This window comes from Cricetulus griseus, chromosome 4 (genome assembly GCF_003668045.3).
Source record: "Cricetulus griseus strain 17A/GY chromosome 4, alternate assembly CriGri-PICRH-1.0, whole genome shotgun sequence".
In the NCBI taxonomy this organism is placed as follows: domain Eukaryota; kingdom Metazoa; phylum Chordata; class Mammalia; order Rodentia; family Cricetidae; genus Cricetulus; species Cricetulus griseus.
In genome coordinates this window covers 32,832,764-33,060,178 of record NC_048597.1, presented here as the reverse complement: position 1 = coordinate 33,060,178, position 227,415 = coordinate 32,832,764, and the positions used below count along the sequence as shown (strand labels likewise).

At 40.4% G+C, this 227,415-nt stretch overlaps 5 protein-coding genes and 1 pseudogene across 9 annotated transcripts in view; 1 reads left to right on the top strand and 5 right to left on the bottom strand.

The window, feature by feature from the left end:
- Nucleotides 1-5,189: 5,189 nt before the first annotated feature.
- Nucleotides 5,190-34,320, top strand: Riox2 (ribosomal oxygenase 2). Of its 3 annotated transcripts, XR_004769873.1 has the most exons (14): nt 5,627-5,789; nt 8,420-8,876; nt 11,742-11,861; nt 12,879-13,007; nt 15,641-15,744; nt 18,674-18,776; nt 19,571-19,742; nt 21,461-21,549; nt 22,088-22,177; nt 22,692-22,808; nt 24,019-24,256; nt 28,530-28,629; nt 29,078-29,200; nt 34,170-34,320. XR_004769873.1 is itself a non-coding variant. In XM_027412445.2 (10 exons), the coding sequence occupies exons 2-10, from the start codon at nt 8,445-8,447 to the stop codon at nt 22,848-22,850; spliced, it is 1,398 nt and encodes a 465-aa protein (XP_027268246.1). In that variant the 5' UTR covers nt 5,190-5,323; nt 8,420-8,444; the 3' UTR covers nt 22,851-22,921. The 3 variants fall into 3 exon arrangements, 2 of the variants coding, with proteins under 2 accessions (XP_027268246.1, XP_027268247.1); XM_027412445.2 differs by lacking the exons at nt 5,627-5,789; nt 24,019-24,256; nt 28,530-28,629; nt 29,078-29,200; nt 34,170-34,320 and adding an exon at nt 5,190-5,323 and having other exon boundaries at nt 22,692-22,921; XM_027412446.2 differs by lacking the exons at nt 24,019-24,256; nt 28,530-28,629; nt 29,078-29,200; nt 34,170-34,320 and having other exon boundaries at nt 5,628-5,789; nt 22,692-22,921.
- Nucleotides 23,050-127,212, bottom strand: Crybg3 (crystallin beta-gamma domain containing 3). Of its 2 annotated transcripts, XM_027412443.2 has the most exons (22): nt 126,899-127,211; nt 106,837-106,903; nt 93,343-93,773; nt 82,436-88,550; nt 81,123-81,167; nt 80,759-80,874; nt 79,252-79,399; nt 74,222-74,358; nt 73,310-73,424; nt 72,211-72,246; nt 69,647-69,780; nt 66,314-66,440; nt 59,326-59,468; nt 59,096-59,222; nt 58,245-58,277; nt 53,276-53,385; nt 49,570-49,696; nt 34,148-34,287; nt 30,732-30,855; nt 25,980-26,138; nt 25,075-25,234; nt 23,050-24,479 (listed from the first exon to the last, which is right to left on the bottom strand). In XM_027412443.2, the coding sequence occupies exons 1-22, from the start codon at nt 127,045-127,047 to the stop codon at nt 24,391-24,393; spliced, it is 8,832 nt and encodes a 2,943-aa protein (XP_027268244.1). In that variant the 5' UTR covers nt 127,048-127,211; the 3' UTR covers nt 23,050-24,390. The 2 variants fall into 2 exon arrangements, with proteins under 2 accessions (XP_027268244.1, XP_035300323.1); XM_035444432.1 differs by lacking the exons at nt 23,050-24,479; nt 25,075-25,234; nt 30,732-30,855 and having other exon boundaries at nt 25,985-26,138; nt 126,899-127,212.
- A 13,595-nt stretch (nt 127,213-140,807) lies between these two features.
- Nucleotides 140,808-167,581, bottom strand: Arl6 (ADP ribosylation factor like GTPase 6). Of its 2 annotated transcripts, none has more exons than XM_027412441.2 (8): nt 167,137-167,581; nt 157,491-157,640; nt 153,680-153,741; nt 153,259-153,327; nt 152,659-152,753; nt 150,989-151,118; nt 146,819-146,902; nt 140,808-141,327 (listed from the first exon to the last, which is right to left on the bottom strand). In XM_027412441.2, coding segments are annotated over exons 2-8 (564 nt in total). In that variant the 5' UTR covers nt 157,614-157,640; nt 167,137-167,581; the 3' UTR covers nt 140,808-141,326. The 2 variants fall into 2 exon arrangements, with proteins under 2 accessions (XP_027268242.1, XP_027268243.1); XM_027412442.2 differs by having other exon boundaries at nt 146,847-146,902; nt 167,137-167,575.
- Nucleotides 157,664-159,416, bottom strand: LOC113835334 (annotated as a pseudogene).
- LOC118238779 (60S ribosomal protein L34-like) lies at nt 159,211-160,571 on the bottom strand. The gene has a single exon (XM_035444431.1). The coding sequence runs from the start codon at nt 160,171-160,173 to the stop codon at nt 159,844-159,846; it is 330 nt and encodes a 109-aa protein (XP_035300322.1). The 5' UTR covers nt 160,174-160,571; the 3' UTR covers nt 159,211-159,843.
- A 15,560-nt stretch (nt 167,582-183,141) lies between the features above and the next one.
- Nucleotides 183,142-227,415, bottom strand: part of LOC113830699 (ephrin type-A receptor 6) — an 818,688-nt gene continuing 774,414 nt past the window's right edge. The window contains exons 15-18 of the mRNA XM_035444430.1: nt 210,804-210,953; nt 196,285-196,478; nt 184,776-184,925; nt 183,142-183,256 (exon numbers count right to left, since the gene is read on the bottom strand). Coding sequence (XP_035300321.1) covers nt 183,142-183,256; nt 184,776-184,925; nt 196,285-196,478; nt 210,804-210,953 — 609 coding nt within the window. The remainder of the gene's footprint in view (nt 183,257-184,775; nt 184,926-196,284; nt 196,479-210,803; nt 210,954-227,415) is intronic.

Below are 227,415 nucleotides of genomic sequence, written 5' to 3'. Positions count from 1 at the left end.
CATTGGGTACTCAGGAACTAGAGATGGAAGTGGTATGAGCCATCCATCATGGTGCTGGAAACTGAAGATTTTTGTAATTTCTTTATTAGTTCAAATTAGGAACAAGCTTGCTTCACATATCAATTCCTTCTCCCTCGCCCAGCCACATACCCCTCTCCCCCACCTACTCACCTCCCCATCCACCCTCCACTCCCCAGGCAGGGTAGGGCCCTCTGGACAGGGGCTCCCCAAAGTACACTACGTCATTCTGGGCCGGGCCTAGGCCCTCCCCGGTATGTCCAGGCCGAGAGTGCATCCCTTCCCATGGGATGGGCTCTCAAAGTCCCTTCTTACACCAGGGAAAATACTAATCTACTACCAGGGGCACCCTAGAGTGCGGAGGCCTCTTCATTGACATCCATGTCAGGGGTCTGGATCAGTCCTGTACTGGCCTCCCAGACAGCAGTCTGGGGTCCATGTGCTCCCCCTTGTACAGGCCAGCTGTTACTGTGGGTTTCACCAGCCTGGTACTGACCCTGTCGATCTTCATTCCTCTCTCTCTGCAACTAGGTTCCAGAGTTCAGTTCAGTGTATATCTGTGGGTGTCTGCCTCTGCTTCCATCAGACACTGGATGAGGGCTCTAGGATGGCATAACAAGTAGTCATCAGTCTCATTATAGGGGAAGGGCATTTAGGTTATCCTCTCCACTATTGCCTAGATTGTCAGTTCATGTCATCCTTTTAGGTCTCTGGGAATCTCCCTAGTGACAGATCTCTCCTTGGACCTATAATGGCTCCCTCTAATATGGTATCTCTCATCCTACTATCCTCTATTCTTCCCCCAACTCAATATTTCTGCTCCTCCATTTCCTTCTCTCCTCTCCTCTTCTCCTCCTCTCATTCTGGAAGCTCCCTCTCCCCTACCCTCATGCTCCCAATTAGCTCAGGAGTTCCTGCCCCTTCCCATTCCTGGGGTCCATGCATTTTTCCCTTAGAGTCCTTCTTGTTTCCTAGTTTCTGTGGTGAAGAGGATTATAGGCTGGTAATCCTTTGCTTTATGTCTAAAATTCATATATGAGTGAATACATACCATGTTTGTCTTTTTGGAACTGGGTTACCTCATTCAGGATGGTTTCTTCTAGTTCCATCCATTTGCCTGCGAATTTCAAGATTCCATTGTTTTTTTCTGCTGAGTAGTACTCCATTGTATAAATGTACCACATTTTCTCTATCCATTCTTCAGTTGAGGGGCATCTAGATTGCTTCCAGGTTCTGGCTATTACAAACAATGCTGCTGTGAACATGGTTAAACATATGTCCTTGTTTTATGGACATGCATTATTTGGGTATATACCCAAGAGAGGAATTGCTGGATCTTGAGGTAGACTGATTATCATTTTTCGGAGCAACCGCCATACTGATTTCCAAAGTGGCTGTACAAGTTTGCAATCCCACCAGCAATGGAGGAGTGTTCCTTTTTCTTCACATCCTCTCGAGCATAGATTGTCATTGGCGTTTTTTAATTTAGCCATTCTGGCTGGTGTAATTCTGAAAACAGCTTGGTATTTGCACAAAAATAGACAGATAGACCAATGGAATCGAAAACCCTGACATTAACCCATACACCTATGAACACCTTATTTTTGACAAAGATGCTAAATCTATACAATGGAAAAAAGATAGCATCTTCAACAAATGGCGCTGGCACAACTCGATTCGGACATGCAGAAGATTGCAGATCTATCTATCACCATATCTATCACCATGCACAAAACTTAAGTGCAAATGGATCAAAGACCTCAACATGAATCCAGCCACACTGAATCTTCTAGAAGAGAAAGTGGGAGATACCCTTAAATGAATTGGCACAGGAGACTGCTGTATTACACCAGTGATTACACCAGTAGCACAGACATTGAGATCCGCAATTAATAAATGGGACCTCCTGAAACTGAGAAGCTTCTGTAAGGCAAAGGACACAGTCAGTAAGACAAAATGACAGCTCACAGAATGTGAAAAGATCTTTACCAACCCCACATCTGACAGAGGGCTGATTTCCAAATATACAATGTACTGAAGAAGCTAGCCACCAAAACACCAAATAATGAAATTAAAAAGTGGGGTGCAGAAGTAAATAGAGAATTCTCAACAGAGGAATCTGAAATGGCTGAAAGACACTTAAAGTGCTCAAAATCCTTGGCTATCAGAGAAATGCAACTCAAAACAACCCTGGAAACTGAACTTAAGTCCTCTGCACCAGCAGTTAAGTGTTCTTACACACCGAGCCATGTTTCCAGTCTCCATTCATGAAAAATTTCAAAAGAAAAACACACAAAAAATGAACCTACCATCCTGATGCTTGGCTCTATACAATCCTATTTACTTCTTTATAAGTGCACCCAAAGATGACCATAAGGTACCTTAGGAGGGAATGCATGTCATTCTACAGAAGAACCAAGAATAAGTCTATCTCAAGGCTTATGGATAACATGATCAGTAAGGAAACTTCTCAGTAAGGAAAACAGTCACATGTTCACCTACTGTTTTAAGCTTTTGGAGAACAGAAGTCTGCAGTATTTAATAAGAAAGTGTTATGTAGTGTAAAACACTTTGCTATAGGCACAGACTGCAAAAGAAGTTATGCTATAAGCAATAATGAGCACAGGAAGGCTAACTCAGTTCTATAAACACAAGTAATAAATACTTGGCAATCTCAAGATGAACTATCCTCTGTGGATTCATACAAATATATGAATATGTAACATTATTCCAATCAGTGATAGCACATATTCATCAAATAAAATATTTTGAGTTCCAGAAGATTTATCATATGTAGAGTCTTTGAAGACCTCAGACGAGGTCATTCTTAAGCAAATTTGGCTTTTCTGAAGTTTCTAAAACCCAAAGATTATTGCAAGGTGATTTGACTATATTAATTACCTTGCTTGATGAGTTTCATCAGAGTTTCACCAAGTGCATTTAATTCATGCTCTGGAGATATTTTTTAGATGCTATGTGGGATTAGTCAAATTCCTCTAAGGTGAATAGCACCTTGCAGCTATGAGACACTTTTGCTTACTCTGTGTCACTGGGGGCTCACAGCAGCTTTCTTAGCTAGGTGAAAAATGACACACTTTCACAGCTACAGAAACAGAAGTCTAAAGAGAGTAAGGACAGGCAACTGAAGTCTGAAGGCTGTCTGCCCCAGATGTACATGATGGAGCATGAAAGCATGGCCTTTGGGATAAGGTCAGATCTAGAGGGTGGAGCTCCCGCAAATGGGGTTGATTCACTCACACACACACACACACACACACACACACACACACACACACACACACACACACATCCCAAATAGCTACCTTGCCCTTCCAGCCTGTGAGGATGCTCATCAAATGCCTCATTTACCAAATGGGTTGGGGAACTCACACCAGACACACTGAAATGCAGACTGTATTGATCTCGGAACTCCCTGGCTTCAAAACAAGTCAGTTTCTATTGTTTTTAAGATAGGCAATCCCGGCACTTGGGAGACAGAGGCAGGTGGATCTCTCTGAGTTCGAGACCAGCCTGGTCTACAAGAGCTAGTTCCAGGACAGCCTCCAAAGCCTCCAAAGCCACAGAGAAACCCTGTCTCGAAAAAGCAAAAAAAAAAAAAAAAAAAAGATAGGCAATCAATAGCATTTTTGTTAAAGCCCCTCCCTTTCAACAAAAGACAACCAATGGGCTTTTGATTCCTGTTCCAGTTCTGTTAGACAGCAGTTGTGTTCTTTAAAGCTAATTACTTGAATTCACTCTTTCTCAGTTTCCTTATATTAAAAAGTCAGCGCAGTCAAGAAGCAAAAACAAAACAATATCAAAACAAAACAAAACAACAAAAAAACCACCTCTCGCAGGGCAGTGATGGGGCAAGCCTTTAATCTCAGCATTTGGGAGGCAGAAGCAGGTAGATCTCTGTTGAGTTTGAGACGGGCCTGGTCTACAAGAGCTAGTTCTGGGACAGCCTCCAAAGCTACAGAGAAACCCTGTCTCAAACCCCCTCTCCCCCACAAAAAAACCAAAACAACAAAACACCTCACATCTAATGTGTTCGTATCAAACCCTTCCTCTCTATGTTCAATGATCCATGAGAAAGAGGAGGTGGAAGACTTAAGAGCCAGAGGTGGATGACCCCAAAGAAACAGCATCTTACAGATACCTCAGGGTTGATGCCCATATGAACCAACAGAGACTGACAGCTTGTAGAAGTCTCACTCCTAACCAAGAAGCTATTTGCAACTGATATATACTGGAAGAGGGAAAATTGGTTTTCTCCAAAGCATCTATCGACTACACCCTAGGGCAGGCCCCATACTCAGGAGAAGCTGGCTAGCACAAATATGGACTCCATGCTTTTTTGTTTTGACATTTTTGTTTTTTTTCCTTTTAATCAGAAAGAGAAAGAACATGATTTGTGTGAGTATGGAGGTGGGGAAAATCTGAAAGGAGTTGGGAGAGGGAAAAGAATATGATCAAAATACATTGTATGAAAAAAAAGCCAGTGATTTTTTTTAAAAGATTGGAATAAAATATATGAAGTTCAAATAATACAGCTGTTACCAAAATTGTTAGGGTAGCGATAACTATATAAATATTAAGCCATATGTAATGAAAAACAATGTTTTGGGGTCAAGTGAGCACAAACACTCTCAAGAAACGTGTTCATATGCGTGTGTTGGTAAAGGGAATTGTCCAAATTTATAGATTTGCCCCTACATTCAGATTCAAAGATATCAACCATAAAATGCACGTTCACATCCTCTGAATTTTGGGTTCACAGTTGTACCTTTCAGGATAGAGGTTTTGGGCACTCAGCCTGGGAAGCCCAGTAGGCGTAAGCAGTGGGCGGGGCCGCGGTCCCGGGTCTGAGCACGAGGCTCGGGGGCGGGGCCGTGGTCTCGGATCTGAGCACGAGGCTCAGGGGGCGGGGCCGTGGTCTCGGATCTGAGCACTAGCCTCAGGGGGCGGAGCGGTGGTCCAGGGTCTGAGCACGAGGCTCAGGGGGCGGGGCCGCGGTCTTGGGTCTGAGCACGAGGCTCAGGGGGCGGGGCCGCGGTCTTGGGTCTGAGCACTAGCCTCAGGGGGCGGGGCCGTGGTCGCGGATCTGAGCACTAGCCTCAGGGGGCGGGGCCGTGGTCCGGGGTTTGAGCACCAGGCTCAGGGGGCGGGCCCGCCGCTGGGGGGGCGTGCCCGCCACGTGGGGGCGTGGCCTAGAGCGGGAGTCCGCCCAGACGTCCCCACGGTGTCCCGCCCCTCCGTGCTGTAGCCCAGTCAGTGTGCGGCCGCGCGCAACAGGCCGTGAGGGGTGAGTGTGGTTAGCCCGGTGGGTCCGTGTCTTGCGGTGTTCGGACCTCCGGTGGGACTGAGGGGTGCAGCTCCGGAGGGCCCGGCTGGGGGCTAGGGGGCCGTGTGGACCGCGGGTCTGGCGGCGGAGTCCGCGGCACCCGGCGTCCCGGAACCAGGCTGCGCGCGCAGGGCGGGCGGCGGGGAGGGGCGTGGGCCACGTGCGGGCGTGACCGGCCACGCAGAGCGGCTGCAGACAGAGGCGGGGCGCGGGCCACGTGCAGGCGTGACCGACCACGCAGAGCGGCTGCAGACAGAGGCGGGGCGCGGGCCACGTGCAGGCGTGACCGGCCACGCAGAGCGCTGCAGACAGAGGCGGGGGGCGCGGGGCGGGTCGCCGGCTCCTGACTTGGAGAGCGGCCTCGGTGGCCACTTCGCTTTCTACGGGAGGAAGACTGCCTGCCTGTGACCTCCCGGTTGTCCAACAGGTGACTAAAAACAGGTTTCAGGAAGTCTGGGCTCCCGTGTCACCGTGCATTATCTGCACTTCCTTCCGGTGCCGGGAGTGGAGTTTCACCAACTCCTTTTTATCCCGGGATGCGTCTAGCTCTAGGGCTGCATCTTTTGAGACCTTATTGCCCCTCCAATTCGTATTTGTTGGTGTAAAGTCCCCAAACATAGCTGCTAGTCAGTGACGCGTCTCTGAATTAATGGAACTTTCTGTGTGCTGAAAACAGTTACCTCCGGTTAACCCGCTAACCTTGTTACAGCAATAGATAGTGTAAACTATTCTGCATTTTATTGACTTTGTATGTGTGGATGCACGCATGCTATAGTGTGCCAGTGAAGGCTGGAGGACACTTGCAGGGAGTCCTTTCCTTCCGACACGTGGGTCTCGGATTAAGCCCAGGTGGTCAGCAGGTGCCTTTACCCACTGAGCCATCTCTCAGGCCCACAGTATATAATTATTAGCTGTGTTTAATTGAGCCGAGCTCAATCTAGTGATCTTTAGGCTAGTGGGCCTAAAATTCATTAACTAAGAACTTATGTGAATGTAGATTTCTGCCTCCAGCATTAAAATTGGTAATCCAAGAGGCTTGATGTACATCTAGAAATTGGCGAGTTAAAAGCTTTGCTGGTGAGTTGGAGAGAGAGACCCCTCACCCCTCCACCCCGGGGCTGCTAATAAGTACTCTGGTGTCTTTGGTGACTCCACCAGAATAGTCCTTTCTCGTGCAAGCCTCCCGTCTTTCCCAGATATTTTTGTGGTTTTTATTTTTGTGTTGCTTTTGGTAAGGCTTTTGAGAAGCTGGTGTACTCTTGTGACTAAATTCTGACTTGACTGTTTGCTGCCATACTTAGCTAGGTTCTGGCAATATAGAGATAGTTGTCCCTTAAGAAGCTCTTGTGATTTCTTGTCATTAAATTTTACCATGGGGAAGTTTAGGGCACCCTAAAATGTAAAAACTCTAAATTTGTCGACGGGTGCCAGCATTTACTCTCATGTAGAGTTTATCAGTGGTATGGTAGTTACCAGTTACCACTTTAAGTGCTTTAAATCAACTCATCGAAAACAATTCCGTCTTTAGGGCTTGCTTTCCCCTCTCCCCTTATAGAAAGAAATATTCTTATTTCTCTCTGTATGGTTCATGGGGCTTACAGGCAGGCACTGCACCATTCTAGACATTAATAACTGTGATTCCTGGAACCCAAGAAACGCCTTTTGTTCTTCCTTGTGCTTCTTACTGCTTCTGAAGTGGTGATGGAACTTGGGATATTTGGAAATAGGCTTAATGGGCTAGCTTTGCATCTACTTTGCTCTGCCTGCCAAAAGCTGTAAAACAAACCCAAAACAAACAACAAAAGAGTAGTGTAAGTAAAATATGTGTTTACCCAGTAACATCTGAGTTTCTAACTGACTGAAGTTCACATCATTTCAGTGTGAATACAGGGGAAAAAATAGATGGTGTAAATAGTAGTCAAGATAAGTTCTATGGCCAGGAAGTGGTATTGCATGCCTTTAATCCTAGCACTCAGGAGGCAGAAGCAGACAGATCTGGCCAGCGGTCTCTGCAAAGTGAGTTCCAGGACAGCCAGGGCTGTTACACAGAGAAAAGCTGTCTCAAAAAACAAAAATGATAAATTTTATAGTCTTGGGGTTGACTTTTGTTAGTGATTGTAGGTAGGAAAGTCCATAAGTGGTTTTATTTTTGTTAAGTATTTTGTACACTTTAGCCATACCTTTTTTGGTGGTTGTGCTATTTCATTCTTAGGTTATTCTTAAGGAAATGAATCTTTCTCTTGCACCTTCCTCACCTCTTCAGATATCAAACATCAGATGTGAGGGTAAGATGATTACAGCCAAATAAACCCTTTTCTCCCCAGGTAACTTGGGTGTCTTTCAACACAGCCTTAAGACAGCACCTTAGTGATACAGTCTTACCTGTTTTAAAGTTAAATGTGAGAGGTTTTTTTTTTTAGCAATTTGCTACCTGAAGTGCTAACCAAAATTGGCACAGGAGAAGAAGGTGCATGGGATGAATTCCTGGGTTGGCCAGGTGCAAGGTTCCAAAGGTTTTCTAATGGAGGCAGTCACTCTTAGTTGTTCCAGATCCTGATTGTATCATCAGGTGGAAACCATTGCCCACCAGGAAGGCTATTAAAGACTTAGTACAAGGGTTTTGGGGGAGAGAGGGTTGGTGACTGATTATCTAGGCAGCCCCTGCTTGGCATGTACCAAAGTTCCAGACCCTCAGAAGAAAGGCATGTTTATAGTGTCTGCTGTGTTGGGTGCATGCTTGGGCACTTTTTTTTATTTAATGGTAGTAAAAACTCTCCAGATACATTCATCCCCAGTATGAGCCACAAGCTGGCTTTTCAAAGAACAGGAGTTATAGCCTTCTGTCTTACCTGAGGTGTTCTTCACTGAGTCTGTGTAATGGAGTTTTTCTTCTTCCACCTGGTCCCGAAGCCCTTGAGCCCCAAATAAACACACAGACGCTATATTAATTATAAAGCTGTTGGCTGATGAGTAGGAGTTCTCAAAGGCAAAATGGTCACAGTAACACATGTTGTTATGTGTCTGCAAGCCTAACCATGTCTTTTATTCTTTTATTAGGTTTGCATTTCCTCCCTTGTGAATAATGTCAAAGAACGAAGAGCCTACAGGAAATGGGGAAGAAGACAGGTGTGTTCCCTGCAAGCAGGTGAAGGTGGATGTATCTGACAGTATGTCTGCATTAAATTTTGACAGCCCCACTGCTCTTTTTGAAAGTTTAATCTCACCCATCAAGATAGAGACTTTTTTCAAGGAATTCTGGGAACAAAAGCCCCTTCTCATTCAGAGGAATGACCCTTCACTGGCCACATATTACCAGTCTCTGTTCAGACTCTCAGATATGAATAGGATCTGCCTTCAAGGGCTGTACTATGGAAAAGATGTGAATGTCTGCCGGTGCATCAATGGAAAGAAGAAGGTTTTAAATAAGAGCGGCAAAGTACAGTTCCTTCAGCTGAGAAAAGATTTTGATCAGAAGAGGGCAACAATTCAGTTTCACCAACCACAAAGATTTAAGGTAATGGATCTCCCCACAGCAAAATTCTTATACATATGAAAATGGTACCTTTGGCCATGCATCAGCTTAAGACTGAGTGTGTGGTTTGAAGATGAAGATCATTTTGAGAACGCATAGCATCTATATGGTCTTTAAATACATTTGAACTTCGGAGAATATATTGCCCTTTGGATAACTTTGTGATGTGCTCACTCATGCAGGCATGTGTGAAGGACAGAAAGATGTTGGGTGTCTTCCTGTATTGCTTACTACCTTATATATTTGAGATCAGGGTCTCCCTCTGATCCTGGAGTTAATCTCTTGTTTAGATTGGATAGTCAGTGAGCTTCGGGGGGGGCAACTGTCTCCACTCTCTTTCTCCCCAGTACTAATATTACAAACATATTTGATATGGGTACTTAGGAGGTGAACTCAGGTCTTTCTGCTTGCACAGCCGGTATTCTCACTCACTGAGCCATTTCCCCAGTCTCTCACTGGATATTTTGAATCTCTAGCAGTGATAGGTGGATGTTTGAGGTGTCCTAGAGTTGCAAAACCCAAAGACTCCCAAGTTTCTAACCTTATTAAAGTAACATTGCACCTCTAAGTTGTGTTTAATGAGCTGATTAGTTTTTGGGTATAGTAGGGATCTCTGTGTTTTGTCCTGTAGCATCAAGGAGAAAACGGAGGTTATCTCCCGTTATCGCCTACATCCTTCCAAGTGGAGGCTTCGGAGATGTGACCAGGTGATTTACCAGACAGATATCTAAGAAAGACATACTAGCATACTAATAACAGAACCTTCGACATTGAGCTCCTGGGTGGGCATTGTGAGATGGCATCCTTTTATAAATAAAGCACAGTCACTGAGCTTGTAACTGCAAGCTTGACCAGCATGTGTTTGACTCTACATCTTTTATTAAAAGGCACGGTTTGAGATAGGAAAATCAGAGGGCCAAGATAAATGGGAAAACTGCAGAACTGGTAGCATTTTGGGTAACCCTTAAAAAAAAGAGATACATTCATATATTACATACCATTGCTTTTTTTTCTTCTTACTTAGTGTAATTGGTGTTTGCATTGGGAGCCATAAAGTTACCTATACATTCCTAAAAGATCTTTTGGGACACTAGAGAGCAAGAGCCAAGGCCTGGCTTCTTAGTGGTGCCAGATACCAAGTAATTAGAGAACCAGATCCTTTTTTCCTGTCTCCAAAATAAATGAGGCTCTTTGGGAGCTCTGTTAACTCTTCGGAGCTATTTGAAGGACATTAAATTACTTTTCTTGTGCTGAAGAGAACCTCTGAGGTCTATAAATAAGGAAACCCAGTGGTCTTCGTTCATAAAGGTGTCTCTCAAAGCTTTTTCCACACTGACCCAATTCTTCCCCACCCACTATTAACATGAGATTGCTTTCAGTCCACTTATAGAGCTAACTCTTGAGCTGTGTTCACTGGTGTACCCAGAAAACCAAACGTTTATACTATAACATCTATGTGTCAGTCACTGTGCGTTCATATGTATTAAAGCTTTAGTCTCGTTTCTGTTTAAAGTTGGTGACTTGCTTTTTCCAAATTGTTTTGAAGGTATGGATTCTGGAACTGTTCTGCCCAGATTGGAATCTTGGCTCCAGTTAATGGCTGTGTGATTTTCCGCTTGCTTTCCTTGTAAACTGGAGTTAATGACCTTTCCACTCTGTAAGACAGGGTTGTTATGAAAATTAGCAGTAGTTAAGCACATAGAAGATAGGGTATACTATTGTCTACAAGGCCCACTTGCTGACTTCCTCTTACCTATTATTAGGTAACCCAGATCTCTCTCAGCTCAGGCATATATGGCTCCTCAGTCTGCCTGATAGCTGACTTGAGAGGGAGTTTAACTCAATCTGTTCTCACTCCTCTTTCGGTACCCCTTCCTGGGTTGTCATTTCTGTTCCCCTTGCTTTAACTCCCATTTTTCAGGAGTTCATTCCCAAATGTAAATTCCTGCCCTTATTTCCTGTTAGAGCTGCAGACTGACTTGAAAACATCACCATAGGAAATCAGTTTCCCAAGTTTAACATTTCCAGCTTAGAACACTTTTTGTCCTCCTGAAACTGTGTGGGTGCTGGTGTGGTGTGTATATGTTTGGGTGGTATAGTTGGGGTGTGTGCGTTTGTGTGGATAGGGAATTGTAAATGGGATGTAGGGGGTGGGGGAGGAAGGAGTGTGTGGGGGTGGTGTATGAAGGCCAGAGGCTTTCTATCATCCCCCTTCCTTTTGGAGGAAGGACCTGAGATCCCCACTTAGTCTAGACTGTCACTGCTTTTCTAGAGCTGGGGTGAAAGGCACACAGTGTGCCTAGCTTTTTGAGGGGGTGCCAGGGATTCAAGCTCAGCTCTCCATGTCTGTGTGGTGGGCACTTTACTGGCTGGCTGAGCTCCTACCTCCCAGCCCCTGAAAACTGTTTCTTTTTCATTAACCTGAATCAAATAAAGGAGCAGCTTGTTTCTCTTTTCCTGCTTTCCTTTGTGATCCTTCACCATTTCCAGTGTGTCTCCCACCTTCTCATTTTTCTCTGCCACTCTAGCCACCACTGCTCACTCCTTGATTGTGCTGCTTAATCATTAGCTTCCAAGTAAGTCTCTCTGGAATTTCTGCTGTCCATGCTGTACCCTAAAGCCAGAGCAAGCTTTTAAAAGTGTAAATTGAATTGTTTTCTTGCTAGTCTCTTTCTTGTCTACTCCCATTCTTGCCCGGAGTGTGCACAGATGCAAAGATTCCAGAGGAAACTCGCACTGCTTAATTGTTTGGCCTGTAATAGTTGCACCACAGAGACATGCTGACTGAACAGAGCGTTTGCATTCTTATTTTCTGTTCATATCCCTTTTCTTTTTTCTTTGTTAAAGGATGAACTTTGGAAGATCCAGGAAAAGCTGGAATGTTACTTTGGCTCCTTAGTCGGCTCAAATGTATACATGACTCCAGCGGGATCTCAGGGCCTTCCTCCCCATTATGATGATGTCGAGGTAAGAGAGGAAGCATAGTGCCCAGGCTGGGAAGCAGGAGTGGCTGAGAGCCCTGCTTGTTGGGTTGTCAGGGTTGACGCCATTACTCTGGAGGGCTGGTAGACCAGGTCTGTGGCTGTTCTTTGTCCTCCGTGGAGATCCTGACCTCATCTCCAGGTTGGGATGTTGAGTCAAAGCATATCCTTGCAAACTAGTTTCCTGTTCTTTCTCAGAGCAGGGGCCTGGCTGCAGCCTTGCTGATACAAAGGCTAGCACAATCTTTAGAAACAGGATTTTTTTTATTATTATTATTTTTACAAAGTAAGGTGAAATCACAGTCCTTATATTTGCTTTTACTTTGTCCAATTTCAGTGGATGCCAACAGTATGTGTATTCTTTCCACTAACAAAAATCTTGGTGCAGCTTAAATGAAGGTCCTGGTTCCACTTAAGTCCTGGCACCTGTACAAATGTTGATTTCATTCTTATGTGGCTTCCAAAAAAATAAATAAATAAATAACTCATTGGCTTGGGTATTTTGTTTCATTTTTGTACTTATACAAGGTGTGAACACAGATATTAACAAAAAGTCCCTTTTTATTCCTCTGAGAACTATATTTGATATAAACACTTTGTCCAAAAGGGTTTTTTTGTTTTGTTTTGTTTTTTTATTCTTAGGAGAATGTTATGATGGTTTTAGCAAATAAATAATAAGAAACTATAATGTTTTCCTATCTGCCAAGGCTCCTTGTAACTTTTAAGCTTTGGGTCCTTCACCGTATCAGATTTTTCTATCAGAGATTATGGCTTTCAGCTGCTCAGCTGTTAGAAGATTCAAAAGCTAGTGGAATATAAAGCGCCCAGCAGTGTCTGACACAGTGAAAAGAACTAATGCCCGTCATTAGTTCCTGAGTACTACTAGTGGCAGCACATGTCCATATAAGGGGCAGGCATTTCTGATGTTTGCGGCTCTAGAAGCTTCTTGCCCATGGGTTGTCAGGAAGCTTTCTCATGCTCTCGGTTCTGTGGCTTTCTGTAGGTTTTTATCCTGCAGCTGGAGGGAGAGAAACATTGGCGCCTCTACTCCCCAACTGTACCACTGGCACGTGAGTACAGTGTGGAGCCTGAGGCCCGGATTGGCACACCAACACATGACTTCATATTGAAGGTATGGGAAGGGTATGTGGCACATCTCGGGAGCTGGTTATCTCTGTTGCTATGATAAATTCAGGCAGAGTTTCCAGGTAGTGTAAAGATCCTGTGGGAATGGACCCTGAGAATTCCAAGGATGCTAACTCTCGCTGCAGCCCCCCCAGACAGGTCGCTTCTTCTGTAAGGTCTCAGCAAAATGAGCTGAGGTAGAAGACTACTCATCCATGTGTGATCCAGCGCAGCAGAAATAAGTTGAATTTAGTGAATCACCAACTTCTCTAGAATAAATGCAGAAGATGTGGCATTGGCCTGTTTCTCCACATTTAAGCCAGTAGTAGCATATAAGCGGAGAACAGCCAAGGCTCCCTCCCTTCTCTTGACAAATTCTAGGACCACCGGTTTCCTTCCTAGTGTGTACCTCTTACCCTCCCCAACATAAGGTTGCTGGGTGAGTAGTAGCTAGGAAAGTGCTTGTGGATGGCTCCCGTCTCCAGGGAACCAAGGAGCTTGACCATGTATTGCTTCCTTGGCATCTTGTTGTATTTAGTTTGGATGGGAACATAGCCAGGCTCAGGCAGGAAGGTCTTGAGAAAAGGATGTAGGAAAACAGGAATAGCTTCATAAATAAACTTCATGCCCTTTATTAGAAAACATAATTTTCTTTAGTAGCAATGTAGAATAAGGTTTGGCTTAGACCGCTTCAAAGATTCTTACATTGGAACTATTTGTGTAGTTAGTGTTCCTATATTTCTTGCATCTTGAGGGTATCACTAACGGCTAATTCTTGTCTGTGTCAGTATCTTTCTTGATTTTAAGATTTGCTTGCCAAAATCTAGGAGAAACAGTATCTTGTTTTTGGGTGGGTGCCTGTATTATAGGAAACTTGAATAAAGACGATGTTTCTATGTGCACGTGATGAGTTGTCATTAGACTACACCTCATTGGCCTGCTAGATAGTTTACTGGAGCACAATCACACTGATTCAAAATGCATTGTCCTAATGCTCACATTCTACTCTGTTGGGCCTGTAAACCAAAGATTACTCAGGAGGCCACTTCAGATTGGCTCTGGATTACTTACTTTTTCCAGTGCTGGGATAAAACACCATGATCAAGCTAACTTGTAAAAGAAAGCACTTATTTGGGCTTATGATTTCAGAGGATTAGATAAGTCCATGATGGAGGAGTGAAGGCATGGTGGCAGGAACAGCTGAGGCCTCACATATTGTACTGCAAACAAGCTGAGAGAGAAAGCAGAAGGCTTGGTAGGAAGCTTTTAAAGCCTCAAGCCTGCCTCCAGTGACACCTCCAATAGAACCAGGCCTTCTAATATCCTTCCCAAGCAGCCACCAACTGAGAACCAAGTAGTCAAACATGAGCTATTGAGGACCATTCTTTTTCAAACCACCACACTCTGAGGCAGGAGTAGAGGCTGCCATGAGAATTCCAAGCCTTCCCACTATTCTAGTGCTAGTCCTTGTAGTGGGTCTAGTCTGGGTCTCAGGCTGCAGAAGCCCTTCTCTGCTTGGCGTTGTTAGATTTGAATTGAGCTGATGTCACTTAGCTGCAGTGCCCTTTAGCAAATTATTATCTAAATCAGACTGTGGGGATTGAAATATTACATTTTGATGCTTCCTTTACAATAAAGTTCTTGGATGAGATGTCTGTATGCCTGTAAGATTCTGTTATCATAGTGATGTTGTAATAATATAGATTTAATATATGATAGTCCCAGAGATCACAAGTCTTAAGTTGGCCCCACTGGTGTAGGCAGAACTTCATTCCTGCTGGGGAAAATCTGTCTCCTTGTCGTTCCCCAAAGGCCTGAGGGCAGATGCTTGTGGTGTAGAGGAAGTATATATGTGAAGGCCTCAGGGTAGTACAGAGATGATAAACAATTGGTGTAATTGTCAATTTTTTTTCTTTTTGCTTGAAGTACTGCCATTTTGATATCATTTAGAATAAACCAGCAGCCAAGCAAGCTCTTAAGAATATATATATGTATACACACACATATATAAGCACATACATACACACATGAATACTTATACACACATATATGCACACTTAATATATTTCATACATATACACATGCATATTTTATACATACACACACGTATTTTTGCTTGCTTTGAGGAAAATCTTATAAATTCCCTTTAAAGTGATATATTTGAGCTCTGCTTCCCAGGCTCCTGGGATGAGGACTGGCAGTGACTGTAGTAAAACACATACCACATTTTGCCCCAGTGCTTGCAAAATAGCATTTCCTTAATCCAATGAATAATGCTGTAGGCTTTGGGGCTGTTGTCCCACTTTAGTGACAGAGAAACTAAGGTGAGAGGCAGATAAGCAAGTTGCACTGGTCCTATATGACTAAAAGCTCTAGCTTAACCAAGAGGGCATCAGTAACCACCCCAGAAATAGGGTGTTAATTTTTTTGCATCTCAATCCTGTGGGGGTAGTTTCAGGTTATCCCTGGTGTTTCCTTGAAAATCAAGACAGTGACAGGGCTCACAGATATCACATGAGCCCAGCACAGACTGTTCCTGGAACAGTGGTTTCTAGAATGTAGAACTTAAGCTCAAAACATGTTTATCTTCTTAAATCAAAAAAGACTGATGTGTACTTAACACCTCTCTTCTTCCTTTAGCCTGGTGATTTGTTGTACTTCCCAAGAGGGACCATTCATCAGGCCAATACTCCTTCAGGCCTGGCCCACTCTACTCATGTGACCATTAGCACCTACCAGAACAAGTAAGGCCTTTGCTTCCTACTAACTTAGTACCTTAGGACAGCTCTGAGTTATTGCTCACAGAAGCCACATTCAGGAGAGACCTGAAGCTTTTGTCCACAACCTTTTGTTCTGTGCTGCCTCTCATACTGACACTCGTGTCCCCATGTGTGATTGGCCTGTCTAGATACTGTCCACCTCATAGATCTCACTCTATGTAAGGGTTACTGGAAAGTACCTAAATAGAAGATAGAGGGTCCCTCAGAGAGGCAAGGAAAACAGAAAACCTGTAGTTATAGGTATATCACAGTAGGTTTGCAAAGAGAGCCCCGGAGAGTACAAGAATATGTTCAGCTCAACTTGGATATCAGGGATGAACTCAGAGAAGACTTGACACACAGCTGAGTAAGTCTTAAGGGATGATTGAGTAGGTCAGAAGGAGAAGGGATTTCAGGACCAAGGGACATCAAGTTCCTCCTACTGAAAAGCAGTAACTTGTAAAACGAGTTAGTGAAACTCACTCCGTGTTTAGGAGATTTACTGGGGAAGTGGCAGCATCCTGGCTGCACACAGTTGAGAGTCCTAAATGTGTATTAGGTTTCCATTTTTGAAAATAGAAGACTAGATAAAGAACACAAAATCTGAGGCCAGTCAGGATGAGTAGGGGGAGATAGAGAGATGGCCCATTGGGTAAGAGTGCTTACTATGTAAGCATGAGGACCTGAGTTTGTGTATCAGCATTCATGTAAAAGTAAAGGAGTTGGGGATGGTGTGCATATATCTAACCCCAGTTATATCCCTGCTTTAGACAGGTTCTGCTAAGAGACCCTCTCTCAGAGGAGTATGGCAGAGTGAAAGAGCAAGAACCTGATGTCTTGCTCTGGCCTCAGTGTGCACACGCACACACAGTCGTGTGTATAATCACACTCATTGACAAATGTGCTCACATTCACACACACAGAAGAGTAGGGACAATTGAGAGTGATGATAGGAAAGTTCCAGGCCAAAGAGTGTGAACCTTGGGAATCACATAACTGGCCCTACAAATGTCTGTATCTTTTGGTATTCCATCATCACAGTCACACAGTTAATCCCTTGGTCCCTAATTCTGAGTGGGAGCATTGGTGGTTCCATGGTAGAATTCTTGCAACATGCTCCTGCCTTTCTTTCATTTCTCTTTCTGCTATCTGGTTTCCTTTTTCCCCTTACTTTCTTTTCCTTTTTTTCAAAGATTATTTTGTTATCTTGGTGTTTGGCTGAATGTGTGTATACACATACATAATGCCTGTGTGCCTAGTTCCCTCTTAGGCCACAAGAGGATGTTGGATGCCTTGGAATTAGTGTTGCCGATAGTTGTAAGCCACCAAATGGTTGTGCTGGGAAACAAAATTAAGTGCTCAAGAAGTTCTTTTAACCACTCTAAGCCTTTGGTGTTTGTATGAGAGAGAGCTAGAGGGAAGGGAGGGGAGAGAGAGAGAGGGAGGGACCCCCGGACGGACGGTAGGTGAGGCCAGTTAGCTAGCTGTGTTCTCCCACTGTGGGTTCCTGGCAAGCACCATTACTTCCGGATCCATCTTGTCAGCGCTGTTGTTTTTCACTTTTTCCTTTTCCCTTTGTACCTTATATGTATAATGCTATCCACCTTTTGTTACCTTAAATCAATCATCTGGGGCTAGGGGAGAGTTTCTGAGTCCCAGGTTGCTGGTCTGGGCTGTGAGTGGGCGCTGTGGCTGATGTACCTAGTCTAGACTCTGATTTGGATAGGAAATGGAGGAGCTAGAATGGAAGACTAATCTGAGAGCCAGGCCTTCCCAAGTGTACCTGGGCTCCCACTCTCGTAAGGAAATGTGCAGCCTCTTCTTAATGCCTCTCAAAGGGAAATCATTGAAATTAGCAGGGGCCATGTATGTGGGCTCTTGCAGATTGAATTTGGCAGTACAAAGCAAACCCCTCAGGAAGTAGTATTCCTGATATTTGGAAATTCCTAAGATAAAATACTTACTCTCAGAACACTTTATCTGCCATCAAATTTCTATATGAGCTGTTGGCATATGATCTTCACCCAAAGCCCTACAAAGGGAGTGTGCATTTTCCTTGTTCAGAAGATCTGCTTCTATACTCTGTTCAACAAGAGTGAAGGAGGCTGTGGCATTAAGTTGCACAGCAGTATGACCGCCACGTAGTAGAGGCTTTGGGGTAAATATGTCTCAAGAGGCTCTTGTGTCCTCCTTTGCCACTCTTCCAGGATGGGAAGCAAGAAAGTGTCAGTTTCCTGACTAAGAAGCAGAAGCCATACTGTGCATTTCCATTTTGCATGTAGCCCTCAATTTGAAATCTGCTGGTGACATTGGAGAAATTTAAACAAGCTAAAAAGTGTTTAAGGAAAACAACCCCACAGAGTGTTTTTCTTACTTAAACTGGTACATGGTTGGGAAAGAGCCAGTTCTAACTGCCTCAGTGGAGCAAAGTTAATTGAACACTGATACTTATCTCTAGGTGTTGTTTTTGGCCACTGGCTTGCTTTCTACCCCAGTAAAATCATTATTGGAAATGAATTTTGTTACAGACTGTTGATGTTCGTAGACATTTTACTGAGGACCAGCTTCCTCCTTACTAAGTAAAATGTGGCATATCACACTGTTCAAGTACAGAGATCGTCTGCTAATGTAAATGTATTCCTGTTGAACTTAATGCATGTCGGGTTTTTTCCAGGACTTTAATGCTGAAATTTCCCATAAAGCTGTCCCCTTCGAGGCTTGTGTTTAGTAAAGCTGTCCCCTTCGAGGCTTGTGTTTAGTTTGATCGTTTGAAGTTCCTTCTTTGTGGTAGTATCTGTTTAATTTTCTGAGTCCTTGGAAATGGGCAAGTGGGACCCAGCTGGCAGCTTTGGTATTTACATGTATTGTTTATTCATTAACAATGTTGGTTATTTTCACTTGTTTCATGTTCTAGTTCATGGGGAGATTTCCTTTTGGATTCCCTTTCCGGGCTTGTATTTGACATTGCAAAGGAAGATGTGGCATTGAGGACTGGGATACCCCGGCAGATGGTCATGGTGAGAACAGGAGTACATAGAAATGGGGGTGGCAAGCCAGGGGCCAGGGCAGGCACAGCCCTGCCAACTAGGGACCCAAGGACCTTCTTCCCAGATGAAGTGAGCTAGCCTTCTGTGCTGGTCTGCTGAGCTGCCAGGGTTACACAGCAAACGGAGTGTGGCTTCATGTGGGACCATTCATCTGGGGCCATCTGAGACTCTTGTTGAAAGGTATTTTCACAGTAGTAAGACTGGGAATATTGGCTGAATAACTAGTTGAACAAATAAACATGGACACAAGTCTATACATTGTACACATCAGCTTTCTAGTTCAAGAAGAGGCACATGCAGACCTGGGTCTTGGTATGCTCCTTGGGTTTCCCGCCCATTTCTGCATTTGGAACAGGAGTACTCTTTGGCTAGCTTCTAGACAGTAAGTTGATTTGGCTGAGTAAAACAAAGGTTGCTTTCATGACCTAACATGATCAGTGACAGGGTTTCCAAAGACAGAGCCTGAACTGTACTATATTCCCAAGGATCCCCCTTTCCAAGCAAAATTCTGAAAATTGTTTTAGTTACTGTTTTTAACTTACATTTTAACAAATGATAGACAATGTAAGATGGAACGTTGTGTACAGAGAAGTAATAGGCTTCCTTAAGGTTCAGGCTGTCCATCCCCACCATGGAATGGCATGGTGTATGTCAGTGGGTATTAGTCTGTGTGTTGGAATTGAGGCTCCGGATACTACAGTGAACACTGATATGGGCAGCTACCTCCACCAGCATCCAGTCAGGGTTCGTGTCTTTACTTTCAGCACGTGGAAACCCCAACTGCTGCACTAAGAAAGTTGAGTGGCTTTCTAAGGACCCTTGCAAACCAGCTGGAGGACAGAAAAGAACTCCTGTCATCAGACATGAAGAAGGATTTTGTCATGCACAGACTTCCCCCTTACTACATGGAAAGTGGAATAGACCTGTTGGAACCAGGTGGAGCTTGATGTTCCCTTCTGGGTGTTTGGGGGTGGTAGGGAATGCTTGATACTTCACTGACTGGTCTCCACTTTGAGCACATGGGATATAGGAAACATTTTAGGCTTCATGTGGACAGCAATCTCTCCTTAGTGTATGTGGTTGACAGACATGCTGTCCCCATTACTCCCAAGTCATTTGACTACAATATGACAGGAAATAACTAATTTTGGTTGAGAAATACATTTATGAAATGTCTGTTTATTCATCATCTTCAGAAATGTTGAAGTACTTGAATGTTGACATCTTGTTAGAATTAAGGCAAACATGTTAAAATGCTGTCCCCCACCAGGTAAATAAAAGAATGGTCAAAGATAGCATGGATCTCCCATGCTGTAGGTGACTAATAGTGTCTAGTCTTCAACTGATATAATATAGGTGCTGTCAGTGTCCTGTAGCAAAAGCCACCAGGAACACACTCCCAAATTCAAAGTTGCAACAGGAAAGCTGTACACATTGAGAACTGTACAAAGGCATTAGAAAGGACTTACGGGGTGTAGGCCTAATCTTGGATGTTTTGGAGTTTTGAGAACTCATGGAAGCATTGGTACGGGTTGGTGCTGTCTGGAAGTTGGTGGGTCTCTTCTAAGTAATACCCAGTGAATGGGAAGAATGTATGAGGCTCTAGTTACCTCAGATCAGCAGCACCTTCATTCAGGAACCAGGGTAGAGGAGAGTTTTTGGTTTAGCTTGAGTTCAGACCCAGTTATGCGTGGTGGTACTTTACATTTTGATCAGTCATGGTGATTTTGGCTGACAATGATGTTCTGTTAAACAGTGTTCAAGAGAATGCTGAGACCTAGTACTAACTGGGGCTAGCCCTTTCAGTCAGCAAGAATCTTTTCCTTATGAAAGTCTCACCTATCACAAGGTCAAACCACTAAAGTATGTAAGTCCCTACTTACAGTGATCCTATATATATCTTTATAATACACAGTCTTTGAAGGAAGTTTAGAATTTAATTTTGATTGCATCTATTCACAATGGCACATTCTACCAGTAATGTATTACTTTAGAACATAACTTGCTAAATAAATCCCTGCATATGTTCCAGAGTGTTTATGTAATTGTTTCCCTAGTTTAGCTACTATATTCAATAAAATTATGATTTTTTTTTAAATACTTTCCAGACCAGATGACCCTATAAGGCTAGCTTGTTTCTTGTGGTCCTTTTCATTTTAGTTCACTTTAGAAATAGAGTACAGTTTTGTTCTGTGGGTGGTCTTAAAGGACACAATATTTCACTTAAATGAACTAAATCATGTACCATTGTCACACAGCTCATTCTTCTCAGACCCCTCGTGTATGAGAGAGGTGAGCATTCACATAGAAAACAACACAGTTTGTTCTGTCCATCTACTGTGCTTTGGTGGGCTTGTTTATATCTAATGAATGTACTTTTGTGTGTGGGATTGGGAATTGAATACAGGGCTTTGTGCATTGTTAGGTAAGCAGCCTCCACTGAGTCCCACACCTAGCCCTTTAATTCACTATTAATTTGCATTTTATTACCTAATGATATGTCTGTATCACTATAAGAAAGAGGTCCATGGGGGTGCAAGCTGCAATCACCATGCTTGTTGGAGTGAGTACTTGGGAGAGTATGAGTTATAAGTGCATTTGCAAGCAAGTTTGAACTTGTTGGTTCCTTTTTGATAGTTGGTTTTCTCTTCTAGGTATAAAGTTCCCAACGTTGGACAGCACAGTAAGACTGCAATTTAAAGACCACACTGTCATCACAGTAGGACCAGATGAGAATCAGTCTGTGAGTATCTAGAGGCAAGATAGTTCCTCTACTTACACTAGTTCCTACTTACTCCAGTTAGGTAATGCCTGTCTCATTGGTCCAAACTGTCCTTCCTATTGGGAGTTCAAGGGCTTACCTTCTCATGTGAATGTTTCTGGTCACACTACTCTTGCATGAACTTGTATTGGCTCAGTCCCTCTTATTCTCTATACTGCAGAGACCTGGCTTTAATTCTATAGTAGTAGATCATGGAGAATAAAATAAATACCCTATAATTTGGCGTTTTAATTCAGTGCTTCTCCAAATTTCTGTGGCTAGAGTGATGGCTAAGTAGTTAAGAGCACAGAAGACCCAGGTTTGATGCTGTGTGCCTAATTCTAGCAGGTCTCTATGAATTCAAGGACAGCCAGAGCTACAGTGAGCATCCCCATCTCCCCTCAAAAGAAAGATTTTCTTTTGTGGTGAATTATTTGTTAAAACACCTTAACCCCCCCCCCCCCCCCAGTACTGAAGCCCTCAATACTTTTCTTGTTGATAACTGACATTTTCTCTGAAGGATGAAGCTCCACAAAAGGTGATTTACATCTATCATTCACTAAAGAATCTGAGACAGACACACATGATGGGAAAAGATGATGAAGCAGAGGTGTGTTCCAACTGGGAAAAAAAAGTTTCCTGTGGTTTGGGTTGTGGCTGGGATAATTACTTGAGATTGCTAGGTCATGTGCATCTACAGGTACAGTGTGGACACACCATTTACTTAGGACACTATTGCACAGGGATGATTAAGTCCGCTTAAAACAGTGTGACATGGGAAAAGTGTGAATGCCAAACATTTTGCAACAGCTTTACTCTCAAAGTAGGTTGTTGGTCTACACTTTCATGTGGGAATTAATGACTTTTGTGAATATCTAAACAAATCTCATACTTGAAGTGTATATATATATATATATACACTTATCTATAAATTTATGCATAAATCTATGGAGTGATTGTGCAGCTTTGGAGCCTATCCTGGCACTCGCTCTGGAGACGATGCTGACCTTGAACTCAGATTTCGCCTGCCTCCTGAGTGCTGGGATTAAAGGTGCGAGTCACCAATGCCCAGCTTGCAGTGATTTTTTTTTTTTAACTTTTATTCTAAACAATGTGTCCTTCAGCTTCATGGACTTCGCTTTCCTTTATCACATCTGGATGCTCTGAAGCAAATCTGGAGTGGTTCAGCAGTGCCTGTCGAGGACTTGAAACTTCCCACAGATGAAGAAAAGAGGAACCTGGTATTGTCTCTCTGGACAGAGTGTTTACTCCACGTAGTCTAATGCCTCTGTAGAGAGAACTGTAATTTTCTATGCTCATATTTTCATTAAAGGGGAGATTTAATTCTAGGTGACTCCTGGTGCCCTGATTAACACTCTGGGTGGAAGCATGGTTCTACCACAGCAGGGAGAAGCTGACACGTTTCCACATGTACTCATGGACATGAGAGGGAAAGCAGGAAAGTACTAGTTATCCCAGACGGAGACTTCTGACAAGTTTATTTAATCCAGTGTTGTAGAAAAGGCACAATTCCAGGACATATGTCCTAGAGAATTATGTCATTAACTCCTTTTAAAGAGCCTCCTTAGCTCCAAAAATACTTTTTAACAATTAAAACTTAGGAAGAAAGTTGGGTTTTGTTACAATGAAAATATACATATCTTTGCGTATCCATGCCCCCATCCCCATTAAAATAAACACATTTCATGAAATATTGCCACATGAATCAGCAGCTGGATGTGAGGGGCGCTTTCAGATGCTGCTTAGAAGATGACAGAAGAGCCAGAGACTAAAAAAAAAACAAACCAAAGACCAAGTATATAAAAAATACTCAAAGTCTGAGGTCTTTTCTTTGAGTCTAAAGTGCATAGACGTTGATACTTAAAAATATTGCTGTAGCATTTATGTAAAAATAGAATATTCTTTCTGGCAAAAGTTGGGGCTGAAAGCAGTGGCTGTCTCAACAATTAAGTTTAGTCCATCTCAGGCAAGGGCAGGCTGTTGACCTGTACAGGTGATGATAGTTGACACTGAGTAGAGAAAGTCAGGTGGCAAAGTAGAAGCCCTGTTTTATCTGAACCTTTGGGCAGTCCTTTACTCTGGGGAGACAGTCAACTCGTATATGGAAGTAACTCACACGTAAGGACAAATCAGGAAAAATGGACATCTTAGTTAAAACCAAGGTGCCAGGTGGGTGCTCCCAGGCCATTTACACATTTGTAGGTAGAAAAAGAATAAAGATGGGCCATACAGCAGAAAATACATTAGTACTAGTGCCTCTGCCTCAAAAGGCCTAGGTCCCCATTTAAGAATATAAATACTTACGGGTGTTCCGGTCATAAAAGCTTTTATATAGAAACCCTAAGGTTTATTTAATACAGCAGCAGCTTAATACAAAAGCTTATTAAATGTGTCTTCAGGTTGTGCTAAAAATTACTCATCTTCCTTCAGGAGTGTGACAAGCTGTAGGAGTTTGTCACCCTGTGCCTCATTCACACAAGCATGGAGCAGGATGCTAACGTAATACTAATGCAGGCAACGGCACTGTCCGGTAATTCTCCATCAAGAGTAGGATTCATGTTTGGTAATTAGGAGAGAGAACAACAGATTTCAGGAAATTGATCACCACAACTGGATCCATCAGGAAAAGAAATCATTACATTTTCTTCACAAGAAGACTGCATAACTGGTGAGAATATTTTAGCTTTTCCATGGAGCAGCTGTTTCATTGCTTGGGAGAAAGTTCTTTCTGTGAGCATTGTAGTGTGGACAGCCGCTTTCCATGCACACGGGCAATGAGTAGGTTGGTTTCTTTAATGAGTCTCACAAGATTTCAATGTCCCACTTCTGTGTTTCTTCTCCCTCCAGGGGCTGATTGACAATAACATAAGTCTTGTCATAATAGTCTCCTCCTAAAATGAAATCGCAAAAGAAAAGATTTGCAAAGCAGTCTGAAATGGAAAACAGTTTGAACAACATAGCCATTATTCACCTCAAAATAGACCTTATTGTCATACTGAAAAGCTAGAAAATACAACTGTAGATGCACAGTGCCCAACATACATACACGGAATACCATACAAAACAAAGTTCCCCTAGTAAACTCTAGGCAAGTGTCAGGTATTGTTTGTTTCTACAGCAACAGTGGCTGAGCCTAACCCAACTAGAGCAACAACCATAAATAATACTGGCCCTGACCTTGCAGAATTGAACAAGGTTGCTCCTGCCATAAATTGTAACTGAGGGCTTTTAAGGATCACGGCAATTCAGCACAAAAGATGTTCTCGGAAAGTAACAGATGGCATCCTTTATTTTGTAGATTTTTGGTGCTTCAAATTTAGAATTCTAACAGTTTGTGAAAATTAAGGTTTGGAGTGAAAATTTTACTATTCTAATGTAGGGAAGCTATTTAGACACAATTGTTGGGTTTTGTTGTTTTCTGCTTCCATGACCCTTAGAATTGGTTAGTTTCTTCTTAGCACACCTTTTTTAATATCAGAGGCCCACCTTTAACATCCAGGACAAGTTCATCGCTGAGATAAGAGCTGATGGTTCCATTTCTGTTCAGTCTCCACTTCTGCCTGAATTGCCCATGTTCAGTCCACAAGGCTACCTTGGCCCCAGGTGTGTCCCGGCCACCAATCACATCGAGACATGTATCACTGGCCTACAAAACGGTTAAGAAATGACCACTGCATGTGCCAATATAAATACACAGGGTTCTTTTTCCTTAGAGTAAGTCACAGACATTCAGTCTTTAAAAATATTTATGGCTGATGGGGAATAGGTACCAAAAATGAATAAAGAAAGGTCTGTTGAATTGGAATGTTAAATCCCTATTAGCTTAAATGTGCTACGTGATGCTTGGTTTCTATTTTGAACTAACAAAACACCGTGGCAAAGATATTCACATACATAAGCAGGTACTAAATTATTTTTAAATGCCTTTTCATTTTAAAGCATGAAAAGTTGACGTAGTAATATAAAAACACCACAGTGTTTTTCTGAATTAGTGCTCTGTTCCTAGAGCATCAACCATCAATGAGGGGAAAATCTTGTTAACTTAATTTTTTAAGCATCTTTCATACCAGATTCTTCTATGACTCCACTGAATACTCTGAAAAGGGTTTTATCATGTTTAGAATTACAGCGACAACTGATTTTATCTGGGTTACCAAATAAGGAATGTTTTTCATAAAAGCATATTGTCCAATTTCATTTAGGTATGTGTTAACCACTGTTCTTGTACTTTAAGTCCATTTTACATACATCAGCATTTTAATGATTATACAATGAACTGTTTCTAGGAAGCCAACGATGTTTTCAGCATGCCAGCATGAGCATGGCAGTATTGAAGCTAACATACAAATGCCAACATCAGAAAGCATTGTCTTTTAAGCATTGTCTTTTACCTTGGATTTAAAGAGTCCTCGGCAGTAGTGCCAGATCTGTGTGTCCTTCCCGCTGTAGGGAGAAATGCACACAGACATTGTTCGTGCATCAGCTAGGTTCCCAGTGACTGTCAAATACTCATCCTGGGCTCGGTTTCTTATTCTGATGTACACTGCAGGCTACAAAAAGAGGAAAGCCATTTAAGGGCGCTGAGGGGGGCAGGATAAAAACCTTAAACTTTCACACTGGAAAAGCAATCTTTCCAAAGCAGGAAAGGGAGAAGGTATTTTTTGGTTTCACTCATTTCCTTTGGCTGATATTTACTGATAAATCCTTGATCACAAAGCTTATTTTGTGCAGTGTCTGTTAAACATTCTGAAGGTATGAATCTTCGAGGGTAAAAGATAATAGTTGCATTCACTCGATTGTGCCACGGCTGGGGCAGTGGAGAATTAGGGAGTTGGTGAGTTTTATCACATCTCAAATATTCTGGGAGGGAGAGTAAAGGCCAGGTACTACCCAACATGGATCTTAGTGACAATACAGGAACAGCAAGCACAGTAATCAGGCAGTCTGGAGCAGTGATTAAATGGCCAACAGCTGGTAAGTAAGGTCTTGGAAACCCAGACAGAAAGGCCTTCTTTCATCTAAGAAAGAACTGTTTCCACATTCAAAAGTCAGACTGCACTCCTTCGTCTAGAAAATATATGACAGGAATTTGAGACCATTAAGAATAACAGTTAATTTGCTCAGCCTTTATAGAGACATCAAGCCACGTGCTAAGTGTTCTTCTTTGCTTCTAATTTTTGTCAGAATAACCAGAACCTTTCAGAGAAAGCACCCTTCGTGGCTCCAGTTTTATAAAGTTGCATAGATAGGGAGCCAGGTTTCTGGCAAGATGCTCAGAGACCCATGCAGGAAAATGACTATAAAACAGTAGAAGGGCACTGGAAGCCACTGAACAGGAAGCATCCTGAATCCAAGGCCTCAGGACCTAGAGATAAAGTACAAAACATTATCCCTTCTTGGTAAGAGCTGGGATCCCAAATAAAACTCTGGCGGGGCAATACATGATCTGAGACTTAAGTGAAGCGTGGTAGTCTATGGTAATACCACGAGGGAATATTGTGTTCTGAAACTTAAGACAACATAAAGTTGGTTGCATTTTGGGTAAGTTGCTACCGTGTTTAGCATTTCTAAGGAAACTAAGGGTTTAAATTACAGTAGAAAGGCAAGTGATTTGGCCATAGAACCCTGTCAGGTGCTTTAAAAAGTGGACTACTTACACATTCACGTTTGTAACCATCCTGGTAGCACAAGAAATCTTACTGTGTGGCCTTCCCTTTAGCTATTGGCCTCCTGAAAGAAATGAACTTTCCCCTCGAATCCCAAGCTGAGAAAACAGTAAAGCTGAAGGCCTGAGGAACTGTTTCTCAACAAGAGATTGCACAGTTCTGACAACTTACCAGAACACCTTCCAGGACAGCCTTGGTCTTAAACAATGAGTTCACCATCATCAGGGCTGAGGCCCAAACCTTGACAAGGACTGCTTAATTAGACATACCTTTAGCCCTCTATTTAGAGACCACCTTGTCTCCAAGACTGGATAGGTGGGATCCTTTATTGTGAACATGGTACATTGACTAAATTTGTGTCCCCACTTTTACTAGTTCTCTGGCATCAATAATTATAACTGTAATAATGTACTTAAATACCCACAACTCAGTGTTGTCTTCCACAGAACCAGTTATTAATTCTTGAAGCTTCATTACGTTGCCTATGTAAAGAAACAGGTATGACCTTCACAGCTGACAGAACTCCAATTACCTTAGGACTAAACATCATAGTTTTAATCAATTAGACCAAGCAAGGTACTAATTACCCTTATTACCATTTGTAGTCTGACTCCTTTGTAATTACACTTAAAATTACTGAAAAGCATTGTAAGTATCTTAGTGACTTTTGGATTCCCAGCCTCAAGGAGATCACGTTTTAATTATTCCCTGGTTCCTCAACAAGGATATGAACTGCAGCAGTCCCAATATCTGGGCCAAAGTAAAAAACTACTAAACTACTGTTTTCAAAAACTGAATTCTTTTGTTGAGTTTCAAAGCTGTGGCCCAACTAAACAATGGGGAAAATAACCTAAAGATTATTTTGAGATTAATACCAAGAATTTGAAAGTTTCAAATAAGTTCTGTTTCTGAAGACACCATGTACTTTGGACATAGAACTTAGAAAATCTGAACTGGGTTTTACCTGAAACCTTCCTCCCTGAGTACAGCTTTCAGAGTACCAGAAGATGCTATGCAAGCTGCCAAGGGAAGTAAGCAATTGATAGACCTACCCAGCTGTGATGTCTATGAAACACATTAACCAGCACAGCCAGATATTCCTAAAGGTACCATAGTGGTGAGCATAGCTGTAACAGACTGCTTTCTAATTGGACACTCAGCAAGAGGGAAACCTTGCCTGGTGCTGGAAAGCTAGCCAGACCCAGGGAGGTCATGGAATTTAAGAATACTAAGCCAGCACAATCCTAACTGCATTCTAAATATGTGAACAAACAGAAGTGTGGCTCTCATCCCTTGTCAAAAGAAGCTTCTCTTTGCAACAGATGGAGACCATCACAGAAAAATACAGCAACGACAATACTAAAAGACATGCTAAGTGAGTATGTGTGTGTGTGTAGCAAAAGAAAAAGACCACGAATTCAAGAGGGAGTGAGAAAGTGGGGTGGGGAGTGGAAAAGGTTGTAAGGAGAGGAAGTGTGAAAATTATATTTTAATTCAAATTATGCAAAAAAAGGCTTGTTTGTAAAATTAAGAGGTTATTCTAGGCATTCTTTCTTATGGGACCCTGAACCATGGAAATTGTTTTCCTTGTCCATTAGAGAAGCCATTTAAAAATGAGATGATTGAGGATATAATTCAATGGTAGAGGCTTACCATGCATGAGGCCTTTGGTCAGAACTCAGTGCGGGAAGCTAAAGCAGGAGCATAGTACTACACTAGCTGCTACATTTTTTTGGAACATAGGGTTAATACTAGGTGGTCTTTAAAGGCCTAACTTGCTTTTTCCCTGTGGCTATTTAGTTGAATTATCCATTACCCCACAGACTGGGACTGAGGAGCATCCTACCATTATATACCAAGAGACCACTACTGTTTTAGTGTCCTTCAACAGACTGCTCTGGCTCTCAAGGAACACAGAAACAGTGTGCTTTCAAAGTGATGTTGATGTAAGTTCAATGTGTATCTATATGCTACTGAATATTCACAATGACAACAGTAGCTTCACCAGTGAGGGACCAGAGGCACTAAGAAATGAAGTGACCAATCAAAATCACATTGCTTGTAAACAGCTATGATTTGAAGTCACAGACTCTAAGAGTGTTTTGAAGGAGATGGCAAAACAAAAATAAACAACAATTTGGTTAATTATAGGACACTGAGGTTGGCAAATCAGCACCAGTATCTACTAGACATAGTGCTCACTGCTTGGAATGCAAGGTAGAGCTTGGCAAATGGTGATCTTATTTTGAAAGATTCCAGGTACTTAAGAACTTACACAGAAAAGATCTGGGTTCACATCTTGATTCTAACATTTGGGTTGCTTTTGTCAAACCACTTGGTTTTCCAGTGATGATTCCTACCTAAAGACTGTCAGAATCAGTTAAGCAGTGTTGTAAAGAGAATGGAGACAAGAGTCATGTTACCTGTTACACATCTGGCCTGACGTGGAGACTTCACCAGGTCTACATGTACTACTTCACTTCCTGGTGCCACACACTGCCTGTGGCTTTTGATAATCATGCATTGTTTTGATTTATACTACAGCTTTGTGTGGTGTTGGGGGCTCACAAGTATGTATGTGTGCATATATGTGGAGGTCAGAGGGCAACATTAGTATGGTGAGACGGTGTTTCACTTGCCTGGAACTTGACAACTGTTGGAGGAAAGCTGGCCAGGAGCTCCTCCTGCCCCCACTTCCCTTGTGATGGAATTAGCTATGTGTACCATCATGCCTGTCTTTTGATGTGGGTGTTGAGGATCAAATATGTTTAACCCACAACTACAGCTAGGGGACAGATGACATACATTCATTCATTCCTTTAGAACAAACAGTTCTGAGCCCTTGGTTTCTCACCATTGTGACAGAGCAACAGGTGAAATAGGCATTGCAACTCCTCAAAGTGGTTTCCCACAGAGGTGATATGAGCCCAGTGGTTATCAACTATATGCAGTGTCTTGTAAAAATAACCATTCGAAGTCTTTAAACATGTGAGTGAGCAGATGAGGGAGGAAGCAAGGAGGAGTCCGATCCCACAAGGAACACAGATTGATCCTGGCTCAGTAGGAAGCTTTGGAACTTGGTAAGACTGCCAAGCAGTGGGTGTGTGATAAATACTACTTTAATTAAATTGCCAGGATTCAACCTGACAGTTACATAAGTAAATAATCCAAATGCAAAGAAAGTAAAACTAAAAATATTACAGATATTTTCCCCATTTTCTTTTTACCACAGAATTTATTTTTATTCTATTTTAACTTTTGTGAAAAGAATATGGCTAATGGCACTCTGGATTCAATACTAAAACCCAATATTGACCTTAAAGCTTCATGAACTGGCTAAGAATATAAAGTCCCCCTTGGTTATACAAGTAACCAAGGTCAATATTTCAAATACTGTGAATATTTCATATACTGTGGTTTATGTTATGACATTTTTGCCAGAAAAATCGAGTTATCTGTCAGTTCTCTACTTCATACCTGCTTCATAGGACGGACAGAACCAATCGTTTTCCACCCACTAAATGCTGTCCAGTTAGGGATTTCATTAGGCATAAGGAGGATTTGCCTTCCCAAGAAATTGGATCCTTCATAAGCTATCCATCTGCAGGAAAGCAAAAAAGAAAAACGTGGGACACTGCAAACAGCAAAAGGTCTCTTACTGAGAACAACTGTTAGGCCATTATGCTATACAGCTTCAGGGTCTGCAGATTTAAGTAAATTATCAACGATTTTTCTTGAGGATAGATAGCCACCACATCTGGAGTCAGAATGAAATGTTGGCCTCCTGCACTTCCAAAATGAATGAGTTTCCCAACTATGAAATTCTCTGTCATTGTCTCCTGGAACTCGCTCTATAGACCATGCTGGTCTCAAACTCACAGATCTGCCTGCCCCTGCCTCCCAAGTGCTGGGGTTAAAGGAATGTACCACCACCATCCGGCTTTCTATTTCTTTGACATAGCAAGTCTCAAAGCACTTTATAACACTGAAATATGTATCTTGGCCTCCCACCATTACTTAGAATGAAAACAGTCTTCCTTCCGTAGATTGTCACATGTGCTTCAGAGCTTCTCCAGGTAGCTGATACTTCTCTAGACATTTACATGTCTGTCCACAACTTCCCAAGGCCACCAAGAACTACCCACAGAAATTCCCCTTTTACTCTTTTTCAAAGATGGCTCCTTTGCAAGTCTTCCCTAACACTGTTGTGTCTAATCTTGGTTGTGTAAAAGTGGTCAGTGCCTTGGGTGAGAACCAGGACATTACTGGTGTACAGTCATGTCCATTTCTTCCCAGCTTGGCTTTTGCACCACCACAACAGCTTCCTAAGTGTGAGACAGGAGACCCACAAACTGAAAGCATTCTCTGGCTCTTGACAGAACAGTTTGCTGAGCCCTGTGTTCACGGAGTTGCCAAACTGTGTAACTAAACACTAGGACTGCCAGAAGAACCCACAATTTACAGGGAGACTCAAGGTCTCTGAGACACTTTAAACAAAGTGTGGAGGATAAGGCTTGCTTCAGACATGGGCCTCTGGTGGGGCAGTATGTGTTGTACAATGTTTAATCAGTGGGTAACCCAGGAGATGAGGTGCAGAGCACCAGTAGCAGGGACGTATGCCTGTGTATGGTGGGGCGAGGGCAGCGTTCCCTGAAAAAGGTTTTCTCAAGGCTTGTGTGGACCAGTGTCCCCTAAGGTCCTATGTGACAGTATATAGTCTACAACTACCTGGGATGTAGTTGAACCTTCAGGATGCGGCACCTGGTGGGAGGTTCTTGAAGGGGCATTGTTACCCTGGTCCCTTCCTTTTGCTTCTTGGCTCATGGATGTGGGGTTTTTCTTTTGTTGTTTTGTTTTTTTCCCCCAACTCACATTCCTATCCTTCCTGGTATGCTACCAGAGGCCTGAAGCATCTGCCTGCTGATCTCAGACTAAAACCGGAAGAACAAATCTTTTCTACCTGCCGCCTCTGGCATTTGGTACAGTGACAGGAAGCCATTGCTGCTGTAGCAGTAGCTCCTGTCCTTTAGTTTTACAGAGGAAAAGTTCTTTATCTTACACAGGAGCATTGGTTAGTACAAGAAAAGACCCTACACAGGAGGGAAGGACTAAGAAAGTCTGAATTAATTAGAGTCCTGACTCAAACTGACTTCCGTATGAAGAAGTCCCTTTTCCCACAACTCAGATCAGCCTTGGGCAAATTATGTGCATGCTCAGACAGTGGGGGTAGACAGCCTTCCACTGACGTGTTACTACTGCCTGCACAAATCCAATCATCCACGTGCAAAGGCAAGGCACAATGACACACACGCTAAGCCACCTCTCCAGCTTTTAACACATGAATCCCACAAATGGAAAAAGTATGTGGGATCTCATTGCCATCATGGATCCTAGATGCAGCAGTGCACAACTTGCCATGGAGTAGGTGACTGGGCATGAAATGATCTCCAGGAAGGCCTTTAAACAGATCCACTGCGCTTGAATCTGTTCAGCCGTTCTGTTGTGGAGAATTGTGAGTAGCAGAGAGAGAAAAAGCAACCAAGAATAAAGAGTGTCAAGGTGCAACTGCACACATTTTCTAGAAAGGAGTAAAAACAGGAAGGTGAAAACTCCAGCAGTATGTCAAATAACTTAGATATGTAAGAAAAAAAAAGTGTGAAAATCCTATAGAGGGTTTTGAAATGCAACTCAAGTGGTACTGGTTAACTGGCAAGTAATATTCTGGAGTCCTATGCTAGGACAGTAAACCAATTAATTTTAATAAGGGCAAACCATGTACAATACTTTTCAGAAGAAAATTTAAATTGTTATATGTATGAATTATGGTAAGAGCCATTTTGTAACAGTTGACTTAATTTTCAATTTATCTTCTTTTATTAATTACCCCATATATTTAAAGAGTTAATTACCACACCATTTAAAAGCCACTAGCAATAAAGCCATTTTTATATTAACTATCAACAGCTAGGCATGTTTTCATAGTTGAGTTTTGGTTGAAAATACCAGCAGTTGCAGGGCATTGGTGGTGCATGCCTTTAATCCCAGCACTCGGGAGGCAGAGGCAGGTGGATATCTGTGAGTTTGAGGCCAGCCTGGTCTCCAGAGCAAGTGCCAGGATAGGCTTCAAAGCTACACAGAGAAACCCTGTCTCGAAAAACAAAAAACAAACAAACAAAATATCAGCAGTTCAGGAACAGGAGCTGGCTTCTGTGTCATACTCTCAGGAATGGACAGAGAGGGAGATTTCCCAGGAAACAAAGCTTCAACTACAGGCCTCGCCACAGACTCTGTTAAACACAGATGCTCAAGTACTACCTAATATGTACATTAATAACAGTGCTTTTAAAAGATAGTTTCTCAAAATGTAAACACACAGGGTCTGTGCAAGCTGGCTCCACTCTGACTAGGAACAGAAATTTTGGGAGGTGGGCTGCATCAACCAGTGTGGTCCATACGAAAACGAGCATTCCAGTAGGGACTGCTTTTGGACAAACAAGCTGTCAAGGTCAAAGTAAAATCAAACCATATTAAGTCTTTTAAATAGTCACTTGCCTTCTTACACAGGCAATGCTATTCACAGTCAAATGGAAGATTGCATGAAATTTCCCTTGATAGGGCAGTGAGTTCAAGTAAGGAAAGCTAACTGGTGGAAATGCTTTATGACCAATGCTCTCCGGGTACTGGCCCTCCTCCCCAAAGGGTTCCTGTCCCCGATCACTACATGCCATCATGTCCTGGGCATGGCTCCATCTCCTCTTATTTAAACAGAAGCTTCTACTGTATCAAGAGGAACAGGAGCACCAGCAGGCTAACGGAGCAGTGGTGGGTAAGCAGCAGCCAAGCAGCCTTATAATCAATGGCTAACCCAGACTGAGCCTCTCTCCCCTACTCACAATCCACTCTTTATCCATACAGACTGGGTGTAGAAGTGGAGGTCCTTGTTCAAAACAGAATTCACAGCATCTTCAAGAAGTAACTCTCGTCCCTCACAGTGCTCCAGGGCAAAAAGGCTGATGGAAGGTTCTTCAAAAACCTAACACAGAAAGAAGAAAGCATGGTCATGGAGGTGGGCACAACTCAAAGACAACCTAGTCCCAAATACATCCCCAGGAGAAAGTGAAAGGGCACTCTTACGTGAAAACATAGCTAGAATGTGCACACCGAGGCAGTTTTCTCACTGAAACTAGTTCATGTCAGACAACAGGAGCAATGCTGTTCCTTTTCTGCCATTAGGATATGCATGAGAGCGAAGAGATTTGAGAAATGAGATTCCAAAACAAGGCCACACCCCTGTGTTTGAGGCATTATTAACTAGCAGAGAAGTTAGAAGAATTATAGTAATACTATAATGCAACATAAGGCATAAAAATAAGTAAATACGCTCTGTGAGAGTACTCAGGAAAAGGAAGGTTACTTTTTAGCAGGACAAAAAATCAGTGGCAATGCCTGGATGCTACATGGCTGAATGGATGCAGCGGAGTTATAAGAGGCAAAGGTTGAGGGAAGGCGTTTTGTGCAAAGTAGGCATGTGAAGGGTGGACCTGGGGTACACGGGTGGACATAGTGGGGACTGAATCCAGGGGAGTAGTCAGCAGAACCAACCCGAGAGAAAACAAGTCCCACAGGAAAGGTGTTAGCTGTGCTCACTGACTGGTTTCATGGACCGAGTTGCCACATTTCCTGCTGAGCTGACAGGGCATCAATAGATTGACTGCCAAGACAGTGGTCTGGACTAAGTAAGACTGCCATGAAGCAGTGTCCAAGCAGCCAGAACTGTAGCTGGTCAAATATGAGTAAATAAAGGCTCCTAGCTTCTCATTTTCAAATGTTTATCTATGTGGAGATGCATGTGTGTTGAAGCCAGAGGTCCATGAGAAGAGAAAGCAAAAAGGCATCCAGTGGGAAGGTAGGAATGGTAACAGAACACTGTAAAAAGAAAGGGGAGCTACTGGAGGTCTGAGAGCTTGGGAGAGGGCAGAGGATGGAATCAGGAGAAGAGTCAGCTAAAACTAAGAATCAGGAAAAATGTCACAAAGCTCACCTGCTACTTTGAAAGCTAACTGGAACATTTTTTAAACGTGAGAATTAAATATCAAAAACCGTTTTGCTCACAAGTGAGCATATATACTTGCAATGGAGCAAAATGACTTGTGAATTATCCCTTATAGAGGTGGGACGGTGAAGGCATGGGAATGATTTAAATGTCTGTCTTAGGAGGGGACTGGCTCAGTGAATAAGGCAGGTACTCAGAGAGGAATCCCAGGGAGCTGTGCAAAGGACAAGAAGCTCTTTATAGAGAGATCACCAAGATGAAGTCTGTCTGCAGAGTCAGGAACAGAGAGACGATACAAAAGTGCATACTTCACAGGATACCAGTTTACAGAAAAAGGGAAATTCATACATATAACATATGCTTCTATATGCATTAAACTTTGTCTTTAAAAAAATCACTGCCTTTTCTAAGACAGTGTCTAAGAAAGAAAAGGGCACAAGAGGAACAAAAGCTTTTTATTTAGTTTTTTTTCGAGACAGGGTTTCTCTGTGTAGCTTTGGAGCCTATCCTGGCACTCACTCTGGAGACCAGGCTGGCCTCGAACTCAGAGATCCGCCTGCCTCTGCCTCCCGAGTGCTGGCATTAAAGGCGGCACCAATACCTGGCTGGAACAAAAGCTCTTGCTGATTTTTGATTTTGAACCCTGGTTATATATAATTTATTCAGAAATATATACTGGTGATAGTTGACAATATATATATGTAGGTGTTTTGTGGGGTTTTCTTAATATGGCCACTAGGAAATCTACCCGGCAACAGCATGAATAAAGAATAGAGAGATGGGAAGTAACAGTGCCAATATACTAGTAAATATTTGAGGTCAAACAGAAAGTGAACACATGATATGGGGAGGGATAATTTGGAAACAAGGCAAAGGCAGGAAAACAGTGATCAAGTAGGTATGCTAAGACGAGCAACCGGCTACGCAAGGGAGGATCAGTGCAAAGGTGGAGCTGGTGGGGGCAGTGGCTAAGTATCTGCCATGCGATCCTAAGAACCTGAATTTGGATCCTCAGCATCTAAGAAAAAGCTGAGCTTGGTAGCATGCACTTGTAACCCTGATGCTGGCAGAGTGGGAACAGAGGTCACTGGAGCTTGTTGTGCCCAGCCAGTCTAGCCAGCTCCTAAGTTCTGCATTCAGTGATACCCTGCCTCAAAAACCAAGGCACCCCACTCAGCCTTTGGTCTCTATTGCTCACATATATGCATGCATGCACACATTTAAAAAGAAAAGTAAAAGTTATGGCTAGAAGCATTGGTATAGATATTGTTCCCTACAAGGAAATCTGTAGAAAAATGTGGCCATGTCCATTAGAATTGGAAGTCCTCATTCTAGAATAGGAGAAGGATAAGCTAGGGAGATGTGGGGCATATGCTGGGCTCCGATATGGACTTCAGAGACGGCCTGGTGTAGAGAAGGTACACCTTTGGAAACGTCAAGGAGCTGTACAATAACCAAAGCTCTAGGTGGGCGGTGGTGGCACATGCCTTTAGTCCCAGCACTTGGGAGGCAGAGGCAGGTAGATCTCTTGGAGTTTAAGGCCAGCCTGGTCTACAGAGTGAGTTCCAGGACAGCCAGGACTGTTACACAAGGAACCCTGTCTTGAAAAACTACTACTAATAATAACAATAATAACAATAACCAAAGCCTGAGTTGAAAGAAGAAACCAGGAGGAGGATATCATTGTTCTGACTGACGGACAGGTGGGGACAGGTGGGGAGTGATGACAGACTAACCAGGCAGAAAAAAGCCCTTCTGAGGCTGCTGAGTCAGAGACAGCAGTGAGGCTGTGTAGGTTGGCCAGTGAGGCTACTGATGGCGACCTGATGAGTGAGAACTGTTTTATGGGTGTGTCACATATGAAGAGAGAATCAGGCTGGGAAGGCTGAGGAGTAAACGTCAAAAAGTGCAGACAAGGCGGGTATATACGACTCTCTGGAAATACTAACGTGGAGAATGAGCATAGGGGTTTCTGAACCTGCTTATGGGCACCACACAAAGTCACATCCAACAGAAAGACTGACTGATGGAAGACAAGAGGGACGGCTGAGAGGAAGAGGAAGAAATTAATGGTTCATGTTAATGGGTCTCTTTGAAAGGGATGTACTATACGGCTTCTGAAATATAACCTGCTCAGTCTGTATAATGCTACTTGTATGGATATGATTTCAAGGCTGATGTCTTGGTATTAGATATCCAATTTGGGAGCGCTACCCTAGGGAGAAGCCATTCTCCCATTCTCAGCAGTGTTTGGTTCCTGTAGTCTCATCAACATGGCTGCCTGTACAAGCCCAAACACCAACAGACATGCTAACAGGGAAGGGGTCAATCTTCTAGGGCTACAATGCTAGACAGAGAGAATGTATACCTTTAACATTGTGGGCCCAAGGGCCTAGAAATCAAGTCTTTTACTCTTTCCATAACTTTCCGTAGCAATAGAAATTGTGTATGTCTACTCTGTCCTATATGGCTCTACTAGAGGCATGTTGGTAGGAACACTGAGAATGTAGTTCACCTGACCAATGAACTAAAGCCATTTCGTTACATTTAAACTTAAATGATCATGTGGCTAGTGCATGGGATTAGACTGTGCAGAACTAGATATTACAAGATAGCAGAAAAGAAGTGAGCAATCAACTCATGGGCAGAAAGTGTGAACTAAAAGTGAAATGCTACCTAGAAGCACTGGTCTTCCTTCCGGGAACATCACTTATTGGGCTGGGAGGAGAAATTCATTACTAGTCACCAACTTCTCAATTCTCTGGTTGCTTCCCCTGAGATCCCAATAGTTGACACAATAACACTGATTTAAAAATGAGATTAAGTCCATAAGAAGCTTCTGGATGTATTGTTGAGACTTTTTCAATATCCTCATCTTCAAGGTTTTCAAAAAGCAGAGGTCAGTTTTCAGCCGACCTCTGTCCACACATCAATTTGGTGAGCCATGGCTTAGGAGAAGGGCAGACAGGCAAAGAAGGAGCCTGGAAAGGGTTCAGAATCAACCATCAACAGCTCTCTCCAGGAAAGTGTCTCCTAATGCCAAAGGTGACAGACAGTAAAAGTTTGACAGTCACACAGTGAAACTTGCAATCTGGGAGGAGGGGGCAGAGGGAGGGAGCCTATGAGAGACTGAATTTCAAATTCTTGGCATTATTCTAAGTAAAGCAGGGCGAGTGTCTTCTTTTCTTTTGACACAGGGTTTCTCTGTGTTACAGCCCTGGCTGTCCTGGAACTCCCTTTGTAGACCAGGTTGGCCTTGAACTCACTGAGATCCACCTGCCTCCCCTGTCCCACCTGTGTTTGCCTCCCAAGTGCTGGGACTAAAGGCGTACACCACCGCCCCCCTCCCCAGCCCTTCTTCTCTTTTACAGATACTTGCTAAGGCATTTTTGAAAAGGCTGCTTTTATGGTCAAACTCCATCAAATTTGTTACCTCTAGCAAGTCAACATCTTAGAAATTTATCTTAAAGATGGAAAGTTTGAGGGTACAAGAATATTTTTCTATTTAAAACGATTCAGGGAAATAGAGAAAAATGTATTAAATAACTGAGATAATGTCTTAAAGTGTTTTTAAGAGTTTAAATGAATCCATAAAGGATAGTTTAAGAGAGCAACTGGGTTAAACGGGCAAACAGTACAACCTAGCAGCATTAACCAAATAAGAGATAGGACTACTAAAGCAAACTGGGGATATGACCCACTTCCCTTCTGATATTGAAAGGGCATCATCCAGTCTGGTCCAGCAAACTTTTCACTTGAGAGCATCCATTGTTGCTAAACTCAAAGATTCCTCTTCTAGAGGTCTGATATATCAGATATGTCTATGTGTGGATTATTAAGTTTTGTACTGTTTCAACTTAAATGTTTCCTTTATAAATATGTATAAATGTATGCATACAACTGATTTGCACATGTATTCAAAGCACTGGAAGATCAGAAGGGTGATCCGGCGCTGATCTGGACATGAGTATGGAAATTATGGAGACGACTATTATGCAGAAAGAATGCTCAAGAAATATTTTTAAAAATCGTCTATGTGCTGATGCCTTCCCCAAATTTCAAGATAGCAAGATACAAAAATTAATAATAAGTATTCAAAAGTGAAGATGACAGAATAATCTCTACATAAAAGAACAATAGAAACCACAAGAATTCAATTACAAATGGAGCTCTGCAAATGTCATGGCTCTGGTCCATGTTAACTTAGAAGAGCGCCAATCACTCAGGGCTAAAGGTTCCCCTTGGGAGTCAGCAGTAACAGGACATTCCTGCCAGGTCAAGTCTGAGCCATGCAAAGTAGATATGGTTTCAAAGAGGAGTGTGTGGGCAGGTTATGAAAGAAAAAGAATGTTTGAATAATTTAAGTGAAAATTTAAATTAGAAAAAAAAAAAACACTGTTCCTCCTTGTCCTGTCAATTAGTATCTGTTGAAATAATAATAGTAATAATTACCATTGCTTAGTAAGTGCTTGTTTGTCGTTACTGCTCCAAGTGTCTAACCAGGTATATATATATATATATATAATATATATATATATATATATATATCATATATAAATAAGTATATATTCATATTTCTATGATGAGGGTCTAAAAACAATTTTCTCCATAATTTATTTGACAACAAGTTTAACCTGATTAAATGCAAGTATATTTATGATATTTACCCAATCTGTATCGATGCATAAATTTCATTCTAGAAACAGAAATGTGTTTAATTACAGAATGCTTTCTGGAACCCCTAGGGTATTTAAACTACATTCGTTCTTAAATGTGAAAAACTCCAAATCCAAAACTGCATTCACATTAGGGACATGGAACTGAATCCACACATTTAATCCCTAAGGTTTACCTCTGACGTAGGCACTACTGTTATCCACACTCCGAAGCTGAGGGGTCAAGACACCGGTCACAGAGTAAGAGCAGGGGCTGGCTCCTGAGCCTACGCCCAGTGCCCTCAGAAGCTATAAAACCCTCTGCTAATACTCTAACATGTCCTAAGTACCAATCATTTTATGATGCAGAATACCAGCGGCCAGCATGTGTGAGGTTACCCTAGGCACCGAGCTTCTGCATGTTTAGCTGGTGAACATCTAAGGTCCCAACTTTCTACACTTGCCAACTCTACCTGAAGGTCTGAGACCAAGGTGTATGTACTCCACTAGGAAAACTACAATCACATTGTCATACCTTCAATGTAATTACATAAAAAAGCTTAAATCTAAGGGCTAATTTTAACTTCTTAGGAACCAATATATGATATACTTTAACACTGTATACTTTAGTTCTTTAGGTTTCAAGTCACTGTTAACAAGGAAAATGTGCTGACTGGAACCCAGGACTTACTAACTGGCTTGGCTGTAAATATAACAGTTTTACTTAGAAAGCATTAGACACCAAGAACAGTTCTATCTGTACAGCACAACAACTTAAGCTTCCCAACTCTCTGCAAAATGACCCAGGAAGTGCAACCAAGCTAATCTAGTGACATGAACCATAATGTGTGGCCTAAATACTATTCACTTCCAAAGACATGCCAGCCTACTGGGAAAAGCTAAATGAGATGACAGTGATCTAACAGAAGGCTCATAAGCCTTTTAAAAAGACTCTCATATGAGATCCTCTGGCCCTTCAGCCTATCAAGTCCTAACTTTGGGTGAACATAAATTAATCATTGTGTGTGGGCTGCTGCCCTGTCACTCAGCACTGTGTTAACTGACTTCAGCATCAGTTCACTTCATCCTCACATGTGAGTAGATCAGAAAGTGAAGACCTAGAGGAAAAAACACATGCTTGGGTATATTCAGGTTAAGCATCAATGGTGGCATCAGAGCTGAGCCAAGAGTTAGCAGACACTGAGACTGACTTCAACAGCTACCCTTCCTACAGAACCCTTTTCGTTTATTCAGAAAAGCGAGTTTACTATTTCATGTTGGCATCCCCCTTTTAGATGAGTTTTAGTTCATTTTGAAAAGAGCAAATAACATATGGACATCCATCCGGGATCCACGTGTATTGCATCTTGATTTTCGGTTTGTATTTTTCTAACTTTCACTGGCAAATAATGTGTGTGTATTCCTTAGGTTCACCGTAGGTACAATGTAAGACGATCAAATCAGAGGTACTAGTATTTAGATTTCCTTGAATATGAAACTATCAACATCTTCTAATTTTTTAATACCACGTGTAATGAAGTATTTAACATTACATAACATTTTTGATAATAGCTAATATTTTTATTAAATAGGGATAATATGAATAATAGGAAAATTAGTATAATTCTAAAAAGGATTGTTAGCATTTAGCCCCTCAATCGGATCATATATCACGTTGAGACCTTTATAGTCTTCTAACTTTCATTTGCTTAAAATTAGTAAAAGGCTAACTAAAACTGGAGATTATGTGTAGCAACACCCCGCCCCCATTTTCCTCTATGTACCTAGATTTCTGGTATTTAATGCTCGACCAACAGTAGAGTTCAATATACAACATTTTGTATCAAAACTTTAGGTGAATGAAATGTACTGAGCACACCTAAATGTAAACTCTTGAGGTTAAAGCGGCTTCTCCTGCTTCTCCTGCCGGTGGCGTTTGGAACTCCGCTGTTCATGCATACAGCTGCCTGCTGCTAACTTCATGCTGCCTACTTTCTCGTATTCCAATGTGCTGCTGTTTTCTCTCCCAGGGTTACCAAAACACCCTCAGACTGCCCCCACTGTCGCTGCACTGCTCCTATTAGCTGCATGTGACAATCACATTCATCTGCAGGCCTCCAGGACTGGAAGGCAGTGAAGTCCTGTCAACCAACTACAGTTGCAGTCATTCTGCAGTGAAACCAAATTTTGGTACTGTCACATTTTCAAGGACTTATATCTAAAAAGAAAGGTAGCAACTGTGTCTCATTATTGTTTTAGTTTGTATTCCTGTGATCATCCTTGAGGGTTAATATCTTTTGTGTGGCGTAAGTCATGTGCTGCTCAGTTTATGAATGGTGGATTTATACCCTTTGCTGACTCTCACTTCACTGGAAGAGTTCTGCTTGTATTCTATACATGAAACCTTTACAAGTTAATACTGCAAGCATATTCTTTCAATTTGTAGCTTACTGGGGCAGGCTGAGTAATTGATGCCTGACCATTCACAACATACAAAATATCAACCCAATTCTGGGAATCAGTGGATACAGAAAAGGGAACTTTACAGACATAACTAGCAGTTAAGAATCTTAATCTGGATTACAGAGATAGTCCGAGTATAACCACAAGGTCCTTAAAGCAAGGCCAATCAGTCAGAGATCAGCCACAAGCCACAGGGAACAGATACACTTCAGAGACCAGCACGGTCACAATGAAGAAAAGCTAGTAGCCTCTAGAAGAGATAAAGAAGTGTTTTACCACCTAGAGATTTATAAAAGAAAATCTATCTGCACCTCAGTTTTACTCCAGTGAGACAGACTATTTCAGACTTCCGGCCTCTAGGATTGCAAGACAGTGAATTCCCGCTAAGTGACCACATTTTTCAGTAATTCATTAAGGCAATGCTGTTTCAGTGTCCCTACGAACACTCATGCTGAAATGTAATCTTCATCATAAAGTGTAAGGAATATAAGCTCACACAGCACAGGTGGATGGAAGAGCGGCCTTTGGGAGGGAGGTAACTAAGGTTAAATGAGGCCATAAGAGTGGGGACTGAATCCAGGGAGAATGTTCTTTAACAGAAGAGGAGAGACTACAGCTAGGGAGCTCAGTTCCCCACCCAGTGTGCACACCTCCACCCCACCCCTGCTGCCTGAGGACTCTGCAGCCCCCACGAGCAAGCTCTATCTTGCACTTCCCATATCCCTCAATCATCAGCTAAACACATATTTTTTTTTTTTTCATTTGTAAAGTACCAAGCCTGAGGTATTCACTCATCATAGAAGCCAAACTTCTAGGCCAAGCCACCATGGAGACACTGGAGAAACAAGGTCAGACTTCTGCTCCCATGGTAATGTAGTCACAGGCTACCCAACAAGACACTGGGCCAACATTTATTTGTCCCAGCTTGGCAGCTTGGAAGTCACACTCACCTCCTCTAACAGCCAATGACTGCTCAGGTATCCTACTCTAATGTCTCTGCCCATTATTCTTAAAACAGCCTGATGGGCTTTGAAGCACTTTATCAATGGATGGCAGTGGTTGATGGCTTCCCCCATTATCCTTTAACTTACAAAGCTACATGAAACATTTTAAGAGGATGAGATCCAAGTCCATGGCAAATTCAAAGTCCAGCTCCTGCTATGCAATAAATTAGGGAACAAGAATGAACTACACACAGCTACTTACTGTTTATATTTGGTAAGTTTGCATCATTTGTCTAATTATTAAACAATGCACGCCTGATTTTCATGATCATTGGCTAAGCAGAGGGGACTATAAGTCACTGTCTTTCTTAGAATTTTTAGAATTTAGTACTGTAAAGAGAGAGACACCATGGCCACAGCAAACACTACAAAGAGAACATTTGGTTGAGGCGGCAGCTTATAGTTCCAGAGGTTCAGCCCATTATCATCACAGTAGGGAGCTTGGTGGAATACAGGCAGACATGGTACTGGAGAGGTAGCTGAGAATCCTCCATCTTCCAGGCAACAGAAGTCAACTGAGACACTGGGCAGTATCCTCAGAGCCTACCCCTTACCCGCAGTGACACACTTCCTCCAATGAGGCCATGCCCATCCAACAAGTCTATGCAATAGTCTCTCCATTCAAATTGACATGGGAGGGCCTAGGCCACTGTGTGTGGTGCCACACCTTGGGCATGCGGTCCAGAACATAAGAAGGAGGGCTGAACAAGGCCATGAGGAACAAGCCAGTAAAGCATCTTTCCGCCATGGCCTCTGCTTCTTCTGTTCCTGCCTCCAGGTTCTTGCCTTGGGCTCCTGTCCTGTGTTCCCTCAATGATAACATGTGACCTGAGAGTTGTAAGTTGAAATAAACCCTTTCCTCCCCTAGTTGCTTTTGGCCATGGTATTCTGTGACAGTAATAAAAAGCAAACTCAGACATGCTTCAGACATGAGGTTACCTGTGGTTATTTAATTTAGATCTTAACGGCCACAAGCAGAGGAAACAAAACGTGCATTTGTTTCTACAAAACAGCACAAAATGAGAAAATGATGAAGGGCACTGGCAGGGAGCAAGGGGAGGGAGAGCTTCATGAAGGAGAACTGACAGCAGAGCAGGGACGAGACTGTACCACAAGGTCACACATAAGATGCACATAAGAAACGAATGGACAGCCGGGCGTTGGTGGCGCACGCCTTTAATCCCAGCACTCGGGAGGCAGAGCCAGGCAGATCTCTGTGAGTTCAAGACCAGCCTGGACTACAAGAGCTAGTTCCAGGACAGCCTCCAAAGCTACAGAGAAACCCTGTCTCAAAAAACCAAAAAAAAAAAAAAAAAGAAAGAAAGAAATGAATGGACAGCTCAGAGGGAGAGAGTACACAGGCTTCATAGTGGTTTGGCGAAAAGAGGGAGAGGAGAGCAAGACAGAGGAGAGAGAGAGGAGAGAGAAAGAGATGAAAAGAGGGGAGGGAGAGGAGAGAGAGAGGAGAGAGGAAAGAGGGGAGAGAGGGAGGAGAGAGAGAGAGAGAGAGGAGAAAGTGTATTGAGGAGAGGGAAGCGGAAAAAATACAGTATAATATCCAGTACTCAGCTACCGATTAGATGTTTGAAATCACAAAGTGACTTGAGCAAGGACAGATGGCAGTGCCAGCAGATAGGGCTAGTAATGATGATGCATTTCAACACAATTGGAGGCTGAAAGAAGAACAAATCTATGAGGGGAAATGGGATGCTGCTACAGAACTTCTGCCAAGGATGTACTCGGAACTCATGGAGGTTTTAGGGACAACAGACTGCTGCTTATGACACAGACTTGGAATTGGCTATGTTGACTGAGGTGAGAGGTAGAGCTATAGCAACAGAAACCAAAAGAGAGAAAGTGGCCAAGGACAGGTATCTGGGAAACACACTCTGAGGTGCAGGAGGAAGAGAACATCTGCATTTCATGACACAAGCTCACTACATTATCTAATTCTCTGTTGTCTTTTATTTAGTGCTTCCTGAAATGTCTGGTACATGATAGGTTCAAAGTAACTACACTGAGTAGGCAAATGTAGAATGAATATTCAATAATAGTATGCTGAAGTATTCTTAATATTTCTACAGAGAATTCAGTCACTTTAAACATTTTCCCCCAATCTGCCAGGCATTGGTGGCACACGACTTTAATCCCAGCACTCGGGAGGCAGAGGCAGGTGGATCTCTGTGAGTTGGAGGCCAGCCTGGTCTCCAGAGTGAGAAACCCTGTCTCGAAAAAACAAAATAAATAAATAAAATAAACATTTTCCCCAATCAAAGCATGATAGAAATCCTTTAAACTTTCTTCTCCCAACTTACTGATTACAAATTACAGTTGTGTTTTCTATTGCCGGAGCCTGCACGCATGCCACCACCACACTGTGCGTGACCTTCCTGTCCTCAGGGTGCTCTTCTGCACCCAATACAACCATTTCTAAATATAGACGGCCACGGTTTCAGCCAAACATGTAAGCTTTTTTAAACTTAACAGCTGATCTCTTTCATCTTAGAAAAAACATCTGGTCATCATCACCAGGGACACCAAGCAAGGTTGGTAAAAGTCTTTCAGAGAAACAACCAAAGGAACCGGCTCTGAGGTGATCTGAAGCTTACACTAAAGAAAACAATCGCACTCCAAGACAAGCTGGATGAAACCTCTGGGCTCCAAGTTCACTTTCCTGCACCACCTGCTCTGCTCTTACTTTTTTTGGATGCTGATCAAAACCAATGAGTTTCCCACCGTAGATCCTATAAGGAATCTAAGAGGGAATCTTGACCACATTTTATCACGTACCATGCTTGTCATTTGACAGGTCACCATCCTTTTCTTTTTTAAAAAGGACACTGGCTCTGTGACAAGGACAGAAAGAAGAATACACAGAAGTCTTTCAAATTTCCCCACCGTGTTCCCCAAACAAAGACAACCTGAGTTCCTATGAGTATGGTGGACTGTTGGAATACTGTCTTGCCAACTTCACCAGTGCTGGGGGAGGAAAGAAAAAAGCCAATTTTCCCAACCCATTGGTGAGTCTTTGTCTTAATAACTTTCAGCGATAGAACAGAAGCAGACACGTGGCACCTTGCCTGTGCAAAAGCATCCTGTGTGACTCTCTGGCTGGTTTTTATTTTCTCCTGTCTTCCACTCTCATCAACAGTCCTGTCCCTGATCAAAGATGATCCGATCACACTCGTCTACCAATAAGACACATCAGAAAGTTACAATCAATGCTCAGTCTGAAATGAAGCCACTCAACAGCTCTGTGATGGGTGAGACTGACGTGAAAAAACAAATCTATAAACACCTGTGTCAAAAAGTACTAAGATTCTGGGGCTTCTGCGAAGTTAATATACAACATTCCCTTTAACCTTATGAGAAGTAGGGATGGATGGAGTTCCTTTTCATGCCCACTATATTTCTTACAGTGTATTTATCTGCACTGGAACTAAAAGCTGTTAAAGGTTTGGAAATACCTGTTCTAACGGTTTGTTTCTGAGGTGTTAACTGACACCGGATAAAGTAAGAGACTGTCCCAGGTCATATTAGTGGGAACCAAATTAAAAACAATGTGGAAACAAGGCAGGAAAGCTGCTTTCACTGTGAAATTATTACAACACTACAGATTACATACCCCAGGGCCCCAGGACAGTAGCATCCATCTTTACAGATGGAAGTTAGTTTGGATAAAACTGTCATTTATAGAACACACTGATCCCATATGAAGATGAAGTCTTAAGGTTCTTCAATTATGGTACCAGGTAATAGGTCTTAATATTATCTACAAAACTGCAGGCAATACCCTTGCAAATTGCAATACTCATCATCCAAAGCAAAGCCAACAGATTACCTTATACATAAACTTAGCCAGCCAGGCAGAAACATTTCCTGCAAGGAGTCTGGAATCACACTGGATTGTGGCATAGGCACATATATAAAAATGGGCTATCGTCCCAAGACCACAGTGGAGAGACAAAGCAGACAGAATGGGGAAACAGAAGATCAGGGTCTATGACTGTCCAGGGAAAAGAGACATGGACACTACATGTGACTGGCACCTGGAGAGTTGGCTCCTTTTCAGGGAATGGTGGCCTAGGTACACTGATTTCAACACACATACTTTATATCAAATAGCATGCGCAAAAGCTGGCCTTCTGGTGACTAAGTCAGTTTCACATGTTCTTCCTGATGGGCAGAAAATGCCCTGCACATACTTTTTAAGCATTCCTGTAGATGGAAGTTTCTGTCCTGTCCAGCCCTGAAGCCACTCAGTCCCAAATAAACACACAGAGGCTTATATCGATTAGGAACTATTTGGCTGATGGCTCAGGCTTATTGGCTTGCTCTCTCTTAATTATTAACCCATTTCTACTAATTTGTGCATCTCCACATGGTTTTGGCTTACCAGAGAATGCCCAGGCATCCTACCTTCCCAGTAGCTACATGGCATCTCCTCGGGACTCCCTGTGTTCCTCCTCACAGAATTCTCCTAGTCTGGTAGCCCCACCTATACGTCCTGTCTGGTTACATCCTGCCTGTCCACTGGCCAAAACAGCTTTGTTCATCAACCAATAGGAGAAACACATATTCACAGCCTACAGAAGGGCGTCCCCCATCACACTGCAGTCATTGGGTTCTACTTTTGTACAGATTACCTAAACTGTAGTTGATTCAGTTCACCAAATTAAAAATCTTGCAAAACCCTTTTAATAAAGTGCTTGCATATTTAGGACATCTTTTGTTTTCAGAGTTAATTAACACCAAGCATTATTATCTCTGTAGATGTGACCAGTGGGAATTTCCTTTAAAACTTAAATCCCTTTCCTTGTTAATGTGGATGGCTTTCCAATGCTTTTTCAATGCGACCAGGATCTGTATGACAATATCACATTTCCTGTCTCTGTGCCTCTTACCATTTTAGTGACAGACAGGAAGCATTAGGAGCCACTTATTCTTTTGAGTTAGTGTCCCTGTGCCAAGTGAGAGACACCAAGAAGTCTATTTCTACTCTCTCCTCAGCCAAGATGCTATTCTTAGTCTGATACCAAGAATACTCTCTCCAGGAATGCCTTGTGAAACAAGATGACTCTGCTAAGGTTCAGATCAAAGGAGCTGAGTTTGGGCATTATCCTGGGGTCAGCTCCGGTGGGAAGGTCTGACACTCTCACTATTATCTAGGGTTCTTCACCAGCTCTGCATACATCTCCTCAAACTCTGACCAGACATGTCCTTGCAGAATCATCGTAATACGTATTCTGGACTCTCATCACTTCTGTTGCACAGACCCTAGACAACAGCAGCCCAGGCCTGACAGCCCAGAGTGCGGATACTGGTTTTCTGATGCTTACATTTCTGAAGACATGTGAGGCAAAGAAGAATTTATTTATTCTACAAATATGGGCCTCCATGGGGACTCAGATAACTTCATACAGACTAGGCATTAAAGTCCTAGCTTCCTAAATTCAAGTTTAAAGTCAATGCCAATGGTGCTCTATGTCTTGATGGACCTTGGAAACCCAAGTATCAAATTATCCTATGACTCAGTCATGATGAAAAACTATCAATTACAATGTAAAGGTAACTATGGTATCCTATTTATAATTAAGCAGCTATAACAATTTTGGGGCATCTCATTTAATACTTCAGTGGATTTAGAGAGTCAATTTTATTGTTCTTATTATATGAGAAAAATTGCCAGTTTCAACCAAGATGAAGAGAAGTGCCAAACTGAGATTTAAGCACAAGTCTACATTACTCTAATGCTTGGAGATTACATTCCTACAAATTACCTTTGGCTGGATTTCAGGAGTGAACCTCAATTTCATAATGACCAATAATTAAACTACTCCTCTTTTGGTAATTTGGTATTTCCCATTGTAATAATTTTCTAATTTCATGCTATAAACTATTCTTCAAAGAGCTATGCCTTTCATGTACATTATTGTAATTCGGACTTGTTAAGAACCCTGTGAGGTACTGCTGCCTCCTTTGCAGACTAGCAAGTTCAAGTTCAGAGAGACAACCTAATTTGCCTAGAGTTACAGTGCTGGGAGGTGGTGCAGCTGGACTCAAATGCTTGCCTCTAATGCATGCACCCCAGGTGCATATACAGCTCTGTCTCATAACCACAAGGTCAGCACATCACTCACGTAGTCAATGGGCTTGAGAGCTCTGACTCTAGCTGATGGGCAGCCACAGGAAGCAAGGTCAACGTAGAGGCCTTCTTCTAATACACACTGGTGATAGAAAACATCTTCTTGGTAATACAGGAGCCAGCTATAAAACAAGCAGTAAGACACTCAAATTACATTTCATCCTCAAGGTTGTCCTGTCATCCAGCTGTAGAAACTAGTACACAAGTCATGGCAGTTTGGGGCAGTGCCGGTCAACAAACAGTGACTACTCTTGTTTTCTTTCTGCTTACTATGCCCCAGACATGAGGCACAGACACTGTTTCATGGTGTCCTCAATAAGGGCTTAAGTTGAAGATACAAGTTCATTTTTACAATCACCATACTATACTAAACATTATAAAAGTTAAGGCAATTTTCCTAAGATTCACCCATTAAATGGCAGGGCTGAAACCTAAAATAAAAAGACATCTACTTTACACTAAAAACATTTTGTAAATTTAGTGCCTTTTAAGAAAAACAAAAAACCCTGGGATCAAATTATTATCATGATTAATCACAGGAATTAAGCTATTTGGGGGAAAGTTTTAAAGTGTATCTGTCACTTTTATATCATACAGTTAAGAGAAAAACATTTTTTGAAGTGAATCCTTCATGTTAAGTTGCAGTCAATACACCATATGGCAAGAACCTGGCTAAGGTTGCTTTTTCTAAAGGAGAAGACCAAGGGAAAATTTATTGGCTATTACTGGTTTAGTTAGGGTGCATTTAAGTTTTAGCCCATAATTGAAGAATGTTAGTACTGTCTGTACTTTACCTAGACCACGTTAATTCTGTATTACTATAGGAATGTCGGTGGCATTGCACTTTACTGTCATTTTATCCTGTTTGATGAATGTTTCACTACCAACATTTATCAAGGCTTTTAAATGTATTAGGCAGGAAGCTGAATCCTTCATTTGCAGTATTCTATTTAGTGCTTAAGAGTCTACTGGAGCATGGCTCAGCGGCAGAGCACTTGCCCTGCACAGGTGAGACCCTAAGTTCCATTCCCAGCACCAGGAGGAAAAGATAGTTCTTAGAGGAGGTACTATTTATCCTTCCTCCTTTGCACATAAGGAGTCTGTGTACCAGGGGATGACCCATTGCCTAGAGCTACATAGCTGGCAAGGACTGGACTGGGAGGACTCTGTATACCAGGGATGATGACCCACTGTCCAAAGTTTCACAGCTGGGAAGGACTGGACTGGGCTCATCTCCAGGTCTCCTACAAAAACTAGATGCTGAGTAACTACTTCATTAAGATGCGTTGTCTCCACGCTTCTAAAATTCTTTTCATTTAGAGTTTAATACTTATACTTCCAGCATATAAGGGCATACGTGTCTAATTTGTCCTAGATTTCAGCACTGGGAGAGAAAACAAAGACTTTCCTGCAGGAAAACTTCAGCACTTCTTTTTACTTGATAAATGAAAATTCATTTTGTAGAACATATTCTTTTTCACATTAGTGGAGAAGAAACTCAAAACCAAATAGTATGAAAACTATTTCAGGACCTCACTATATTTCTTTCTTACAAAAGAGTGGCAGGTAATCTTTCTAAACTTACAAGATTTTACGTTTTAGTGCTGTAAAATCCTCAAACCCTTTGGAAGCAAATATAAAAAACAGTAACAGATACAGAAAAGATCAAACTGGAAGAAGGAAACACAGAAGGAAACCACCGCTTGGATGTATCTGGATGAGTAGTAAGCAAGTCTTAAAATTCTGCATCTTAATGGAGACAAGTAGGTAAGGAAGGGGCGTGAGTAGTCTACCTGGCAATTGAAAAGTAAAAAGCAACTTGGAAAGGTGGTGGCTTTGGGACAGTGGGGAACAAACAAGCCCTCCATTTAGTACCAGAAATTATTTCCAACGGCGAAGGCTTTCTCGAAGTTATTTAAGGGACAACAAGAAGTAGGTGATGTTGAAATAATACATACTAGCTCTATTAGTATCTAAATTTTTTTTAAAAACACATCCAATAGAATAAATAAATACTACCTGCTGGCTCCATTTATCAATGATCCACAACTTTTGCAAGGATTGGCAAACCAGGACTGCGTACCAGACAGTCCCATTGTTTACTCTCAATACAGCCCACAAGCTGAAATGATCTCTAAAATTTTATATGCTTTTTAAAATTAAAAGAACGCTATTTATATGTATGTGGTACATATACAATGCAAATCTCCATGTGCACCAGTAAAGCTTCACCACAATTCAGCTGTTCCTATTCACCGAGTTAAACCAGTGGCTGCTGGCTTCTGTGATACCAGGACAGGGAATGGCACCAGGGACAGAGCTTGCCAAGTCGCCATCTGGCCTTGCCCAATGGACAAGACCACTGGCTGGTGGAGGGGCAAGGACAATGAGACCAGCTAATGGTACACGGCCTGGGAAAGGAAGAGATGAACTTGATCTGCCTTAACAACAACGACTAGAGATAAAGGTTGATGAGGGAATATATTAAACTGCAATGTGGGGCATCGATCGAGACCTGTTCACAGGAGAGGAAAGGTATACTGACAAGCAGGAGGGACTCGGAAGTGCTATTAGGTAGACACCGGAAATGTGGTGAATGCAACCAAACTACAGACTTAAAGATGGCTACAATAGTAATATTGTGTCACAGATATTTTATTATAGAAACAATAGACTACACTTTAGCCCAAAGAATCATACAGCTTCACATGTGAAAAAGATTGACCATGCTGTTAGAATTGGAAGAATAAAGAATTTAGAGGTCTTTTTTTTTTTTTTTGAAAAATGATTAAATGACAAAAAAGGTGAGGAGTAGTTCCAGAACCCTAACTCCAAACTAGATTCCTTAATTGTGAAACAGATATAAAAACTATTTTAAGCAAACAGGAATGATATATCGTATACCTGTATCACAATAAACAAGAAGAATCCTAGAGACTGCTATTGGGTTCAAGCTTCAAGCTGAAGATCAGAAAAGCAAAGCAGCCAGCCACTAGCTCTCACCTCTACACCTCAGATCAAGAGACTACAGGGTCTATTCTCAAACTGCTCCAACTTCACTGCTCCTCAGATTCACTCAGACTGCTATGCCCTCCTCAGTGTAGCTGGAGACTAACTCTCAGAGTGAATGCCTCCACCTTTTGCATTTCTCAAATCCTGGGATTAAAGGCGTGTGCTCTGATTCACTCTCTGGTAGCCCAGGGTGGTCTTGGACTCAGAGATCCATCTGCCTTTCTCCTGGGTACTGGGATTAAAGGTGTGTACCACACTGCCTGAGCGCTATAGCTTGAGGCTGGCTTTGCTTTCTGAATTCTTAGGCAAGCTTTAGTAAATCATAAATAACGTATCACCACACTTGCCTAGACATAAGTAGCGGCTATTTTATGACATTTTATTATGCTGTACAATAAGCATACAACATAAGCATTAATCTTAGAAAATCATCTAAGAAAATATTGAGAAATAAAACCATTAAAAGGCCTTTAAAGTTGGATAATCAACATTTTTTTTATACTCTGTATCACTAAAATTACAAATTCAGAAAGATTAACAGACTAGTTAGAAACTGATCTGTTTTTAAAAAGGTAAAAAAAAAAATTTTACTGTGTAGGCACAAGAAAAAGAAAAAAAGCTTTCCCTCTGAAAACTTAAAAAGAAATTTGGTTTTAGGTAAGAGCAGAAGAGTAGAGAAGCACACTCACCAGCCACGGAGAACCTTGAAGGAGGATGGCAAGAATGAGGTCAGGTCAGCACATTCTTTTATAAAATCTATGCACTCGCCTTGGAAGCCCGGTTTGCTGAAGGCTTTGAGCTGTGAGAACACAGTAGTAATTGATTGTGAAATGGCCATTAACATCATCACAAGCAAATGCACTTTAACACACTCAAACGTCCAGCAGGGTATTAGATTCATGTTTTATTTACTATCAGTAAAGTTATGTGAAGAGTAGCAACATTCTCCTTAATGTGCCTTTATTTCTTCTTACTTGGTTGTGAGAATGGAATTTCAGTATTTATCACTTTCATCATAGTTTGCATCAAACTGTGTGGGATTAGCCCCTGATTTACAGTAAAGAAAGAGAGGCATCCATGTCATACATTCTGGGTTATGGCTTCTTCAGTTTTCTGGTAAGAATATCTTAAATATACAGTTTATAGCTGAATATCATTTGACTTTTTGTCAAGATAAGACAAACACACAATGAAGTCCCAACTAAAATTCCCTTTTGAGCTTGAAAACAGCAAGTTGCAGCTCTCGAGGCCTTGCATCAAAAGTAAGAATAAACTAATGAGCTCTACAAATAACTATTTCCTAAACCTCTGGAGACTCTACCTGGCCTGGCCTAAGGGGCATGCTGCACTGACACGCTTGCATAGTAAAGGAAGGCATGGTAACAAATGACCTGCACACAGTCCTCCTACCCAGGCAGCCATCAGAAACAAGACTCCTTGAGCCATGGATGCTCACCGCCTTCATCTTCCCAAGGGTCCTCTAACGGGATCTGTTTCTTGACAGACCCATCCTGCCTGACTCTGCTTGGTCTGATATTGAAGATCAGCCAAAAGCTAGGAAGTGAGAACACCAATGCTGCCCTGAACAACTGTGGCTTCTCTCACAATGTGACTTCCTGTTGAGAAACCACACTGTATTGGTGCACCAAGCACCAAGGGATTGCCGGTCTTAAGGAGAAGAAGATCTACCACATTTCAGTCAGGCTCTTTCTCAGGTAGACAGGACAGTAAGAAAAGAGGAAGTCCCAAAGGAGATGTATGTGTCACAATGTTCATTTTCATTCAGGCTAGAGATGTGAGCGTCAGTACAGAACTTGCTCAGCATGCACGAGCCCGATCCCAGCTCCTCACTCCAAATAACAACAACAAAAACACTACACTTCAACATTTCACCATCAAGTGAGGAAATATCAAATTCTAGACACCAACAATTCGGGGGCAGGACAAGAATAAACTTGAGTTTATTCTTTTGCCTCTAAAATGAGAAAGTATGTGGTTAAGTAAACATTAGGCCAAACCTACAAAATAACCACCTGATTTTGGCCACCCATCAGTGCATCAGAATAGAACAACTCTCACAATAACGCCATCCACAAAAGCATCCTCAGGATATTACAAGCCACCTCTATGCTCAGGACCTGTAAACAATTAAGTTGTAGTTTCCACTCCTAATGAAATTAAGTGATGGTGGTTTTGAAAAATTAAGGTTGGAGAAAACTTAACTACACAAATCACTATAGTATTTTCCTTTAGACCCTAATGGAAAATAGATATATAAAACAGCCCAATGGGTTGCTTAGAAACTAAGCAACTAGAAAAAACAGATATGAGTTATCTTCAAACTGCATGCATCACCATGGACCATGTGGAAATGTGCCTATAACTACCAGCCTCCTCCAGGGAAGTCTACAGAAGCAAGAAAATGGAGAGAAGAAAGGAGGGAGTGAGAAAAGCAAGAGGGAGGGAGGAAAGAAAATAAAATTCTGCCACTTGATGACGAGGTATCTTTTTACACACAGGACCATATTTCTTCCTTAGAACTACCCTCTTGAGGAAGAAATTATCAACATTTTATGAGTAAGATTTCATAGAAATCTATTTTACTGTGTAATTTTTCATTTATGATACACATGAAGAAAATATAATGGGGTCTAACCTGACAAATTAAAAATCCAGTAACTTAATTGTTGACCAAACACAGATAGCCTGCTCAACTTACTCCACAGGATCAGCAGGGACTGTCAAGGTTATTTCCTTTCCTTTACAGTAAGGTAATTTCTAAGAAGGTCCTTCTCTCTAATACTTCCCCAACCATTTTGACCATCTTCATGGATGCACAAAGATTGTTGAATAAACAAACAAAAACCTCTTTCTTCGCATCTTCAATTACATCCTATATAAATCAGTTTCTCGTTTCAACTAAATATCCTATAGAAATTTTACCTTCCTGATCACCCAGGCAAGATTTTCTTTGTTTAAATAGTTCTTCCTAGGTGTTTCTGGGCTTTCAATGTATAAAAATCCCCCTGTATCAGTGATTCTCTACCTTCCTAATACTACAGCCCTTTAAAACAGTTCCTGTTGCAGTGACCCCCAGCCATAAAATTATTTTGTTGCTACTTCATAACTGTCATTTTGGCACTGCTATGAATCTTAGTGTAAGCACCTGATATGCAAACCCCCAAAGGGGTTGCAACCCCCAGGCTGAGAGCCGCTGCTCTATACAACAGCAAGCAAAGCCATTATAAACTCCATCACTTCAAAGTCACTGAAGCTAAGTTATGCGACAGAAGAAATTACCTGGTTTCTTTTTCTCTGCAGAATAACAGTTCAGTATTTCAGAAATTCTAAACAATCATATTTGCAAATAGACTTGAGAAAGGTCCTAAGAATCCAAGGCAGTTGGCTAAGTCAAAGGGGGATAGATTAGAATACTGGCTCACTATAGCCTGAAAAGAAATAAACTTTTGTAATATTTAATCTAGTAATGTTTATGACATTCAATACCTGCTAAGTTGGAGAGATGACAATGATCCATACTCTGTTTAATGTTTTTGTTTTGGGGGAAATAAAAATAAAATTAAACATCACCTCCAACAATGGAGAGCTCTACCTACTATGCCATGTGAATCTTGAGTTGATAATCAAACTTAGTGACAGGTCTGCATCTCAAGAGAAAAGCACTCTCCACCATAAATGCTGTTTTTTTTTTGTATAACAATTAAATGTATATTTTCATGCCTACAAAACCAGCAATCCTATGTTTATGACGCTAATGATGTATATATTACTCTCTACCCATTTTCTAGAGTTTATCCCTCTTGAGCGGCTTATAGGTTCCCTTGAGATAATTAACATAAAATGAAGAATTTCCTCTTGGACTTGAGCCCTGAAATGTAACTGCATCCTTACCCAGACATGAAGAATACCGTAAGTAAACACAGCCAAGATTTGCTTGTTTTTGTTTAGGTCAATCTAAACAAGAAAATGGGCCAACTCAGGGGATCTGATGCTGTAGAAACAAAGAGGCTTTGTACACACATTACCAAACATCAGCTATCATAAACCTGTCTGAAAAGCTGATTTCACAATCACGGAGCTGCAGCTAGAAATAAAGAAGCACAGGGGATTCACTGGGTGTAGTCTACCACTTCCCTCTTCCAGTGCGTCTGGAAACACTATAAAGAAAATCCAGCAATCTGGCCCCAAACAATGAAGTTCATTTTCAAAAACAAAGAGCAAGGAGTTGGGAGGGGGGGAAAGAACTTAGAAGAATGGGATGTTTAATCTGCACTAGATACTCAAAAAAGAAAAAAAAAACAGTTTGAAATTATCCCCCTCCCCCGTTAATGTCTTTAGCTACATATGTTATATTGATTCATATAAAAACATGTGCTTTAAAGACCCACAGCTGGACGTTTCCAAAAATCCAAACTCAAGGTTCTGGCAGGAACTGTCTCTAAACACAACTACTCAATTATGTCCAAAGAGGAACTGTTCTCCAAGGTCTCCGCTAAATAGGAACTAATAAAAACCTCAAAGCATTTCCAGTGAGGAGAACGGGACTGAACTAAGCTGGACTGAAATGTTAAGACACTGACATGAAAACTGTATACACTCAGAGAAGACTTACACCGGGTTACAATAGTCAATGTCACTGATCATCAATCACCGAATGGGCTTTGCACAGGGATTTTAAAAGAGGCGGGGAGAGCTGTGTTCTTCCTCCCCTGTTTTTCTCTCATTGTGTCTCTGTCCCTGTCTAGTCCTCCTTTCATGTAAGACCTTGAAAACAAACTACAGGATGTCTACTTTCCTTCCGCTAGCTGTATGATAATGTCACTGACTTCAATTCAGAATCTCAAGTTTTATGTTCGTTCATGAGGTTAATAAACACAGAATTATTACAAGTACTAAGCAAGCAGTTACTAGACCTTAGCAGATGGTAAACCAACACTAGGCTTTCGTGTCCTAGCCAAACCCTTTAGAACATGTGTGCACACACCAGGGGGTGGGGAGAAACTGGAGAGAGACAGGGAGGTTTAAGGTTACTAGAGCTTTAATAAAATCATACAAGTATATGAAATCCTTGTACAAGGCAATGAGAAGGCTCAGTGGGTAAAGGTGTTTGTCACTAAGCCTGATGACCTGAGTGTAAAGACCAGAAATCTACATGGTTAAGAGCAAACCAGTTGTCCTCAGCCTGCCACACACATGTACCAGGCCAGGGGAGCACACCCCTCCCCAGAAAATAAAGAAATTAATGTAGTAAAAATGTTTTCCAAGCCTGTGTACATAATAAGCATAGTGAGAGAGGGGCTGCAAGCTCTTTGCTCCTCCAGGAATGCTGGGATATGAGCTACTAAGCGAGACAGTGACAGGGACAGAGCGGGCAATAGGAAAGACAGAGGTCAGGTTCCAAGGACCCACTATGGTCAGAGCACCAGCTCTGTCAGGAGGAAATGCTGTGGCAAATCCCAACCAATCCAAATCACAGAAAGGACACTTCTCTGCTCAAAGACACCGAGTACAACAGAAACTTGCTTTTTCACATAGACATGTAAAAGTTATCTCAGGGAAAGAGAAAGATTTGAGAAATTGTAAATGCTTTTGGTAAATACTCCAACAATGACACATTAAGACTATTTTGAAACATACCAAATGTGGAGGCTCATTTATTCCAAGTGGTTCCTGAAAGACATTAAGATGTTTTAAAAATGGCATCATATCATCTTAGCTGGCTTTAGAATGTTTTGCAAATATCCCTAGAAAAAGATTTTTATGACCTCACCAATTTACTAAATTCCCTCACCTTGCTGTGACCCCTTCTGTCCCCAAGAACCTATGGCATTTTCTTGGAATGACTTTAGTAGTCATGACTAATTTGAGTACTCCTGTAGCTAGGGGAAAAGAGTGCATGGGCCTCAATTTCTGACACTAAGGCAGAGACATCCTAGCCACTCTGTGGTACTTCTCGTTTACCACGGCCACGGTGCCTGACACTTTATGGTTTTACACACAGCTCCCTCTATGATGGGCTGTTCTTTCTGCTTAAAGAATTCCCATAAGGTATCCCAGGTATCCTTTCCTTTGGCAATGTCTTAACTCCCATGAATGGAGTGTCCTTCTCTACCTCTTCCAGCATGAACGACACACTTAATCTTCTTCTTAGCCCCACTGTCATTAACTGCCCATGAATGTCTCTCCCTTTAAGAGATCAAGAGCCATCAGGGCAGGCACACTCATCCTGTGTCTCCAGTGAGTCAGCACAGTGTCTAACAAGTCAGAAGCAGGAAACCATGCTGCTGAATGAACTGGGTCTATAAAAGGGATGCCTCAAGTAGTGTTCAGATATACTAGCTCCCTCCACAACCAGTAGAGACTTATTTACTGTATACAGAAACACAAAAAGAGAATCCAAATCTAACCACATTAAAACAATGTTCTACACAGTCAACTGGACCCTGTGACATGCTTCTGGCCATCGGTCTGCCCCACACTCCACTCACCAGCTGGATTGGTCGGATTGACAAGATTGTATTACTTGATCCTCCCCAATCAAAAAAGCATTTGTATTTTCCTTTCTCTAAGATGTACTGGTCTCCACAGAAGAACTTCTGGCAGTAGGCAACCCATCTAGTAGGGAGAGAATAGGAGAGCAGTAGAATCAAGAAGCTCCCAGCTTTAAGCCCCTACGACTTTCCCCCTACCCCCGGCTCTTGAGGCTGGTGCTACGTACACTCCACTCTTCACATGGATGGATCTTGTTTCCCGGCCAAAGCCAATTTCTTCTAAGTCTGAAATTTCCTGATTTGTAATGTCAATGAACTTCCCACTTTCAAGGTCAGATTCAAACAGTGTGATAGCGGATTCTATAAAATTCTGAAAAGAGGGAAGAGGGTTGTTTAAAAACATACACACACACACACACACACACACACACACACACACACACACACACACACTCGACACAATTCCACATACTGTCACGATAGTGTTCACACAAATAATTCCAGGAAGAACCTTCAAGGCATGAAATACAACATAATCTCTACTCCAATATAGATTACAGAAACTTAATCTAGATTGCTATATGGTTTACAGAAAAACATTAAGTCTGGCTTTGCTCTAATCTGAAAAGAATACATGTCAAATAAATAGAAATCAGTCACCAATTTTAGGTAAACTGCTAGGATTAGATGTATCACATGTAACAATAATTACAGAAAATACTCAAAACTTTCACTTGAGCAAAATCTCACAAGGCAAAGTAAAAACAATGTACTGTGAGCAACAGGAAGCATGGTTTTATGAGCCCTCAATACAACTGAGCTTTAAAAAAGCTACTTGTTCAATAATCAAACACTGTTTCTAAAGTTGTCATCTTATGAAAACTTTAAATATATACACATAATCTAATAAAGACAGAGGCCACTCACAGGGGCAACATCAGAGCCAAACACATAAATTCCTCATTTCACTGGTAAATTAAGAAACATTAAAATGACTAGATGCAATTTTGCGTCGAAGCCCTTCAAGGAAGAGATTTAAATAATATATAATAAAACATACATGTTATGAAAATCGAAAAAATACTGAACAATTTTTCTTTCTCTCTATCCAATGATAAACTCAATTGATGTTAAAAGATTTTACATATGTATGTATATATAATTTCTCTATCAACATTCCTTTTTGCATGTGTAATGCCACCAATATTTGTTCTGTACGCTCTTGCCCTTTCATTTTTACCAATGATTAACAGCTTAGGGTAGATGAATACAGATTTGGACTCAAAGTCATGGTGAGTAGGTCCTCGCTAGCCAAGTGACCGCCACTCCATTTCCCCAGGTGGTGTGGAGGGACACTGCACGACTGAGTGCCACTGCTGCTCCACATCTCACCTGGGGAAACAGAATGGAGGCCACATGGCTAGTGGGGAGCATAGAAATGAAAGGACAGCCCTACACCCATGCACACAGGTAGCACTAACTGGACCTGATGGGTTACCAACGTTTTTATTTTAAAAAGGCAGGAACATGAAGCTGGCGGGTACACATTGGGGACATATAAGGGGAGCCGGGAGGCGGACATGGTGAGTAGTTAAGATCAAATTTCACTGTATACATTTATAAAAATACAAAAACAAAACAAAACAAAACAAAAAACTGGGCCCAGTAGAGCACATCTGGTACTCTCTGGCTGAATCCAATGTCCAGTTTCCATGACAGACCCTGGCTGGAACAACTAAGTAGAAAGATTTGGAGGAAGACATGCGATGTCAACCTCTGACCTACAGACACACACACAAATACACAGACACACAAGCACGGGGGGGGGGGGTGCGCACACACGCTAAGCCATATGAGGAATGAGACTTTAATAATCTGTGATCACCTTTTGGGAACTTCCCCCTAAGAGGCTCCCAGACACAGACACGCTTTTGTTCCTCCACGCTGAAAGTGCACTGGCCAGCTTACAGCAAGTGTGAGGGCCCAGCGATGGCTGAACAGGGCTCAGGCTGGTGCTTGTCAGGAACCAGTATCAACAGTGACCAGCAGAACCAGATCTGAACCTAATGGAAAGGTTCAGGGGCAGCACTCAGTCACAGTGACCTCTCTTCCCCATTTCTCATGACTCAAACTCCCTAGGTCTCCATCGCTAGGTTGCTCTGGTTCTGCGAGTACTTGGTATTTACTCGGTGTTGGGACCATATGACTGGGAAGCACAGTAAACTGAGAAGTGTTTTGGATCACTGTTTCACAGGTCACAGAAAAACACAGGCATTGCATGTGTGTTGTCTATCTGCCCACTCACTCAAATACTTGTGCTAGCAGGGATGTGTTTGACCTGAGCCATGACTTGCACACACCACACTGTGTGAATAGTAGAAGAGCTGGTGCAGCAAGAAGAGTCAGTTGAGAAGTGGTCTGGAGGCTCAGGCCATGTGTGACTGTGAGGCCTGGAGCTAAGGAGAGGAGGGACACCTCTTCTCACAGGAGTCGCTACAGAAAGTATGTGCTGAGAGCACACAGGACCATGAAAACATACTCAGACACCCTGAGTTTTCTACATTGTCTCCCACCCCCAAAGCCTTAGCAGTGGACTGCAGGGAAAGCCCACGTGGTGTAGCTTCTCTCTTTCTGCTTCCTGATTTTATTTGTGGTGTTTCTTGCTTTAGAGCTTTCGTTTTCTATCTTTTCCCAGTTTCTTCTCTCCCTCTGAACCAATACCCTGGCTTTGTCCTGCTCTGCATTTTTCTTTCAGGCCTGTCAAACACATATCAGACCCAGCTGACTGGCAGTATTGAGGTAGTAACCCTGGAAGCCAGAGCTGGGGCTCAGAGCCAATCTGTGTGCTCATCATGTGCCAGTGCTGGCTGGGTCCAACCTCCTGAGGATAGCCATCTAGAAGTCACACGGACAAAATACAGACTTACAAAAGGAAAAACCTGGGGATGGAGTTCCCGGTGGAGTGATTGCATATCATGAATGAGGCCTTCGATTGGCCTCCCAGCACCCAGAAAACCCCAAAGACAATGAAACAAAGCATCTAAGTGCCTTGTTCTAGAACTGAGTGGAGCAGATACCTGTAGCCATGTCTAGGGTCTGCCTATGAATTCTAGGTTACCACACCCCTGGTCTTTTCTAGACATTTAAGTCACTGAATGCAGACAAGGGTAGGTTTTCAGCTCAAGGAGAAAGAACAATGGTGGAATGACTTCAAAAGCTGTATCATTATTTTTTTATTTGTAAGGCACTTGACTTATTCAGTATAGTCTCAAGTACAGTGCCACCTGTGAGAGAAAACTGAGCACTGTTGTAAGCCCAAAGACGAATCACAGGGCTCAGCAATGTGACCACTTTCAAACTCCATAAACCCTCTGGGCTGATCCAGCCAGTGAGCTCCTATGTTATGACCCTGGGTGGACACTGCAATCTAGGAGCCTGTGGAGACCTGGTGAAACCATTAACTTAAAGGAAATAGTGGTCTCCAACTCCACCTGAGCTCAGAGGTCTGAAGACAGATGCTGGGCCCAGCAAAGAGCAAAATCAAAGGGCAGAAGTAAATCTAAACAGGCAGCTGCATAAAACTGAAGGGAAACAGGCATGCCAAGTACATTTTATCAAGGAAGAGAATGAATAAAAACTCTTCCACCCCAAAGTCTGAACTCCACTGCATTCCTTCCAGTGTTCCACTTTCTGAAAAAGCAATCAGCTACACGTGAGTATCTGAGTGACTCATTTGGAACTGGGAATGCATTCCTCCTCGTCCTCTTCAAAACATTCCATGGCACAGTTCCCACTGTCCCGGAGGAACACATCCGCTATTTGACCTTAGTAAATCCAGAGTGTTCCATGTGCTGCAGCCAGGATATCTGAGTGGACACCATGCACCACATGACACAGCTTTCCTGACTGCTAGCATGGTGAGTTCACATGACTTTAATGAGACTGGGAATGCCATGCTTCCCCCTTTCCCAGGTTACAGACATCCCAGCCCAGGGGGAAAAGGTCCGTCATACCAGCTCAGGGCCAGAATCACTCCTTCCCATTTTGTGTGCCTGGCTGAGGAATATACAAATCTCTAACACATAACTTGAATACCAGGTCTTTAAAGACTTTGGACAATATCTACAAACATCTTATGCCTAAAAATGCCTGGTTCTTTTAGTATAATTCATCCGGTGCACACTAGTAATAGCCTTCTAGAGCTGCATCTGAAAGTTGTGTAAACATACGTTATATATTGCCAGCTGACCCTACACGAATAGCTCCAGTGAATTAACAAACCTAATGAGCCTCTGATGGGAGGAAATCCCAATTTCTGCTGTGCAGGTGCTCTTTAAGGCCATGTATTTGGAACAATGAAAATGGGTATTATGAAATTTGCTCTATAGAAGACACACTCGCTCTTCAATCCGCCTAACCCCCAACATGTTCAGTGGACTCATGAGAGCTTTTGTCAAGATTAGTGCAAGTCTCTGGTAAAGCCATAAACTAATAAATGGAAAATACTAAGATTTTTGTTGAGGATTATAATGTCATCCTAAAATCTAACTTAAAGTTAGCACAGAAGAGGTTTTATCTGAAGAGCACTTTTAATTATTATTACAAAAACTAGCTCATAATTTGAATACATGGCACAAACTTTTGTGCACAGCAGAAATTAATGTGTTTATGACTTTTTTATGACTTTTTTTTCTATCATATATTACAAAAAGCTCTGGTCTACATCAAATCTCTCTTGATTTAGCTCTCTTGATTATGATAGTCCTCCTTGCATTTCTAACTCTTGGCAGAGTCCAGCCAGTAACTTGGGCCTGCTTTTTGTTCGATTGCTTTAGTCATGGTTGCTGTTCAGAGAGGCCTAATCCTTCCTTCCTAAATGTTTCCCACAGCATTAATGCTCCCACCTGACTCCCTTTTCAGTAGGCTGGGGAATTGTTTTTAAGTATTTAATATTGAGTAACAATGACTAGCATCGTGGCCCCAAACTCCTTAGTGCCTGTGGCCACAGTGCCCTAAGGAGGAAAGCAGGCTTCATGGGGTTCCGTTTTGTCTTTTTTTCCTGTTGGTGCTCGTGTGGGACACGTGTCCTTTGTGTATCAGAATTAACATTTTTAAAGTTATCCATCTCGTGCTTCAAAAGCAACTCCTGTATTCAACCTCCATTTCTCCCATGGAGACCTTTCTTTAAAAAAACTTACTTTCTTATCAAAAAAGATCATTTATGAAAAAAGCAACTCCCCCTTGTCCCCTGTGCACCTTCTCTTCCAGCTCCTCCTGTCTAGTAGGGGGAGCGGGGTGTCACACAGGAAGAAACCTAAGCACCAGAGGGCATAGTCCCTGTGGGCATCTAAACTCTATGTGTGCCTGGGATGACTGCTCATTTCAGTGTCACCTCCCTCAGGGAGGGCTGGAGAAACACCCTAGAAATAGAATAGACATCATTTTGGGAAGAGATTACAACAACACCCGGATGATTAAGAAAACATGTTCCTCTATAGCAGTGCTTCTCAACCTTCCTAATGTTATGACTCTTTAATAAAGTTCTTCATGGCATGGTGACCCCCAACCAGAAAATTAGTTTTGTTGTTACTTCACAGCTGTAATTTTGCTACTGTTATGAATCTTAATGTAAATATTTGATATGTAGGATATCAGATCTGTAGGGTACCTAAATATTTGAACCCTGTGAAAGGGTTGTTCAACCCCCAGGTTGAGAACCACTACTGAGACTTTAAGAAGTCCAGAGGGCAGGTCAAGGTACCAAAGTCACATCGGATAAGCCCCAATATCCTAGCAACACTCCAGTACCCAGCATCTCTCTGGCCTCCATCTACTTCTACCCGGAATTCTATCATATTCTAGACCTCTTAGCTCCAACATTATCTCCCTCTTAACTATTCTATTTCAAATGGTCACCAAAATACTCTCCCTAAGCCACTAATTTTCTAATATCAATTAGGCCTAAAAGTCCACGAGTGACTAACAGTCAACTCAAGAAAGATGAATGAATTTTTCTTGGCACTAGGTCGTCTTTCACTGTTTGGACTTATCCTGCCAAAGTTCTCTCTCATATCTTGACTTAACTATACTTTCTAAACATACCAGACCTTACTTGCATTCAAGTTTCTCAACTTCAACACTGTGAGGATCTGTGGCCCTAAGTTTCTTCACTACTATTGTTGTTGTCATTACTGTGTGTGTGTGTGTGTGTGCATGTGCGTGTGCGTGTATACATACGTCAGAGGACAACTTAAGGGAATCAGTTTCCTCCTTCCACCATGTGCATCATCAGGTTTGGCAGCAGTGCTTTTACCCAATGAGCTGTCCTCATAGTCCATCCTGTTATTTTTTATTGTTGGGGAAGACTTGTCCAACACAGGGCTATAGCAGGATTTCCTGGCTTCTACCCACTAGATGTCAGTAAACCCACATCCCCCAAAACATCAACAATCCAAAATGTCTCCGGATAGGGCGACATGGATAAAGATGACCCCCCAGCTGAGAACCTATGGCTTCAAGTCTAGACTTAACATGGGCCAATCAATCTCTTGCTACAAAATAACACCTTTGTTTTCCTTTCATGCCGTCTGTCCATCCTGCAAACTTTTCACTTGGGTGACTTTGGGCAGGAGCCTCAGCTGAGCCATCATCTTTTCTATGCAGGCCTCTGTACTCTAAGTAGGGAGAACTGTCCAAGGGCCCATTCTCTAGGTATCCAAGTACTTAATCTGGTCATAGTCCAACAATGCTATTTATCTCTGTGTGACCTTCCCTAGCACACTGCCTGCTCTGGGTGTTGGCATGCAGGGGCTCTGTCTACTACATGCCATGTTTATCACTATGCATCTAACAATGGAGGTGCTCAAAAAATAGTTATGGATGAAAAGTAAAAAGTAATCCAGGTGTAGTGGTACATGCTTGCAATCCCAGCACTCAAGAGGCAGAGGCAGTAAGATCTCTGGGAATTCTAGGCTAGCCTGGTTTACAAAATGAATTCCAGACCAGCCCAGAGAAATCCTGTCTCGAAAACTAAAAAAATTTAAAAAACCATAGATACTCTATGATAATCATCACAGGCAAGAAAAGCAGACACCCAACCCTGTTCAGTTGGATGCTCTTGGGTGCTGTGTGTAACCTCAGGCTCTATCAGAATCACATCTAGTTTTCATGAGGATATAAAACAGATACAAATGAATGTCAAGAAAGCAAACTCACAGCCTGTAGGTACCGGAAAGACATGATGGGGCCATTTAATGCCCCACAAGCACTGCAATCTTCAAAGTCTCCTTCTTCAAGTAGGAATTGCTGGCCTTTGAAGTGTTCCTTTTCATAGGCAACCCACCTAGAAAGGCAGGAGACTCAAGTGAACCACTGAAAAAACAAGTTAAGAAAGCAAGAGAGAAAAGTACAATGACAAAGGACAAAGCTATTCATCTAGTATTCAAAATGACCTTGTTTGCTTCCACGCATGAAGATGGGCAAATGGTTTGCATCTCACGGTTCAATAATTTTTATAGTGTGAAAGCTTTTCCCAACAAAAGGTTAACTGTAGAATTGCAACAGAGCAAGCTCGTTAAGTGTTTGTGGAATGACTAGTACCATATCTCACCATGGTCAGAGAAAAATTTGCCAAGTAAAAATAATGTAAAATACCACATAGCCAATGAGAAAAGTTTCAAACCCGCACTGAGATCCAAGGAAATCATTTTCATTATACTGACTAAGCCCTTCTGGAACCAAGGAAAGACTATTTTATCAATCATTTACCCAGGGTTTAAGCCAAAGGAACCCTTTAGTCAGCTGCAGATAAAGAAACAATACAGGGAAGGAGGTTTCCCAAGGAGAAACTGGGAAAGACTACTGAGCTGGAATCCTGTATGTGGACTAAAATGTCTGTCTGTAAATACTTATGGGTGGGAAACCTGCATCCTAGCATCTTATCAGTGCTCAGCGTGGAAACAGGAAGCATTCTGCAGAGTACTTTCCAGGGACACACATTTCCTGAGTTCCAGCCTTATAGTATCAGGAGACACAGATAAGCACTTTTAGGCCACTCAGTGAATCTTACCTTTTTATAAAGATTACACCACAGTGCCTAATGCGGTGTGAGCTGTGAACATAGAAGACTCACAAAATGGGCTGCCTATAAAAACTAGCCTTTACCTGCATGATGAAGTAAGGGTGGGGACCTTCCAAATGGATAGTTTGTAAGAGTGACTTATCCTCCAAATGAGGGACTTTCAGATTCAGAAACTTGAAAAAAAATGAAGCCCACAAAGGCTGAATATTATTATTATTATTATTTCTCTACCCCTCTGCAGTAGTGTGTACACACACACACACACACACACACACACACACACACACACACACACACAGCACACACACACACACACACACACACACACACACACACACACACACACACACACACACACACACACACACTCCACACAGCACAAAGACCAAGTTGGACACTTTGAGCCATCCTTCCTCTCTCTTTGCCCTTCTGTTTCTAGGTGTAAGCACTGCTGGGGAGTGGATTCCATGGCAAGTGGGATGAGCGGATAAACATTTGGTAAGTTTTAGTTAGCTTGTCATATGGACAGTGCTAACATAATTATGCTCTTGAACTGTAATGTGAAAACCCATTTCCCAGAAAACTTAGCACAGTCTAAGCATTCTTTCATAGTAAGGAAGTTATTTAAAGCCCAGTTTGAACAATATTTGACTGAAAAAATAATGAACAGCACCAATATCTTAATGTTAAAAGATGAATTAAGGTTACTTTATTTCATAACAACATTAAAGAAATTATAAGCCCTGTTTTTCTTAGAGCAAATTTTGATTAAGATTAAAATGTATCTGGGATATTTTAAATGTACATATTATTCAAAAGACACTAAGGTCCTCCCTCCTTCCTTCCCCCCCTCCTCTCCCTCTCTCCCGACGGGGTTTCTCTGTGTAGTCCTGGCTGTCCTGGAACTCACTCTGTTGACCAGGCTGGCCTCAAACTCAGAGATCCACCTGCCTCTGCCTCCTGAGTGCTAGATCTAAAGGCGTGTGCCGCCACCACCGCCCAGCAAGATAGAAAGATCGTCAGTCTTAGTGCCCTCAGATTCCTCAGGGTGGGACAGGGATGAAGAAGGACCAGACTCTCCATGCATAAAGGGAAACAGCTAAAAAGCCCAAGAAATGAGAAAACTGGTGGAAAATAATCACGTTACCTTGTCATTTCTCGACTCTCACATAAAACTCTAAGTCTGTATTCTCTATCACAGGCCATTTGACTTTTTTTTTTTAAGCAATGTAGAAAATAATTCATTGCACTAAATTTTAGCAGCTAACTTTTCTTCTAAGGCAGAAAACTAGTTTTAAATCCACCTAGCTAACGGGGGACAACATTAGGTCTCAGGAGGAGAAAAACAAAAACATTCTATAGCAACATTTTAACAATATGCATGTGTGTCCACAAACCATCCAACATTACAAATGAATATAACATAGTAAGAACATGTTTACCCAAACTGTGTCTGTCCTTTAAACAACAAGTAATGCTTTTACTTTAGGGATAAGTAATGAAATTATTACTGGCATACCAAACCAAGTATTGACATGACTTCCTTAGCTAGTGTATTAAGGGTCTTCCTCTATTCTCATTTGACTGGTGTGGCAGTCATTGGTGTGCATCACAAACAACAAACAAAGGACTGGAGGTGACTGTAGACAGCTTCACGCCTACAACTATCTTAAAGGCATCATTTGCGAGAGGGGCATTAACAAGTTATATGATGTTACATCACTGCCTGATACTACAATGAAACTGTGTGAATGAGAATATTTCGGGATCCCAGCATGGGCTTCTCAACAGCCAATCAGCTTTGAGCAAAGTTTCTGCTTGGTGCTTTTTAGTCCCACAGAACACAAAACCCAGAGAGAGGCAAAGACCAGCCTAGTCACAAATTTCCTTGGGCTTTTTTGGGGGGTAATGCTGATCGAGGCTGGGGTGGCAGCAACAACCCCTGCATATCCAGTGGGATTTGGATGGTTTCATCGAAAATGCTTCCGGACACGAGACCACAAATGTCAACACTCTTGACTTTGAGATCACAAGGCTCCCTCTATTACTTTAATGAGATAATTCACTAACAAGGCCCTTAGAACATAAGTTAGTCAACAGAATAGCAGATTAAAAAGCGAGGCCTTCCCCCAAGTTCGTAGTCTGAAAAAAAAAAAAAAAAAGAAGAAAGAAAGAAAGAAAGAAAGAAAGAAAAAGTAGAAATTCACTTGGTAATTCTTCTATGGTGCTTTAGAAAAGCTAGGTATTGTAATTTTACATTAAATACACAATATAGTTTCTATTTCAAATTCTTTAAAACCAGTAAGTAGGCCCAATTACTACTAAGCTATATATTTTGTGTAATATTTTACAGAAAGGAGATAGGTTTTCAGGTTAAGGTTGGCTGATTTTTGTCTTGTTTAACACATTGTTTGAGCTAATCTTTAAAAGTAGTCTAATAAATCATGTATTGAAAATAGAACACTCACACTCCACCAATGACACGAATTGATCCAATGCCACGGAAGTCCTTATCGATTTTTAAAACCTTAGGGACAGAGTCTACATGTTCACTAAATTCTTTGGTATGTCCACGGAAGTGAGACTTTTCATAAAGGATAACCTGAAAAACATGAAACTGTTATTTAATGTGCTCATATTACCATGAGTACCACACGTGTACCATGGGTAGACTTCAAATTACTTAAGTGGCATTAAAGACCAACCATCAACAGGATGCAAGATCTGCTTTTTAAAATAATTTTACACTATAAACCAGCATCTGATATCCACCCAGTATGTATGAACCAGTATCATCCTTAGGGTCAATCATTTCTTCTCATGTTTCTCTCACATTCATGTACCTGGCGATTGCTACATTTTTCTGTTTGCCCAAATGCTAGGACCACTGTGTATGTTGAACTGCCGTGTAGATGATTCTTGAATTTTCTTTGCATCACTCTTGTGAATTCTCTACAGATCCCCCTCATACCCCTTAAGATGTAGAAACATTTGGAGCTTCCGTGCATAAAACTAAATTACCTACTGAATTCAAAACCCAAATACAGCTTCTTATAACACGGCTGCTTTTTTATAGCTGTTGATATTTGCTGAAAAGGTAGCATGTGAAGTTTTAAATGCAAATGCAGTACACTTCCTGAAACTAGGAAATGACTGGAAACTCAAGTGTTTTGCTAATTGGACATTTCCTTCAAATCTGGAGTGCAGGAGGCAGAGGGACAGCAGGAGAGAGCTGGCAGCACACGGGGCTTCTTTGTACTGTGCTGTTTTCACCTTTCAAGTGCCCTCTAAAGGTATGGCTGCGGTAACTCATCGCTCCACACCTCACCCTTGGTCCTTCCTGTGGCTAATGGGAGAATTTTTATGCAACCAAAAACCAAAGATCTTGGTCGAAAATCCCTAGGCTTAAATATATAAAATTAAACAAAAATTATAACTCATTTACTTCTCTCTCTCTCTCTCTCTCTCTCTCTCTCTCTCTCTCTCTCTCTCTCTCTCTCTCCTTTTTTATTTGGTTTTTCAAGACAGGTTTTCTCTGTATAGCTTTGGAGCCTATCCTGACACTCACTCTGTAATCAGGCTGGCCTCGAACTCACAGAGCTCTGCCTGCCTCTGCCTCCCTGAGTGCTGGGATTAAAGGCGTGCACCACCAATGCCCCGCTCAAAAATTATAACTCACTTCTAAAAAAAAAAAAGAAACAACAACAAAACTTGTAACATTGTAGACTGAAAGAATATGTTAATAGTGATCTTGATTCTGCACACTAACTTTTCTTAGGAAGCTATATAATAATCCCACATATGTAACAGAGTTAAGATATATAAATATTATATTATACATACAATAAAGTTTTATTCAGGCATAGTACTTGCTGCATATGATATTCAAGCTAAGTAAAAAGCAGTAATCATAAAGCAGCTCTCAGGACATCATCAGTGTTAATTAATTCCTGATGGGCAAGTTGTGATTCCTTATGAAACATCAATCTGCTCATAGAGGCCTACAACCTGTCCCAGTGCAGATGCCCTAGAACAGCTCAGCCTTTCACACATCGCCCTGTGATTCACCACCCTTCCTTTACAAGCTGCAGCAGGAGTCACACGGAGAGTGTCACGGGGACTTCTGCCCTCATTAGTCACATCAGCACTTTGCAACCTTTTGCTGCATTTTTAGTCACCTGGGAAACTTGGCAACCTTTTGCCCTCCTTCAAAATCAGAACAGTATACCTGAGGATGGAGACTAGGCTGATGGATTCCTAAAATTCAGAAGATCCCAGGGTGCAGTCAGGGTGCACAAGATGCACTGAGACACTGTGAGCTCTCAAAGGCTCCATCCGTGTGACTGAGAAAATGGCAGTCGATTCTCTAACTTGTGATGTGGAGAAAAGGAGGAGACTGGCAGCCCTGGATCCTACTCTGTGAGAATCGAGGAGGGCTGGAGATCTGGTTGGAGAGGCTATTCCTACCTTTGAAGGCGGTTTGCATTTTGACCACTGGACAGATTTTCTTCCCACCTTCCCTCACACATATTTGTAACTCTTTCTCCCTCACATAATGTGCTTGATCCTATCACTTCTACCACCCAGTTGTCACAGCCGCTATGCTCCCGGTCAGGCACTCAAACTTGCAAGCTGACATCCATCCAACAGGAGCTGGCTGTGTGTCTGCACTCACCTCTTTTGCAGCATCATTCTCAAATCACACAGAGGAGTTCACTTGAAGTCACGTGAGTACCCAGATTCCATCTCAACGCCTCCATCACCAAACAAAAAACAAACCCGCCACCTTCCTTCTGACAGTGGACACTGGGCGGGTCTGTGGGAGGTGACAGCACAGACCTCCATTTCTGCACACTTTCTACACTCCCCATTCACAGTCACAGCACGAGTCCTCAGAAAACCTTCTACACAGTCACTAACAAGTACTGCAGTCTCCACTCATTGGGTAGTGCAGAGTCACATAAACTGTCATATAGCAAAATACTTAAAGAGCCAGCCAACCTTTTGAGCCAGCCTACAGTTCAAGACTTACCTTTAAGTTCATAGGCATTTCCACTTTCAGTCCGCCCTACAGACAAGATATTTAAAGACAATGTAAATACATAAAAAAGGGGGGAAGTAACAAAGTTATGTGTAGGTTACAAAAATCTCATTAGCTACGACAATGCAGCAGTCAAACTGAACTATGGTAAATTCAGAACCCTACAGTAATCAAAACCAAGTCAGACTGATCTACAACAGATACGGGCTAGAAATTTTTTGAAAGCTTTCAGATCAGAACTCAAGGATCTTTAAACAAACACAAACAACTACAGATGTAATTGCAGCTTAGAGTTTCCTAAACAGAAGAGGGGAACTGCTAACAGCTTCAGAAGATACTCTTGGCAGAGCAGATTTCTAAGCCCTGTATCCAAGCGCATCCCCTAGAACCACTTAGGTTTTCTAAATTAGGCCACTGCACCATCTCTACACCTCCTCCCCCCAGTTCCACCACAGCTGATCATACCTAATATGCCCTTGTAACAGCAAGACAGAAATAGCGGTCATTCTCAAAGCCCTGACTGCATCATGTTATGTGTTAAAATGCTATTCTGCATTGTCATGTTTCTTCAAATTTCCGCATTTGTCCGTGGTTCTGTTTTCCGAGGCATAGAACCAAGCATGTTCTAGCACACAGCCTACACTTAAAACAGTTTGCACCTCAAATATAAATAAGTAAGTTTGCCACAGAGATGCTGCAGGCAGTTATTTAATTTTTATGATGGTAAACACTGAAAGAGCGACCAATTTATTATTAATGCTGAGTTTACTATCTGTTGTTAAACTGGAAGAGACAATATTCTACAACTAATTTTCTAACGAGCATCCACAAGACAGACTTTGGATTTTATGAAATATTTAAAATTGCATGGAATACTTAATTTTCAAAAACTGTATGTATTGTGATAAGCTTGCCACGGTTCAAAGTAAAGGCAAACATCCTGCATAGTGTGAGAAGAAACACAATGTACAGTGTGTCAATTCAGTGGTGTACGTATTCATGTCCTGAGACCGAGGGCTCTCAGCAGTGACAATGTTTGATCTGCACATGTGGGTGCTGGAGAAGAGAGCCTCCGGTTGTATGTGCTTACCATTTGGAGAGGATGCAGTGATTTCATTTCTGCTGCAGAAATCTCAAAGAGCCCCTGGTCTTCCTCCAATATGGTAGCTTGCCCCTTAAAATTAATTTCTGGGTAGGCCAGCCAACTAGACAAGGTACAAATGGTTGGTTAAAGCATGATGATACTTCAGTTTGGCTCTATAGGAGGAAAAGGGGCTATCAAAATCTTCCATGATAGAATTACACTAATAAAATATACCAAGGTAATTAGCATACAATGAACAAGGCTAACATGTTCTTAAGTATTCACATTCATGTACTCTCTACCTTACGGCTTGTTTCTGTGTACTGGGTATTAATTTCTGGCCTAGAATTTTCTAACACCTAAAACATGTGGCATCTTTAATGTAAGCAGAGTCTAAGTTAGAAATCAATACTAAAGAGCAAATTTGTTTGCCAGTTAGCACCCCAGGATAGATCACTCATCAACAAGGTGAGAATGACCCACCTTTGCCTTTCAGGAACAGGGAAGGAAAACACAAATGTGCCTGGTACTGAGGGAGGATCAACAATTGACCCAAGCTAGGCATCATTTAGGGTCCAAATTTTTAGGTCAGAGACATGTTTTTATTTCCCAGTCCCAAACTGTATTACATTAAAAAAAAAAAAAAAAAAAAAAAAAAAAAGACAACACTATCCATCTATCAAGAAGGCTGGAGATTCTGTACTCACTCTTGGGAGTCATACATCAAAACCTTAATTGGATCCAAAGAAGGACAGACCCATCTGTTTTAAAACAGGGAGTAGCCTTTCTTAGGTATCCGGAAGCATAAACAACACTAACTAAAACTTTAGAAACCGTATGTCATCTACTGAAACATGAAGCAAAACAGTAAACTTTGGGGGCCATTAATCACTGCAATTAAGAAGAGCTGACACATACACTCCTGATTTTACAGTGTAGGATGCAGACTTGGGGATGTTCAGTTCTTCCAGGTTGCGCACAGCTCGATGTATGTAGACCGGGCAGCACCCAGGGTCAGACTGTGGGCACAGCTCTATCTCTGGAACAATGCAATCCTGGAAAAGAAAAATTGCCTTTGAAATCATCTGGAGACACACAGGCTAGTGTTCCAAACACCCTGGACACATGGTAACAATGACTTCAGTGTGCACTGGGACTTCTCCATCAAACAACACAAGGGTGTTCCTTAAGCAAATTTTTAAACAAAGTTTTTCTCAGGAGTCATATGAATGTTGCTGGAAAAATTACTGTTAACTTTTCTTTTCTGTTTTTCTCTGCTTCGCTTTTTAAAACACTTGTCCTATTAAGAATGGCTCAGTTATTAAAGGGTTTGAGTGCCAAAGTTCTGCAAGTCTTCCTTCTCAGGAGCATAACAAAGCCTGAAGGGAGGAAGGGACTTAAATAAAAGCTGATCTCCTGGGGGACATAAAAAATAAATAAGGGGAGGCACTGCCCCTCCCGGTGTGTTTATCTAATTTACATCAACAAAGGAGAAGGAACTAGAGGTGAGGGGAGAGGAAATGTGTTTTCCCACTTGTGGAGCTCTTATTTTTTCAGGACAAGTTGGCTTGATGATAAAAGGTGTTATGCAATCTGACTCTATCCCCGCCTTTAAAAATGAGCCACCCACTGCCATGCCTTCCTCTAAAATTGCACTCGCCATGCTCTTTTTAATCTGTTCCCGCTTCTGCTGCAAACGGCAATAATAACTAGCTCACAACAAAGAATCAGGTGACAGAACCTTTAAACCCCCAACCTCTAAGAGAAGACTGCTTGCTCTGTAACACTCCCTGGGTCAATACACAGATTGTGTTTGGGCTTTGGTTTTGTACAGGGTCAAGAGCCATACTCTGCAGAGCTCTACAGACACACCCCCACATTGGCCTCTGGAAGTTTTATACATTCTGGTCATAATGCACCTCAAGAGACAGCCCTATTTACTAAGGGAAATCTCTTATAATCTCTGATATTCTCTTGAATGACAGTTTAAAAAAAAAGGATCATTTCTTAAGGAATTAGAATCACAATCATTTCTCCCTTTTCCAAAACTATATACACCATTCTGCCCAAACAAACAACCCCAGATACTCGAGTGCTTAAGTCATAAAAGTCAAGTTTCAGTAACATAATTCTCACCTCTAACATCTGAAATACAAGTAAAATGAGTACATGCAATAATCATCATTGACGCCACTAACTGCAGGCTGGACAACTTCCTTTTAGAGGTTTTGCTATTTTAAATTTTTTAAACATTCCACATACTGAGTTCTCAATCACTCTCATTAATAAATGAAATAATTTAAGAATCAACTAGAATATGCTATGTTAGAGAATTAGGGACCCATCAGATTGTATTATTCAAAATGTGTTACCACAATTGTCTTTCCAAAAATGACACAATTTAAGTAAAGAGGATTCTCACTATAAACAGACTATTAAAGTGCTAACAGGGGATGTTTATCATGCATGATTATGACATATAAACTGGGGACATTTCTCTTTCAGTAATACATCTGAAAGCAAGTAAATGTACACATCTCCTTTTCAGAAATAAGCTCTAAGTTGCATTAAAAGTAAAGCAGCACAATTTAAGTGGCCTTTAAAATAGAAAAGTCCACCTACATCTGGAGTTTCACTTCACAATTAGCCAGAAACACCCAGAACAGTCACCTGTCAATCTTCCAGGGTCTGTGGTGTGCTGTTGATAACAGAGAGCTGCTAATGCTACTTCAAATGCTGCTGTCTTAATGGTCCCCTGGGGAGCAGAGGTACAGTCTCGGAATACATAACTAAATGTCTCACACAAACAAGTTTCCTCTGCATTGTGTTACCCAAACAATGTCTGGGTGGTGGACTTTAAAAGGGAAAAGGCTAAGAAGCATTCATGTCTACAGTAACACAGAAGGAAACAGCAAAGCAGCCAAAGCATAAGGCTCAAGAGAAAGATGAAAACAGACGTGAGGAGCTTTTCAAGCTCCAATACAAGTCCAAGTTTCACTTGCGGTGATTCAAATAGTTTTCATTAAGCTGTCTTTGGGGTGAGTATTCACAAAAATAGCGTCTTTTCAAGACTCTGTATAATTACTGATGGGCAAAGGCAGCCAAACTCTTACAACTAGATGTGCCTTTATGGTAACTTAGCAACGATAAACAGATGACTCAAAGTGTGCAGACTTCATTCAACACTTTTTCTACTAATGCCACATTTTGCAAATGTATCTCGGTGAAGACTCATAATAATTAATATTCGTAAATCAAGGTTATGGGGAGAAACCGTAAGAATGAATTATAGTTAACAAAAGGGTAAACAAAATAATAATTAGTTTTTCTTTATCTTACACAAGATGTCTTCAGTCTAATCTAACAATGATCACTCTCCATGGTCCATTAATGTCAGCTTTAACACAAGTGATTTCTGGTCAAAATGAAAAGATCATACTTTTGAAATGAATGTACAATGCAAGGAAACTTACAAAATCTGGCTCTGCTATCAGAAAAGACTACACTGGAGTCACCGCACTGTCATGCCCTACCCTAATCATTTTCGTTGGCTACAAGCAATGACCTTAAATAGAATCAATGCATGCTGAACGCTGAAGGTGCCTGCTGCATTTGTTCACAATCAAGTGAAGACATCATTAAATCAGGACCTTAAGGTCAGAGGAGAGCAACTGAAATCTGATGAAACAAGACAACATTGGACAAGACAAGTCTAGGCAGGGCAAATGCCACCAGGAGAAAGAAGGTTAACCCTATGTTGAGCTCTGTCACAGCTGGAGAAGAAGGAGATCCATGCCTGAGTTTTACTTTCTAAAGTATTTATGCATTTTCTGCTTGAGGCTTCAGAGTTTAATTTTCCTCCAATACTAAAAGTTGGTCTGTTGAAGATGTGACTGACCAAACTACAACCAAAAAAAGAATGATTCACTGAACAAACAAAAGTGACACAAAAAAATGAGAGCACACCTCACTTTTTTCTTAAAATATGTTCTAAGCAAAGGGCCATGTGTGAATATGCATTTAAATTTCTATGCTCAGCAGATTAAATTGGTTTGATCGAATGCTCTTGTTTGATTTAGTAGAGTTGTAAGAGTAGCTGGTTGCCAAATCATCTTCACTATTTTACCCCACTAGGCTTGGCCTGGTGCTACTTGACAGTCACAAGGATGTCACAGAACCGCAAGCTATGCAAATCCTAAACGATTCCCACTACACACTAATGATTCATTTCAGAAAATTTGTACTAAGTTAGATAATTAAATAACCTCTTAAATTGGCTTTGCAAACACTGTCACAGTTAGTTCCCCAAATGAAAGAAGACACTGTCTTCTCTGCCTTGTTCATCTTTCTGCAGTGCCATGGAACCATGGATGCTCACCACCTTGTTTGACCAAAGAGGCTCTGCCAAGACTCACTTGTCTGCCATGCTAATTCTTCTTTACCTGTTCAAGATGCTAACTCAGATACCACCTTACTCAGGTGAGGGGCCTTTTCTCTGTGTGTCCAAGGGGTTCCCTAGAAGTTACTTCCCAAGTCAAATTCTTCTCCAGACTTCAAGCAACCCAAGATAAGGCTCAAAGCCTGCAATGTATCTATTCCCACTGCCCAATACAGCCATCAGGCCCATGAGCAGGCACAGGTACTTCCTTCCACTCCAACTCCTCTTGTGCTCAGCCTCCCAAATTCATGACCTTATTCTCTTCATGACTATTGTTATGCACACACACACAGTCCCACCCCCATATGTACCCACAGCCCCTCCACACACAGACACACAGAAACACACACACACACACACACACACACCCTCCGTATCTATGGTCACCACACTACTTACTACACTGATTCATGTCTTACATGTTGAGGATGTGGAGAGGAGATCCTGTTCTTACCCGAGGTCTGCCCTTATCAATAATCCTGCCTCCTGTAAGCCACGGCAGAGGCTTGTTGTGGGATATTACTTTAACTATGTGAGATGTGTCACATTTGTGTATGTTGTGGAATATTACTTTAAGTAGATAAAGGTGTTACATTTGTTTATGCTGCACTTGTTTAATGATGTAAAGATGTGTTTGTTGCCTTGCCTGTGGAAGACACCTAATTGGTCTAGTAAAAAGAGGAATGGCCAACAGCTAGGCAGAGGAGGGATAGGCATGGCTGGAGGGCAGACAGAATAAGTAGGAGGGTGAATCTAGGCTTTAGAGGAGAGAGAATGAGGGAGAAAGAGAGGGAGATGCCCAGGGAGCATCAGCTAGCCAGCCAGCCACGGAGTAGGACATACAGAATTAAAGAAAGGTAAAAAGTCCTGAGGCAAAAAACAGATGAAGAGAAACAGGTTAAATTAAGTTATAAGAGCCAGTGGGACTAGCATAAGACAAGGCTGAGCATTTGTAACTAATAATCAGTCTCTGTGTCTTTATTTGGGAGCTGGCTAGCATACTAAAAGAAAGCCTGCTACAGAGGCTCTCTTACAATGTCTGTGCTAGAAGACCTCACTCATCTTAAATAACTTTCTAACAGAAGATTCAACAGCAACACTTCAACTCCGTCTCTCAATTTCTTCTTCTCTAACATGTCCGAGCACATTCACATATATACACACTTGCCCACACACAGGCAAACACACATGTAACACAGTCATACTGAGTAGCAGTATTTAAGTTAGAAAAAGATTTGGAACTACCTTTTCCTTAAAGATTCCTACAGTGTTTATACTTAGCATTATATCTGTGAGATATACAGAGATATATACATTTTTAGTTATCATCTTAAATTATTAAATTTTATAAATTTGGTTTAAGTTATTTGCTTAAACACTTGATATGCATAAATTTAAATACAAAAATGAGTACACTAGCAACTACTTCTTAGCTCTGTTAGGTCACAGGACAACTTTAGCACTTGATAAAATCAAAATAAAAACAGTAGAAAATGAGCAGCTCCATTACCTTTAAGACACGTTTGATGGAGCCCATTACAAAGTTTCGTTCTGGGTGCTTCTTGTTCTGATGAAGCCAGTCCCGATTTAACACCTTCTCCCCTTCTTCCAACACGCATTTCTGACCTTGGAAATGGGGCTTCTCATATAAAATCCAGCTGAGCAAACAGAAGCACAAGGGGCTGATGAATCAGCCTCTCTAAGAGAGAGGGTACTGAGAAGGTCACAGATTGCTATATGCATTTTGTAAAGCTAGGTTAGCTCCTGCCATTAGCATAGAAGGTTCCTTTTGAAATAATACTACAAAGTAATTTAAGTGTAAAAAATATCTGTAAAAATTAGAAATAAAAATCCTGAAAACAGAGCTGGGCATTGGTGACGCATGCCTTTAATCCCAGCACTCAGGAGGCAGAGGCAGGTGGATCTCTGTGAGTTCGAGGCCAGTCTGGTCTCCAGAGCGAGTGCCAGAATAGGTTCCAAAGCTACACAGAGAAACCCTGTCTTGAAAAACAAAAACAAAAAACAAACAAAAAACAAACAAACAAACAAAAATCCTGAAAACGGGATGGGGGTGGAGACATGGCTCAGCAGTTAAGGGCACTGGCTGCTTGCAGAGGACCTGGCCTCGGTTCCCAGGACCCACATGATGGGTGACAATCATATATAATCCCAGTAGCACCCTCCCCTGACCTCCACAGGCACTGGACATGTATGTGGTGCACCTACATACATGTAGGCAAAGCACTCTTACATATGAAATGAAAAATATTAAATAAAATTTAAAACACTAAACACTATCACAATAGAGCCTGAATTACATTTATGCACAAATATATTTTAAAATGTGACATACATAAAACCTTACATTTATATAAAATAACTTAAGGACTCCAAGTTCCATTTCTGTCTTAATTTTTTTTTTTTTTTTTTTTTACCACTGGGTACTACAAACATAAATCCATTTTCTTTCATGAAGACAACACTACACCACATTGTTTACAGTCCATAGACTGGCCAGGGCTAACCTAAACACTAGACACGGAAACTCTGGCTCCACTATGTCCACAGGGCAGTGTCCATAATAACAAAGGAGGGTTTCCCTCATTTTTAGACCACACTACGAATTCCTGAGTTGTTGAGCATGTCAACTCTACAAATAACTCCATGTGGCCTTCACATTCCATAACTTCCCACAACTCTGAACTCATTTTTTCAAAGCCATGCTTCATTCAATTTGACTTGCAAATCTATTTAGATAATACTGCAATTGTAAAATGACATTGATGGTATACATTAGGTCTTGCAATCCACTGCAGGCATTAAACACTAAAAACAGTCTACATGGTATGTCATAGTAAATAAAAGGAGTAAGTTATAAAACACTAATAATGCTTCAAGTATCCTAGTAAAGTGAGGAAAGAGAATATGACTTTAATAAAAACTACAAAGAACATACTTGTAAGAAGTCATGGCTATTTTTAAATAATAAGTTGCAACATTTCAAAAATGGTTCTTACCAGCCCCTTACAACTTTTATCAGTGCCCCATTTGGGAAAGACCATGTTGTAGCATCAGGAACATTACCGTAGACCTCTTGTTTATATTTACTTCCATGGAGATCATAGATTATCATCTGTAACACATAGTAAAGTAGGTGGGCATAATGACTAATTTTAAGAATGCACAGAAATGTTGGAAATGTCCTAGAACATAAACAATAAAATTCCCTGCATGAGTACAGCAAATGTTTGAAGTAATTGCTGGAGTTCTTAAATCCTTAAGTTTAGAAAAAAATTTAAAAACCCCCACTAAGTCAGTCTTCAATTCCACAAGCCAGAAAGTAACCAAAGTTTCAGCCCACAAGAGAACAAATATGCTTACCTTCCCCGGCCTTGGATTACACCTCAGAGCTTGTATGTCAACATTCTGAAAAGTAAAAGTGGAAGAACTAAGACATAACTGGGAAAAATATATATATATATATACATATATACACACACTGAGTCACATTCTTCACAGTTCTAAACCCAATTTGTCACACACTTATTAGATAAGCGTGGCATGTATACATGCTTCAATAGACTAGAGAAACTGTAAATATAGAAGGAAATAACATAATGTTCCTGCCTTTGAGAACGTCACAGCTGGGAAGGAACAAATAGATGATCATGCTGTGGTCAGTTTAAAACATGGACATGGCACCAGCAAAGGGGGGGTGGGGGGAAGGCTGAAGGCTAGCAAGGCTCAGAAAGGACTTCTTGAAATGAGTCGATTTTAAAGAGTGAAAAACTGGGGTAATTAACAGTGGAGGGGTTTCCAGGAAGAAACCGCCTTGGCAGTTCCTTAGGGTGGAAGCATGGAAAAAAAGACAGGAGTGGGGAGACAAAGCTGAAAACACAAGAGCCCCTATAGACTGTGCCAGTGAAGAGGGGGTGCTGTACTTCATTAGCAGTGGGCACCAGAAAACCATCATGTCATCTAATACCATCGTTTATTTTAAGATCATCTTGGCTTTTAAGGTAACTGCTCAGTATCCAACAACTACTAAGTTACTGAGGAGGTTCAAGGTCAAGATACAGGCCTTGAGGATTCTCTCTAGAAAGTTCCATGATATTGGCAATGCCAACAAAGAAAGCTCCATGTTCAAAGAATATTCCATGTTAGACACATGTTTCTAAGCCAAGGAAAACCATTAATTGACTTTGAAAGCATTTTTCCAGCTATAATATGGCTTTTTATTTGGTTTTCCCCGTTAGGCTGCTTAGTACCTGCTTTGTGGGAAACACCTCACCAAAGGGGGCGTGGCTAAGCAACAAGGTAAAAAGGTTATGGAACAGAAATTTTCATTACATATAAATAAATACACTAAATGGGAAGTAGGAACTTTACTATACAAAGTAACTTGAGGAATTCAGAAAATTACCACTTCATTTTACACTGAAATATTAGCCAAAGACTCGAAATCACTATAATAGGGCCTTTACATTGTAAGCAATTTTGACACAGGGTCCCAACTAAATTGCCAGGCTAGCCTAGAACTTGCAATTGTGTTGTCTTATCCTCCCTCAAGACTCCAGGCCTCCACTACTGTGCTCATCCCAACATAGAGGTTTTCTTTATAATCCTGCAGATAGTCTCACTACCGAGAGTTCTACTTCACTATTTAAAAAAAAAAAAAAATCACAGTAACTTACCTCTATATACGGACTCAGTCTGCTTGCCTGGTCTTGGACGCGGAAGTATTTGGACACTGGTTCCTGAAAGGTGCTAACAAATCTGGTTCCCGTTTCCAAGGAATGTGTCCTGGAAGTCTGCAAGTACTGATGGTAGGCACTTTTCAGGGAGGAGTGCAACTTAGATGTGAGATCCGATTTCTGCAGAAGTGACACCTTCTCTGGCCACAGACCGAGCTGCAGATTGGAGGTCGTTGGTTCACTGCACTCCTCATAGGGCTTGGAGATTCCAGCACTTTCCTGTTCATCGTCAGGATAAAAGGTGATGGAAGGATCTGCCAAGTGGAAGGTGACACGCTCCCTCCTTTCAACTCTCAACCCTTTCCCCGAAGCTGCTGCTGCTTCCTCATCCTCATCCTCGGCCACTTGTCTGTCATCTCCATCAAAGTTTCTCTGTAAGCGTTCTGACACCGACTGCAGGAGGGAAAGGACAGACGAAGGCTGGTTTGCACTCTCCCTTGATTTCGTGGAGCCATGGTGACCAGGAGAGACCTCGCTGGATAGGACGTCCTCCTGTGAGCTGTCATCCTCATAAATGGGACTCAGGGCTAAGGGATAAATTTTGTACCTTTTGGCTTCCACTGACAAGAACATTTCTGAATTGTCTCCATCGAAGGCCTCACCCAGTTTACCTTCTTTTTCAAAGTGATGGACCAGGTCAGTTCTGCTCTCAGACCTTTCACATGCTAGGCCAGGCATGCTGCTAGAGGAGGTGTCAGGGAACACAACAGAGCGTGTTTCTCTTAGTTCTGTGCCAGCGTACTTGTCCTCCTCCTGAAGGGGCTCCTCGTACAAGATGGTAAAGGACAAGTTTTCTGGTTCATCCTGAGAGATAAAGGCTAAATTTGTCTCTTCCTTTTCGTCACTATAATCCACATCTCTCTCCTTGCTGCATACTGTAGTAACAGACTTTATTTGGTGGAACCCTACTCCTGTGTCCTCCTCTTGAAAATCTGGAATTGCCAAGGCTGGGTAGCCCTCGTAATCCTTACTTAATGTAGGTGATTCATATCCCCGGAAATGTGAAGCAAGTCTGTCATCGTGTAGTATTAGTCCTTCCTTTCTCTCGCTAGGCTGCTCTTCCGTTTCTTCACCACTCTTCTCCATGTACTCTTGAGGACCTTTTTCACTCTCCAAGGCAGCAAGCATGACCTCCATGGGTGTCATGGTCACCTCTGCTGTTGTTCCATTGAATTTCTCGACGGCTACCTCTGGAAGTGACACTTCAGGGTTCTCAATACAGCCACTAGAACCTTCTGGAGCTGTTACTTCCATTTCTATTTTAGAAGGCACACGCTCAGTTGTTCCATTGGACTGTTCAAGATCTCTCTGGACTCTTTCCCCCAAAATATCCACGGAAGAATGCATTGCCCTGAGGTGCGTGTCTTTCATGTCCAACACAAATGCAACACTTTCAGCCTTTCTAAGGTCATCTTCAGCATCCGTTTGGTAAGTACTTTCCATCTCCAACACAGGTCTGTCTGTCGTTCCACTGAGCCTGTCAGTGTCTTTGCTGTAAATATTTCCCCCTTCTAACAGAATGAGCGTCCCTTCAGCTCCGTCAGCATCCCCTTCAGCGTCGCTGGGGCAAATGTCTCCCGTTTCTAACTCCACAGGTGCCACACCCACCACGTCAGTCTTTGCAACATCACTTTCTTCGTCCTTTTGGTACGTGTCTTCTGTTCCTAATGCAACACTCGTCACTTCCTCCTTGGAAGGAATCCCTTCGCCATCTTTTTGGTAGATAGTTTCCACTTCTGACATAACGGCTGCAACCCCTGTGCTTCCAACATCCCCTACAGCATGCTTCTGGTAAATATTTCCCATCTCCATTGAAACAGGTGTCACCTCAGTCTTTACAATGTCACCCTCAGCATCTTTTTGATGGGTAGTTTTCATTTCTGACACAGCAGGCATCACCTCAGGTTTGCCAGTGTCTCCTTCTCTATCCATCTTATGTGCTTTTTCCATTCCCAAAGTGGCAGGTAATTCCTCGGGTTTTTCAACATGTACCTGAGCATCCATTTGGTATACACCTCCCCTTGTAAGAATGCCAGCCTCTGGCTCAGCTTTTGTAGTGTTCAATTCAGCATCCTTTTTGCATGCTTTTTCTTTATGTGACATAAGAGGGGCTGCTTCATGTTTCATAATATTCAATTCAGCATCCCTTTTACTGATGTTTCCCATTTCTAACATGGAAGGTATAAGCGCGATTTTCCCTGCACTTACTTCATTATCCTTTTTGTGTGCTTTCCCCAAGTCTGCCATTGCAAGGGGTGTGCTTTTACTATGTCCTGACAAACTTTTTTCAGATACGCACACAAGACTGTCAGACAAACTGCTTTTGGAGGTGCCAGGCATATGGGTATCATCACTTGCAAATAGAGGCAAGTTGAAACTTAATGCAAGAGTTCTAGCATCTCTTGTTGCCATTTTGTGATTATCCACACACTCTGTTTCTGCTGCCCTTTTACAGTACTCACTGACAAATAAGTGTGGCTTCGCTCCATCATCTAACCTTGTATGGAGCAAGTCTTCAGCTCGTGAAACAGTCTCTGATTTCTGCAAATTTATAATATCAGACTGTCCAGCTCCACTTCTAAAACTTGGGGGCTGCTGATAGGCAACGATCTCTCTTCCTTTAATTGACTTGGTGCTACTAACTAAGTCACTTATGGAGGAGGAAGAGAATTTGCCTGATATTTTATTGTCACTAATTTCACACGTGCTTTGATTTACTGCCTGTTCTGATACCAAGAACTCCCTAACTATGTCATGTGGTTTAATGCCACCACTGTTCAGAATCTCTGCAGTGTTAGCCTGAGGTTCAGAAGCCCAGGTATTTTCAATATCACTTGTCAAATTTTCTTGGACTGCAAAAATAACCTCATTGACTAATTCTGTGGTCTGGTCTTCTAACAAGGAAGAAAAATTCACTCTATCAAAATCTAAAAGGAGACTTGTCTCACCAACTGCAGGTGAAACACTGTCCTTCTCTTCTTCTTGGACTTCTGACATATTTTCCACACTCTTCTCATCCACGTGCTCTTCTGGTTGGATCCCCGTTAACGCCACTTCTGATGGGATATCTTCTTTCACAGTACCTGGATTCATTACATAGTCTTTTGCTGGATGCTCCTGGCAGGTACCAACTGTGTGCTTGGATTTCAGTTCTTCCCTGACAGAACTGAAAATCTCCTCAAGCAATCTATCAGCTTTTGAGAGTAAACCACTTTTGAGTAAAAGTTGGTCATGTGCTCTTCTCCTTGCTTCTGTCTGAAGATCAGCAGATGCTTCAGAACACTGCTGGCATGAGCTGTTAACTGACACTGGTGCCCCAGCAACTGTTCCTGTCTCTGCCTTCATGGGATTGTCAAAGCAGGCAGTAGTTGGGAAAGCAAGAGATACCTTCTCAGTCTGACTCCCTAAACATCCGTGACATGGAGTCACTTCTGCCCCTTTTGGACTAGGCGTCTCTAATTCCAAGTAGGCACTTTTATGGCCCAGCCGGTCAGTAACAGAAGCACCTTCACACGTGAGGTTTACAGTAACTTTTAAGGAGTCAAAATGACTTGGGAGAGCATGTGGATTTACAGCTGCTGTGCTGTATTCTTTCGAGTGACAAGAGGAAGAAGATGCAGCACCAGGACCAGCACGCAGGAAATTAGCGTTTTCTCTGTGTGAGGAGGCTTCCCCTTCTGGTCCCAGCAGAGAAGGCACACTGAGTGAGCTACCGTCCTCAGATGTAAACACGCTTTTCTCCAAACAGGCATCAGAACCCAGAAAAGATGAATATACTTGCGTGCTGTCGGTTTCTTGGAACTTTGGAGAAATATTATCTGAACTCGGTTCTTCCATTTCAGAGATACTAGAACTCTTTCGAGTCCTACAAATAGCCAAAGATGGGCTGATTACGCACATGCTAGCTTTACAATTCTGTGCCATGTGCCCCGTGGATTCCTCCTCTGGACCAAGAGGTACAATCCCAGGCTGACTGCTTTTGAGAAGAGAAGCAGGGTTATCTTGGGTGTCTACCTCTGATTCTTGTACACTGTGATATTGAGAGGCACAAGACACCCCAACCCGGTGATTCTTTTCAAAGCCACCACCTAAACACATCTCTTTCATCTCTTTGTGATCCATCGATTGACCATTTTTGTCCTTTTCAATCTCTAGAGAATTTAATTCTGATAAAACAGTCTTAGTTAGCTTGCCTGCAACTGTTAACTGAGAAAAAGCAAGTTTGTCCTGAGAAATGTCTCTGGGTTCTGCTTGAGAAACAGGCAACTTGGACAAGGCTTTTCCTTTACCAGAATTCAATGCAATGGGGAAGCTGCTCTGAGCGTCAGCCTCTACTTGGAGTAACATCTTAGCAGTTTGGGTTTCCAAGGAAAGAGAATCAGACTTCTCTGAGGTGCTACTTGCCTTAGTGCTTGAGGACTCTGCTTTCTTACAGCCATGAGATGGAACAGACTTGTGGTCCTCAGAGATCCCTCCATGCTCCAAGTCCGATAGATCCACCCCAGCTAAGTGAGTGCCAATGGTTCCAGGACCTAAAGGAAACCGGCATCTATCAGGAACAGTCTCCTTGGCCTCGGTGATTACTGATGCATGTCCAAGGCAAAGAGCATGAGTCTCCCTGTCTGCGGCCTCAGAATGGTTCCCCACATCTTGACACTCACTAAGGGAGTGAATGTTGCCCTGTCCAGTTTTACTGGACAGAGCTCTCTCCCTCCTTAAACCAGGGAAATCCAACTTGCAGAGCATGTCCATCTCAGAAACAAAGGTGGGGGGCGAGGTCCTGCAATCTGCAGTTTTGCAGTCAAGGTTAGGAGCTGTCTTGGCATCAGGGAAAACTTTGGCTTTTTGTGGATTCTCTATGTGAAGAGGCGAGTCTGAAGTAGGATTTCTATTAGGTTCAAAATTCACGTTAGGTGCAGTCTCACTTTCTAGTTTTGCTACGACTGCTGAGTCACTGGAGTATTTTACAGAACCAGGGTCCTCCTGATTTTTTCCCCCACTGTGAGTTTTGACATGCAGCACCAAACCAAGCCTTTTGGTTTCTGTTTCACACAGTGGCTCAGTGTCTTTGGGTAAGGACTCAAATTTGTCTTCTGGGGCTCTTATATTACTTAAAGTTGTAGGCTCAACCCCTGAGGCGCCTACTGCTTCTAGCATGATTTCTGAAACCACATTTTTCTGTGAGTCTTGGGCAGGTAACTTCTTTCCTTCATTAACAAGTTTTGAGTCTGTCACAGCATGTCCCTGGAGAGCAGTAATGCTGGTGTGACTGACATTCCGCCTTGATGGGTTATCTGCAGCTGGCTTGTCACAACACTTACTCTCTGGCAACAGTGTATCTTCATGCCTAATTGATTTATTTGGACTTGACAAATTTGTACTTTCCACTTTGGTACTGTCACTCCCATCAGATTTACCACAGAAATCAGAAACAGCAGGTCTCTGGGGCCCAACGTGTCCCTCTCTTGACATTGACATGCCATCACTTATCATGGAGCTGGTTTCTCTCAACGTATTTTCTGTTGCAGTTTCTCTCTGAAATTCTGGACAAGGGACTTGGCTACTTTTACTTCCTCCAAACAATGATGAACAAACCAAACTACTCTCAGTCTGTGAGTCAGATTTCCCAACAACATAGCTGGGGTTAGACACAGAAGAAGGGGAGGCACAACTTCTCCTAGAGCCTCCATAGCTATTTTTATCTACAACAGTCTTAGATGAGGCAATGTTCTGCAATTCTGGGTTATTTTCCAGATGGCTTTCCATGTTGAGATTTATTTGGCTATAGCCAGAGACTTCTAAGGGACCTCCAAGCAAACATCCTTTTGTGGCTACCTCTTTGCTGGCTGATGACAATGGGGCCATCACAGTGTCCATTATACTTCTAGAGCCAATGTGTGTGTGTGGACTTGAGTCAGAGCTTTCATCTTCTCTGTCTAAGTGATTCACGGTTTCCAACACAGTCTGTTGCTTCAAATACTTCCTGATATGTGTGGGGCCTCGATATGTTGCATATGTTACTGAAGGCTTCTCTGCTTTACCAACAGTGTCTTTTCTGTGAAAAAGAGGCAGCATGGTATCAAGCGATACAATCAGTATCAGTACACCAGCAACTGTGAAGTATATCCTTCAAATACCACGTCTCAGCTATAAGTTTTACAGAATATTCGAGAAATTTTAGTTCAAATTTATCTGTTTTGTCAAAAAACAGTAAAGATTTGACAAACAGCCTGCAATTAATCAACTCTGCATTAATGTCTGAGCTCCTCGGAACTGTTCCTTCTAATCTCACTGCACACCTATTTCTAATTGTGGGTTATAGAAAGAACACATAATGAAAAACAAGGCTTGGGTTCTTGTTCTAATCCCCAAATACCCCTAATGCTGGTACCACTAAGTGTACATATTACTGATTTCTCCAACAAATTAGAATATCAGGGCAAGCATCTATGCCTTTCATTTTTCACATGAATTTGAATGGTGACTTTTTGTGCGAGCAAGTTAGAGAAGTTTTAGAGAAAAACAAGATGTGTCACTCAGAGTTAACAACGAATAGGCACTAATTCAATCAATGACAGAATTCTTAGCAATTTCTACTCATATTGTCTTGTTTTGTTTAAATATTCAACATGTAATAAGTACTAAATTGCTTGGGTGAATGCAGACATCGTAATGGAGTTCTAGAAGGACTGGAGACCCAACTACAGAAAGTTCCTGATGTTCTCACCATTGAACCTGCTGTGAAGAATCTACCTCTAAGCTGACATATAAGCCAGGTTGCATTGCAGGCCCCTAGAAAAACCACTCCTAGCCTCTTATTTTATCATGAAAGGGAAAGTGACCTTAATCCTAAACTCTATGAATGAAGCTCATAAATTACCTCCACCACCAACTGAACCCTTCTACAAAGATGGACATTTTACCTCTGACCTTCAATTTCACAGACTGCAATATTTACCACATTAAAGGTATAAAGAGCTAAGAAGTTTTTTCCTCGCCATTCTGTGAACTAACAGAGGGGACAAGGTGCATCATGAGCTCAGCATATTTAAAGACTTGACAAAAGATCTAGAAAATAGCATTTTTGTAGTGCCTTGTGTAAATTAATGCATGGTTAGTAATTATTCTAAATGCTAAGCATCTACTTCAGACTGATTGTCTCATGATTTACTTATTTTATGTGTATGTTTTTGTGTCTGAAGGTATGTACGTATGCCATGCGAATGCAGGTGTCTGTGACCATCAGAGTATGGCATGGATCCCTCTGAAACTGGAGTTACAGGTGTTTGTGAACCACCGGAGCTAGGTGCTAGGCACTGAACATAGGTCCTCTTCAAGAGAAGCAGATGCTCTCAACCACTGAGCCATTTCTCCAGCCCCCAATATCTTGATTCTTAAGGGTGATATCAAAGTGTTCTGAATTTATATTAAAATGTAGGACCCTGAATATAAAGGTAAGTGGTGGACATATTGGTTATAGGTTCTATTGGCTTTTTCAGACAATACCTATCTAATCTAAAACCTTATTATAGAATTCATATGAAAAGTGGATAATCTAGTTAGTATTCCAACACCTTTAAAAATATAGTTCATTGTCAGTTTTAAAGCAATGTTAAAGCTAGATTTATCTCAATGATAAAGTCAAGTGCCTCTCCTTCAACATATAAAAACTTCAGCATACATCTTAAATTTTATCTTCTCACATATATTTTAAATTTTAGCTGAACAAGTTTATTTCACCTCATATAAATGCTAGCTCCTAAAATCTTACCACGTCATAACTGTAGACAAGAAAAAAAAGCCTGTTCCATTCATTTGTTTTACTGTTCATTATAAATTCACCAAACTGGGTCCTTGCAGCAGTGGCTTTCCATACAGCATGAGTTTCAGATTGGACCAAAGAGTTATTAAACAAAGCCTGACTTTGGATAAGGCAGCCTTTGTAAGAAAATTTAAGAAGTCACAAACGGGATGGAGGTATGGCACAGTGATTAAGAACACATGTTGCGGGCTGGAGAGATGGCTCAGAGATTAAGAGCACTGATTGCTCTTCCAGGGGTCCTGAGTTCAATTCCCAGCAACCACATGGTGGCTCACAACCATCTATAATAAGATCTTGTGCCCTCTTCTGGCCTGCATGGATATATGCAGACAGAACACTGTATACATGATAAATAAATCTTTAAAAAAACAAAAACAAAAACAAAAACAAAAAAACACTTGTTGCTCTTGCAATGGATCCTGGTTCCATTCTCCACATCCGCATGGCAGCTCACAATCACCCTTACTCCAGTCCCAAGGAATCCAACACTCTCTGAACTCTGCAGGCAACAGGTTGGCCCATAGTGCACAGACATGCATGTGGGTAAAATAGTCACACTTACCCAAAATATTCATATTTGAATATTCATGAAGGATATTCAATATATTCATAAAATAAGAGACAAAAACAAAGGTAGTGTTACTGGCAAACCCCATATTGGCATATGTAAGTTTTTCAGAAAGTTTAAGGACCTTTCAGAACAACATACTAAAATCTAGATGTCAGGATAAGTAACAGCTACTATCACGGTTTTTCTTTCAAAGTAATAGTGTTACTTAAAACTATACTAATATACTTATAAAACTATGTTCTTAAAACCTATTATCAGTAGTCTACAGCCATTTTCCAAAATATGACCCAAATTCAGCAATGGGTAACCAAAGGAATGAATGTTTATGATGCCAATGAAACAGGAAATAATAGAGAGGAATCAGAACTTTATCTGCCATGTATAGCAAATGGAGATAACTTGTAACCAGCTCTGTCTGAACTAGATCTCAAAGCATTTTATCCTGTACAATAATTACAAACTTACAATAACAATGTCCTGTATGGTCTGGGAGTGTTGAGGGGGGGATTTGGTGTTACACTTTTATTATATTTAGGAGTTTCTGCACAATTTCAACTATGATGATTTTAATGCCTTGGCTTAAAATTCTAACCAGAAAATCTTCCGCAGCACCCTGGATGGAAATGCTACATATCTGTAACTCATGTGTGCATTCATTATCTGAAGCAACTGCCACGTTTAAAGCACTGAACATCAAAGTCGAAAGCCTGGCTTTATGCACTGTAATTAGTGGTGTTGGTTCTGAGCAGCTATACCAACATGATTTAAGGATCAGTCAGCCAACACTGTCTACTTTCTATACTGTTGTTTCATAAGTTACAGCAGAATCAATGTAACTAAATAATGATAAAACCATAAAAGGTCCTATTTTTCCATTATTTTTAAATAAAATAGAGCTGCTAAAAACATGTGACTTTATCTGGGCATGGTGGCATACACCTAGCACTTGGGAACAGAGGCAGGCCCAGCCTGATCTACATAGTCAAGGCTAAATCACAGGGAGGCCCTGTCTTGAAAAAAAAAAAAAAGAAAAAGAAAAAAAAAAACTAATGCTAAAAAGTTCTTTTTTCACAAACTGAACAGAGAAATGAGGATTTCATATATGTAGTTATACATGTGATCTGCAGCTTACTCTTTATCCAAAAACATATATGATCCTCCAAACTACAGGAATAAAGTAAAATCCTAAGAGACTACTAGTATTTACAAAAACAGGCATCAATGTCCAAGACATTAGCACATTGTGTAAATGCCGACTCAGTGCCTAAATGCTGTGCTCCAATATGGGTAAATTTGATACACCTGCTATTTCAGCCCAAGATATATCGTTTATCAAAGCACATTCCAACAGCCTGCAAAGAAGAATTTGTCTTTTAGAAAATGTACTTAATAACTGACTTTGGAAAAACATGACTAAGCTACCCTTTAAGCAATCTTTTTTTTCCTTTCAAAGTACATGCTTAAGCACATTCTCCTTTGAGGTAGGGAAGGCTTTTAACTGTGGGGTGTAAAGGAAAGCAACACCACTCACAAAGGTGGTTACTTGACAAAATAGCTTGTCATGATGACCATGAACCTGAGAAAAACAGAAGTGTTAACAGAAATTAACCAACATGAAGCCACAGGGACTGTCTATTTCTCAGTAAAGTCCTTTTGTTTCATGGGATAGAGGCTTAACACATTTCTTCATCAAACAGAGAAATTCTTAATCAAGGAGAAAAGCAAAAGCCACACAGTCACACAGTCACAACAATATATGAGGGATAGAAAATATTGTCTAGTATATTTGAACATAAGAAAAAAACAAGTTTATACCTGTTATTTAACCAAAGGAAGAAAAAAGTGTTGAACTGCTCCTTAAATTCAAACAAGACTCTACTTTGTTAGAGATGTGTAAGAGGGTCATAAATCCACTTTCATGAAGATAGCTGATTTAATTGATTCATTTTTTTAACCCAGTTAATTTGATTCCACCAAAAAGAAGGAGGAAAAGAAAGAAGAGGAAGAACAAAAGAAAGAACGAGAGAGAAAGAAAGAGAAAGAAAGCCAGTAGAGAGACAGGGCAGAGGAGAAAAGCCAGTGAAGTAATGGGATACAAATCCTGCCCATTAGTTAACTCAGACGCACATAGGAGCACACTGTCTGTCCTGACACAGTGGCACCTCCCAGTAGGAAACACGCATGCGAGGGAATCTTGAAGATAATTCTTCCACTAAGACAAACTTAGCACCAGAAAGTGTTAGCACTACCCCAAAAGGGGCACAAAAGGCCCTGGGCCATGTAGAGAATATACACTATCATATCATATCTGGGGTCTGGCAGTGAAGAACAGTATAGAACATCTTTTTCAAGTCCTTCAGTTAATGAGGATTCCCACCCAGGCTTACAAAGCTAGGTCCCAAAGTTTAAGGTTTTTTCATGTTTGTGTTTTGCCCAAATAACTTTCAAACTTACTTTAGCGTATCAGTGGTTTCCTGTTCGCTGTCTTGTGTTGTATCCAAAGAAAATGCGTCAGACAGTTCTGAGGAGTTGGACTCTTGTTCTTCCACAGGAAGTACCTGAATCCTCACTGGGCAGCCAGTAATCTCCTTCTCCCTGTGGATCCCTTCCTCAGGAGGGCCACTGGGAGTTTGTGGATCTTTCTCAGATTTCTCCTGGTCATCTTTGAAAGAAGACTGTTTAACTTCCCCAAGAGATGACTTTCCTGAGATGTTGAATAAGTTCCCAAGAAACTGAAAAAAGCTTTCTTTGGGCTGTCGCTCACTTTCCCCTGTTTTGGCATCTGAGGTGGAATTAGAAAGGTCATTTGGCTTTGGGGGGTCGTCCAGCATTGGAAGAATGGCAGGCTGATCAGCTTGGTTCCTTCTGTCCTCACCTTGGGGAATCTGCAAACAAAATAAATTAGCATTGTCATTTACAAAACAACACAGACTAACTAGGCAGCTAGTGCAGGGACACACATGTGACCAAACCCTCAGCTTGTTTCTTCACACTGTTCATGACCTTCTTAGATCAGAGTCAGTGTAGCTTAAACAAAGCTGTATATTAACATCACAAAGGGAGACATATGGCACTCCAATACCCCAAACAGGAGGAACCAGTCTAGGTTTGGAAGAGGTGACAGAAGAGGTAACTAAGCAAGAGGTTGTAACTAAGCAATAGATAGAAGGGAACCCTTGTTGGGAACCCCTGTCTCTCTCTGCCTGTATTGTGAGGCATTAGCTTTTAAGGGGTTTACTACAACTGGAAAATAATTAGGATGCAAATCTGAGAAGAGTGAGAAGGTAGATAAGGGACAGATCATGGTAAACCTTACTGGTACTTAATTAAATATGCCCGTTACCACTATAGAGCTAGCTGGTATTACTTCAAATACTCAGTAATTAGACAAATGAACCACCCTGACTGTACCATTTCAGCACTGTATTAATTCATGATGCTGTTGTATTATGTAAACTGTTCCACACTAGGTGGTTAAGAAAGATGATAACAGCAATTCCGAGTAAAGGCCCACTGAAACCCTTCATGGTAACACACTGAGTCCTGATAGGGAATTACATGCAAAAGGAGGAGTGCATTGGGTGTTCTTTGAAGACACTGAACATCTTCAAGGCATCTGCTCAAAACTCAACTATCAGTAAAGCAGCATAGCCACATTCATGTGAACCACTGGAGCTAAGGTTAAACCAGGAGAGCAGAGCATGTGCTGGCATTTCACCTCACACTCTTTCAGGATTCCAAAAAGCTTAAAGCAAATGTGCCAACTCAGCCTGCCTTCCAAACATGCTTGCTCACCCAGTTGCATACCTGGAAACAGAATGCACACCCTAAAGTATCTGTCATTCACTATGCTCAAGAGTCCTCATAAAAGGAAAACTCAAGTGTGAGTCAGGCAAAGGTCAAGGTCAAACCACCCTAGGGGATGGTGGATTCACATGACACAGTTTGGTAAGAAGCCAGTCTTCAAGACAGCAAAGCTATCATGACTGTTCATGCAATTTGTTCACTTCAGCCCATGTTTTAATCCAGGTTTGAAACAGCTTTAAAGGGGCATTCCACTCACCACTTATCAAATATAGTATGTGGCACTGAAAATAATGCTAAAACATGATGATGAGCAAAAAATTCAGTATTTGAAGTTGGTGGCTCTGGTGGGATCTTAGCATTCTCTCTCTACCAAGCCATCTCACTTCCTGTCTGTCTGACAGACCTCTAGATCTCTATGGTTAAGCTGGTGGCACACTCCATTCCCTGATCTTCAGGCAGGCTTTATTTGTAAAAGCAAGATATCACCACAGGTGGCCACCTGAGAACATTGTATTTTTTTTTCCTAAGAGCATTTTTCTATTATAATATCAAGTTATGACTAGATGTAACTTGTAACCCTCTACCTCTGGAATACTCCAGGCTTTCAGAGTCTCTGAAGGCTCACCTTCTATGGGTTTCGTGTGTGATCTGACCCCACTTATTACCACACTCCCTTACTTGCCCTGTTTATCCATACAACTCCCTCAGTGCCCGCAGTCAGGTCCGTGGAGCCCTCACCTCAACTGCCTCCTTATTTGGCACAAGACATGCTAGTTCGCTCACATATATCAAAGACACTTTTTTTTGTTTTTGTTTTTTTTTTTTTTTTGGCCTTTGACTACATTTAATTTATTCTAGTTCCTAAGCAGGCCATTTCTCCCTAGGTCAAAGTGGGCCAGCATGGTGAGTGTGTGACTCACTCTTTGCTGTAACTAGCTTGAGTGACTGCTCTTTATTCATGGCCACTTGGAGAAGGAGACCCATGGGCCACTGACAGTAAAATGCTCGAGGTTCACGAAGAAACCAATGCTTGTGTCTCTTCATTTTCCATTTCCAGCTTCTAGGATGTCTCAGCTGCTTAATTTTCCCCTCATAACCTTTCTGAGAATGTTTTTCTCAGTAATTAGAAGTCTCAGCAAGAAGGAAGCTTCTAACTTTAGAAACAAATGTGAACAAGCAAGAACATTAAACTGAAACACCTACAATAAAATCTGCATTTCTATACTTCAAATTTGAAGTCTGATCTAAAGCAGCTGTTCTTTGCCATGGGCTTGGAAACAATGAAGTTAGGCCAACCACAGGCTCTTTTTAGGTGGGGCCCACTTCCTTCTGCCAATAGGCCTGTTTACCATTGTTCTAAGGAGTCAGTAGGATAAAAACACTCAGATTCGAGCAAACAATAACAAACATTAATTCCAGTTATGTACAAAGATACAGTTATTCTACTTATAAAATATAACTGCAAGAAGGAAGGCATGTGTTTTTAGAATCTTTTACTTCTTTTAACATACTAAGTTGTAATGTTGTGAGATCTTTAAGTTCATCCATCTACATACACGCTGTTCTGTGCAGTATAAGGAGACAGAAGAAAGCAATATTTTGTACTGATTACAACTCACTTAGCAATACATGGTCTTCAGGGTGTTGACAACTGAGCAAGATGCTGATCACTGGGGGTGGGGAGATGTCTAGAAAAGGGAGGTGCACAATGGAAGGCTAATTAACTTTGAGCAGGGATAGAGACTCATAGTAGAAAGAAAATAACTTTGCAGCTTGCCAGATCCAAGGGGTGGCATGTGAGATGTGAATGATGTGTGCCACAAGACGAGAATCACACAAGAATAAAGGACAGAAGAATCAAGGGACCAAAGACAGAGCACTATGGCTGAGGTAAAAGACTAAAAGTCATGAGAAGAGAAGACCAAAGCCAGGCTAAGTTGTTCCCTCCAGGATATTGGTCTCCAGACAAAGGACAAAGTAAAAGCAGAAGGGAGCAAGGAATGCCAAGACCACAGCCAGACTCTAACAAAATGAGACTGTCCCCTGGCAGGTCTCCTGGGAGTTTTTCATTCACTCTTCTTTCTGCCTACGCCCATCTTCCCTTGGCTCACCCCTCAACTCCTGCAGAACTCTTCTGTAGGTCTTGCCGTCCCCATCAAAATTAATTAGCTAAGTCCTGTATTTCAAAACTACCTAATTCTTTTCTCTATTTTTATTCTTTTGTTCACTAGTAAACATGCATGCACATGTACAAGCACATGCACGCACACACATACACACATGCACACACGTGCTTTCTTCATTTAGAAAATAAAACCCACAAATGCAGAAAGCTCTATTTCACTCATGGGAACGTTTCTAGGTACACAGAAACATGTCTAAGAGGTGCCCAGATTTCTGTTGGAATATAGAGGGTGAGCAGACTATGAAGATCATTCAGTATGAAACTATTCAGTTGTAATTGCTCAGATGTTTCCGAGTCCATTTCTAAACTCAGGGTGTTAGGCAGTGTCAGCTGTAACGAAACAGGAAAGTCACAACACAGAAGGGACTCTCTGAGGCTTTAAACCAGGAAGAATGACAAATGGTCTTTTAAGTTCCAAGACAGAAGTGGCCTTTTGTTCCTGTTGTGTGGGGCAGTTCTGCACTTGTGGGAAAGGAAAGGCTAGAAGCTTCTAGAAGAAAACTAGAAAGTGAAGAGACAAAGTGAGCAGTTCCTAATAGACCAATAAAGGGAAAGTATTAGCCTTAGGAGAAGTAGGAACATTTCTTTTTGAAGTAAAGGATAGTGCTGAAGCCTGAACAATTCTGTGTGGACAGTTCTTTAAACACAAGTGGTTCTGATGCCAGAAACAAGATAGGGGAGACGAGGAACAGAAAGAGAGGCTTGGGTGAAGTTGGGACTTGGGTCCCCTCAAACGAAGGGCACTTGGAAAAATGTTTCTGAAGGATGTAACCCTAAATCAGCAACAGACTAAGCAGGATAAGCAAAACAGCAGTTGGTTCAAGGTAAACTTTAAAGTATTTATTCATTAAGAAAATAACAGGACACTATGTTTGGATTTGGCCAAGAAAAGATACTCAAACTTCTATTATTGCCAAACCCACATTCTAGTGATACAAGAATTTTTAATAAATCTAATCAGCATTAGCATCTTCTTTAATAGCCTGTAGCAGATGGGAGGGCTATTATACCAACAAATTGGCTAGCATTTTGAGGATGTTGGGACTGTTGCCAAATGAAGATACTGAGAGGAAGAGAAGAGGCAAATGACTTTTCCTACAAGACCGTGATTGCACCTCCTATCCACACAGCTACTGCCTTTTTTGCACACAAGGGCAGCCCTTCAGAACACTAACCAGCTCCTCTGCATCCTCAACTCCAGGAATCTACACTCACTTCTGCTCCACCTCCTGGCCCTGCTTTTTACTGTCACCATCCTAATTCTGACTCTTAACATCGGGAAGCCCAGTGGTCCATTCATACCTTCGCATCTTTGCAGCTCTTACCCACTGATATAGACAGGCCAGCATACCAACTCTCTAGCCTTGGAACAGCCTTCTTCCTTCAGGCTTATTTTCTTTCAGTTCTCAGAAACATTTCCATCCTCTCCACCCAGCTGTTAGGTACAGCCAGTACCCTGAGATCCTGTCCTGATCCCTGGTTACTTCCACTGGTCTCTACTCAAACCTGACCACAGGAAATGAAGTTTATCTTTTCTACATTGGCAAACGAATCTTGGTTTGAAATGAGCTTCACCAAGAAGTCTTTTGAACCCTTTTCACAGTCCTTAGACTAAGCATCCAGTATCCATTCACACTAAGTGTCAAGACCTGCATTCTATTGAAAGTCATTCCCTCATAGTCTGGACTTGGCTTTCTCCTCTACCTGCAAGGTGGCCTCTGGCCTACTTCTTTCTCTAGCTTTGCAGGCAAGGAGGAAAGAAAGACTACCCCTCCCCACACGGATTCTTCCATGGGGCAACATTTCATCATTCCTGGTTTCTCCTTGGGGAGTCCAGTTACTCATTTGCCCTTCAGTAAGCCTCAACCAAGAAGTTGTCTGTGTTCAGACACATTGAGGTTCTCTTCTCTCCTCAGCACCAACATCCTGAAGAAGGCATCACTAATCCTGACATCCTCTCTTCCTTTCCCTACCACAATCACTGCCTACGTCCCTGCAAGATGACCTGTTCTCCAGTCACGCTCTGAGCATGCTTCCTCAAAGACACTGTCTCATATGCTCATTTCCCTCTGTGTTGAGATAATATATATCTCAAGAACGAGACAGAGACTCTAACTTTGGTTTCTGTGACATCGTTCTGCAGTTCCCCTTCCTCTCTGACTATTCTCTCCATACCCTTCCAGATCATCTCCTGTAGCAATCTCTCATGTAGCATTTGCCTCCGAGTCCAGCCTGGAAAGCACAGTACTTTCATGCACTCCTGAGATCTCACTTTCCATTAACTCAATTGGATGATCCTCAGATTTGTATTCTCAGCCCAAACTCCCTGAGATACGAGCCTGTGCATCTGACTGTCTACAGGCATGTCTCTCCAGTTCTTGCATTCTTCACTGAAACCTAAAAGACAACACTTCTTAGAAGTGACCCTGACCATTTTTTACCCCCACTGTTCCATTTTCTCTGAACTACGAAATCTTCATGTGGTGCTAAAGTTAGTGTCATCTGTAGCCTTGTCAATTGACTTGCTTTTTGTCTCCGTTTTTCCCCAGTTCGGACAAAAGCCACATGAATCTTATAGGCATTAAATCCCAACATTCTTTAAGTAGAAAAGTTGCTGACTATAAAAGCAGAAGGAAATAGTATGGACCTGGTAACATAAGCTTTAATTCCATCAGTCAGAAGATAGAGGCGGGTGAATCTCTATGAATTCAATGCCAGGCCAGGGCTACATAGTGAGACTTTATCTCAAATAAGTTAAGTAACAACAGTAATAAAAATTTTAAAAGAAATCTAGAATAAAATAAAGGAAACTCAACTTTGAACATACCATTTCTTCTGGGGGTGGGTCACATGTGTACGTTGTTTATGTGCATGTGTGTAAATCTTGCATTGGGTGTGCCACAGCCAGAGGAGGCCATCAGGGGTCCTGCTCTATTACCCTTCACCTTAGTCCCATTTCAGACAGAATTTCTCACTGGACCTGAAGATAGGCTGGCAGCTAGCAAGCCTCAGTGTTGCCCCTGCCTCTGCTTCACATAGTGCTGGGGTTACAGGTCTACACTGACCATGATTGGCTTTTTATGTGAGTACTGGGGAATTCAAACTTAGGTACTAATGCTTGCATGAGTACTCTTATCTACTGAGGTAGCTCCCTAGTCCCCAAACACATTACTGCCTATACCTACTACCATTTGGGAGGAAAACTGTGTGTATAACCCCAAGCTCAGGATATAGGCATGATGGTGCATTTTACCATAAACAATGAAATGAGAGAAAGGAAGGAAAATGGAATATAAGAAAAGCCATTCCTTCCTATTATGGCATAGAGATTTTTCCAGTTTGAAAAGAGTCGAATTGTCTGGAATTAATGTTTGATGCCTTTGGGGCAAAGGTCCTCACATATATCTAAAGCGTATACCTACTTCAGACTCCGCTTTCATTTTAATAAAATTCTTCATAACACAATGTTAGCAACCCCCTAGATGTACAACAGGATGGGCTTGGTGCAAGTCAAATCAGATACCTTATAACATACCCAGTACCCGGAACTCAAGGTTCCCAAGGTCTTTGCTCATCAGGAGAGCATGGTGACAAAAGTACATTCTCCATCCAGGCACCCCAGCATTCTCTCTTCACAAAAGGAGAGAGGCAAGGGCTCTGACTTCCAGTTGAATTCATTATAGCACACCTTCCTGTATGCATTCACTCTAAGAATCAAGCAGAATCAATGCTTCTAACAGCCAATTTCTATACTATTTAACCAAAACATATCACCAGCCTTTTAGAGATACATTTTTATGTTTAAGCTACACTGTTTTATGGCAAGAAAGCAAGATTTTTCCAAGTATCTCCTGTGATCAGCATAGCATGGTGATTTAGACACCATCTTAGTCTGCTCTAAAATACCTCTAGGGAATAAGGAATAAACAACCTACAACAGATTGGTAAGCCAAGGTTCAGAGTGGCTGAGAACATTTTCCAAGTTACAAAACCACATTATGGGAGATGTGGGACTTAGGCCCAGATGTTTGGTTCCAAAGACTATGTTCTTTCCATCTTCACACATGTCATTTTAAAACTGCTCCAAGGATGTGTTACAGTTGGCGGAGAACAAAAGTGGCCTGTGAGGCTCCAGGGGGCTCCACAGTCAACAGAGAGTTCTGCTTTAATCTGTTTACATAGAGTGTTTCAGGGATGATTGCAGTTGAGGGGGAAAAAAAAGCCTTCCCACGCTTGAAGAAGAGATGTTCCACAATTTTTCTATTAAATTAAAATGATATTGATATTATATGAATGGCTAGGAAAATGAACAGCAAACTTTTATTAAGGTGACAGTACCTTACAAAATTAGTTCAGTAATTATGACTTTCTCTTACTAAGAAAACATAGAATACACTTAAAGAAGGGCCACATACACAAGAAATATTAAATATGCATAAATTGATATACTCAGTATATAGGCTGCCGAGATGGATATGCAGGTAAAGGAACTTGCCACCAAATCTAATGACCCAATTTCCATGTCTACAGCCCACATGGTGGAAAGGGCAAACCAACTTCTGCAAGTTATCCTCTAGTTACCATTCTTGGTACCACCACACATGTCAACACACACACACACACACACACACACACACACACACACACACACACACACAGGTATATGTCATTTATATGTTGTGTAGAGAGATCCTTCTGTATTTCAAACACTGTTAGCTACTTTTAATGCTTGCATCCAAGTTCCAGTCAGATAATTCTCCCCATTTCCTAGCCTACACTCCAAATAAAACCACATAAAAGGTATAGAGCATGGCTGAAGATACTGGGATCTTTTAGGCAGATGGAATCTGAGATTTCAAAGGGACAGGACTGTTAATAAAGTCTGAGGCTCCCAGGAAAAAGAAACCAGGCAAGGATCTGAGAGTTAAAGGGAGAAGCCAGGGAGGGCAAGACATCGTGTTGGAGGACTGGCACCAAGGAAGACGAGGCACCGTCAGCATCTATGTGAAACATCTGCATGAGATGCTACTTAGCCCAGTGCCAGAAACAAGAAGGAAATACCAAGAGGTAGAGGCTAAAGCCCAGTGTTCTAAAGCAAAGATAAGCCAAAAGGCTTTCTGAAAAAGGAAACAAGACTTGGGAGCATGGAGTGTTTCAGTTGGCTGAGCAGACCAAGGACGGAGAACAAAAGGCTACTGAGTGTAGGTAGGAACTGGTCATTAAGTGACCTTAAATGGACTGGTTTTACGGAATGGCCCTCATTCATCAAGGAGGCAGAGAAGCATCCCTGACATGTGGCAAACACAGCACTGAGCTTCCTGAGTCTGAGGTCTGAAGTCACTAAAGGAAACAGAGGAGTCACACTAGAAAACATTAAGAACCGGAAGTATTTAAAGCAGACTTCCATATGAAATTCTTCAGGAAAATGTAGGAGAGCCCAGTGAAGTGACAGACTGTGGACAGGTCATTAGATTCTCAGAGACTACTGCTGTCAACTTACATACACACAGGGTGAGATGAGACACCTGGGAAGAAGCCAACAGAGACAAGGGCTAGAAGCAGACATCATAGGATACAGAGGATGTGGGAAGGGGGACCACCAGCACCACTGGCACAGAGCATGGGGTGCACACCTGCATGAGTTCATCTTTGAAAGGGAAGAAGGGAAAGAGATTCTCTGAAATCAATAAGGGGTATAAGATGTTTTCTATCTCTCCTGAGCAAATTGGGAGCATGGGAGGAGGGGGGAGGGAGCTAGGAGAATGAGAGGGGAGAAGAGGAAGGGGGTGAGGAGGACATGAGGGAGCAGAAAGGTTGAGTTGGGAGAATAGAAGAAAACAAGAAAGGGGATACCATAACAGAGGGAGACATTTTAGGTTTACAGAGAAATCAGGCACTAGGGAAATGTCTGGAGATCTACAAAGATGACACCAGCTAACTATCTCAGCAACGGAGGAGAGGCTACCTTAAATGCTCTCCCCCTGATAATGAGATTGATAACTGACTTATATGCCACCCGATAGCCTTCATCCAACAGCTGGTGGAAGTAGAAGCAGACACCCACAACTAATCACTGAACTGAACTGGAATCTGATGATGAATGAAACTGAAGGATGAATGATGAGCAAAGGGGTCCAGACCAGGCTGGCGAAACTACAGAAACAGCTGACCTGAACAACGGGGAGCTCTTGGTCCCCAGACTGATAGCTGGATACCAGCATGGGACTGATCCAGACCCCAGGAATGTGGGTCTCAGTGAGGAAACCTCGGAAATCTACAGGACCTCCTGTAGTAGTTCATTACTTATCCCTCGCATAGGTTTGGACTTTGGGAGTCTATTCCACATAGAGGGATACTCCCTGAGCCAAGACACACGGGGGTGGGCCAAGGCCCTATCCCAAAGGATACGACAGACTCTGAAGACCTCCCCCCATGGAAGGCCTCACCATCCAGGGGGAGCAGAAAGGATATGTGACAGATAGGGTTTTAGTTGGGGGGGGGTAGGAGAGGAGGGGACGGAGAAATGAACTGGGGTTGGCATGTAAAACAAATTAAAAAACCCCAAAAAGATGTTTTATATCTCTTTTAACTAAAATTGTAGAGTGCAGTAACATGTTAAGGAGACAAGATAGTGGCTAAGTATCTAAGTTTTTCCAACTCAAATAAAAAATCCAACTAACATAGCAGAAATACATACGCCAGTAGACAAATACATGCAAGCATTAGAAATAACAATATTAGAGAAACCCAGAGGATCTATAATATGTACATATAAATGACATTTTAAGGATTAAGAACATAGTGATGTCCAAATATACTATTAAACTATAGCTGCAAATATTCAAAAGTAAAATCAATTTTTGTTCTTCCAACATCTTAGGTAACATCACTGACATCTTGCCTTGATATATCAATGTCAAATACAAAGTGAGATATATACAACTATGTTGACTAATCATGGATCTGTTATGCTTCAGACTGCAGAGGGAAACCCCTGTACCTTTCCCCCTTGTTACAGACTGCACACAATTTGGGTTAAAAGGATGGAAACACGGTTAAAAAAAAAATGTCACACTTCAGTTCAGCGGGCATTTCAGAAAACTGGTCATTAGAAATAAAAAACAGCATGTTTCAGGCCACTAGCTAAATGAAAAATCTCCAACTGAAACTGCTCAAAGTAATGATATAATAGATGCTATCACACACCTTTTCAACTGTTTTCACCCTCAAGTCATGGGACTGCTGGTGGTATAACCAACACACACACGGGAGAGGAGGAAACCCTGAGTGTGTGCAGGCCTGAGTGAATTTGTGTTGTTGACATGGGCGTGGCCCTATCAGGGACCCTACAGCCTCAGACCCCTGGGAACCGCAAAGCTTTCACCCTGAAGTGAGGCTCAGAGGGATGGCAAAACCTTCCCAGTTTGAGTAGGAATGCTGATAGTGTGTGCTGGAAATGTCCACCGTGGCTTTCTCCCTCCCCTCCAGAGACTACTGAGATGAGCTCTTTACTGGACACCCTGCCTCCCTGTTCATCTGAGTGTGATAACCCCATCTCCTTCCTCTCTATCCACCTGTACAAAATAAACACACTGCTCTATGAGGCACAGTGGTTTCTCCATCCGAGAGCCCAGTCCACCTAGTTCCAGCTTTTCTGTGTATCCCTCTGTATCTTTTCTTCATTCCCTTGCTGCCCCCAGTCAGGTCCAGTCCTGGAGTCATGCTGAAACTCAGCAGATGTTTTAATCCTAGATAGCAGCCATCCCTAAAAACAGGTTCATGTGAATAGGCTGAAGAAACTGTACCAGTGGTTTTCAGAGGGTTGAAGACAGAGTGAGAGTGAGTGAAAGAGCAAGAGAGAGACAGACAGACAGACAGAGACAGAGAAGGAGGGAGACAGGGAGGGAGGGTAGGAAGGAGAGAGGGAAGGAGAGGGTGGCAGAGAGAACAATAAAAAGTTATATGGACCAATATGTCCCAGCAAAGTATGCCCTGTGTCTTTTTTTTTTTTTTTTTTTTTTTTTTTTATCATGGATGAACTGGATGTCCCTGTAAGCAAGCAACTCTGAGTAATCTCATGACTATGGGTAGTATCTATGCATCTGCCCAGACTGGAAAATGAAATCCTGGGTGCTCACACTCAAACACCAGGGATGGAAAGAAGATTGTCAGAGCCAATCTCTGGTTATAAAAGACTGGACTCCTGGGAATTAAAGGCTGACTTTATCCAAGTTTGTTGAAAAAAAAGTATAGGTGGTGGGTGGATGCAGGAGGAGTAGGGAAATAAGCAGAGACCAAGAGAACAGGAAACCAAGAACACAGCAAGGGCTGAAAGATCCAAGTTGTGGAAGCAACGAGGAGTTGAGAGACGAGATGGACGGGAATTGGTAGTCAAAGATTCCTCTCAGCACTTGAGATTCAGGAGGAGCTATGAAACACAAGGCAACACTTCAAACATAGCATTAGAAGTGAGAATCTTGTGTAAACTAAATCTCAGCAACTGAAGAAGGGAGAAAAGGCCACAGAGCCCATGCCATGGTGAATCAGCAGGCTGGCCAAGCACTGTCCATAGACAGGAAGGGAGGGAGAAGTTAGAAACCCTGGGAGAGGAGTCACGCATGGTGATGCACCCTGCAATCCCAACACTCAGAAGCCTGAGTGGCGACCACAGCCATGCAGACACAGTCTGGGTTACATAGTGAGACCCTGCCTGGAAAAGAAAAACTAAACCAGAAGCAAGTCAGTAAAAATAAAAAATAAAACCAGGGGCAAGATTTAGTAGCCAAACTCAAGCAAGTGGTAAAAAGGGGAATCTGACCTATTTCTTTCAATAAAGCAAAGATTATTTTCACTTTCATTGAGAAAAAAAAGGACACACACCTTCACCTTCTTCTAGTACTTGTACACTGTGTGTAATTTTCAACATGTTAAGAAATACATGCAACAGTAGTAAAAAATTTAGATAACTTTCGATGTACTTTGGTGGTGTACGCCTTTAATCCCAGCACTCGGGAGGCAGAGGTAGGTGGATCTCTGAGTTCGAGGCCAGCCTGGTCTACAGATCGAGTGCCAGGACAGCCTCCAAAACTACAGAGAAACTCTGTCTTGACAAACCAAAAAAAGAAAAGAAAATTTAGATAACTTTCTATTCTTCTACTGACCAGGTTAACTTAACCTGAAATACCCATATGGAACCGACTGACTGACTGACTGACTGTCACAAATCACATATAAATAAAGGAAGCAACTAGTACCCAAAGTCATACCTGTGTTGACAAAGTTGACAAAAAATAAAACAAAGACCCGAAAATCCAATTTCCTAGAAAACCACTTAGGAAAATTGGAAAGGTCAATAGTTTTCAAGGCCCTCAGCCACTCACCGGCAGCCATGCAGATAGGAACATCACCTGGACACTGATGGTGCTTGTCTTGTAGTGCCCAGCAAGCTTATATGGGAGCTAACAAATACCGATCACACTGTAGCACTGACATAGTATTAATCTGGACCTCCCCAAAGCACTAGGAGGTGTCTGTATCATTCCATAAAATGCAACTTAATCTTTAAAATCTCTGTTGGAAAAAAGGACCATGAAATTCATATGCTCTGATTCGGAGTTTTAAAAACTAAGTCACATGCCTTTAATCCCAGCACTTGGGAGGCAGAGACAGGCGGATCTCTGTGAGTTCGAGGCCAGCCTGGTCTCTAGAACGAGTGCCAGGATAGGCTCCAAAGCTGCACAGAGAAACCCTGTCTCAAAAAAACAAAACAAAACAAAACAAAAAAAAAAAAACTAAGTCACAAACATCTAAATGCCTCAGCTGAAGCTCACACTGCAGTCGATACCCTGATAATGTAAAATAAACATGCTCTTCTATCTACATAAGACAAGAATCTAAAGTGTCAACTTTCCTTGGTGTTGCACCATATACTTTACAAACAATAATTTAAAGCATACCTTTACTCCTTCTGATGGAAGTGCATTTCCCTTTTTCTGACTTGTGCTCATGGGCTCATTTTCAACACTGAAAAACAAAAACCACAGTGTCTTCTGAGATTAAAGGGAAATTATTCAACAAGTACCGCTTCTCTATTTAAATCAACAAAGGAAAGGCCACTAATCTGCAATGATCACAGAGTCCTAGGAATACGCTGATTGGAATCTAAACTTAAAATGTGCATTCAATCTTGCTCATCCAGGCTTTGGCAACTTCTGTAAAATTATTATGCTACTTGTAGTCTCATATTGATGATCACATCACAGCAGCAGAGCAAAACAAAGTGCTGGTACAGCGCTAGTCTAATGTGGGAAAGTGGTAGCAACTCTGTGATAATTTATATCAAGCTTCTCTGCAGCCTGATGCTATTTTAATACCTATGCTGGGTGATTATTTCTATTCAGCATATCATTATATAAACATATAGCTTCTCCCAGTGAATTCTGTTTAAAAAGAGATGGAGATTTATATGGCCCCAAATTATCTGAGATAGCACCTAAGTAATTCAAATTTTAAGGAAGTCACTTTTAATTGTCTTGTGTGAGCATTCTCAGATGCTCCAAGAAATGACACCCAAAACTAAACTGCATTGCCCACTGCTACAGGCAGATAGACATCTTAAAACGAAATGCATCCAGGTCTGTACATTATTACGTTTTCACATTTCTCTAATCCTTGACAAATTGAACACCTCCAATGAAGAGCATTATGACTGCCTACCATGGACCAAGTATTGTGCTTGGCATTTAGCACATCATGGCAAGCAAGTCGGGATCTTCACAAAACAGACTATTTGGGGAGACTGGTGTTATAGCCTTTAACAATGCAAGCTGTTCAATGTTATAGCTGTTCAATGAACAAAGTTCTCTGGAGCACAGAACAAATAATAGCTTCTGCATGCTCCGCACAGTACCGCCTGGGGAGGTCTGAAGGCAGGAAGTCCAAGAATACGATACTTTGAGGGACCATGCTTTTGTTTGTTTTTAGTTTAACATGAGAGCACACAACTTGGGACAGGCAGAGGTAACCTGTAGCAGATGAGAATGAGAACGGAGGTTAAAGTACGTCACTCAAGGAAGAACCAGGTCAACCCGTTTAAGAATGTGATCTTTCTTCCTGACTTCAATGTGTAAACTTTAGAGCCCTGAGACAGGGGACAAGCATATCCACGATGACCATGGACCCATGGAAGCATGGAAGACAGAAGCTGGTGGATCTGAGTTTGAGACCAGCCTTGTCTAAAGAGTAAGTTCAAGGACAGTCAAACTTAGGCAGTGAAGAAAAACCAGAGATCTGGTGAAGATGTAATTAAACGGGATCATGTTCCAACTCCAGTAAACAGTAGAACTTGACAGTTTCGGACTCTTGGTTCTGGCTTTAGAGTTAAGGATAGTAGAAACAGTTTATGGAATTTGCCTCCAAGCCTAAAGCAGGCTCCTGAGGCCAGGCATGTGTCAGGGGTGTTCCTGAATGGAGGTCTAGAGAAGAAGCCATTCATTGCAAGAAGCTGTGATTCCCTTCGAGACCCCAAGATGAGCCCTGGGATACCTGCTGAGGAGAGCTGCTAACGGGGAGTGAAACTAACCCAAGAAAAAGAAATGTGATGCAGTCAACAAATTCGGATGGAACTGGAGACCAAAAGAGCATTTTGATGCAGAGTTTGGAGTTTTACCCAGCTGTTTTTCAGTCTTCCTTTGACATAGTATTTCCCTGCTATGCTCCCTTCCTTCTGTTTTGGAATGGTAATGTATATCCTGTGGCATTATGTGTTGGAAGTATGTGATCTGCTTTTTGATTTTGATTTTTACAGGGGAATTACAGTTAAGAGATTTCATGCATCTCAGAACACACACACACACACACACACACACACATTTTCTACCAGGTTGACATATACCTGCCACATAGAATTGTTTGCCACTGCTAGAACATGCCAAGTTCTCAGGCCAACAAACTACTTTCACCTGTTTGCAATTCTCAACATTTAATCTTTCACAGCTCAGCTTTGTCTGTGTTTTCTTTCCTCTCACCGCACCTAGAAATACCTGCTTTTCATTGTAACAGCTGTCTGCCCATTTGCTCCACTCAAATAGGAACTTTTTAATTCAATGTGTCATTTCTGTCTATCACACAGCTCCGTATGGTGTGTAGTACTGTGAAAGCACTTGAACATGTGTTTAATGTTAAGAACCTGTAACAGGTTATCAATCAGTGTACACATATCCCATCAGAAACCAGGTTCCACTGAGAACACTGTAGTAATAATAAACATAAGACTTTTCTTAATGAGGTAGTGTACAGAATGGCACAGCCGCCATGCATCTTGCTGTAAGGACAATAAAGGTAGGGGGTAGGGGGTGGGTCAGGTTAGAGCAAAGATGATTCAGCAGGGACAAAATTTTTTATTTTTTTAAACTTTTTTTGGTTTGTTTTTGCTCCTGATTAATCATGGAGGTTGTTATGCAATCCCATGAAATTAAACCTCAGGAAGCAAAAGTACTTAATGAACTAAAAATTTTTAATTAAATATTTTTTCATACTGTGTTTTGGGTAGTATTTAAAACATGTTTCCCAAATTGTACACTGAATTGTTATGGACCAAGGGCAGCACGAACAAACAAACAAAAAACCAAAGAACTGTTTACATGTCAAATAATCTCTTAATAGATTATAGAGAATTTAAGGCAAAAATATTGACTGCAAAAAGTCATTGTAAGTTAGCCTTTAATTTTCATTTTAAATATGAGCTGTGTTGCTTATCCTAACAGTCTGCATCAACACGCATAGGATGAGCCTTATTTATCTGGAATCACAGAAGGGTAACTAGTGCCAGAAACCTACAGATCAATTAAGGAGCATAACCTAAACTGGTCAGAATCCAATGTGCTGTATTTCAAACACTAGAAAGTGTCCTCTTTGAAAGGAGACCCAAACCCAGCATGGTGGCACATGCCTTTGGTCCCAGCACCAGGGAGACAGACTCACAGAACTCATCTCTGTGAGTTCAAGGCCAGGTCTACATTCTGAGTTCCAGGATAGCCAGGGCTACATAAACAGGAGGGGGGGGGGAGCGAGCAAGAGCTCGAGAAGACCCATCTACAGGGCACATTCCAGGAAAAAAAAAAAAAAACAAACAAAAACAGAAACCACCAAGAGGAACAACTTTGACAATATTCTTCCTCCCCTAGAAGGAAGGTCAACTTCCTTCCATTAAGACCTCACTCTACTTGAATACCTACCTGTCTTGCTACAATCCACCCTAAGCATTCTTTTAGGCTTTAATAAAGCTGTAATCTTTAATATTTGTTACTTTCCCCCCCATAAACTTTGTCCACTAAAAGTGTGCTTTGTGCTTTGTCATCTTTACAGTGTAGAAAAAAAAAAGACAGGAGGTTGGAAGAGAGAGAAAACACCACAATGGTTAAGACACTCAATAGTGGATACGGGCATGCTGGGTAGAAAAAAAGAAAATGAGCTGTTGGGATTGAAAAAGAGTGAAAGAGACACATGTTCAAATTCATATAATGCCAAACTTCATGTAAGACAACAGTCCACTCCTATGGTTTGCTCACAATGTAAAGTCCTTTGGGACCAAGAATATTTCAATAGTAATATTTTTAGAAAGCATTCAATTAGTTCATGGCAGGGAGAAAAAGGCAAGAACCACTATTACAGACACAAATAATACTTGGCATCTCTACATAGCCTTGTGTTGCTTAACCAAAAGAGCACAAATATGAAGGTCACTGTAACCTGCAAGTTCCTCATTTCTAAGTAGCCTTATATAGACCATATCTGAGAGCTAAGACTCCAGCATGTGGCCTTTAAGCATTTACTTGCTTTGTGCTAGACATAAACTTCTGGGCAATGTAAAACAGAAGGTATATTAGCACTCTAAACTTCAAATAATTCCCATGATCTACAATAACTTACCTTCTTGTTTTTAACTAAGTCCAAACAAGATAATGGAATCCTTGACAGAAGAAACATGAGGCTGGGCCCAATAACTAACCAACTCAACAGATACAGAGCAACCCAGTTCCATGTTCTAGGCACCCTCCACAGTGCTAAGGGTTTATCAGTAAAGAGGAAAAAAAACAAAAACAAAAAACTGTCTTCCTCAAGCCTTCTGAACATATAACTGAATCGCCTAGGGTGCTGGGTTTGTTAAACAAACAAACTTATTGTCAAGTAAGCCAACTAGAGTGGGCTGAGGAATCTATATTGTAACAATCACCCCCCTGTCCCCAGGTGTTCTGTTGAAGTCACCCTCTGACACCACCACATTCTTGAACAATGACCTGAGCGCCTCTCTGGATTCAGCTTGGCGGTTATATAGGGAAGAGAGAAATCTGGTTATGAAGACCACTATTTAATAGTGATCAGATGAGGTCAGTGTTGATACATAAAGATTAAACACTAACTAGAAAACTCACAGAATACTAATTCCAAACCCTGCTGCTCAATCTCAGCAAAGAGCAGTGATTGTAATGAACACACAGACTATCCCAAGCACAGAGTGGGACCCACAATGACAAATCCCCTCACTGCAGTCCACGTTGGCACAAGGGCACTGCCAGTCACACACACTCATGTGGTCAAAGAGCTGCTTCCTGGACTGCGGGAGGATAGGCTTGACAAAGCAGCCTTTTATTGAATAAAGTTTCTTGGGAGGAGGGGGGAGAAGCAAATATTTAGGCTTCAACTTTCCCAACAGTTTGGCTTCTTTCTAAAATAAGCCCGCCAGTGGGGTGTAGTCAGTGGGGAGGGGAAGACACTCCTGGAAAGGAGAGCTCTCCACACCAGGGCTCCTGTTAACACTTGTTCTCCCGTGACATTTTTTTTCTCACACATCATGATTCTGGCTTTGTCAGAAAAATCCAGAACTACTAAAGATCTGAGTACAGTTTCCTCAAGTGTTTTATGGAGACTAGCCTCTTCTTTACAGATACTGGAGTAGATAATGGAGGCTTAGCCTCTTCTCTACAGATACTGGAGTAGATAATGGAGGCTTAGCCTCTTCTCTACAGATACTGGAGTAGATAATGGAGGCTTAGCCTCTTCTCTACAGATGATGGAGTAGATAATGGAGGCTTAGCCTCTTCTCTACAGATGCTGGAGTGGATGCTGGAGGCTTAGCCTCTTTCTCTACAGATGCTGGAGTGGATGATGTTTTGGCTTTTCTAGAGATGAGGCAACCTCTGATGGGACAATTTCATCAGCAGGCATTCTGAACAGTGCTAAACCCAGGGTCACTTAATCTCATTTGGGAAAGTCCTTCAATTTTAAGCATTACCTGCCAACTGGCTGACCTTGGAGATGTTGGCCACACCTAGCCTTTGATTAGAATTAATATTCTCTTTCTCTTCCAGTCCTCTTAGCCCCATGATGACTGAAATCATTTCCCTTCTCTGCATGTTTGTTTCCATGGCACAAGGGAAAGTGTCTCCTGGATCTACAGCCACAAGACTGGTGATAGAGCATGGAAAGAGAAAGGAATCAGGGCAGGTCTGTACGGTTTTTCTCTCTCCTCACTAATGTCAGCTGGATTTAGACCCTGACCACCAAGCCATGTCTGCCACTGAAGCCTCATTAGAACTGTGCTTCCTGGCATGTTGCTTCTCACCACCCAGATTATCTGACCCAACTCCTGTGATGAAACTAGAAGCTTCCAGAATGTGCCTTCATCACATTGTGAACAAACCATGCTCCAGTCCTCCCTGGACTAAAGAAAAGATGATATGCAACAAAGGCACTTTCACAGACCCACTGTCTAGCTGTGGTCACTACAGCAAAATGTTCTGCAGAACACTAATAATGTCCCTTGGGACCTTCCAACAGCTGATGGGGGAGGCAGAGTCACTGTCTTCAGTGGTATAGGTGCTGGTGACTTACTCGTGCTTTATTGGACAGTCTTATACCCCTGTCCATCCTGGGGGCTCTTGTTAAGATGAGTGGGCCACAAAACAACAAAAGACATGATAAGCAGGAAAGGGACTTGTTGGGAGGTGGGGCTGTGGTTGCAGTGGAAGAGAAAGGTGGTTGAGAAAGAATGAATGGGTAATCAGAATGTATGAAACTAATAAATAAAAACTTTAATGAAGCACAAAAATCTTGAAAACTCAAAACAGACCTGCCTATTTCAGCGGTAGCAGCTTAGGGACAAAAAAGGCTTTTCAGCAAAATCACATTCTGGATGTGATTTCACAAATATGTAAGGTTCAGGACAGACCATGAGATGATTCCCAGACCTGTTATCTCAGGATGTTACCCGAGTCTGCATCTACAGGGTCAGTGATAAAAGAACACAGACTAGTCTGTGGGAAAGGAAGAAAAAGGCTATGTCCAGGAAGTCAACCGCAAATCAAAATTAATGCCAGTGCATTAAAACAAAGAGAAGTGTCTACTGCCTCTTTGCTCCAAGTTACTTGGGGCTACCTCCAGGCCTGTCCTCTATTCTCTTAGCCACCATCTTAGCCCTCACTGTGGTCCTTAACTGTAGCACAATAAATAACAGAACCAGACTCTGGTACTGGGTTCAAGCTTCAAGCTTCAGGAAAATCATTTATGATTTATTAAAGCTTGCCTGAGGATTTAGAAAGTAAAGTCAGTCACAAGCTATAGGAGCCAGGCAGTGGTGGTACACACCTTTAATCCCACCACTTGGGAGGGAGAGGTAGACAGATCTTTGTTAGCTCAAGGCCACACTGAGCTACAAGAAACACATTCAGTCCTAAGACAAACAGCTCACACAAAGATGATCTCAGTCCTTGGGATCACATGCCTTTAATTCCAGGACTCATAAGAGGTATTTAAGCCAGGAACAGGGTCTCAGAGGTGGCATTCACTCTCCAGCCACATTGAGTCTCCAGTCACATTGATGAGAGCATAGCAGTCTGAGTGAATCTGAGGAGCAGTGAAGTCAGGAGCATTTTGAGCATTGCCTCTTTGGTCTGAGCTGAGGTAGAGGTAGAGCTAGTGGTCAGCTGCTTTGCTTTTCCTATCTTCAGTTTGAAGATTGAACCCCAATATCAGTCTCTGGGTCATTTACTTATTGCGCTACACTTAACTATACCATGAATATTATGCCTGCCATGGAGGCCATGCACATGAACCTAAAGTTTTTTTTTTTTTTTTTTTTTGGTTTTTTTTTTTTTTTTTTGTAGAAATACAGCTTCCCACTACAAGTCCTAAACTCCTCTTTGCTCAATGTTCTACTGATGTCTATTATGAATTAAACTGGCTTTTATGTATAAGCCTGCAATCCCATCTAGCAAGCCCTATTCAGCCTCTCTGAGGAAAAAAAAAAAGATTTCCACATCAATGATTCAGAGACAAGCACCTGGAAAACTGTCCTTTCGTAAATGATGTCTGCCAGCAGTCGAGCGGTACTTGTACTTTTTAAATGACCATTAACAGGACATAAAACAGGTGGTTATGGCACTATTTCTGGGCTCCAAATTAAAAGGTAACTAGAGGCTGCAATTTCAAGGCAGTCAAACAGCACGCATTTCAGCTCAAACATCTGGCATTCGAATGATTTCAGAAATCTTTGGAGAAAAAAAAAAAAATCAAGGGAAGGAGGAAAAGGAATGGATACGATAAGATCTGGCTGCTTTGCAACCTGAGTGTATCTGGCGCTGTTCTACTCCATATGCTGGCCTTCTGGGATTCACACAGCTATGATGCTTTATTTTCTGTCTCCGTCCTACAACACAAGCCCATAATTACAGTTCAGTCCTAGTCTGTGGAGGGAGATTCTCAGCAGCTTGAGTGGCACTGTGTACCACTCGATGTTCTCCTCGAAAGGCTGCTCTTTTCTTCCCAGAGCCCTTGGCTCACTCATACCCTTCAGACTCTGAACAGCTGTGACCCACCTCATGAGAAGTGAAGCAACATTGGAAGCCTGCAACTTTGATGTGAATTCTTAGGCTGCTATTATAGCTGGGGCCTTTGTGGGTGGAGTGCAAATCAGCGAGAGAGGGCTTGTCTCGGTGCAAGGCTATAGGTTAGATCACCAGTTATCATAAAAAGTAAATATTAGCACGGGACAGTCATCCACATACCATTCAAAAAACAGTCCTGAAGACTGGAGGGCTGGAGACCAAAGCAGAAGCCCAATCCTTGTCTTTCCAAAGCTCCACAGTGCCTGATCATGGCTGACACCCCACCTACCCCACACCCACACACACCCCACCAACTAACATCCTCCTTTTTCTGTACATTCTAAGATACAAACATGCAATGTAAATATATAAGCACGGGGCCATGAAAAATATTCAAAAGCTAAGTTCTTGCTAGGGCCTCCCTCCCCACTCCTAGCTCATCTGGTTGTTGGTCCCCTCCCTTACCATGGACACTCTTCATTCCCTGGCACACAATATTATGGATTCTCAGGACCGTCAAACGGTGCCCTCTCGCTCTGCAAAGTTCTTGTTTGGATGTGCTCATGCATCACTCCCAGATACAGCCAAGCTCTCTGCTCAGACACTACCCTGTAGAAGGCTTTGATGATCACACCCCTAGACCTCGCTCTAGACCCAACATTTCCAAGCTGCCTTGTTCCTTCACCCTGCTTTGGTTCAACTTTACAGCATGCTATTTATCAACAACTAAGATTTTGATAAGGATTAAATTTTAAGATTTTAGTGCTTATTTAAACGTATGTACTATTGTAGAAAACATTAAAGCCCTATTGTTGAGGGCATATACATAAATTTTAATCCCAAAGAGAAAATTTTACTTGTAAAATTATCTGTACATGTACATGGGGGAATGACCCAAAAGGATGGGACATGTCTTTGGGAAGCCAGAGTTCTGAATGTGCCTTTATTTTATATTTTCATAGGATGTAATGCCTGGTTTACCAAAGCATAAATTACAATAAAAAAAAAAGATTTTAAATGGCCTAGTACTGTAGTTGAGTTAAAAAAAAAGATTCAATGAAAATACAACTAAGAACAAATACCTAGATCCTTAAACTATAAATACTGCACAGTGGTGACTCCTTTTTCATACTATATGCCACATTCTCAAAGATCCTTACCTACCCACTTACAACTGAAATCACTACAGCTCACAGCTTCAACTCTGACTAACCAACAAGAGGCCACCTGCAGCTGACCCCTGGTGCTTCACCAGAAATCAAAGGCAGAGAGTTCACACCTCACCTAGTCACTGCCAGAATTGGAATGTAAAGTGCCAAATATCCCATTGTGGAAGGAAGGCTGGCAATTTCAAGAGAGAAAATTCTAGTTGGTCACTAAGGCAGTATCTACTTTTTGGATAAATGTGATGCAAAGAATAAAGAACATGGGTTTCTGTGAGGAAACCTCAGAAATCTATGGGACCTCCTGTAGAAGCCTAGTATTTATCCCTAGCATAGGTGTGGACTTTGGGAGCCCATTCCATATAGAGGAATACTCCCTGAGCCAAGACACACGGGGGTGGGCCTAGGCCCTATCCCAAAGGATACTAAAGACTCTGATGACACCTATGGAAGGCCTCACCATCCAGGGGGAGCAGAAAAGATATGTGACAGATAAGGTTTTAGTTGGGGGGGGGTAGGGGAGGACGGGTGGGAGAAGGGAACTGGGATTGTCATGTAAAGCAATCCTGTTTCCTATTCAAATAAAAAAAAGTTGGAAAAAAAATTCTGGCATACAACTTCTAGAAATTACATGACATTAGTATATGTAAGAACACAGAAATACCATTTCAGGTTATTTCTATAACTACATTCCATAAAAGACAGATAAATACAAGGTAAATTCCTAAAGCGCACTATGCCAATGCCTTAGGGTTTCTATTGCTGTGAAGAGTCACCATGACCACAGCAGCTCTTATAAAGAAAAACATTTAATTGTGGTGGCTCACTTACAGTTCAGAGGTGTTGCTCATTATCTTCATGGTGGGAAGCAAGGCAGCATGCAGGCAAATACGGTGCTAGAGAAGGAGCCAAGAGTTCTTACATCTTGACTCACAGGCAACAAGGAGTGGTCTAGCTCACAGGGTGTGGCTTGAGTATATATATATAACACCTCAAAGTCTGCCTCCACAGTGACATACTTCAACAAGACCACACATCCTTATCATTGCCGCTCCCTCTGGGGGCCATTTTCTTTCACACCACCATAACCAATGAAACTACCAATATCTGGGGAGCCACCTGGGAGTTCTAGCCATTACCATGGGTCTTCTCTTTGTTCCAACAGTCTCAGAGAATTTGGCACTGAACACCTACCTAATATCTGTCTTTTGGGTTTTTGTTTGTTTTGCTTCTTGAGACAGGGTCTCACTGTGTATTCCTAGCTGCACTGGAACTAGCTCTGTAGACCAGGCTGACCTCGAACTCAGGGATCCACCTGCCTCTGTCTCCTGGTGCTGGCATCAAAGTCAATAAGCAGAGACCTTGACTATGCCATAATAAATCAGCAATCGCCAGTGGCGAGAGGGGGATGTTATAGAGTTCAGTGCACACTCAATAGAAAGTTCAGCAGCACTGACATTCACAAAGAGGTTTTTTTGTTGTTTTTTGTTTGTTTGTTTGTTTTGAGAAAACATTTAATTTTGTTCTTTTGAAAAACACTAACATAACAGTGAAGGAGTAAATAAAAGGAAATCAGTTATTATATAAAATGAGCTAGGGGTACTACAGAGAGTTTTGAAGAGGAGACAGACAGAAAATATTTAGGGTGGACAAAACTACAGTGTAAAAGGCTGCAAAAGCAGTTGTCATTTTGGCATAGCCTAAGAATTCCAGAAAAATTCCAGTGACTTAGAGGGCAAAAGTAAGGGAAGAAACACAAGGTTGAAAATGTTAACTCACATCCCAACTAACATCCAGAAATTACAGACATTTGGGAGGAAATTGTCAGAAACGATAAGTCTTCAAGGTCTGGGATCCAAGCACAGTACAAGGGACCATAGGAAGGGGAGTTTTAGAATCACCCTTCAAGCTGGATGACTGAGACCAAAGCCTCTAAAGGAAGGGAACATAGCGAATGCTCGCCAACATGAAAAGGAGCTGATGGAAAATCTATTATTCATCTTTGTACTGGATTAAAAGGAGATTCAATTTTCTTAAAATTTACAAAGGTAAAAAATTAGTAACATATATAAAAGGCCTCCAAATGAGTTTGCTAGAAAAAAAATCTTAACAGCAGCAGAATTAAAGTAAATGAAGAAATAGCTTCAGAATCCATAGGGGGAAAATATTCAGAAACATAAAAACTGAAAATGTATCTCACATCTACTATTCCTTGTTGGACAAAATCCTGCATAACTAGGGACTTAATCAAGGAAAACATGAAATCCAAAACTGGAGGGAGCTGGTGTAGATTTGAATAGAGAGGTGGAATGAGACCGGAGGAAGGAGAGCTCAGGGGGGTGGGCATAGAGGGGAACTGAGCAATGTAATTTTGTAATATGGAAAGAAAAGAGAACACTTTGTAAATTGGGCATCCTCGAAGAAGTAACAGTGAGAATAAAAAAAGGAGGCAGTTTTGCTCCATAAAACCAAAAGGTCACATGAAGGGAAGCATCATAATGCACAGCTTAGCTAAACAAAATAAACTTACACAGTAATATCTGAAGACTCAATTTTTATCTAGTCTCTCAAATGATAGTAACTGTTTAGATGAGTGTGTGAAGGAACTGGAAAGGGCATAAAATATGTTCTCATCTACCATAATCAGAAGCTAACAGATACTACCTAAAATGAGTAAATAATAATAAGGCATTATTTAGACATTGATACAGAAATAACTGGACGAAACGTATTATGTGTAATTAAAGCATTTTTTTAAAAAAAAAATCTCAAGAATGGGCTCACACGTCTTGATTGTTTCTACACCCTTCTGCCTTCCACCCCCTGGTGCTCATTTTTAGGAGAGGAAGAAAGAAGTGGTTCAATGTGGAGGATGCCTGTAATCCCAGCACCAGGGAAAACTATGGTAGGAAGGTCCTAAGTTCCAGGCCAGTCTGAGTTACACAGTGAGTCTGAAGCTATCTTGGACTAACAAGTGACACCCAGTCTCAGAAAGACAGAAAAAGGGAGAGAAGTGGTAGTAAAGGAGGAGCAAAAAACTAGGTCATACCTTGCTCACTTCTGGATTCCCAGAACCTAGTAAAGTGTCTGACACAATGACACTCAATTCTTCTAGGCTTGTAGATAGCTGCTTTCAAGTCATGTGATCCAAAAGGGGAGGCGCCTGGAGGGATTAGCTGATGTTTTTATGTATGGCTTTTCCGATAAAATATTAGTCTTCTGAACATATAAAGTATATTCATTTTACAGACCTATTAGCCTATCGGTTGGCAAGCAAAGGCCTGGGAGTGAAGAGCCAACTCGGGACGTGGTCACGGTGGGTGGCAGGTGACCTCTAAATGAATTAAAAGTTTTGTGGTTTCACCCAGTTTTACATTACAGATTAGTAATATATAGGTCTCCATTATACCTTTAGAGAGCGTCATCTCCCACCCCCCCAAAAAAACAAACTAAATGGCCCTATAGTGTACACAATACAACTATTTGCATCCTTAACCAAAATTTTTCTTACTTGAAAAAAATTATCATAGTTTGTTCTTCTTGGATCAATAATTCTTAGATTTTCTTCTTTTATAGACAAAACGTTCAGCAGGTCTCAAACCAATCTCCTTTCTTTCTATAATAGGTGATTCACACAAGTTTTAAGCGTCCAAAGCTGGACAGGGAAAGTCTCCCTGCTCCCTGGCCCTTAACTCAGTCTCCACTGAGGCACACTGTGCCTCCACCAGGAGGCACAGCTCTAGCCTGCTTTGTACCTTGTTGTGCTTTCTTTTTAAATGTACCCTGGAGATAGCTCCTTAAGGCACAGAGCAAGTTTTGCCATGCCTTCCAACAGGTACATGATATTACCATAAAAATAGTAGACAGATGTACAATTTAGTAACTAACAGGAATCTACTTTTCCTCTTTTGCTATTAAAATAAATCTTCACTCACTACACTCTCACAAACCATTTAACCTGTCAAAAACTTTAAAGATTTTATTTATATTTTATTCATTATGTATACATTTATCTGCATGCATGCTTCACACCAGAAGAAGGCACCAGATCTCATTATAGATGGTTGTGAGCAACCATGTGGTTTCTGGGAATTGAACTCAGGTCCTCTGGAAGAGCAGCCAGTGCTCTTAACCTCTAGGCCATCTCTCCAGCCCCCGCCCCCCCAAACTTTATATGTGTGACAGAATTCTTACAGCAGGGCCGTTGAGTATATGGGTCTCTAACATCATTGGAAACTCCTGTTTCCCTCCAAAGGGTGTTATCAATTTACTCTTGTCACAGTTACTTTTAAACTGCAGGGCAAAAGGCCATGACCAAGGCAACATACAAAAGAAAACATTTAACCGGCAAAGGCAGAATGGCTGGAAGAGCTGAGAGCTCACATCTAGATAGGCAAGCAGGAAGCAGAGAAGGCTAGCTGGGATTGATGTGGGCTTTTGAAGCGCAATGATGTACTTCCTACATGGCCACCCCTCCTAAACCTTCTCAACAGTTCCACCAACTGAGGACCAAGTATTCAAACACATGAGCACATAGAGCCATTCTCATTCAAACCACCACAACCCTCCGTTAAAAGGAGATGAGAAGGATCCTGTTTATCAATTGTAAACTGGAGTCTTGCTTATCAAAATTTAATCTATTTGTGTGCGTATTTAAATATAGATTCATAATTCACGATATATACATTTGCTTTCCTCTCCCCGCTCACAAGACTATAAATTCCTTGTTCTACAGACACTGACCTAGTCCACCTGGCCAGATGACTAGCTGCACACCATTGTCTTTTGTTTCCATTTAGGATCCTTTTCCAAGGCCAGTCTTCCCTATGGCTCTTCCCAAGTTAAGCAGAGACTACTGTTACATAATGGAGGCATCTTCAGATTTAGAAAGAGCCACTTGACTTCCGATTCTACCGCTGGTACTGATTAGCCGAGAACCCTTTCCAATCCTTCAACCCCATGTGTTCAGAGATGAAGTAAAGAAACTTCTCCCAATGTGGCATAGAGGGTTACAAGAAACAAAGATTGTATCTGTTCAAAACCCCAAGCACAAGACTATCAAAAAAGGTTAGTTTCATTCTGTCATCACTAATCTGCCAGGAACAACAACAAAAAACCCTAGGTGGCTAAGCAGACTGCTATTTCTGTGTTTTGGAACAATTCCCTGAAATACTCCAGAAGTTAAACACTGAGGGAGAGTCCTGATGGAGCTGTTCCACCGCTTAGCTAGTAACACCTACCTGCTAAACACTGGGGGGGAATTATTTCTAGCTACAAACCCTCAACAGGTCCTCTAGCAGAGTCAAACTATTCAGTGCACAGATCACTACACACTTGGAACGCTGAATCCTCAAGGAATGCACTTTTCTGGCTCCACCTATGCATAAATTCTTGTTGAGGCTGCAGAGGAGGAGCAAGGGGAACAGAGAAAGCAGTACTGTCAGCCTCTGGCTCCAGCTAGGACCACATCTCCCACTATTCTGAGTTAGCAAACATACTCAGGGAAAAGTCCCTGTGAGGTTTGAGGCCCAACTAAACTTTTTATCCACTATATGGCATTAATGAAGAAATACAGGCCAATGAGACAGTTCAGCCAGTAAAGGCAATTGCTGTCAAGCCTGACAACTGAGTTCAATCCTAGGGACTTGACGGTGGAAGACAAAAAAAAAGAATCCTGCAAGTTGCCCTTGGACATTCGCGCACAGGCACACACACACACACACACACACACACACACACACACACACACACACACACAAATAAGCAAAATAAATGTAATATATTTTTCTAAACCAAACAAATCATCCATGCCAAAAACATATTTATACTGAGGTTAGTTTTACGCCATCATCTTTATCTGCCCACTATGCAGCATCATATTTGGAATATATGCACATCAGCCTGTAGAGTTAACAGTAGTTTCTTCAACTTCCATCTCGTGGTGGCTCTCTTTTCACTGGAGCCCCTGGCTTGAATTTATACCAACCTAGCTTCCCTGCCACCACTGTATCCTTTAGCATTTCTAACATAGCTGAGCTTCCACTCAAATAGGGAATGGAATACTTTGAGGGATTGTTTTCTGCTTTTCAAACTGTCATTATTCTTTTTCTTTATTTTCCACTGATGAATAAAAAAAATGCTAAAAACATCCATGGCTCAATAAAGGCGGGCGTTCTGATTACAATTCCAGTATTACACAACTGAATTCTTTTCCAAGGACCCCCACAGCAAGAATTCACAAATGATCGATCCCACAGGCATCCTATGAAACGGGGTGGGGGGAGAGATCCTCACTTACAAAAGGTAGAGTCTTGAACTGTAAAACAGCTTACCATTTCTTCCCTGCTGCCAAGAGTAAGTTCCATGTTCCGAGTTAACCTGGCAGAAACGCCTCTGAGGGCTTCTAGAATTTGCTAGGCATTTTTACTACTTCGTGTATGAACTCCTGGCATGGCACAGGCGCGTCCTTATTTATCCTAGCTTAACCAGAAGGCCAAGAGCTCTCACCTGGTCATCAGAATACTTTTTCTTTTTCTTTTCAATCCTATCTCCTGTTCTACAGTCCATTAGCTTCCTGACCTCTGTCACTCAACACCTTCAGCTGTGATGACAGGTACAAACACCCTCCAGCTACATTTCATAAACCCACTTGGTGAGTAAAGTACTGCCCCTAGCTGGAAATCACTAGATGACCTGGTTAATGCTCTAACCAACAGCACAGATTCACTCTTTAACTGACCCAAGCCCTGATCTTGACTTTAGGGAGCCTGTCTTCCCCTCTTCTATTCTGATACTCTTAACAGTTCACTGAAAATCAAAGTCACAGTGCCCACTCTGAAACAAAGGGCTTCTTTAGTCAAATGTATATGTGTTTGTTTGTGAGATAGGGTCTCTCACACTATAGTCGAGAATGATCTAAAACTCATTATGGAACTCAAGACTTGGATTTGAAGCAGTCAGTCCTCCTGCCTCAGCCTCTGGAATGACAGGACCACAGGAATGATCCAACATACTCAGCTTCCCTTCACTCCAACTCCTCGAGACAGGGTTTGTCTGTGCAGCTCTGGCTGTTTTGGAAGTCACTCTGTAAATCAGGCTGGCCTCAGAGATCCTTTTGCCTCTACCTCTTTGAGTGCTGGGACAAAAGGCATGCACCACAACCGCCCGGCCAAACCCAGTTTTTAATATATGCTGAAAAGGTATGATTTTTGAAGGTTGGAAGAGAAAATGGTGTTTAATGAATCACAGCAATTAAGTCAAAGACCTAAATTCAATCCTTACCCTTGAGTCTTACTTCCCCTGTGATCACATGCAAATCAGTCTCACCTGAAAGTGTTACCACAATCCCTCCCATTCACCTGCCTGAAGGTGAAGGTGTACTGAGTTAGCCAAATGACACAGATGCTACTGGCAATTGGTAGGTGGACATCTTGGGCATCAAATGTCCTGCAGTGGGACAGGAGAGTCCGTTTAAAGAACTGTTACACCCAGATGCAAGTAGGACCTACCGTTAAGCACTGCCTCATCCTCACTGTCTTCAAAACTGTAAGAGGCCTCTAAGTAAGTGTAGCACCCCTTTAGCCCGTGGTACCGCGTAAATGAGACACTAAATAAAGCAAGCTCTCTGCTCAGGGTAAGTGAACAGTTAGCCCTTGAGAAATGTTGTTCTCACTGTGTGAGCTCCCTTTTGACGTATGGATATTGCATGGAGCCCTGTTTATACAGGTCCATCATGTGACACAGCAAGAAAGAAGGTTGGTTGTGCAAACATTTTCACAAAGCAGAGCAAATAAGGCAGGGGTTCACCTACTAAGTTTCACATTCTAACCATATCCATTTAACAGAGCCATTTAAAAAAAATAAAAAAATAAAACCTCCCAGTGAAGAGTCAACCATTCTCTCTAGAGACTTAATGACTCAATTCCAACCTTGTTTTCTGGATATATCTCCCTCTCTCCTCCCCCACCCCCCACATCAACGTGTATCTCCTTAACAGACCTTAAATTCCTACAGGCCTCGTGTACCACCGGCCATACCTGTTCCTATTTCTCCCAAGTTCTCTACCAACAGAAACATCCACAACTCATAGAGAGCCATTTAAAGTCACCTGTATACCATAAGGCCCCTACTGGACTCCTCTCGTCTCTTCTAAGGAGTCTGGCCTCATGTGCTAATCAACTGGGCTGAACAATATATTGACAACTCAAAATGAGACATTAAAATCTGGGAGGATTTTGGTTTGGTTAGGTTTGGTTTTTCGAAACAGGGTTTCTCTATATCTCTGACTGTCCTAAAACTTGCTCTCTAGACCAGGCTGGCTTCGAACTTGGAGATCCGCCTGACACTGCCTCCCAAGTGCTGGGATTAAAGGTGTGTGCCTTCACCGCATGACCTATTCTTCGAGTTCTTGAGAGTTTCCTGTGAAAACTTTTAATTGCAGCTTTCATTTCTACATAATCTATCCTGGCATAAGCACTTCCAGGATCTGATTGACTAACACATTAAATACTCAACAAAAGGTGATCCTTAACCTTCTTTGATTGCTGATGGTTCATGGAGAACACAGTAGCAGCAATAAAGCACTCAATAAATGATGTGTTCACACCAGGTGAAGCCCAAGCAAGGAACACACAGCACACTGAAAACAAAGGTTGCCTTACACTCCAAAAAGCAAGCAGTAAAGAACTACAATAATATGAAGGACATCATCATAGAGCACTGGCAACCTCCAAAGACCCAGTGTTTACCCCAACTTATCCCTTTGGCCTTTGTTTTCACTGGTAGGGAGCAAACATCTGTGGAGGGAGAGGATGTCATAAATGGCCCTTTCATCAGTCTTGTTAATACTTATGTTTCATCTTAATTCTCTTAAACTGCTAAGGGGTTCTGTTCTTAAGAAGTTGAGTATCCTGTTTTGTATTTGGGCATGAGCAAGCCGAGTAATAAAACAATCGTAAGCCAACACAATGAGTTCTGGCAGGAGAGGAGCCTATTCGAGGAAAGCCAGAATTAAAAAAAAAAAAAAAAATTCATCCCAAGATTTAAACAAAAAAGGCAGGTGTTCATAGGTCATCTACTTAAAGGGGTCCCAGTGTTGTGAGCACAGGTGAAAAATAGCTGGGTAAGTTTGAGCAGCTCTCTTTGAAACTTTAACAGTAAAACAGATTGTGATCATTCATGTTTGTCAAAAGTTGTGCCAAATATCACTTCCCAAGTTTTAAACTGCTAGACAAATTACAGGTTGCCAATATTGTTTCTTATGTGGGAGCCCTTTTCCTAGCTATCTTTACATGGCTACTTGCTATAATAATCAACATCACATTGACTGGACTAACTCTTCTACCCTAAAACCACTACTACAAAAGGTGAACCCTGCTCTCCACTAACACTAAAAGGTTTTACTGCCACAAAGAGAAACCACCAAAATGTCCCTTTCATTTTGAAATGGGATCACAGTGTCAGATCACAATTCTGTTTCCAATCCTGTTAACACCAGGGTTTTTCTATTACTGGGATGATGATAGCCACCACTGAGTGGTCCCATTTGTTTCATCACACTTTCAATAACGGCTTTGAGTTTGTTTGTATCTGCGAAAAGAAAGATTTAGGCCCATATAAAAACAGCTAAACACCCACACCAGGGATTATCTGCAATCCCCTTAACATCTGGCCAGTTCTAAAAAAGATGAGGACAAAATTAGTGCTAGCATAAGAACAATTAAAATCGCACTGTGAAAAGCCACAGCCTGTGCCTATGGGGTGGTGAGGAGAGTCAGAGAAGCATAGAAGAGGATCTAGCAGTAGATTAGTCGGCCCCAGGCAGAAAGAGTTCAGAATGGAGGAGTGTCTGCCTTAAAAGGGCAAACAGGCCAGGGGAGCAGGCAGGATTTCAGGACAAGGCTGATAGGAAATGTCCTGCTCACTCCAGTCCACCACTCTGAGCTTTCGTACCACTGAAGATTGTTATTAGAGATGTTACAACCGTGACAGCAACCACATCCCAGGTGAGACTTGCCAGATTTTAAAACTATCAGTAAGGATCGTGAAACCTCGGATCTTAAACCATCGACAACCAGGTCAACAGTATCTGTAACTTCCAAGGAAGAATAACCAGTCAATTAGAATTGGCCATTTCTTGGAAAGATGTATTTTGCTAACAGGTGATTAGAATGATAATGTTTCATAATTAGGAACACCAAGGAGCACAAAGGACTCACAGCAATCATAAACCCTCAACAGTAATGGAACTAGAACTCTAGTTGCTTCCCATCCATTTTTTTTTTTTCTTTGAAGTCCATCACCAAGTCTTTAGTGTGAGGTAAATATAGCTCTCTAGAGGGCAACCTTCCAAGGACATGGGTTACAGGTTCTTCTGGTGCAACCGAAGTTGGCCTCATGTCTCAAAAAAAAAAAAAAAAAAAAGTTGAAAGGAGCGAGTTACCTTCAGGGAGGATGAAGGGATTAAAAAAAAAACGGGCATTTTAATGAGACGAGTCTTTTAAAATGTCAATCTTTAAAGCAGCATGGGTAGAGGGGGAAAAAAAAGATTATGCAAAGAAGGCACATACTAATGATTACACTCAGCCATCTTCAGCCCTGCTTCCCCGAATCTGAGCTTTCAGCCAGATGTCCCAAGTGAGAGATAGGAACGAGGAAGGGCGGCATCATTTAAACTGTAAACAAATCTGGCGACGACTTCAGATTCGGGAAGAAGTCTTAGGAGCTCTTATTACAACTCTTTCGCTAATCACTTCGAGAAAAAAACTAAAGATGGCAAAGCACCCGCGGAGGGGGTGCAGAGGGGACCCGAGTGGAGGGGACAGACCGGCGAGCCCCGATGGCGGCGGGAAAGGAAGCGCGCGTGGAGAACCGGCCGGGAGCAAGAACTTCGCCAGATCTAATCCACCCAGGGCGGGACCGAAAGAAACCCGAGCAAAGGAAGACGGAGCGAACAGCGTCCCCGCGGCTCCCACCTGGCGGCGCCCCGGCTCGCGCCGGTCGGCTGGCCGGTCCCCGGCTTCTCCTCCTCTTCCTCTTCCTTGTCCCGGGAAGGGTTCCGCGGAGCGAAGAACCGGGAGAAGCTGTGCCAGGGGGCGCTGCCCCTCCTGCGGCCGCCGGACATGTCCCCCGCGCCGCCGCGCCGCGCCGTCCGCGGGCCCGGACGAGGCGGTGGCCGGAGCGCGGGTGGCCGCAGCCCTGGCCTGCCGTGTGCAGCCGGAGTCGGCGCGGGCGGCCAGCGCGGCTCCTCCAGCCCGGCCGGCACGAGCGCTCCCCGTGCGGCTCCTCCTCCCGCCCGCGACCCGAGCAGCCCGCCCCCCGGGAGGAGCCAGCCACCGCCACCGCCACCGCCCCGCCGCTCGCCGCTGGCAGCCAACAAGTCCGGGAGGAGCAGCCTGGGGCTCCTGCTTTTCCCAGCACTTAGCCCCCTTGGCTTTGCGAGCAATTACTGTAAATGCAAATGCGTTGCCTCCTCTTCCATGTTAGTGAAGTTTTAAAAGAGGGTCATCAGTGGAAACACCTGGCAGGAGGCTGTACCAGCGCGTAGCCTGCTGCCCTGGAACCAAGGTAGAACCATTCTAAAGACAGCTTTAGCCAGCAGGGCAGAAGACACCTGGGCTTTAGATGTGGAGCAACTTCCTAGCCCAGGTGTGCTTTGGTTCTCACCCTTCACCTATGGACTTCTGCCAGAATGCTTTTTTCAAAAACGACACTGACCAAAGGCAAATATGATTCAAGTATGACTCAAACTAGAAAATGCTGAAACAAATATTTTGTTGTTGGGCAGACGTTACTGTAGTGTGCAACCCCAAAGGTCCTTGAGACAAGTTTAAAGTGAATATCTGGGCCGGGCGGTGGTAGCACATTCCTTTAATTCCAGCACTCCGGAGGCAGAGGCAGGTGGATTTCAGTTAGTTCAAGGCCAACATGCTCTACAAAGTGAGTTCCAGGACAGCTAGAACCCCTGTCTCGGAAAAAAAAAAACAAACAAAAAACCTAAATATCTGGTTATAGCGTGACTTTAGTGTAGCAGCTAGTGCAGAAAGCACGGTGGCACATTCAACCCCAAGTATATTGTTTTGTCTAAAGCCAAATTACAGTCCAGGGGTATGAAATCAAGAAAGTGGAGGGGCATTTAGCAACTAAAAATGTTATCTAGGCAAAACCCATGAAAGTCGACTAATCTCCCTCTGGCTGCTGGAGAAGTGAGCAGGTGACACTGAGTTAAGGACCCTCCCAGCGGCCCCCCAGCTGCTCCCCAGAAAGGATTTGAATCTTTCAATTGGATTTGAAATTAGGAGCATGAGCATGAGAAAAGATGAGGATTAGATACAATTAGATGGTGTAAGAAAAGTTTCCAAGCTAACATTATCCTGGAAGAGAACATGTATAAAAGATCTACTACTCAGAAAGCCCAGAGGGGATCCAAAAACAAAAACCTGAAGCAACACTCGTTCCTGTACCTACCAGGCCTGGAGTATAATGTGTCTCCCCAAAGCAACGTTAAATGAATACCAGCTGCCTCTCCAGTGGTCCAAGTGCCAGCCCAGAGGATGCAGACAGGGAGTCTAGCTGGGGATAAAAGTGGCAAGGGGCCAATAAAATTATGAAGTAATTCTGATTTTAAGTAATACCATTTCTCTCAGAATTAGCTGCGATAGGAAAATGCTATAGTAGTCACATATTAATACTTCTTTATAACTGGTCTCCTGGGTGTATGCAGAATAGAATCACGGTATGGAAAGTCCTTGGTATTGAATTTTCATTTATTTGCTTTTCCAACATTTACCAGATTTTCAGATGTACTACTTAGCCTTTACAGTCTAGACTCGTAATAGCAGACTCTTGAATCCTAAATTCTAGGATTTCACTATAAAATCTGTGGGAAAAGTTTCCAATTTTAGAGTTGTAAGGGTCTTAGAGACACTGGTTTTGTCCAGTCATTTTCACTCATTCTGTTTTCCTCTGGACATTTAGAAAGTAGCTGAGGCAGGAGCATTCTTACACTGAAGCTGAGAGAGTTCAAGTTTGAAGGCACCTCACTGGTATAGCCTTTTCTAGTGGGAGCAATGTGATCAGATGGTCACATGTTCTTAGATGACTGTGAAAGTAAAATAAATAAATAAATAAACTTGTGTTGAGACCACAGGCCATTTCCTTTGTTCTATTCCTAGAATTAGTAGGTACTATAATTCTTGGACTCATACCGAGGTCTCATGAATAAAGAATACATTGGCTTTGAACTTGTTGGGAAATATTTATGTAGTTTTACTTGCTCCTCTCCAAAGGATAATAAAGTTGTTAAATTCCACTTTGTTCATTGTGCAATTCATCAAGATCTACACCCAGGATGCAAGACCGCAGATTCTGTCCAGACATGAATGCATCTGTGGCTTCTTACACTGCAAGTACGTGGATTGTGAAGGTGAAACAAGATTTGAAGTGTGCAGCTAAAGAATGCATATATAAAGTATTTCAGACGTCAGCAGGCAACATTGTAAGAGTCAGAACTGTTTCTAAATGACATAATTTCTGCCATGATAATAATAATATGTTCCATAATGCACTCTACAATTTTATAGCTACAATCACTCCAAACATTTTTTTCTGTTCGATGTAAAGTATGTCAAATAGATTTTTTCAGACTTATTTGTAAGGAAGGGCTTAAACCTATACCAGTACTTTAGCTGTATATGTGAATGTCAAAGTGGAATGCTGCTTGTTTTCAGGGTCTTTCTATCTATTATTATTCTAAATAATAAATAAGACAAAGGGAACCAGTGGAAAGACTGCTCTATTTAATCCCATTGTTTTGTACATACAGTGACAGTAAAAATATTTTTATATGACAGGGTTTCAAAGAATACATTATAAATTTTTAACATAGGGATATATGCCAAGTAGCAAATAGAAAAAAAAAAAACACATTGCTTTTATAAAAGAGTTTGCTAAGTTTGTAGGATAGTCCATCTTTTAAAAATAATTTGCATTCTATTATAAATTTCATTTTTAGTTTAAATGATTTTGCTTTCAAGAGAATCCCCCCACCACTGAAAGGGAATAGTGGGAAGGAGTAGGGAAAGAGTGGGAGGGGAAGGAATGGGGACAGGACTTGGTCAAATCGTGTGTGTGTGTGTGTGTGTGTGTGTGTGTGTGTGTGTGTGTGTGTGTGTATGAAATCCTTAATCAAAATGAAAGGAAACTCCCACAAAGCTGTAAAAACTGCAGATGCCACAAAACTTAATGTCCTTTAAGTGCCCAGGACACATCCACCCCAGGCACATGTTAGAGACTAAGACAGCATGCTTTCCTTGAAAGAACAGATTTGATGGGAAACAGATGTAAAGAAGGTAAAAGAGGGGAGATTATTCCATAGGAGTATGTGGGGAGAGGGGTGTCCCAGAAAGCTGACAGGAGGAAGCAACTGGCTGAATGCTCTATTCTCTGCCTCCTGTGACTACACCACGTCCACAAAGACTGATCCAGTAGCCCATATGACATATGAGAAAGCTCAAGTTTGTCACTGCCAGTGCACTGCCGCTCCCAAAGCATAAGTACTGTGCTGCTCAAATGCGCGAGAGTCGACAGGAAGTGCTGATCCTTGAAGCATTTAAATGAGGATGCATGAGGAGGTTAGCAGTGAAGCTGAGCTTTTCTGTTATTGTTGTAGCAACTCTACCAGAGGGAAAAACCACTGAATCCATCTTCGAGCACAGTATTCACTGGGTGGCAGGTGGCCCAGGAATATTAAGACAGCTGTCAACATCAAGGAAAGCACCAGCCCATGAAAAAGCAAACAGATGGATTGGGGCACTTCACTGGCTGCCTCTTAGAATAATAGCCGTGCTTGGCCAAATGAGGCAAAGTCAAGCTGCCCAGGGCAGCAAAAAGCTATTACTGGATAGAAGCACTCAATTAGGAGAGAGGCGGAGGTCTAGCCTCCCCTTGCCTTTGTCTGTATACTCAAGTTTTCATTAAAAACCACCACAGCAGATAAGAAAAAGAGGCAATGCTAGCATTTCTCATTCTGTTACATTCTGATTATCATGGTTTGTGGCGTGGGGAAATGCCTTGTCTTACTGCTTCAATGAGAGCAGATGGTGAAATTTTAAAGTAATTGGTTATTCAGACTTCTATGGAATACACGATGTTTTATTGTATTGTTTCTGGTTTTTATTTGCAGAGCATGTAGAGAGTGAAATCATTCAATACGGATTTAATGGTTAAATAGATGTGTTAGTTTGACCTAATTTACCTGTACTTTTCAATATAAAGTTTGCTGATAATTGAAATATGTTCTTTTAAGTATTTAAGTAAGAGAATATCTTTGGAAAAGTAGATTATAAAGCATATTCCAAAGTAATTGGTCACATCAAGTCAGCTTGATATGCCATTGTCTGTCTCAAATGCTATTAAAAATGACTGAAAAGTAGAATATCAATTTTAAGATTCTATTTAATATTAATTAGCTCCATACATTGGCAGGTATAATTGGAAGCCGCTTGAAGTGCATGAGTGGCCAGGCCCCTCCCCTAAAGACCTCCAACTGCCAGGTTCCTCTCACAGAACACTCTAACTGCCCTAAGGGCTGGACCCATTGCCCACTCTACAAAGTAAAACTCCCAAGCTCAGGATTTGAAATCCCACCAATTGCCACCCTGTAAAGCACCCCCCCCAAAAAAAAACCCAAAATAAAAAAATAACGCAATATATAAACCCTATCTTTTGCTCAGTTCTCTGCTGCTTCTCATCCTCCTGGGTTTTTCCACGCCAATAAATCTCATGCATGAGACATGACTTTATGATATTCCTAGGCTCCTGACTGCCAGGGTACCTTCCCCTTCAGACCTGTAGCACTTACAAGAATGCTTCAGAATAACAACTTAATATTAGATAAGAAACTCACATTCCACCATCTATTCTCCCAAACACTTCATCTGAGGGAGTGCATGAGGTCTGCACTATTGTGTTTTTCTGAAACACAATTCCAACCCATCTGTTCTGCCAAGAACCACTATTTGTAAGTCTGGACTGGGCTGCTAAGTGTTAACTGTGCACCGTGCTTAGTCAGTAGCATAGAAAAATTTTTGAGTTTAAAAATTGGCTTATGAAGTTATTTTCACCTGTTTTAAATGCTATAGCACATATATTCTGGAAGCTTGACCTTTCTCACTAGGAAACTGCTACCAGGTCGATTTGCAAATGGCTTAAAAACAGGATATTGAGACAGCTGCTGTGGTCAAAATAGGTTTTGATTAGGTGGAGAAAGAAGCTGGAATTGCTACATGTTGCCATATAAAATGAACCAGTTTTCCTTAAGTGCAAATGGATCAAAGACCTCACCATAAATCCAGCCACACTGAATCTTCTAGAAGAGAAAGTGGGAGGTACCCTTGAACGATTAGGCACAGGAGACCGCTTCCTGAACATTACACCAGGAGCACAGACATTGAGATCTTCAATTAATAAATGGGACCTCCTGAAACTGAGAAGCTTCTGTAAGGCAAAGGACATAGTCGGTAAGACAAAAACGACAGCCCACAGAATGGGAAAAGATCTTCACCAACCCCACATTGGACAGAGGGCTGATTTCCAAAATATACAATGAACTCAAGAAGCTAGCCACCAAAACACCAAACAATGAAATTAAAAAGTAGGGTGCAGAACTAAATAGAGAATTCTCAACAGAGGAATCTGAAATGGCTGAAAAAACACTTAAGAAAGTGCTCAAAATCTGTAGCCATCAGAGAAATGCAACTCAAAACAACTCTGAGATACCAGAATGGCTAAAATCAAAAATACCAATGACAATCTATGCTGGAGAGGATGTGGAGAAAAAGGAACACTCCTCCATTGCTAGTGGGAGTGCGAACTTGTAAGACCACTCTGGAAATCAGTATGGTGGTTGCTCAGGAAATGGGAATCAGTCTACCTCAAGATCCAGCAATTCCTCTCCTGGGTATATACCCAAATAATGCACATTCATACAATAAGGACATATGTTCAACCATGTTCATAGCAGAATTGTTTGTAATAGCCAGAACCTGGAAGCAACCTAGATGCCCCTCAACTGAAGAATGGATAGAGAAAATGTGGTACATTTATACAATGGAGTACTACTCAGCAGAAAAAAGCAATGGAATCTTGAAATTTGCAGGCAAATGGATGGAACTAGAAGAAACCATCCTGAGTGAGGTAAACCAGTCACAAAAAGAAAACATGGTATGTACTCACTCATATATGAATTTTAGACAGAGCAAAGGATTACCAGCCTACAGTCCCCTTCACCAAAGAAATTAGGAAACATGAAGTACTCTACGGATAAATGCATGGACCCCAGGAATGGGAAGGGGCAGGAACTCCTGAGCTAATTGGGAGCATGAAGGTAGGGGAGGGGAAGCTGCCAGAATGAGAGCAGGAGGAGAGGAGAGGAGGAAATGGAGGAGCAGAAATATTGAGTTGGGGGAAGAATAGAGGAGAGCAGGATGAGAGATACCATATTAGAGGGAGCCATTATAGGTCTGAGGAGACATCTGGCACTAGGGAGACTTCCAGAGACCTATAAGGATGACACGAACTGACAATCTAGGCAATGGTGGAGAGGATAACCTAAACGCCCTTCCCCTAAAATGAGATTGATGACTACTTTTTATGCCATCCTGGAGCCCTCATCCACTTGCTGATGGAAGCAGAGACAGACACCCACAGATACACACTGAACTGAACTCTGGAACTTAGTTGCAGAGAGGGAGGAATGAAGATCGAAGGGGTCGGTACCAGGTTGGAGAAACCCACAAAAACAGCTGGCTTGAACAAGGGGGAACACATGGACCCCAGATGCTGTCTGGGAGGCCAGTATGGGACTGATCCAGACCCCTGAACATGGATGTCAATGAGGAGACCTCAGCACTCCAGGGGGCCCCTGGTAGTGGATTAGTATTTTTCCCTGGTGTAAGAAGGGACTTTGAGCCCATCCCATGGGAAGGGTTACACTCTGGCCCTGGACACATGGGGAAGGGCCCAGGACCAGCACAGGAAGATTTGGTGGACTTTGCAGAGCGCCCCTGCCGTTGAGGGCCCTACCCTGCCTGGGGAGAGGAGGGTGGATGGGGTGGGGGGTAGGTCGGGGTGGGGTAGGAGGAGTGAGGGTGAGGGGAGGGAGAGGGAGAAGGGATTGTGACATGTGAAACAAGCTTGTTCCTCTTTTGAACTAATAAAAAAAATTTAAAAATTAAAAAATAAAAAAAGAACCAGTTTTCCTGTGGGGGCTTTACCCAATTTAAAATTGAGGTTAATTATTATTTACTATACACAAATTTACACTGCATTAAATAAAACAGAAACAGTTTACTTTGGTTTGTAGTAATGGAGTAATGAATTTAGAAATAAAGATAAACCTGACAGACTTATCTATAGAAATCTTGCTTCATTCTGATCTACTACCATTAATAAACTTTCAGAAATCTAATTAAAAATATTAGAAAAGGTAAGCTGGGAATGAAACTTGGTGATAGAGTGGTTGCCCCGTATCTATAAGGCCTTGGGTTCAATCCATAACACTGCAAAATAAAAAAGGAACAAGTAAAAAATTTAACCTGGTTTAGATGACATACACCCACAACCCTAACATCTAGAAGCTAAAACAAAATATCATGAGTTTGAGGTTAGCCTAGGATACACAGAAAATTTGAGGCTAACTTGAGGCACCTAGTTAGACTTTGACTCAAAAAGCCAAACATCAAAAATGTTTTGTTGTTGCTAAATCTAATAGCAATAAATCCACATACAAATCAGCCATGTATTCCATCTAAGAAAATAGCCATCAGTCTCTATAAAAGTATCAGCCACCTACAGATTGGAAGGGATTGAAATGAACTTATTTAAACCACAATTTCACTCTTGATCTTCTCATCACTTCCTGGAAGGTATCCAGCAAGTACATTTGGTTTTGGGGATTTAAATAAAACATAACCAGTTTTAGAACACAATGTATCTTTGAATAAAATTTGACAAGTTGCAACTGGCAAACTTCCTTAGCAACTCAATAAGGTAGTCAGAAAGCTGAAGAATTAACCCAAACAAGAAAAAAAAAAAATCCTAGTAATTACATATTTACTTAGAAATGTACCAGGCACCCTGTGTTTCAGAAAAATGAAATGAAACCCACAGAAACAGCTGACCTGAACAAGGGGGAACTTTTGGTCCCCAGACTGATAGCTGGGAAACCAGCGTGGAACTGATCCAGATGCCTCGAATGCGGGTGTCAATGAGGAGACATTGGAATCTATGGGGCTACTGTAGTGGATCAGTACTTATCCCTAGCATAGGAAAGGACTCTGGGAGCCCATCCCACATGGAGGGATACTCCCTGAGCCTAGATACAAGGGGGTTGACCTAGGCCCTATCCCAAAGGATATGACAGACTTTGAAGAACTCCTACAGAAGGCCTCACCCTCCCTGGGGAGCAGATAGGGTATGGGATAGGTAGGATATTAGTTGGGGGGGCAGGAAAGGAGGGGAGAGAAAGGGACCTGGGATTAACATGTAAAATAATCTTTCTAATTAAAAGAAAAAAGAAAAACAAAACTAAATAGAAAGTACTGATATAAAGGTCTAAATAAAATATTTAAATGACTGACTTCACATTCACTCCTCTAATGCTAGATGTCTCAAAGTTAACTAGAAAAGTTGGTAAGAGTATATATACAAAAAACAAAAACCCAAACACACACACACACACACACACACACACACACACACACACACACACGAAAACACCCACAAAAGCACAAATCCCCAGATAGATACTCTATCTGTAAAGATGCCATAGCTCAGTGTTCAGCAAGCATTTGCTCAATACTTGCAGGCCAATGCTTAGTGATTGAAGCACATAGGGGTGACCCAGTCCCCAGCAGCTGTCTGAGAAGGAAACATACAACTAAGAGTGGCAAACTAGCAAAACTATGTCATAAATGTGACCCATGGGCAACAGGCACAAAGGAATGCGGGGTGGAGGGGGGGCTGTTAGTGATACACTGTGTTCTCCAATCAGCACATACTTAAAACACCTCCTGGCACAGATCTGTAATAGGAATATCATGCTAGGAAAAAAAAACCCAGAATAATATAATGCATAATACATGATGCATAATACGCCAATGACAGCCATATAATTAATATCTGCTTTGGCTTCTAGCTGTTTTGGCCAGGAAATATGACAATAAATGGATTGTCTCTAAATCATGAATCATCAGACACATGTGTAATACACGGCATCCTTGGGTTCGGTATGTTAATATGAAACTACCAGCAAGTGAACTCTTTATTGCATTCTCTTGACCTTTTAAAAATTGCATAATTGAAAAGGAAACGAAAATGATAGGTACAAGAAATATGCAGGTGGAGAAACTGCTGCCCCAATCCCACTGCGACCTATATAATTTGAGTTTACAACTGCCAATTACTACCTTGGACAGGTTAGACCAGTACATCTCATTCAAGTTGGAAGTCTTATTATTGACCAACTAATTTAGGAGGAAAATCAGGTGAGTAAAGGATCGTTTTGACAGCTGCTTGCCGGGCTTCTGTGAAGTTCCTTTCTTACAGCTGCTACTTGGAGTTCGTGCTGAACTGAACATTGTCAGCTTGCTAGTGCAGCTGTTAAGAAATACAGAAATGGGACCGCAGAGGTTGCTCAGTGTTTAAGAACCCGCACTGCTTTTGAAGAGGCATTTAAGGCAGAGGAAAGAGCAAACACGGTGGGTGGCATTTACAGTGCTGTTGTTACATGAAAGGTGTCACACTGAGGGGCTTAATGACTCTTGTGCCTTGCTTCCAGAGAGTCAATGAGTCCAGGCAACGTGTCCCAGGGTAAAAGTCTGTAGAGAACCTGAGGTACTACTATTACCTGAAGTTGTAACTGAGACTCAGGAGGCAGAGGCAAGCGCATCTCTGTGAGTTCGAGACCAGCCTGGTCTATAAGAGCTAGTTCCAGGGCAACCTCCAAAGCCACAGAGAAACCCTGTCTCAAAAAACCAAACAACAACAACAACAACAACAAAAAGGATACAGGTCTAACCTGTCCAAGGTACTACAGGTGGCAGCTAGACCCTTTGGAGTCCAGAGGATTCCACTTGTAATATCTGTCAGGCACTGAGCTTCAGGATTGGCATTTGCTTTGCTGGATTTCAGTCTTGCTTTGTTCTAATCATTTTTTGCTATGTCCTTATTCATCCCTTTGGAAGAGGAATGTTTATATAGGATGTAACTTGTTTTTGGTTTTTTTGGCTTTTTTTTTTTTTATAGGAGCTCACAGTTAAAAAATTGCCTTGATCTCTGATGAGACTTGAGCTTTGGACTTACAAACAGTACAGTAATTATTTAGACTATGGGCACTTTGATGCTGGATGGAATGTATTCTACATTATGAGATGACCATTAGCTTATGGGAACAAGGGATGGAAACTTAAAAGTGATGTGTTTGGGTCATGTTGACAAGGATAGGAGCTGTGATAGTTCATCTTCACCGGCAACTTGATGGGATTTGGAATCATCATGAATACAAATCACTGGGTGTGTCTGAAGGATTATCTAAATTGATATAGGGAAACTCACCCTAAATGTGGGTGGTATCATTCCACAGGCTGGGGTCCTAGACAGAATAAGAATGCAAGAACTCATCAGTCTCTGCTTCCTTACTGTGGATACATAGAGCCCAGCTGCTTACCACTGCTGGTAACATACTTTCTCCACAATGATGGACTGTATCTCCAGGAACTGTAAGTCAAAATAAATCCTCTTTATGTTATATTAGAGCACAGTGAGTAACCAATGTTTTAAAATTATGAAATAGAAAGATAGAGAGTAGACGCTATACATAAAGTTAGGTAAATCAGCATATTTATTTATCATACTGGAATGATAAGCAAGTTGAATTTGCCCTATGTTTACACAAAATGTACAGGTTGAAATCCTAAATACCAGTGTGACACTAGGAGGAACAGTCTTTGTGAAGTAATTAGTTCATAATGGTGGAGCTCTCAGGATATAATGGCATTCGTACTATTATAAAAGTTACCCATAGTGTTCTCTCCCTCCTTTCTGTTGGGATACAATGAGAAGATGGAACTCTGTGGATGAGAAGAAGGCTATCAACAGAACCTGATGGCAGATCTCCATTCTCTACAACTTCTGTTGTATGTGAGCTGCCAAGGCTATGGTTATTCTGTTAATGGAAAACAAGGGAAAGTATTTTTCCTTTCTTCTAAATATTTCCATATATGTGAGTTACTGCTTAGTTGAGGCTTACATAGTTTTAAGAGTTACTTTTATATAACTTATCAGAGTCTAATGTACCTCATCTAAGTCCAGAGAGTAAAATTTTAGTGCTGACAGACCTAAAATGAAAACCCAATAAACAATAACAAAACAACACTGAACAAAAAAACGCCTCTAGTAGTTTCTAGCTTATGGTTTTTCCTATAGATTTTGATTTTAGTAATATTACCAAATAATACCTGCATTTCTCTTACCTATTTTGAATAATCTATTCTAAACAGAGTGTTTGGTTTTGAAGCCTAGCACCAGCATTTTCCAGCTCTGAGGCCTTTGTCAAATCTCAAATTTAAAAATGTCCTATAGTGAAGCAATTTCCTCTGAAATGAGACAATCCACCCTGGAGGGCAGTTTCTTCAGTATCTGAAACTTCTAAAGGGCAGCTCAGTCATATACATGAAGTAAACAACTACTAAGTCTCAGGAAGTCCTTGAAACTCACCTGAATCAGGGTGCTAAGTAGTAAGCACCACTTCAAGAGGAAACTCTGACCAGCTGAATTCAGTCCATCTATGTGCTGACCTCCACGGATGCAGTTTTTCTGAGTCACAAGCCATGTTGGGAGAAACGGAGCTCTTTGGCAATGTGGCTGACTCTGAGTTGTCCACAATTCTGTTAGTAACTTTTTACTCATACTCTGGAGTAAGTAGCCGTAATAAAACCACTGGCTCACCAAGATGGACTTCATTAGATTCGTTTCTTTGGTGTGTTATTGGTGCCCTCTCTAGGCTGAATAGATGTTTGTTTGTTATTTTCCCAGAACAAGTCTCACACAACAGGTCCAAATGTCTTAATCCACACAACAGAGCCAATAGGACACAGCACATAGCGCTGTGAAGACTGAATGATGGGAAGTTCTGAATTTAGGTGAAGACTTGATTTCTTGCTCTGCCCTCCTAAAATTGCTACAGTGTGCCTGTTTTTGTTGTTTCTTTCTGTAAATGGTATCATAGGCTGTGAGGTTGGCATTACTAGGTAGAGGTACTTGATGCCAAACCTGAGTTCAATTCCAAGAACCCACATAGTGAAAGGAGAGAACCACCTTCTGAAAGTTGTCCTCTTACCCCCATATAGCATTTTCTCCACCAAAAAAAATAAATACATGCAAAAGAATTCACATCACATCTTTTCTATCTATATTTGAGGCAACTCTTGATAGATGATATTCTGGCTGCATCCTAATGAAAGCAACTTATGACAGGCTATCATAATAGCTAAGCTACTAAACCACTCCACTATCTTGATCATTTTCAGTTTCTCAAATGCCCATTCATTGTGACTTCTGGATTTTGAGAGACTGGATTATATAGCTTTGACTGCTATCTTTTAGAAATCTGTAAAACATTTATCACCACTGGGGTATGTATAACAATGAACCCGTGTTACCCACATTTTGGCTTTTGTTATTTTCATGCCTAAGAATGTTTATGATGTTATACAATCCATAGCTCTTCTTCCAAATGCAATGGTTTTCAGGCTTGACATCACTGTTGTGTTAATAGTCTTAGTGTCTAACTTAAAAAGGGAGTTTGAATTTACAGTTTGCAATTACAAAGGCCTTTAGGTGTGAGAAGTGACATGCTGTGTACCTGAGATTTATCTGAAATTCTAAAGAACACTGACACAGCGTTTATAAATAGTTTGTTGAGGAACTGGAATCTGCTGTTTGGATGTCAACTGTACCCTGCAGGCTGCTCAGACAGTGAGGTAAGGATATACCCATGAAGGGTTTTGCTTCCCCAGACCTTTCTCTTCTTTCTTTGCTTCCTAGATAGGAAGTAAGGAGCTTCTCTGCCATGTATTACAGCCATGAAACTGCCTCGGCACAGACTGAATAGAAGGAGCCTCAGCATAAACAGAAGCCTTCAAAATCTGAGCAAGAATCTTTCTTCTTTATTTTTTTTCTCTCTTTCTTTTTTCAAATTATCTTCTATATTATATCAGAAACACAGAGGCATATTAAGAGAAAAAAGCAAGGCAGTTATAAAAATATTAATTTAAATACTAAATTTTAATTTATTATTATGAAGATGTAAAATTTTCATTCAGCTAATGAAATAAAAATGTTTTAATCATTTGTAAAATGGGCCGGGTAATAGTGGTGCACACCTTTAATCCCAGCACTTGGGAGGCAGAGGCAGGAGGATATCTGTGAGTTCCAGGTCAGTCTGGTCTACAGAGCAAGTTCCATGCCAGCCAGGATGGTTACACAGTGAAACCTTGTCTCAAAAAATAAAACAAAACAATTCAAAACATCATATGTAAAATGTTCCCAGATTCTTCCTCATTAAGTTGATTTCCATGAAGGCAAGAGATATTTTATACATATGAGTGTTTCAAAAGAATGGGCTGACCACACATCTAAATCCTCTCAACTGTGAAGGGAAAAAACATACATGCAGGTTTACAGGGCAATGCCTGATCAGAAAGTATGGAACTGTTTGGTAAGCAAGGAGTAAATAAACTTAGTTTAGTTGGTCTCAGATAATGACTAGCAGCAAAACACCAAACACCACACCAACACATTATTCTTTTCAGCACGAACAAAGCATTTTAGTTGGTATATTTCATTTTTTTATTGATAGTGGCACAATGAAAATTACACATATACCAATTACTTGTGATCCCTTATAATGCTTTAAAGCTGTCTCCTTAACACAATTTGAGCTTCAAAGTCATACTATAAACTAAACTTTTAGAAGACAATTAAAAATGAAAATACATTAAAGATATCATAAATCATGATAGGATATTGAGATGGCTTATAACTTATTTACACATTCTAATTACAGCAACATGTAGACCTTTACAAGAAGCAGGTAACTAAGGCGTTGCGAGGTAATGTTAGTTTTCATATGGTTAATAGATTAACAATGTTCAGGTCCTAAATTCTTAAAGACTTCTTCCAGAGTCCATAAGAGCAAGCAGAACATTGTAAAATATCCTTGGTTGCATAAATATTTTAAAATAAATTTGAGATTATTCAGTATGCCTTACATAGACTCCTTTAATTGAAAATTGCTGAAGTTTCCAGAGACTATCTTTTCATGTCTTCACAGCTTGGATCTGATCTGATAACAAACAGACAAAACTATTATCAGCCTGACAAAGGAAACAGCAGCAACCCTATTCTCTAAGTCAACTCAAGGCCAATCCATAAAACACAGGGAGACCCTATCTGCATATCTGTTTTCTTAAGGTGCAATTAATACTACTGTGTTAATTTTTATATAAGCTGTAAGTAGATAAGGAATTAACTAGTTCTACAAGCTTATTAGAAACACATAGGAGTTCCTTTGGTCATCTCTCCTTTTTCGACATTAATGCTTACAATAAATCTCCTCCTAGGTAATTACTTACAACTCACTAAACACACACACAGTAATTCCTGCAATATCAGTAGCCTTATCAGACTTCAGCTCTCACACTCCCATTCAGCTACTCCCTTGTAACCTTTATGGCCTTAATACTTGCAACTCAGTTAATATACTTCATTTTCTGTATGACTATGTCAATGTCAGTCAGCCAGCCCTCAGACAGGTGGTATGCATGCTTCCTTCTTCTAAATCTTGTTTCTCCTAAAAGTAATCATCACAACCAAAACCATTTATTTAATTTATTCTTCTCTTCCTTTCTTCTCCTTCTTCCTTTTGTTTTTTAGTATATTTAACACTAACTCAACCCCAATATTCTCACATATGAAGCATATTACATAAGCCATCATTTTTACTTTCTTTTAAAATAATTACTTATCTATATGGGTGTTTTTTCTATATGAATATCTTTGAACCATACGCATGTCTGGTGCCTTCAGATGCTAGTAATGTTGGGACCCCTGGAACTGGAGTCATGGATAGTTATGAGGCACCATGAGGGTGCTGGGAATTTAGCTCAGGTTCTCTAGAAGAAAAGCCTTAACCAATGAGCAATCTTTTTTTTTTTTTCCCCCGAGGCAGTGTTTCTCTGTGTAGCTCTGCAGCCTGTCCTGGAACTTGCTCTGTAGATCAGGCTGGCCTCAAACTCACAGAGATCCACCGGTCTCTGCCTTCCAAGTTCTGGGATTAAAGGCGTGCACCACCAATGCCCGGCTGTTTATACCTTCTTGAAGAACACTTTTCTAAACATCACAGGGGCTCTCCAACCTAGACGGCCCTTTTCTCTGCTTGTCAGTTATTCATGAGATCTCTTTCATAGTTAGTCTAGGATTTTCATGAACAGCCTAGGGATTTGTTCCTTCATTCCTGTGCTGGTTTTCGTAGTTCCTAATCCATCTAGCCATCCTTCCTTTCTTCCTTTTCTGTCCTTGCTTTGAGAGTGTACGATGCTTGTGTACACATTTATGTATGTGTTGGTCCATGTGTGGAGGTCAGAGGTCAATCCTGCAGGTGGTCCTTGTCTTCTGTCTTAAAGCAGGACCTTAGTGTTTGTTGTTGTGAACTCCAGGCTAGCTGACCCACAAACTTCTGTGGATTCTCCATCTCTGCCTTCCATCTTGCCAAGGCACACTGGATTACAGATGAGTGCTCCTGGCTTTCAATAAGTATTAGGGATTCAGACTCACTCAGGCTTCATGCCTGCACAATGAAACTTTACTAGTACTCTGGGGAGATGAGCCCATCTGGTATTTTTCTTTTCTTGCTTTCCTCTCTCCTTCTTGAGCTTATATGGCTTAATGTCTAAATTTACTGTCACATTTGATAATGCTCGAGTATGTGATTCCAGTAGATTCTCCATGGTCTTTTCCAGGCACCAACCATTATCATGTAGCTCCCAGGTAGTGGGTGTTGGGAAGTTTGATATAACATTTTTTTTTCCTTATGTGAAGCCCATTTCCACTTCTGGAAGATTGCACAAGCTTCACTGTCTTCATGGTTGAACTTTACTAATGATGCATCTTGGGCAGTAATATTTTCTTCCCTGCACTGGGCTCACAAGATTCAGTTCTAGCAAAAACTCTTTGATGACCCACTAGTCCTCCCTATTTTCTTGGTTCTCTTTCTAAACTGTCTCTCATTTGGACACAGAGTCTTCTCAATATCACCTCTTTGGTTGTTTTTTTGTTTGTTTTGAGACAGGGTTTCTCTGTGTAGCCCAGGCTATCCTGGAACTCACTCTGTAGACCAGGCTGGCCTCAAACTCAGAGATGCGCCCGCCTCTGCCTCTAAAGTGCTGGGATTAAAGCTGTGTGCCACCAATGCTGATTCCTCAGATGACTCTCCCTACCTTCTGCCTCCTCCTACTGGTGGAGCAGGAGACAGAAGAGAATAACAATATTTTCTATGAAAACTTGCAGCCACTCCTTGCTTTCCATTTACGATCACCACACAGTGTATGTCCAGTGTCTTCCAGCCCACAGATAGTGTCTGAACATTTGCAAAGGATAATCCTTGAAACTAATTTTGTTGTTGTAGTTGTTGGGTGGAGGAAGTCATGTTTTCTCTTTTCAGCTCTAAATCCATCCTTCATTTCCAATTACAAGCATATTCTAAACTCTTGAGAAGATCTTCAACGTGAATCAGGCTGCGTACTATCATTTCATAGTGTCCACATAGGATTCAGCTTTTTGGGGCCCATTAATAGCAACAACCATCAGATCTCCAGCTTTCCAAACAAGATCCGCATTTTAACCACATCCATTTTTGATGTATACAGAGTTAACAGCTTTTCAAACAATGCCTTATCATTAGTGAACCTGGAATTACAATATATGTCCAATCCTGTATTTTCGCTAGAATACTCACATGTACAACCTGTCCAATAGAGATATTAAAATCTAGAGGTGGGCTAGGGTAGTAGATCAGAAAGTATAGTACTTGTGCTTCCTTAACACCTGTCATGGATATCCTGGGATCATTCTTGGTATTTAAACCCAAACAAGATCACAGCTTGAAATCGGGAGGCATTACTGATTTTTCACCTTGGACATAATATGGTAAAACAAGTTTCATTATTTTGGAAAAACTTAAAAAAAAATCGTACTTGAACCCTGGGCAGGTAGAACACGTCTATAGTCTCGTTGGTGGGGAAATCAGATACTGAGCCCCAGGTCAGTCAGTGCTACATAACAGCCATACCATGCCCCAGGAAAAAATTAAAAAAAACAAGAAACAAACGTAGCTCCCCCACAAAATTCTCACTTGGATGTTTCAGAAATAGAAGCTTTATACTTATTACTACACATACAAAATTACTGAATCTTTCAAAAGAGAATATAATATATAACTTTCAATATTTCATGAAAAAGTCCAATATTAAACTTAAAGAAATAAGATTCAATGAGTACAAAATGAACCTTGTTGAACATACTAGAAAACCTCAGAATTCTAGATGAATATAGTTCAGTCTTTTACAGCTAGGTTTTTCTATGTATGTAGCTAATGAGTGGCATTACAAGCAGGCTAGTCTCTTTTATTTCCTATTAACTTGTTTTGAAGGTAGCTGTTTACCTCTTTTTTTATTGAGAACAATAAAATCTACACTACTTACTATTCTGTAGGAAAATACCACTGTATGATTATCTAGTTAAACACAAACTGACACACTCTTTGATTTAAAAAACAAAACAAAACTATGTAGTTTCTGCCTCTTTTAAATAAGGTACCTAAGTAAGAGAGTAAAAGTGGTTTGTATTGAGCGCTTTCCTTTGCATTTTACTTTAATGCGTATGTCCACTATTTTCTGAAATGTGGTTTTAATATTCCAGATGTGACAGTTACTTCCTAAGATAATAAAAGGTGCCGTTAGTGTGATGGGAGGTTAACAGTAAGTGGAGTAAATGAGCTGCCTCACTGGCCAGCTCTTTGGCTCGTCCTCCTGTTGCAGAGTAGACAAGGAGGCTCCTACCTACCTTGCAGATATTGTTGCAAAAAAAGGACACAAAAGCATTTCTAATAATATTCTGTACTCACAAAGACTTGGGGCGGAAGATAACAGATCAGAATAGAAAAACAATTGGTACTAAGAAGAGTTGAAAATTGGTACTGTAAAATTGGATCATTACTGACACCTAGTGGCTATTGCTATGGATTAAAAAAAATAAAACTTATAACTATAAATGGAGCTGGGGAAGAAAGGAGTGACAGAAACCAAAACCTAGAAGGTAAATCATCTTCTGCTCAGTATTGTACTCAGAATCACTGCACTAAGTATTGGCTGGGCTTCTACTGCATCTTCCCTGAAAGTAACATCACACTGGTAAAGAAGCAGGCAGGAAGAAATACTCTTCTCTATCTTCCCTGGGGTTTTACTTTGTAACCGATCAGTTTCTTCTGGAAATCTATCCCATAAACCTGAACACTTCTTAAAAGAATTTAAAACATGAAGTTAGTGGGTTCAAAGAAAGAATTCCTTTACTAGTTTTGAGAACCATTAGAGATTTTTTATTTACTTATAAACTATGACTAGAATGTTTTGACTGAATAAATACAAGCTAGAAATAAAAGTCTGTGCCAAGCAGTTGTGGCACATGCCTTTAATTCCAGCACCCAGGAGGCAGAGGCAGAGGCAGAGACAGAGGCAGAGACAGAGGCAGACAGATCTCTGAGTTTTCAGGCCAGTCTGGTCTATAGAATGAGTTCTAGGACAGCCAGGGAAATACAGAGAAACCTTGTTTCAACCCCCCACCCCACATGACCCCCAAAAAGGAAAGAAGTTAAAAGTCTGTGTGTGAATTCACTAGAAGAGCAGATTTTACATATCTCTATCAATTGTGCTTTTAGCATTTGTAGGCAGATTACTCTTCCATCTAACATAACAGGTTTCCAAAAGATGAAGGAAGAAAAATGAAAAACAGTACCACACATATCTAATATTAAAGGGCTAATATAGAAGGAAATAGTACTTATAACCACAAATTGTAATTAGGATTTGTATCTTCTTTATCCCATTCAGAGTAGGAAGATTTCCAGTAAGAACAAACAGTCAGAAACTCTGCTTAAATTGAAACGTCTGACTTGGCCATAAAGATGCTACTGAATGGACGTACAGAACACACATCTATGTATTGTTCTGCATGCTTCAAGTTGTTCTTATACTCAGTAGATAATAGGACCCTAGGGAAACCTACATCTTAATTTATTCTCTAATATAGTAGTGATCTAGTATAGCTATTGTGATTAAAAAATTGAACTGAAAATAAGCAAGATAGTAATAGCAAAACAGTATTTATAATACTAAGTATGTGTTAAGACTTATGCATATATGATATATATATATATATATATATATATATATATTATATATGGAGTTCTAAACAGCATGACTGATGAAAAATAGTTATTTGGTCCCAAGCTTCAAATGTGTTTTTCAACTACTAGATTTAATGAAAATCTGAGTCCATAAATTAAAACCATTTTCTAGATCTGCTATATATATTGAATATAAACACAGAAACACTTTAATTAAATCTGCCAGAAAAATAGAATAAAGTAAATGCAGCAAGGTATCAAATACTTACTGTACTGTTTTTTCTGACAGCAGAAATAAAAAAAAACAAGAAGGGGGCATTGATGTAATAAAATTAAAATATAAAAATGAAATGAAGCGACTGAAAAAGAAACAGACCACAGATGCACAGTGGTGTGCGATGTACCTTGAAGCCAGTCCACACCTTCCTGTAGTCCTTCTCCTTTGATGGCATCACTCGCGCTGAAATAAAAGTCATACAAAACATCCATTTTGTGGCATCATACAACTCTAGGAGTAAAATAACAACACTTTTGCCATATTGCAAAGAAATGCATACTAATAACATATAACTGTACAAAACTGATTATTGAAATAGAATATAAATAGGAATTTAAGAGTCTGAGTACTTGGGAAAAAAACATTCAAGACAAATTTTGGGAATGTCTAGTTATGTTAAGAACACATAAACACCTGGTTATTTTTCTCACTAAAATTTTCTAGAGTTCACTGTCCTACCTCAGTCTACCCAGAGCTCCAACAGCATTTACTTGTTAGAAATGTTTGACTTAGGTCACAGTAGAGTCACAGAATCAACTGACTTCATTTGAAATGGACTTTGTTATCTACAGAGTAAAAACCCATAATTATAACGTGGGTTCTGTGTTGTTTTATTTTTGAGGCATGGTCTCAAAGATTTCAGGCTAACCTCAAGCTTGCTATGTATTGAATGAACGTTAGCCTCCACCCCGCAAATACAGGAATTACAATTATGAGCCATCATGTACAGCCCATAAACTTTTTCTTTCTTCCTGAGACAGGGTTTCTCTGTGTAGCCTGTGCTATCCTGGAACTCACTCTGTAGACCAGGCTGGCCTCAAACTCAGAGATTTACCTGCTTCTGCTTTCCAAGTTCTGGGATTATAGGTGTGCACCACCACCCCCCAGCTGCTCAAAAACTTTTATAAGCTATTAGTAGAAAACAAAACTCCAGTCAATTTCAATTGTACTTTTGTATTTACTACTGCAGTAACCTCTGGCATCTGCAACTGAGGGAATATTACCACTGACCTAACATGGTTATTGTAAGAATTACATGTTTGAGGTATGCATGTAAAAGCAAAAGTGCTTCCTTAGTCTTCAATCCTTAAGCCTCTAATATGATATGTCATCTTTAATTATTTACGGTATGTAAATCTAAAATGGTAAAAGTTCAAATAATCAAAGAAAAAGTTCAAACAATCCCTTTGAGATGGGGCATTTTGGTGGTTACAGATGTAGCAACTTATTTAAAATCTGTGATCATATTAATACATAATTAAAATTTCTGAATAATTAGAGATGATTTATAGCATTCCTTTAGAGGGGAAACATCACCTAAAGCATAGTAGAGAACCTAAAGAAGTAATCTGGTTTAAACTAAAGAAATTTCTGCCAAGGAATTACTTGTTGAATTGGGACTAGGGTTAGTGAAGAATTTTTTTCAAGTAAGAAGTTGGAAACAAACAGTAAACAATTATTCAAAGCACATTCTTAATTACATATCATAACAGCGAGGCATCAGGAACTAAAACACTTTTATCAAAAACCCAAGCTATTGCTTTTGGCACATACAATTTTAGACAAGACTACAGGAAAGAACTCCTTGTCCACTGGTGGAAGTGTCACTAAGTGACTAAAAACTCTGCATATTTCTCCAAACAAGTTCTACCTCTCCTTCGTGCTAGAGCTCTTCACTATGTGCTGTCCTATCATGCTTTGCCTTTTATGGCCCTGAGCTTTTTCTCAGTGGCCATATCTCCCCCAGTCTCCCCTTCAATTGCTCTGTTGCGGCCAGACTACTTGCTGTTCCTGGGACAGAACAGGTACACCCTCAGCCATGAAGAGCCCGTTCCTTCCTGGCCTCTAACTGGGTAGCTGTTTCTCCAACCAGGCCTTCACATGAAATGCTACTTGACTGAAGTCAGGCTATAGAGAGAACAAGTCAGCTCATGCTTTCTCTTATACTGTGGACATTTCTCCATCCAGTTATCTGATGTTTGTATAATTATTTTCTTATTATCTGTCTATTTCAGAATCAAATATACAAAGCTAAATATATCACAAAGGAACTAAGTCAACAGACATGCTAATACAAATGAGACCCTAGACTCTATGGTTAGTAAAAATGATACAAATAAAGGCCCCCGGAGTCTTCTTTAGTTCCCAGACTCTACCAATATACTTGTATCTAAGGTAAGAGACGGGTAATGTTTTATCTCTATGTCACTAAGGACTCCATCCATATAGATAAACCCGGAAAAGAAGGATAAACATTTTCAGTCCTGTGCAAGCTTTAAAAAATATCACAAAAAGCAGAACAAAATCTTATAAATGAAGTACTAATTTGAATTTAGCAAGATGATGTCCAGTTTGAATTAAGGAGAAGTTATAGACAGTTAAAAAAAATTCTTGGCATTTTCCCATGTTATATAGAGAACACAGAATTGGAAATATAATATCCTCACAGCATCATGACTTCACTTTTCACACAGAGACATTTTGAGATGTCATAATTGAATAATTAAATCTGTTTAGATTCTGTTAGTTATTTTTGGTAGGAAGGGGTAATTCATTCACTAAACTTACGTTTCTTGGGTAGTATACTTCCCATAAAAGCACCACAATGTTTTGTACAATGCCAACATTAGTATTTGTTTTAATTTATGTTGCCTTTGGAGTCCAATGATAGCAAAGGTTCTATCTCAAAATTTTTCTCTGTCTAAAATCCCACTCTCCTTTAACTACCAAACATTACCTGACCTTAGATTTGATTCACCAACCATAGAATAGCACCCCCCAATCCCACTACCACTCAAGAGCAAGGAAGGTTTCACTGTTTCCACCCTTGGCAGAGGGATGCAGTGCCTCATAGATTCCTGACATATCTCCAGGGTTTACTTAAACAATCCTCTGTTCAGCACCAAGGCTAGCTCTTAAAGAGCTTTTCTTCTTAAAAGTATTTTATTCATTCTCTGGAATTTCATGCAATCTATTTTGATCACATTCACTCTCATCTCCTTACCCATCCAACTCATGGTCTCTCCTTTTTAAAACCCCAGGGAGTCCAGTTTGTGTTACCCCAAACAGTTCTAGATGTGGGGTCTCCCCTGGTGTGTGGTTAACCTATCAGGGGTCACACCCTTAGAGAAAACGAATTCTTCCTCTCAAGTAACTTTCAAAATGCTGCTCTAGGAGTGGAATCCCCACCCTGTACTGCACTCCATGTTGGGATTCGTAGGCTCCACCTTCTTGCTTACAGTCTAGGTCATGTCTAGAATCAGTAGACTTCTCTGCTTTGTGTCCAGCTTCCCTTAGTTATCACTGTAACTCTTATGGAAAGTGGGGAAACTATAGAAGGAAATTCTGGGGCATGGGAGGGTAGGTGTGTAGGTAGCAAATGAGGAACTCAGGAAGGTAGCACAAAGGAGTTGATTAAGTAACTGTTTGCTAAATAAATGATGCATAGTAATTTCAGATACTGTTTACTAGTATATCCATATACAACCATTATCTCTACTTGTTCATTTGAGCAAATATTTATAGTATATGTACTATGTACCAGTCACAGAAGTGGGAAAAGAAAACTAAGGTATCAACCAAATCTGGCAAAAATTCTAACTCCCAGAGAGCTAACTCGAGTGGTAGGAAGACAAACTACCACCAAAATAAAAAGCAACAGAGGTCACATGGTTGCAGTGACATACAATAGCAATCCAGAAACATTAACTTCCAGAATGATTCAGGGGAGGCAATACCAAAGTGCAAATATCCCAAGAAAGGATTGGGCTTGGCTGATTACAGATGCAAAAGGAAGTCACTGTGGTTGAAGATAGGACAGCAAGGACAGCAAGTGGATTATTTATGTCTTTCATATATATATATATATATATATATTATATATATGGTTTTTCGAGACAGGGTTTCTCTGTATTGTTTTGGAACCTGCCCTGGAACTCGTTCTGTAGACCAGGCTGGCCTCGAACTCACAGAGATCTATCTGCCTGCCTCTGCCTCCCAAGTGCTGGGATTAAAGGCATGCGCCACCACCAACATCCGGCTCATAAAATTTTTTAAAAGTGCCAAAGGATTTGAAAAGTTATATATTCATGAGTACCTGAAATGTCACAATTCTATGAAATAAATACTTTGCTTGTATTCTACCATGTTCGACATTTAATAAAATGATGTAAAAAACAAACAAACAAAAGCAAAAACACTAAACAGAACCCACATTTCACAGACTTTTCAAAAAAGACAAAATGAGAAATAAACTTTTTTTGTTTTTACCAAATGTGCCACGGTTTGTCTTTGATGCTCTCCAAGCACAGCAACTGAGACACTTTCACAGACGTTACTGCATCTCTAAGATCCATTTTGTTCGCAAAGAACAAGATTGGAATCCGGCGGTGCTTAATATCTAAAAAAGAAAGACACCATCACAACACTTCCCAAGTTTTGGATCACTTTGCCCCAAACCCCTAAAACTGACATAAGATGAACTGTTTCCCATTGCTTCTTTCACTACTACCCATACGAAACACTTAAAGGTACACAGTTAAACATCCATCCAAACAGAGCAGTCAAAAGTACTTGGTAAGACCATGTGCCCTCTGTCTAGGGACTTTAACCCAAAAAATAAAGCCAGAGAAGGGGAACCTAGCAGTTAGAGAAGCATCTATGCAAAAGGGAAAAATATTTCTCTTGTTTTCAGATAGGAAGAGGAAGAAATGGATTCTGCTTTATTTTTAAGTCATAGACAACATCATGAACTAGTGGGATACTATTAGCAATGTATTTTTTGCACATACAACTTGAAAGCATTTTCTAAAGATTTTATGTATTTTTTAAACATTTTTTATTTAACTGTGTGTGTACTCGTGTATGTGCATATATGTGTGTGTGCTGGCACACATGCTACAGGTGTGCCATGGCATGCATGTGGATGTCACAGTAAAAGCCATGGGAAGAACTCAACTCTCTCCATCTGTCCAACACGTGGGTCCGTGGAATCAAATGCAGGATGGATCCTGGGTTTGGCAGCAAATGCCCTTAGCTGCTCAGTGAAGCCAAGTCCAAACATATTAAAGAGCTTAGAATTGAGAAGGAGGCCCTCCTTCTCCCTTTTGTCCTATGCTGTTCAATTGCCCTCCACAGTAAGGAGGGCACAGAGCATCTTCACATCTTGTAGAAAAACTGTGTATTTCCAGTTATAATTATTATATCTAATTCTCCATAACAATGGGCTTACCAGTTTCATTATTGTACATATTTATCTTTTCAATTAATTCCCTATCTTACCCTCGTTATTTAAGCAACACTTTGAAATAAAATGACCAAGGGTTCACAACTGCCTGTATCTCCAACTAAAAGGATCTGATGCACTCTTCTGACCTTTGTGGGCTCCTGTATGCCCGAAGTACACATAGATACACTCAAATACATACTTCAATAAAAAAATAAATAAAACCAGAACCCAGTTCCTCTTCCTTCTACTTGAAGTTTTGCTAACACTGAGAGCAAAACAGGCAGAAGCATGACCCTCTTGTTAACGGCTCCTGTCTCCATGTACCGTGAAAATAAGGTAACCAAAGCAACTGTATCTGATGTCCTATTGCTCAGAAAGCCACTTGCTCCCTCATCTTTTCATTCTGAATGTTCTTCTCTTATTACTACATATTATTTATACATTTAGGAAAGCAGAGAATTTTAAGTGTTAAAGAAATAAATGCCAGTAGCCCCCCCAAACAAAACAACAACCCCCCCATATGAAGCTTTAAATTTTTAAAAAATCAAACAAAGTTTTTATATATTTTGTATAACCAATAAGCTTTAAAATTTACAAATTTAAATAGAAAACAATCCCATCTTATGAACAACTTTTTCTTAAGCTAAAAAACAACCAACACGTACAGACAGAACCAAGAGCACAGACATCATGGAAGAAATTAAACAGATACCTGGGTGGTTTAGAAGGGTATCAAGTTCTTCTTTGGCCACAACCATTCTTAATTTATCACTACTATCAATGACAAAAATAATGGCTTGTCCATCTCTGTATAATATAAAGAAATAGAACAATTATTTTACCACCAATCAGGATCCTCGTAAGTTGGCAATGTTATATCTGAGGTATTTACAAGTACTAGGATTGCAGGCATGTGCCACTACACTAGCCTGATGGCTGGTTCTTAAGATGTAGCTATATTAACCACAGACAGAAATGGACAGAGAAAAGAACAAAGGTACAGTGTCATGAATTACATGAAGATGCATTATTATAGCAGAAACCATATAATGGCTTGGATTTTGAATCAGTGTTTGACAGCAATATATAACCATGTAGTTGAGCAATATTCATGAAAATACTTACTTATAGGCCAGGCATTAGTGACTCACACCTTTAATCACAGCACTAGGGAGGCAGAAGCAGGCAGATCTCGGTGAGTTTGAGGCCAGCCTGGTCTACAAGAGCTAGTTCCAGGACAACCTCCAAAGCCACAGAGAAACCCTGTCTCGAAAAATCAAAACAACAACAAAAAACAAAAACAAAAACTTACTTATAATAGTGTTCCCAGAGATTCCTGTATCTTCCTTGCCCTGACATGTCAAACACTGTAAAAGACAGACTATAAACAAAAACAAGACATTACTACATTTTAAGCAACTAAGTTAAATGGTTATTTTTTAAAATCATAAGTTGTTTTCTATCAGATAAATCAACATGGCTATAATAAATGTGGTCAATATTCAAGAAAAAACTAAAAATAAATTTATTAGTCTAAATATGACTTTGCAATGAAATAACCTAAAAATGTTTCCTTTACTAATGAGGTTTTCACATTAGTCTAAGCTTTAAGGGCTGAGAATGAACTAAAGGTAGTGGTACAAAAAGGCCCAAACCCATGAGGATTGGAAGTGACAACTGATTTCCAGGTCAGTATGGAGAAAGTGTCGGAGTCACAGAGAGAAGGTGGTTACCTGGAGGACTTGAATTTCTCTATGGTGAATCCTATGGTTGGAACAATATCCTGACACTGAGCCTGCAAGAGAAAACTTAAATTGAGACATTTGTAATTATAAAGATGGATTTTTTTCTTTCCAGTCCCAGATTTTTCTATTTCTAAACTATGCTACCGAGGAGATAACAAAATTAAACATGGTTTTTGTAATAGGGTCACTGTGTGTAAAATTACTTATAAAAATGCAAGGTTTACTTGCCAATTATGAATTGGTATAACATACATGTTTGAATTCACATTTTGTTTTATTAAACAAGGTAAGCAAGTTTTCATAAGTGGTTTAAAAAGTCACTCTGAGTTTCTGCGTTGAGCTTAATTACTCTACACATAATGTTTATTGAATTTATGTATGCTTGGGACTGTCTGTCTTCATGTCTACTTGAAGGAGCTCATCACACTCAGAATGTAAGCAACCATCAAAATATGAAAACACGAGTGAAAAGTGCTCTGGATGAAGGGTAGGGAGGGGAAATCCCAGGGCAAGTTCTTGGCAAGCAATATTGCAGTAAATGGAATTAGTCAGTCCAATGATCCTAGAGAGGGCAAGAACTTGCCACTCAGGCAGAATAGAAGGCATGCATGTCTGAAGTGCATTGCTAAATTAAGGAGTGATACAGGCTGAAGGAAGACAGGTGTGGAGTCATGGTAGCTCTGGTGGGGCGTTCTATAGGAAGATCGAACAGAGCTAAGAGAACAGCAGGACACACTTTGACAAGTTTCCCAGACATTTAAAAGTATACTGACAACAGAATGCAGTAAATGCCTCCTAGAATTTCCATCATCAATATGGTTCATTCATTTAAACAAAAATGCATCCACTTTATGATCCAGATGCTTGGGAGTTATTCTTGACTCCCCCTTTGTTGCATGCCACATATAAAACATTCACTCTCAAAGTTTTCCTGGCTCTGTGCCATTACCTTAGACTAGACCTTTCCATTTGGTGCTCTGAATTACTATAGCCTCCTAATTACTCCTAGCTTTCTATGCCACCTGGCATAGGTATTTAAGCCTAGGTTTGCTTAAATGTCAACTATATTATCGTGCTCATAAAGTTATTATGAGAGTTAAATGAGCTAATAGGCACAAAATACTCAACATGGTGCCTATAAACAGTCCACAAATGTTTGCCATTATTATAATTATACTCTCATTTTGGTTAGCTTTATTCCTATGGTTTTCCATATTGCCTAAAGAATAACTAAATTAAAAAATATCTTGTTACTTTAATGTGAAAATAAGAGTAGAAGAAGAGAAATTTGCCTCACATTAGCATGCTCACTTGGGTACTGTACTTTTGTAAAATTTAAATCCAAATGGAAGAGAAGCTGAAAACGGAGAATGGGAACCTTAACAGCAATGTGTTGTGAGCATTCTTCTCCCGAGTCTGTTTACTCAGCTTTTCCTTCTACCCAGTCTTAGCATTTTCCCCCAAAGTATTGTTTTTGTTTGTTACTCAAATAAATTATTTTGTGACACGTGCGGTCTTGCCTCATTACTCTGAGGTTCCTTGAACAACAAGCTTTGGAATAAAGCGTTTCTTAACTTTTTTTTCCCCATGATCCAACCATTTAAAAAGGATTTTTTTTTTTGGTATCAATCAGATGATAAATGTTAAAAATTTAGTGAAACTACAGAAAATTACACCAAATTGTAACAAGTATCTTCACTGAATTATAATTAGAACACTTGTGCATAACTATGTAGGTTCTCTACAAACTCTCCTTTAAAATTTAGCCTGGAGGGATAAAATCGTTCAACTATTTCTCCTCCAAAATTCTAATGGAAATAATCCACAAAAGATGGTCCAGAAGTCAACCAGGCTAGAGTAGATTCATATGAAACTCATTTTCCTCTACAGTAATTCAAGAGTGTAGGCTGGGCACAGCACACACTCAAGAAATGGACACGGATGTCCTGCAGCCCATAGGCCTACCACTGTAGCAAAATCTGTAAGCTTCAGATTCAGTGAGGCATCATAGCTGAAAAAGTAAGGTGGAGAGAAACTGAGGCAGAAACCTGAAGTCAGCCTCTAGCTTTCTTGAGCACACACACACACACACACACACACACACACACACACACACACACACACACACGGGGAGAGAGAGAGAGAGAGAGAGAGAGAGAGAGAGAGAGAGAGAGAGAGAGAGAGAGAACACATTCCTTTCCTTCCACACACAACAGGCACACTCTCACTCCCCTCCCATCTTCCCAAAAAAGAGTCATCTCTAATATTAATTTCCCTCCGTTTTTCCCAGGAACACACACATCAAGTCATTGGATTGGAATGGCAACAAGAAAGGAAGGGGTGTAGCCTGGGCCATTAGAGTCCAGCAGTGATTAGACCAGTATCAACAGGATCAGAACAGAATTCCTAAGAGAATTAGATCCATCAACTCTGTTAGAAATTGTATCTCCATGTAATCAACAAAATCTTCCCTGGCCAATGATGATGATGATGATGATAACAAAAACAGCCATCAATCTATTCATCTATAATCTAAAAGATATTTAAGTGCTAATTCTCATTCTAGGTATTTGTTATTCAATGCTTGACAAATCAAGGGCTCTTTGGTATTAAGGAGAAATATAATAAGCAACTGAATACGTAGCATGCTATCAAATGAGTATGCAAACTGCTTATGAAATTTTTAAGATAAAGACAGATTCTTTTCCCCCTCCCCACAAAAGCAGTCCTAGCTGACCTGGAGCACTCTATGTAGACCAGATTGGCCTGGAACTCATAGATACTGGCCTGTCTCTGCCTCCTGAGTGTTAGGCATATACCACTATGCCTGGGCCACAAAAACTACATTCTTTCTTACAAAGAGTGATTGGGTGAAAAATACCCTCTTAATGAGGATATTTATCATTTCAAATACAACACTGGGATAATTTAGTCTTAAAAAATAAGTTTGAGTCCAAAATCTAGTTATCAAAAAAATCAATGTTATTTATATGCACAAGGAGACAACATGGACCAGTCTTGTAAGACTTTTCCTAACAGAGCACTGTAGATCCTATGATTAATACAGTTAATTAACTAAAAATAGCACCCAAATGTAGATGAAAATGCACAAGTGATGAATTTAAAATAAGGTGGGAGAAATGTAAAACCTACATTTGAGTAATAAAAGTATGGCGCCTCTGAACCTTCCAATTCAGTAACGCCTTTTGGCTATTATTACTAGAGTCAGAGGGCAGGTGGAGGAAGCTCAGGGTCTTCAGGTCAATTTTACTGAGTCAGGACAGTTACAGCTTAAGGTTTAGAAAATCATATCAGGAATTATATGCAACAAAGCCTACTTCTGACTTATGAGTCGTATGTTGCATGTACTAGTTTTATATATTCTCAGTAAGAAAATAATATTTTCATACCTATGGTGCTCAAAATCACCATCTGTCATCAATATGCACAGCACTGTATAATTATCCACAGATTTAGAAAACTGAGGCATCTTTCCTTTTGTTTTGTTCTTCCCATGAAGAAGAAATTTAAACAAAGTCAGTGCAGTCTATAAATAAACTTAGTCAATTTGTGAAGCTCTTTAGAAGAATATAAAGGAAGAAAATGACAGTATTTCAGCTTAATAATCAAGATTTACATGCATACTGCATAAATATTCGGCACACGCAGCAAGCAACCCCTTAACCAACAGTAAGATTAACAGGACTTCACAACATTACAGGAAGTTACAACTTCAAAGTAATGCTGCACATAACTTTTGCTGGTATCAGAAAACGTCAAGCATCACAGAGATACTTACATTTGACGGTTTAAGTTTGTTAATGATTGTAGTTTTGCCACTATTATCCAGTCCAAGGCATAACACATGAACCTCCTTCTTTTTTAGGCCAAGTAAACCAGAAAGTTTGTCCAGCAATCCCATAATGTAATTTAAATATTTACAAAGCAACTGCAAGGGAAAAGAAGTGATTATTTCACAGGTACCTTACATATGGAATGCATTAGTATGTGCATAAAAAATGTAAGGATAATGGCAGCACACAAAACACATTGGTGTGGCTTACTCCGAGTAAGCAGTGTAAGCCGATTATCAGAAAGGAGCCTTCACTGCAGACTGGCAGCTTATAACCCTGACAACAAGGAGTAGCATCTGTGAGACAACCACTTTCAAAATATTCAAGAAGAAGCTCTTGTTAGCTTCAGGATCAAGTGGCGTTTTCCAAATGTAGTTTTCAAAGGTATTTATGAATGGAAAGTCAGGCAAATATGAAACACTAAAGAGGCAATGAGACTTGGCTACAGTCTGAGGCTAAAGCTCAAAAAGCAGAAGATAAGAATGCAAAAACCCCAAGGTCTAGCTGGATCAGTGCAACTACTAGATAAATATCTGAAACAAGGCCATGGTTGCATTTTGAAATAACATGTAATTATAAAAATTTCACTGTTTTTTTTTGTTGTTGTTTTGTTTTCTCCAGGGTTATTTTCAGTTTGTATAAAGGTTTTCTATTAGTAGGAAATATATGCTGATTTCACCTATCTCATGTATCTCTGCAATTCACTGTCAATTTGGGGGGGAGTAATGGATACATTCCTTCACAATTTTAGTCAACCTTACTAAATTCAATGTTTTCTTTTTCTTTATTTTCTTTCTTGAGGGTAAAGATTTGCTTTAATTCTACTGGGGAAAGGAAGAGGATAGATATAACCCTTATCCAATTTGCTGTCCACTGTGTACATATATACATATACATAAATATATACCGAAAGTTCCCCCCAAAACAAAAACCCCCCTCAAACTGCCTCAATGCTTCATATTTTGATCAAAACAATAGATCCTTAGAAGTGCAAAATGCAAAATTAAATGACCAAGAAATGCTGAACAAACAGCATTATTAATCTACAAAATATTTACAGTACTGAACTAGAGACAGGCCATTGCTGTGGAATAACCCTTCTGTACACTGTGTGAATTATGCTGTGATTGGTTTAATAAAGAAGCTGACTGGCCAATAGCTGGACAGGGTAAGAAGGAGGACAGTCAGAAGAGTCGACAGCGAGACAGAGAGAGAAAACAGGAAATGCAAGATGAAAGAGAGGTAATGCCATATGGCGGAATGCAGAGTAGTATAAATGGGTTAATTTACATTGTAAGAGCTAGTTAATAAAAAGCCTGAGCTATCGGCTGAGCATTTATAATTAATATTTAGTCTCCATGTTGGTTATTTGGAAACTGGCAAGCAGGAAAGAAATGTCTGCCTACAGGTGATGTTCTCTGTGTCTGTAAAACTTTCGAACAGAGCTGATTGTTCAATCTAGTCTGGCCCAGTGTAGGTGGAAGTTTCCTGTCCAGACCACAAAACTTTGGACCAACAGAGCTGTTTGTTCAATCTAGTCCATGCCAGCTTCCAGAACTCAGAGGATTTTAGTTAGCTTCATTTTTCAATGCTTCATCAAAATTTTCTACAAGGTCTGGGACATCACCATCCTCTTCGTCAATGTCTTCTGCTTTGGGTACTTTGCTATCCAATACTTGTCGTGGGAACTGTTCAGCTAACTTTCTAAGGCTTGTTAAGCTATCAGCACCAAGCTGACTTAATATTCCAGGAAGCATTTCTGTGATTGGTTTGGCTTTTGCACAACCAGTAACTGCAAAGATGTTATCGAAGAGGGAAGATTGGAGTTTGGGACTGTTGAAATAAAGAGCTCATCCATCATCTTTAACCATGTTCACCTCTTAAATATCCAGCTGTATTGTTCCCAGTCAGTTTCTTTAGAGAACTCTGAAGCTTTTTGTCATCAGCAGTAGCTGTCCTATATTGCTATGTTTTTAATTCTTTACTCTTTTGGCTTTTTGTCCTTTTCAGGGGACCTGCCACCCAGCTCCCAGATAAATCACACGTGGATTATAACTTATCAATGCCCCGCCTTAGATTGGCTTATTTCTAGCCAGCTTTTCTTGAAATTAACCCATCTATCTTTTCCCTCTGGGCTTTTATCTTTCTTACTTTCATATATCTTACTTTCCTTCTTACTCCATGGCTGGATGGCTATCCCCTGATGTCCTCTTCTCCTTGTTCTTTATTTTTCCACAGACCAAGCCTTCACCTTTATTTTAAAAAGCTACAGATTTATTTCGATTTCTGACTCTGCGCTTATGCCTTTAACACTTTCACAACAATTTTCTGCTCTTCAATAAGGAGAGCCTGCTTGATTCTGTCATGGACACACTTGGCACACATGGAGCCACCGTAGGCCCTGCTGACATGCTTCTTTGTCTTAGACAGTCTCATAAGAACTTTCGGTCTGACAGCACGAACTCCTTGAAGTCTGCCTGGGCACACACCACATTCGGATTTCGGTGCTTTCCCAACCTTCTTGGTATAAAGGTAAACAATCCTGTTGCCAGGAGTTTGGGACAGCCTAGTTTTGTTAGAGGCTGTATTGTAGGAAAGTCTATGTCGGTATGTCAAATGCTGGACCATTCTGAGTGCCTCTAAGCACCATCCCCGGAAGAGGAAAAAGACCTCCTTGTTCTCTTGATGTTCTTCTTTTGTTCATTCCTCCTTCGATTTATACTCTCTGCCTGCCAGCCCCACCTATCCTTGCTCCTTCCTCGATACTGGCCGTTCAGCTATTTATTAGGACCACCAGGTGTTTTAGACAGGCACAGTAACACAGCTTCACAGAGTTAAACAAATGCAGCATAAACAAAAGTAACACATCTTAAAACAATATTCCCTAGCAGTCAGTACCACCTTCTTCTTTCTGCAAGCCATACTCTCACCCCCTATCCAGAGTTTGAAGTTTGGCTAACTTTTCTTGATGGCTAACTTTTTCTGTTGGTAAATTTACAGCAAGGGAGGGTCCTCCTATACCACACATGGTAAGAGCAAGATCCAATGTTTTCTTAACAGTAACTTATCTACAACATCCTACCATTATATAAAAGAGCTTTAACTGTAATACCATTATAGAATAGGAAAGTAAATGCAAACTTTAAGCATACATGCATACCACATGCATGTGTGCGTGTGCGTGTGTGTGTGTGCGCGCGCACACACACACACATACAGAGGTTTGCATATATACATATTTGCTATACACACACATCTATTTTTTAACTTGTTCCTTGGGTGTTCAAGTGAATTATTATTTAAAGGGAATATCTGTTGGACCAGCTTTCTGTTCCCATAACAAATGTTGAGATAAACTAGCTCACAAGTTTAGAAGCTACAGTCCATGACACAGTCCACAATGTTGAAGACTAAGCTCTTAAGACATAGGCCTTCAAGGGGTATTTATTATTAGTTTCAGGTGTGGGATATCTCCTTCCAGCTGTTGGTCTAGGAGGGGAAATCTCAGAGACCACCCCAAGCCATATATAGCTATTGCCATTGCTCTTGGTTACCCAAGGGAACCTGATGTTAAGACACTATTGCTGAAGACACCACACATGTTAGCCACAAGATAAGGAGAAATCCAAGTGGCACTGATCAAAAGCTCCTTCCCTGATAGGTAGCTTTCATAGGTCAGGAAAGTACTGTGCAGACTATGGGGTCAAAAAGTCATCAAAAGTCTTTCTCATCTGTGAACCTGAGAGTTATTATAATGACCAACCTGGCAGGCTATGCCCATTGGTTCAAGAGTGACAGGAAGGTTATGGGGTAGCCAACCACTTTCTGATTGGATTTAAGCCTGTTTTTCACACAAAACTCATGCCTGGTACAGCAAAGCTAACCAAGAACCCATGAATGGGGAGGTTGTAGGGAAGAAACTATTACTATTGCTGTACCACATGGACACAGGAAGAAACTGTTCCCTACACTTTTATCATCATACCCAGAGTTTAAGGCAGTTCTCAACTCTTGTCAGCGTCTTCTTTTTGCAGTGAATACTGTTGATACAGAGATTCACAACAGTCCAAGTACAGAGAATTAGTGACATCTATCTATACCACACTCCTCCTCCCAAGGCTTAGGGAACATTCTGGAAGAGGAGGCAGAAAGGCTGTACAAGCCAGAAGTTTGGGATGGGGTGCCAATTAGAGCCTTCTGGACATGACAGAGCCAGTGTACTCATGAACTCTTAGCAGCTGTGATTGTCCACACAAGAACTGCCCAAGCCAGTCAACATTCCAGTATGGATGAGGGAAGGTCTCCCCGGCCACTACCCTATCTGAGAAGCCAACGGCAGTTGATGGCTGTCAGGGAGAGCCAGTTTCCTTCCGGGATATGGCCACTGGCTGGTTGCCCTTGTAGATGGCCACTGGCTGGTTGCCCATGTAGATGGCTCTACACCCATGCGCGTAATAGTGCAATAATTGTGCTCATTGGGTTACTTCAAAAGAACACAAAGAAGAGGACATGAACTTGGGAAGGCGACATGGGGATTATCTAGGAAGAGCTGGAGTTGGGAACAAGGATGCAGAGAATCAAAATACATTATATACAAGTATAAAATTCTTTTGTGTGTGTGTGTGTGTGTGTGTGTGTGTGTGTGTGTGTGTTTCAAGATAGCATTTCTCTGTGTAACTGTCCTGGCTGCCCTGGAACTTGCTTTGTAGACCAGGCTGGCCTCGAACTTACAGAGATCCACCTGTCTCTTCTTCCCGAGTGCTGGGATTAAAGGCGTGCATGGCCACTGCCCAGCTACAAGTATAAAATTCTTAAAGAAGGAATTTAAAATATTATACTTAAAAATTCAAACTATACAACTTTCTAAAGCAAACTTTAAAGAACAATTCCCCAAATGATCCCCCCCCCCCAACCAAATTCCATTAGCAATACAAGACAGAAGTGCTCTGAAGTCAAATCAAACTGCTGCTAATGTATTGCTTTGTGCGGCTTTCTGTCTGTTCCTTTCCCTCCAGGAAAGTACTGTTAAAATTTACACTCCACATCTCCAAACAAAGCTTTTAAAGGAGAAACTGTGCTTTGGTTTCATCAAAGCATAACTTTACTATGACAAGAGAAGAAAAACACTCCTTTTGCTAACCTCCTAGCACTACTGGCATTGCCACAATACACCTGTGTAATACATATTCCCCTTTACTCTCTCCATACTAATTTCCAAAGTTCCTGAGACATTAATTCACTTCATTGATTCTCGTATTCATTTAAGGTCACATAAATCTGTCGTGTTACAGCTCCTTTCATAGTTTTTATTCTATAGCACCCCAAGTAAGGGATGTTAAGGGAGGCAAGGCAATGGCAGGTAATCAACAGGAAGCTTCTGAGTGAAGTGCATAGGAAAAGTGGCTGTATGGCTGACATTTTGCTTAGTGCCTTTGGGAGACCTTTACTTATAATGTGCCTGCAAAGTTCAGTGCCTCCCATGGGTGGGGCCTACAAGAAAGCTGTCTTTCTTATTCAAAGGAGGGGTCTGACCCTAAGTATTTCCCTTTGTGCTACTTCAAAATCTTTTCATATTAGAGATTCAAAGCCTGTTTCAAAACATTTCTTTGAATCCCACCCAGCTTAAGAGTTGGCATTTGATGAATCTATCTGATGAATCTATTTTAAATTCATAGTATTGTTTAATATTTTATATTTATCATTTGAATTCCAATTTGCTATTAAGTCCTATACTGTGCTAAGCATATTAATATAAATATTTATATTTTTCATTTTCCATATGCTCTTTACCATATTTTCAAAACTATGACCGATTTTCTTTCCCATGTCCACCCTCTAGGAAAGTACTAGAAAGCATTAGTTGTTAAAAGTTCTATCTTGGACATTCATTTTCCTAGCTTTTTGTGACTTTCCCTATTTTTCAAACACCTGAGGTTTGATATTGAAATATTTTGGATTTTCATTTTTGTTCTCATCTGCAAAATGAAAAATTCTATCACAGCATTGCTTAACTTTCCATTTACTCTATCACTAGTAAAACTGGGTATGACGGCAAAACCTGCTTCTTAGTGGTGTTTCAGTTCTGAGCTGACTACCATATTTTGGTAGTTACTCCTTCGATTATTGTATATAGGAACCTTACCGTGCATATGAACTGCAAATCATTTTATTCAATTCAAATTTTCCTTTATGTTTTTATTATACAGAACATTTATCTGATGACACTGATAGTTTTTTTGTTGTTTGTTTCTTATTTTAGGTCTAGAAACATTTCCTCTCCTCAGTATCTTAAACATTTAGTTAATATTTTCACTCATCCCTTACTAATTTTTCTCTCATTTTATTTTTTGTATTTTATATCCTTATGCATGTTTGGGTCTATTAGTAGGTCCTCAATCTGCATATTCTCAACTGTATTCTCTGGAAGAGAATTTTAGGGATTACTTTGAAAAGAATTGCAAGGTCACACAAGTTTAAGAAATCTTAGACTCTGTACATTTAAACAAGCATCTAAAGAGCTTCACTCTCCAATATGAGGACACTAGTTGTAAAGCTTCAAGAGATGGATAAGACGACGCTAATTTTGGTGAGTACCTGTCCAAGGGAACCTTTTGGGAAATAAGCTGGGAACCTGGTCTATTCTTCGGTTGGTCTGTTTATGCCATAATCTCTTAGTTCACACACCTCTATATTCTGTCAAGTTTCCTTCCATCAATGTCTCTTTTTTTCAGAATATGAAAGATTTAACAGTTTCTTCCGATTTGAGGGGGACTGTGCTTTGAAACCTTTTGTGCTTTTCTGGGACAGTTGTTCTGCTCATTTTATTTTCTCCTTCCGTTTCCTTATTTTTGTTTAAGTTTGGACAAAGCAAGATCTTGAACAACCAAGTTTTCTGTGGTGCTATATTATTTGTGGTTTATTAAAGCTTGCCTGAGGATTCAAAAAGCAAAGCAGCTGGCCACTAGCTTCTTACCTCTACCTCACGCTGAAAGGGCTGATCCTGTCTCCACGAGCTCTCACCAAGCCTCAGACGGTAATCTCTCCTGAGCATAGCTTATTTTTTTTATTACTCTATTTCTTTTACTTTTTTTTTCTTTGAGGGGTATAAAAGATAGAAGCAGGGTTATCAGTATTGAGTAGGAAGCATTCATTCTCCAGTCACACTATGAAGTAGGAAGAATCCATGCTCCCACCATGTTGAGACTAGGAACGCCCCACCTGTTAGAGGTAAGAGCTCTCTGGTAGCTTGGCTACTTTGTTGCTCTGTTCTTCATCTTGAAGTTTGAACCCCAATATCAGCCTCTAGGTCTTTTATTATTCATGTTACAGTTTTCCAAAGGCTAAGTACAACTAAGCTAAGGTAAGTCCATAAAAGGCTTAAGAAGAAACAACCACCCCCTGTGATTGAGGAAGACTAATCAATAAGAGGACAATTTGAAAATAACAATCAGTAGCACTGAGAGTGAAACTATAGAGATTTGTAGTTGAATAATACACAGTTAAGGACATTTATCACAAAGCATCTCAGCCATTTTAGATTCTCTATTTTATTCTCAATTTCTTCAAAATAGTAGTTTAAGGTTTTTACAACAAAATCCCCTCATTGTAATGAACTCACAAATAAAAACATTACACAACTAGATTAAGATAGCCATTCAACAAGAACTTGCCCAATCCCAAACTCTATATATCTCAGTGAACTTCTACAGCTAGGGCTTTTCTAAAGCAACCGAGCTTTTCGTAAGGTTTACACTTTCACTATCAATTATGTTTTTTATACAACCAACCCCCACCACAAAGGCACAAAAATTAAAAAAAAAAAACTGTGATAGGGTTTGAACTAGGGAAAAATTAGCTTTATACTCTCTTTTACAACTCATGTGTATTTAAATTTTTTAAAGAAAGGTATGATCTTGGGGGCTAATTATGGAGCCAAGTGATAACATGCTTGCCTATAATGTATGAAATTCCTGGGTTTGATCTTAAGCACTGCAAAAGGAGAAAGAAAAAAAATTAAAAATCATTCTGGCCGGGTGGTGGTGGTATATGCCTTTAATCCCAGCACTCCAGAGGCAGAGATAGGTGGATCTCTGAGTTTGAGGCCAACCTGGACTACAGACTGAGTGCCAGGATGGGTTTCAAAGCTACACAGAGAAACCTTGTCTAGAAAAACTAAAATAAAAAAAAAAGAAGGAAATTATTCTGGAGAGACAGCACAGTCATTAAGAGGGCTTGCTGCTCTTCCAAAGGACCAGAGTTTGGTTCCCAGCACCCACAGAGTGAGGATCTCAAGCACTCCAATTCCAGGGGTGGTCACACCCTCTTCTGGCTTCAGCAAGAACTACAGTATATGAACAAATGTGAGAGGGAGGGAAGGAAGGAGAGAGGGAGGAAGGTAGAGACAGAGAGAGGAGAAAAAGAGAGAGAGAGAGAGAGAGAGAGAGAGAGAGAGAGAGAGAGAGAGAATGCTAAAACTAAAATCTTTACAGATTTATTATCATTTTTGTTTGAGAACTAGGTAGAAAGCTGATAGTGAGTTGAGACAAGACTGCCAGAAGGCCGTCCTAAGAGGCAGGAAGAACAAGTATTGGTTAGATTAGGGGAATATGCCTTCAGCTTGTCTTACTGTATGTACTGTATTAACGGTGGCAGACTTGATAGCTAAAGTAAACTTCCTAAAATGAAACAACTCTTGTACTTGAATCAAGAACACGTAGGTTTGAACATTGGCACTGCACTACTCCTGTGTCACTTTTAAGATTGTCGAACCTTTCTGTCCTACAATATTTAAGGCAGTGGGTCACAGTCTGGCTGATATTTTTCAGTTTCTCATCTCACCCTTGCCCTTTATATATACATCAGCCAAATCCCCCTAGCTGCTTTCTGAGAATTAGCTTTCCAAAGGATTACTGGTCGCCAGAAAAGTACCGAAGAATTAGCGTGTTATCCATAGGTACAGGCTTGGAGAGAGGCTGCAGAGAGAGATGATACTACTCTAGAAATGCTATATTGTAAACTTGAAGCACGAAGGGAGAGTGGGCTGTTTGCACACTCTTACTACCGCAATCAACCCACCTTATTTAGTTTTAAATATCTGGTAATGAAATTTCAACTAAATAATGCATACATCGTATAAAAAGGCCCATGGTAGGCAACTTCAGAGCCAAGCAGGCAAGCAAGCAAGCACCATTCGCCAAAAAGCAGTTCAATGCATTCTGGAGGCTTCTTGGAGCATTCACCACATAAACTCAATTCCCTTTTCCCACCTCTCACAGGTTAGAGACAGCAACTCGTTTAGATGGAAAGACGTGGGTAATAACTTATTCTAAATCGGACGGGGAGAGAGAGGGTGGCCTCTGGCAACCGGGGTGGAAATGGCTACAAACAGGTAGCAGGAACTTTTTGAAGTAGTGGATGCTGGCGTCGGATCCACGGCGCTACAACCACAGCAGCGAGGCGGTGTACATTTAACAGGGGTGAAAGTGATAATGTGTAAAATTACACCCAGCAGAGCTGAGAGACAACACAGAGATGGGGATGAAGAGACAGACAAAAAAGCGGGGTGGGGGTGGCGGTGGGGGGTGGAGATACCTGATCTTTGAAGCCAATCCAAGGACAGGAATGGACGGACGCACTCTTCCACCCGTTTCCGCGGTGGGATCTTCCCCGGGAGCCTCAGCCCTCCTCCCCGTGCCTCCGTAGGAAGGCTCCCCTGTCCTGAGCACAGCCTCTCCTACAAGTTGAGGGAACCGGCGGCTTCGGCCGGGGTGGGAGCATCAGTGGCTGAGCAGGCGCCAAGGCGCGCGCCGTTCCCTTGGCAACAGGACCTTCTTCCGGTCCCAAAGCCACGCCCCCTCGGGCGTTGTAGGACGTCCGCTGTTGTGTTGTCACTTGTGCGGCTCGAGAGCTCTGGGTGAAAATGGCTTGACTCTAGCAGAGGGCTTCTATTAAAGAGAGAGTGGGCACAGAAGACACGGGGAGCCGCCGATACACTGGGAGGAAGGAGACGGGTAGCGCCTTCAAAGCTGGGACGTGGTGGGGGCCCGCGCACAGCATGCCGGGTAGTGCGCTGGGGCCTTAGCTGCGCGCGCATCGCGGGGAGATGGCGTCCTGCGCGCCCGGCGTCTGGTTATCGCCAAGCTCTTGGCGCAGTTTGGGGTGACTGCGACTCAACCGAAGTCTGTGGTTCTGCTTCCCATCACACAGACCCTTCCCTGGGCTCAGCTGGACCTGAGAGCGAGTCCTGCGGAAGTGCAGCTGTTAGCATGGCCTGGAGAGGAGGGAAACTGCTGTATAAACCCTCGTCCGTTTTTTTTTTTTTTGTTTTTGTTTTTGAGACATTATTTGGCCAAGGAAGTGTGATTCTGTCCCCGACTCTTAGGTGTCTGTTGTCTTGGAGAGATTAACACCGGGAATGAATTTGTGATTACAGACCATCAGAGAGCCTGGTGGCCAGGAAAGGCTTTTGCTAATCAATACTTGATTTACTTCTTAAATTCATTTGGAATTTTTAGCAATAGAAATAAATTGTCCTAATTGAAAGAGTTTAGACAGGGTTTCTCTGTATTGCTTTGGATAGACCAGGCTGGCTTCTAACAGAGATCCGCCTGCCTCTGCCTCCCTGGGATTAGAAGCTTGTGCCACCGACTCTAATTGAAAGAGTTTTGGACAGACACTTTCCCTCACATTTGTATTGCTCTCCAATGGGCAGGCTACAGATAACAACAATTTTAAATTTTTGTCAAGTCTTTGAAGCTTGCCATTTCCACCATCCTACTCGTCAACCCACGACTTTCATGACAAACTTGTATTTAAAAAGTTTCATCTCTTCATTTTACTTGTTAGTATAAGTGTGGAATGTTATTTTACCTTTTCACTGGCTAGTGGTATGTTTAACTATCATAATTGCTTTTTTTTTTTTTAAACTTGGCCTGGTAACTTGACTATGATGGTAAAAAAAGAAACTGAAAGAAATTTCAAAGACATGGTACTGCATTACCATGGAGTGCTTTTTTCTATTCCCTTCCCAAATTCCCAGGTGTTGATAACATTGAATAAGGTGTAATTCTGGTCTCCTGACCCTTGCAAGACAAAACAAACAAACAAACAAAACAAAAAACAAACAAACAAAACAAAAATAAAAAACTGAATGAGCAAAACCCCTATATGTATATGAATGGCATAAATGTCCTTGTTAAAATAGATGATTGGAATATGCTATATTTTACCCTGTGGGCTAGGAAAATTAAGCTATCTGTATTTTTCATCTTCAAAAAGGTATTTTATCTAGTGATTTTGAGGAATAAAGAAAGAAAAGTTTGTCTGTCTGACTGATAACAAGTGTTCATTCATATACTTTCCTTTATCCTGAGGTATTTTTTTCTTATTAATCAAAGAAAATCAACTCAATCCCTGATATGGTTGTCCTTTAACTTCTGATCCAAGTGCATTTACAGGGAACTATTAAACACTTCCCTTTGATCCCGAATGTTTTGACTCACTTTGACAAAATATGGATGCTTATTTGCTTATACAACACTTCCCCCTTAGACAAAGAGTAGAGCTTATGTGCTAGAAATTTTTTGGCACTTTTTAAGCTAAATTCAGTTTTTCTTGGTACAAAGCATTTGGAGAAAACTAGAAATGTAAAAGATAGACTGAACTTCACAATAAGCTTAAATGATACTTAAAAAAAGTTTTATTGGACTTATTTCATTTTATGTGCGTTTTGTCTGCTCATATATATGCGTACCCACCACATGAGTACGTGGTGCATGAAGAGGTCAGGAAAGGACATCATATCTGCTGGGACTGGAATTAAGAAAGGGTGTGAGCCACCATGTGGGTGCTGTGAACCAAACCTAGTTTCTCTGAGAGAGCTTTAAACCACTGAGCCATCTTCTCATCCTCAACTTAGCTGATTTCGACAACAAAAGAACAGTTATTTTAGAGAAGTGTAGTTGATATGCTACTTTATTATTAGAGATTAAAGAGTTCACAGGAGACCTGAATTCTGTTTTGCAATTTAGAAAAGGTTGAAAAGTTGAACCCTAAAGCAATGTAAATATGTCAGATGTTTGCATCTGGTGTTTTGGTGGTTGGCATCTGTAACCTATCTTGAGTATACCCAGAAACACGACATAAAATTATTCCATGTGACTTACAAAGTTAGTTTGACTCTCTTGATTTTATTATGAGCACAACAAGCTTTTAAAACAGTATGTAATTTTCTCGTCTACTTAAGACATGTCCAAGAGAATGTTAGATACTTTCTTACCACCTTTCACGCTGTAGTGGCTTGTAGGAACTACAGTTCGACAATCATAAAAGAGTGAGATACAATGGATATGTTACTTCTAATGAACTCAGAATAGTACGCATTTTCTTATCAGCAACTAATAAAGAATCTGGAAAACCCCTGAATTATAATTTATTGAAAATTTTGCAATGGACAGTGATGGTCTAAAGATCTGTTAGAACAGTTGATATTGTGTATGTGCCGTATGTGGATAAACTACCTCTATAATACATCATTTCATTCATTTGAATCTCATAAAATATTTGCCAGTATAAAAATCACTACAAAAATATGTACCCATTAAGTATAGTGATATGTGTGAATTTAGGCCTAGACCTCAAAGTCTGTAGTTATATTGAAAAATTACAACTATGTTTCATATTCAGAATTAGTAAATTTCTAAATAATACCTAGAAGTATATACTGAAAAGTAAATTACAATAATATACTTGCATACAACAGTACAAAACATCACAAATTGAACCACCAAAACTGTAACTTTTATTTGGTAATAGATATTTTAATAAACAGGTTTTCTCCATCTGTAAGACCCTGATAATGCCTTTTAGGAAATCATAGAAAAATAAAATACAGTAATTAGCAATTTGTACTTTGTACAAAAATCTTACTATGTTCCTCAGAAGGTTGTTTTGCCAAACACCATACTCTTTTAGCAAATAGATGACATACATAATGCAATTTACCATAAACAATCCCTCATATTGAGAGCTGGGCATTCTATAACACTATTAGCTTTATGCATACCAGCACATGAAAATTTACATGGAATAGTATAGTAGATTTTTATAAGATGAAAATAGTTCCACTTTCCAATCAATCTGGACTACTTCACAACTGTGATCAAGTAAGTAGTAGGTGGGATTACAGTTTGAGTAATGTGATTTTGCTGCATTTGCATCTCTAGTGTAATTACAACAAAAAAGGAAACAGACTATATAAGCAACTTGGGAGGAAACATACATGCCCTAAATAGTGATGCGATCCCAAACTGAGAAAACATAGTGTGGTGCTATCCTTCCTTATTGTCACAAACAGATCTATACTGTCTTGCAAAAATAGATGGCCACAATGCTAACATTTGATGATAAGTAGCTTCAAGCCCATTCACAAAGACCTCACAAGTCTTTATCTTATGGAAGGAAAATATTTTGGCTGCAGTTTTTGATTAGTCAAATATAATCTCTGTGATGGATTACATAAGTCATTCTAGACAGATGTTATCTAGGTATTTTGTAGAAATAAACTATTTAGCTGGACTGTGGTGTCACACAGCTTCAATCTCAGTACTTGGGAGGCAGAGACGGGGGATCTCTGGGAGTCTGAGACCAGTGTTGTCTACAAAATGAGTTCTGTGAGAGCCAGGACTGTCACACAGAGAAACCTTTCTTGAAAAACAAAAATCAAAACAAAAGAAATACAGAACTTAGTATTTTTTAGGATTTGTGTCACAAAGACTTTCATACTTAATATTTTGAGTCCATTGAAATGTCTACCATTTAAAATTTGAGGTGGCCATTTAAATATCTAAAGTGTTTAAGCAGATAAACATTTACATGTATACTTACATATTTATATTTTTGGTTATGCTAGAATAGCAAAATCTGGAGAACAATCTTATCCCATTAGTCACAATCTAATTTCACATAACACCCAAAGAAGAAATATGCATCTTTAAATTCCCACCCATCAGGTACAGCTTATCCAGCAATGAAGCACCAAGCACTGTTTAAAAAAAAAAATCCTGTGTATTAAGTTTGGAGGGACAATGCACAAAACAATTTTTATTGCCCTTGTACTTCTAAATGGCAAAAATATTTTAGTGTTTTCTACTTGGAAACAATACAAAAGTAATTTATCCTAGAATGTTAATAGATGCACACTAATTTTTTCTTTTTAAAATTTAGATGGGGGCTTAAACTCCTCCAAAATAGGATTTTGAAAATATTGACAGCATAAATAAATACTATGCCTCTTTCAAGTCTAAACTAATTTTAATTTTCATAGCTTTTCAAGTAGGAGTTATACATCAAACGTTTTGCCATATATATACTCTGTAACAAGCAAGCATAAGTAAGAAAACAAAAAATACTCATGCCCTTGAGAAGTTTTCAGTTTCCAGGATCTGGACAAAGAAGACTCATTACAGTCCTTGAAAAACAAGTGTCAGATCTTCTAATAAGATATCTTCAAATATTTGATAAAGACGCCTTTGAGATATTTTATAAGTTTCCTCACTATTTATTATACATAAAGTCCAATCACATCTGTGTATGAAAATTATATATACTCACTTTTCTTCTTTAACAACTTACATATATCTTTTTCAACCTACACTTCCTTCCCAACCCTGACATTGACTTTTCTTGCTCACATCAAACAAAGCAACATCTTTGCATTTCTACTGCAGATCTACCAATTTAGCTGCATAGTGCATAATCCCTTCCCTTGCAGTGGAGTTCTGTGTACCTGTCCCTTTTAAAAGTAACCTTTATACTTTGCTTGAATACCAACAAAGTGTCTACCTCTGCAGCCTTTTTCTGTAATTATCTTCTCTCCCGCATAATCAGTTTCCAGTCTGCCAAATCACTCCCATTAGTATGTAAATATGCTTTCACATCCTTCATCTAAACAAAACAAAAAACAAAACCCAGAACTCTCTTGACCTCAGAGCTCCTTTGCTACAGTACTATTTCTCTTCGCTTCTGTCACAACAAATACTTTTGAAGGCTTGTTTACAGATTCTGATTCTGTTTTGTATTTCTTTTCTCAGTCTGTTCCAGGCAGGTTTTGACTTCACTGATTCATAGAGACTGCCCTCGGTTAGACCTTCCAAGAGAACATTCTGGACAAAGTTGCCATATCCAATGGCATTACTTTGTTGTGATCTTGACTGACTTTCTTTTCTTTTCAACTTGTTTTTGTTATTTTTTTTACTTGGTATACATGTATCTCTGTGTATGTGCACATGTGTGGGAATGCCCCCAGAGGCCAGAAGAGGGCATCGGATCCCCTGGAGCTGCAGTGAGAGGTTGTAACTGTTGTGAGCTCCTGCGTGTTGTGCTAAAACCAAACGCAGTTCCTCTGCAAGAGAAGTATATGCTGTTAAGCCATCTTTCTAGCCCTGATCTTGACTTAGAAGCACCCATTCAACTGCAATTCTCTATTCTGTATCTTACCTTTAATTCTCGGTTTACTTTATTCATGTCTGGTTCTCTGCCTAACCCCTAAAAAACTGTATTTTTAAAAACTCAATCCTAGGAATACTTTTCTACCTGCTATACAGGGTTACTCTTGGTTTTAAATTGAAAATATTAATATATGGACTAATGAATTTCAATTCTGATTTGCAGGCTTAACAACTCTTTCGAACTCTCAGATACAACTGTTCACAATTGTGTGTGTATGTGCACACTTATGTGTGTACCTGTGCATGTAGCGGCCTGATGATAAAATTGAGTGTCCTTCCTTGGTTGCTGTACACTGTTACCTTGAGACAGGCCTTTTATGGACCTGGAACTTACAGCTAAACTGGCTGACCAGCGAGCCTCAGGGATCTTCTTGTCTACACCTACCAGCTGTGGGATTACAAGAGTGCCATGATGGGGATTCTTGGGCTTAAACTCATGTCATCAAGCTTGCATCTAAAGCAATCTACACTGAACTATCTCTCCAGACCATAGTACCTACATAATAGTTCCACTAGAGTATCTGTTGTTTATTTCTGACATCATGTAGCCAAAACAAAATTTGATTTTCTCCTCCAACGCTCCTATATCACTATGACTAAAGCAATTGCTCATTCCCTGAATAAAAGTTTAGTTTTGGCTTTTCTGTCTTCTTCATCCCTCATTCCCAGGCCCAACCCCAATTACTGATGAGTAAACCTGATTTTAAATCGTGCAAAGCTCATCCACTTGTCTCTGTCTTTAGCTTTTCTATTCTAACAAGACCTACTACTTTTTATTAAACCACTGCAGTCTTGTTCATGCTCTTTGATTCTATAATTTTCCCTCACTACTATGTATTGCTCTCTGTATTCTCACACACCCAAATACCTGACTGTTACCTGCTCTTTCTATTGTAACTTTGTTCTTGCTCCTCTCCTGGATGTTACTTTCAGTTTTTCAGATTAAAGTTTAATATATCTGTACTGATTTATTTTATCACTTACTGTGAAGTCACTTGTAACTGTGATGTGTATGTAACATGATTATCAGTATAATGCATGGCTATTATTGTGTGTCTTTACTACTGAAATGTCAATTTCATGATACTGGACCTTGATTGTCTTGGCCTTCACTAACCCTTATTGCATTGTTGGATAAAAACCACATTTGAAATAAATCTCTATGTAAGTATATATACTTAATTTAAAGTTGAGGAATTTTACAGTAAGAATTGGGCCAGTAAGCTAACATGATTTTTTATTTTGTTGTTGTTTTAACATTACATAGTATAATTAGGTTAAATATTTAGGCAAACATGTTATTATGATCATTTACATTAAATTATGGAGTAGCTAAGGTTCTGAAACAGGAGAATGGAATATCTTAATTTTCAGAAGGTTTTGGAACTTGGAAGAAAATAAACATATGAAATGGAATGGTTTTTACTTTTGTTTTAGCATCCTATTCAGTGAAACTTTAAACATCAAATAAATATAAGTAAAAAATGACTGAAAAATCAAACTTACTATCCTAAATTTACTAAATGAATTATGGACTTCCTTTTTGTATTTTTCTTATGGAGAAAGTAAAACAATTTGCTTTTTTCTAGCTGACCTTATAGGATATCTGACTAGTGTGAGATAAAAGAAGAATAATTTGGGAAAGGAAAAAGAAATTCTAGCTACTGTAATGACATTTGGTTTTAACTTTTTGAGAACTGGGAAGTTACTAACATTATGGGACTGAATGAAAATATAAAACATATAACTACACTCCAAGTGCACAATTCTGTACTTTGAGCACCCAGGGACAGTGGGTGGAGGATCCTGAAGCCAGCCTGGGCTACTAAGTGACACTCTATGGAGAAAACAAAACAAATGACTCCTTTAAATCCAAACTCCAAGGAGTGGCTCTGAAAGCAACTGGAGAGATAAAGAATATAAGCTTTTGCGGCAGGTTGGGGGTGATGGTGGTGGGGAACATGGGAGGATGGGAGAGCCAGGGAATGGAGAGATGGATATGCAATTATGAGTCCCTTTAAAATAAAAAAGAAAGTGATATCCAATGATACTTCTGGCAGGGAAGCTAGGAGACCAAAATGAAAGTATGTGGGGAGAAACTAATTTTTCTTTCTTCTGTGTATCTTTTGTACTTGAAAATTTTTGAATTGTATTATACATGATCTCTTCCATGTATGTATTATAGTTGCAACAACAAACAAAAAAGAAAGTGAAATTTACCCTGAAGATATTTTCAATATAATAAAGCCAAGAAAGCGAAAACAAAAAGAGTATAAGCTTTTAAAGTTTGAGTGTGGCACAAAAAAGTCACATAAAATTTCTATGAAGATATTGCATTTTAAAAACATTTAATATTTTGTAAAATTCATATAACTGCTTAAAAGTATGTTGACTGTAAACCCTTTCATGTGAGCTCTTCAGTATCTTTTAGGTAGTTTTAAATTTAATGACAGAAGTAAAAAAAAATCCATGAATTGGATAATTCATTAACACATATAAAATATTTTGAAAGTCACATTTAATGAATTATTATTTTAAAAATACTTTGCTTACGTTTCTTAGAAATCAAAAGCATTGCTATAAGAACATTCAGATACGACCACACCTTCTAGTGTATTTTTTAAAAAATAGTTGTTTAATTTGAGTGTTTCCATAAGATATTTTTCTAGTTTAATGTCAATATATATTTTCACAAAAATGAGAATTATTTACATTATATATTCACATCCTCACAATGCATTTGTTTCAAAATTACCAGTGAGAACAACATTTCATAATGTTAACTGCTTCTTTTCTGATAGTTTTCTTTTTAAATGAAGTAACCATTTTAACATAAGCCGCTCATTTTACTACCTTTTGGTCTGTGTTATTCTGTATTAAAGTTAGAATTTATAGTTGTGATATTTCATGTATGCTGCTATTACAAGTATAGCTAACATTTTAGCAAGCATTTCTAGTTAAAATTTCCATTTCAAAACAAACTTTAAGCTGTTGATACTTTCCTTGCACACAAAATGAAAACTAAGCGAATGGAAAAAAAAAATCTCCCAAAGGCATTTATACTCTACATACAAGTTTTCAATGTCACAATTTGCGGGGGAGTCATATTAATGAAATGATTAGTATGATATCAGAAATGAAAACATTCAGTGACCTTTAAAATCAAGTGTTCTTTATATCATTTCTGTGACTACTGCTCGAATGGTGTGCCCTGCTCCCCTAAAATGCTCCCATTTCAAGTTTAATTTATATTTTTCCACTCTAAAAGGACTAATTAAAAACCATAAAATTGAACAGAAGGTCCATGTTTTTATATAAAGAAAATGAGCATTTTGCATAGTATCAATATATTAATATAATTTTCCTTGAAGAACTATATATAGCACAGGAAGAGAGAACACATTAAATTAAAAACTCAAATGAAAAACATTTACATACATTAAACTTTGCTTTCTATATAGTGCAGAAAAATTTAAAAGCCTCATTATTCATTTATTGTCTGTAATATTCAGCATTGCCTCAACAATACTTTGAGTGTATATGGCATAGTGAATATGAGAACACGTTGGTTTTAACAATGATCATATCAACAGTGATGGGAAAATAGCTCATTCATTTACAAATTCCTTAGCATTTGAGTGGCTACTGTTTTTTATTTTCTTAGAGTTTCAAAAGACCTTATCTTAAGTAGTTTTAGTAAAGGAAAAAAAAATATATGATGAAAAGTAAAGCATGCCCAGTTAACAATTCATCATGGATTTGATAATAATATCTACAATTCAGGATTATGAAGAAAGAATATTACTAGCCCTGTCAAATTGAGGCAATAGAATTAATAGTGTTTCAACCTTTCAGATTGAATGAAGATATGTTTAAATGAAAAATATGTTAAAGTAAGTTCTGTCTAAAATACAAACAGCCAGTTCTACAAATAACTCAATGTAGAAAAGATTTATGCCATCCCAGAAGCAGCAGACCATTCCAGATAAAACCTTGGAACTTTGTGGTCTGTCTTTAGGAATTGGCTTTTTTTTCACACCACATATCATGGTTTCAAACACTTAAAATGATATTATTGTCTCTTTCTAGAAGAGAGAACAAAAAGAATGTCTTACGTAGGAAATAGAGACATGAACAGACTTGTACTGAAATGCTACTATCAGGCAGGAGAGTAACTTAATAGTAGAGTGCTTGCCTTCCATGACAAGGCCTTGGGCTTAAGTACCAGTACAAAAACACAAACAATAACAGTTCATATCAATATTGCTTCATACTTAAGCTCATGAAAAGCAATTATGACCGGATATAAAATCTGAATGGGATATATGGAAAACAATGACTCCTATGACCCTAGAGTTTTCTTTATAATCATGTACCATGGGGAGACAACACTGGATCTTCCTTTCAGTGAGGACTGTTGACATGGAGATCCTGGTGTCAATTGGGTAGGGATCCTGGAGTAGCATGTGTATCCACTTTTCAGTTATTTTCATTTCCTATTTGATTTGATAACACACCAATTTAAAATGCTATTGTGACAAATTAAGGATCACTAGGAAATAAATCTGATGTAGAACCATGGGTAAGGACAGATATGTTACTTGAGAGAGTATCATTAATAGAATCAATATTTATTGAATTTACAACTTGTGGGATAAATGTGTGGTTAGCTGTACCTTATTTTCGAATACAAAACTGGAAACAATTTGCCCTGGGGATGAATGTGGCTCAATTGAACAACACCTCCCTAGTATGCAATACTCTGTATTACATTTAATCATTATCCTTTATCCTGTTTGGACAGGTACCATTTCTCCAGTGGCTTTGCTATTCGTCCAAAAAATTGATTGTATTTAAGGGTAGGAGGATTATTATTTGAAAATTTCTCTTAATTTGAAACAAATCAAAGATTCTGTTTTTTGAAGAAAAGATGGAAATGTGACTAATGGCTATAACAATTTAATAAAGGACATTGTTTTGTTTATAAAAATGATTTCATTGGGAGAGTGTTAAATATAATAAAGTAGAAGTGATTTGACAACACTGAGGGGCACAAGTGTTGTAGTTGTCAGATTCTTTTGGAAAATGGAAATTTGCAAGTTCTTTATCTCCCTTAGGCATCGAAGTTCTCTTAACTTACTTGCTTCATTTTAAAATTCAGTAACTTGAAAAGCTAAACATTTAGATATATTCTATGATTTCAAAAGGGAAATCTGCCAACCAAACAGAAAACACTTGATCCAAGAGACAAGAACTCAAGCTTGTTATATATAACTCAAGCCAAGTTATAAAGATGCTCAAAATAATTTGACCTAATGATAATTTGAATCTAGCTACTAGTCAGTAAAAGATGTTAATTAAATTACATGTGGATGATCTGTGACTTCACTTTTTCAACTTTATTCCCAGGAGACATATGTATCATGCCACATCTCTGTATAACAAAACCCTGCTGTTTTTTCATAAATCTTTAAAACATCTGCCTAAGTCTTGTCTTTTAAAGGGAACAGTAAGAAAAAGATGGGGTATTTATTTTTATGCAATGTAAGGTTCTTCTTCCCTTTGGCTCTGTTTAGTCTAGTCATGGTCAAACACTCCTTTCCCTGTTAATGATGGAAAGGATTTTATGAAAGCTTTGAAGTTCATACTATCACATCTGCTAGAAAAATTAGCTCAGACAAGAGATTAGTTTCAGGTTTGGTTTGAAAAAAAAAATGATGTTTTACAGGCTAGCTGAAGAATGAGTTCATATATGGACTGACTTTGATGAGACTATCTTAGAGAACCCACAAGCAAGATTCCCTCTACAAAACAGAGTAATGGATGTTTGGGAAGAATTTTAAGAGATGCCAAGGTTCAAATATATATCTTTCTGACAGGAACCGAAAATGGACTTCACACTTGACTAGCTCCTGTTGGTTTAGTCTTATTCTGCAGCAAGATCTTATCCCTCACGACTGAGTTATCATAGCATTCTGCAAGGCGGCTCCAATCTCTAAAATTAAAGTTGGGGATTAATAGTAACCAATAACAGTGTATTTAAATTCATTTTTTTGAAAAAATAATTACGTGTATGGTAGGCATGTTCTGTTCAACTACACTAAATAAAGCTTATACTTTTCTGAACATTATAAAAATGAGAAAGGATGTTGGAAATGTTGATCATAAAAAGGAAAAGTTATGTGACTTGATCACGTGAAGGACAAAAGAACGCCCCCAGTTGTGCCCACTCTACTACTCTACTGTTTAAAAAAGCATCAAACATGTTTTGATTAATTCATTATGAATATGAGTTTCTTTGACTGCATGAAATTCAGGTTGTGAAAGGTACGGGGTCCATAATATAAGAACTGGTGCATCTGCTTTAAAACTCTTTTATGTATAAAGACACAGATCCCCTATAAGGTAGCATTGTATTATTGAAATACAAATCTCTTTTTCTTTAATATTAGACTTAGCAAACTGAAGATGCAGAAATGACCTTCTATTTTGAATTTCTTTCCTTTGTGTTTAATTTTCTGTTAAGGAAAGTCAGACTCACACCTTCTAACTTGAAGGGCTCCCATTTGTATGCTAAGAGCCAACATATTAAAAGTATAATCTTTTTCAACCTGCCCTGCCATTCAGCCCCTTCCACAAAAATTTACAAAGCTTTTTTAGATTTTCTGTGCTTTGCTATGTTGATATAATGAATATATTTATAGAACCTGTGATAGAAAGAGATTGGATGGGGGGATTGAAACCAAAAAACAAAACAAAACAAAACAAAACAAAAAACAGAGAGGGCTTGAAAATTTTAATAAATAAAGAAAAAAGACAATGCCAGTAAAAACTTGAGATGTGAGTTTAACTGACTTTCTCCAAGAGCATAAATTTAATAGAGAAAGATATCTAAAGAAATGTTTAGAACATAAGTTGGATGATGTGCAATTCTCTTCCCTATCACTGCCATAGAGGACTTTACAAAAAACTTTACTTTTCACAGATTAAATTTGACTTGTTTTCTATTATGGGATATGAGAGGCTTTAGAGTTGTGGTTGGAAGGCTGTCTTATTCAGTTTGTAGCTGGGAAGATTTTAAGGAGTGATACACAGTATAATAAGTGTCTTGATTAGAGCATGCACAACACATTTATCAGCAGTTATTGGGGCAACTTGGCAAATTTTCTGTAATTCTTTCTTCCTGTTACACTGCCATCATTTCAGATACTTTTGAGGTGGATGACTGAAACACACCATTTTTGTTCTTAATTGTACATTTTAAAAATATTTTTGGCTATAGACCAGAAGTTGACTTTGAGAAAATAAAAAATTTACATGGTCTGATTTTCAAAATTTTAAGAACTCACTCATTGGAATCAATCACAATTTCTTAAAAGCATAATGTATATTTTAGTTAGAAGAGATTACTCCTAACTATAATTATGAAAGTCATTAGCTTATTTTGGGTAATTATTTTATAATTGTATGTATCAAATTAATTTAGTTATTGAACATAGGCACCAGTAAATCTCAGAGTGTTTCATGTTACATTGCCAAGTGCATTTGGGCATTTTAACCATTAATATTTCCAGATCTTAATTCCTCTTGGATCATAGGGTGCATGAGCATTAGGCAGCAAAGAAATAGATATTCTTGTATTTTAATATTTCTGTTTAATTTTGCACACATTTCTGCCTTTTTCCTTCTATAAAGAAGTTTACAATCACACAGAACAGTATCATGCTCATAGCTTGCTAAGTTATAAACTTAATTTTACAAAACTTGGAAGAGGATATGGGGATAGAGAATAGAAAGAGAATGTTTTAATAAATCAGGAAAGACATGAGATAGTCTGGAAATTAACTAGAAATAGAATTGCATCATTAGAATTTTAAAATAGAAGAATATTAACAGATTTTTAATCTTGCCATCACCGAATGTAAACCCCACAGAATTTTAAAGACTGCTATAGAATTTATTTCATCAAGGCATACAGATGCTGCAGACAGAGTCCTATAATGGAGCATATTATTCTATTTCTTATTTTCCTAAATAACTTTTTGTTGTATTATAAAAATAAATATATATATGATTAATAAATTTAATCATCTGTTTACATCTGTTATCATTTAATAGATATTTAAGGACAGATAAATATGGAAATTTTGTATTTCCCCTAAATATATCCAGATTTGTGTAAATATATCAAGCAAACTGAGTGATGAATGGCCATGCATGTAGGTGTCTAGGAAATGTTACTAGCTATTTCTGACACACTTGCTTAAAAAGGCATGGAAATCCACTCTTTCCTTCTGTGTAGTTAAAGAATGCTCTCAAGACATTCTTTTATCTCTATACATTCTTTCTTTGAAATGAGAAAAATTAAGCTGCAGTAAGAGTGGGAAAACCAGGAAGATGAATCAGCTAAATAAATCATGTAGCAGGATCTCATATAAAAACAATCTTACAAACAAGAGTAAAAGGAAAAGTGAGAATCCCTAAATAGGAAAAGCTTTATACTCTCTCAGTACAGTGTAGATAGGAATTTGGGGATGTGGAGAGGGTACCTTTGTCTCTGACATCAAATAAAAATTATTACACTAAATCCACATCTTTAGACAACCCAGTTTGCATTTTTCTTTCCTCAATAACCAGCTTATTCTTGATTCACTATGATGGAAATTTTTGTAGTTTCATTGGGAGCAGATGATTTTATAGTTGAGTTTGTTTAAAAAGGAGCACTATTTTGATAAGCTGACAAATTCACTGGAAAAATATATTTGCTTGTTTTTTTCTGCAAGCCTCAGAGAAGATTGTGATAACATGGCTCATATATGTGTTATTATTTTTATATACTATGATGGACCAAGGATTACACATCATATATATGTATATATATATATGTATATATATGCATATACACATATATATTCTTAAATGTGAGGTCTATTTATATCATGTCTATGGTATCAATACGAATTTCTTAGAAGATTTGGAAAACAGCTCAGAGCATTCATGTAACTTATTTTTGTGAACCAAATATTGTAATTGTTGGAAAATACACCAGTTATCAATTAACTAGATGTGTTTATTACTTTGGACCACTGCAAGCTATCTTAAATTTAGTAAATCATTTCCCATTTAGTTTATGGCTACTATGTTAGACATTTTATTTAAAGATGTTTTATTGTGGGCAATTAGCCTTACCAATGCTTTGATAATTGTTTTTCAAACTTGTGAGGATGAATCCAAGGGAACAGCCATAGGTTTACTCCATGCGTCTGTCTGTGAAAACTATCAGAGTAATAATGGACTCACTCTTGGTCTTTCCAAGGGTGATTCTTGTAACATACTAGAGAAATACAGTATAGTTAGTAAAAAATTAGAGGGGGAAAAGCCTCTAAACATCCACCTACTATGAAATGTGTAGAACCCTATAAAGTTAATTTAAAAATATAGACAAACCCAGCCTTAGAGTATTTAAAAGCACAGTATTTTTGTCCATCTCCCTCCCCAACAATGCCCTTCATATTGTAGTCACACCTGACACAAATGCACTACATGGAATCATTGATCATTTCTGCAAATAGTTGTAACAACATCAGGCACCAACAGTTAAGTTATTAAAAATAAAACAACAGTACAACCCGTAGAGTTGAGTTAAACTATCGAAAAAGAAGCATGTCAAGTTGGAAGCTACTCAATCACAAAACATGGAAGAATGGTCAACTATTTCTTTCTATGTACCATCAAACTCTACACACATCTTTGAAGATGCCACACCTGAACAAATTCCTTTAGGTCAAGTCCATGAACACTTCCCAAACATTTCTATACAAAGTTACACATTCATGCTGAGTTATTTATCATTATGTAGTGATAATCTGCAGTGGGCCAGAGTTTCATTTGCAGGCTATTCAGAGAGGACCTGTGTAGCAGGATATCGAAATCCAGGGTGGAAGCATAAACATAAGGTGTGCAGCCATAATCTGAACAGGAGACTGTGGGTTGTGAAGGGATGTCTGGAGAATCAGAAGAATGAGTCGTAGAGGGTATGTCTTTCTTTGTAGAAATGCTGAGGCACAAAATACAGGTGTTTATAGTACTTTCATACATGAAATCCCTTCTCCTGTATGTGCATCATATGTAAACGTAAAGTCTGTATGCTGCTGACTATTCGTCTCTGATGTCCAATGAGGATGACTCCAATTCGTCTAATGTCACTGAGAGAGTATGGAGACAGAGAGAAGGGAGAAGAGGCAGAGAGGAAGGGATGTGGAGGAGAGAGAGAGAGATTTTGAGTATATAGATTAAATAAATACAAGCCAGAGTAAATGAATACTTACCTATGTTAAATATATACCATGTCACATTTGACAAAAAATGTGTTGGTTAATTGTTAAGTAGTCATATAAATGAATAGCAAAAATTTTGTACTTTCTTCTCCCTTGTTTCATAAATTATACTGTAATCTCAAATTTAATGATATAAAGAAAAATTCCATATCCAGATAGAATGTTTACATTTCTATAGGCATAAGACTATAATTCCAGAAGTTATATAAATTTACAAGTTATAGACAATGCAGAGCACATAGGGTAGAGGTATAATATGGACATGAAAATGACAAAGCAAAATTTAGTAATTGTGTGGAAATAAAAGTGGAAATATATGTATGCCATAGCCCTACTGTAACGACACTTCCATTTTTAAGAGGTACACAAAAAATGAGTACAAAAATCACACAATGCACAAGCATTTCTACTAATAAAATTTTTAAAAAGTGAGACATTAACAAAATCTCACACAGTAGCCCACACTGATGAACTGGATTTATAGGCATGAACACAAATGAATCTCCAATATTGGGTGAAAAAAGCAGGAACAATACATAAGCTCTTACATGAATTTTAAAATTCACATGAAATATGTAAATAAGATATGTATGGAATAATAAGCATTACAGAACCGTGACAATCTTGGAATGGGGGTAGGAGATATGATAGAAGTGGGCCACACACAGAACTTCAACTGTTTTATGAATGGATTATCTCATATACTTGTTGGGAACACTGGAATTTTTAACATTTGTGAATAGGAGACCCTCAAGAGGGATTCCTAACAGTGAGAACAGGGTCTGACTCTGACTCTTTTACTCATTTATGCATATATGGGAAATAATAAGAATCAATAAAATCCAGTATCTGGTTTAAAAACTGTCATAATTTTGAACTGTATGAAATTGTATTGCTATCTTAAAACAATGGTAATTTCACATGGCTCCATGTAATTGCTATATTTTTAATCCAGATTTTGAACATTTCTATTGAATGTAGTCAAAGAATGATCTTTGAGACAATGGGAGATATATGATCATGATAATACATAGAAGGAATCTCTAAAATGGCAGTAACTCTTTAAAGTAGATAGATGTAATGAAGATAGTAGGAAGTACTGTGCTTTATTAGCATATATGGAAAACAATTGACCAAGGCAACAAACTCTATGTTGATGTAATGTCTATGATGTAAATAGGATCAATATGTATTTTGGAATCATTTACAACAATGTCAAAAATCCATTTGAATTAGAATAGTTGAAAGTGTAACTTCAGCTTCCACTGGAATGATAATGACAGAAATTACATACTATCCTTAGGAAACATATTCTTGACTGGATGTGTGAATGTGAAATTCCATGAGCAGAATATCTGATTATAGTAATAAGCCTAGAACTACTCACTCGATGCTCATTCTTGAAATCAGATCAAACGTTGTAAATCCTGCTGCCATGAAGTTACTCTTGTATTGCCCCATCTTTATAGAATCCAACCAGTCACCAACTGTGACGAACAATGGATATTCAGGAACATCACCAGGGGATTCTGGCATTCTACGGGGAAATGAAACACAGCATTTAAAAGCCAGATAAGCCAGAGTTACTCATTTTTATTTTTCCCTTTGTCAATATTCTTGTATCTAATATTTTTAACCTCTATTTGAATGAACCCTAATTTTCTGTCTTATTCAGCAAATAATTAGAAAAAACTTTAAAATCCAATCTTTTGACATTTTCTGCTTTTTGCAACTATGGGTATTATACTTGATAGATCTTTAGAAAACCCGTTGTTTTTTTTTCCTATATTCATTTTTATTTTTTCTTTCATGAAATTGTTTTGAAACTTGAAGCCTAGTCTACCCACTCTCTCTGCATGGAGCCTAACAGCTGTTCATAACTATCATTTCTGACCTCTTAGGAATCCATGTCCTTCACCACAAAAAAAAAAAAAAAAAACCCTCACAGAATCAATTAACCTGGCTCTCACAGAAACTGAACAGATAACCAGAGAGCCTGCATGACACTGACCTAGGCACTTTGCATATATGTCATCATTTTGTAGCTTGGTCCTCTTGGGGGACTCCTAACAGTGGGAACAGGAGCTGTCTCTGACTCGTTTACAGGCTTTTGAAACCCTACTCCTCATACTGGGTCACCTTGCCCAGCTTTAATACATGGCGAGGTGCTTAGTCTTACTGCAAGGTGATATGCCATATTTTGTTGATAGGCATGGGAGACCTGTTCATTCCTAAACAGAAACAGAGGAGGAGTGGATTTGGGGATGGGACAGACTGGGACTTCAGGGAGGGACTGGCAGGAGAGGAGGGAGGGGAAGCTGCAGCCAGGATATAAAGTAAGTAAATAAATTAAAAACTCGGGAAAAAAAACAAAATAATCAGCAAAAAGCCAAACCAAAACAACAACAACAAAAGGAATCCATGTCATTTTACCTGCACCACACTTGCTGTGAGGGATCTCCTTTTAATGATGAACTCACTGATCAAACTTCAAATTATGTTTTTAAACATTCAACAACAGTCTTATTTAAAAACAATTTCTGATGTCATAAAACTTAGTTGCATAAATAGGATTTACATATCTGAGCATAGTATACAGGTATTGTAGCTTAAAACATAGATATGAAGGCATAAAATCAAATGTCAATGAAGTTTGGGCTAACAAGTCAAGGAGTATAGTACTGATAGATCCTAAAATAGCATTGTCTCAATCATTTTCATTTCTAAAATATATTCAAAAATCATTCTAATTGAGAATGTTTATAGTTTAAGCACAGGAATAATATAAATGCATTGTTCTGGAAAGGCTAGGAAAGATATGTGTGAATGCATGCATACATATATGTGTATATGCACAGCACACACATATTAACTAAAGTTGGGAGGAATAAAATGGAATGAATCTTAGAAATTATAGTAAAATAACTCGGGATTTTGTGCTTAAATCATCCTAGTAAAAAATTGCAATATTCTTCTTCCAGGAATATTGGAACATAGTCTATGAATGTAGCTGGGAGTAAACAACACAAGAGTTTTGTAATCTCTGTTCCTCCATAACCCGGCTTGTACTTGGCATGTGCTTTCATGCTCCTCCCGGGTGTAATAAATAGGAGTGGGGTTACTATCCATCATCTTACCCATTATCATTCAGAATGAGGTTTCCAAGCATGAATTGTCCTCCTGACTATATACAGTCTAAATTCATGTGACATTGATCTTGTGACTGTATACAACTTGGACTCAAGTGAACTTTGCTTACACGACCTTGCTTAGCCCACAGAATACCCTCAGAATATAAATTGTCTGATGCCTTGAATAAAATGGGCTTTTGCATGAGACTTCAATCGGCCTCATTTTTAGGCTTTGCTCTCCCAGGTTCATGTCACCAAGAAGAGTGACAACACAAGAACCTGTAGATATTTTGATGTTTGTAAAAATACTTGGTAGGAAAAGTGTATAATAATTGGTGCATTACAATAAATGAACCATTTAAACATTCTTAGATACAGAAATTACATTATCTAGTAAACTAATAATGATCTTTAAAATATGCTTATGATTTGATTCAAATCAATATTTACTAAATAATGAAAAATGTTTCTAGTACAAGAAAATGTTTAAGCTTTTATTAGACACTGAAAGTTAGTCCAACTTCCAATTATTTTGTTCCTAATATATTTTAAATGGATGCATATATGTGTAGCCATAATTTGAATATCAATATTTTAAATATTTCATCAAGCTTTTGCCATCAATATTTTAATTGGAAGAAGAATCTGCTAATAATAAAAATCACTTGGTTAAAGCCCTATAAAGGAAGAATTTCTGGGTTTATAGTGTTACCTAACTCTGGTATCACTCTGATAAAACATACATGGGGATGATCATTAAGTTCTAAGGTGAAAATTGAAGACCACTTACAATCAAAATTACACTTTCATTGAAAGTCTTGGAGGAGAACAAGTTATACTTATTTCACCATCTAAAGTCAAAAGGCAGTTTCTTGCAATGCAGGGCCAAGCCCTTGCTAAAGACTTAGGATCCCTTTCTTTGGATATTTTCTTTGCTACATTGATTTCTTTCTCTCTTTCTAAACTGAAATCCAGTTCTAAACTGAGGTGGGTGTAAATGTAGAAACCCAGGTGTCTTTGTTTTTTTGTATGTAGTAGGGGTTTGTGTACACTATATTCTATATTGAGTATGATTTCCTTTAATGGTGATTTTACTTTAAAAAACTATTCAGTTCTAGTATACTTCTATAATTCCTATTCTGGAAGCTAAACCATAGTGATAAGGCTATATAACTGTGGGTTGTTTCATTCTAGTTAATATCAGAATGACTCACAATTTTACACAAAACAGAAATGAGTCATGCCCAAAATTTGACAAGCTATCATAGCATCTATGACAGATTCTGGATTGTTGCAATGTTCCTTCCAAGTTTCTTAGCTGTATATATGTTAATAAATATCACCAAATAAAAATTCATATATGAAATACCAAACAAGACCCATGGTGGCAATCAGACTTAGCTATATTTTTGAATGACAGTGTTCCTTAGAATCTCCGATTGTCAAGCATGCACTCTGAATAAGTAAGAGAATTCAAAATAGCTTCTGCATAATTTTTTTGGATTATTTAGTCAGTGTCTATAGCTTATCTTAGCAGTAGGAAATACTGCTGTACTTTGCAACTAACTCTCAAAAGATTAGGACACCCTTTTTGACTACCATAGGTTAGAAAAGTGAATGTCTTATTTTAGAATAATACAGATTTAATAAATGGAATTACTTGTTAGAGAATTTTGTTAAAATGGAACAGAATTAACAAATAAGTTAAATTGACATTTCCTTCATATTCTTATGCCTTTCTTATTTTGTTTGCTTTCATTTATTTGTTTGAAATCATATTTCACTGTGTGTGACAGCCTGGCTGCAAGCTCTTGATCCTCCTGCCCCAGCCTCTAGAGTTCCAGGATTATAGACATGTACCTCAAAACCTAGTTCATATTCTTTCTGATGCACAGGGAAAGTCAGGTGAGTTTCTTTCTCTACACTGGGATGACACTGGAGCAACTCAAGATTTCACACTTTTATGCAAGCAGTGAGTAGAAATGTGGTTTGCTAATTTTATGTCATTAATACAGAAAACTGATGGAAAAACAAACACCTCTTAAAACTAATGACTGTGATGGCCTACCCCCCCCCCCCTGAAAAGCATTCGCATTTGCTCCCCAAATCTTGCAATGTCATAATTTCCTTTCTTGCATTCACACTAGTTACCTAGTTAACTCCCTGGCCTTTTCTGCAGCTGGCTGGGCACTTGATTTAGTAAGGTCAGGGGCACCACATTGTTCACAGTGGCTGTGCGGTAACTTTGATTTCACTTTATCTTATACTGAAATTGAAAAACGCTGCTATATTCTGGCTTTCAGAGTTGGACACTATCATCCTCAGATGAATTCTCTAGAACATTGTCTAATAAACAATAAATGCCCTTTCTTATCAAACCTGTACAGTGATAAATTCAGTCTATTTTTTTTTTTTGCTGAGATTGTGGATATTGTTTTTGGTGATTAGTAGAGTTGCTCACCTGAAGCATCTTCATAGCCTAGCCAGAAGCTCACATTTTAAAAGTATATATATTGTAAGCAGGATGTAACAGCTCACATCTGAGCTCTCAGCATTGAGGAATATTACCACTTTCACATGAAGTTCTCATGATTCAATGGCCATTCTTCTCTAGATTTGGTTAATTCACATATCAACATTTGAATATATATATTGTCTACCCAGTCATTCAAAGAAAATTTTACTTTGCATTTTTTCAAAATTTCAAGATTTTACATTCTTTTCAATAGAGCTTACTATTTAACTTGATCACAAATTAACAAAAATATTTTTGAGACTAAAAATTAAATCATGATTTGACTCAAACATGTCAAATGCTTAGGAACATATATCTTGCCTCTATTTAGTGTTTATGGGTAATTAGTGAATAGTATTTGCAGTATGAATCTTAACTGTGCTAAGTTGGAGGTGTTAATTTTTGTCAGACTTTATTCAGTAATTATTGTCTATTTAATTGTCCAGATTATTCAATATGTATAATAAGAGTGATAATGGGTGAAACAGGAATAATAATTAAATTGCAGATATGTACAAATGGAAAGATAAGTATGAGGCAGGAACAATGCTTTCAAAATATCTCTCAGAATTCTGAGTAGAGTATCCAGCACATGGTTCTTAAAGAGAGAATAATTGGTCACTGTATCTCAAAGAAAGATTCTTTTGTTTTCCAAAGAAAGATTCTTTTGTGAGGAAATAATCCAGAGTGAAAACAAAAATTATATCAGATGCAGTCACAATGCATTGACAGTGACTGCCATTATATCATTATGGGATCAATTCTCACCACTCCACAAATAAGGACAGGAGAGTAACATCTGAGCTAAGTGCAGGAAGAAAGAAGCAACGTGTGTGTGTGTGTGTGTGTGTGTGTGTGTGTGTGTGTGTGTGTGTGTGTGTGTGTGTGTGTGTAGCACCAGAAAATGCAATCTACAGAAATGCCTAAGGATGCAATTCTGGAACTATGTTCTTGCCATATTTCCCCCATCTCTCTATATTTTAGTCGTTATATCTGTTCTCAGATAATGTTCTTCAAGTGGCTACTCATTGGAGGAGGATGCTTGGGGAGTACATAACTATTTATCTGCTGTTTATCTCTATGAGGGAGGGCATATGTTCTATAACTTTTTACTCAGTAAAAAAAAAATAAAGGGAGAGCTATGCTACACCAAAATATTTTAAAGGGCTTTTAATAAACTTCATTTATTAAGTCTTATTTAACACAAAGAAAATCTAACTGAAAAATAAAAATATACCTTCTTTTCATATACTCATATATTCAGAACAGTACAGGGCTGAGAAACTCTGGAGATTTTCTGTTATTCTGTGCTACATAGTCTAAGTGAGTAAGGACTTGGGAGTTGATGAACCTTGTTACTAATCTAATGATTTCTTCTTGTGTTATTTTGACAAACAGCCTCCTTGAGTCTCCGTTTTCTTATCTGAGTCACAGGAACGGCAGCAGTGATGATTAAAGAAAGAAGCAATGATGCCAGCAGATGATGGGGGAGGTCCTTCTGTATATATGTTTATCTTATTGGTTGATAAATAAAGCACTGTTGGCCAATAGGGAAGCAAGATAGGTGGTGCTAGGAGTTGAGGGGGATTCTGGGAAATGTAGTAGAGACGGGGGTTGCTGTGTGATCTCCAGGAAGAGAAGACGCATAAGGCGCCCTCTGCAAGATAGTCCTTATAAAAATATATAGATTAGTAGCTATGGTTGATAATTAAGACTGAGCTAGCAAATAAGTAATCCTAGTCATTGGCCAGCAGTATTGTAACTAATATAAGACCCTGTGTGTTATTTGGGCTCCCTAACGTGGCGCAGACTCAGGTGGTTGGCGGAAAGAGTTATCATTACAAGTAGATACTATGACTGGCACACAGTTGAGTCTCAACAAGTGGCACTAGTTGTCATTGTTTATAACATAGGATATGTACCAGTGTTACCATAGTTATAGGCAGTATTGTAACTATCTTGTGCCAGTAGCATAGCTCATTCAGTCATGATTTTCTAGTGGGCAGGTAATCTGACCAACACTTCATATTCTATCTTCCTCCACGAAACTAATTATTGTACAATTTATGCACAGATTTGACTTGACACTTATTTCTGCATGACAAAACATCAATAAAGTATATGGACATAAACAATTTTGTAGATGTTGATAATCTATTTCCTAGTCAGTATCATGATAAATCTTTTGGAAATGAACGGAAAATTTTATATTATGTTGTTGAAAACTATTAACTGAATAAAAGATGATAGTACTATTTGGTCTTAGGTTTCTCATTGTTTTCTGAAGAAGCAGCATTATGGTGATGACATGACTGTTTTCCTACCTTCCTCATTCATTAGAAACCAAGTTCTTGGACATTCAACCATACCTTTGTATGTACTAAGGAAGACAGTCATTAAAGTTACTAAGAACTGCACGTTTACAGGATCCCTAACCATGACCAGTGAATATTGAAAATATTTACAGTGTGCCTTGGCTAGAGCAGAACATGATGAATGAGCCCATTGGCTATCAAGGACCAGCACCGTCCATCTGAGCAATTGCTGCATATCCCCAGACACCATCTTTGAATTGATGTTGAAAAAGTACAAAATTGTTTGCCAGTGACTTGTAGTGGCCTTGGAACAGAATTGGAAATGTTATTTTCTTTCCCAACTACATACTCTTTCTCTTCATCTTTTTTTTCTTTTTGGAATACTAGGCATTGAAGGAAGGGACTTGTTAATAGTAAGCAAGGGTTCTACCACTGAGCTATATACACTAAGCCCTAGGAATGTCATTTCCTGATTACACTGCAGTGCTGCCAAAAAAGTGCAGCTAGATGCCTGCCATCTAGTATGCTTAGCAGACACCAAAGCCTGGAGCATTGGAAAGGATGGAGAATGAATGTGTAGGGTGAGGAAGGTAGGGAGTAGGTAGGGCTTAGTGAAAGGACAGCATATGGCAACCAGGCCATTTTGTATTATTAAACGTCAGATAGCCAGATACATCCCTGGACTCTATAGGATTATACCTACATAGAAGGTTGATCCTGAGAGTTGTGGGAGCGAGAACGAACAGAGAGAAGGAGCAGAAGAAGTGTAGTCAGGCATTGCTTCAAATACTCTACTCCACATAAACCATTCTACCAAGGACTGTGTGTACCATGTGACAAGTACAAATGACTCTTTGAGAGGAAATTATTGTAAAGTGATTAATGAGGGTGCATTGATGCTGCATTTATGGAAGGTTGCCTGCCCCCATCAGATGGTAATTTTGAAAATCTATTTAGCGGTTAGCTGGATTTAAGGACATTCTTATATAAATCACCATGATCTCATATATGTCTTTACACTTTTTAAAATAGTGTATTGGGAGCTCTACAGGAATGAGAATATGCATGTGGGGAAATATCAGGGCAAGGAATGTCAGCAGAAGACAAGAGCAAAAACTGCTCTTTCCAGTCCTGACAGCCTTGGATCAGCATCTTTCCTGTAGAAACACTCAGGTGCTTGCAAGGAAAGGCTACCAATGTGATTCATGAGATTTCTAATTTGCTAGCATAAAAATATTAAACTATGGGTTTCATAGCCTTCCCCTATTCTCTTTAGTCATCTTAGTCCTCCCCCACTTATTACCCATGTCAAGACAAAGAGTAAAAGTTTCTCAGGTGAATTCTTTAGACAAAGGCAATTAGAGTGGAATAAAAACCATGGGAATATTGTCAATGAAAGAACAATGCCTGGGGAAACAATGGTGTAGAAATGAGAGAAACCTGGAGTTCAGGACACTGAAGTAAAGGAGAGTTTAGTGGTGAGTGGCTGTGCTTTATCATCTCAGGCTCTGTAGTGTGTGTGTGTGTGTGTGTGTGTGTGTGTGTATGCATTCGTGCATGTGTGCATGTGTGCATGTGTGTACTGCATGCATGTGGCTATGCAGATGCTAGAACAAGATATCAAATCTTTCATTTCTGCCCTACAGCCTTGAGACAGGATTTCTCACTGAATTGGAAGATTGCTATTTTGGTTTGACTGGCCAGCTAGCTCCTGAGCTTTTATTTTCTCTATCACCGATGCTGGGGATGTAGGCACACACAATCATGCTCAGTTTTTTTTTTTTTTTTTTTTAAATGTGGGTGCTGGGGATTCAAACTCAGAATAATGCTCCTGTTTGCAGAGCAAATACTCTTATGCATCAAGCTGTCTCCCCAGCTGGCATGCTTAAAAGGCATTCTGTCACAAAGATTGATGGTCATGTTTCCTTAATCCAACAATAATTTGGGTCAGGCATGCATTCTTGGAATTTGGGAGACGGAGGGGTTTCTCATGTGGAGGTGCTTGTCATCATTTTATAAGCACAAAACCAGCCAGGCCATCTCTTTACAATAAAGTATCTCAGTTCTCTGGGATTAGAATAGAGTGTGTGGATGGCGGTAGGAATATGGTGCAAGTGGGAAGACAAGGAAATTCAATCCTGGCCCTTCTGATAATAAGAATAAGGAGCAGTTTCAGGGATAATACCCTGGGACTCAGGTTCATTTTGCTTCTCAAACAAAAATATATTAAAATAAAAAGTTCATGTGCCTCTGTCATAAACAAGGAGAGAAAAATCACTCACAAAAATTTCCATTTGTTTCAGATAGATTAGATTTTGGAATTGAACCAAGCTGACAACTTTCTATGAAGGATGCAACTTCTGGCCTGTGTGGTATGGCTCTTAGAGCATGTCAGTCATTGTATTATGGGTCATCATGGCCATCAACCAGGACCCTACATCTACCTTGACCTATGGGTCTTTTCCCCCATTGTTTTGGTCATTTTTCTGATTTGAGATTCTTCTTGAGTATTTTATAAGTAATAAAAGTTTATTCATAGTCTCAAAATACAGTCAATTAAAAGTGATGACTATAGTCACTTCACAGTTGGATACCTTTGCTATGGCCGCCATTAAGTCTGTTAACCCTGTGTTCCTAGAAGCCCCAGGGAAGTGATTTGGCTTTAGAGTTGTGATATGAGCCCTCTTCCACTAAGGTAGACTTATTCTGTGGTATGTTTCCATTATGATGTTCTCTCAGTAGTAGTAAAGCATGAACACTGTATTTTCAAGAAACTATGAAAACAAAAATCAAGAAACATTTTCTCTACTTATCTTGCCTATGGGAGACAGGTTTCTGGAAGTAAAAGTTATTATTATGTATTGATCTTTATTTTAACTTTGTATTCCCTCTTTATTGTCTTTATCATTTTTATTTAAAAAAAAAAAAGTCCCTTTGTGGCTGCTCATAGCCTGTGTACATCACTGCTAAATCCAGCTAACACTCCACTCTGTGTTTGCTGAAGCTTTGTGAAGACTTGGGGGCACCACATTCCTTGAAAGAGCCTTCTCCTTGGGCTTTCATGATGTGGCTCTACCCATCTTTCCTGCATTAGCAGTCTGGCTCTTGTCTTTCAATCTCATTTGGTTATTTATTTGGGGATTGTGTCTTGACTCTCCAGGTCTTAGATAGTTGCCTTCCTTTTCTCTGTTTATTTGCATTCTTTATTTTCTTCATAGGTTATCTAAGTATGTTAATGACTTCAGTTACAATCTCTATGCTGCCAGCTTCAAATGTACACCTTTAGCCTATATATTTGAAAATAAAGTAATTACGTTATGCACAATTGTCTACAGGTTCGTATGTATGTATGTATGTATAGGAACCCATGGAGGCAAGAAAGGGTCCTATATCCTGGAGCTCAAACTACAGGCAGTTTTGAGCAGCCCTGTGTAGGAACTGGAAACTGACTCAAGAATAGTGTGGACTCTTAGCTGCTGAGCCATCTTCCTAGCTGAAATAGACTAGATCTTTTTACCTCAAATTCAAATTAGAAGTATATACCTAGGAATTTCCACTTGACCTTCCCACAGGCATCTCTGACTCAGAATGCCCAAAATAATCTCATTTAGGCTCCAAAACTTGCTCCTCTTCTTCTCTTAGCAAGTATACCACCTGCCATTTGTGGGAAAAAAGAAATGACAAATTTCTACTCCTTTCTTCTTCATTCCATATTTACTTAGTGACCAAGACACATTGAGATTATTTGTGTGTGTTGCCTGACAATAAATTCATTCCCTTTCCTCCTCATCTTAACTTTACCCTCTCATTTTATAACTCAGGCCTTGAAATTTTATAGCTTGGGTTTCTGAAAAGACACATGTGACTCTGTTTCCCATCTATTTTGCATTCATAGCCAAATCAGCAGTTCCAGAAGTGTAACTGTAATCACATCATTCTCTTGCTTAAACACCCTTCAGTGGCTGTCCATTGCCTTAATAATAAAATCCAAAGTGCCTTTCTTTTCTGTGCGTTTTGTTCACAGCTTCCTATGCTGGACTGCTTAGAGGAGACAGGCTGCAGCTATAGTTGAATAATTAGCTATTTCATGCTTGGCTTCATCTTGCTGAAGCTGCCAATTAGTGATTTAGAGGTGAACTCTTACATGCTCTTTTGTGAAAAGAGGTCTGTTTCAAATAGCTCTTTAAGAGCCTAGTCTTGTTGTTACCAAAATCCTATCCTGACTGGAACCTGGGATCCACAGTGAATGTCTGCATATCCTGTGGCCATCTGGTAATTCAGGAAGGTGAGCATTGGTTATATACAATCTAGTCTAAGAGAAGACATTGATGAACTTTAAGTGTAATATTTCAGATAGAGATGACGATTATTTTTGCTTCCATTTTTCTCCTCCTTTTCATTGCTCTTCACAGAGACGTAAGTAGATTTTCTTGGTTCTACGGAAGATTGTAAAATGGCTGTATCAGTGCCTTCTCTGGCCCAATTCTGATTTGGGGAGAGGAAAGAAACAACAGCAAGGTGTAATCCGACCAGTAGGGAACATGCTTACTTCTGGTGATTCAAATAGAGGGGTGGAACATAGAATGGAAAGAAAATTAGAGGGGGCACACACATGCACACAAATTCTACTCATAAATATGAAGAAGGATCAGTAAAGAAAGACGCAAATATCAAAGATCCACATAAGAGAAATATAAATAAAGTAATAGTTTAGATACAGAGAGAAAAAAGGGGGGTTTTTTTCTTGTGAAAAATCCACATTTTTTTCATGTTAGTAATTTATCTGTTCAGCTGATAAATAAAATAAGCTTTATATAGGGTCAGCAATTAGACAGTTACCAAGGCAAACTCATTCCCTCTACCTGTTGTTCTTGCCTGTAGCCTGAAAGAAATTATGATTGTCAGGGGAAAAAATACCAACATTATGCATCTTACACAAGGATGTCCTCCACTAGCGTGTGAAGGGCACTGGGATTGCGGATCAGTTTGTCAAGGAAGCTGACGATGTCAGTAAATTTGGGCCTGTGGTTTCTTTCTTTCTGCCAGCAATGGAGCATCAGCTGGTGCAGAGACGGTGGGCAGCCCATTGGAGCCGGAAGTCTGTAACCTTCTTCAATGGACAAAATAACCTAAATGCAAACATACACAGATCACTGGCTTACTTTGGGTGACAAGATATGTGTTAAGCTACAGCATCTTTATATGCAAGGGGTAGAAACCAAAATACTACTAAGCATGAAAACTGCTTAAGATGACACACAGGGCCCAAGCAAGGGTAAGTATCTTAAGTTCTAAACAGGAAGTGCTGGCAACTCAAGAGCATCTGCGGCCCCTTTTGGGAAGAAAATGTGCTGTAAGCATGTGCTGTAAGCATGTAGTTAAGCTTCATCACAGTCTCAAAGAAACAATTTCTGTGTAACTTCTAGACCATCTGAAACCCCGATGCCCACATCAAAAAGACAGCGTGATATGGATATATTCAGTGCAAACATTTGTATGTGGCAAACAAATGTGTTTCTTGAATAACATTTTCATCCTCCTTACTATTAATAAGTTCAGTGTATTTTTAAAGACCATTAGTCTCTCTTTATTGTTTATTTCGGTTCTCCTCATTGACTTTGGATTTTCCTTTAGTCTGACACTGACCAGGCAATGAAGTTGTTTTCCCATAAGCCCTAAGGCAGTTCAAAACATGGAACGCTAACAATGTCGAGCATCAAGGCCTAAAAACATAGGGACACTCAGTCTGAGTACCCGATAGGTCCTTCTCTGGTGAGGGAGAGGCTGTCTCTCTCTGTAGGACATGGTAGTGACTAGTTGTGTGTGGCCACTGCGGAGCTAGCAGGATTGAGGGATTGAAATTTTGATCTGGGTTAATGTTAATTCACTTATTTATTTTAAACTCCCACTTCCTGTCCAGGTCTAGAGAAAGGAATCTGTGTAAGAGTTAAGAATGTCAAGGAGATGACAGCCTGATGGTTAGAATCCACTTAGAGGCCAGGTAGGCCTTTTATTTGTTTAATGTATTACCTGGCAGCCTGTCCCATGAGGAATTTCCTCAAGATGGACTAAAATCAATTCTGAATTCATATAGGTTAGCTTTTGAAGAGCAGATCAAAGGTAGTCATTTGAACCTTCGTTGGTACAACATCTATGAAGGAATGCATTGTGTGTGGGGGGGATGGGGTGTGTGTGTGTGTATCTAATTTTAAAAAGCAGGGAAACTAAGGATCAAACATAAAACAGACATCAATCAAATTCTCCCTCTCAGCCAACTATCAAAATATAAAACTGAATTTTAACATCATCACTGTGTTAAGAATTCTGTGGCAGGACCATCTACATATATTCTAAGTTTTTCTTTTAAAGTTAGTATTCTTTTTATCACTTTTTAACTTTAAAAGAATCTTTTCTCATTTTACATCTCAATCCCACTCCCTCCCCTTCTCCTGCTCCCCTTCCCCCACATCACCCCCTCTACACTCCTCAGAGAGTCAACAAAGTCTGTCACTTTGAGGCAGGACCAAGGCCCTCCCCCCATATCTAGGCTGAGCAAGGTAACTCACCAAAAAGAATGGGCTTCGAAAAGCTAGTTTAAGCCCTAGGGATCAGTGGCACTGGGACCAGGATTTATTCCTAGTGCTTAACTGGCTTTTTGGAGTTTTTTCTTTTTTTTTAACACTGACATCTCATTTTAATTTCTTCTTAAACTGACACCATTTGACATGACTGAATTTATGACAGGTGCAATTTGTAAAAAGGAAGCATTAATATTTCTTCAGGATACTCTTAATTGCTAATTTCAACTTTTTTAGTGTTAGAGAATTTCTTATGATCACATCAATATTTTTGTGGCCATAATACTTTGTGTGTGTGTGTGTGTGTGTGTGTGTGTGTGTGTGTGTGTGTGTGTGATCTCCTGTGTATGGGTGTGAGGAAGCCAGATATTAACTTAAGCTATCTTCTGCTTGCTTTAGGATTTTCAGGCAGGGTCTCTCACTGAACATGGAGCTTGCTGCTTTGGCCATTCTAGTTGGCCACTGAGGCCATGAGATCCATATGTTTCTCTCCCACCTCAGTGTTGGGTTAAATGGGTATGTGCTGTCGTGTTCAGCTTCATGCAAGAGGTTGGGGATCCAAACTCAGCAGTAGGCACTTTACTCACTTTCTCCCAGAATACTTTAATCCTCGGGGATATTAAGACTTTACTATTCCTTTTATGTTACATTACTGGATATATTTTTTCTCATGTTTCTTTCTTCTTTATATTCCTGACTGACTTTGATACCAAGCAGGCTTGAGATTAAGTCTCTTGGTTACATATTTTAGTAAAACACAAATGGATAAGAATGCTTGAAATCAATCAAGACTACTGTGAATAGCTTCTGGAAGTAATTATAAAAAATAGGACAGAAGGACTTCAGAGAACAATTTTGAGGTTGTGCCCTGGGAGTGTGAGAGTCAATTTGCCTCTCTATGTGATTAGAAGTGCATAGAATAAAACAGTGACAAGTGAAGCCATGTCAGGAGGAAAAGGTTGCCTTTATTGAGTATTTTCTATGTGCTCGGTCCTTATACCTTTTTTGTTTGTTTGTTTACTGCTTAAAATTACTCCGTCTGGAGGTTACTATTATCATGCCTTTTTACATCATAAACGGGAGGTGGGGAGACTTGCTTAAATTCTCAGAGCTGCTATGTGGCAGAACAAGGACCTGCATTTAATTCCTTGTGACTTTCAGGTGTCTTCTCTGCTCTTCCTCAGATACTGGTTTTGATTTTCATGATCGAATGTTTTCCTCTCAAATGTTATACCATGAAGCAAACATGAATACTGCTGACCATGTTATCCTTTGTCATTATACGTGTTAATTTGACTTTAGCATTTTTATTTGGGCCCTAAACTTAGTATTTTCAGTAAATTAAAAAAATCACTTTGTAGTTTATAAAATGTAATGTTTAACCGAGTCATCACTTCTAAATGCTTCTGGGCCTTATACTCGCCTCTACTATTGCATCTATTACTTTTGTTGTATTTTTTCTATTGCCTTTTCTCAGGCTATGCATACACAAATGCAGGAATTATATCTCTGGGTTTTCCCCCAAGGACTAAGTTCCATAGCCCCAGAAGATGCTATGGAAGTTACCAATGGAGGGAAGCAATCAGGACAGCTATCGGTCTGTGATGCCTGTGAACATCAACAATGGCCAGCACGGCCAGATGCCATAAAGGTTCGATAGTGGCACTTATATCTTGGAAGTAATTAACAGCTATCTAATTGTACTTGAAGTCAACTCAACACAAAGGAAATCATGCCCGGTACCCAGTGGCGAGCAGGTCATGGATCTTAGAGAAGACCTCTTTACCCCTACTTTACTAAATTAGTATACTTCTTTTTTTATTTTAATTAGAAAGAAGATTATTTTACATGTTAATCCCAGGTCTCTCTCCCTCCCCTCCTCTCCTGCCCCCCCAACTAATACCCTACCTATCCCATACCCTATCTGCTCCCCATGGAGGGTGAGACCTTCCGTAGGGGGTTCTTCATAGTCTGTCATATCCTTTGGGATAGGGCCTAGGCCGGCCCCCTTGTGTCTAGGCTCAGGGAGTATCCCTTCATGTGGGATGGTCTCCCAGAGTCCATTCCTATGCTAGGGATAAGTACTGATCCACTACAAGGGGCCCCATAGATTTTCAAGGTCTTCTCACTGACACCCACATTCAGGGGGTCTGGATCAGCCCCATGCTGGTTTCCCAGCTATCAGTCTGGGGACCAAGAGCTCTCCCTTGTTCATGTCAGCTGTTTCTGTGGGTTGCATCAGCTTGGTATGGACCCCTATCTTAACTGCATTCTAAATACTTATGCCCACACTTAGTGGGCATAAGAAGCTCACTAAGAAGCTCCTCTTTGCAGCAGATAGAGACCATCACAGAAACAACAACTGATCGTAGGATGCTCAGCCCCAGTGGATACATCTTCAATACAACTCCTGCACCTAAGGCTCAGAGAACATTGCAGAAGATTGGGTGGAAAGACTACATGAGCTAGAAGACCTGGGAATCCACTGAGTTTGTAACTCCTAGAAATGACAAGAAGGCTACAGCTCTGATTCCTCAACAATATGGCTACCTAAATAAGACCTGAGCAACAGTACAAATAGACACACTAATGTGGAAATCTCATGGGCTGTAACCCTACAGGCAACTAAGGAATGCTGAGAGCTAGAAAAGTAGTCTTCCCCTAGGGAGGGGCCTCTGGTTGGTTATCCATTGTCCAGTGGTGCATCCTGAATTTGTGTACGTGAATTTGTGTACTCGATACAGAATTAACCCAGCAGGTTGTATCTACGTACTTAGATAGCATACAACACCTAAAGAAGACAAAGCCAGGGATTTGAGAGGGATTGAGGCATGTATATGCGTGGGAGATATGGGAAGAGTCAGAGTAGGGAAAGGGAATAGAGGGAAGTGATGCAATTAATTTTTAATAATAAAAAAGAAAGTCACTTCTGGGAACAGAAGTAACTAATGCCTTTTCTGTACTTTACATTGGCTTGTAACAGTGTCAATAAAGGAACATGGAAGACAATGGCATCACCTGCAAACAAGGCACTGTTACTGATAAAGAAATAAGAGCTTGGTTCTGCCTGCAATTGGACCTTTAACACCAGAAGCTATATCTTGAGAGATTCTGAAGCTGAGGGAGGTTTGCTAACTACTCTAAATCTCAGGCTCCCCTGCACTTAGTAGAGGATTTGTTTTATTTATTTATTTTTATTTTATTTTATTTTATTTTGGTTTTTCGAGACAGGGTTTCTCTGTGTAGCTTTGGAGCCTATCCTGGCACTAGCTCTGTAGACCAGGCTGGCCTCGAACTCACAGAGATCTGCCTGCCTCTGCCTCCCGAGTGCTGGGATTAAAGGCGTGTGCCACCAACACCCGGCAAGGATTTGTTTTAAAACAGAACTGTTTCCTAAGAGCTCTGGGTGTCTCCAGAAGGAAACAAAAATCCAGACAGGGATGGAGGATATGTCTTGTAAACAAAAAATAGGGAGATTTGGGCAAAACCACAAATTTCTTACTTGCCGGATGCCTTATTCTGACTATTCCCCTTTTAAAAATATACAGACTATGTCCTAAACTAATTTATTTGGCATGGTGTTCTTAGAGAGGGTAATGTTCTCAAATCCCAAATTTCCCTTGTGGGGAAGAGCAAACTTTTCTTCTTTGGAACCTCCTTTTGAACTCAGAAGTATATCAGGCAACTTTTAAAATTACAGGTCCTTGGTCACCTGAAACAACTAAAATCTGTGAAAAAGTAGCTGAGTGCAGTTGAAAAGGAAAAAAAAAAATTAAAATCAACTCCATGTAAATGACCCCAGCAAACAGAAATAAAAACAACATCAATCAAAAATGGCAAATATATTCCTCTTGAGTGGAAATGGAAGTGTAGCTGGTGTGTGTGTGTGTGTGTGTGTGTGTGTGTGTGTGTATGAACACTGTGATGCTGTAGGATATCTAGTTTTCTGATCATGGGGTTAGAAAAGAAATGCCATATTTTTTCCCCTAAAAGTCCTGTGGTTGTAGTAACATATGAGTTACCGTTTCTTCGACTTACTTTACTAACTGAATTATTTAGCCATGGTGATTCACTGCATTTTCTCATCCTCCCTATCACTCTTATTCCTGAAGCAGGCATCCATCCTGCAGGTGCAATTAGTGTTCGTTTAGTTAGAATGGTGCCTATCAACCAAATGCACGTGCACCAAGAGTCCGAATTACCAAAGAGTTGAGAAGATGAAGACCATTTTGAAAATTGCTTCAGTAGAATACATATTCAAATCAAGGCAAAAATTCCCTCTGTAAAACGGAAGGTTGAAATAATAGGAATGGGTTTTTAGCAATTTACTGTATCTTACACAGGTCATTACCCAGGGACCATTACATAATACAGTCGAGTTTGGAAAATCTAATCAGAGGGGAAAAAGTTGAAATTGACTGGACTGTTTGAGTCATAAAATCACACTGCATTTCAACGTAAGTGGATTCTGGGTATCCTCCAGTCTTGGCTGCGGTGCTGGCCCCTGACTGAGAAGAGTTATAGAATTATGAGGGCAATCAAGAAATACAGGAAACATACTTTCTTCCTTTCTTAAATTTCTGACATGCCTCCAAAAATAAAAACCTGGAAGATGCATCCCATTCGCTCCCTTCTAGCGAGCTTCAGAAAGTAACCTATGGGGAAACTCACTATTATTACACAAAAGCTTTTAAGAAGTGAGGAGGAAAAACTCAAGCATTGTGCTTCTTTGTAGCCTCAAGTGAGATGTTCCCTGATGTCTTTCTTCTAGAGAAAACTGATGCGTTTAGTGGTAAAGCCTAAATGATAGCTCAGCCAGGAGGGATCTGCCATTCAAACTGCTTCAAGGCTTTTTTGTTTGTTTGTTTGTTTCCAGTCTGGCAGTCAGATTGTTAGTGTTACTAACAATGAGAAGTCACTTCTCATTTAAGTGAGGCTGGCCTTTTCCCACCTACTGACTCTGTGGATTTGGTTATTTCCTGCTGTTCATATTTTGATCCCCCCCTTCCGCCCTGTGAAGATCATTACCTGGTACAAGCACTGGAGTGAAGAAGAAGCGCAGTGTGTCAGCTTTGGAGCTCATGCTCCCACGATAGATTACCATTGGGTAGTAAATTACAATGCTTTTGGACTCAGGATGAAAATAGCATACAACATTACCTGGACCTACCTTATGGAAATGAAAGATAAACTTCACATGCTTAAAAGCAGCAAGAAATTCCCCCACTTTCAATCTGCCTGAGAATTGTTTTGGGCGATGGGGCAGTTCATTCACTAAAATTTGACTGGATTGTTTGTAAGAAATGTAGCAACAAGAGAGAGCATTTCAGAAAATTTTAACACCGAGGCACAAAAAGCCGCAAGTAGGCTTTACATTTCTCAACAGTGATAGGCCAGTCTGGGTCCTTTTGCAAGCAGGAAGCAATGCAAACACTTCTGTGCGGTGGGGTGGCATGCATAATTAATGGTGCCTTGGTCATTAGGTAGAGCTGTTGTGGAATGTAGACTCTTTGGAATCCTGGATGTTTACTTTACAGGTTAGCAGTAAAAAAACATGCACTTTGGATTAAGCAGGGACTTGAACTTCAATTTCTTGGCTCCCCAACAATCTGGGTAGGTCACTAATCCTTTCTAAACTCCAGTGCTCTTATCTAGAAATGGGGACAATAATGGCATCTACCCCAGAGAATTACCTTGAAGCTTAACTGTTAAGATTCTAACTAAGAAATTGTGTTCATTTAAACACAAGGTTATTATTGATAGGTAAAGACTCAATCTTCTCATGTTTTAAATTTTAATTTGTTTTAAATATTCATTCTGTTATTAGAGTGCTTTTCTTCATGTCTTCGTGGTTTGATATCTTTTTTTGTTTGTTTGTTTGTTTTTTTTGTTTTTGTTTTTTTTTTCGAGACAGGGTTTCTCTGTGTAGCTTTGGAGCCTATCTTGGCACTCGCTCTGTAGACCAGGCTCGCCTTGAACTTACAGAGATCTGCCTGTCTCTGCCTCTAGAGTGCTGGGATTAAAGGTGTGGGCAACCAACGCCCAGCTTGTGGTTTGATATCTTAATGAATCAATAAAGCTTGATGCTTAAAATTCACAAAACAAACTGTGTCTAATGAAAACTGGTGATTTATAGAAAATTCATAAAATCAAAGATTTTACTACCCATGATTAATTAAACAATGTATATATACCAGATACTATATATGAGCTATCTTTTGTTTCTTCAATATCTACAGCTGGTTATTTTGAACTCCAGGAAATGGTATACCAGAAAGCTTAAACCACTTGCCTAAGTGTTCAGTTAGTCATGGGCCTGGGATTGGAACTCAGAACTTCCTACCTATTTGATCAGTAGCTCTTAACTGGGGGTAATTTTGTCCCCCATCTCTGACAAGGCAACAAACAGGGACTTTTTTTGTTATTGTTATTTTAGTAGGGGAATGCTACTAGAATCTAGTATGTAGAGGCTGGTACTGCTGATAAGCATCAGCTCCAACTTTCAGGACAGACCCCTGACTGTTAGCAGACTGTGATTGGTTGACTTACTCACTGGGCTGCAGCTAGTTTCTGTGGAGCTTTGTAGAGGAGATTAGACCAGCTTTCAGAAGATCCAGCAAGCCAAAGCTTAGATCTCAGATCTCTCTTGCCTCAAGCCAGGAAGTCACTTCTCAGTATTGTTATCTACAGTCAACGTGGCTAGTCACCACCTCATTATGGAGCACATTTGAACGTGGATGAGGAAGACCTGCCAGGGGAGTCCATGTTTCCCTAAGCTAGAACTGAAAGTGCTGTTGACTTGACTAGAACTGGGGGTATCGATTTGGAAGGAGTAACATGGCCTTTGCCTACACTTCATCATGGAGAACAAGAAAAGGCTAGCCATGATGGATAGTGCCACTTTCTGGTCTTCTTCAGTGACCAGAGGCCCTCTGTTGCTATGGTGCTAGAGTACCCTGGTTATTGATCACATGGGGATTGACAGGTACAGAGTCATACACTTAAAGTTACATAGTTCAAAATCTGATGCATCGTGCCATAAAACCATGGGAAACAAGGCTGGCTGCTGGAGACCCATTGCTCCTTTTGCCTCCATAGTCTTCCCCAAGGCATGATGCTCCAGCAATCTTGTGCCAGTGCTCTACTGGACATTTCCCTTTCTGTGATAGTCATTGTGAACCTCGAGTTATTCATGGGCCTAGAGAATAAGAGCAGGTTGAATGTAAAAGAAAAAAATTCCCTATTGACATATAGTGTCACACAAAATCCAGACTACAATAAAGTTGCTCTTGACAAATGCTCTTGGACAAAAATGAAAGCAAACAAGCAAACCAAAGAACCTCACATATCTTCTAGCTGCACAACTACTTTCAACTTGGAATCCTTCTCTCATTCCATGTGGCTATGGGAAAAATTTGCAATCACAGTGCTCCATCCACTTTGGAATGAAGAAGTCCGGCATGGAGACCTAGCATGGCTGAGCACAGTACTCATTCCCTGATCGGGCTTTAGGTCAAGGTTGAACAGAGAGAGGCCTCACAGCTAGCCAGAGTCTTCTCTAACATTGGATTGCCATGGGAATTTGAGAAAGATTTCATTATACTGTTTTTGCTAGGCTGGAATCCTGAGCCCCGCAGTATGAGGCAGCGAAGAATGCAGTGACTAGAGAGAAAGAGTCTGGAAATCCAGGCCAACACTAAAATCCTGCATCCAACTGTGCCAAGTGACCTGCTGTTTCATGATTTAAAACAAAACAAAACAAAACAAAACAACTTCTTGTTCAAGTTAGCTTGGGTTGGGTTGCTTAAATTAATAATCAGAAAAACTCTCTATAACAGAGTTTGCATACTTTCTTGGTATTTATATTTTAAATAACTATATTGTAGTCATACAATGCTTTATTACATTTTTTTTTTTAAAGAACAGCATACGCCCTTGGTAAGCATCGCTCTAATTGGACATTTGTGTTGAGCTTATAAAGTATCAGAACTTTATCTTTACACCAAAATAATGGATTCCCCTGGTGAGCAATATGCCTCCTTAATTCTTTTTTGTGTTTCTGGCATACAGTGAGAATTCCATATGGGTGCACCGTGGGTAGCGATCAATCAGCAAAATTAACATTTCCATCTCTGCAACTATTTGTCATTTCTTTGCTCTGGAAATCTCCAAACTTCTCTCATCTAGTTCTTTACAAAACATATAATCAAGTCAGGTGTGATGGCACCTGCTCTTGGTCCCAGCACTTGGGAGGCCAGCCTAATCTGCATCGATAGTTCAAGGACGCTAACAGAAGAGAACCAAACCAAACCAAATCAAACAGAACAAAACAACCACCCAAAACCCAGAATGCATAATCACTAGTTACCTTGGTGTGCTACATAGAACACTAGCCCTTGTTTCTCTGACCTGGATGTGTTCGCATACTTGGTACTTGCTGCCTGACCTTGAGCATCTACTGCCTGTCTCTCCTTCCTAGAGTCTGGTTAAGCACCACTCCACTCATTAGTGCTGTGTGTTCATCTTCTTTAGCTTCCCTTTATGGGAGAGAGTTCATCACCTGTCTTTCTGCTCCTTGTTTATGTCATTTAACACAGAGGAGGACTGATTTTCCCTGTTCCTCATCCTTGCCCCGCATGCACACCTGGTCCGGTGATTGACACATGTTTAATAAGTACTTGCTGAATGGCTCAGCATCTGGCACTTGCTATTATATTTTGTTAGTTTTTTTTTTTATGGGATAGTTCTGTGCATTCTGCCTTTTTTTAAATTCTCATTTCTCTTCCCTAATGTACAATTCCACTGACCTTTGGGAAACTCATTATATTATTCACTAACACAGATTCTGCAGACTCAGAATTGTTCATTGTAATAAAATACACCATAGTCTGCAGAATAGAAAAACTATTTCCTAAAAACTGTCTGAAATTTCCTAAACTCATTAACAGTCATAAAATATCGTAACGTTGTTCAATTTGAACTGTGCCCACAGCTTTGTTAAACTCACCAAAATGTGGTAAAAGCATATAAAATATTGAAATGGAACATAGTTGGACTTTTATTCTCTGCCTCATCACTTTTCTTAGAAAGTCTTTGGAAATGGTCAAAAGTAAAACTATACCTCAACTCAATGAATGAGGACTGCAAGACAAACAGGGACTAGATAGTATTTGGGCAGAGCAGTTGGGAAATTTTGATTAAGCTATTTCTGCTTCTAAATGGAAATTCTGGTTGTGGGACCATCACAGATATGCTAACTTCCAATATGTTTAGCTAAACAGAATTCCAGCTCCCATTCCTTTAGCAGCAGAAGGTATTCATGAGATACCTAAAAGATTTTAGCTCATTCTGCTATCATCTTGTAATGTGTTGATTTGAAGGCTTCCAGATTTGGCTACCCAACTCCAGCCTCCACTGTTTCCCCCTCCTGGTTCTGTTCTCAGGTTCTCCTTTGTGTATTCTTTGGTCACTCACAAAGACAATGAACCACAGTGACAGAGAACCTATCTTGGCTCTGGGTAGAGAAAAGTTCTGCCTGGTCCTAAGAACAGATGTGAGCAGGCTCAGAGTCAGGAGGTGATTCCTGGCTGCAGAATCTTCGCCTGTTCCAGATAGAGTCCAGGCAGCCAAGTGAGGCTTAATGGACAAAATCACTCTCTAAATGCTCATCTTGGATGCTAATCATCAAGATCTATGGCCAGAACTGCTGGGGGAAATGTTGGGCACCATCCAGGCAGGGAGAGGCTGACAACAGGCTCTGGACTACGCTAGGCAAGAATTAAGAACAATTTACCTGGCAGTCTGAGTTGAAATGGCACATTTGGGCCATTCCCTTCAGAAGCTGTCCTCCTCAGCATTCTGTCTTGTAGCCTGGCATCCTCTCTTGTACCTGGTCTGCCCTGTGACAGTCCTGTCTATGCTTTGGCACTTCTACAGAGATAGGAAGAACCCTGTTCTAGAAAAGGAAGAGCATGGATCTTTCTTTGCTGGGATAAGTGCCACCACTGTCTCTTAAGAGATAAAATTGCAGCCTCTTGCTATTAGAAGGCATGTTAGAAGGAACCCAACTCATTTCTGTGTTGTTCTATTTATTCATGACACTGAGGCACTTTTAAAGTTTAAGTAGCTTGCATGACTGAGTCATAGTACACATCATCACAGTCATGCTTGCTAAGTCTGTGACAGCAACATGTCTCAGGAGGAAAGAAAATCTAGGGATCAAAAAACTTGGGAAATTGCTCTTTCTCTCGGTGAGGCTTTTGTTAGAACTACTCCCTCTGAATGTCTAATAAGAAGGACTAATTATGATTTTTATTGTCATAGGTGAGTGACTTTTATGAAAATGTTTCATAAAATAAATCAAATCCAAGTCTGGGGTTTCTTATCTCCCTCTTTTGTTTTACTCCCATTAGTGTTAGGTCACATATTGTGTTTTTGCTTACTCATTTCCAGCCTCCCTCATAACTATTAAAACAAACACAATATGGGCAGGAGATCACCAGCCCCAAACAGGAAGCTGAATCAATGACCAACCAACCAACATAGAAGTCACAGTCATTCCTTGTTAAGGGCCATGGGCCCTAAACTATGGGTTTTAAAGCCCATCTCTGTAAACCCTTCTATGAGCCTCCTGTAACCTGTAATTAGATGGTTTGGCCACACGGAACTGCTAATTGCTTCTGTTCCGAGAAAGGGCCTGGGGCTTCCCTGTTCCACTGTTCTGGGGAAGATCACAAGATATTCTGGCTGATAAGAAGAATGCTCCAGCTCCTTCCTGTTATCCCCCGCCTGCCTAATTTCCTTGTTGCAGGGCTATATAAGCCCAGTCTGAACCCCAATAAATGGAAGCCTTGACAATGCATAGACAGACTCTGGTCCTCTTTCTTTTGCGCCGCTTGGCTTCCTTTCTTCTCCCGCCCATGACTTTTTCAGGCAGCCCCCCTCCGGAACCCTGAATGACTGACCCGCAGGACGGGACAATTCCTTGCTTTGCCCAGGCATGAATTGCCCTAAAAGTTCACTATGGCTGCAATCTAAAAGCACCAATGACCCATTACCATGTGACTCCAGATGAGAGTGGTGCTGAAGAGGACTTGGTTCTGGGGATTTCCTTAGAGGGCTTATTTTAGTCCAAACATGAGCAATGTTCACATTAGAATAAAGCAGGTATTATCATGAATTTAGGTTTTTACATGACTTTAGCTAATTCTTTTTTAAATAAGTACAAATAAGCAATAAAAATAAAACCACAACCTACAGTGGAAGTTCTTGGAGTGAAGGGAAAAGTTTCCTGTTCAGGAATGTATCATCAGGAACTGACACCCAGAACACACACACACACACACACACACACACACACACAGAGTGACAGGGTCACAGGAAGAGCAGTGAGGTCCGTTAGACAAAACATCTCCAGAGGCCGGATGTTGGTGGTGCACGCCTTTAATCCCAGCACTCGGGAGGCAGAAGCCTTGAACTGTGAGTTCAAGGTCAGCATGGTCTACAGAGCGAGTGCCAGGATACGCTCCAAAGCTACACAGAGAAACCCTGTCTTGAAAAAAAAAATAAACCTCTCCAGAGAATAGAAGATTTTAGCCTTAAAATACTCCAATGCTGGGTGTGTCACAGAGGTTGCTGTTACAGCACACTCTGTGTGTAAGACCAGATGTTCTGGGGGACCCTGCTATTCTGGCTTTGTGTTTGATGTTGTGCTTTGGAGAGCAATGACTGTGAAGCTCACGTGACCTTATCCCTGCTGCTTTATAGGTATCTGATGTTGGAATTCCCCATGATCAGTCAGTAGATACCCTCACAATGAGGTGGGACTCAGCTGCAAAAGCAACACTCCATGTCAGCAGAAGCATCAACTGTGCCCAGCATCTAGTCAAGCTTATGCCTGACTATAAAATACCAGCACTCAGGAGGTACAGGCAGGCAGATCTCAACAAACAAAACAAATCTTGCAAAATGTGAACAATCGGTAGTGCGTACCAGCAAAGGGCGAGGTGTGAAAGTTTGTGGGGAGGTTGTCAGCTTTTAACTGGAGTAAAGGAATGTGATGCTACAGTAGTTATGCTCTGTGTGTGAGTGTGTTTGGGGATGATTTACAGTCACATAGCTATCTTTGCCTCTGTGGACAGTCAAAATCACACCAGTGCTCATTTCCCATCACCATAGCTTCATCAGGGTGCATTGAAGAAGGCAAGCTAATTAGACAAAGCTGAGTTCTGAGATGAGGCAGTGGTGAGAGAATACATTGTCTGCTCTGACCTTCCCCTCACTTGCATTGTTGGGATATCTATAATTCGGATTACTGTCTCTGACTGTGGGCAGATCATAGAGGCTGTGTGTATGAACTATTCAGTTCTGTAATGTTATCAACCACAAATGTAATTGCTACAGATAAAGCCTAACCCCCCCAAAAGGAGAGAGATTGAATAAAAGATTATGTATCTCAAAAGAACCTTGAGAGATGACATCTATGATAGCTCATTGCCCGGAAGCTTTCTCTCTTCTTCTAAGTGTTATCTAGCCTTCACCGATACAGGTTTGGCAGTGGTGCCCCGTATTGCCCGGTGGACAAAATGAAAAGTCAACATTACTCTTTCTTTTGGTTAACTGTAGGTATGCACACTCTTGCTGCTCTTTCTGAGAGTGTCTCAGAAAGGATTCGGATCAGGCAAGGACCACAGCCCAGCTCACCCAGTCAACTTCGTGAAAGGTTCCTCAGATTCTCAAGCCCACCCCTCTCCCCCAGTCCCTTGTGAAACAGTAGGCAAGACAGGGGTTAATCTGAGAGAGAATTAAAAGAGGATTTTCCCCCTCAAAGGTAATGTGCTTGGATTCACACAATGAGAAAACTGTCCATGCACTTACATCCTGGTTGGACATTTCCCAGTATGGTCTCTCTCCATAGGACATCACTTCCCACATGACAATGCCATAGCTCCATGCGTCACTTGCTGAAGAGAATTTTCTGTAGGCAATAGCTTCTGGGGCTGTCCACCGTATAGGGATTTTTCCACCCTGAAAAAAAAATGGATATTTCCACGTTGGCTCACAAGCATATTAAGATACAGACATTCCTTTTAAATATCTCTTGTTTGCACTCCTTATGCACTTGTAATAGCATTGGCACTTTAAATTAAAATAGAGAACTTGGGTAACGTTAAAATGTCAACCCCCATAATTGTTATTTGGAAAAAATTAGCTTTAATGGGGGAAAAGTCTTACTTTGGAAAGATTTTGTTTCATTCATTAGAGAAATTTATTATTATTATTTTTTACTTTAGATTCACACAATTAAACACACTATTATGCCATTTGGAGAAAGTTCCAGATTATGGCACATTAAAAACTAAATATTATTCAACACCCATTAAGCACTGTATTGCGTTTATAAATAATAATGAGACTAAAGCTCCAATCTAATTGAAGACAAGTGGTTAAACGGGCTGAGCAGCCTGTACCAACTCCACATTTAGGAAAACATTATTTTGTCGCTTTTCCTCAGCTACGATTACATTATTTCAAAAAATCTTCGTTGCCATGATACAAGAGAAGAGGAGATTATTTTTTCACAAGTTAGTGTACATTGCATTTTTTTTCGGTGTTCAGGTTTACATCTGAACATCATGAAGAGATTAAATTGCATCCATTTATACCATTTAAATGCTAACGTCTGTCATTGTGTTATACTCAACTTTTATTAACATTTATTACATTTTATCTGGTGAAACACTCTGCAAATCTCCTTTTACTACGATGACGAGAATAAAACAATTCATCCATTTGATTTATGGCAATATTTAAAAATCTCAGCTCAGATCTACCTTGCACAGATGTGAATGACCATGGCACCACTAGATGGCGGTAGAGAACAAGGAGCTGCTGACGTTAAACTCAAACCCTGGAGACTGCTTCAGTTCCCCGCAAAATTATTTCCATCAGTCAGAGCCCGCCACCACGGGATTGTTTGAACATCATCAGCATTTTCGTGTGCACAGCATCTGAGCTGGCGATCTGCACAAAAATCTGTGTTAAGGGGACTGTAGGGGAGGAGTGGAGGGGAAAAAATGTATGTACTTTCTTTCACCCTTGGATGAATTTAGGGTTGGTAAACTTATCTTTTAGAGGTGAAATTTCTGAGTACTATAATTTTTAATTATTTAACAATCGAAGCACTATGAACTTAAAGAAAAAAAGAGGATTAATTTGAAGTAGGAACAATTTAGGCTTCATAAGGCAAATGGGATAATCAGTGAAGCCTTCATTTCAGAGAAGCCTCGAGAGGAATTGTTAGGACCCTTGGGGAAAACATCTTGAATCCAATCCTCTGCTTTTACAGGTGAGTGAGCAGTCTAGCGTTCAGAGGGAACAATTGATACCCTTAGTGTCTGAAGCCTACTACTGCAAACATACAGACGGCAAGATGAGATATTGCTAGAGACGCATAAATACTTTAGTTGGAGAGTTGGATACATAACTAATTTTAATATTTAATGTGATATAGTGTAGTCATATATCATGCAGCAGCTTGGACAGGAGTCTAAATCTGTGCTTTAGGGCAGAGTTTTTTTTTTTAATGGAATAAAGACCAGGAAATTATATTTATAAAGTTAGTGAGAGTAGTTTAACTGGGTGTGGGGGCCAGAGAAGGGAGTCATTTTTTTCTCTTAAAATTTATTTATGTGTGTGTGTGTGTGTGTGTTTTCTGTGTGTGCTATGTGTGTGACAGTGACTGTGGAGGCCAGCTGAGGGTTTCTTGTATCCCAGAGCTAGAGTTACAGATGGCTGTGAGTCACCAGAAATGGATGGTGTGAATGGAATTCCGGTCCTGTGGAAGAGTAGCAAACATTCTTAACTGATGCACCTCTCTTCACACATACATCATACCCTCCAAAGATTCAATCTTTAATCTAAGTTTGCTGGAAAACAACCAGCCAAACAACAAACTCCACAGAACCCACAGTTAAATCAGAATCCTAGATAAACAGGATGAACAGCAAATAATGTTTTAGAGTATATATACTCCATGGAAGAGGCTTTTTTTTTTTTTTTTTTTTTTTTTTTTTTTTTTTTTTTTTTTTTTTTTCAAGTGTGTCCCAACTATCAAATGAGACTGACATTTATCATAAATGAATAAAGCAATCACCTGTCTTGAACTATAATTGAAACATGCATTCTGTATTTTGGTTTGTTACATTTGGCAAATGCACTAAAAGTAAGATGATTAAAGGCTGTCAATGAACCTTAAGTGATACTCCAAGGAAGCCAGTGTCACCTACTTGCCTTTGCCTTTGATAAGTCCTCGTGTGTTCTATGGGGTAGTGTAAAGCAGCAGCTAATGGTGACTTTCTGTTCATTTACCCATTGACTTGTAAAAGATATCCTTATCCAAATGATTCACCTATGCATATACATTTGTATTTCAAACAATTTCCACATGTAAAGGTGAATTCTATCACCTTCCTTCTTGAGATTTTCTTTTCTTCCCAAAGGGAAGATATTAAAAATCATTTGACAAGCTGCATTGCTACCTATTGTGAACTGCATTTACTACAAATTTGTGAGCTGAAGCCCTAATTCACAGGGTGACTATCTTAAAAGAGACTTGAAGGAAAGGTAATTCAGGTTCAATCAAGCCATAAGGATGTAACCCAATAAGACTGGTGTCCCTACAGGAGGAGGATGAGACAGCAAAGAATCCTCAGGCTCAGAGAGAAGGCCATGTGAGGACACCCTCAGGAAGCAGCCAGCTGTCTGTGAGCCAGAGAAGCTTCCAGAAGAGCCAGAACTGCTGACACCTTGGTGCTGGACTCCCAGAACTACAAAGAAAAGATGTCTGGTGTTTAGGACACCCAGTTGGTGGTATTTTCTCATGGCAACTCCAGAAGACTAATTATTACCCTATTCTGGTTTAAAAAAAAAAAAAAGAACTTCCTTCAGTACTTGTTTAAGTAAATACCACCACAAAAGGAACAGCATATCTTTATTTCAAATTCTTTGCCCAGTGTTGTCTGGAAATGGAAACCATGAGCCAGAATAATCTTAAAATAAAATATGAAAAAAAAAAAACTGGGACAGACATTTAATGTGGAAAGTAACAAAAAGCAGGAATCTAATAGTGGGTGGAGACTGGGGTGCTCCTGAGCTCACATGTGATAGAGATAAGGAAACATTCAGAGGATATTTCTTTCTCATAAGGAATACTAAATATAGTTTATTTCTAGTGGTAAGATTAGGCAAAAAGGAAGACACCCTTAAGCCCGGGGCATGGTTTCTATTTCCTACATAAAAGGAAGTAGAAGTCTAGTTATCTTCTGCATTCATGTGTAGTGTGTATGTGTGTGCATGCTTGTGTGTGTGAGTGAGGGTGCCCACATGTCATAGCACATGTATGGAGCACCCATATGAGATCAGAGAAGAGCCTCAGGTATCAGCCCCAACCTTCTAACACATATAAGGCAGGTTCTCTTTAGTGTTTGGCCATGTGTAGCTAGCTAACTGGCCCCGGAGTTTCTGGGGCTTCTCCTGTCTCCATCTCCCATCTCATGGTAGGTGTGCTTAGATTACAGATGCTGACTCACTCAGCTTTGTGTGCATCCTGGGAGTTGGAACCCAGGTTCTCTGATTTCCATGGAGCCACCCCACCTCCCTGGCTCCCCACCCTTTAATTCGATGTACTAACTTAAGCTGTGACTTAATCTTGTCTACACATTTTCACCCACGGGTGCTAAGGTGCTCTTTGTCTCCTTTCATTTCTTTCTGTTATTTCTGGAAGCTCTAACCATCAGATGCTTGCTTCAGGTTCCAGGAATGAACAAACAGTATAATTCTTTAGATTTGAAACCACAATCATTGCTCGTTGTTTCACCGTATGTTAGAAGAAAAGACGCTAATCAAAGGGACTAACTGGGATTCCGAAGCGCTTTCATTACTAATCCCTCTCTTACACAGGAAGCTTAATCGCTAGGGAACAAAGGAAGAACAGGAAGTCAGAGACGTACAGGCTACTGAAACCACTGCTAGCACAGCTTTAACTCTGTTTCCCAAATTATATTCAAAGCTTGTTACCCAGCAAGTAGGTAGTGGGTTGCAGATATTAAAGTGCTGAAAAGAGAGTTCGCAGCTCTGCATACTCATATATCTGTGCATGCCCAGCAACCCCACAATGCAGCTAGCTGTATTGCAGAGGTAGCTCATATCTAAATTTTAGAATGTCGCCCTATTGTCTCCAGAGGACTGGCCAATCAATAGATAGGTAGTAAAATTACAGACTTAACAGTGAAAAGAAATGATCCAGAGAGAGCAAAGACATTTGAAAAATCCTCTAGCTCTCATTCTCTGGATTTGATGTTTAGCCCAAAGAAAAAGGGCATTTGTACACCATGAAACTTGATTAAGTAATGAAGTACAAAATTAGGTTATTAGCAAGAGAATGGATGGAATTGGAGATCATCATGTTAAGCAAAGTAAGCTAGATTTAGAAAGCTGAATATCATATTTTCTCTCATATATAGAATATATCTATCTACCTACCTGTCTGTCTATCTATCATCTATAACGAGAAGTTACAGGTTATGATATCTTTATTCAAATAAAGAGACAGAAGAAGGATCACTAGTTTGAGATCAGCCAGGGTTACACAGTGAGTTCAAGGCTAATTTGAGCTATGGAATAAGACCCTCCCTACCAACTACACATGGCTAGCAAGACCCTGGTTCTTAAAAGAGGACCTTTTATAACCACTCTTTTAAAACAGTATAATTCTAATGTCACTGTAAAGACTTTCTTGTATATCCATAAAGAAGTGTAGATCTCATCCCTCGTCAAATAAGCTTCTCTTTACAACAGATGGAGTCCATTATAGAGAAAGACAACTAGTCAAAATGCAGATAAACAACTGTGGGATGCCCAACCTCAATTGACACATATACAAGACAACTATACCCAAAGGTCAGTGGATATCATGGATGAGAGGCAGAATGATTGGAAGAGCCAGGGGACCAGGAAGGCTGCGTTGAGGCCTTGTAGCTATGACAGGGAAGCCATACCCATGGAATTGCCACAATAGGGTTATCTAAACAAAACGGAACAACTCCAGCAACAATTGATGTCCCAACATAGATACAGGCAATATCCTGGGTTCCCACCACTAGATAAAGAGTTACAAGCAATTAAGGACTAGGATGAACTCCCTGATTAGTTATCCAATAAATAATGAGTCGTCAACCCTATAAACACGAAAGCAACACTGAACAGACTCAGAAGGTTATATCTACATGATGATTCATTTATGTGTTTATGTAACAACAGTGGTTAAAGAAGAGCCGTTTATGAATTTGAGGGAGGTACAAATATGAGAGGAGCAGGAGGGTGGAGAAGGGGAGGAGAAATGATATAATTATATTTTAATTAAATAAAAACACCTAAAGGCTGAGAATGTAGTTCAGTGGTGGAATACTGGCTTAATATACACAAGGACTTGAATATAGTTACCAGAAAAGTGCATGCATACATGCATGTACACACACACACACACACACACACACACACACACACACACACACCATACAGCACATACATGCATATTCAGATCTCGAGGCACCAAGACAGTTCTGCTAACTGACATAACATTTTCAATAATTCAGTGGTTAGCCTTGTTTTGGCCAATATGAAAAAAAATATACATAGCTAGATCCTGTGCCTAAAATCTTGACATTGTCCTAAAAATGGCCCCCTTAAACCTGAAGAGATACCTTACCCAGCTTAATATAGCACAAGTAAAATTTTGTTATCAAAGAATAGAATCTATGTTTGAATGCTTATCTAGTGATGGTAGGGTAATTGAAAAGGTGATTTGGTTACGAGCACATTCCCATCATGAATGGATTAATGCTTTTAGCATGGAGTGGGTTAGTTATCACTGGATTGGGTTTGGCTTGTCCCACCTCTATCTTTTCCCTGTCTTGTACAGGGAAGTCTATACACCACCTCTCCTGTCCTCTGGCTCAGGATGACATTGCAGTGAAAAAACCCTTGCCAGACACAGACTCTTTAACCTTGGAGTTCCTTGGCTCTCTGGAACTGTAAGAAATAAACTTCTGCTCTTTGTAATTCCCCCGTATTTGGTGTAGTGTTACAGCAACACAAAAGAAACAAAGAAGCTGAAAATTTTTAATGAGATAAACACTACAAAAATCTATGGCAAACAGTATTGTTTTATACTACATACGTGTAAACCCAGTCTTGGAAATACTTGACCTTTGTGCCAGACTTGTAGTATTTATGTCAAGGACCTTGGTCTCTGAGATCTCATGGTATGCTATTTTATGAACTCAGAGCTATCAGCAGTTGGGCCTTGTGCTAAGAAAGGCTCAATTTTTTCATGACTAAGTGATTCTTGCTTTCAAGTGGATTAAGCTCTCTGTAGACTGGTCGGGTAGAAGATAGGGAGGGGTGGGATAGGAAGTGGAGGGGGAGGAGGGGTGGATGCTCTAGAGTTCCCAGAATTACTGTTAGATATTGCTGTGTTCCTCTGTTTTTATGCTAGCCCACCTTCTCTGTTCTGATGATGAGATAAATAATTATATGCTTTTGAAACTCATATAAAAATGCATTTCTCATGAAGAATGGGGATAGACTAGAATGATTTCAGATAAACACGAAGAGCCAAATCATCAGCTTTGTTTCCCACTTGCTAAAACAATTTTTAAGTGTGGAGAGGGTCTCTCATCCTTTTCTCATGCTAGAGACCTGGGATTACACCACATTTTCATTCATTGTCTAAATGTAACAAGCAGCCGAGCGAATGCAAAATTTTGGTTTCCCTTAAGAAAACAGTCCTTATCACACCATTCAAAGTTCCAAGAACCAGGGTCCTTTTAACCTATTTCCTCCTAAGTCGCTCTGGAAAATAATTTATTGCCATCTATTTCCCAGTATTGTCTTTCAATGAGAACATAGGTGCTACATCATTCAGTGAATAACACTATTCTGCAAGACGTGTTAAATTAGATTTTCTATTCTATGCTGGAAAATAGACAATGCTACTATAACATGGAGAATTAAATACAGGCATTGCCATTGCATCCCAGCACCGATAACTGGAACACTGACTGCTTCATGGGCAAGTTGTTTTTTTAATAACCTACTACTATTATTGCTATTCTTATATATTACCCTATTATGGCTTTACAATTATATTGTATGATAAAAATCTCAACAGAATAGGTGATAAAAAGAGTTAAAGAAGTCTTCTCAGTCTTCCGGACAGCCCTTTTTCTTACTGGCCTCCTCTCCTTTCTCTCTCTTTTTTCCTCTCCTCCTTCCTCTTTATGGAGGACTGGACCATGCAATCTTCTCTTCTTGATAAAGTTCAAAAACCCGAGGTCTATGTGGTAAACCTGTGGAAACCAGTACAGAAGTGATGGCTTAAAAGGTACCGTGTAAATTGTAAAGTGAAAAAGTAGCTATTTGAGGCTACCATTTGCTACCATTACAATCGAGAAATTTAACACTTTAGGATATTAATCACGATACAATTATTTGCATATACCACATTTGCTAGCTTTGTTTCTCTGAGACCCATCTCCCATCCATCTCTATTCATGGTTGGATGTTCCTTTTGGAAAGCGTTTAGATCCTGTTAGTAGGATAATAAATTGGAAAAAGTAAGGCAAAGCTGTATTTATTCTAGTGTTATTTGTAAGTCCTGATTGAAACAAAATTCCAAAAAGGCTATTGAGAGTGCATAGGTCTCTGAGGGGAAAGGGCGCAGGACTCTAAACCCTAGTATGCTCTGGGGAAATCAACAGTGAGGAGGGAAGGCTGCTGTGAAGCCCGCTGGCTACCTGACTTTGCAGTCCCCTTTGGTCACTAATTTCTTCTGACTCTGAACAGATGATGGGGGTTACTGTAAGCTGATGGCTTTGGACTTGCAGGCTCTGTGAAGGACTAACATGCCATGATTTGTTACGAAGTGTAATTCTACAGTGAGTTAAACCGAGAGAGTAGCCTTCCCTCCTGTCTAAGGAAGACTCTGGCTAAACTGGGTTGTTTCCTCTTCTGGCCACAGGCACTTTACACAGAGTGTCTTGAGAGAGCCTGGTGCTTTGAGCGGATTGGAGATGCAAGGCCTGTGCTGTTTGTGGTGTTTTGATGCATCAGCTCAGAGTGAAGCTGTGACCTCAGATTACCTATTGTGAGAGAGGGTGATCTGAGGAGAGAGGGAACGGCATGATGGAATCTTTAGAAGCTATCAGTTTGGGTCCAGCTGCTCGGAATGCTGAGCACTCAGGAGTCCAGGTTCCTCGGGACTCAAGCAGTACTCTGTGAGGACAGGCTAGGAACCCACATCCCACAGACTCCAAAACCTAAATGTCTGGCTATAAAAAAAAGTTTAATACAGCAGATTCTATTTTAGAGGTAGTGGTTGGCTGAGAGGATTGTTAACAATGCCAGAATTTTTAATGTGTTTAAAACTTGAGGACAGTTTATAACCACTAGGTGCAGAGATGAGAACATCTACTCCTGTGTTTATTGAATTATTCCAAGTTTTCGTTTTTTAACTTTTTTGTTATGTATAGGCAGTCATTGATCCTTCAAGACCTATTTGTTCATAACTCATATAGTCAGTTCTCTTATATCCAGCATGTAAGCCATCAGCTCTACAAGATTGACACTTGAAAGCACGTATCTTCTGCCTACTACTTGACAGTGTCCCCTACTCTCACTATTTCACTTCCTCTAGTTTAGCTGATGGTGGCTCAAACAATTCCAAAGTTTTACATATCAAATCTGTGCACAGTAAAATGTCTGAAGTCACAGCCACTTGGGAGGCAGAGGCAGAAAGATCCTTTGAATCCACAGGTTCAAGGCTACTAGACCTATGCCAATCAGTTGTTCGCACAAAGTTGGGAACTGGATGAATGAGTAAGGTAAATGACACGAAATAAAAAATTTTACTTTTCAATCACTATGTACTTGCCAAGAAAAGAAGGGGGAATTTTCAGGTCTGAATTTTCAGTTTATAAAGTACAACACCAGTAGGAGCACCAAAGGTCGGCCATTCATTCATTCATTCATCATCATTCATTAATTCACTCACTCACTCATTCATTCTCTTAGTGTTTCTTTGATCAAATATTTTTTGAACATATCCCTCATGCCAAGTGAAAGTTAAAAAGGAGACATTCTTCAAGTAAGATCACATTAAGGTGAGAGAGACGTTGATGAAAGCAAGTATATTAAGAGCACTAAGATTCCTCTAGTGAGATCATGTTAGGGGAAGGCAGACATTGATGTGAGCAAGTACGAGCAGCACCAAAGTCTCTGCCAACTTCACCGAGCAGCAGCAGAGGAGGGATGAGCAGTGTGGTTGGCTGTGGGGAGAGGGAGGAGGGCATCACAACAGAGCTTATCTGTGGAGTTGGGAGGAAAGTAGGAGAGTGATTATGAAGAGGAAGGGCAGGCTATTTCTTCAGAGCAAGCTCAGAGACCGCAAGTAGATTAGCGCCAAGTGTCCAAAGAGTTTCAACATTCCTGAAACTGCTCCCATTTAGAGCCCACAGAAAGAAGAGATGGCCTGAAGTCTGAGGGACCAGCAACTTGGCCAAGCAGTTGGCACAGTAAGCAGTGGGTTTGTAGGATGTGCTCTTCATTTAAAATGCCTCCCCAGAAACTGAATTTTACTATTTTGGTTGTATCTGCTGCTATTTCTATTTGAAAAATTATACAAAATTTGGTTTTCTTTCTTTGTATTCATCCTACTTTTATTTCTTATGGCTTAGAGATGGGGATGTTGTGGTAAAACCGGGAATAAATAATCCATTTAAAAATATATATAAAGGGATACCAGGGACTCTAAATCTTCTTTTTGACCTTTGGACTACACGTCTAATAAAAATATGAAATTGCTTCAATTCTGGCAGAATCACCTGCAGTACGTGTCGGCAATCATGCGTCATGCAGAGCAGGTTGGAAGGTCTAATTTTACTTGCATAAAATATTCACTATTTTGCAGCAGATTTTTCCCAGTGAATACATTTTGGGAAAGCAATGTTTCTTGAAATGAGCCTCCAGCTTGTTTTGCTCTGGTTTAAGTATATCATTTGGGTTCTGAAGCCTTGTTCTCATGGACAGCAGATGGCTCCGGAGGACACTGCTGGAGTGCTGAATGGAGTGGCATGACAGAATCTGGATGTGCTTGCCTGTGAGCAGAATGAAGCAAGAAAGAGTTTTTATCGTCTTTAAATGTTATCACAAGCCAACGGCAAAGGATAGCTTCAAATAGAAGAAAGCCCATACAGATATGAGGTTTTTTTTTTTTTTTTCCTTAAACAGCCCAGATATCTCAGGCCCTTTCCTAGGCTAACCAAGATGCTGATGTCTCAGGTTTCAAGCCTGGGCTTTCTTCTTTGGATTCTAAGTAGGAACAATTTCAGAAGAATTGAAACTCCCTGGATATGGTGCTGTTCCACCCAGCTGTTCTTTGGAATTTGCTGTTTTCTTTGAAGAGATGCTCTGGCCTCTATCTTTCTAATCAAACTCCTATTTTTCTTGCCAATTGCACACATTGTTGTGAAGCCCTTCTTTGCCTTGAGTGTCTCCCCATGCCTTCCATTCTCTTCTGTATTCTTTTTCTTGTTCATTCTTTTTGTTGTGGTTCTCTGCTCACTTATTACCTTTCACTGTGTTGGTGCTGACAACTACTGATTGTGTGTTCGGACAGAGATCCACCTTAAAATTCACTGAATTATATGTCTGAGTGTGTGTCATTCTGTGTGCATGTACATATTAGTACAGGTGTCCATGGAGACCAGAGGCTACAGGTATTGTGAGTCCATCTTTGTAGGGGTCCTCTTGGAGAGCAGTATGAGCTCTTAACTGCTGATCCATTTCTTCAGTTCCCACCTTGGTTGGCTTTGCGGTTTTTTGTTTGTTTTGTTTTCAGATTGTATTTTAGTTAGAACATTTCTCTCTTCTTTTGCCTCCCTTTGTTTTTTTGAGACTGGGTATCTCCCTGGTCTGGAATCAAGTAGGCTAGGCTGACTGCCCAGTGAGCCCTGGAGATCAGTCTGTCTTTATCCATGCGTCTATGATACCAATGTCATCTCCAACCATACATCTGTGATACCCATGCTGTCTCCGTCTATGCATCTGTGATACCAATGCTGTCTCCATCCATGCATTTGTGATACCAATGCTATAGCATCCATACATCTGTGATATCAGCACTGTCTCCATCCAGGTCTCTATGATACCAATGCTGTCTCCATCTATACATCTGTGATACCAATGCTGTCTCCATCTATACATCTGTGATACCAATGCTGTCTCCATCCATGCATCTGTGATAGCAATGCTGTCTCCATCCATGCATCTGTGATAGCAATGCTGTCTCCATCCATGCATCTGTGATAGCAATGCTCTCTCCAGCTGTGCATCTGTGATGACAATGCTATCAATCCCAGCTTTAAGAAAGGGGAATGTCCATAATTTAAAGAAAATGACACCTCCCATTTAGAGTTGCATCTGTTCATAGTGATGATTGTTGTGGCCTGGGTGTGAATGTCCACTACTGGCCCATGTGCTGAAGCCTTGGTCTGTAGCCACTGGCACTGTTTATGGAGACTCAAGAAACTTGAGTAGAAGGGACCTAGCAGGAGGAAGTAATGCAACAGGATCACATCCTTGGGAACTGCAACTAGCTTTGTCCCCTTCCTTTCTTTATACTCCATCTTGATCACCATGAGTGAGGAATTTTACCTTATCACATTTCCCTCCTAGGTTGCTTTGCTTTGTCTTAGTCCCCAGACAATTCAGCCAGTACACCTCACTCAGACTGTAACCTCTGAGTCCAAGAGCCAAAATAAATGTTTCCCTTAGGTATCTGCATAGTGAAAAAAAATGAAACTATGACTAACAGCAACAAAACAAGGAAGATAGCTTACATCTAGCTAATTTGTACATTTAAAACAAATTTACCTGTTTGTTTTAAAAGAAAATCCTAGGTCTCTCTCTTATGGGTTCTCTTTGTTAAATGATGGGGTTTATGGGCTGTAGCTTGTTTTAAAACAGAAGAGAAAGAGGTTCAATCAACCTGATGGGGAATGTTTATCTTCTGTGTATGTTTATCTTATTGATTGTTTAATAAAGTTCTGTTTGACCAATGAAACAGCAAGTTAGACAGGACTAGGAGTCAAAGAGGATTCTGGGAAATGTAGTAGAGAAGTGGTGATCCAGGCTGCAAGTGACATAGCAAGGAGACTCATATTTAAGCAAAGGAAATAGGAAGTGCCCCCCTCATTCCCTTTCACCTCCTCCAGTGGCACAATGTGAGCCACCAGCAAGAAGGGACACCAATAAGGCGTCCGATAAGATAAGTCTTATAAAATATATAGATCTATGATAATTAAGACTGAGCTAACAGATGAGAATCCTAGTCATTGGCCAAGCAGCATTGTATATAATACAAGTTTCTGTGTATTCATTTGGGCCCTAACTCAGGCGGGCGGCTGGCATAAAGCGAACGTGTGGCGGTGGGGCTCAGCGGCTTTTGGGAGAAAGATTTATCATAACATCAACCCATGGATGTTGAAGGCAGAATGCCAAGCCTACCACCTTCGGAGCTACAGCCACTGAGTGAGGACCAAGGGAACAGCTTGGATGTGGGTATATTACACCTCGGAAAGAGGCTACAAGTCCTCACCATCAGACAATCAATAAAAAGTCTACTTCATTTCAGATAGATGGAAAGATGTAACTGTAAAAGTTTGTCTCTCTGTTTAGATTTACAAGTCAAGAGTTCTTAGTATTTAAAATTATTTTGTTAAAACATGCTGCAGCTCTTCTCAGAGGCATCATGTTTTAAAGAAAACCGAGAACTCTCCACTTCTATCCCTCTCTGAAAAGCTCATCTATTTCGAGCAGATGCTTAGTTTTCCAAAGTGTTATGGACTTTAAACATCATATACAACTCCTACATCACAATTTTTCATTTTGTCAACTGGGAACTTTCAATAAGAAATAAAAAAAAAATCCTCATTAGTAGTTCCCTTAGACCAATTCACTTTAGCAGTGAGGGAGAAAAACGTTCCCCGCCCCCATCCTAATACATTGATCTTCACAAAGGTTGAAAGATAATATAATATCTAATAAAAATGCATAGCTTTGACCCTCAAAATCCTTGTAAGTGAAAGGGGAGTGAATATCTCTGAATGTTAAAAATCTGTACTACAACCATATTTCCTTGGCAGGCTGATTTAAAGAGCTTTACATGACAGAGAAGTTATACTAGCCTTGACACTACGACGGGCTGAAGAAGATTCAGATCTGTTTTTATATTTAATTGGAGTGGAAGGGTCAGACTGTCAGAGCAAGATAGTCTTGCCAGTTGTCAGGAAGGGCTACTTCTGAGAACATCAAATTAGGAATGCAGATACCTGGCATCACGTTCAATCAGGTTCTGAATTTCTAAATCTGGGGAAATGGCTAAGCATCTAGCTATACATTATTCCTGCCACCATAATTTAAGGGGTTGATTGCTTCATACTTGAAGGAGGCTGGAAGGGGAAGAAGGAAGGAATTAGAGGTGAATGTGAAAGTCAAATATCATGTTAGGCTGTAAAGAGTAGAGGGTGGGTATGCATTGCCAGGAAAAGGCAAATAGTGATCACATTAAATTTTAGTAGTGAAAACAAAATTCTATGCATTCTGTGGTTGAGAGAAATATGTTAAAATAAACTACCAAAAATACACAAGAGAAGATTTGAATATGTTGTACCTCTAAAATAAGTATTAAAAATCAGATATAATAAATACACATTTTTTTCTCCTGCTGAAGGCATATAACTGTCAATGCACCCTAATCAAGGAAGGAAGTGACGAAATGACTCGTCTGATCCTAAATCTGACACTCTGCACCCCCCCACTCTCTTACTGGGATCCCGTGCTCATGCTTTGCAATTCAGCAACAAGCCAATCACCACATGAGGCTTCTATATCCATTAGTTTCTGCTTGTTTTATTTTATATTTTGCTTTTTTCTATTTTTAGATCAAACTATGTTTATTTCTCATATTTGGATACTTTCCCTACCTCTGTAGAGTCTATAGTCCTTATCAGAATGATCTGGTCACTGGAATAATTGGATTTAAGTCCACACACTATGTGAAATGTTTGCCTTCTTGGGCTACCGGTTGCTGCCTGAACGTGGACAGAGCACAGTACCTGCAGCCTGTCTGATAAAGCCCCACTGCTGCCTAGTCCCTGGCCGGTGAGCTGGCCCACACAGGGTTGTTTTCTAGCTGGATAACATCGGGGCCCTGCAGATTTGCTGAGCCTGGATCTGCTCATTTGTAAACACTGGTTAAGAATTCTTCGAAAAAGTGTTTACTCAGCAGAAACTCGCCTTGCCCAGTATTGCATGAGGGACCCGTGGACACAAAGAGAAGCTGAGAACAGGTCCTCCACTCAGCTTAGAGATGCTTAACAAGCTATTTCAGCATTTGAGACAGAGAAAAGGAAGGTTGGAAAAAGGAGGAAAATTACTCATGGAAACAGGCTGGCAGGGAACAAAGACAATAGATGTAGGCTTTTGTCATCAAGCTTGTGCTTTTTCATTTAAATTAAAAGAGGATTAACTACCTGTGTGTGTGTGTGTGTGTGTGTGTGTGTGTGTGTGTGTGTGTGTGTGTACATACTTGGCCTCATGTACTACAGCATGTACATGAAAGGCCAGAGATCTATATGGTCTTTCTACCACATGGGTCCAAAGGACTAAACTCTGGTCATCAGGCTTGGTGTCAAACTCCTTTACCTGGTGAACCATCTTGCCAGCCCTGCCTTTTCTTTTATATACTAAAAAATTACATTGTTATGTCAAAATCCAATAAAATAGCTGGAATAAAAATACAGTACAAATGCTGTGTTTTATATATTAACTTGTGTTATTATTTTGGGATTCACTGTTATACTTCCTGTAGACGGGACATTCTTTCTTTCAGGATTAAAAGGCAAACTCGGTCTAATAGCATAGGCTGCAGACCCAGTACTAGGGAGGCTGAGGTGGAGGTACTTCAAGTTTGAGGCCAGCGTAGCTAACTTAGTAAGACCCTGTCTGAAATGTATCATAATATAGTGAATGTGGTATAATGTAATGTATTAAATAAAACAAAATAAAAGGCTTGAGGGCATCCTTCAGTGGTAGAATGCTAAACAAGTATTCTTAAGACCCTGGATACAGTCTCTAGTACTGTAAATCATGAAACAGTTTGAATGCCACTAATTTATTTATTTTATCTTGAGAGACCATTTATTTATTACTATATAGTTATTGAAATCAAAGACCCATTGGCCAACTTTTAATGCTCTGCTTTCATCTTTAAAAATCAGTATCTTCATTCACCATAACAATAAAACCTAGGGCAGCCAAGGTGTGTACAGAGGTTTGAATACCCAGTTAACCAGTTTTAGGCAGCCTTTTTTGGAGGGTGTTAGATGGGAGCACTTTGGGAAGGCAAGAGAGCTTGCAGCACCATAACCTTTGGGATAGACTGACATAAAATGATTGCTGGGTCATAGAGTGACCCCCATCCAGTTGGTTCAGTCGACTATATTAGATGCTCTGGAAATTGATAACAGACCTCGAAGCCAAATTGAACGTTGACAGGTTGATGCCGACTTCATCATGATCTAACCAGTGGATCCCTGGAAGCACTCCAGAACAGGCACCCCACCGAAATTGCACACATAAATCAGCTGAAGGAAAAACTCCTTTCATGACCCTGCAACATTTCTTGAGGTCTGTGACACATCCATCTTTTCAGGGTTTTACTGCTGATGAAGAGATGTGACTACCCGTTCCTAGAAGCCACACATAGTCCTATCCTTGCCTTTTGGGCTCGAGAAAATGGCCTGTGCTTTTCTAAATGGATGTTACAATGGGACTCTGTCTTAATTTTGACCTTAACTACAAAAGACCAAGAAGAGAAAAAAAAAAAGCCAACAACACCTAATAAGTCCTCCTTATATTATTCAAAGATTTAAGGAGATGCCCAAACAATAGAATACATTGGCTTTGTGCTCTCGGGCTCCATACCCAGAGATCAGTGAGAAAGAAGAAGCTGGGGTGGGAGGAATTCTCTTTGGAGAATGTGGGAGTTCTGGAAAACCCCTCATCCTAAGTCCAATGGGTCCCCTGGGAAGCATTTAACTAGCCATTGGAATTTGGTGGAGTATGCACTTGATTTGAATTTACATCTGGAAAAGTTTAAAGGAAAGAACCTGGTCCGCTGGTGGTGGTTCTAACAAGAGGAGCTAGTTGTGGATCTAAAATCTGGCACTCAAAACACCAGCATAGCTTAGAACATAATGCAACTGTGGTCACATGTGTAAGTTTGGGATAATTTAATCTTCCCTAGGCTTTTGATGTGATAGGCAGTGTGGGAAACTCACTTTTAAAAAGCATACTCTTTGAGGGATTT

Bases quoted from the DNA above. Each gene is read 5' to 3' on its own strand.
- LOC118238779 (XM_035444431.1), bottom strand. From the start codon at position 160,173: ATGGTCCAGCATTTGACATACCGACATAGACTTTCCTACAATACAGCC.
- Crybg3 (XM_027412443.2), bottom strand. From the start codon at position 127,047: ATGTCCGGCGGCCGCAGGAGGGGCAGCGCCCCCTGGCACAGCTTCTCC. The intron at 106,904-126,898 runs GTGGGAGCCGCG...TTTGTTTTTCAG, and splicing joins GCGAGCCGGGGCGCCGCCAG to TGTTGAAAATGAGCCCATGA. The intron at 30,856-34,147 runs GTGAGTAGGGGA...GCTTTCCTGCAG, and splicing joins GTATGGATAAAGAGTGGATT to ATGGATAGCTTATGAAGGAT.
- Arl6 (XM_027412441.2), bottom strand. From the start codon at position 157,613: ATGGGATTGCTGGACAAACTTTCTGGTTTACTTGGCCTAAAAAAGAAG. The intron at 153,742-157,490 runs GTAAGTATCTCT...TTTCTCTTGCAG, and splicing joins ACAAACTTAAACCGTCAAAT to GCTCAGTGTCAGGATATTGT. The intron at 153,328-153,679 runs GTAACCACCTTC...TTTTGTTTATAG, and splicing joins GAGAAATTCAAGTCCTCCAG to TCTGTCTTTTACAGTGTTTG.
- Riox2 (XM_027412445.2), top strand. From the start codon at position 8,445: ATGTCAAAGAACGAAGAGCCTACAGGAAATGGGGAAGAAGACAGGTGT. The intron at 13,008-15,640 runs GTATGGGAAGGG...TTCTTCCTTTAG, and splicing joins CACATGACTTCATATTGAAG to CCTGGTGATTTGTTGTACTT. The intron at 15,745-18,673 runs GTAAGGCCTTTG...TTCATGTTCTAG, and splicing joins ATTAGCACCTACCAGAACAA to TTCATGGGGAGATTTCCTTT.